Source organism: Loxodonta africana, chromosome Y (assembly GCF_030014295.1).
Source record: "Loxodonta africana isolate mLoxAfr1 chromosome Y, mLoxAfr1.hap2, whole genome shotgun sequence".
NCBI lineage: Eukaryota > Metazoa > Chordata > Mammalia > Proboscidea > Elephantidae > Loxodonta > Loxodonta africana.
In genome coordinates, this window is record NC_087370.1 from 17987043 (window position 1) to 18275400 (window position 288358).

Here is a 288358-nt window from a genome sequence, read left to right on the forward strand (position 1 = left end):
CTTTACAGCTCTTCAAAGCCATTTGTAGATTTGCAGTCTCATCATGGACTTTGCAGAGATTGCTAGTGAACAATGTAATTAAGACTTGTGTAGTGCTTTTAAAATTTTTTTTTTTTTTTGTGGTAGTCCTGCATTTTTTTCTTCTTTGGTAATGATTTTAATTCTTCATGGGAGCTTTGGAATGAGGCTGACATTTGCTTTTTTAAGAACAGTGTCTACTGTTGTTCCTGTCAGTTGTTTGCTTCACAGTCTTACACTAAAGTTATTTTAAAAAGCGTACGTGAAAGATAACTGGCCCCAACATATCGAAGCCCCGATATAGTCTTCCTGGTAAATATCTTCAACAGGATGCAATTCTCGCAGTTTCCGTGGAAGTCTGTCAACCTGAAGGGAATTGTTGTTTGCTGTTGTCCAGTCGATCCCGACTCTTGGCAACCCCACGTGCGTAGTCGAAGGTGCCTCTGTGTAGGTTCCAGCCACCAACCTTTCTACTAGTAGTTGAGCGCTTAACTGTTTGCACCACAAGTGGATTGTAGTTGCACCCAAAACCAGCTCAGCCAATTGAGAAAGAGCTTGGGACTTGGACTGAGGAGACGTGTTCTTAGGTTAAAGCGCTCGCAGGCTAACCAGCTGTTTGATGTGATTCCGCCTTTGTCTTCCACCCCTGGAAGGGCTCCAGGTCCACGGAGCTGTTTCACCCAGCCACCATAGGCTAATTCCCCTAACACCCTCACCTTTTCCACAAAATAGGCCTCTCGTCTTCTTGCCTTTCCTGAACCTTGGCTTTTCCCTAAACTCTCAGTTGGAGGAGACAGCTTCTTCCCTCCCATCTGACATAAGCGTGCGAGAAGTGGTTTTCACAGCTTGTGTTGTTCACAAAATAAAATCTCTTCCAAGACTTAGAGATTTGCGTGCAGGAAGCTGTCGGGCAGTGTTTTCAGGATCAGCACCTGAGGGGAAGGGAAAGTAGCATAGGGCGAGAGGAGGACCTGGATCACCATGAAGTTGCCACAACACTGCAGCTGACCCCATAGCGTACTCTGATGTTGGAAATACCTTGAAAGTTGTCCTGAATTGGGGCGAGAAGGTTGTTCTTCATACTCTGGCATCAGTGAGTCATTGGGTATTGGCTGCCCCCTAAAGAAGGTGGCATTTGGGTAGCTAATGAGCTCTCTTGAGCCAAGTGCAGTTCTATCCTGGGAGGATAGCTGTGAGCAGTCCCGTCTCAACACTCCCAGCAGCAGGGAGAACCTTCACTTTGGCCACTGAAGGCAGGGGGCATCTGGGTGGTACACCACATTATCCACTACAGTGGTGATGGTGGGTTGTTGTTCTTGCTCCCGGTTTCTTCCTAGAGAATTCTTCTGTTACATTGTGTAACAAAATTGTCCTTCTCTAATGCAAATTAAAACTATGATGAGATTCCATCTCACTCCAACAAGGCTGGCATTAATCCAAAAAAACACAAAATAATAAATGTTGGAGAGGCTTCGGAGAGATTGGAACTCTTATACACTGCTGGTGGGAACGTAAAATGGTACAACCGCTTTGGAAATCTATCTGGCGTTTTCTTAAAAAGTTAGAAATAGAACTACCATACAACCCAGAAATCCCACTCCTCGGAATATACCCTAGAGAAATAAGAGCCTTCACATGAACAGATATATGCACACCCCTGTTTATTGCAGCTCTGTTTACAATAGCAAAACACTGGAAGCAACCAAGGTGTCCATCAACGGATGAATGGGTAAATAAATTGTGGTATATTCACCCAATGGAATACAATGCATCGATAAAGAATAGTGAGGAATCTGTGAAACATTTCATAACATGGAGGAACCTGGAAGGCATTATGCTGAGTGAAATGAGTCAGAGACAAAAGGACAAATATTGTATAAGACCACTATTATAAGATCTTAAGAAATAGTATAAACTGAGAAGAACACATACTTTTGTGGTTATGGGGGGGGGAGGGAGGGAGGGTGGGAGAGGGTTATTTGCTGATTAATTAGTAGATGAGAACTACTTTAGGTGAAGGGAAGGACAATACTCAATACAGGGAAGGTCAGCTCAACTGGACTGGACCAAAAGCAAAGAAGTTTCTGGGATAAACTGAATGCTTCAAAGGTCAGCGGAGCAAGGGCGGGGGTTTGGGGACCATGGTTTAAGGGGACTTCTAAGTCAATTGGCCAAATAATTCTATTATGAAAACATTCTGCATCCCACTTTGAAATGTGGCGTCTGGGGTCTTAAATGCTAACAAGCGGCCATCTAAGATGCATCAATTGGTCTCAACCCACCTGGATGAAAGGAAAATGAAGAACACCAAGGTCACACGATAACTATGAGCCCAAGAGACAGAAAGGGCCACATGAACCAGAGACGTGCATCATCCTGAGACCAGAAGAACTAGATGGTGCCCGGCCACAACCGATGACTGCCCTGACAGGGAGCACAACAGAGAACCCCTGAGGGAGCAGGAGATCAGTGGGATGCGGACCCCAAATTCTCATAAAAAGACCAGACTTAATGGTCTGACTGACACTAGAGGGATCCCGGTGGTCATGGTCCCCAAACCTTCTGTTGGCCCAGGACAGGAACCATTCCCGAAGACAACTCATCAGACATGGAAGGGACTGGACAATGGGTTGGATGGAGAGAGATGCTGATGAAGAGTGAGCTACTTGTATCAGGTGGACACTTGAGACTGTGTTGGCATCTCCTGTCTGGAGGGGAGATAGGAGGGTAGAGAGGGTTAGAAACTGGCAAAATTGTCATGAAAGGAGAGACTGGAAGGGCTGATTCATTAGGGGGAGGAGTAAGTGGGAGTATGGAGTAAGGTGTATATAAGCTTATATGTGACAGACTGACTTGATTTGTAAACGTTCACTTAAAGCTCAATAAAAATTATTAAAAGAAAAAAAAAGATCTTCTAAAAAAAAAAAAATCGTCTTTCTCTGAGGCTGATGCTGCTCCAGCCGTTGACATGCCTTGAACCTAATCACCAGCCAGAACTTTGGTACCTTAGATAGTTTAAATGACAATTTCCCGACTCCGAGTGCAAACACCTACCACTCTAGTACTTGCGTTGGCTTTCTACAACCCCACTGCGTCTTTGATCATGAGATCTTCATTCCTTGATGCCTCACACGCCAGACACTCGATTGTCTTCATGTTTGGGGCATCGTAGGAAACATCTGGGCTTTTGTTAATCTAATTCCAGGGTCAAGTCTGGATCCACTGAGTCTGTCCCTGGGAGCCTCTGTGTCTAGCAAATTCCACAGGTGATTCTTTACACTAGGAAGTTTGGAAGCACTATTACATTGGACCTTTTTGACTTCACTTCTTCCATCCTGTCTGGTTTCCATGGTGCATCATTTCAGTCACTTGTTTTCTTTTTGTCAGTGATCTCATCTTTTTGCTCTCTGGTGACTCTCTAGCGACAAAATTCTACCCCTGAATCCTTTGAGCTATAATAGCTGCCTACTTGGACGTGTCTAGGCACTGCCAAAGAAAATCACGCAACTGTATGGAATGATGTTACAACAAATCCATAGTTCTCAGCCACAGCTCTAACAAAACCCTCATATCCACAGCTGTAACAAAATTCTTCCCCACTAACCAGTCTGTGTGATGTTCTTCTAGTCAGCTCCCACCTCCCTGACCAGATTTTCACTTCACTCTTTAAACTCCCTGTACCGCTAGCTCCCTTCTCTTGGAAAATTACCTCAGTTCTGGCTTCACTGAGAAAATTGAAGGGCATAGGAAGCCCTTCCTGTCAAGTCATGTCAGTAGAAATCCTATGTACATAGTCCGTGTGGAGATCATCACAACTGATACTGGGCTTACTTTAGGTGTTTGTGGTGTGGGCAGAATACCATACATCCCCTGACAATACCCTGCCCCTTTTAATTACAGACTCATTTTTAATGAAACATCTGACTGTTGAATATGTCACTTAGAATGAGTTCAGGAGTCATTTCCTGGATGTAGGCTGGAGGAAAGTGGAGCAGCCCTCAAAAGAAGATGTACCAAGATGTACCAGTGTTGAGAAGAAAGGGGGTTTGTGGGAGCCAATAAAAATGTATTTATTGTGCTTCAGTGGATCCAGTAAGTCATGGATAGGACTTTTGTTTTTATGTAACTTTCAGAAAAAAAATCACAAATTACGACACACAGCTTAATGATGCTCTTCCATGAAGCATCATTCGATCAAATGAATATCTTGTTGCTTTGTAGTATCTTTCAGGTAGCCCAGAGGATTTGGTGATTTCTTTTTTGCCTTCATTTGCATATTCTAGCATGATATTGAGGAGCCCTGGTGGCACAATGGCTAAGCACTAGGCTGCGAACCACAAGGTTGGTCATTCGAACCCACTCAGTGGCTCTGCGGGAGACAGACCTGGTGATCTGCTCCTGTAAAGATTACAGACAAGAAAACCCTATGGGACTGCTCTACTCTATCATGGGGGGTTGCTATGAGTCGAAATGGACTGGGCGGCACCCAACAACAACACCGACAACAGCACGTCGTTGGCAGTCCTTTTGTTCATATGTCAGTAGTAAACGATAGCCCAGCTTCATCTACTCGTGCGTATATTCCTTTCTTGAACGCTGTAAAGTATCGGTTATTACTTTGCAAGAGGATAGGGAAGTTCAGTTTCCCTTTAATGAGTATTTACCACACCTCTTTATTTCTTTGCTTTTCTGTGCACATGATAACTTTCCCTTTCAATGCCAAATCCCAGTCTAATTACTTCAGTGACTTTTTAAGTGGCAGTTAAACCCAACATATATAATAGCAGCAGCAACGTACACAGTTCAGTTTAAACGGTGACAGAGTGCACAGGTATAACTGAGTTCACATGTATGGAGGGATGACAGCTGTGTCGTGACTATCACCAGGCTGCATGACTGCATCCATTGTAAGATGCACTCTGATACCAATCAGATTGTACGTCTCAGTGAAATAAGGTATCAGGATTTGCATCTCAGTGAAATCCACTGAGGATTTTGCCTGGGTTTGTTGAAAGGGTACTGTCTAGTTCTGTCTTTGTCTCCTAGGACTGTCATAAAAAAGTACTGCCAAGTGGGTGGTTTTCAACAACAGGAAGGTATTGTCGCACCATTCCAGAGGCCAGACGTCAGATCAGCACGTCAGCTGCACCGTGCTCTCTCCAAAAGCCTGAAGGGGAGATCTCTCCTGGCCTCTCCCAGCTTCTGGTAGCTCCAGGCGTTCCTTGGCTGGCAGCTAAGCATAACTCCATCTTCCCATGGCATCTCCCCCGTCTATCTCTCTTTTCCTTCATACGGAGTTACCGAGGTTAGATTAAGGAGCCCTGGTGGTCCAGTGGTTAAGAGCTACGGCAAGCTATGGCTGCTAACCAAAAGATCGGCAGCTCCAATCCACCAGCTGCTCCTTGGAAACCTTATGGGGCAGTTCTACTCTTGTCCTATAGGGTTACTATGAGTTGAGATTTACTTGATGGCAATGAGTTTTTTCTTTGATTATGCAACGGTTAAGTGCTCAGCACTTATGGTTGGCAGTTCGAACCCACTCAGCAGCTCCACGGGACAAAAGCTTTGCAATCTGCTCTTGTACAGACCACAGCCTAGGAAACCCTATGGGGCAGTTCTGCTCTGTCACATGGAGTTGCTATGAGTCAAAAATCGACTTGATGGCACCCAACAGCAACAACAGATTAGATCAGGACTCACTCTAATTATGTCCTCATGTTAATTGAAGTGATAACATCTGCAAGGACTCTCATTTCCAAACAAGGTCACATTCCCTGAGACAGGGATTAAGGCTTCAGCACACCTTTATGGGAGACACAAGTCAGTCCATCGCAAGGTCCAGTGAAGTGGATCCTGGTCATGAACCTCTTTTCCAGAACTCATTGTCCGTCTTCCTTCTGCCAACGTTTTTTCTGTCCTCTGTCTCCTGTTACTGCGGATGGTGGGTGTAGCTGGGAAAGTCAGTGTTAGTGGCAGCGCCAGTCCCCAGTCAGACAGTACTGATGGCTGCCGTGACGCCTGGGCCAAAGCTGGACTGTTAGGCTTGGTACCCTGTTATAACCAACAGCTCCACATTGAGATGCCCACTGGTGGACCATTGAGACACATCCCCTGAAAGCTGCCTGCCATCCTCCTGCCTCATGTTCACATCGCTGGGCTATCAGAATCCCAAACCAGGCGGGTGATCTGCCTTGGCCTCTTGATAACAAAAGCAGGTGTGCTTTTATATTTGGCTCTAAAGGAATCTTTAAATTTCATGTTTATGCTGAGAGACCCGTTATGCCATTCACACTAGACTTTTAGGACCCTTTCTGTCTCTTTTCCCTATTTGATCCCCTCCTGGTCCTGCAGCCGTTTCCCTTCTCCCTGTCCCTGTCTTGTCTTCCTCAGCGGTATTCAGACACAAACAAGTTATTAAACTGAAAGAAAAGGTTGGAAGCAGTCGTGTGTGTAGCCAACTGCAACTACTCACCTTGGAAGTGACCTTTGCAGCAGATGTTTTTATTAATAGTAGTAGCTAGCATTTACTGGGGAAACCCTGGTGGTGTAGCGGTTAAGTGCTAAGGCTGCTAACCAAAGGGTCCGCAGTTCAAATCTGCCAGGCACTCCTTGGAAACTCTATGGGGCAGTTCTACTCTGTCCTATAGGGTCGCTATGAGTTGGAATTGACTTGACGGCACTGGGTTTGGTTTTTGGTTTTTAGCATTTACTGAGGACCAGTCTGTGCTAGGTGGTTCACATAGAGTATTTCTTCTCTTTTTTATTGTGGTAAACATATAGGTGCTGCAGGTGGTTGACTGCTTGGCTCATAATCAAAAGGTTTGCACTTTGAACCCACCCAGAGGTGCCTATGAAGACAGGCCTGGCAATTTGCTTCTGAAAAGTCACAGCCTTGAAAACCCTATGGAGCACAGTTCTACTCTGCACACGTGGGGTCGCCATGAGCTGGGAGCAACTCCACAGCGACTGACAGCAACAACAGCAAATATATAAGTAGCAAAGCACTTGCCCTTTCTGCAGTCTTCACACGCACGGTTGAGTGAAACTGACTACATTCATCACATAGTCCCGCCGTGGCCAGTAACCGTTCCCAACCTTCCCAGCGACCCGAAGCAGGTGGCCCCCTGACCTACGCCCTTCCAGGCTAGTCCCTCTGTTCCCTAAATGTTTACAGTATAGAGAAGAAGCAGATACGGCGATTGGGGAGAGGCTCCTGGAGCTGGGGGAATCCACACGGCGTTGACGAGAGAAGGCGCTGCTTTGGGGGGATGTCTGGGCTTGCGGGTTTTCACGGCCTGCGCTCGCTCGTCCGCAGGCGCCCCGGCCCTGTGCTGAGGGAGCAGCTGAGCGAGGACGAGTTGGGCCCAAGCCCTTCTTTATTCCCTGGGTTTCCTGCGAACAATGCGTGAGCTGTTTATTTTGCAGGCGGCCTGCATGGTTCAAGCGTTCCTCATTGTGTTATGCAAGTCATTTACTAAATTCTAGTTATTATAGCCAGTGCTCTCTCCAAGCCTACTTAAAATAGGATTCGTTTCAGCACAGCTCATTCCTTCCGCCTTGAAGTCTTCAGGGCTTTAGTGATTGTGTGGACAAGGTACAATTTATCAGAGTTTTCTCCTGGGAACATAAGTTTTAATCTCAAATATAGATTAGAGGTTACGTATCTGAAATCATTACTGTAGCAAGAATGAATCGAGGATGGACCTACCCTCCCGGAGGAGATTAAAGTTGGAAGACTAAAGGTTAAAAGTCCTGGGAAAAGACCAGTGTTTCTGGTTCTGCTTTAGTCCCATCAACCAAATAGGGACCAGAAGACGCCGTTGGCCGTCGAGTCAACTCTGACGCATAGTGAGCCTATAGGACAGAGTAGAACTGCCGCATAGGGTTTCCAGGGAGCAGCTGGTGGATTCAAGCTGTCGACCTTTTCCTTCTTAGGCAAGCTTTTAACCACTTAGCCATCAGGGCTCCATCATTCTCAGAGGGACCAGAAAACAACAGTGGCCATCACATCGACTCTGACTCACGGTGACCCTGTGTGTGTCACGGTAGAACTGTGCTCCATAGGGCTTTCAGTGGCTGATATCTCAGAAGTATATCGCTGGGCCTTTTTTTGTAGGTGCCTCTGGGTGGATTCGAACCACCAACATTTTGGTAAGCAGCTGAGAGCATAACCTGGGGACCACCAGATAAACACTAGCAAGGATGTATTTATTAAAAATTTTCTGGCCATGGAAATAACTATTTTCCATTTTATTGTTTTGAACTCTTCTATTATTTAGCTTTTGTTGAATAAATAAGAAACTTCTGATATCTTGACAAGAAAAAAGATATCCTTGTAATAGTAAAGGAAATCAATTATGCCACAGTTTCAAAATATTATGGATTAAAATGAAACCCTAAATTTTAACCCATCCCTTCATTTTTTGGGAGTTCCTGGGTGGCACAAGCAATTAACACGCTCAGCTGCTAACCGAAAGGTTGGAGGTTGGAGCCCACCCAGAGGAGTCTTAGAAGAAAGGCCTGGCAATCTGCTTCCAAAAAGCCCCTGAAGCCCCGTGGAACGCAGTGCTACTCCGACACACGTGGGGTCGCCCTGAGCCAGAGTCAGCTTGGGGGTAACCTTCTAAACAACTTACGTTTAACATGAAAACAAAAGCATCAACTCAGAGCCACAGCTGATCTCTTACAGAGCCCTCTAGGTGACTGGGGTGCTGAGATCAGCTGCGGGTTTTCTGGGGTAGTTGTCGTTTCACACGGTCCGCCCTGCTGTTGGACGACAGTTCCGTGTTATGAGCGGCCTAGTCCTTGACCACCGTTCCGCGCTGTCCTCAGCCTGCACCTGGCTACGCTCAGGGCGGTGTGTGGGTACGCCTGGCTACGCTCAGGGCAGTGTGTGGGTACGCCTGGCTATGTTCAGGGCAGTGTGTGGGATCGCCTGGAATTCTCTTCTCTTGGTGGCTTCGTCTTCTGCAAGAAGTGCCTTTCAGCTGGGTGTGTATAGACAACTGGTTTCCTTTTATTTCTCTCCTTCCCTTTGTGGGCTGTCTTTCAGTGAACAAACTCTTTTCTTTACTTGAATCTTTTGAAGAATTATTTTTCTTTAAGGAAAAGAAAAATCAAAAGGCTGCAAGTGGAGAGACATTGAAAAATATCATTGAATTAATGCCGAGTGCAGTTGTCTGAACTTAAATAAACTCTTCGGAAGTTGGATTGACTAGCGTTCATGTTTGATCTCGTTAAACCAGTAAAACACAGGATGTGATCTTTATATAATTACAAAAGTCCTGCTGTCTGATCCTACCTGCGAGTTACACTTAGTATCTCTAAAGGCAAATGTCTGTGTAGCCTGATGGACTTCATCTTTGCTGGCTCTAAGCCAGAACAAGACTTTATTGCAAATACTGCGTTTTATTTTTGTTGTCAAGCGGCTTAGCTAGGGAAGGCTATTGTAATTCTGCTAAGAACTTGCCCTCAGGCAGGATGTTGAAATGTGCTTGATTCTTGTATTTTTCCTTTGCTCACCTGCTCAAAGAGCATTAAGGGTAGGCAGGATAGGTGGATGGTGCAGTGTTCACGCACACCCGGATCGTGGGCTTACAGATATCCCCAGTGCCGTGAGACGGGCCTCTTAGAAGGTCTTTGTAGAGATGAAAAGCATGGTAAACTGTGAGTGAGAAAGGCGAAATCACAGAGCAGCAGCAAGGCCTTGTTGGGGGAAATCGTTTTAAGAAAAACAGCAAATCCAAAAGCCGTAGAGGAAACAGAGACACATTTTGAAGGTAAAATTGGTGTGTGTGTGTGCGCATGCACAAAGAAAATTTCTGCAAAAAAAGTGTGACTAAATTCAAAAGGCAGATGGTGCACTGGGTAGTTTTTTGACACCTATTGCAGGTGAATCATTATTAAGCCCAGTTGGTGCTAATGGTGAGTATATTATTACTAGTGCTATTGTGTTGTTATTAGTTGCCATTGAGTTGGGCCCCGACTTGTGGTGCCCCCATGCACAACAGGATCCGTAAGGTTTTCCTTGGCTGATTTTTGGACGTAGATTGCCAGGGCTTTCTTCCTAGTCTGTCTTAGTCTGGAAGCTCCGCTGAAACCTGTTAGCATCAGAGCAACACACAAGCCTCTGCTGACAGACGAGTGGCTCTGCTTGAGGTGCACTGGCCAGGAGTCGAACCTGTGTCTCCTGGATGGAAGGCAAGAATTCTACCACTGAGCCTCCCGTGCCCCCTCATATTATCATTATTATAATTGATAAGAAATGTAGAATAGGTTTCTTATCAATATACAATCTACAGGCTATATAACAGTCTACAATCAACATACAGTGTAGACTAGAAATGGGAAAGAGACAGACAGCTCACTGTAAAGGAAATATAAATAGACAACAAAGGAAATTGCAGCAAAGATTCCATACCACTGCCAACCCATCATATTCGCAAACGCTGAAAGATAGCTAGCGTCCACGGAGAAACCATCAGGAGCCCCTGCTCCTGACCTTCATTCATAAGAGCAGCTCAGTTGGTCTAGGGCAAGCGTTATCCATAAGAGCTGGGAGGTTTTCGGTCCAGGTTGAACCCTCACCCCCAGTAACACTAGCAATGTCAAATAACAACAAAATAACATCTTCAGTAACAACCAGCTTTTTTCTGAGTGTAACCGTGTGCCAAACACTTTGCTGAATAGCCTGCATGGACTATCTTTTTAATCTTCCCAACAATCCTATGGCCAACCCTCTTCGCTAATAAAAAAGTCATTATCATCATCATAACCTTTCATGCTTGCACACGATTGCCCCACATATTTCTTAACAACAGAGCTTTTCATTGGACGATTAGTGGAAAATTGCGCTTAAAATGAAAATGCATTGGTTGAGATAATGCGTTGATATTAATTCCCAGTAAAATGTAAACAGCTGAAGACGGTAGCGATGGGTTGCTTTCTCTTTTGATAGGTTTCTGCCCTATCAGTGGCTGGGGGAGCGTTGGGATTCGGAACGACAGGAAAAGTACCACAGAAGGTCGTGGTTTGCATCTGGGAAGTGGAGGGGGGTTGAGGGAGTCTTCACTGGGCTGATCATTTTTCTGAGGTTTGGCTATTTTCCCTAAAGCGAAAGAAGGGCTGAGAGCTAACAAGGCGGGCCTTGCACAGGACTTCTCTAACCTCCCGACTTTTCTTTTTAAACCTCTGACATTTACTAAATAATGCATTTTAATTCCAGAGATAGCCCCAAATCCCCTGTAACCTGCTTTCTATCCGCTTATTCATCGCTCCTCGGCTCCAGCCCATCAAACTGCTCTGCTCTATCCTCAACATAAGGCACCCAGGACTGCCCTGGATCCATTTGTGGTTTCCTTCCCAGATGATGAACCTGAATGTTCCTTCAATGCCCAGTGCAGACATGACCCTTCTGTTTAACTGCGGTTCACCCAGTGATCTTGTCACATCACTGGCCTTCTGGCTGTAACATTTTACTTGGCTTCTGTGACTCAGTTTTCTTACCTGTAAAATGGGTAAATGGTGCAGTGGTGCTCAGGTTGGTGCTTCAAGAGAGTTGGGTCATCTCCCTCAAACCAGGCAGGACAGGCCCCTGCCTCAGGCCTCAGGCTTCAAAGGGCCGTGCCCTGCTGTCCTCTGTCGGACCCTCTCCATGAGACAGAGTCTGTGGGGCCAGGGCCTCTTTAGAAGGAGCTCAGAGCTTTGCGTTGTTAGTACTGGGCATGGGCATGGAAGGTGAAGGTGGGGGCAGAACGTTCGTGGACAGACCTGGGCCCCGGAAGGCCTGCAGGAGCCAAACCTACAGCATCCAAGGAGGGGAGACACCCCTTGGCCCCCCGGGATGTTCACAGTGGTCACCAGTTAGGAAGTGCCACGAGTGCCGTCTCAACCCGGCCCCCAGCTTGTGCATGGTCCGCTCCTCAGTGTCTGCTCCCCGCTGCCCCCAGCTTCCCCAGGGTCCCGTCCTCAGTGTCTGCCCCCCAGCTTCTGCAGGGCCCCCTCTTCAGTGTCTGCTCCCCACTGCCCCTTTGCAGTCAGGACCGTGTTCTTGCCACACCGCACTCTGCGTGAACCCCTGTGAACTTGTAGTCTGTGAGTGATTGAATTGTGTTGAAATCCTAAAGTCCTATACCTGTGGATGGAATCCCGTTTGGGAATAGCACCTTCCTTCTTATGTTAATGAGGCATAACACTGTAGGGTGTGTTTTAAGCCCATCACCTTTGAGACATAAAAAAGCAGATTAGGCCTGGAGAAGGGAACACAAAGGGAGAGATTCATACCCCGTGATGATGGCCAAGGGACCTTGGAACAAGAGCTGAAAAGAGACAAGGACCACTCCCCCAGAGCCCACAGGTACCCTGAATTCAGGCTTGTAGCCTCCTCAACTGTGAAAAATTAAATTTCTTGGTTAAAGCCACCCATTTGTGGTATTTCTTGTTATAGCAGCTGTAGAAACTAAGACAGTCACCAAACCAAGGATTCTTTGTTTAAAATATCAGTCTGCAGGTAATGCCTGTTTCTTCTGACACCTTGATTTCCAGTTATTAAACCAAGCCTGGCATTCTTCCAGTGTGGCCTCTGCCTAGTCTAGTTATTTCTCTGACTTAAGCGTTGCCAGAAGTCATATTTAGCTTCAATCCAGGCTGTTCATGTTCTTCTTCAGCTTCCATCCCCAGTGATCTGGGTGATGAACGTTGATATGTAGGGAGAGATTCCAGGCCAGGTGTGGGGTGAGTGGAGCTCAGGTAGGTAGAGACCAGAGTGGTTCAAACTGTAGGAAGGTGTAGGTATTACTGGGAGTCAGGCTGCGAAAGAAGGTGAGGGCCGCAGGAAAGTGGGCCTTAGGATTGAAATTTTATTCAGTGGTGTTTACCAAATTAAGATATTTGCTCTTGTGAATGGATAAACAAAATGTGGTGTCTCCATACGGTGGCATTTTGCAATAAGAAGGAGTGAGGTACTGATACGTGCTAAAATATGGGTGAACTTTGAAGATATTGTGAGTGAAAAAAGCCAGACACCAAAGACCATGTGTTGTATGATGGTACAGATAGCCCCATACTTGCGACATAACCAAGTTCGGGCAAACTGCACTTACGACTGTCCTTTTTTTCTTTCGTACACGTTACCATTGGTAATACGTACTGATATGGTGCTGGAGTGTGTAACTTGCTGCTGTTACCACTCTCAGATGTTCACTCGCAGGTGTTCCATTTTATGATACTGTCCTTAACACTACTGCCATATAGATTTAGTTTTCTAAGCTAAATCAGGGACTTCTGTTGCTTGAAAACATGGACCCAAACACCGATCGCTTTACTGAAGTCGATAGGCAGGATCAGGAAGCAGTGAGATGTCTGTGAAATACGTGAAGAATAAAAGAAAAGGAGCATACAGACAACTCTCACTGGTTTTCTGACTAGAAACGCCGTCCCCATTCCCAGGGAGAAACCGTGTAATCCAGAACCTTCCGTAAGTGGAGTTATCACCACAGCTGACAAAATGCCGGTGTCGTCCAACTCTTCTTCTTCATTCCAGTGAATTTTTATGATCTGTGTATGCGTTGATGTATGTATGTATGATTTAAAATATATCTGTAAGTTTATATATGTTTCCAACCCCCAAAGACAAATAAAGATTGAATTTATAAAGATACTTATTATAAAAGGCAATAATAATGAAAACTAGAAAAAAAAATGAGGTATTCGATTTAAATCAGAACCAACTTATGATGGAGTTGTGAGAATAGAACCGATGAGAGCTATCTGTGTTTATACCGAATAGCAAATCCATAGAGTCAGAGAGCAGATGAGTGGTTGTAGGGGCTGGGGGAGGAGGTGGGTGGTATGAGGTCCGTTTCTAGAGTGGTGCCACCACCTTGTGAATATACCGAGGACCCTTGGATAGTACACTTTAAGTGAATTTTATGGCACGTGAGTTATTATCAGTAAACCCATTACAAAAATATTTTTAAATATATCTTTTACATTTTTAAAAGATACAGTGTTGGCTCAGTTTTATTTTCTCAACACCACAGGTGAATGTGATACTGCTCTACCCCTGCTGCTGTTCTTAAATAATTAAATTTCAGAGGTTCAGACAGGAGACAGGCTACTTTGTTTCATCTGCAACCTTGAAGTTCAGAGAACTGGGGGCCAGAGCATCTAGTTTATTGCGTGATGCTTTCCATTAGCTCTACCGAGGACTGCATCCTATATGATTTAAAATACCACAACCAGAGGAAAAACCGTGACCAGCATTTTAGTCGTGTGGAGTCGGAGGCCCCCCAGCAGCAATGCTGGTGTTCAGGATCGTACATCATAGCCGAGGTCCTTGTTATCTACTGAGCGCATGGCAGACTCCATGCTAAGTGGTTTGCCTGCGTCTTAGTTACCTAGTGCTGCTGTAACAGAAATACCACGTGGAGGTGGCTTCAACAAACAGAACTTCATTTTCTCACAGTTTAGGAGGCTGGAAGTCCGAATTCAGGGCGCCGGCTCTAGGGGAGGGCTCTCTCTCTGTCGGCTCTGGAGGAAGGTCCTTGTCTCTTTTGAGCGTCTGTTTCCTGGTTCCTTGGCGATCTCAGGTGGCGTGGCATCTGTCGTCCACCATCTTTGCTTGCTTGCTTGCTTAATGTGCCCTTCTGTACCTCAAAAGAGATTGATTTAAGACACACCCTACACTAATGCTGCGTCATTCACGTAACAGAGAAAGTCCCGTTCCCAAATGGGATTGTAACCGCAGGGGCAGGAGTTAGGATTTACAGCTGCGTTGAGGGGATGCAGTTTGGTCCATGAGAACCTGCTTTATTTCATTTAGTCCTCCTGAGGACTCATGCAGCAGGTACTGATGTGTGCATTTTACAGAGGGACAGACCGAGGCACAGGGAGATTAAGTACTCGTCCATAGTCACAAGTCCAGGCTTCACACTTGGGGTCTGACTCCCGAGCTCAGCGTCTTGTCACTGTGTGTTGGTTGAGTCAAGGACCTCCAGGATGCCCAACTTGTGAGTTTACCCAGACTGCTCCCCGTGTGTCTTTGCTGGCTAGTGGGCATCGCACTTCTCTGCACCCCGTGAGAGCCGGCGTGGACGTTTCCCCTTTGGAGGCAGCTGGGGATCTCTGTCGTTCTCTGTGCCTTTGCTAACATCATGAAGTCAACGGCGGAATAGCGGTTACATTTCAGTCAGAATTAACTTTTCTATTTTAACCCTATCAGGGATGGCAAGATTGGCTTTCTGTTAATGCAAAGAGTTAAAAATCATACTCACATGCACACAGACATACGTGTGCGTGTGTATATATAATTTTTTGAGTTAGAAAAATATTTCATGAGTCAATGTTTCTTCTTGTGTTTGTGTTTTGCAGAATAATGGTTCCCTGGTTTGGTGCCAGAATCACAAGCAGTGTGCTAAGGTATGTTTCGTACGTGTGTATCAATATTTTCAAAAATATTTTTATTTTGAAGTGTTATAGATTCACAGGAAGCTGTAAAGATCGTGCAGAGAAGTTCCCTGTACCTTTCACTCAGTTTCCACCCGTGGTTCCGTTTTACGGAATTACAGAACAACGCCAAGACCAGAAAGTTGTCATTGGTACAGTGTGTGTTTACAGTTCTGCTCCGTTTTATTATATGTGTAGATTCGTATAACCAACAACCCAGTATTTCTACAAATAGCCTATTTTTTCTGTTTATTTTGTACTTTTTAAATCATTTTTTGGAGGATAAAGCTATCTTTCTGTTAGACCAGAAGACTGAATGCAGCCTAGTTACATGTAACTTATTTTGTGGTTTTAGCTTGTTTGTAGGAATTGCCGGTAAATAATTTGGTTCTCAAATAAACAGTCGAGGAGCCTTGGTGATGTCATAGTTAACGGCTTGGCTGCTGATCAGTAGGTCAGCCATTCAACCCACCAGCCACTCCTCGGGAGAAAAGACCTGGCGATCTGCTCCTGTAAAGATTACAGCCTAGAAAACCCCATGGGGCAGTTCTACTCCGCCCTACAGGGTCTCTCTGAGTCCATATTCACTTGACGGTACACAATAATAAAAATTAAATAGTTTGATTTTTATTTTTGAGTGTTTCTTGTGGCAAAACTTTTTCTAAACTGTCGTTTTACTCATTTATATAGTTTATACGAGATAGTACTTTAGCTGTAGTTGGGAGATAGGTCTCATAATCAGATTACATACACGAATTAATACAATTTACAAAGCTTGGTAAAATACTACAGCAACTTTTGGTATCATAATGGCATTTAATGAGATTTATTTCCTGGACCTTACTAATAGGCTTGAATGTACAGTATTCTTTTATAACCAAAATTGTATCTGAGGAATTTGTAGTATTATTGAAATTGGACATTTATGAAGAGCATCATTATCTTGAAAGGCCTTTCAGACACATTATCTCAAAATAACTGAGTGTAGAGTAATATTCATAAGCAGAAAACTCCATTAGAATGATGCATTCCTGCAGTCCTGCCCACATTATGTCATTTAATACACACGAGTGTTATTAAAAATAGAGCACAATTCTTATGTGAATTTGAAGTAATTTGGTAAAGACCAGCTTTGCTTACCTCCTGACCTGGGGCAGAAATGAAATGTCTGTTTGACTATCCTTTGATCCGATTTTTTACATGATAACATATAAACATTTTTGCTGTTAAGACACTGGTATCTATTATGTTAATTGTTTCTCAACTGAAGTTTTAGGTGACTCGTTTATGAAATCATTGCAGGCAAATCTCTCTGATTATATTAAAAAAATAATGCTGTGAGGCCAACTGAATTTCATAAGTAGTACTTTTCATCCGTTGTGTATTACATGGATGCTTTGTTATATCAGTTCAAGGGTTAGGCCCTTGTTTGCTAACCAAAAGCTTGATGGTTTGAGTGTACCCAGAGGTGCCTCGGAAGAAAGGCCTGGCAATCTGCTTCTGAAGGGTCACAGCTGTGAAAATGCAACGGAGCACAGTTCTACTCTAACACACATGGGGTCGCCGTGAGCTGGAACACAACAGCAACTGGCTTTTGTTTGTTTGTTTCTCCTTTTCTCGTCAAGAAACAAATTCTTTTCATAGACTTAAAAGCCATTTGAACAGAAGAGGTTCATTTGAACTATTTTTTTTTCACATCCTAATGGAAGCAGATTACACCTGCAGAGATTACAGTCTCCTAAATCGTATTTTATAAGTGAGTGATCAAGGATGACAAGGACAGACGTTGAATTTCACGAGAAAAGAAATCGATTCCTTTTACCTGAGAGCAAGGACGAGTCAATACATCACAGCTCACTCCAAAAAACGCCGTAGAATATATTAGTAAGCTGACATAATTGTAGGGGTTGTCTTCAGTCTGGCCTCTTGAGAATGAATGTTACATGTTAATCAGAGTTTATCTCCTTTGGGTGTTATCACAGCTGGGTACACTGAGATAACTATAGTTTGCATTTCTTTTGAGCTTCGTGAAGCACAATGTACACTTTCCGTCTTAATCCTTAGATTAACAAGGTTCCTGGGAAGAGACAGTAACTCCATTTTACAGATGGGGAGATTTGGGCACGTGCATATTCGATCTACCACCCGTCTGTCAATTTGTCCTACTTTGGTGGCTTGTGTGTTGCTGTGATGCTGGAAGGTATACCACTGGTATTTCAAATACTGGTGGGGTGGACAGGCTTCAACAGAACTTCCAGACTAAGACGGACTAGGAAGAAAGGCCTGGCAATCTACTTCTGAAAATTAGCCAGTGAAAACCCTATGGGTTGAAAAAGAACACTGTCGATTCACTTGTTTTGGACACATCATCAGGAGGGATCAATCACTGGAAGAGGACATTGTATTTGGTGAAGCAGAGGGCCAGCAAGGGCCAGGGAGACCCTTGGTGAAATGGATTGACACACTGGCTGCAACGATGGACTCAAACATGCCAGTGGTGATGAGCGTGACACAGGACCAGACAACGTTTTGTCCTGTACATGAGGTCAGCATGCGTCAGAGCCGACCCGATGATGGCTAACAACACCACCACCACCAGATCTGATAATGGTTCTGGAATCCTTAGCAGATCCGTCGGGGAGGACTAGTGTTTGCATTACCGTCCCCTCGGTTGTCTTCCGTTGTGATCAGCAACTTTAAAAACCACTTTGAACAAATACTGGGGCAGAAGAGTACAAATACTCAGGAGCGAGGCCAATGATACTGTTTTGTGACTATGTACTTTAAGATGAGGTTTACATAACAGAAGCCACAGACTTCCTTATCATCTCCAGGCGCCGTCTGCTATGCCCGTCAGCCCTCTTCTTCCCATTTCACTGCCCTCGGTTGTCTGACCTGCCATCACCTCTAGCCTGGACCAATCCAGGAATGTCCTGATGGGCCTCCCAGCTTCCACTCTTGCTCCAAACCATCTCGTCTCCACGTGGCTGCAGGAGGCCCTAGAAAGTACACATCGACTCATGCTGCTGTCTGACTCAAGCCACAAGACGGTGTCCCACCTCGTTCAGACGAAAACCCAAAGTCCGATCGTCCCGATGGGCCTCTCGTGGCTGCCCTTGCCTCTGTCTCCAGCTCTATCTCCTTCTACTCTGTCAAGGTTGCTCTGCCAGCCGCCGGCAACACTCCTTCCCCAGAGAGGCACCTAGCTGACCCCTCTCCTCACCCATTAGCTGGTTGTGCACACCGTGCCCTTCCATCACCCATTAGCTGGTTGTGCACACCATGCCCTGATGTGCCATTGTACGTTACTCCCTCATCTGCTTACCGTCAGTCTCCTGCACCAGAGAGTAGCGTCTCGGATGCATGGGCTCTGTCCTCGTTGTTCACTGTGGTACCCTCGGAGCCTAGAAGGGTATTTGGCGCATAGCAGTTGTTCATCAAATATTTGTGATGAATGACTGAATAAAACCTGTACATCTTTCTTCTACCAGAAAGTACATCGTTACCGCATTACCTGGAGGAAAAAGTAGTATATAAGTTGGTCTTGCATGTCTATAACTTAGGACGGATTTTTGCTATTCACTAGGGAAGCCTGCTGCTTTCCCCTGTGCTAGGTTTCACATACTTAAATCAGCATTTTATGTAGAAGGCGTATTTTTACTTTCTCAAATAGGAACAAATTTCCCTCTTATTTAGTTAAGGTTCCTAGGTGGCACAAATGGTTTGTGCTTGACTGCAAACCCAAACATTGGCAGTTCATTGGTACGGCAGAAAAAAAGGCCTGGCCATCCGCTTCTGTTAAGATCACAGCCAAGAAAACTCTGTGGAGCGGTTCTACTCTGTAACACACAGGGTCGCCATGAGTTGGAATCAACTCAGCGGCACCCAACAACAGCAACTCTAGTTACTGCTAAAACTGAAGTCGCTGAGCCAGAGTCTACATGACGGCACGCAACAAGATTGAACTACTAAAAATATTCTAAAGGCGGTTTTTTAGTGGAGATCTATCTATACTTAAAAGGTTTGCCCTTAATCGTCCTAGACTGACATTTAGCCCAGGTACCAATTTTTGCAGATAGCTTGGTATTTGCTCTTCCTTTTTAACTTGCTGAGCAAAGCACCAGCTGCTCGTACTTCATCCCATTTACAAAATCCATGCAGTCTCTTTTATGAGTCTCCGAGACCGTGAGGATGGCCCACGACCACCTTCTCATCTTCCATCGCCTGTAAGAGTACTCCTGCGCTTTTAGGACCTATCTCTGCTTGTCTCTTTGCTGGCCTCACATCTCTTTCCCGTTCAAGTTCTTTTCCCTTTTTGCTATTTCTCTGCACTCATCCCACCCATTGGTGAATATCCACGTGGCCACGCCCCTTTCAGCTTCTGCTCAGTATCCTGACGCTCAGGTTTCCTGTCCCCAAACCTATTTGATACACATTCCAATGGAAGTGTTTGCCTAAGAGAGAGAGATGTAGTGTAGTGTAGTGTAGTGTAGTGTAAAGAGAGACACCAATGTGTGCAAGTTATTGTTGTCCATTGCATCAAGTTGGCTCCAGCTCATGGCAAATCTGTGTATGACAGAACGTAGCGTTGCCCCGTCATATACCACCTTCGCGATCGTCAGTCGTGGCACAGTATTTTGTTCTGATTCATAGAGACCTTACCAACCACTTGCTGTCAGCTCTGACTGCTGGCAGCTCCATGAGTGTCAGAGTAGAACTGTGCTCCATAGGGTCTTCAATGGCTGATTTTTTGGAAGTAGATCACCAGGCCTTTATTCCAAGGTGCCTCTGGATGGGCTGGAAACCCTACTGGCGTAGTGGTTAAGAGCTGTGGCTGCCAACCAAAAGGTCCGCAGTTTGAATCCACGGGACACTCCTTGGTAACTCTATAGGGCAGTGCTTCTCTGTCCAATAGGGTTGCTATGAGTCGGAATCTATTCGACAGAAACAGGTTTTTTTTTTTTTTTTTTTTCCTGAATGGACTTGAACCTCCAACCTTTCAGTTATCAGCCTAGAACATTAACCATCCGTACCACACGGGGGCTCCATGTGGACCTTAGGACTAGGGGAAGAGTGAGGTGGCCGCTGGGGAGGGAACATGGGTGACACAGGGCAATGGGAGTACTGTGGAGGCAGGGTGAAGAGAGGGTGCTGAAACCTTAGGACTAGGGGAAGAGTGAGGTGGCCCCTGGGGAGGGAACATGGGTGACACAGGGCAATGGGAGTACTGTGGAGGCAGGGTGAAGAGAGGGTGCTGAAACCTTAGGACTAGGGGAAGAGTGAGGTGGCCCCTGGGGAGGGAACATGGGTGACACAGGGCAATGGGAGTACTGTGGAGGCAGGGTGAAGAGAGGGTGCTGAAGGTAGAAAGACAGCACATAACCCAGTGCCACTCTTTCATTGTATAGTTGAAGAATCTGGGGCCCAAAGCAATGACAAAACATGCCCAAGGCAACCTCCCTTAGACTTGGAGGAAGGGCTTATTGCTGGACTTGGTACTTCCCTTGCACATAAGCTCAATAAAGCCCAATTTAGGAATGATTTTGGAGCGTTTGGCAGGAGACTTGATTGAATGGTAAGATACCCTGGTACTTAGTCACAGAGCAGAAGTCAGGATATGTTAGTGAACCCTCTGGCGTTGTTAAGGGTACCTGTTTCTCTTAGTGGCTTCTCTTTTCCAAATACCATTCCATTAAGCCCAGGGTTGCATGCCAAAGGTCAGCAAGCCATTTCTTTAGAGGGCCAGATAGTAAACATCTTCAGCTTTGCATCCCATAACATCTCTATGGCAACTACTCAACTCTGCTGTTGTAGCACTATAGACATACACGTAAATGAACGCGCCTGACTGTGTGCCAATAAAACTTCATCCGTGGACACCAAAATTTGAATTTCATAGAAGTTTCACAAGCCAAACAATTTATTTTTATCCCAACCATTTAAAAATGTGAAAAACATTCTTAGCTCACCAGCTGAAAAAAAAAAAAGGTTGCCAACCAGATTGGGCTCACAGCCAGAGTATTCTGACGCCTGTTCCATGGCATCGCATTCACATATGCAAAACTCAACAGAACTATACAGTTGCCTTCCAAGGTCAGTACAAAGTCATATCTCCATGTCCTTAAACCAAGCAAAAATGGGGAGCTTCTGACTCATTCATGGAACTTTGTGGACCATCTGTAAGATTAGATGAACGAGTGAGTGATAAACAATAATATAAAAAAGCAAAATTAACCCCCATTAATCTTAGAATATGCAGCATTAAAGTGCAATTATTAGAGTCAGGGAAAATTCTGAGAGGCTTCAGAAGGGGCAGAGGAAAAGATTTGTGGGTGTCCGGCCTGGTACACCCTCCGGATCATCCCCACTGTTTGTTGTTTGGGCTGGTTTCCAGCTGCATAAGTGATAGAAAGCTGGTGGCAATAGGCATGATTCCCATCCTTGCAAATGCAAACAAATTGTGTCCAATGGGATGCAAGCAATGCTTACCCCGCGAACAGAGTGTTTCTGCATCTACGTGCAAATTCATCACCGCCTTCTTTTTTTCCTTCTGCACAGAGTCACGTTTATGTTTATTTTTCCTGGAATTTTCCTTCAAATTGGTTGTAAGGTATTACTAGCTCCCTCCATATTTCATGAGTTAAATCTTCGAATGTTCACTTGGATTTTTTGAGAGCTACGCCTTTACTTTAAAAATTTGTTTTGAAGGGTTGCTTTGGAAACCTTGCAACTGCCCCTGTTTCTGTTGGGCGCGTACATGCTCACCTTCTCCCTTTGGGTGCTGGAACTCACTCTCTGACTTTTGTTTTCCATTTGGTTTTGAGTACATGTGTTGAAAAGCTGTAATTTAGGGCCCAATCCAGGTGCCATAGAATGGGGCTTTGATCTCAGTAGGAGTTGAGTTCTTATAAGGGCTACAACCCCAGAGTCTTAGTAATTTCCAAGGTGTCCTCAGAGCCAAATTTAGAGGTGAGGAAGATTGGTTTGGGCTGCGTAACTGTCTGGATGGCTTCATTGGACACCTGAAGTGAAGTCTACTGCGTAAGGGTCAAACCTCGGGAACAAAACCACATGTGACTGTTGAAGGCTTTTGTTTTGTGTTCCATGCTTTCTGAGTTTCAGGTGGTAATGCCTGTAAATCCATAGAGCCCGAGGAAAACATTCCATAAGGAGGAAAATGGAAACTCAGGTATTCGCTCATGCGCACTTCAACTCAGGCATAGCAGTGCACTCTGACCTAGTACCCAAGAACCAAAGTGAAGCGGTGTTTATGTCCTTGCGTCTCTAATAAATAATGGATCAAGATTTCAGATCTCTTATATAGTACGCTGTGGTCGTTAGTTGTCATCACATTACCTCCAGCTAATGGCGACCCCGTGCACAACAGAACAAGCGCTGCGCAGTCCTGCACCGTCTTCACAGTCGCTGGTATGTTTGAGCCCATGCTTGTGGCGGTTGTGTCAGTCCATCTCACTGACGGTTTCCCTCCATAAACCAAACCCATGCCATTGAGTCAATTCCGACCCATAATGACCATACAGGACAGAATAGAACTGCCCTATAGGGTTTCCAAGGAGCAGCTGATTGATTTGAACTGCTGACCTTTTGGGTGGCAGCTGAGCTCTTAACCACGGCGCTACCAGGGCTCCATTCAACTTCAAGAGCAAAGTCAACGTGCATCAAGCATCTCTTGTCTTCGGGGAGCTACCAACTCTTTCATGGATGAACACGTTCTGACAGTGATTGTCAGAAAGTGCAGGTTTGTGGCAGTGGACGGGATGTTTTCTTAAAGGAATCCTCTCAAATGGTGTAGTTAATTCCCCTTTGTTTCCGATACCACTGCCATTATTACAATGAGTAATGATCTCATGAGTGTTTCTCAGGAGAAAATAAATATGATTTGATGGTCAGGGAAGAGAAGAGAGAGAAGTATTCTGTTATTTTCTTGGAGCCCCTGGTTGGTGCAAAGGTTAACACTATTGGCTGCTAACTGGAAGGTTGGTGGTTCAAGTCCACCCAGAGGCACGTCAGAAGAAAGGCCTGGTGATCTACTTCCAAAAACTCATCTATCGAAAACCCTGTGGAGCACAGTTCTACTCTGACACACATGGGCTCTCCATGAGTTGGAATCAATGGCAGCTGGTATTTTATTATTTTCTTAAACCAGTTAACAAAACCATTAACCCATTGCTGTTGAGTTGACTCTGACTCATAGCGACCTTATAGGACAGAGTAGATCTGCCCCGTAGGATTTCCAAGGAGCAGCTGGTGGATTCAAACTGCTGACCTTTTAGTTAGCAGCCATAGCTGTTAACCGCTGAGCCACCAGGGTTTCCAGAGTGGAGTTAAAATGCCTACTGAATGTATAGACATTATTAAGAGTCTGTGGAAGTTCAGCAAGCGTTCTCTTGAGGAAGAAGCCTACACGTACAATATTGCATTAGCGTGCCTTAATAACAATTCTCGGATACCCATTTGTCTGACTGTCCTATACCAACACGCCATGAAAGCACATGATTTCAAGTACCTCGGAGACCACCAGGTCAGCCTTGGTGACATGGAGAGAGACATGGAATCTCTCTTAAAGGAGCCCTCTTGAACTTCACAGTCTACATGCAGTTGAAATTTGAATGACCCGCAGACCCAAGTCATGGCTACTGTTCCAACAGCATTTGAAAGTACTCCATCCAACGTTGCTCTGTGGCCGTTGTTAGTGGCCATCGCCCTGCTTCCAACTGGTGGCAACCCCATGTACAAAGGAATGGGATGTTGCCTGGTCCTGCACTGGCTTTGCAATCATGGGTCTGCTCAAGTCCATGGTTGCGGCCACTGTGTATTGGGAGTGTCTTCCAACCTAGGGGGCTCATCTTTTAGCACTGCGTCAGAGATGTTTGAAGATGTCCCTATCAGAGAATCTTCAGTTGTGATCCGTAGTGTTTTCACTGGCTGATTTTCAGAAGTAGATCTCCAGGCCTTTCTTCCTAGCCTGTGTTAGTCTGGAAGCTCTGCTGAAACCTGTGCACCGTGGGTGACCCTGCTGGTATTGGAGATACTTGGTGGCATAGCTTCCAGCATCACAGCAACATGCCAGCCACCACAGCAGCACAGACTGACAGAAGGCTGATGGTGGCTGCACTACCGTAACGTTAAAATGGATATCATCTGTGATGCAAAGGCAGAAGGAGGGGGGGGTCGGAGAATGAGAGAATGTGAAGCAGCCCCCAAAGGGAACTTACAAACGGGGTAGCCAAATAGACATGGAGTTCCAAAGCAGCACTTCTTAAATGGTGAGGAATCAGCCCCGAGGACATTGCTGAGGAACTGCTGCAGGACTCCAGCTGGCTCTGCACTTCCAGGAGAATGCCGGTGGGTGTGTAAGTTAAGGACGTAAACATTCAGAGACTTGCTGGACCCTTCCACCTGTCATAGACTCCTGGGATGGGAACTGGGTTCTCCTTTGAGCCTCCAGCATCCTCCAGCATCGAAAGCAGATTGAAGGGGTGCCAGGACTAGCACCCCCCAGTCCTGACATTCTTCGGGCAAGTGTGTTCTGCCCTCCTGCTGAGAACTTTTATCACACGTATTAGTGCTCCTGGGGTGATCATTAGCCTGTGGTAACTGGAACATCGCAGGTTTTTTTATTTTAGCCCAGAAACTAGCCTCTCTGCCGAAAGACTGTGCAAAGCTTCCCGCTAAGCACACAGCACATCAACGTGGAAGGAAAGAACAGGTTTTTATTGAAATTTAAGTCCCATATGTGACACGCTAATAGCGCAATGTGTTTCTGATTTTCCGTCTCAGTTTTACGGGTGGGAAAGTCGCCTCCACCTGCTGGAAGCTTCAAAGGCAAGAAACGGGAAGGGGGAGAAAAAGCCAATACCGCTGTGTAAGTCTTTATCCAAGTCCTTTTCCCAATCCGTTACGATTTATTTCTCCCACCATCTGATGAAGGAAGATACAGACGAAGGTGTTTTTTTGGCTCACCATTGAGGAAGGGGTCCCTAGGCTGGCTTCCGGGAGGGAACGGGTCTGCAGCACGTGAGAAACACCTGTGTCCAGATGCATTCGACGGTCATTGTTGCCTGACAGATGTTCTGAAGTGGGAATGTGTCCATCAGAAGGCACACAGAGCAGCGATGAGCACCGATTGTTTGAAGCTGTTGGGGTTTGACCTCGGCTCGCAAACAGCACCTATGTTACTGGAGATTTTAGAAGACAGACATCATTGGATTTCAAGAGCTGGGTGGGCCAGTGTGCAGGCTTCAAAGGCTATGTGGCCTGACTTCCTCAGTGGAAGACGCAGCCCGAATATGCTCTCCAGGGTGGGAATTCTCATTTCCGTTTAGGCGGTCAGCGTCCACTTTGCTGTATTCTCAATTTTGACCCCATCCCATAGGCAATCCTGTGTGTGGTGTTCAAGTTTTTGGTACTTATTCTACCTAATTACACACAGGGATTCCTCTTAGAAAACGGGATTCATGTTTGTGCACCGTCTACCTTGGAGACTCTCGGTATTATTTCTCTGTTTTTAAAGCCATTAGTCATTTGACAGTTTGTCATGCTGTGGTGGCTGGCGTGTTGCCGGGATGCTGGAAGCTACGCCACCAGTGTTTAAATATCAGCAGGGTCACCCAAGGTGGACCGATTTCAGAGGAGCTTTCAGACTAAGACAGACTAGGAAGAAAGGCTTGGTGACCTACTTCCGAAAATTAGCCAACGGAAACCCTATGGTTCGGAACACATTATAGCCTGACTGAACTTAAATATGCCAATGATTGTGAAGATGGTGCAGGACTGGGGGACATTTCATTCTGTCGTACACGGGGTCACTGTGCGTCGAAGCCAACTCTGTGGCCACCAACCACAACAACAGGCTTTGAAAAGAGCAGTACTTGCAGGAAAATAAATTTTACTTTTAGCCCTGCTGGGTGAACACGGACAATTTCTTGCTGTCTAACTGGCCGGAAGCCCTGGTGGTGTAGTGGTTAAGTGCTACAGCTGCTAACCAAGAGGTTGCCAGTTCAAATCTGCCAGGCGCTCCTTGGAAACTCTATGGGGCAGTTCTACACTGTCCTATAGGGTCGCTGTGAGTCGGAATCGACTCGACAGCAGTGGGTTTGGTTTTGGTGTTTTGAACTGTCCTGAAAGAAGAGGTGCAGAGTAATGACTGCACACTAAAATGCTTTTCCTTTCTCCCTGTGTCCTACCTTTCACCTGTGAGATGGGAAGACCTCTTTCATCCCATAAATAATCGCGTTTAACTACCTTGGGGCATCCATTTTTCAACTAGCTTGCTTCAGAAACATCCTTGTAAGATTCATTGCTCAAAGCTAGGTGTTCCTTGGGTAATTTGAAGGGGTGTGTGTGTGTGTGTGTGTGTCTGTGCATCTCTATGTATGCATGTACATATATTTGTGTGTGTGCATGTATGTATATGTTAGCACACATACGTGTGTCTGTGTGTATGCATATTTGTATAGTGCTTATGCATGTGTGCCTGTATACATGTTACATGTGTGTCTCTGTGTGTGCATGTGTGTGTGCCATGCGTATGTTAGCACACGTGTGTGTCCGTGTGTATGCATATTTGTGTATGTGCTTATGCATGTGTGCCTGTATACGTGTGTCTCTGTGTGTGTGCATGTATGTGTGTTTGTGTACGTGTGCGTGTACATGTATGTGCGTATGTGTCTCTGTGTGTGTGTTTAATGGCTAAGCTGAGCATGTTTTAAACTCCTCTCAAGCCTAGAATTATTGCAACTGAGCTGTGTGAGATATGTTGTTGAGTTTGCATCTCCTATTTTCTTTTGGGTTTGATGAGAAAATCAGTTTTTCTCGGAGGGGATGTGTTACGTACCCTCCTTGCTTCCTGGATGCGTGCCTAGGCCGGGGTGGTGTTGTGACCGTTGGGTGCCGTCGAGTTGATTGCAGCTCACGGCGACCCTGTGTGTCACGGAGCAGAACTGCCCCATAGGGTTTCCTAGGCTGTAATCTTTACACCAGCAGACGGCCAGGCCTTTCTCCTGCTGCGCGGCTGATGAGTTTGAACCTCTGGCCTTTTCATAGCAGTCAAGCACTTAGCCCTTGTGCCACCAGGGCTTCTAGGGAGTGGCAGGGTTGCCTTTTTATTCAGACAGATGTCCTCACTAGGAATTTCAGTTTTCACAATGATGTTAGTCCTCCTGGCTATGAAATGACAATGAAGCATCAACACAATTGCCCACCCTCAGGCTTGCCAAGGAGTGGAAGATCAAACTCATTGCCTGCTCGTGGTACCAAAAACCCTCAGAGGGAAGCAATGTTTTGCTACGGGCCTGACGGAGGGGTGGTTTCCAGGCTCTCCAGAAGCCTTGCCATGGTTACAGGGCTGAACCATGTACCTTTGCCATCTCAAGACAGCGCTTTAAAGAACTCTTGTGCTGAATCGCAGGTTGCTCCGTGCCGCTGCTATACGGTGTGGAGTATCCTCGGCAACCACCTCACCAACGAACTGTTGAGGCTCGTCTGGGCAGCTTGTTGAGGACGCGGCTCTGTTATTACATCAGCCTTCCGTAGGCGCAAACTTGGGAAGACATCCATTCCGTGTGCATTATCAGGACTCATTGTGCTTCCCGGAGAGACTGGTAGATTTTTAGCCCATCAATACTATGGATTTTGTTCCTGATAGTGTTTTCCTCTTAGAATCGGCTGTTGGAAAGCTAAGAGATAAATAAAACAGGCTGACTTTGGCAGCATCCCAGGGTGTACAAACAGCTAATGCACTGGGCTGCTAACCAAAAGGTTGGAGGTTCAGGTTCAACCAGAGGCACCTCAGAAGAAAGGCCTGGCAATCTACTTCCAAAAAATCAACCACGGAAAACCCTATGGAGCACAGTTCTGCTCTGACACACATGGGGCCATGACGAGTCGGAGTCAACTCGACAGCAGTGGGTAACTGGTTTAACAACTGGGCTCAAGTTAATTGCATCTATTTTGTGAACTAGCTTTTATGCCTTTTTATCCTTTCCCCCACCCCCATTTTTGATTTTCCTTTATCTCATTGTCTCACCTACCTAATAATACTTATTTTCTGGCTGTTTCATATGAATGGTTATAAATTGCCTTGGATCTTCTTAAGAACAAGAAAGGCCAAGAATAAAGACGTAAATCCATTAAATAGTAAATAAGTAGAATGGCAGCATATTGTGGTTGAAACTTCCCACTGATGAGTTGCTTAGTGTCCTGAATGCTTTCCTCCACAATTTCATGGTTAAGGAAGAATAGGTGATGTGACATCTGTATTGACACGGAAGGTCCTCCCGCCGGGATGGAAGGATAACGGCATCACACGGAACTTGAAATCTGATAACCGGGGTGGGTGAGTGCAGTACAGACGTGTTCTGGGGAGCAATGAGGGAGTGGACCAGGGCGAAGGGCCTTTATGCGTGTGTGCCGTAGGAGCCAAAGGGGTTTGGCCTCCGCTCCACAGAGCCTGAGCCATGAAGAGCAGAGGTCACAGAATTGTCTCTAAAACTACACAATGAAGAGAGAGCGTCTCTCGCTTGGGCCTCTTCAGAGCAGAGCAATCAATGTGCTGAAGTTCATTTTCCATTTGTATGGAAAAAAGGGCAAAGCGTGCACTTTGTGAAGCCTTTCTTTCCTCTCTCTCTCTCTCTCTTTTTTCTCTCTGCAATTTTTACGATAAATGTTTATGTTGATTTCTGAGAAGGGCCTTCTCAGTCTGCCTTAGGTTGTGGGAGTCGCTACTGAAAGTGTTAAGCAGAGAGAGAGAGTTGCCGAGCTGCCTGGTTTCAGCTGCTTTAATGGCAGTAAAATGACAAGAGCCAGAGTGTGAACAGAGATGCCGCTTTCCGTGTACCGTAGGTCAGTTCGTAAGCATGCGTATATGCAAGTTGGGAAAAACGCCGCATTTTACCAGGAGAAACTGCGTGGCGGTTGGAGAAATGGGACCACAGGACTCTGCCTGATAAAATGATATGTGTTAGTTGTCATCAAGTCGGCTAACTCATGGAGGCCCCGTTTACAGCGTTGCCTGCTCCTGTGCCATCTTCGTGATCACTGTTGTGTTTGATCCATTGTTCTGGCTGAATGGTCATCTCTATAAATACGGGAACCCGTGGTGTGTATATATGTGAAAATTGACTTCTGATGTGACACTTGACTATCCAAAGACAGTTAGCAAGCAAAAGATTTAACACAGACCCTAAAGGAAAGGATACATGGTCAGGGAGATCCCTTGAGCATCTCTAGGCACATAGTAAACCCTGCTTTAAAATGATTAAGACATCGCTCAGTCCTGTGTCATCTTTAGGATCGTTTGTATGTTTGCACCCATTGTTGCAGGCATTGTGTCCAGTTCAATTAATTACAAGTGATGTTGTTTGTGCCCATTCTGCTTACAGAACACTGTTTACAAGAAAAAGTGTGCCAGCCGCCAGGGCCGGGACAAGCCTGTGCTAAGCAGGCAGAGGTCCCTTCCTGAGCCTGGAAGCCTGCAGGTGTGCCTGACCCCGCCCCGCAGACCCTTCTCATGTCCTCCACAGGAGCTTTGATGGGAGCGAAGGGCCAATGCCCCGCTCTGCCTCGGGCCCTGTGGTCCCAGTTCCGCTCGCTGATGAAGGTGGGCCTTTGATGGCTGCGGGCCCCGCGTTCTGTTCTCACAGCTCAAAGGTTGAACTTGGTCAGTCCAGATGAATGGGCCGCCTTTCCCAAGACGCTGCACAATGGCCGGGGGACCATTAAGCTGTGAAGATTCATGCGTTCACGTTTGGGAGCGTGCGTTCAGCAGCTTTTCCTGGGGAGGGGCCGGGGAGGCCAGCGTTTTGGCTTTTTACACCCAACTGTATGCACGTTTTCCCTTTTTGTACAAGGAAATAATGCCTGCACTGAGGGTAACCCTCCCCTCCTCCTAAATCCTTCCACAAAAAGATACTTACTAAGGCTGGCATTCTGCAGCCCTAAATGCTTCTTTAGCTTTGCTTTATCTGCTTGGCTGAGCACAGTGTACTGGAGTCCCGGGAACTCACATTACGGCCCGCGAGCCGCGCTCTCTATTCTCCGGGCCTCTTTGGGCACAGACATAATCCCTTCCTAGAATCTTTAGAAAAGGCCACTCAGCTCTGCAGGCTAATCAACTGTAAATCTTGGCCATCTCCAAAGTCTCAGGGGAAGCAGCATCACACAGTGCTCCGATCACCTCTATAAAGACAGGCAGAAGTTCTGAGACCCAGTGCAGATTCTCAGCAGACGTTCGTTCGTTCACTGTGTGTCAAAGCTTCAGAATGCAGCCCCCTCTGCACCCATCCGCCATCGCACTGGGGGGACGTCCCCCTACTTTGTCCCTTTGTCATTTGAAACACAAAAAGGCAACGCGCGCCTCCTCAGGACTTTTGTTTTCCAATTGGTAATGGAGAATATTATAAATAGGAACCAACGCAGAGGGAATGCTAAATCAGGCCAGCAGGGGAGCCTTCCTGGATCGCTTCTAAACCACTTTCGGCTCACTCCTGGCACCATATTTGGCAGGAAAATGTAATCCAGGCTGCAGTGTGCCACTGCGCTGACATCCCCATGTTATGACACTCGCTGGGTGGTGCAAACCTGAAGAGCTCGGCTGCTAACTGAAAGGTTGGCAGTTCCTGCCCACCCAGAGGTGCCTCTAGAAGAAAGTCCTGATCATCTACTTCTGAAAAGCCAGCCATTAAAAACCCTGTGGAGCACAGTTCTACTGCGACACACATGGGGTCGCCATGAGTCGGAGTTGACGCAACGGCAATTAGTTTTTGGTGAGGGAAAACCAAGATTCCAGCTTCTCCGCTCCCCTCTCCCATCTGTGTACGCAAAGGAGTCCATAGGTGTTCAGTGCATGCATGTGTGTTTGTGTGTGTGTGTGTGTGTGGGGGGCTACGAGGTTAGTGTAATCATACCGTATGTCTTTTAAAGACACATGTTTGTTTTATTTAAACTCCTCGCCATTGTCGAGAGGAAGCTTGGTGAGACAATGTCATCGTTTACCCTCAAGGACTCTTGAGTTGAGTCTGCTTGTATGAATGAACGGTTTTAGAACTATTTCTGGCCCAATTGGAAAGCCGTTGAACCTAACAGATGCCTGAGAGTTTCTGTTGAGTAATTGAAGGGAGCTGTTTGTTATGCTCTCTTTTAGTAGCTGTTGACATAGGGAGACACGTTCTCCCCACTTTATGTGGCCCCTGGAGCCCCACATGCTCCCACAGTGAAGGGTTTGTGTTTCCGTTATAAACTGCTTTCATCTGCGCCACCATTTGGGCGATGTGTTTATGTGTCTGTCTGCTTGGGAAGAGGGGCTGTTTTACAACCTCTGGGGCTCCTGGGTGTTCCTGGGAGGGCAGAGCAGTACTGGGCTCTCTTCTTTATCCTGGAGGCAGGCTCCAAGTGGGCCATCTTCAGGAAAACCCCTTTACTGAAGCTTGTTGTTGTTGTTAGCTGCCATCAAGTGGACCGCGCTCATCACAACCCCTTACACAATGGAACGAAACTCTGCCCTGTCCCACCCCAGCCGCGCGGTTGGTTGAGGATCGGACCGTTGTGACCCATAGGGTTTTCATTGGCTGATTTTCGGAAGTCATTCGAGAGGCCTTTCTTCCTCGTCCACCTCAGTCTGGAAGTGCCACTGAAACCTGTTCAGCGTCACAGTAACACACAAGCCTCCACTGACAGCTGGGTGGTGGGGGCACATGAAGTGCATTGGTCGGGAGTCGAACCCAGGTCTCCTGCACGGAAGGCGAGAAGTCTACCGTTGAGGCACTACTGCCCCCTTTAGTGGAGTATATCCAAACCCAGACCTGTTGCTGTCCAGTTGATTCTGACTCGTAGCAACCCCACAGGACAGAGTAAAACTGCCCCATACGGTTTCCAAAGAGTACCTGGTGCATTCGAACTGCCGACCTTTTGGTTAGCAGCCATGGCTCCCAATCACTGTGCTACCGTGGAGCTTACGACTTGCTTAGTCAGTTCTTGTCAGTTCTCACAACAGCCTGAGGAGGAGGGGCCGTTATTTCCTCATTTAACAGTTTAAAAAGATGGGGTTCAGATGGAAGTGTGTCTTGTTAAAGTTTCCAGAAATTCGCTGAGTGGGGCCAGATTGCAGGATTGTTTGGCCTGAACGCCCCTGCTCTTCCTTAGGGCTTTAAATTCCTGTTCCTGAGGCCAGAAAACTTTGGAAAATTCTCTCTCCAAATAATCGGAAGAGAAATACGATAAAATTTGAATGTTTTTCGCCATACTGCATATCGTTTATTTCAAACAATATACACACTTTTCTTTTTGGTGGTGGTACAATGGTTAAGTGCCCAGCTGTTAACCAAAAAGGTCGGTGGTTCAAACCTACCCAGCGTCTTTGCAGGAGAAAGACCTGCTCCCATAAAGATCGTTCTTGTTAGGCACCCTCGAGTTGGCTCCGACTCATAGCAACTGTATGTACAACAGAACAAAGCACTGTATGGTCCTGTGCCATCCTCACAATCGTTGCTATAGTTGAGCCCCTTGTTACAGCCACTGTGTCAGTCCATCTCATTGAGGGTCTTCCTCTTTTCCACTGGCCCTCCACTTTACCAAGCATGATGTGCTTCTCCAGGGACTGATCCATTCTGATAAACATGTCCAAAGTGAATGAAGATTAAGTAAAGATTACATCCTAGGAAACCCTGTGGGGCAGTTTTACTTTGTCACATGGGGTCACTATGAGTTGGCATTGACTTGATGGTACCCAACAACAGTAACAACAGATATATATACACACATATATGTACATATACAGGAAACCCTGGTGGCGTAGTGGTTAAGTACTCTGGCTGCTAACTAGAAGCTGGGCAGTTCACATCCATCAGGTGCTCCTTGGAAACCCTGCTCTACTCTGTCCTCTAGGGTTGCTATAAGTCGGAATTGACTTGACAGCAGTGGGTTTTATACGTATATACTATAAATAAACAGGTGCCATTTCAGTATATTTTACATGTATATCTAGCTACCGTTGTCGATGAGTCAGTTCCGACTCATAGCAACCCTGTAGGACAGAATAGAGCGACCCCATAGGGTTCCCACGGAGTGCCTGGTGAGTTAGAACTGTCAACCTTTTGGTTACCAGCTGTACCTCATAACCGCCACCCCAGCAGAGTTTCCAATTTTACATATACAGTAGGAGTCATTAGTCACATTCATCACGGATGTTTGCGCAACGTACGTTTCTTGAAAGATAGAATTAGAAATGAAGACATTTGGTCGTCAACACTGGGCTTTACTCCCTTTGAATTTATGAGGGAGCCTTTTTTAAAAAAATTTCCTTTGAACTTGGGGTACTCAGTAATTTAAAGGATACCCTAACCTACCTGTTTATTTTATTTCACTAGCGATTTTTTCTTTTTTTTTGCTCGTCAAATAAAAGTTGGTTGTTACTAAACTTTTCAAAGGCTTGGAAGTGACCGTGTGACCATATTAAAGGGTCCAGGTTTGGTGCAGCGTCCAGCGGGGGAAATGAGAGGTGTGCTGACAGCTTGCCTGGCCGGACCCCTCCCGCGGTCAGCCAGGAACAGGCCAGACTTGCCTGTGGGTGGTGCGAGGCTGCAGGGTGGGCCGTGGCTAGGGCAGGGCCCTGCAGGAAAGGCCTGGGGTGCTCATGGCTCTTAGTTTCTCTTTGGTTCTGGGCCCTTCCACTGCGGGAAATCTGTCCATGTCATTATCTCCTCCCTGGGGGCAGGTATGGATAGAGAACCCCTGTGGTATTTGTTTCTCCCCTTTTTATGATTACCTTTGTACCGTTTTACACATTTCTACGTCATGATCTCTGTACTGCTCTGGGTTAAAGGCAGCAATGGTGTGTAAAGAGGATAAACACTTATACTGTTTAACCTATCTTTAGCCCTTTCAGGAAAAAAAAAATTCTGGACTTTCCAACATATTTGTTAACTGCCACACCTGGCCTTTCCTAACAACCTCGGTAAGCTTTAAGGTAGCTCTTGACAATGTGGTAGCCCCTAGTGACAATACTGCTAACTAGTTATTTTAATATTAAGTGTATCTAATACTGTTTGTATTTTGTTGTTGTTGGGACCTATAAGGTTTTCTTTTTTATAATTTGTTTTATTTTCACTGTTGTTGTTGAGACTATACACAGCAGAATATACACCAATTCAGCGGTTTCAACACGTATGATTCAGGGACATGGGTTATATCGGTTGAGTTGTGCAGCCACTCTCACCATCCTCTTCTGAGTTCTTCCTCTCCCATTAACAGAAACTCACTGCCCCTCCAAGTTTCCTATCTAATATTTTGAGTTGCCGTTGTCATTTTGATCCCATATAGATAGATCTTAAAAGAGCACAATGCTCAAGACAGACATTCTTTATAGTTAAGCTAAACTATGTTGTCGCTGGTCTATTCTGACTCAAAGTGACCCTATAGGACATAATAGAACTGCCTCAAAGGGTTTCCAGGCTTCACAGAAGCTGACTGCCACATCTTCCTCCCGCAGAGCACCTGGTGGGTTCAAACCACCAGTATTTCAATTAGCAGCCAAGTACTTTAACCATTGAGCCACCACCCCGCCTTCCATTACGAGTGCCAAGAGCCCTCATGGCACAGTGGTTAAGCACTCGGCTGCTAACCAAAAGGTCGGTGGTTCAAACCCACCAGCTACTCTGCAGGAGAAAGATGTGGCAGTCAGCTTCCGTAAAGTTCTGCTCTGTCCTATAGGTTCACTGTGAGTCAGAATGTACTCCACTGAGGGGTAAGCTAAACTATACCGCTATATAAATTCAAATACAATTAAAAAGTCAGTTCTTTAATGACACTCACCCAGTGATTCTCACTTGAGGGTGGTTTTGTCCCCCAGGGGGGATCTGACAACGTCTGTGGACATTTTTTGGTTGTTTTTGGCATCTTATGGGTGGGGCCAGGGAAGCTATCACTTAATACCCTAGGTATTAAGTGCCGAGGTAGAAGTGGAACAAGTCTATGCTAGCGACATTTCAGGTGCTCCCTGTTTACATGTGACTAGTGGCTACCATATTGGACAGCACAGATGCAGAGCACTCCCACCTATCACGCCAACAGCTGTACTGGACAGCACCGTCTAAGAAGGGAGAGAAGACAGAAGTAGCAGTGAGATAAGGAAGAGTGAGACTTGGGAAATGATGATCTCATGAAAATTGATTTCTTTGAATGAGGTTCTGATGGTTAAGGTTGTGTGTCAACTTGGCTGGACCATGATTCTCAGTGGTTTGGCAGTTATGATGTAGTTTGGCAGTCACAGGATGATGTAATTGCCTCCATGATGAGATTTGATATAATGTGATCACCTCCATGACGGGATCTTCTGTGAGCAACCAATCAGTTGGAAGGGAGTTTCCTTGGGGTTATGCCCTGCATCCAATATAGGTGGACTTTCTGGCAGTGCTCGAGGGCTTTTGCTCACTCTGGATCCTGCAGCTGGCTCCTATTTGTCTGACCTCGGCTTCTTGGCCACTGAGCCAGCAGCTTACCTACTGTCTCATCTGCCTGTCTTGAGATTCCTCAGTCTTTGCAGCCTGTGAACCAGAGCCCTGCTCTCTGAACTGGCCCTCTTGGATTTGCCAACCCCTGCGGCTATGTGAATCAGGAGAGGCCTCTATCCTGAATCAGGGACTTGGGACTTTCCAGCCTCTACAGCCACGTGTGCCATTTCCCTGATGGAAATCTCTCTCTCTATATATACTCTTCCTGGTTTTGCTTCTCTGGAGAACCCAGCCTAAGATCCTGGATTTGTTCTCCATAGACAATCTCTGCCTTAGGCTGGGGAAATTATGGTTGTCATTGAAGCCATACTGTTACTAACAGTACGGTGTGTTTATATACTACTCCATGGTTGACAGATACTCTCACATAAATTGTTCATTTTTTGCAAAAACCCTGTAAAACCAATAAGCTCATATTTTTTCAGATTACATAGACAAGAGCGTCAGTGATTTATTTGGCTGTCTTTAATATGTGAGTGGAGCCCCTGCGTGGTTAAGTGCTTGGCTGCTGACTGAAGGTTTGGAGATTTGAGTTCACCCAGAGGCTCCTCAGAAGAAAAGCCTGGTGGTCTACTTCCAAGAAATCAGCCGTTGGCAACCCGGTGGAGCTCAGCTGTACTCTGACAGACCTGGGCTTGCCGTGAGTCGGAATGATCTTCACTCTGACAGACCTGGGGTTGCCATGAGTCGGAATGATCTTCACTCTGACAGACCTGGGCTTGCCGTGAGTTGTAATGATCTTCACTCTGACAGACCTGGGGTTGCCGTGAGTCGGAATGATCTTCACTCTGACAGACCTGGGCTTGCCGTGAGTTGGAATAATCTTCACGGCCACTGATGCTGGTATAATATGCGAATAAATAAATACGTTGTGAAAGAAGCCCTGGCTTGACCACACCCGAGTTACTGGAGTGGAGCTGGGTCTTCTGGCTCATGGGCAAATGCTCTTTCTGCTCCATGACTGCCTTTTCCTTGGTTCTTAATTGGTCCAAGGAAAACATTAGAAATAGGCTGACCTTCAAAACCCAAAGTGCGTTTTACATTCCAGCCTTCCACCCTGGAAGGGGCAGAAAGGCAGATGTATAGCAAGCCTGGTTCTGTGTGTCTCACCAAAAGATTGTCAGGCAACCCTGGATCTTTATGAATTTACAGGTCATGCTTTCAAAAATACACTTTTCCTGGCGCATCCTGACCCCCCGCCAACAGTTTTGACGGACAAATGAAGCATCGTTTTCCAGCAAGCATCAAGACCTTTTATCTTTCATGCTGGGAAGGGCCATTTTGCCCAGATTAGTCTGTTATTAGTTAGATGCTGTAATGTCTGTACGTTGATTTTCTTTACTTTGTACTTAAAACAAAACAGAGGCCCAAATTTCTTTCAGCAGTTATAGTTACGCTGTCTCACCTGAATGAGCTATCTTGGGGAGGAAATAAAAATAAAGCATTAACCCAGATACCTAAGAACTCCGTACTGCACCTTCATCCATTTGCTGACACTATAAACTAAAAGTGGCTAGTTTGCCCTTTGGGTTAAATCAATTTTTTAAAAATCAGCTAAAAAAACCATGTTGCTAATAAAAGCAAGGAGTATAAATTTAGGGCATCCAAAGAGAGACTCTTCCTAAGTATTTCTAAGCTGGATTGTTGAGATAGAAAACGTTTGATTTTAGCGACTGGTGAAATGGGCGTCTTATGCAGAAATATCTTAATGAATGCACGCTACCGATGGTTAAGCCCATGGAGATTTTTTGGTTTCGCTCTCAGAGAGAGACTGCTGTTGTCCTTGATTCCAGGGCGTTGCCATCCGTCTGGGTGGACTACCTTTGGACGACGTCACAGAGGGAATGAGCTCTGGCGAAACAGTTAGAAGCCTTTCTTGGAGTGGAGGATTTGGGGAGGCTCTTGGAGATTCAGCTTGCTGCTCTGAAAGGTGCCGGTGGCACATGAACAATGTTTTGGCTTAAAGATGATGCCTGTGAAAATGTGGAATACTTTATGTTACAAAATCCTTGGGGATCTCTTTCTCAATGTTTGAGAGGGAATGCATGCTGGTTGAGGTGTGCCAAATCCATAGCTTTTGGGTTTTGAAAGCTCCTTCTTTGTATAGGGTCACACAGTAGCCCAAGTACACGGGCCTTAGTACCTAGACCTCCGTCTGTGGCCCACGTGTATGTTTCAGATCATTCCTGAGAAGAACGACTACAACCTAAAAAGGGCTGAGGAACTGAGGATTCGCTGTTTTACCAGCCAGGGAAGAGAGGTCCTAGTAGGGAGGTAGATGGCTCGTGGGTGTTGAGCTGACTCTGAGTCACGGCTACCTCGTACAAAAGAAGGAAACCTTGCCTGATCCTGCGTCAGTCTTACAATTCCCGGCATGTTCGAGTCCATCATTGCTGTTGTTGTGCCGATCCATCTAACCAAGGGTCTCCCTCGCTCTCGCTGGCCTTCTGCTTCACCAGAGATAATGTCTTGCTCCAGCAATTGATCTTTCCTGATGACGTGTCCAAAGCAAGCGAGTTGAATAACGTCCTGTTGTGATCCGTAAGGCTTCCATTGGCTGATTTTCAGAAATAGATTGCCGGGCCTTTCTTCCTAGTCTGTCTTAGCCTGGAAGCTCTGCTCAAACCTGTCCACCATGGGTGACCCTGCTGGTATTTGAAAGGCCCAGTGGCATAGCTTCCAGCATCACAATATGCAAACCACCACATTAGGACAAACTGACAGGTGGGTGGTAGGTAGGGCGATAAAATATATAAGTATTATAGTTTGCCTGAGAAAATCCATTTGGAACCTCTCTGTCTTCCTGGCTCCACCAAAGTGTAGGGCTGAGTCAGAGGTCCCCTTCTGTGGATTAAGACTTTGACATGAGTGAAGCACGTGTCCATTTGATTATGAACCCCTTGGCCCAGAGTTTCATCCTTATCGTGTATGTCCTGGCAACCACAAAGTAGGTGAAGCAGCCACGTCGCTCAGTATCTTTTGTTATTTCAGGGGTGACTCTTATTTGTGAAACCTGTTGATTTTATAAGGCTAGGACTACTGGATCACAGAAACGCTAACATGACACCAACAGGTAAACAAGGTAGGCGTTTCTTCCACATTTCTGAAAAAAAGTACTGAGTGTAAATTTTGTTGGAAACCTAAATTAGCTGAGACATTGAGAAGCTATTTTCTGCACTCCGTCAATAGATTTGTACTTTGATTCTGCTTTTTGGTTCTTTTCTGCCACATAAATGCAAAGTGGCCTCATAGCTTCTTCCAGGTTAGAACAAAACAAAAAAAGAAAAACCCAGACCACAGATTTCTTGTTATAAAAAGAGGAAAGAAACCAAAAGGTGTTTACCTTGGTTTATGGACCCTTGTCAGAAGCTCGCGGTCTTTGCTCTGGCATTTGGTGTGTGATGGTGGTCCGTCAGAATACGGAGCTGCTGGGTGACACCTTGGGTGGGTTCACGGAGCCCTTTGGGATCTAGAGCTCAGTGGGGGGCTGGGGCGGGGAGGGGAACCACCTGCGGAGGCCGGCCTGCTGGTCAGGGTGTCAGATTCAGGACAGCTGCCTGGTTCTGGGGCCCTGCTGTTTGAAGCAACTCTCTCACATGTCAGCCGTGCTCATTCTGGAAAGTGAATTAAGGTCGTCTGCTAATGGATCAGTGGTTAAGAGCTGTGGTTCCTAATCAGAAGGCTGGCGGTTCAGATCCACCAGCCGCTCCTTGGAAACCCTGTGAGGCAGTTCTGTCCTCTCCTATAGGGTTGCTGTGAGTTAGAATTGACTCCACAGCAACAGGTTTGGTCTTTTTTTCATTATGGATCAGAAGGAGCCCTCGGGGGGGGAAGTGGCGAAGTGCTCGGCTGCTAACCAAAAGGTTGGCGGTTCGAGCCCACCATCCACTCTGCAAGAGAAAGATGTAACAGTCTGCTCCTGTAAAAACTGCAGCCTTGGAAATGTTATGGGGCAGTTCTACTCTGTCCCACATGGTTGCTTTAAGTCAGAATTGACAGCAAAGGGCTTGGTTAGGGTTTGTTATGGATTGAATTGTGTCCCCCCCCCCAATATGTGTTGGAATCCTGACCCCCTGTACCAGTGGATGTGATCCCATTTGGGAATAGGCTCCCCCTGGAGCCACACTCTAAATTCAGACTGGTGGTGCAGTGCTTAAAGTGCTCAGCTGCTAACCGAAAGGCCGATGGTTCGAACCCACCAGCTGCGAACCCCAAGGGGGAGAAAGGCCTGGTGATCTGTCCCTGTAAAGATGACAGCTTCGGAAGCCCTATGGGGCAGTTCTACTGTCCTGTAGGGTCGCTATGAGCCAGAACTGACTTCAGGGTACCCAACAACAAGCCTCCTGTACTGTAAGAAAATAAATCTGTGTTTAAAACCACCTACTCGTGGTAGTTTTGTTACAGCAGCACGAAGCGGCTAAGACATCCTGTATGTAGCAATTTGGGGATACTCAGCTAAACATGATCCTCTCAAAATAGGAGTTAACGTCTCTTTACATTTCAAGACATAAAGGAACCCACCATCCATGTCTTCAAAGCCTCCGCACACAGAACCGCGGGGACAGCCTGGAAATGGATATAGATGTGTGTACTCTTGGGAGCTCATTGTGGATGTCATCCCGAGTCTCGGGCTGGCCTGCCATCTGGGCTGCTCTGAGCTCACTTTGCACAAATTAAGGTGCGATTTTGAAAGCACCTGGAAAATCCCTGTGGCCTTGTCTGGTGGAGAGTTGCCTTCCCAACAGATGCTATAGTAACGGTCAGCAGGACCTGGAGAAGCCGCCGAGTTTCACAGCTCAGGAAGATTTTGAAGCCCCATTCCACTGTGTAAAATCCCTTGTCTGTCTACGAGAAATGCACGACCAAAACATCCGTCCTGCTGACATCTGTGGATACACAAAACGGCCAGGTTTTAGTTTCACGTGCCAACTTTAAAACATATTAACTGAAGGGTTGTTTGTCATGCTCAAAGCACTGTGCATTGTTTACCAAAATAATGCCAGAAATGGATTTATCGTGGCGGCACAGTGACAGTTTTAAAATACAGATTTTACCTTAAAATCATGTTAAGAAAACAAAAAAACAGTTGCCGTGCAGTGGACCCTTGACTCGTGGCAACGCCGTGAGTGTCAGAGTAGAGCTGTGCTGCAGAGGGCTTTCAGTGGCTGACTTTTTCTCAGTAGATAATATTTTAGTGTTCAAAGATGCCCAAAACATAAATGATTTCAGTGGAACAAATTGCTGTGTCTTGCTGTAGTTGTTTTATATCTAATGTGAGTGTATAAGTTTAAACAGTTCACTGATTTTTTTTTAATATTAGGTACTATTTATTTAGTCATATGCCATGGAAACAAAGGTTTAATTTCCTTGTTAGTTTTATTACGTCACGAGGTTTTGTTTTCCCTCGAGCAACTACGAAAATGCCTTTCACTCTTGATTTTTGCTTCCGGGAAGGATGCAGGTGACAGTGCTGTTATCCTCCCCATGAGATCAGACATGCTCTGATTGGTTTGCTTGCCTGTTAGAATCCGGATATCACTGGTGTTCAGGTTGAAGACCCCGTTGATGAATTAACAGACTTGTGGGGGCTTCAGTGGCCGGTTGAGTAGGGAGGGTGTCTGGTTCTCAGAACTTCACACGGCGGACAGGAGATAAGCCCCTCGCCCACCGCTCCGGGGCCTTTGAGAGCAGCGAGCTCGTTATGAATGAATGGCTCACATTCTGGGGACAAGTGCCCCGCTGGCAGCCCGTAGAGATAATAACACTGACCTCCGGTCACTTTACAAGGGAACGCTCTTGCGTGGGTCGGCTTCCCACTGCTTTAAACCCAACCTAAATAGACTATTCATGGGGAACACGGCTGGCAGCTTAGGGATTTATGGGCTCAAATATGGGCATTAGCAGCAAGCGGTCTTCAGTGTAGAGGCGTTTACATGGAGCCACCACTGAGAACCTGACATTTTCCGGGTGTAAAAGTAGGTCTGTGAACGCCCCTTGGTGTGTCTGGGTGGGTTCCAGTGTTAAGTCTTTCTCATGTCCGGGGAGGGATGTGGCGGAAAGAGGGCTGCGGGCGGGGCGTGTGGACAGCAGCCAACCTCTGTGATTCCTGTAGGGGGCGATTTTTTAATGGAATTTAAGAAAATGAATTACTGTCTGATTTTTTCATGAACGGTCTTCTGTCTACACATAGCGTGGAGGTTGTTGTTGTGAGCACCTGTCGAGATGCCACAGTGATCCCATGCATAGAGGAACACTGCCCAGTTCTGTGCCATCCCCATGACAGGTTAGAGATCGGACCATTGTGATCCATAGGGCTTTCACGCATGTGATTCTGAATCTGTGTCCAGTGTGCTGCGGAAGCCTTTATACTATTGTTGTTGATGTCGTTAGCTGCTGTCTCGTCGGCCCCCTCATGGCCACCCCACACACTGTTAATGAAACAGTGCTCAGCCCTGTACCGTCCCCATGATCGCTTGTGGATCGGACCGTCGTGATCCGTAGGGCTGTCGTCTTAGTCTAGAAGCTCCGTGGAAACCTGTTCAGCATCGCAGCAACTTGCAAGCCTCCGCTGACAGGCGGGTGGTGGTGCGCACGAGATGCATTGGCCAGGAGTCGAGTCCGCGTCTTCCACATGGAAGGCAAGAATTCTACCCCTCAACCATGACCGTCCCATCACATGTAGATAGCAAACTGTAAAAGTTGTAGACATGTGAATGTATTTGACAAAAGGTTGATTTGTATAAGCCTCCAGAAATATTTCCTGAGAAATAAAAACACACGTAACTTGTCTTAGTCATCTAGTGCTGCTATAACAGAAATACCACAAGTGGCTTTAACAAGGAGAAATTTATTTTCTCACAGTCTAGTAGGCTTCAAGTCTAAGTTTAGGGTGTCAGCCCCAGGGGAAGGCTTTCTCTCTTTGTTGGCTCTGGAAGAAGGTCCTTCTCATCAAGCTTTCCCTGGACTAGGAGCTCCTCTGTGCAGGAACCCCGGGTCCAAAGGATGCGCTCTGCTCCCGGTGCTGCTTTTTTGGTGGTATGAGGCCCCCAACTATCTGCTTGCTTCCCTCTCCTTTTTATCCCTGAAAAGTGGTTCAGGCCACACCCCAGGAAAACTCCCTTTACACTGGATCCGGAGTGTGACCTGGGTAAGGGTGCTACATCCGCCCTAATCCTCTTTAGCATAAAATTACAATTACAGGATAGAGGGCAACCACACAATATGGGAAGTCATGGCCCAGCCAAATCGATACGCACATTTTTTGGAGGACAGAATTCAATCCGTGACAAAACTCATGGTAGACGTGGACATTGATTCACTTCTCCATCACTGCTAAGTACTGGAACTTCATTGTGATAAAGTGGACAGGAATTTGTATTCAGAAAATTTGTATTCTCCTTCGGTAACAACTAGAATGGAAATACAATCTACATGTTAACAAGATCCATGAGAATCCCCTGGGGGACTTGTTAACATGTAGATTCTGATTCAGTATATCTGGGGCGGGAGGTTGAACCAAAATGAACTGGGTGGAAGCCCTGATTACCCTCAAGCAGGATGCATTTTCTCCCAGGCTGCTCCTATTGTGGACACTTGCCATGTTTGCTTGGGGCAGGGAGGGAGAGGGTGGCTGTCCAGCGATGCCCTCAGCTGTCCATATTCCCTGGACCTCCTCCAGGCCACACAAAGTGAACAGAACCACGTGAAGGGGTCATATTTTCCCGTTACGGAGCTGCCTATAGACAGAGAGAGGCACAGAGCTAAGGGCTCTCGTTGCACCGTCGCAAGTCTCCACACGTCTTGGGTGGGCGCCGCCCTTTCATTGTGTACAAGACCAGTTTGTCCATCTTTGCTTCTTGGGTGTTTGGAGAATGCTGAGTATTTCCTGCTGAGCTGATCATTGTGGATTAGACACCATTTCGTGTTTTGGGGTGTAAAATTCTGCTTTCCTGTATTTCCTTTGCAACCAACTGTCGTGATGCACGAACACTTTAAAGTTAAACCTTGAAAACGTACTTCACAACTTGGCAGGTTTTATGATTCCATTTGTGTGCCTGTGTGTGTAAGTTTTCTCTCAGGACACAGCAGTGCTGTTTTATTTTTTATGTCATAACTACGATACAGACAAACTGAAATAATATTGCCTTGGAAGTCATAGGATTGCTAATATGCAAAGATAAACATGGCAGACGTTTTTCTGGAGACCCGGTGGTACAGTGGTTAAGAGCTCGGCTGCTAACCAAAGGTTGGCCATTGGAATCCACCAGCCGCTCCTTGGGAACCCAATGGGGCCGTTCTCCTCTGTCCTGTAAGACCCTTCTCTTCCCCATTCTCCCATAGGAGTCCTTGCTGCTGCTGTTGGTTGCCATTCAGTTGATTCCCACTCACGGAGACACTGTGTGTGCAGAGTAGAGCTGTACTCCATAGGGCCATGAACGGCTGATACAAAATTTATTGCATTTGAACAAGGAGACTCTTCATACTGTTACACGTGTCACAAATTCTTCCTCTTTTTCTAGTGCAGTGTGCATGAGTTGGATTGGATCAATATTGGTGTTTTAATTTTGGAGACTGTTATAAAAAATGGTCTACATTGTCAAAAGGAGCATGTTAGATATTGCCACAATTACTGCCTTTAAAGTTTTGAAGGTCAAACTAAATGAGCATTTGTTTTCCATTACTAGTAACTTATGTAAAAAGAGGATTAAAAAAATGTGTGATTGAATCGGGCCTCTGGCATTTGAGCAAGTCCTGAAATATCCGTGTCTGTACTGGGTAGTCTCGGAAACCCTGGTGGCGTGGTGGTCAAATGCTACAGCTGCTAACCAGGAGGTTGGCAGTTCAAATCCGCCAGGCGCTCCTTGGTAACTCTGTGGGGCAGTTCTACTCTGTCCTACAGGGTCGCTATGAGTTGGAATTGACTTGATGGCAGTGGGTTTGGTTATTTTTTTTACTCAGTAGTCTTAATGCAAGCCCCTGCATGGTGCGAATGGTAAATGCACTCGCTTGGCTGCTAATGGAAAGGTTGGAGGTTCAAGTCTACCCAGAGGCACCTTGGAAGAAAGGCCTGGCAATCTACTTCTGAAAAATCAGCCATTGAAACCCCTATGGAGCACAGTTCTACTCTGACACACGTGCGGTGTCCGTGAGGCAGGGTCGACTCAGCAGCAACTGGTAATAATTAAATAATTTGATATTTTAGACGTTAGCAATTGTCAATGAATTCACAATACTGTAAAAAATGCTGTTTTCATGATAAAGACGGTACACACCCACTTAGAATATTTAGAGAGTGGAAATAGCTGGGGAGGAAAAAAAAAGTTGCCCATATTAACATTTGGGGCGGAGGGGGGCCATTTCCCTCCATTATTGTTTTTCTTAAGCAGCCCTGGCAGTGCAAGGATTAAGTGCTCAGCTGCCCACTAAAAGGTCTAAGATTCCAACCTATGAGTGGCTCCTTGGGAGAGAGACCTGGTGGTCTGCCTCCTGAAAGATTATAGCCTTGGCGACCCTACAGGGCAGTTCTACTCCGTCTTAGAAGGTCGCTGTGAGCTGGAATTGACTGGACAGCACAGAACAGTAACAACATTCTCTAGGAATAGAAAGCTCCCGGTACCGACTGAACCTTTTCACTGTGGTTGAGACAGCGCTGTGGAGACGGGGGGGTTTCCCACCCCCTGAGCGCAGCTCTGTGACAGGCCAGCCCTGGGAATGGCCGGGCCCTTCCTGCCTCACACCTGGGGGCATGCAGGGCTGGGACGGGACGTAGGCGGGTTTTCTAGGTGCAGCAGACCATTGCTCAGTCACCTGTCGCAGCCTTACAGGTGAGCCATTCCGGGTCACAGCTAATTTTCCCTCTGTGTATGAGGGCTCACTGGGTGTTTTTTTTGTGTGTGTATGTGGTGTGTGTCTTTAGGTTATTATCACACTATAACCCTACTGTAGATAAAATTAGTCAGTTTTACATATTTCCATTTAATCACATTATCCACATTAATTTCATTTAAGTGGCAAAGCCGTCAGTGCGTCTAGGTGCTCTAGTTTACTTAGTGTTGATGAGGACACTGTTGAGAGTTTGAACTTCTGCGTCTGCCCCAGATGGGGACAAGCCGACCCTTCTACGCTGACACCCCATTTGGCTTGTGGACTGCTCTGCATATCCTGTGGTGTGTTATTTCCCTGGTGTCTTAGTAACCTAGTGCTGCTGAAGCAGAAATGCCACAAGTGGGTGGCTTTAACAAACAGAAGTTTATGCTCTCACAGTCTAGGAGGCGACAAGTCTTAATTCAGGGCACCAGCTCCAGGGGAAGGCTTTCTCCTTCCGTCAGCTCTGGAGGAAGGTCCTTGTCATCAGTCTTCCCTTGGCCTAGGAGCTTCTCTGCACAGGAACCTCAGGTCCAAAGGACACGCTCTGCTCCTGGAGCTGCTTTCTTGGTGGCATGAGGTCCCCCTGTCTCTCTGCTGGCTTCTCTCTTTTATATCTCAAAAGAGATTGTCTCAAGATGCTGCCTAATCTTGTAGATGTCATCAATATAGCTACCACTAATCCATCTTACTATATCACAGTGATAGGATTTACAACACGTAGACATAGGGAAATCACATCAGAGGATAAAGCGGTAGCCCATCATACAGTCATACGAGGCAATCGTGATCTGGCCAAGTTGACAGATTTGGGGGGACACAGTTCAGTCCACGACACTGGGCTATATGGTAACCCTATGTGTCTCTTACTGAGGCCTGCCGAATGATTTTCCAAAGCAGGAGCACGGTTTTACATTTCCACCAGCAGTGTATTACGTACAGTGTTCTAATTTATCCGCATCCTCACCCAATACTTACTATTTTCCTTTAAAAAAAAAAAAAAGTTTAGCTCTAGCTTTTTGACTTGTAGTTAGATCAAATCCTTTTATAAATATCAAATAAACGATATAATTTCCAACAGTCTTCCTGGTGCCTTACCATGTCTCACCTGGCTGACTGCCCCCTGCCACAGTCTGTGCCATATTACTCAAAGTTACTTTCACTTGGCCCTTCCAGTTTCTTTCTCTTGTCCCGTCTGCCTGCTGCTCAGCTTCCAGGCCCTGCACTGACTCTGATCTCAACTAAGCCGTTGAAAACCCTGTGGAGCACAGTTCTACTCTGACACACATGGGGAGGCCATGAGTCAGTCAGTTTGATGGCCACTGGAGTTCCATTTAGTTCAATAAATATGCATCGGGGGGTTACTATTCACAAGACTCTCTCCACCTCTCATGAGGCATACACGTGTATGAAACATGCAGCACAGTTTAAACATTGAGCAAGATGACAATATAGTTGTGGGTGAAGAAGATACATATCTCTCGATAATAAGACATACCTGTACGAGAGACCAGCTGTCTTTTTGTGTGACGTACCATGGTGGCTTACGTGTTGCCGTGATGCTGGAAGCTATGCCACCGATATTTCAAATACCAGCAGGGTCACCCGTAGTGGGCAGGTTTCAGCAGAACTTCCAGACTAAGACAGACTAGGAAGCAAGGCCTGAAAATCAGCCAGTGAAAACCGTACGGGTCACAACAGAACATTGTCTGATACAGTGCTAGAAGACGAGCCCCCTAGGTTGGAAGGCACTAAGAATACACAGTGGGCACCACGGTGGACTCAAGGATGCCAGTGACCCTGAAGGTGGCGCAGGACCAGGCGACGTTGCATTCCGTTGTGCGTGGGGTTGCCATGAGTTGGAATCAACTCCGTGGAAACTAACACCCACCCAGAAATGTAGGTGCCCCTTCCACATTGTTGGGCAGCACTGGGGAGTCTAGTTAGTCCCCACTTTACAAGGAAACTGAGGCAGAGAATGGCCACCCAGCGTGCCAGGCTCACACTGGTTTTCACAGCGTGGTAATCTGGCTCTGCAGCCAGCGCTGGTGACCCGCGCTGCTCTGGGGTACACACAGGGCAGGAACAGCCTTGCTGCAGTGCAGGGAAGGCATTTCTCTCAAAGGGCCTGTTGCCCAGGTCCGCTTCCTCCGCTGACACTGTCTGTGGCCTGGGTTGAAGGACACCACTTCTGATAAAACCACCTCTCCACTCTGTCTGAGCTGGGGAATTCTCCAGGAGGGATAAACTTGCTTCCGAACTACCAGGACCCTGCTTTGCTGATGGTATTGAAAGTGTCTCCGGGGAGAGAAGAAATAAATTGGAGGGCTTAGACTGTTTCCCAGGGCAGACGTCTGCTGATAGTTTCGGTTCGTTTTAAGAGACATTCGAGGAACACTGTTGTGCTCTAGTTCCCTGCAGAGTTTTTGGGAGGAGGGGAGGAGTTGGACCAGGGGTCTGTGGGCTCCTTCTCTAAAGAGCCCAGGTAACAGGTTATTCTCATTTTGTGGGCCATGCAGTCTCGTTTGGAGACCCTGAGTGGTGCAAATGTTTGACTGTTAACTTATAGATTAGAGGTTTGAATGCATCCAGAGGTCCCTTGGAAGAAAGGCCTGGTGATCTAGTTCTGAAAACTAAGCCGTTGAAAACCCTGTGGAGCACAGTTCTACTCTGACACACATGGGGAGGCCATGAGTCAGTCAGTTTGATGGCAACTCACAACAACAACAGGAGGCTATTGGCATTCTTTTTTAAGGAAAAGGCCATGAGAAGATCATTCTCTTGGGATCGGGGTACTTGTGGTTTGGAGGTGAAGGGATTCCTAACGCAGAGGAGCGGGAACCCTGGTCTCTGCTGCCAGGCCACCCTCTGGGCGCCCGCCCTCGGAGTTCCCAGGGTGTAGGCAACTGCGCAGGGGTCTGTGAGTTCCCGCATGCCACCGCGTCCCGTCCCGTCATTCTCCAGTCCTGGGACACTGAGCTTTCTTTCAGGTGTCAGTGAGGATCAAAGCCATCCAAAGCTATTTGCATGAGAATCCGTGGAATGATTAATTAGCAATGGGCATTAGTAATTTTTCTCCGCAAGGCTTTGAAATGTCTTTCATTGATAAACTAGTCCTGTTGAACCCTGACTCCTTTTCAAATCTCTTTTCAGCCAGTCCTCTCTCTGTGCCTACAAATTGGATCCTTTCCCCCTCCCCGCACCGCCCCGTCTACGCGGCTCCTTCTACTTTGATTTGGCAGCGTGGTTAAAACGATGGCCTGTTGTAGGCGATGTTCACCAAGCATCCAGACGTGTACCGTTTTCAGACTACATCTGGCAGTATACTGTCTTCTGCTCTCGTCCTGAAATTCCTAAAGCTGTTCTATTTAACACACGCTCTAGCTCTCTCTGATTCCTGACAATGGTGTTCCCCTTTACAAATACAATCTGATCTGATACCTTCTCTTAAGAGCTACGGCTGCTAACCAAAAGGTCGGCAGTTCAAATCCACCAGGCACTCCTCAGAAACTCTATGGGGCAGTTCTACTCTGTCCTATAGGGTCGCTATGAGTCGGAATCAACTCTACAGCAACAGGTTTGTTTTGAGTTTTAGTTCGTCATACAACATTAATGTGCTTGGCTGCAAACCAAAAGGCTTGATGTTTGAGTCCACCGAGAGGTGTCTTGGAAGAAAGGCCTGGCAGTCTACTTCTGAAAACCCAGTGGAGCACAGGTTTACTGTGACACTCATAGGCCACCAGGAGTCATAGTTGACTCAAGGATAACTGGTCCCTCACATGGGTCTTTATGATTAGCTGAGAGCCCACTGGGGTGTCTTTATACACAGAGTGAATGGTAAGTACGTCAGTAGACAGGCTTTTGACCACGTTCTGAAGCAAAGCACAGGGATGCCACAGTGTCTTCAACTGCTTGGGAAACTCTCAGGAGAGACCTAGGCGACATGGTGCCTCTGGAAAAAGTCACAAGTCTCGTAAGGGGAATATACTTACAGTGGAGCACGTGGCACGGCACAGCCAGCCAGCCATTATGGCAGAAGATGTAACACACAGCCACCAAGCCTTCGCCGTAGTGCCTGTAACCAGTGTGGGATTCAGGTGTGTGTGGGACAGATGCTCTGGAGCTTGCCAGTCCCTCTTTAAGAAAAGTAAATAAAACTATCTTATTTTTGCAATCTTTCTAAGTCAATATATTTCTGGCGCCTGAACCAGGACCTTGGAGAGGCTCGTGCGAGCAAGGAGCCCTGAAGCTTCAACTTGGTTATCTTCAAGGAAAGTATACTTCTGTCCCTAGCCTAGTGAAGGCTCAGTAGCCTGCCAAGAAGGTGGGTTTCCGTGATGCATGGTCCTTGTTGGAGCGCCATTTTGGGCAGGCAGAAGCTGAGATCACCTTCTTCTTTGTGAGAAGTTTTAAATTCTAGGATTTGCTGGTGTGCTGAGGGCTCAGGCTGATGGAGTTTTATCGCTGTATTCATTCATTGAGTTGTTAGCTGCTGTCCAGTTGGTTCCCGACTCATGGCGACCCCAGGCACAACAGAACAAGATGTTGCCCGGCCTTGTGCCATCCCCTTGATCGGTTGTGGATGAGATCATTGTGATCCATAGGGCTTTCTCTGTGGATGACCTACTCTGAAAAATCAGCCATTGAAAACCCAATGGAGCACAGTTCTACTCGGACACACGTGGGGGTGCCCTCAGTTGGAGTTGACAGCTCCTGGTAGAATGTATCAGGTTCTGTGTAGTGTTGTTTACCATACACCAGGGCCGATCTGTGTGCTTAGAGAAAGGCGGAAGATATAAATGTCAGTGAAAATAAATAAGAATGTACATTATGACTGCTATTTCATACGGTGAAACTTCTGAGGGCAGGAACTCGACGGGACTGCCTGGTTTTTCTGGGTCTCTCACGTTTTTTGCCTTTACCAGGGTGTAGACTTACCACTTTTCTATTGTTCTTTGTTAGTGGGAAATATTTGAGTTTTCCTCCTCTGACAGGTTTCCACCTTACACAGGTTCCAGCTTTCACAGGCTTTGCTGTCACAAATCTGGACCTCCCAGAGATTCATGACAGTGTTTAATTTTAATGTTTTTACTTGATGTAATATAATAACCAATTTCTAACCCAGTGCCGTCGAGTCGATGCCGACTTGTAGCGACACTATGGGACAGAGGAGAACTGCCCCATGGAGTTTCCAAGGAGCGCCTGGTGGACTCGAACTGCCTACTCTTTGATTAGCAGCCGTAGCACTTAACCATTATGCCACCAGGCTTTCCAACCAATTTCTAGGGCCCCCTAATTTTATGAAGTCGCAATATATAGTCAACATAAAGAATATAATGCTAACGGATATTAAAGACTTTCACTCTTCAACTTGATTTAATTGCAGCAAAATTATAAAACTGCTGACTTTTTCTTTTTTAGTTATTTTGATTATTTTAGATTCCAGGATTATAGAGAATACTTACGTAGTTCAAATGCTTACTGGGTGTTTCCTTTTAGCATTTTCTTGGCTCACATAAATTTGCTTCCTGGTTATAGAGTTATCTTTAGGAAATCTGTTTTAATATATCATGTTGATTGGCTTCAGAAACATATACATCATTTACAACTATGAAAATTAACCTGGGAAGCATTATTTTAATTGGCTCTTCTGTCAGTTTATAACATCATGGTATTTTAGTGAACTTGACTGGATTTCAAATGCCTTGTGTAAATGGGAAGTTTTGATAATTTTATTTACCCCCAATTAGGTGGCTGAGCTGAGTAGACCATGTCAGGGCTTTGAAATGAAGTATAATTGAAATTTATGTGTTCAAAGTGTTTCTTTGGCTCGGAAGAGTCTAATGAGGGGATTTGGGTAATGGAAGGTTTCCTTTTTTGCCCTGTCGTTCATCTTCGTCAAAGTCTTGGGCCTTTTCTCAAGGAGGTTGAACGCAGTAACTGTATTTCCTTATAGCTTTAAGGGAACGCTGTTTCTAAAATAGCTTCTAGCTAGAAACATAGTCAGCCCACTAAAAAGTAAACAGATTGAGTTCTGCCTTTATTTTACATAAATATTCCAAAAATAACACAAGAATATGATTCAAAGCAGTGATGATTTGTGGCGGTGCTTTGTAAGCCCTGAGGTAATTTCCAAATGTTAGCTATAACTGCTATTTGTTTTCCTTTCCTCTCATCCTTTGATTTGTTGTGATGGTAAATTGCTTCTGTTCTCACACGCTTGTCTCGGCCCCATGTCAGAATTTCAGTCTGGATTATGTTATTGAGAAATCGATACTGTGGAGCTGAAGGTTTGGACTCTGATAATCGGTCGTCGTTGTTGTGAGCTGCCTTTGGGTCGGCCCCTGACTTAACTCATGGCTACCCTGGGCACGACAGAATCGGACTGTTGTGATCCACAGGGTTTTCTTGGCTGATTTTTGGAGGTAGATTGCTGGGCTTCTCTTCCACTTGGTCTGGCAAGGTCATTTATTGAAACTAAAACGAACTGAAAATCCAGTTCGGAGTTTGAGGGCCCATGCAAGAGGCGCTTCTTCCGGAAGGCCAGCAGTTGAAAATTTTAGTCAACAGTGTCCCACCGATGGCTGCAGAAAGCCCCGCTGTTCACCTTCCTGATACAGGCACGGACGTTTCTCCTGTCTGCTGGCACCGCGAGGCCCTGACCCCCTCCACCATGTGGGGCTGGTTGCACGCAGCTCCCAGCCAGTAGGAACTCACCCAGCTTGTGTGTTTGGAATGGAGTCAGTTTCTGGTAAAAGCATTTCATTTTGAAATTACTTCTGGGAAAGACATCTGCTAAGATAGTGTTAGAGCTGAATGGCGCTTTGCATAAATGGTATCCTCTTGAGCTTAAACCTTAATCAGAAGCTGAACAGAGTAAGTGCAGAATAACTGAGGATGGGAGTTATTTTGCAGTTCGTTAGTGTCACATAGGAATTAAGCTTAAAAATTTTAGTCAAAGCTGTCTTGGGACGATACACCACTGTGTGAAATCGACAGATTAAAAAAGGGCACGATTACAAGTTGCAAACATGTCATTTTTCCCCAACATAATGACCTTCTCTAGATAAACCAGGCACTGTGAGTAATTGGTAAACGACTGCCAACCCTTGCATTGCTATGTCCAGAGTTTACTAAGTTTTCGAGAAAGTCATTAAGTTTCCAAGAGGTCATTTTGTCTAGGTGACAAACGCATAGAAAAAAAGTGTTTCAATTGCCCACTAAATTTTAAAATAATGTAACTGTTTTCTAGCATTTTCTGGACTCATTCCTTCTGGATTGCTAAATACGGTGCATGAAAACTGATTGTTCAAAGTTAACATGAAACGAAGAAACATTTAAAGCTCTTCATGACCTTCCTGGCTTTTATGGGGCCCCGTTATCTGTTCCTACCCTGTATGTAAATTGAAATCATCTTTTAGATGGTGGTTCTCAAATTCAGCCTGCATAAAGGTCACCTGGGGTGCCCTCCAGTGCGTTTTCCTGGGTGCTACTTCACACTGAGGGATCCCTCTTGGTGCAACGGTTAAGTGCTCAGCTGCTAATCAAAAGGTTGGTGGTCTGAAACCTACCCAAGCAGCTTGTCGGGAGAAAGACCTGGTGATCTGCTCCCCTAAAAGTTACAGCCAAGAAAACCGTATAGGGCAGTTATGAGTCACATGGGGTCGTTAGGAGTCAGAATCGACTCGATGGCACACAACAACAACACTTCAGACCTACTTAACTGAACCTTGGTGGGGTGTGAGGACCCAGGCCACACCATGAGAGATCTGATATACATGCTTAGTCCACTGAGTGGAACGGACTGGTTTGAAAACATGAATCTAAGTATTGAAAATGAGACATTTAAAGGTCACCAAATTTTGCTCACTTGCATGAAGTACATTTGAAGGTTTAACCCCCCAAAAGTTATTTTTTAATAATTGTGCATTATAAATTAATAGTGGTGAATATATATCAATATATATAGTGAAACCCGTGAGAGCTGGAACTTGATGGGACTGCCTTGTTTTTCCACGTCTCACAAGTTTTCTGACTTTGACAGGGTAGAGTCTTAGCGCTTTTCTATCACGTTTAAGAATCCTACCTCATAAACACCCAGTGAGTTTTCCTTCTCTGACAAGTTTTGCCTTACGTAAGTTCTGGCTTTCGAAGGTTTGTGTATACATATATATTTAAATACATAAATATATAAAAGCCAAACCAAACCCACTGCCGTTGAGTCGATCCTGGTGGCATAGTGATTAAGTGCTACAGCTGCTAACCAAGAGGCCGGCAGTTCAAATCTGCCAGGCGCTCCTTGGAGACTCTGTCCTACCCTGTCCTATAGGGTCGCTATGAGTCATAAATATGTATCTATACTTAAATAACAGCTTTCCTGAGATAAACTTACATGTCATACAATTCACCTATTAGTCTTTTGGCATTGCTATGCAGCCATGACGACAATGAATTTTAGGACATTTCTATCACCCCCCCAGAACCCCACTACTGGGGCAGTTCTACTTTGTCCTGTAGGGTTGCTATGAGTCAGAATTGACTTGACGGCAGTGGGGTTTTTTTTGTTTTTGTTTTTAGGTTTTTGCCAATAACGAACTCCTTAGCTGACAATGCATTCCTTTGTTCTTGTTTGTGTGTGTGTGTGTCTGTCTGATTGTGTTTAAAATACACCCCAGATTCATAAAGTATTTTATTTTTTGTTGCTTTTCCCTTGTTAAATTCCTTACTCTTTGGGCACCCCATATGTCTGACTGGCCTCCTTATTTCCAATTTTCTTATCATTTTAAAAGGCTTATTCTTCTGCGTAAAGACTGAACTACTGAGGTAAATATCTAAGAGGCTGACGGTGTAGGAGGAAGTATAACGCTGCTACAGTGAGAAAACCTTGCTTTACATAAAAAAAAAAATAGATCGGCATTATAGTAGAAAAGCAATTCGGTTGACTTGGGTCATATTCAAAGACTTAATTTTTTTCAGACGCAATCTCTGCCCATTTGTTTCTTTCGGAACAAAAAAATCGAGTCTATAATCTATAACAGAGAAATAATAGCTATAAATGATGCCTGCTAAAACTTGTTTTAACGGAGACTTCTTTAAATAGAATGAGTTCTTTACTAACCTTGAATAGTCAACGTTTCCTAGTAGAACCATAGGTTTTCCAAATCCTACCTAAACTATTAATTTCAAAGCTCTATGATTTCATCCCAAGTGAAAAAAAAATTAGAAATACATCTGCAATCTTTCTAATTTGATAGTTTCTCACGGATCCATTATGCTGATAAAAAGTCTGAGTAAGATGGCACAGCCATTGGGGAACCCAGCTCAGCGGTTCCTTAAAATGTTGAACATAGAGCTACCATATGACCCAGCAATCCCACTGCCAGGTATAGCCACAGGAGACTTGAAGTCAGGAACACAAACAGAAATCCAAACACTACTGTTCATTATAGCACTTTTCACAATAGCCAAAAGGTGGAAACAACAGACATGCCCATCAACAGAGGAATGGATAAAGGAAATGTCACACAGCGGAATACTACTCAGCCATGAAGAGGAACGAAGTCCTGATACGTGCCACAGCGCAGATGAACCTTGACAACGTCATGCTGAGTGAAGCCAGTCAGCCTCCAAAGGACAAATACTGTGTGATCCCACTTACAGGAAGAAGGCAAACGCTTAGGAACCAAAGATGTTTGGTGCTTACCAGGGCTGGGAGGGTGGGGGATGGGGGGTTTTGCTTAGGGGGAAGTGAGTTTATATTAGTGGTGGTGAAATAACTCAGAAGAAGATAGCCACCAAGGTGTACCACTTGAAGAACGGAATCACTGTTGCTGAATTGTACTGGTAGAAACTGTTGAACTGGTGTATGTTTTGTTATGTATACTTTCAACACAATAAAGTTAAAAAAAAAAAAAAAAAGCCCAGCAAAGGCTCTGGGTCTCAGCCCCTGAGGGCCCGCTAGGCCTCTCATGCTTAAAGGAATTGACTGGGCATGGCCCTCGGTGCGCGGCAGGTTTGTATGTGCCGACACCTGGTCAGAGGGTAGAAGGGAGCTGGTTTTCCAAAATGGGCCCCTCTTCCTCTTCTTTCCTTCCCTCCCCCTGACAGGAGACAAACAGCTGCCTGCTGCCCAAACGCCGTCCTAAGCCTGACCTTCCACCAGGCCCTGGACGCAGGGCCTTTCAGGTCCCAGAGAAGTCGCCCTGCCCTGGAGCAGTCCGTGAAATCGGCTGTGAAAAGCCCCGGCCTGGGGCTGCTCAGCCATGCGCGATGCAGGATGCTGGGCTGGGAGGGAAGCAGGGAGCCGGAGAGACAGGCATGGTAGCAGCTGGACAAAGACCGCCTTCTTCTGCGTCTGTGATTGTTAGGGGGTCTCCGAGGCCCCTGCGGGACAGTGGATGCGGGGCGCTGGCCCGTTCCGTCTCCTGGGTGGGACGTGCTGGAGGGGTGGTCGGGAACCATCAGAGAGCCCGAGTGCACCAGCGAAGCTCATGAATAAAGAACAACAGCGACGACATTCACAGGAAGGAACCGGCTCGCCACTCCGTAGAAAGGCCTCATCAGACAGACACCACAACTGTAGTGACGTCACTGTCCTGAACACACTGGATGCGACATTTCAAATAGACGATGCCATTGGGATGCTTGATTTTGTCATGTGATCTCTCTGCAATAAAGATTTGGCATATTAGCCAATCACATTTCTTATTAAAATTAATATTGAATGTTCTATGGACTGCCAGAAGAACAAACAAATCTGTCTTGGAAGAAGTACAACCAGAGTGCTCCTTAGAAACAATGATGGTGAGACTGCATCTCACATACTTTGGACATGTTGTCAGGAGTGATCAGCCCCTGGAGAAGGACATCACGCTTGGTAAAGTAGAGGGTCAGCAAAAAAGAGGCAGACTCTCAACAAAATGGATTGACACGGTGGCTGCAACCATGGGCTCAAGCGTAACAACGATTGTGAGGATGGCGCAGGGCTGGGCACTGTTTTCGTTCTGTTGTACACAGGATTCCTACACATCAGAACCGACTTGATGGCACCGAACAACAACAATTAAAATTAATAAATTGGTTGTGAGTTTCTCACGTTACACATGCATGTGTAGATGTTTGTATTTGTATCAAAGAAATAGAAGGAAAACGCTCATGAAATTATAAAGCACTTTAAATGCCAAGAGGAATAAAGTAGTTACGTTTTGCGTTCAGTGAAGTGGCTATATTATTGCCAGTTAGCAATGTCTTGGTTGAACTTGGCTGCCACATTATTCTGGGAATGTTTGAGTCCCTGGGTGGTACAAATGGTTAAGTGCTTGACTACTAACAGAAAGGTTGGAGGTGCGAGTCCACCCAGATGTGCCTCGGAAGAAAGGCCTGGTGACCTGCTTCTGAAACACCAACCACTGAAAACCTGTGGAGCACAGTTCTCCACTGACACACATGGGGTCACCATGAGTCAGAGTTGACTCCAAGGCAGCTGGGTGTTTCGGCCACTATTATGGATACATACGTGTACAGTAAACTGAGTTGGGAAGGAAGGAATAAACCTTATAAAAGAAATGTCTCTTACTTCTCTGTGTGTGCTTGCAGAGTTATACTGTTAAATGTAGTGATATTTAGTCAGACGAAGTCAGATTTGCAAGTTTTTTATTCCTTACCTAAAATTTCCAAGATAATTTTATCTGTAAGTGAAATTATGTTTAAGCTCCCTAAGAGTGAAAAAAGCAGTCAATTTCCGACATCATCTACGTCATCAGTATCCTTGTGTTGATTGTAATATACGTGTAACCTGATATAAAGTTCGTTTTAGTTGCATGACGTTTTCCACAGGGAACTTTACCATTGGGTCAGGCAGCCCTCTCCACATCATTTTTGTGAGGTTGGTAAATGGTGTGGAGATGCCGAGGCCGGGTCACTTGTCTCTGATAAAGAGAATATGGCGTTGGTGTCACTAGGGTTGGTGTCCCCCCCCCATGGATCTGCTCCTGTACCTCATGATACAGAATCGTTAGTAATGGTTTTTGTGCTAATGTTACTCATAAATCATTAATTCCCATATATCATTCCTTCTTTCCCTTCAGTTACTACTTCATTCTCAAAAAAGTTATTGCTATAGATTCACAAATACTAATTACCCCAATATTATATCTAAAACAAGAGAAAATTTGACAAAATCAATGCCTATAAAAACACTAACTAAACATAAAAACACTAGCAGCCATGAACACATGCTTGTGGAGCGTGCAGACAAAACCACGTGGTTTGTCACTGTAACTGAGTCAGAATGACAGCTCTGACTGGAGTGCATTAGAAGGTCCAGAAAGTAAATTAACTTACGGAGTTTAGCCTTGTAGGCGTATTGGTACCTGTAAGCTGGGCTTACAAAGCGTTTTTGTGGTTATAACTAACTACAGGGTTATTTTTCTAAAAAATAATGAATTTCTACTGAAACACTGCCTGAAAATTTTATTTTTGGTGCCACTCCCTCAGATAGTGTCACCTGGTGCGGCTTGTACCCCCCTCCCTCAGCGACATCACTGTAATATAGAATTCTTCAGTAATGGTTGTTTTCTTTCGTCTGTTTGTTTGACGCTTCTGGAAACACACTCAGCGATTACTCTAAGGATTGATAAGAACCGAGCTTCCATTTCAGCAGAGCTAAAATTCACTCCAAGTCACCTGTGCCCTATAAATCATTTATGCCTCCCATCTCAGAGCAGAACAGAAACCCTTGGGGGTGGGTCTGTGTTGCTCAGATTTACAGCTTTATTTTCATGCTCAAAAGGATCAAATCTGCCTGGAACCTATCTTCTTCCCTTCTGCCTGCTTCTGCCTTGTTAATCCTACTCTGTGTTCCATTCGCTGCCTGTCCACAGAGAGCTCTGTGCTTCTCTTCATCTTTCTCCATGGGTTGACCCCACTGTGTTGTAACGGCTTGATTAATGATCTCCTCCATCACACTTTAAGTCTAAGAAGGCAGACTGTCTTATGTGTCCAGGAATTTAATACAGGGGATTAGTTGCTCATAAAATGATTGGCAGGGTTGAAGGTATAGGTCCTTGGACTCCAGGAATGACTGAGAATAAGCCTAAGGTGACCCTGCTGCTCGCTCTGAAATCTCTCTGGGGCAGCTTTGTCAGAATCAAGAAGCTTCGCTCGATGAAGCCATCCTGCACAGCCAGGACGCAGGAGAGGGAGACTTGAGAACCATAGCAGCGATTCTTCACACATTCACGCTGGTTGTGAACATCAGAAATGGTGAACAGGGGACAGGCAGCAAAGCACCTTCTGCTTCATTTCTCCTTTCAGATCTTGCATAAGCACATCGAATTGGCATACCTGCTGCAAAGGACCTCTTTAAAGTGTTGAGAAGCAAAGATGTCACCTTGAAGACTAAGGTGCGCCTGACCCACGCCATGGTATTTTCAATCGCATCATATGCATGTGAAAGCTGGACAATGAAAAAGGAAGACGGAAGAAGAGTTGACGCCTTTGAATTGTGGTGTTGGCGAAGAATATTGAATATACCATGGACTGCCAGAAGAACGAACAAATCAGAAGAAGTACAATCAGAATGCTCCTTAGAAGCAAGGATGGTGATACTACGTCTTACATACTTTGGACATATCAGGAGGGACCAGTCCCTGGAGAGGGACATCATGCTTGGTAGAGTACACAGTCAGTGGAAAAGAGGAAGACCCTCAACGAGGTGGATTGACACAGTGGCTGCAACAGTGGGCTCAAGCATAACAAAGATTGTAACGATGGTGCAGGACCAGGCAGTGTTTCGTTTTGTGGTGCATAGGGTCGCTATGAGTCGGAAGTGCCTTGACGGCACCTAACAACAATTAAATTCAGAATCCTTGTGGCAAGGTCATCTGGGAAATGTAATTTTTACTTTCTACTCTTTCCTCCTGGCGCAATGGTTAAGTGCTGGACTGCTAGCTGAAAGACTGGTGGTTCAAACCCACCCAGCTGCTCTGTGGGAGAAAGACCAGGTGATCTGCTCCCGGTAAGATTACAGTCAAGGAAGCCCTATGGGGCAGTTCTGCTCTGTCACATGGGGCTGCTGTGAGCTGGAATCGATTCAGCGGCACCCAATAACAGCAACAACCCTCTCCTGCTAGAAAGACCGTGGGATGGATGTTAATTGTATACTTTAGCGATTTTCATTTAAAGCTCTCAATCTGCTCTCCAATATGGTACCCACTAGACACACATGGGGAGCCCTGGTAGCGTGGTGGTGAAGAGCTTGGCTGCTAACCAAAAGGTTGGCAGATGAAATCCACCAGCTACTCCTTAAAAACCCTATGGGGTAGCTGTTCTTTGTCCTATAGGGCCGCTATGAGTCGCAGCCAACTCGACAGCACCCTATGGCAACAACAGACACACATGGGGTCACCATGAGTCGGAATCAGCTCAATGACAACTGATTTTTGTCCCACTGGGTGGCACAAAGTGTTAGATGCTGGGCTATAATCCAAAGGTTGGAGATCTGAATTCACCCAGAAGGCCCTCAGAAGAAAGGCCGGGTGATTAACTTCCCAAAGATCACAGCCATTCAAACCCTATGGAGCGCGGTACTACTCTGACACATATGGAGTCACCAGGAGTCAGAATTGACTCAACGGCAGCTGTTTGGTTTTATTCTTTTTAGCCAAATCTGGCTCTTCAAATTTAAATTAAGTAAAATTAAATATTTAGTTTCTTCTCTGTTTAAACTGTTTCTTGAGTTCTTATGATAGTGGTCTCATACAATATTTGTCCTTTTGTGACTGAGTAATTTCACTCAGCATAATGCCTTCCTGGTTCCTCCATATTATGAAATGTTTCACGGATTCATCATTGTTCTTTATTGATGCGTAGTATTCCTTTGTGTCAATATACCATAACTTATTTATCCATTCGTTGGTTGATGGGCACCTTGGTTGCTTCCGTCTTTTTGCTGTTGTAAACAGTGCTGCAGTGAACCTGGGTGTGCATATATCTGTTTGTGTAAAGGTTCTTATTTCTCTATCATATATTCCAAGGAGTGGGATTACTGGATCCTATGGTAGTTCTATTTCTAGCTTTTTTTTTTTTTTTTAACTTTTATTGAGCTTCAAGTGAACGTTTACAAATCAAGTCAGTCTGTCACATATAAGTTAATATACATCTTACTCCTTACTCCCACTTGCTCTCCCCCTAATGAGTCAGCCCTTCCAGTCTCTCCTTTCGTGAAAACTTTGGCAGCCTCCAACTCTCTCTACCCTCCCATCCCCCTCCAGACAGGAGATGCCAACACAGTCTCAAGTGTCCACCTGATATAAGTAGCTCACTCTTCATCAGCATCTCTCTCCTACCCACTGTCCAGGCCCTTCCATGTCTGATGAGTTGTCTTCGGGAATGGTTCCTGTCCTGTGCCAACAGAAGGTTTGGGGACCATGACCGCCGGGATTCCTCTAGTCACAGTCAGACCATTAAGTATGGCCTTTTTGTGAGAATTTGGGGTCTGCATCCCACTGATCTCCCGCTCCCTCAGGGGTTCTCTATTGTGCTCCCTGTCAGGGCAGTCATTGATTGTGGCCGGGCACCAACTAATTCTTCTGTTCTCAGGATAATGTAGGTCTCTGGTTCATGTGGCCCTTTCTGTCTCTTGGGCTCTTAGTTGTCGTGTGACCTTGGTGTTCTTCATTCTCCTTTGCTTCAGGTGGGTTGAGACCAGTTGATGCATCTTAGATGGCCGCTTGTTAGCTTTTAAGACCCCAGATGCCACATTTCAAAGTGGGATGCAGAATGTTTTCATAATTGCATTATTTTGCCAATTGACTTAGAAGTCCCCTTAAACCATGGTTCCCAAACCCCCGCCCTTGCTCCGCTGACCTTTGAAGTATTCATTTTATCCCGGAAGCTTCTTTGCTTTTGGTCCAGTCCAGTCCAGTTGAGCTGACCTTCCATATATTGAGTGTTGTCCTTCCCTTCACCTAAAGCAGTTCTTTTCAGCTAATTAATCAGTAAAAAAACCCCTCTCCCTCCCTCCCCCCCTCGTAACCACAAAAGTATGTGTTCTTCTCAGTTTATACTATTTCTCAAGATCTTATAATAGTGGTCTTATACAATATTTGTCCTTTTGCCTCTGACTGATTTCGCTCAGCATAATGCCTTCCAGGTTCCTCCATGTTATGAAATGTTTGACAGATTCGTCACTGTTCTTTATCGATGCGTAGTATTCCATTGTGTGAATATACCACAATTTATTTACCCATTCATCCGTTGATGGACACCTTGGTTGCTTCCAGCTTTTTGCTATTGTAAACAGAGCTGCAATAAACATGGGTGTGCACATATCTGTTTGTGTGAAGGCTCTTGTTTCTCTAGGGTATATTCCGAGGAGTGGGATTTCTGGGTTGTATGGTAGTTCTATTTCTAACTTTTTAAGAAAATGCCAGATAGATTTCCAAAGTGGTTGTACCATTTTACATTCCCACCAGGAGTGTATAAGAGTCCCAATCTCTCCGCAGCCTCTCCAACATTTATTATTTTGTGTTTTTTGGATTAATGCCAGCCTTGTTGGAGTGAGATGGAATCTCATCGTAGTTTTAATCTGCATTTCTCTAATGGCTAATGATCGAGAGCATTTTCTCATGTATCTGTTAGCTGCCTGAATATCTTCTTTAGTGAGGTGTGTGTTCATATCCTTTGCCCACTTCTTGATTTGGTTATTTGTCTTTTTGTGGTTGAGTTTTGACAGAATCATGTAGATTTTAGAGATCAGGCGCTGGTCTGAGATGTCATAGCTGAAAATTCTTTCCCAATCTGTAGGTGGTCTCTTTACTCTTTTGGTGAAGTCTTTAGATGAGCATAGGTGTTTGATTTTTAGGAGCTCCCAGTTACCGGGTTTCTCTTCGTCATTTTTGGTAATGTTTTGTATTCTGTTTATGCCCTGTATTAGGGCTCCTAGGGTTGTCCCTATTTTTTCTTCCATGATCTTTATCGTTTTAGTCTTTTTGTTTAGGTCTTTGATCCACTATTTCTAGCTTTTTAAGGAAGTGCCAAATTGACAAATGTCAAATGTACCATTTTACGTTCCCACCAGCAGTGTATAAGAGTTCCAGCCTCTCCACAACCTCTCCAAAATTTATTTTGTGTTTTTTGGATTAATGCCAGCCCTGTTGGAGTGAGATGAAATCTCATTGTAGGTTTGATTTGCGTTTCTCTAATGGCTAATGATCGTGAGCATTTCCTCATGTATCTGTGAGCTGCCTGAATATCTTCTTTAGTGAAGTGCCTGTTCATATCTTTTGCCCATTTTTTAATTGGGTTATTTGTCTTTTTGTAGTCGAGTTTTTGCAGTATCATGTAGATTTTAAAGATCACATGCTGATCGGAAATGTCATAGCTAAAAACTTCTTCCCAGTCTGTAGGTAATCCTTTTACTCTTTTGGTGACGTCTTTGGATGAGCATAGGTGCTTGATTTTTAGGAGCTCCCAGTTATCTAGTTTCTCTTTTGGTGTTTGTACATTGTTAGTAATATTTCGTATACTGTTTATGCCATGTATTAGGGCTCCTAATGTTGTCCCTATATTTTCTTCCATGATCTTTATCATTTTACATTTTATATTTAAGTCTTTGATCCATTTTGAGCTCGTTTTTGTGCATGGAGTGAGGTATGGGTCTTGTTTCATTTTTTTGCAGATGGATATCCAGTTATGCCAGCACCATTTGTTAAAAAGACTGTCTTTTCCCAATTTAACTGTTTTGGGACCTTTGTCAAATATCAACTGCTTATATATGGATGGATTTATGTCTGGATTCTCAGTTCTGTTCCATTGGTCTATGTGCCTGTTGTTGTACCAGTACCAGGCTGTTTTGACTACTGTTGCAGTATAATAGGTTCTAAAATCAGGTAGAGTAAGGCCTCCCACTTTGTTCTTCTTTTTCAGTAATGCTTTACTTCTCTGGGGCCTCTTTCCCTTCCATGTGAAGTTGGTGATTTGTTTCTCTATTTTATTAAAAAATGGCGGTGGAACTTGGATCGGAATTGTGTTGTATCTATAGATCACTTTTGGTAGAATAGACATTTTTACAGTGTTGAGTCTTCCTATCCATGAGCAAGGTATGTTTTCCCACTTATGTAGGTCTCTTTTGGTTTCTTGTGGTAGTGTCTTGTAGTTTTCTTTGTATAGGTTTTTACATCTCTGGTAAGATTTATTCCTAAGTATTTTATCTTCTTGAGGGCTACTGTAAATGGCATTGATTTGGTGATTTCCTCTTTGATGTTCTTTTTGTTGGTGTAGAGGAATCCAACTGATTTTTGTATGTTTGTCTTATATCTTGATACTCTGCTGAACCCTTCTATTAGTTTCAGTAGTATTCTGGAGGAGTCCTTCGGGTTTTCTGTGTATAAGAGCATGTCATCTGCAAATAGAGATACTTTTACTTCTTCCTTACCAATCTGGATGCCCTTTATTTCTTTCTCTAGCCTAATTGCTCTGGCTAGGACCTCCAGCACAATGTTGAATAAGCGTTGTGATAAAGGATATCCTTGTCTGGTTCCCAATCTCAAGGGGGATGCTTTCAGACTCTCTCCATTTAGGATGATGTTGGTTATTGGCTTTGTATAAATGCCCTTGATTATGTTGAGAAATTTTCCTTCTATTCTATTTTGCTGAGAGTTTTTATCATGAATGAGTGTTGGACTTTGTCAAATGCCTTTTCTGCATCAATTGATAAAATCATGTGATTCTTGTCTTTTGTTTTATTTATGTGGTGGATTATGTTAATTGTTTTTCTAACGTTGAACCATCCCTGCATACCTGGTATGAATTGCACTTGGTCATGGTGAATTTTTTTTTTTCATATGTTGTTGAATTCCATTGGGTAGAATTTTGTTGAGGATTTTTGCATCTAAGTTCATGAGGGATATAGGCCTATAATTTTCTTTTTTTATGGTATCTTTACCTGGTTTTGGTATCAGGGATATGGTGGCTTCATAGAATGAGTTTGGGAGTATTCTGTCCTTCTCTATGCTCTGAAATACCTTTAGTAGTAGTGGTATTAACTCTTCTCTGCAAGTTTGGTAGAACTCTCCAGTGAAGCCATGTGGGTCAGGGCTTTTTTTTTGGTTTGGAATTTTTTAATTAACACTTGAAAAAAAAATTTATTTTTTATTATTGGACTGTAGATGAAGGTTTACGGAACGAACTAGCTTCTCATTAACCAAACACACAATGTTTTTTGATGTTGGCTAACAACCCCACGACATGTCAACACTCCCACTTTCTTGACCTTGGGTTCCCTATTACCAGCTTTCCTGTCCCCTCCTGCCTTGTAGTCCTGGCCCCTGGGCTGGTGTGCCCCTTTAGTGTGCTTTTGTTTTATGGGCCTGTCTAATCTTTGGATGAAGGGTGAACCTCAGGAGTGACCTCATTACTGAGCGGAAAGGGTGTCCGGGGGCTAGAGTATGGGAGTTTCTCCAGTCTCTGTCAGGCCAGTAAGCCTGGTCTTTTTGTGTGTGTGTGAGCTAGAATTAGTTTCTACATTTTTCTCCATCTCTGGCCTGGACCCTCTGTTGTGATCCGTGCCTGAACAGTCAGTGGTGGTAGCTGGGCACCACCTAGTTGTGCTGGACTCAGACTGGTGGAGGCTGTGGTAGTTGTGGCCCATTAGTCCTTTGGAATAATCTTTCCCTTGTGTCTTTGGTTTTCTTCATTCTCCGTTGCTCAAGATAGGGTGAATCTAGAGGTGTTTCTTAGATGGCTGCCCAGAAGCTTTTAAGACCCCAGACACTACTCAGCAAAGTAGAATGTAGAACATATTCTTTATAAACTATATTGTGCCAATTGAGCTAGATGTTCCCCAAGACCATGGTCCCCAGAGCCGTCAGCCCAGTAATTCGATCCCTCAGGGAGTTTATGTCCATGGAGCTTCCATGACCTTGCCTTGTACAGGTTGTGCTGGCTTCCCCAGTATTGTCTCCTGTCTTACCCTTCAGCAAAGTTACCACTAATCTATTGTCTATTTAGGACTCTTCTGTCGCCACCCCTCAAAGATTGTTTCTTTTTGTATGTAAACCTTTTCATGAGTATTTACAGCAGTGGCCCCATACAGTATTTGTCCTTTTGTGATTGACTTATTTCATTTGGCATAACGCCCTCCAGATTCATCTATGTTGTGAGATGCTTCGCGGATTCATCATTGTTCTTCATCATTGCGTAATACTCCGTCGTGTGTATGTGCCACAGTTTGTTTACCCATTCATCTGTTGATGGCGATGTAGGTTGTTTCCATCTTTTTGGTATTGTGAACAGTGCTTCGGTGAACATGGGTATGCATATATCTATTAGGGTTATGACTATTATTTCTCTAGGATATATTCCCAGGAGTGGAATTGCTGAATCAGATGGTATTTCTATTTCTAGCTTTCTAAGGAAACGCCACATTGTTTTCCAAAATGGTTGTACGATTTTGCATTCCCACCAGCAGTGCATAAGAGTTCCAGTCTCCCTGCAGCCTCTTTAACATTTGTTATTTCCTGTTTTTTTGATTCGTGCCAGTAATGCTGGGGTGAGATGGTATCTCATTGTGGTTTTAATTTGCATTTTTCTAATGGCTAGCTGTTGTCAAGAGGGATCAGTCCCTGGAGAGGGACATCATGCTTGGCAGAGTACAGGGTCAGCGGAAAAGAGGAAGACCCTCAACGAGGTGGATTGACGCAGTGGCTGCAACAATGAGCTCAAGCATAACAATGATTGTAAGGATGGCTCAGGACCAGGCAGTGTTTCGTTCTGTTGTGCATAGGGTCACTATGGGTCAGAACCGACTCGACGGCACCTAACAACAACAATAACAAATGGCTAGTGATTGCGAGCATTTCCTCATGTGTTAGCTGCTTGAATATCTTCTTTGGTGAAGTGTCTGTTCATTTCCTTTGCCCATTTATTTGGATTATTTGTCTTTTTGTTGTAGAGGTGTTCGACTTTATTGTAGTTTTTAGAGATTGGCCTTTGTCTGATTTGTAATAGCCAAATTTTTTTTCCCAGTCTGTAGGTTTTCTTTTTCCTCTTTTGGTGAAGTCTTTTGATGAGCATAAGAACGTCACTTTTTTTTGAGGGACAAAGGAGAATGAAATTAAATATCCAAGTGAAGTTGCACAAGTTCCGCATAGGGATAAAGACCAACGAGGTCCTATGATAAACAGACGTTCCCATCCATAACTAATGTCTGTTCTCCACTTCAGCGTTCCCTTTTCAGCTTCTGGGAAGTTATGAATATTCCTTCTCATTTGTCAGTTTTGAGCAGGCCTACCACAAGGTGCCAAGTTGAGTGGGGCTGGCCAGGACTGCGTGGACGTCCTAGGAGGGGCTTTCCTGTTGACAGTGCTGGTGTGATTCCATCTGGCAGGGAGACAGGAAATGTTTCAATCCTCCCCAAACCCCAGTCCCCCTGTCCTTCCAAGAGCATGGGGTGCCCTTCCCAAGCTTGACACACCAGACAGCCGTACCACACAGACAGACATCAAGCTGTCAGTGTTGCAAGCCTCTTCTCCCCAGGAAGGATTAGTGTTGACAGTCTTGCTGATTCTTCTTACTGCAAGGACGTGTTTCATAGTGGGCTCTTCCTTAGAACATACTGCAATCAGTCACCTTGGAGACAAGTAGATTTAATTTGTCAGAGGAAATAAGCTGACAGTATGGATTCTCTGAGTGGTACAATGGGTGAACATGCTCAGCTGCTGACTGAAAGTTAGAAATTCTGTTCCCTCCAGAGGTGCCTTGGAAGAAATGCCTGGTAATCTACTTCTGGAAAACCAGCCATTGGAAACCCTATGGAGCACAGCCCTACTCTGACACACGTGGAAGGTGCCAGGAGTCCGAATGGACGAGGAGGCAACTGATTTTATGTGTCTTCTATGTCATTCGTATAGATGGCTGATGTAAACAACCTTATTACCCCACAGGCATATATTATAAGTAAGTCAGGCTCAAGAGTAGCTCTGTCAGATTTAACAAAGGGACAAGTAGGAAAATCCAGTTCTGTGACGTAGGCCACATTTTATAATGCCAGCAACATGGGGGTGAGACACCTGACCAGCCAGCTGGGGGACAGGGTGGACATTGTTCTCCAGAGCTCTCAACTACATGATTTCTTAGGAGTCACATGATGTCAAGGAGAAGTTTGGAAGGATACCTACGGAAACAAGGATCAAAGCTAGACCTGCACAAGCTCTCCCACTAGCATGAAGTGAGAAACCGTCATCTCCGTTCAACTTGTAGCATGTCACAGAGGAGGTGTTCTGTCACTTCTGTGCTCAGTGATGTCAAAGCTTGCTGTGCACGTTACATTCCAGATTGCACCCAGGAAACGGGCTCTGGCTCTTGAAACCCACAGAAAGCTGGGACCGGACAGTCCAGCTGAGTTATGCAGTCTGATCTAGTGAACACTGGTGATTCCAGCCCACATGATGCATCTCCATACAGCCTCTAAGGACTGGCTAATGGCTACGTCAGGCCTTTTGAGTTATTTAGGTTTTCCTGGGAAACTGGAGAGAACCCATTGCTCTGGAGTCAATTCCAACTCCTAGTGGCCCTATAGGACAGACTAGAACTGCCTCACAGGGTTTCCATGGCTGCAATCTTTGTAGGAAGAGACTGCTGCGTCTTTCACCCACAGAGCGACTGGTGGGTTCCAATTGCTAACCTGTTGGTTAGCAGCTGAGCACCTCTTTCCAAAGGATAGCTAGAGCCAAAGAATTAAAAAAAAAAAAAAAAGGCAATGTGTGTATGTGTTACACTTTTGGGATTTGAAATAACGCTTTCTTGGCATTATTGACCTCGTAAGCACTCTGATTAAATACTCACTCTCTTTCTCATCGTGTGTGCCATTTTATCAGACTGTCTACTTTCCAATGCATTTCCCACTGAGGCTCAGGTCTTCAAGAGTCTTTAGGGAAGTGTTTGCATTAGGATGTAAGCTTCACGCCTTACTGATTTCTCTGCTTTGGTCAGACACCTCCATGCGTTTTTCCTCCAGAGACTTTCGGTAAACATTGATGATTTCTGCTGATTTTGGAATTCCTGCGTGAATCCAGGCAGAAGGTGCACACAGTACTGACAGCCGATAACCATTCAGGGCATGCCATTCCATGGTTTACAGCTGCAGACGCTATTTTCCTATTTTTGCTGTGAACAATATTTTGTTTTGATATAGTAATCCACTGCCGTGGAGTGGAGGACAGAGTAGAACTGCCCGTAGGGTTTCCAAGGCTGTAAACCTTTACGGAAGCAGGCTGCCACATCTTTCTCCAAAAGAGTGGCGGGTGGATTTGAACCACAGACCTTTCGTTTAGCAGCTGAGCACTTAACCACTGCACCACCAGGGCTCCTTTTCGATACTGTAAAACTAAAAACCAAACCTGCTGCCGTTGAGTTGATTCTGACTCATAGCAACCCTATAGGACAGAGTAGAACTGCCCCATAGAGTTTCCAAAGAGCACCCAGTGGATTCGAACTGCCGATCTTTTGGTTAGCAGCAGTAGCTCTTAACCACTACGCCACCAGGGTTTCCTTTGATGTTGTGGGAAGGGCTTATCTAGTACACAGGAGGAGGGATCCTTTAAGAGGCCGATTGGCCCAGAGTGCTAGACAAATTTGTTTCCTGTGCGTTTTGCAGTAGAAACCAAGACAGTGGGGCAAGAGGAGGGGGATCACTGTTAGCCTGGAACCTCCAGGAAGCAGAGATCCTGTGCCCTAGGGTTCCTGAGGTTGTGATGAAGCCATCTGCTTACAGGGCCTATTAGATCCAGCTTTCCGGACTCTACAAGATTCTAGGCTGTGCCGCTTTCCTGTTAAGTCCCTCTGGTTCCATGGTAGTAGGGCCCTTGACTCCTTTCTTTCCTCCATGTGTATTTTTTTGTTATTGTTTCTAAACGCCCTTCCACTGAAGCTAGAAACTTCTTGATGTGGGAGGTGCCTTTGCTGTGAAAAATTGTGGTGGTAAATGGGCCCAGGTTTCTTGATAACCATCACGGTTGGAGAGCAATCATCCTGACTGTTGCAGAGACAGTCGATTTGTGATATGAAACGTCTTGGGCGTTGTTGCATCTTTTTGCTGTGCTGGCACGCTAATCCTCTGTGGTTTGGGCCTGCCACAATTGTTCAACAGTGCTTTTGTGGGCTGCCGGCCAAAAGATTTTGTTATTTTGGCAAGACACAGTGCACTTTTCGACACACGGGATTGTAACAATTTCTATACCAATTTAGAGCTGGAGGGAGTCCATGGATACTTCTCGAGGCGGTAGGGTGCGTGTATTTCAGGAAATGTACTGGACAGAAATACCCACTTGCATCTAAAAAACAGATTTGCTGCTTCCCAGAGAAACTTGCTATTAATTCAGAAACCAGAATGTTCTTTGGAAGCTTGTGTTAATAATGTTATTACAGACTATGGATATATACCTGCCCAAAATGAAAAGGTTGATTTTTATTTTTATAGGCTCCAAAGCTTATTCCTTACCTTCAGGCAACAATCCAGGCAAAATGGAATATAAATCATTTATCGGGTCTATTTTTTATTACCCAACAGAAAATATTTTTGGGAAAGCATAACACGTATCCTACAAAATGAACAGTGACCTAGCCTTGAATTTTTCCTTCTGATTCTGTCTTCTGGCCACACACAAAGATATTGCCACCCACCCCACCAACCCCCAACCATAGTAGTTGGAATTTTGGCAAGAAATTGGCATTTTTAAAACAATTGTTGGAACATGCCTGGAGACTAGATTTAAAAGAAAGTTTACCTTCTTCTACAATTGGAAGAGAAAAAAGGGTGAATATTGGGGAACTCTATGAGAAAACCAAATTTAATTCTGCTTATTGTCCCTGGGTGGTACAAAAGTTTTGCACTCAACTAATCTAAGGGTTGACAGCTTGAACCCAGTCAGTGGCTCCATGAAAGAGAGGCCTGGTGATCTGCTTCCATAAAGATTGCAGCCAAGAAGACCCTGTGGAGCAGTTCTCCTCTGTAACACATGGGGTCGCCATGAGTCAGAATTGATTCAACAGCAACAGGTTGCTTTTTTTTTTTTTTACTGTTCCTCTAGAAATGGATGGGAGGAGTCCCTGGGTGGTGCAAATGGTTAAGTGCTCGACTATTAACCAAAAGGTTGTAGATTCGAACCCACCCAGAGCTGTCTTGGAAGTCAGGCCTGGCGATCTGGTTCCGAAAGGTCCCAGCCTTGAAAAGCCTATGGGCCAGTTCTACTCTGCACACATGGGGTCGCCATGAGTTAGAATCAACTCTACGGCAGCCAGCAACAGCTACAGAAATGGGAGAGAACCAGCTTCACCGAGCCTCTGCTACATGCAGATACTGTACAAAGGTTGTCTTCGTGAAGTTGATTTCCAAAGAGTCCTCTTGGGCAAATATTGTTCCAGTCTTTTAAGTATCAGAAACCTGTGGTGCAGAGAGGCTGGAGCAGAATTGAGTGGAGTTCAGACCATCTAATGAGGGGTACTTCAGGGATCAACTTGATGGCAACAGGCTTTAGTTCACGGATTCTTCTCCAGTCCTGTCTAACGCCAGTGCCCAGTGCTCTGTGTCTTACCTTCAGACCTAACTAGAATCCAAAGTTTGTGTGTCCCTCATTTGTGAGGTCACCTGAGTTTTCTGTTCACTCAAGGCCACTCAAGCTTGGCCCAAAGAATTGTACCTGGAAGGGCACACACACCTAATGAGCAGTTTCTCCCCACATTGGAGAACTGCAATCAGACAGTTTATGTTTGCGATACTCATAGTCATTGTCATCTCTCCCCAGTCTTTACCCACATACCAAACTTTGTATTCTCTGAGCTGAACGTGGGAATCTCACGGCCTGTTTCCAACCACAGATGGAACCATGGACCTACACCCTACCAGCCAGCGTTGCCTCTAATAATGACGTAATGACGTCTTAATTCCCAAGTCTGGAAGGTGTAGGGTTGGATTAGATGACCTTGAAGATTCCTTGCCTCTCTGAAGTTCTGTGTTTCTATGTTCTACCCCCTACAACATCTTTGGGACCTTGATCAACTCTTTCCTCTTTCTCTTGCATCTTCAGTCAGACCCTGCCCACCAGGTCTTTCCTTTCTACATACCAACAAGTTCTAGTCTTCTCATTTTAAAGTAGAAACACAAAAAAGGAAAAAAGCATAACAAACAAACAAAAAATTGCTGGACAATGACATCCTTCAGTGTTACCTTTCTGGAAGCTTTCATGTATCCCAGCTCCCAAAATTCCCAACACCCCAATCTTACTGTTTCTGTACCTCCTCATTGACATATGTCTTGGACTTTTGCTTATAAACAAACGGGCCTTTTTTACCCTTATAGACTGTAGTGTGTTAAAGGCAGGTCTCTGTGTGTTTTATAGATTCAGCTGATCTATGACTTAGCATGACGGTACCGAAACAGAAGTCAGCAGATTTTTGTGAAAGGAATGAATGAATGGTGTAGAGAGAGAGAGAGAAAAAAAAGCTTTTAAATGTTCTTCATTAGCTTTAGTTTTTTCTCCTGAATGCTATATCATCAGTTCCAGTAGCGTGTGGGGCACCACTTCCTGTGTATCCGTGGACACCTCAAGCTCGTCTTGTTAAACACTGTATTCCACATCTTTCCCTATGTCTGCTTCTCTGGTGTCCTCCATCTGGGTGACAACATCGCTTCCTTTCAGATCTGGGCTGGAAACGCTGGTATCTTTTCCCATCCACATCTTACTCTTGTTCTCGTCTTTCAAAGCTAACCAGGAACAGTGTCTATTAGCTTGCCTTTACACATTTTCTTTCTTAGGTTTATTTTCCTTTTCTTGCCACTCAGTGTCCTCTGCCACCCAAATGACATATTGACACTAGAGATGGTGGAGAGAAGATTTGGGACCCTGGTAGCATAGTGGTTAAGAGCTCAGGCTGCCAACCAAAAGGTTGGCAGTTTGAATCCACCAGGCACTCCTTGGGAACCCTATGGGGCAGTTCTACTCTGTCCTATAGGGGTGCTATAAGTTGGAATCCACTCAACGGCAACAGGTTTGCTTTGGTTTTTTTTATAATGACTTAGGAGCCCCTGAGTGGTGCAAATGGTTGACACGCTCACCTGCAGGTTTGAGTCCACTCAGACGTACCTCAAAAGAAAGGCCTGGTGATCTGCTTCTGAAAAATCACGGCTATTGAAAGCCCTGTAGAGCACAGCTGTACTCTGACACACATGGGTTCACCGTGAGCTGGAATTGACTCAACAGCGACTGGTTTTTACAAAGACTTCTGCTTTGTTTTCACTCCCTGCAGTTTCTTACTTCTTTCTAAGCCATCTTCCATCTCAACACCCAAGTCATCCTAAACATAGACTGGAGGAAGCAACACCCATGAAGAGTGTCAGCGGTTCCTTATTGACGTCCAAGGGACTGTAATTCTAGCCTTGCTTTCTGCAGCCTTTTGTCCCCTTTAATCAGTTACACATCACCCTCTCTCAACACGGTATTGTGCAGCCCCCAAATCTACGTACTCAAGTCCTGCTTATCCTTCTAAGCTCATTCCTGGTCCCCGACTTGATGGAGTCCTCTCCAGTTATCCCAGTTGGAATGACAGTGTTACTTTCCGTTTGCTTGTTGCTTACGGCACGCTATTCTCCTATCACTTAGTTCATTGTTTATAGCTTTAGGCTGACTTGTCTGCCTGCTTTGTCCTGTAAGAGATTAAATACCGCATCGGGCCAGAGTGTAACTTTACCACATATCGCCCATCCTCTGTGGCTAGAAGAGTACATTGCACATAAGTCAAAGCGACCCGTGGCGACATAGGAAGTGTTAACTGACATTGTTGGCTTCACAGATGTCGATTTGGACAGGTCGCAGTGTACGGAGAGCTGGATGCGTTGCGTTGGTGAGAATTCGCTGTGTTTATAACATAATTATGGGCTGAAGGAGCATCTGGCTGCTAACTGAAAGACTGGCCGTTCAGACTCACCAGCTGCTCCGGGGAGGGAAAGACCTGGTGATTTGCTCCCATGAAGATTACAGCCTAGGAAACCCTGTGGGGGCAGTTCTCTGTCCTGTAGAGTCACTATGAGTCAGCATTGACCCAATGACACACAAAAATTTATGGGTTGTATTTCCTTGATTGTTGGGCTTGTATGAAAACTTAAATTTGGTATGAACCTTTTTTGGTTTAGAGCTTCCTATGACTGCTATCTTAGCTATGTCATTTCCCTTGTTTCACTTTTATGAAAGTGTTTGGTTAAATATAAGGTATGGAATTTCATGCTAAGCTTGCTGGAGGGTAGTTTGACAAAACAGAAGCAACAACTTCTTTCATTATCGGTACATTAGCTCATAGAGGTTGGAGGCCTCTTTCTGGGGTATGAAATAGTCCTATGTTGTGACTGCATGAGTTCCTTGGAATTGGTAGCACCTGTAGGGTCTCTGGAAACTCTGGGGGCGTAGTGGTTAAGTGCTACGGCTGCTAACCAAAAGGTTGGCAGTTCGAATTCACGAGACGCTCCTTGGAAATTCTGTCGGGCAGTTCTACTCTGTCCTATAGGGTTGCTATGAGTTGGAATTGACTCGATGGCAATGGGCTTGGTTTTTTGGTTTATAGGGTTGCTCTGAGTTGGAATCAACTCAATGGAATGGGTTTAGGGCATCCTGAAATAGGGTCCTCTCCTGGATCATAGTAATTTAGTAATCCCATAGATTTGCAAAGTACTTTTCAGTTTACAAATCCCTTTTGCATATATTACACCCCTGCAGTCATGAGACATAAATAGTTCAGTGCTTTCTAATGGAACCAGCATTCCAGTATGCCAAAGCGTAAGCTCAAATTCTCACTAGCTTTGTTTCATCTTCTCTACACCATGGGTTTCCCCTCCCTAAACTGTTAGTGGAGCCCTGTTGGCACAGTAGTTAAGAGCTCGGCTGCTAACCAAAAGGCTGGCAGTTTGAATCCACCAGCCACTCCTTGGAAACCCTATGGTGCAGTTCTACTCTGTCCTATAGGGTCACTGTGAGTTGGAATCGACTCGACGGCAATGAGTTTGATGTTTGTGGTTTTTAAACTGTTAGCACATAACATTTACAATCTAGATTTATAGTACACAGTTTTACTTATCTTCATAGGTCTGTTGGTATGAGGCTTTATTTCATAAATATTTATAAAAGTTTTCCATAATCTGTAAAGTTTCCAGCACCCTTCACATATCCGGTAATATCTTAAGTGAATATGGAAGATTACCTTCTTGTATTTCAATTACTGAACCGAGGCTAAGTAATCAATTTGATTTGGTCACAGCTGAGAGCAGGTACATGGCATAGTCCAGCCGCAAACCAAGGCTTTCTGTTCCTCGGTTCCTCTCCGTTCCGGAGGCACAAGTGTTCTTTAGAGTCCGCTCTCACATCTGCGTTCTCAGTCTCATGTGCCTCGTATTCACTACCTGATTCCCTACTAAAGAGGGGTAGTTTGTAGTCTGTCACATACTCTGCCCTCAATTTGATGGTTGTTGGCTAGTTTTATCAGGGACCTCACATTCTCAAAGCCGTATTTTAGAAGGATGATTGTGACTGAAATACATGGAATTGATACAAGATTGGAGGTCACAGCCCACAGTAGCGTTTACCCCTCTACCCTGGGAGAGCTGTTTCTCAGGATTGCCTTTAGCGCTATGACTAATTCACTGCTTTTCTAGTGTGCTCAGTCCAGGGTTTTACTGCGTCAACACGTTTGACATTTGGGGCCACGCAATTCTATATCATGGGGGCCGGGGGTGCGGGGGAATCTGCCCTGTGCATTGAAGGGTGCCTAGCAGCATCCCTGGCCTCTGCTCACTAGATGCCAGTCTCTCTTCCTCCTCTTAATGTCTTACAAACAAAATTGTCTCCAGATATTGCCAAAAGTCTCTTGGGGTGTGCAAAATCACACCAAATTGATAGCCACCGACTTAGAGCAAAAATAAATAAATAAATAAATAACTGTTGTAGTTAGGGGCCGTTGAGTTGGTTGCAACTCATAGTGGTCCTGTGTACAAAAGAAGGGAATACTGCCCTGTCCTGCCTCATTCTCACAATCGTTGGTATGTTTGAGCCCATTGTTGTAGCCACTGTATCAGTCCATCTCGTTGAAGATCTCCCTTTTTTTTTTGCTGACCCTCTGCTTCACCAAGCATGATGTCCTTCTCCAGGGACTGGTTCCTCCTGATAACATGTCCGAAGTACAGGACACAAAGTTTCGCCATCCCCACTTCTAAGGAGCATTCTGTTTGTTCTTCTGGCAGTCCATGGTATATTAAATATACTTCACCAACACTGTAATTCAAATGCATCATCTCTTCTTTGGTCTTCCTTATGCATTGTCCAACTTTCTCATGCATATGAGATGATTGAAAATACCATGGCTTGGGTCAGGAACACCTTAGTCTTCAAAGTGACATCTTTGCTTTTGAGCATTTTAAAGGGGTCTTTTACAGATTTTCCCAGTGCAGTACGTTGTTTGATTTCTTGACTGATGCTGCCATGGGCATTAACTGTGGATCCGAGTAGAATGAAGTCCTTGACAACCTCAGTCTTTGCTCCATTTATCATGATGTTGCTTATTGGTCCAGTTGTGAGGATTTTCATTTTCTTTATGTTGAGGTGTAATCCATACTGAAAGCTGTAGTTTTGATCTTCATCAGTAAGTACTTCAAGTCCTCTTCGCTTTCTGCAAGCAAGGTTGTCTCATTGCTTATCACAGGTTGTTAACGAGTCTTCCGCTAATTCTGATGCCACACGTTCTTCTACATATAGTCCAGTTTCTTGGATTATTATGTTCAGCATACAGATTGAATAGGTATGGTGAAAGAATACAGCCCTGACACACACCTTTCCTGATTTTAAACCACACAATATCCCCTTATTCATTTGTCCAGCTTTCATATGTGTATGATGTGATTGAAAATACCACGGCTTGGGTCTGGCACACCTCAGTCTTCAAGGTGACATCTTTGCTCTTCAACACTTTAAAGAGGTCCTTTGCAGCAGATTTACCCAACGCAATGCATCTTTTGATTTCTTGTCTGCTGCTTCCATGGCTGTTGATTGTGGATCCAAGTAAAATGAAATCCTTGATAACTTCAACCTTTTCTCCATTTATCATGATGTTGTTTATCGGTCCAGTTGTTAAGATTTTAGTTTTCTTTATGTTGAGGTGTAATCCATACTGAAGGCGGTAGGTAATCTTTGACCTTCATCAGTAAGTGCATCAAGTCCTCTTCACCTTCAGCAAGCAAGGTTGTGTAATCTGCATAACACAGGTTGTTAATGCGTCTTCCTCCAATCCTGATGCCCTGTTCTTCTTCATATAGTCCAGCTTCTCGGATTATTTGCTCAGCATACAGATTTTTTTTTTCTTTTTAAGTATGGTGAAAGAATACAACACTGATGCACACCTCTCCTGATTTTAAACCATGCAGTATCCTCTTCTTCTATTGGAACGATTGCCTCTTGGTCTGTGTACAGTTTCTGCATGAGCACAATGAACTGTTCTGGAATTCCCATTCTTCGCAATGTTATCCATAATCTGTTATGACCCACACAGTTGAAGGCCTGAGCATAGTCAATAAAACACAGGTAAACATCTTTGCCATAGTCTCTGCTTTCAGTACATACTTAGTATATTATGCCGTGATAGGTGGTAAGTTTCAAAGCCATTATTTGCCTGTAGTATTATTATGTCTCTCACTTTTTCTTCTTTCCTGGAAGACAGACCTGGGACTGTCCTTTTTTGGCGTATTGTTTTTATTATTTGAAGAAATAGAAAGTGTTTTCTTCTTTTATCAAGCATGAGAGAGATGGAATCATTTTAACTGACTAAGAGAATCATAAAGATTCCCCAAAATAGAGTTTGGCAAATTTATCCTGCAAAGATTTATTCTTATGTCTGCAGCCAGGCAATTCTTGTCAGGTAGTTTCATAGAGGATTATTAAAAGAAAATGTTTGCTGTCATTAGTAACGTGTTGAGGTGTGTCTGTAGACGTTGCGGATCGGGGTTATTGGAAATGAGGCGAGCGTGCAATTAAAATAGAGCTTTAAGTGAATTGTATATCCCGATGGAAGTGATTCTGGATTAACGAGAAGACAAGTGTGGTATGTATTGCTTCCATTAGAGTGTCACAAACATGCCCAAGTTTTTCTAAATGATATTTGTTTCATATAAATTATTTGCCTGTTCCACAAGCTTTCAAGGAATAGATTATGTGTGATTGTGGAGATCTCAAAGGATCAAGGCTTTTTATGCACGTATAAGTCTATAGTTATGAAAATGCAATTATATACACATATTTTCATGGCTTATGTTTTTACCAGTGGTAGAAAACAAGAATTGCATAATTATAATGACATGCTGTTAGTCACATACACTTGTCTTAGTCATCTAGTGCTGCTATAACAGAAATACCACAGGTGGATGGCTTTAACAAAGAGAAGTTTATTCTCTCACAGTCTAGGAGGCAAGAAGTCCGAACTCAGGGTGCCAGCTCTAGGGGAAGACTTTGTTGGCTCTGGAGGAAGGTTGTTTTCATCATTCTTGCCCTGGATCTAGGAACTTCTTAGCGCAGGGACCCCAGGTCCAAAGGACATGCTGTACTTCTGGTGCTGCTTTCTTGGTGGCATGAAGTTCCCCATCTCTGCTCCCTTCTCCTTTATCTCTTGTAAAATAAAAGGTGATGCAGGCCACACCCCAGGGAAACTCCCCATGCATCAGATCAGGGTTGTGACCTGAGTAAGGGTGTTCCATCCCACCCTAATCCTCTTTAACATGACCTAATCCTGCCTCATTAACCACAGGCAGAGATTAGGATTTACAACACGTAGGATAATCACATCAGATGACAAAATGGCGGACAATCACACAATACTGGGAATCATGGCCTAGCCAGATTGACACATATTGTGGGGGACACAGTTCAGTCCATAACAGCACTTTACAGTTTCATAAGGAATAAAGGGTTGCTGGGTATTTCTTGAGCGAAATGACCAACACTTGACTTCGGAGTAGCCAATCTTGTGGATGGGTGCGGCTGTCATAAAACACAGTTTAATCTCAAGCTAAATAAAACTTCACGATATTTTGAAGGCGTGCTATTTATTTATTGCAAATGACCTTGAGAAGAAATTAGTTCAAGCAGACTTATTAAATGACTACTAATCTCTTTTGGCTAAGAACCAATGTCTTAAAAAACAAACAACAACAACAATAACAAAAAAAAAACAAGGAGTCTTGAAACTCAGGACCAAAGTGTTACAAGAATAATAAAAACAAGGATGAGATATTGACCTCCCTTTAGGAAACAAACCTGATAACTCCTTAAGGATTAGCGAAAGATGTAAGATAAACAAGTTATCAAACACTGCTTCACTGCTATTAGAAAATGGTATTCTTTTAGAAATATTTTAGTGGAGATAAATCATACATTTGTTTGGGTCATGCTTGAGGGAGGGAAGAACTCATAAGCTTGGGCCAAGCTCATGTTACAGCTTGGGAAGGTATCACTGAAGTACTCAAGATTCTTGTATTTAAAATAATTAAGAATGAGTTGTTTACATGCAACATTAATGAACAGTTGGACTTTACGGACCTTTGGTTTTTATCAAATGCCGTAGCATTTCTTCTGAAAGTGTAGCGAGCACCCAGAGTTTCCTGCCAAAGGCATCCGGGGAGATCCCTGGGCCGCGACTTTGTAGGTATGTGGAGGGGCGTGTGTTTCTAAAACTCCCGGGGATGCGGACGCTCATGGCCAGAGATCACATCCAGAGTCGCACGGTCAGAAATGCCTGACACTTGGTGCAGGAGCACCGCTGGTTTTCGTATGCATTTCTGATTGAAAACTGGCAATGGTTATTTGAAAATCAAATTTCACCGTACGGTCTTCCCGTGTATCTTTACACTGTAGTTTAATTTTATAATGCGGGGGGTGGGGTTACTAGAAAACAGAATGACAAGGCAGCGTAGGTATGTCATCCATCCTGAATTTCACATTATAAGTGTTTGAAAATTTAAATGATAAGTCTGATCCTAACAGGAAAATTTACTTACCATCAAAAACAAAAAACCAAACCCAGTGCCGTCAAGTTAGAGGAATAAAAATCGCACAGAGAGAGTCATCTGCTTTTTAGAGAGAGTCATCAGGAGCTTACGAGAGCCAACGGTATGCCAATATTTAGAAAACTGACATTGGGCTACATAGGACTTAACTTTTATATTTGCATTAAAAATATAATTCGAATAATCAAATCTCCATGGATTTGAATGTAACATTTTAGTTTCAACAAGGAGTCCTGGCCGTTATCTTGGATATACCTGTATCTGTATCTATATCTATCTATACATACATCAAAGTTCATCTAAGCATATTATGTGTGTGTGTATATATAACTTATTACTATATCTACACTACAAAAAAAAACGTTGCCGTCGAGTTGATTCTGACTCATAGCGACCCTATATTTACACTATATAGTAATAATTATGTTATATACATATGTATAATTTGTTTATTCAACAGTGCTGTTTTTATTATTACAAGCAATTTCTACAATCGTTTTCAACACTGGGGCCTGGCTATTTAATTTATAACTGTGTATATATATGTGTGTGTCTGTGTGTGTGTGTGTGTGTGTGTGTGTGTGTGTGTGAGAGAGGGTCAGAACTGACTCAGTGGCAGCGGGCTGGGGCTTTTTGTATGTATGTACGTGTATAATACGCATATACCACGGCGTTATCATCGTTGTCAGTTGCCGTGGGGTCAGTTCTGACTCATGGCAGCCCCACCTGTGCAGAGTAACACTGCTCCATAGGGTTTTCAAGGCTGTGACTTTTTGGAAGCAGATCACCAGGCCTGTCTTCCGAGGCACCTCTGGGGGGTTCGAACAGCCAGCCTTTCAGCTAGTAGTCGAGCGCTTAACCGTCTGTGCCACGTAGAGACTGCATAATCTGTCTAAGTACACTTCATTCTCTATTTTGAAACATGGGTGTGGAAGAATCTAATGTTGAGGTTTGTTCAGTATATTTTAGCAGAGGGGCTTTTAGTTACGTGATCAGTGGTCATTACAGTGGGTGAATTCTATGTGGCTGGATCAACTGAACTAAATACGTAACATATCTATATATGTGTTTTATATACACACATACATACCTTTGTCTATTCATGTATTTAGCATGATGCAATTCCATACACACGCATAGCACACACACGTGTATGTACACGCATACACACACAAACACGCACACACCCCTGCCACACACTTGCATATCCACGTATTTAGCACGGTGCAGTTCCACTCGATCACCTGTAGAAGGGTATAACAAAGAAATAACACTATGCTGCCAATTTAAAAAAGGAAATTAATACTGAACATTAAAGGTTTGAGAAAAATGATTCCCCTGAAAGAAAATCTTTTTTAAAAAGTACTTCTTACTGAATAAAAGTATTTTTTATCCCAATTATTCTGAGTCTACAGTGAATGTTGTTGCCTCTCCTGTAAGCTGCCTCCAAACTAGGCAATCTTTCTTTCAGTTGTGTAAAAAGAAAAAAATGTATCTATGTCTACTCTATGTCTATATGTCTATGTCTATATGTCTATGTCTATATGTCTATGTCTAGTCTGTCTATGTCTAGTCTGTGTCTGTGTCTGTGTGTAGTCTATGTCTAGGTCTAGGTCTAGTCTATGTCTTTGTCTAGTCTATGTCTATGTCTAAGTCTATATGTCTGTGTCTATATGTCTGTGTCTATATGTCTAGCCTATATGTCTGTGTCTATATGTCTGTGTCTATATGTCTATGTCTAGTCTGTGTCTGTGTCTGTGTGTAGTCTATGTCTAGGTCTAGGTCTAGTCTATGTCTTTGTCTAGTCTATGTCTAAGTCTATATGTCTGTGTCTATATGTCTATGTCTAGTCTATGTCTTTGTCTAGTCTATGTCTAGTCTATGTCTAAGTCTATATGTCTGTGTCTATATGTCTGTGTCTATATGTCTAGTCTATGTCTAGGTCTAGGTCTATGTCTAGTCTATGTCTGTATGTCTATGTCTATATGTCTAGTCTATGTCTAGTCTATGTCTATATGTCTTTGTCTATGTCTGTGCTATATATAGTTGTACTGGCTCTGTAGTGACACCCTTGCTTAGTTCACATTATACGCAGCTAGAATAATCAACTGAGATGTTTGGTTTTCTAAGCCGATTAGGAAAGATGGGCACTGAAGGCAATGCCCACAGGTAGAGTTTCTCTTGGTTTTGTGCCTTCTCCCTGGGTGATTTTCTCTTGTTTTCCATCTCTCCCAGTGTCTGGAGCCCTGCAAGGAGTCCTGGGACCAGAGGAGGCATCAGTGCCAAAGCTTCTGTGAGGTAAGAAACCACGGGGCAGGTCCGGCGGTTCTCAGTGTTGACCACAACCTGGCAGTGCCCGAGGGGGACCATTGGCAGGGAAGGGCACCCTTGTTCTTGTGCAGCCTGGGGATTTCACTTCACTGCAGGAGAAACAGAGGCAGAGAGAAGGGTGTGGGGAAGAGAGAGAAAGAGAGGGAGGGAGAAAAGAAGGAGAGGGAAGGGAGAGAGAGAGGGAGAAGAAAGAGAGGAGGAGAAAAAGAAGAAAGGGAGGAGGAGGAGGAGGAGAATGAGAACGATTAACTAAATTCACACAAAGAAGAAAAAAAACTGTTCTTAAGACCTAGCCACTCAGTGCTTCCATTTTCCATTAATCAGACACACACACAAATAAAATTTATGACTCACACATGACAGACTAGACGTTTTTAGAAGTACAAACTCTTGCCACCCCCCCCCACCCTCTTGTTTTGATTAGGTTCCAAGTTGATTCTGACTCGTAGCAGCCCTGTAAGACAGAGTAGAGCTGCCCCATAGGGTTTCTAGGGAGCGGCTGGTAGATTCAAACTGCTAACCTTTTGGTGAGCAGCCGTAGCTCTTAGCTACTGCACTTCCAGGGCTCCACAACAACTACGTATGTATATAAAACCTACTGGTGTCAAGTCAATTCTGACTCATAGAGACCCTATAGGACAGAGTAGAACTGCCCCATAGGGCTTCCTAGGCTATAGTCTTTATGGGAGCAGATCACCAGGTCTTTTCTCCTACAGAGTGGCTGGGTGGGTTCGAACCACCGACCTTTCGGTTAGCAGACGATCGCTTTAACCACTGTACCACCAGGGCTCTTCCCCCCTGCTCCCCACACTGGGGCTGTTCTGTGTGTAGTCCTCTGCGTGATGCTGAACCTTTCATGCCGTTGTGGAGGAGCATCCCCTACTGCTGGAAGCAGGGTTGCTCAGACACTTCATCTCATGGCTAACCCTGGGGCTCCTCGTACCCTGTTTCCGCATGTGGAGTTGTGTGGCAGGCATCTCAGACCACCTGTGCTGTCAGGGAGATAACACACAGACCATGTCGTCCTGGAAGACCTCTGTCTAAAGTCACCACTAGCGCCAAAGCTGGGGAGAGCTGCCTTGCTGGACCGGCTGTCTCCTTGAGCGAAAACCAGGGCCCAGGCTGTGCCCCAGCCTGCGGTCTGCTAGGATGGAGCCAGGGAGACAAGGGGACCAGGAGGACTGCCCTGTTCCAGGCTTGGTGGCTTCTAGAAGTAAGGAGAGTCTGAAAGTCCCTTACAGCCTGCTTCCAGACCTGCTTGTTGTTAGCTGCCGCCTAGTTAACTCATGGTGACCCATGCGTGACAGGGTGAAATGCTGCCGGGCCTTGTGTCAGCCCACGATGGGTTGCACGTTAGATTGCTGTGATCCCTAGGGTTTTTACTGGCTGATTTTCGGAAGCTGATCACCAGGCCTTCCTGCCAAGTCCATCTTAGTGTGGAAGCTCTGCTGAAACCTGTTCAGTATTCTGGCAACACCCAGCCTCCGCTGACAGATGGGTGGTGGTTGTGCATGAGACGCACTGGCTGGGAACTGAACCCAGGTCTCCAGCACGAAAGGAAAGCATTCTATGCCTGAGCCACCACTGGCCCCCAGGCACGGTAGCCTCCAGAAATACAGAGAACCTGAAACTCCATGAGGACCAATGGAGAAACCGCAGTTGGAAAGTCCACTGTGGCAGTTCAGGAGGCTCTGTTGATGGTCTTGGGACAAAGCCAGAAGAGGTGATCGACGGCACCGGGATGAAATGGAGCTGTGAGGTGGGGCTCCTTGGAACTGAACTAGAGCTGGGCGGGGACTCTCCCGGGGTGACCCAGACAGACATAGAGCTTGGTCTTCCCCTACTGCAGCTGGTGCTGGTGTGACCCTGCTGTCTGGACTTTCCCGTGGAAGGCAAGCGGACTCGATCCTAAGGATACGAGCCATGGATGAGGGGTAGTGATAGTGCTTCTTCACTTTGTATGATGCGTCAGCCGTCCTCGCGTTCATGATTTCACTGACCTTCCTAGTAACCCTGGAGATAAGCACGGTGCATAGTAGGTCCTCAGAAGCTGTGTGGGGAAACCACAAAGGGCTGCGGAGTCAGATGGCCTAGCCCAGGGCCAGCCCCCAAGGTGGGGAGGTTGGGTCTAGAGCCCCATCTTCTGACTCCTCCCCAGGTGCCCTGCCGGTGGACATCCCATGGGCAATTCCAAGGGGTCAGAGTGTTAAGTGGAGTGCCTGTGGCTCAGACGGTTAAGGGCCTGGCTGCTAACTGAAACGTTGGCAGCTTGAGTCTGCCCAGAGGTACCTCAGAAGACAGGCCTGGTTGGCAGCTTGAGTCTGCCCAGAGGTGCCTCAGAAGAAAGGCCTGGTGATCTGCTCTGGGAAAGTCTGCCGTTGAAGGGGGGCGGAAAGCTTGGGAGACAGTGAGTTTAAGATCATGTGGGTGGAATAATTTGGGAAAGAGCAGTGAGAACAGTTGCACAACTGGAAGAATGTAACCAGTGTTACTGAGTTGTACTTGTAGAAATTGTTGAAACGGTGTGTCTTCGGTTGTGTAGACTTTCATCAAAATAAAAAAGTTTTTTTTTTTTACATCAGCCATTGAAGACCCTGTAGAGCACAGTTCTGCTGTGACACACATGGGGTGGCTATGAGGTGGAATTGCCTCGACAACCTTTTCTGCTTTTTGGCTATAGCGTTAGTTTAGGAAAGCGTATAATGCTGTTTTACGGAAGTGGGAGGAAGGTGTTTCCCAGTAACTAAAGTGAGTAAGGTTCCATCTTATCTCAGTTTTAATTGCTCAGCAAGTTGCTGCTCGGCATTTTGTGACTGGCTGGAGTATCGGTGCTCCGTCAACTTCTGCATGACGGTGTTCTGTTGTTGCCGGAGGCACTCTGGCCTGATGGTTGCCGTCAGTGACATCCTGGAAACATGTTGTAATTGTGGACATGAAGAAGCCTAAGCAATACCTACAGCTCCCGGCAGATAATCCAGGCTGTGAACTCAGTTGTTCTGGTACCGACCCCCGTGGCTAAGACATGAATTAGTTATCAACCAAACAGAAGAGTAACTCTCAAATGCCACTTTTGTAACCAGCCCTTTGTTAGATGCTGGGGAAGATACACTTTCTGCCCTCCCTCAAGGGAGCTGCCATGTTATCCAGCTGTTTTATCAATATATATTGGCTTCTTCAGGGACCCAATCAAAACTGCGTTGTTGTTGTTGTTAGGTGCCATTGAGTTGGTTCCGACTCCTAGCAACCCTGTGTACAGCAGAACAAAACACTACCTGGTCCGGCGCCAGCCTCACAACGTGGCTGCCACACTGTCAATCCATTTTCCTCTCTTGCGCTGACCCTCTGCTTTACCAAGCATGATGTCCTTCTCCAGGGACTGGTCCCTCCTGATAACACGTCCAAAGTCTGTGAGACGTAGTCTTGTCATCCTCGCTTCTAAGGAGCATTCTGGCTGTATTTCTTCCAAGACAGATGTGTTCATTCATTCAGTTGTGACAACCAAAAATGTCTTCAGAAATTGTCAGATGTCCCTTGGAGACAGAATCACTATCCTAACCTATGGGATCTTCCTTACACTTTTATAGTGTGGAAATAATATCTTATTTACATTAATTTTAATTTCGCTTTGTGATGATCCAGAAAGTCCAAAACAGGTATGATTTGGGTTTAAAAGAAGATCCCTAAGAAGGTAAAAGTATATTTATTTTTAGAAATATATTTCTCCTTGTAATGTGGGTGTGTGAAAAGAGTTTGTAGAGTTGGATAGTAAACGAATAATTTCTTTTATGAGGGTCAGCACAAAGCTGGTTCCTATGTGGCGGAGGTTGAAGGTGTCCCCAATGTCCAGCTTTTCCCGAGACAAGTGAGTACTTCTAGCGCTGCGTCCATTTGTTGAAACATCTCAGCTGGTGTTCCATCAGTCCCCGGAGCCTTGTTTTTCACCAATGCCTTCAGTGCAGCCTGAACCTCCGTCCTTCAGTACCGTTGGTCTCTTGATCATCTGCTACCTCCTGAAATGGTTGAACGTCGACCAGTTCTTTTTGGTGTAATGACTCTGTATTCCTTCCATCTTCTTTTGATGCTTCCTGCATCATTTAATATTTTTCCTATACAATTTTTCAATACTGCAACTCGAGGCTTGAATTTTTTCTTCAGTTCTTTTAGCTTCAGAAATGCCAGGCATGTTCTTCCCTTTTGGTTTTCTAACTCCAGGTATTTGCACATTTCATTACAATACTTTGTCTTCTCGAGCTGCCCTTTGAAATCTCCTTTTCAGCTGTTTTCCTTCATCATTTCTTCCATTTACTTTAAAAAAAAAAATTTTTTTTTTTTTTTTTAGCTGCTCTATATTGAAGACCAAGTTTCAGAGTCTCTTCTGACATCTGTTTTGGTCTTTTCTTTCTTTCCTGTCTTTTTAATGATGTTTTGCTTTCTTTACATATGATGTCCTTGATGTCATTCCATAACTGGCCTGGTTTGGTCATTAGTGTTCAATGCGTCAAATCTATTCTTGAGATGGTCTCTAAATCCAGATGGGATATACTCAAGGTTGTACTTTGGCTCTCTTGAACGTGTTCTAATTTTCTTCAACATCAACCTGAACTTGCATATGAGAAGTTAATGCTCTGTTCCACAGTCAGCCCCTGGCCTTGTTCTGACTGATGATATTGAGCTTCGCCATCATCTCTTTCCACAGATATAGTTGATTTCATTGCTGTATGTTCCCTCAGGTGAGGTTCACGTGTATAGTCGACATTTATGTTGTTGACAAAAGATATTTGCCATGAATAAGTTGTTGGTCTTGTAATATTCTAGCATGTGATCTCCACCATTCCATTATTGGCACTCAAGTTATTTTGCTGTACAATACTTGCATTTTATACCAAACAAAATGAAAGTAATACTGTCTTATTTTTAAGTGTTCTAAGAATTGATATTTTTTTATTGCTAGTATGTCATGTGTAGCCACTTGCCTCAGGCAAATAAATTTTATTCATGTTTTTGTGTTGAGCTTAGCACAGTGCCCAGCTAAGGCATTCAAAAGCACATTTTAACTTTCAGCTTTGAGAGCTGAGATGTATTTGTGTTGTCGTGCTTGTCTGTCATTTACCATGGGGGTTCATGGCCATCACACACATTCATACTCATTTGAATAATTCACTGCTTTCCTAATATTTCCACACCCCCTCGAGAAGTCTAAGAATGATTAATTTGCATTATCAGAAGAAATACTACATGCTCAATGATTTGAGCTTACTTTTCCGATACGTAAATGACCTCTTATTTGCAGGATTTTTAGTGGACATTAGGTGACTGATTCACACATTTTCTTCCTATCTAGGTTGTTAATATCCACACATTATTTCTTCTGTCCTGTATGCATTTTTCCCCTTGTTCCATTCAACTGCAAATTCTCCTTAGGATTAATTAACGAGAAGTGTTTAATATGATTAATAACATGGAGAGAGACCCAGTGGTACATGTACCATGTGTTCTCCAATTTGTATCAGACCATTAATATTTTTTCAGCTGAGCCCAAGATAATCGATAGTGGCCATCCAAATTTCCCTTTGATAAATATAAATAATAAAACAATAAACAGCATCTCTCTGTAAGATTGGTGTACCAAGTCCATATTTTATCACAGCAGTTTACAACTTTCCTGATCCTTATTTAAGTACAAATGTTAGACTGTTTTTTTATTATGAGTTTGAACAGGGCACAATTCCCTATAGGATCATTACAGTGCTTAACCTGGCAATAGCAAGTAGAATTATAGTGGACAGTCACATGATACAAGAAGCAGAGTCAGTATTTTGTCTTCGAGTATTACAAAACTTCTGTCAGAATAATGGAGGAATTTTGACATGTTAAATAGTAAACTTGTAGCAGCAAGGGGAAAAATACACCAGCTTAATCTTTATTGAGCACCTAAACCAAACCAAAACCCATTGTTGTTGAGTCATTTCCAGTTCATAGCAACCCTATAGGATAGAGTAGAACTGCCGCATAGAGCTTCCCAGGAGCGCCTGGTAGATTCGAACTGCTGACCCTTTGGCTGGCAGCTATAGGTTTTAACCATTATGCCACTGGGGTTTCCTATTGAGTATCTATTGCTGGCCAACTTTGTATAGTAGTGCTTAGTTCTTTGTGTACATTATCCTATTTAATATTCACAACGTTATTTGCATTATTTTAAGGTCACATACTGGCCTGGAAACCCAGAGTGCACACATTTGTTTCCATGATCCTCAAAGTAATGAAAGGAGCCCTGGTGGCGCAACAGTTGAGGGCCTGACTGCTAACCAGAAGGTTGACGGTTCAAACCTACTTAGCGGCTCTTCAGAAGAAAGGCCTGGAGATCTGTTTCTGTAAAGGTTACAGCCTAGAAAACCCTATGGGCCTGTTCTGCTCTGTCATATGGGGTCACAATGACTTGAAAATCGATTCAACAGCACCTAACAACAAAGTAATGACAAAAATTGTTTTTGAATCTTCACCAAAGAAAAAAAATGTAGAATATCCATACAAAAGGACTCTCACATCAACAGGAATATCAGAATTATTGAGCTACTTTCGATCATTCTTCGTTTGTGCTCATTGGCAACAAATGGTTAAGGTCTGCCAAGGCCACTGTTTTGTTCCTTACGTTTAAATTCTGCCATGTTAGCTTAGTGAGCAAGTATCGCCGTGACTAGGCCTTCTCTGTGCCTTCCTGTCCAGTTCCAGGGTGTGGCAGTTGGCACATAACTAATTATAACAACTTGTCAGTAGCAAGCCAACACTTTATCTGATTTTTGAGTCATCCCGTTTTCATATGTGAAGAATTTTGAGCTGAGTTGATCTGATTATACCACGGTCCAGACTAAAGTCACTGTGGTTTCCAAGTTAGCAAACAGTAAACACTTGCCAGATTTAATAAAAGCTCTCAGTCCACACATGTGGCAGGGGCCACTGGTTCTGGTAACTAAGCGTTTCCTTTCAATGAACATAATAACGTATACTCTTAGTTGAAAGAAGAAAGATGGTAAACTCCATGTAATTCCTACGGGTCTGTTAGCATCTTTCTCTGATTGCTAACTTAGGTTTGGATCTAAATTTAGAACTTTAAAAGCCAATAAAGTAAAACACGTATAGCAGCCAACAGAAAAATGAACTGTGAAATGGAGTGAGAGAGAAAAGCCTTGAGAATTGATGATGCTTTAAATGTGTGTGTGTGTGTGTGTGTGTGTGTGTGTGTGTGTGCTGGTGTATACACGTACGTGCAGAGTTTAATTTATATATATGTGTGTAGAATTGATTTAAATATATATGTTTGTGTGTATATGTATTGTGTGTGTGTGTGTGTGTGTGTGTGTGTATCTAGGGAGAAAGATGTGGCAGTCTCCTTCTGTAAAGAGCACAGCCTTGGAAACCCTATGGGGCAGCTCTACTCTGTCCTACAGGGCCACTATCAGTCAGAATCGACTTGACGGCTGTGGGTTGGTTTACATATATTTATATATATGTACACATATATATGGAAACCCTGGTGGTGTAGTGGTTAAGAGCTACGGCTGCTAACCAAAAGGTCAGCAGCTTGAATCCACCTTGGAACCTCTGTAGGGTAGCTCCACTATAGGGTCACTATGAGTCGGAATGGACTTGATGGCAATGAGTAATGTTAATACATATATATACACACACACACACCACATATATGTAGAGTTGATTTAAATATATATATGCATATATATATGTATGTGTCGTATATATAATTTAATTTAAATTAACCAACTGGAAGTTTGTAGTAATTCGGTATTTGAACTACAGCCTTTCTTCTAAGTTTTATTTGTGAAGTTGTTAAGTAGAGATGCAATTTTATTCCATGGCATTTATACTAGTTTTAAATTTCATACATGGCTAAATATTGTTCGTCATTAGTAGCCACTGGGTTGGCTCTAATTCATGGCGACCTCATGCATAACAGAATGAAATGTTGCCTGACCTGCACCATCTTCATGATCGTTGGTATGTCTGAGTCCGCGTTGTGGTTATTACGTCAATCCATCTCATGGAGGGTTTCCCTCACCTTCATTGGCCCTCTACTTTGCCAAACATGATGTCCCTCTCTAGAAGTCAGTCTTTCCTGATGACATATTCAAAGAAAGCCATCCTTGCTTCTAAGGAACATTCTGGTTGCATTTCTCCTAATACTGGCAGTGTTGGTATCAAGAATTCTACGTCAGACCTTGGAACCATACTTCTTGTAGTTAATGTTGCTAGTTTTCTTCTTTTGTTAATGAATCTAAGAATAAGAGATAAAATATTTCCCTTGTACTTAAGTATTAATGCTTTGATGTGCCTTGAACTTAGAAGTAAATATCAGATAGATGATTGTAGCTATAAGATGACAATATTGTTTGATGCTGCAAACATCCTTCTCATGGTAGATAAAATTTCTAGCTCTTATACAGATTTGTAACTCAACATTGTCTGGGCAAAAGAACCAGTAGAGGCACTAGAGATCAATTTATACCCATATACTAGTTATCCCAACGGGATGACTGGAATTTCTTCTTGTTGAAGTTATCATGTTTTGTGTCCCAATGACATTTCCAATTTTTATTAGCATAAGAAGTAATAGGGTCTATTGAATGAACTTGGGTTTAATCCACTTTTTGGAAAGTGGGTACAGACGTTTCTTTCTTTTTTTTCCCTCCTTAGGGACTTTGATAACTGCGAGTTTTTATCTTTTTCTTTCTCCCTCCACCCCTTAACATGCCCATAACATTGTGTGAAAATCTCTGGTTAATAGCCCTAACTGTGCACCAACACTGGCTCCTACCATGGCACCCAGGTGTAACCAGGTGGTAGAGAGCCAAAGGTAATCATCAGTAAGGAGCAGCTGGCAGCACACCAGCAGGCATTACCAGGTGTTACCAGGTGATAGAAAGCCATATTCAGTTATCAGTGAGTGACAGCAGGCAGCATGCCATTTGGTGTTACCCAGGTGTTACCAGGTGTTAGCCAGGTGTTACCAAGTGTTATCCAGAGGTTACCAGTGTTACCCAGGTGTTACCAGGCAGTAATGAGGCACAGTCAGTCATCAGCATGGAGCACCAGGCAGGCAGCATGCTGGTCTCGATGTCTATCTTCTTCTTCTGGGTCTGTGTCCCCAGTGCGACCGCATTGGTTTTTTTATACCACTAATGGATTTGGTCTTGAGTCATAAACAGAAAGTGCCCTCCTGTTCATCCCCCATGTGCACCATAAGGAAGCCACGACAGGCCTTGATTGGAACCACATTTAGACACTGGTCTTTGCATCAGCTAGGGTAGATAGGACTGTTGGAGCAAACAGACCCCAAAATATCTGAGAGTTCAAAGCCATGCAAGCTTACTTTTTGTTCATGGAACAGTTCAAGGCAGGCATCCCTGCTGTTCTCCTCCACGTGGTCACGCAGCATCTGATTTCTTTCTTCTCATGGCTTGGCCATCCCTTCGGGCTGTGGCATCACCCACATCCAGCTAGTAAAGGAGAAAATGCCACCTCCATTCTCAAAAGCCTAGACCCACAAGTGGCAGCAGACTTTTCTGGTTTTGTCCCACTGGTAAGAACTGGTCACATAAGCTCTCCTAGGTAAAAGAAGGCTGGGAAATGTTCCCTGACTGGGAGAGAAGGTTCCAGGTGAGAGCAGATTTGGAGGGGCAAGAGTAGGGTCTGGGGAGCTGTCTTGGCCACCATTTTTTATTAGCCAAAGGGGGCTAGAGTGAAGGTTAGTCTTAGGGTACCTGCCTTGGTCGCCATCTCACCTAAGGCAAGGAAGGTTAGAAATAGTGTTGGCTCGGGGGTTGTATCTGGGGCTGGTGTCAATGTCTTGACCACCTTCTTCCACAAACAAATGGAGGCTTAGGGTGAAGCTTATGGCTAGAGTGGCTCTCTTGGCTATTGTCTTACCTAAGACAAAACTACATTAGGGTTTTGGTTGGATTTGGGCTTTGGTTGCGTCTGGGCCTGGGCTGGGGAAGGTGTGGGTGTCTTAGCCTCTTCTATAAGGCACAAGGAGGGTGAGAGCGTAGAGAATGAATTTCCTTTCCCCTCCTTGGGTGGGTACTTCTAGAAGCCACAGGAAAAATATGCAATGGATCAGTGATTTTTCACGTTACTCATACTTTTTCAATAAGACATCCCTCTACTTAGTCAAGGACTACCTGCTGTCACTAATATTTGATCGATTAGGGGTTTAACCAAAATGCCATCAGCAAGATGCTATTCAGGACCTGACTCTTTCACGGGTAACGTATGGGTATGTTGATTTTCAAAGAAAATTCGTATTCTTTTACTGCATAATTCACTGACAATTTAGTATTGATAAAAGACTGTGCACAGTAACTCAAGTCTGGATCATATTAAAATACATTCAATTAACTGAGGCTTAGAAAACTTTGTGGTAGAATAACGATCAATGCATTACCATTGTGAGGTGGCAAGAGTCCCACAGGGTACTGCTAAACTGTTTTGGTTAGTGTTTCGAGTATGTGGAGGAAATAATAGGGGGGCTTGTCAGCAAAGAAATTTTATATACACCTTTGTTTGCTAACAAGTCGTTCTAATACACATACATGGTGTGCTAACAAGTCACTGTAATCTGCATATGTATATATATAACCAAACCCCTTGCTGTCGAGTCGATTCTGACTCATAGCGACCCTATAGGACAGAGTAGCACTGCCCCGTAAGGTTTCCAAGGAGCACCTAGTGGATTCGAACTGCCAACCTTTTGGTTAGCCGCCATAGCACTTAACTACTATGCCACAGGGTTTCCATATACATATATATATATTCCCTCACGTGTCCATCAGTTTGTCGTACTGTGGGGGCTTGCGTGTTGCTGTGAGGCTGGAAGCTATGCCACCAGTATTCAGATACCAGCAGGGTCACCCATGGAGGACAGGTTTCAGCTGAGCTTCCAGACTAAGACAGACTAGGAAGAAGGACCCGGCAGTCTACTTCTGAAAAGCATTAGCCAGTGAAAACCTTATGAATAGCAGCGGAACATTGTCTGATATAGTGCTGGAAGATGAGCCCCCCTGGGTTGGAAGGCCCTCAAAAAAAAGATGACTGGGGAAGAGCTGCCTCCTCTAAGTAGAGCCGACCTTAACGATGTGGATGGAGTAAAGCTTTCGGGACCTTCATTTGCTGATGTGACACGACTCCAAATGAGAAGAAACAGCTGCAAACTTCCATTAATAATCGGAACCTGGAATGTACAAAGTATGAATCTAGGAAAACTGGAAATAGTAAAAAGGAGATGGAACGCATAAACATCGATATCCTAGGCATTAGTGAACTGAAGTGGACTGGTACTGGCCATTTTGAATCAGACAATCATATTATATAGTCTACTGTGCTGGGAATGACAACTTGAAGAGGAATGGTGTTGCATTCATCGTCAAAAAGAACATTTCAAGATCTGTCCTGAAGTACAATGCTGTCAGTGATAGGATAATATCCATACGCCTACAAGGAAGACCAGTTATACAACTATTATTCAAATATATGCACCAACAACTAGGGCCAAAGATGAAGAAATAGAAAGTTTTTATCAGCTGCTGCAGTCTGAAATTGATTGAACATGCAATCAAGATGCATTGATAATTACTGGTGATTTTAACGTGAAAGTTGGAAACAAAGGAGGAGGATCAGTAGTTGGAAAATCTAGCCTTGGTGATGGAAACAATGCCAGAGATCGAATGATAGAATTTTGCAAGACCAGTGACTTCTTCATTGCAAATACTTTCTTTCACCAACATAAACGGTGACTATACACATGGACCTTGCCAGATGGAGAACACAGAAATCAAATTGACCGTATCTGTGGAAGGAGACAATGGAAAAGCTCAATATCATCAGTCAGAACAAGGCCAGGGGCCGACTGTGGAACAGACCGTCAATTGCTCATATGCAAGTTGAAGCTGAAACTGAAGAAAATCAGAGCAAGTCCACGAGAGCCAATATATGACCTTGAGTATATCCCACCTGAATTTAGAGACCATCTGAAGAACAGATTTGACGCATTGAACACTAGTGACCGAAGACCAGACGAGTTGTGGAATGACATCAAGGACATCATCCATGAAGAAAGCAAGAGGTCATTGAAAAGACAGGAAAGAAAGAAAAGACCAAGATGGATGTCAGAGGAGACTCTGAAACTTGCTCTCGAACGTCGAGCAGCTAAAGCAAAAGAAAGAATTGATGAAGTAAGAGAACTGAACAGAAGATTTCAAAGGGCGTCTCGAGAAGACAAAGTATTATAATGACACGTGCAAAGAGCTGGAGATGGAAAACCAAAAGGGAAGAACACGGTCGGTGTTTCTCAAGCTGAAAGAACTGAAGAAAAAATTCAAGCCCCGAGTTGCAGTAGTGAAGGATTCCATGGGGAAAATATTAAACGATGCAGGAAGCATCAAAAGAAGATGGAAGGAATACACGGAGTCATTATACCAAAAAGAATTAGTCGATATTCAACCATTTCAAGAGGTGGCATATGATCAGGAACAGATGGTACTGAAGGAAGAAGTCCAAGCTGCTCTGAAGGCATTGGCGACAAACAAGGCTCCAGGAATTGATGGAATATCAATTGAGATGTTTCAACAAACAGATGCAGCGCTGGAGGTGCTCACTCGTCTGTGCCAAGAAATATGGAAGACAGCCTCCTGGCCAACTGACTGGAAGAGATCCGTATTTATGCTTATTCCCAATAAAGGTGATCTGACCGAATGTGGAAATTATCGAACAATATCATTAATATCACATGCAAGCAAAATTTTGCTGAAGATCATTCAAAAGCAGCTGCAGCAGTATATCGACAGGGAACTGCAGAAATTCAGGCCAGTTTCAGGAGAGGACATGGAACAAGGGCTGAAAGCAGAGAACACCAGAAGGATGTCTACCTGTGTTTTATGGACTATGCAAAGGCATTCGACTGTGTGGATCATAACAAATTATGGATAACATTGTGAAGAATGGGAATTCCAGAGCACTTAATTGTGCTGATGAGGAATCTTTACATAGATCGAGAGGTGGTTGTTCATACAGAACAAGGGGATACTGATTGGTTTAAAGTCAGGAAAGGTGTGTGTCAGGGTTGTATTCTTTTACCATACTTATTTAATTTGTATGCTGAGCAAATAATCGGAGAAGCTGGACTATATGAAGGAGAACGGGGCATCAGGATTGGAGGAAGACTCATTAACAACCTGCTTTATGCAGATGATACAACCTTGCTTGCTGAAAGTGAAGAGGACTTGAAGCACTTACTAATGAAGATTAAAGGCCACAGCCTTCAGTATGGATTATACCTCAACATAAAGAAAACAAAAATCCTCACAACTGCACCAATGAGCAACATCATGATAAATGGAGAAAAGATTGAAGTTGTCAAGGGTTTCATTTTACTTGGATCCACAATCAACAGCCATGGAAGCAGCAGTCAAGAAATCAAAGGATGCATTGCATTGGACAAATCTGCTGCAAAGGACCTCTTTAAAGTTTTGAAAAGCAAAGACGTCACCTGAAGACTAAGGTGCGCCTGACCCAAGCCATGGTGTTTTCAATCGCATCATATGCATGTGAAAGATGGACAATGAATAAGGAAGGCTGAAGAAGAATTGATGCCTTTGAATTGTGGTGTTGACGAAGAATATTGAATATACCACGGACTGCCAAAAGAACAAACAAATCTGTCCTGGAAGAAGTGCAGCCAGAATGCTCCTTAGAGGCAAGGATGGCGAGACTGCGTCTTACATACTTTGGACATGTTGTCAGGAGGGATCAGTTGCTGGAGAAGGACATCATGCTTGGCAGAGTACAGGGTCAGCGGAAAAGAGGAAGACCCTCGACGAGGTGGATTGATGCAGTGGCTGCAACTATGAGCTCAATCATAGCAACGATTGTAAGGATGGCGCAGGACCGGGCAATGTTTCGTTCTGTTGTGCATAGGGTTGCTATGAGTCGGAACCGACTTGACGGCACCTAACAACAACATATATAGATTACCCATTTATGTTTATCCATCTATCTGTGCATCCCTCCATCCCTCCATCCCTGCATCCACCCACCCACCCACCTATTTCAAGAGTAAAATAGAATCAGTCACTAGGATTCTTAGCAGTCATTCTTCATTAAAAGTAGACGGAGTAATAGATTCGCCTCTCTTCTATACACACACACACACATACACACCACATTTATATTATTTTTAAATACTAAAATTAAAAAATATATACATGAGTGAAAGACTACCAGTAATACCGGTTTTGAATTGCGTGCTGGCCAGCTATTTTTAGAAGTTCATCCTTATCTTCTGTTTTAGTTACCTAGTGCTGTTATCTAGTGACAGAAATACCACAAGTGGGTGGCTTTAGCAAATAGAAATTTATTCTCTCACAGTTTAGGAGCATAGAAGTCTGAATTGAGGGTGCTGGCTCCAGAGGAAGCCCCTATCTCTCTGTGGGCTCTGAGGGGAAATCCTTGTGTCTTCTCAGCTTCAGTTTCTTGGTGCCTTGGTTATCTCCATGTGTCTTGGCAGCTACCTTCCCCCATCTCTGTTTGCTTAATCTGCTCCTTTTATGTCACAAAAGAGATTGACTCAAGACACACCCTACACTAATCTTGCCACATTAACATAACAAAGAAAACCTGTTCCCATATGGAATTACCACAGGTATGGGGGTTAGGATTTACTTTTTTTTTTTTTTATGTTGGGTAGAGGGGAGATTAGTCAATCCATTATACCTTCATAGCAAGTGAGATCTCTCCAAAGCAATGTAGCTGCCCAATTTTGCTCTTTCTCTCTCCAGAAGTACTCAACGTGTTTTGTGAATATTTGAGGTCAGTCCTTTGATGACTTAGAGCTGAAAGAGAAGGAATCATCCATGACTGTGTGTGCGTGTAGATGGTACCTGGGTGTTTGATGCAATGTAGAGGCGTAAGCACGGGTCATGTTCCTTGGTGAGATGAGCATCAGCATTACTTTTATAGGGAAGAGAGAACAGATCCGTTCACTTTGTGACATACTCCAGGGGGACTTTGACAGTCGGCGCATAGTGGGCTGCTTTGCAGATGCGTGGAGGTCAGCTATCTGTGTCTTTAATGGGAGACAGTTTGTATTCTTTGCTCCTGCAGCCTCTCTTCCCCAAGAAGAACTATGAATGCTTGACCAGCTGTGAGTTCCTCAAGTACATCCTGTCAGTGAAGCAAGGAGACTGCCCAGCCCCGGAGAGGGCCAGTGGCTTCGCCGCCGCCTGCGTGGAAAGCTGCGAAGTGGACAACGAGTGCTCCGGGGTGAAGAAATGCTGTTCCAACGGGTGTGGGCACACCTGCCAGGTGCCCAAAACTCTGTATAAAGGTAAGGCGCCACGCTGCGGGCTCCAAGGGACTTCGTCTACACAGGCGTCCTTCTGGGCACTGGGAGGGCGCACATCCCCGGGAAATACAGAGCCTGGAGAATATTTATCTTGTGTCACATACAAGCATCTAAAATATTAATGGGCCATAACTGAGACTGAGACACAGAAAATTGGATTGTCCATTTGAATTCATCTTGTAATTGGACAGCAACAGTTCAGGCACTTTGTTTCTCCCCAGTAAGAATGAATCATTTAAGCACACCACTGAGTACACTGGTGTAAACGGGCTTTAAGTTCTTGGAAAAGAGTGGCGGGGCGGTCGGGGTGGGTGGGTGGTGGGGAGAGGACAGGGACACACGTTAAAATGCTTACCAAATGTACCAGTGTTGTGTTTTCCTTCTGGTAGACTCTAAGAACCTAAATGTCATGTATAGACTTTGGATATTTTGATTAGGATGTTGAGTTCAGTGTCTGGGTGGTACAAACAGTTAAGCGCTCAACTACTAACCAAAAGATGGGCAGTTGGAACCCACCGAGAGGTGCCTCAGAAGACAGGCCTGGCCATCTGCTTCCAAACCATCCCAGCCTTGAAAACCCTACGGAGCGGTGTTCTACTCGGACACGCGTGGGGCCGCCGTGAGGTGAAATCAACTGAAGGGCAGCTAACAGCAACAACAACGTCTTGAGTTCACAGGTGGGGGAAGAGCCTTCCTCCAAAAGATGAGGATTGCATTCAACAATTTAGGAGATGCAGTAGTTGGAGGTCAAATGCAGTTTCTGGAGTGTTTAAAAATTCTTTGATGCGAGACGTCACTTGCCTTTTTCTGTAAATCTGATTAAGCTCTTTTATGCCAAACCAGTTTTGTTGAGTTGTGTGTGGTTTTGGATGCTATCAAATTATGCTAAGATGCATAACATTTGGGAAACCTTGGTGGCATAGTGGTTAATTACTACGGCTGCTAACCAAAAGGTCAGCAGTTCAAATCCACCAGGCGCTCCTTGGAAACTCTATGGGGCAGTTATACTCTGTCCTATGGGGTCACTATGAGTCGGAATTGACTTGACGGCAATGGGTTTTTTGGTTTGGCATAATGTTTTGTTACATTTTTTGTTTAATTTCAATTGTAAAACACAATCAAGCACTAGCGGTCATTCTTCATTAAAAATAGAGGTGTTAATAGAATTTTCTCCTTCTCTCTCTCTCACACACACACACACACACATACACACACACTCACATACACACACACTCACAGGCCCCAGATGTATATTACTAACTAGTGATATACTCAGTGCCGTGATATACTGATTTTTTTATTACATGTGGTAAAAGAAGACTCACCAGCCATACCAGGTTTGAATTACGTGCTGGCTGACTATTTTCAGAAGTTCATCCTTGCCTTCATCCCAGGTCAGATCTCTCGAAAGCAAAGTAAAAACCAAACCCACTGCCATCGAGTCAATTCCAACTCATAACCACCCTGTAGGACAGAAGAGAACTGCCCCATAGGGTTTCCAAGGCTGTCATCTTGACAAAAGCTGACTGCCACATCTTTCTCCCACAGAGAGGCTGGTGGGCTCAAGCTGCCGACTTTTCAGTTAGCAGCTGAGGGCTTAACCACGGCGCCACCGGGGCTCCTTGAAAGCCATGTAGCTGCCCCATTTTTCTCTAGCTCTCCTTTGGAAACACCATCATCTGAAGTCTATGCAAGTCATCTGGTTTTTTTTTTTTTTTTTTTTCCTTAGGATTCTGAGAAACCTAGCGTTAAGTATTATGTCTCAAATTCAAAATAATTGCTGTTTTCCCCTTTTTACCCAGTGACTTTTCTATAATGGATTTAAAGTGTTATTGTTTTCACGCCTGTTACTATAAACGATATTCAGTCAGTTTTGCAAAATCTAAAACCTTTTAAGTCTTTTTTAAAAGGCTGTTATTAGGAGACCTTGTGTTACTGTGAACTGCGCTCTGTTTTACTATCGGCATTCACCATGAAATGGGATGTGTTTAGAACTATCGTTGGAAGCCACTTGTAAAACATGCTGTGTTTTTAAAAGAAGGAACCTTTAAAGGGGTAACATAAGTTGAAATATGCTATTTATATAAAAGCATTATAGAGTCAGTATGAATTTCAAATGGGGTTGGCTCACCGAGAATATGGGAAATATTTTAGGAGGAGATAGCATTAATGGTTAATTATGAAAAGACACTGACAATTTAACCCTACGCTCAGCCAAATAGGGTAGAATTTCGTTTTTTAAGTGCTGAAGTCACTCTTCTACTTCAGAGTAGCTCTTAACTTGTTGACCTGGCCATGACTTTTGGATAATGAACATATATAATATTATACTGTTTAAAATGTGTGTGCGTGTGTGTGTGTGTGTGTGTGTGTGTGTATTCGTTGCCATAGAATCGATTCTGAGTCATAACAACCCTATAGGACCAAGTAGAACTGCCCCATAGGGTTTCCAAGGAGCAGCTGGTAGATTCGAACTGCCAGCCTTTTGGAAAGCAGCCCTAGTTCTTAATAACTGTACCCCTAGGGCTCTCTCTCTCTATCCACGTAGGCATTTCTCCCCCTTGCTTTCTCAGTAGCCCATCAAGGAGACTGGGCCCGGTGTTCGGGAACGTTTGAGAATGCCAGTAAACAAGTTAGCATGTGTAACGAACCACTTAAACTAGTTGCCATCTAGGCAGCTTCAACTCGTGGCAACCCACGTGCGTCAGGGGAGACCTGTGCTTCCTAGGGTTTTCAGTGGCTGATTTTTCAGAAGTAGATAACCAGGCCTTTCTTCTGAGGCACCTCTAGCTGGACTCCAACCTCCAGCTTTTCCGTCAGCAGCCGAACATGTTAACCATTTGCACCACCTGGAGGCCCCAAGTGTAAAAAAGAGGAGGGCAAATAGAGCTTCTTGCCGCCTTTCAATGGAAACCCTAGGTAATTAGGCACTCAAATGTGGCCACTGGTGTTTCTAACCAGGAGTCAAGCTGTTTACCTACTCTTGAGAGAGGAGAGGGCGCCGGTGGCCCAAAGCTCTCTGGGAAGGCAATCCTTTCTGACCCAGCAGTTGGATTTATGAGAAGCAAAACATATGCCCAGACAACTTGAAAATCAATCTTGGCAAACCTTGGGGTACCAGCTGCCGTTGTTCTCACCTCCAAATTACCCCCATGTTCCCCAGAACAAACTGGTGAAAAATAAACTTGCCTTTTTCTTTTCATGTCTGCCAGATTTGTGTAATCCTAGTCCTTATGAGAAGCCCTGGTGGCATAGTGGTTAAGTGCTACCGCTGCTAACCAAAAGGTTGGCAGTTTGAATCTACCGGGTGCTCCTTGGAAACCCTATGGGGCAATTCTCGTCCTATAGGGTCTCTGTGAGTTGGAATGGATGGCAGTGGGTCAGTGGGTCAGTACTTATGAACAGGGATGTTGATGGTTCAGTGGGAGAATTCTCACGTTCCATACTGGAGACCCGGGTTTGATTCCCGGCCAGTGTACCTCATATACAGCCACCACCCGTCTGTCAGCGGAGGCTGTCATGCTGAACAGGTTTCAGTGGAGCTTCCAGACTGACACAGACTAGGAAGAAAGGCCTGGCAATCTAGTTCCAAAAAGCAGCTGGTGAAAATCCTCTGGATCACAATGGTCCGATCCCATTGTCCATGGGGTCACCATGGGTCAAGGGCCCACTTGAGGGTAGCTAACAATGACAGTCCTAAGGAAGAGTGAAGTCCAAAGTCTGTTGGGATTAAGTAGCCCTTGCTCCCAGTTCACAGATGCTGAAACTGAGGTTGCAGGTGGTATCTAAGGTGGTTTTGGTTGCTAATTCTAGTAAATGCAAACATTAATATAGTTGTGAGATGCTTAAAAAGCCATTCATGATTCCATATTTTCCCTTTGATTCTCTTCCTACCCTACTTGAAGTTCATTTCACAGCTTGGTTATACCATCTTCCCTCAGAAGACTTTACTGACCAAACACCCTGTTTCTCCTAACTCCCAGTGGTGGCAGACGATTTGAGTAGGGAAAAAGAAAAGTTAATTCTTTTTCCCCAAAGGTAAAGATTCAGACTAATTTGTGGCTTTCATTTGTCTGTATTTTCCCTTTTACCATGGACAAACCAAGAATTTAACCATGTTACTGATGTGTTTCTTTTCCAAAAGTTCTGATGATGGAGTTGATTTAATTTTTCCACCGGTATCTCAGTATATGAACTATTGAAACTCCAGTGCTTTGTAGAGGGACTAACACAATTTCTCACAAATGAATGTTTAACGTTTCAAATACAGTGGTTCAATGTCTTCACTTTATGCAAATACAAGTTCCTCAAGAACTGACTGCCTTTATGAGAGACATTAAGTAAAGATTAATTATTTCATCGTGGAACAGCACAACTCCTGAACTGTCAGACTCACGGCCGAAACGTTTTTACAGGGATCATCAGGCCAGAAGATGCACACGCAACTGCCGACTGTCTGTCGTCATTGATTTTCCTGTGAATTTATTGCCTACAGTTTTTACGGCATTGCCTGGTGATTGCTTTGATTTCACCAGAAGGCTTGTTTTGTTAAACTGCAAAGGAAAAAAAAAAAAATGCACTGATATTGTCACATTCTGTGGGGTACCCACACCATAGCAGTTTTGAATTTTTCCACAGACCAGTTTAGATTTCAGAAGACTAATTTGTTCAAAAATAATTTTAAAAAAGAACAATTCTGATCATTTACATACTACGATGAGGAGAGACCTAGTCCGCACATCTGGTTATGCGACTGGGTCACTGGTCAGCTGGAAGGACCGCGAGCTGGGGCGGTGGGGGCCGGAGAGCTGGGGGGCTGAGCCCATCTGCGCACAATTACAGCCGAGCCCGGGAATTACTCCCAATCAAGGGAAGCCAACTGACCCTAATGCAAAGCAGATGGACCATTTCTTAACTTGCAAATGGCAGGATTACGGTACATCGTAATTAAAGAGACTTCTAAATGAAGAAATTTGAACTGACATCACCCCGATGCTCATTATGTTCAATTAAGGGTGCTGGTAGTTGAATGATATTCAAGATTAAAGCCTTTTAGCGCGGGGATTCAGATAGTCGGGTCTGCTTCTGATGAGTACAGTTTACTTCACTGGCCAGTGTTGATGTACATTGAGGAGCCCAGGAGAAAGGTGGCCCAGAAGACTCAGAAGCTGCTCTCTGAGTTTACAGAACTCACAGGTCAGCTTCTCTTGGCCATGTGCAACGAGATGAAATGAATGTTGGAATGTTCTCAAAGGCCACCCTCTTTTCCAATATCCGCACATCCCCCTCCATAAAACTGTTTCTCTAGCACCCACCTGCCGTCTTGAATACGAGATATAATCATCTTGTCGAGACTGGCTTTTCATCCCTCCAGACAAATTTGGGAGTCCCCAGGTGATGCAGATGGTTAAGCACTCGACTACTAGCTAAAGGCAGTTCAACGCCCCCGCCCCGAGGGGCACCTCTGAAGACGGGCCTGGTGATCAGCTCCTGAAAGGTCACAGCCTTGAAAACCCTATGGAGCAGTTCTACTCTGCACACATGGGAATGCCATGAGTTGGAGCTGACTCCGAGGCAATGAACAACCACCACCAAATTTTGGTAGCATTTTTCTGGGGCGGGGGGGTGGGGGACGGAATGCTACTTGTAGATTAAAATGATCAAGACTTAACTTTGCAAATTCCATCAGACAAGAAATTGGCCTTAAAAAAAAAAAGGAAATTTTCTATTGTCAATACAAAAAAACTGTTCTATCTTATAAAAGTGTATATTTCTTCTTTTATTATTTGGATTTTGCTGTTTTCAAAAGGACTATTTGGGTGCAACGTAAAGTAAACAAGATGGAAAGAGATCTGTATGGCTTTTGGCAGCCTGGTGGTTCCAACAGCGTGCCCCCAACTGCTAACCTGAAGGATTGCGTTTATTTCCACGTGTGGGATCATTTGCTGAGCATCTCATTCTCAAGTCGACGTCCAATCTCCATCTGGGACTAAAACCTCCTTGTCCACCTGTTTGCTGAGTTTTTCCACACAAGTCCCATCTCAAATTCCCCTCCCTAAAATATGCCCCTTCTCTTGTGGTATATACCTAAATGATGATTCAGTTTTTTTTAAGGAGCAGTGGGTGGCGTAGTGGTTAAGTGCTGTGGCTGCTAACCAAAGGGTTGTCAGTTCGAACCCACCAGGCGCTCCTTGGAAACTCTGTGGGGCAGTTCTGCTCTGTCCTATAAGGTCGCTATGAGTCGGAATTGACTCGACGGCACTAGGCTAGGCTAGGTGAGGAGCCTTGGAGCCTTGGACTTTTTTTCACATCTACCAACATCTACTTTTGCAGCATATGGTATTTTCAGGGATGCCGTAAACACTGTCTCCATGGCAACCTCCCTACCCTAGGCCTCATCATCTCTTGTCTGAAGCTTCCCAGGAGCCTTCCAACCCATCTCCCTGAATGACAATCTCTTTCTCTAATTCCTTCTTCACAGTATTTTGTGCTTATTTTCCCGAAGTAGACACTAGACTCTCACCTTCTCTAACGCTCCAATTGCATCCCATTTTCTACAGAGCCAGGAGTCTTTGGACACTACAAACCGTTTACTCACTCGGCTCAAGAGAAAGGCCATATTTTGGGGAGAGAAATTTTTGAGAGGGGACTTGTGTGGAAAAATCCACCTAGCGGCGCTGTGGAACAAAGGCCTGGTGATCTGCTCCCATAAAGACTACCCTCAAGAAAACCCCATGGAGCAGTTCTACTCTGCAGCACACGGGGTCACCATGAGTCGGAATCGACTTGACAGCAGTGAGTTTGGTTTTGGTATAATTTATTGCAGCCCCTCGAGGGAATCTATCCACTGAGAAGATAGCAGTGAATACTTGCAAAAAGTCTTTTCCCTCCCAGGTATTCCTGAAGTGACTTAAGCAGAGAAGGTCTTTCCGTTGTCACAGCAGTTGGTGTAAAAGTTCCAACGTCTCCATTCCCCAGAAGTATTCTTGAGTGAAGAATGAGAAAGCAGGCTAGCCTATTCCTTCAGCAAACATTTACTGACCGTTTGCCATTGCAGCATGTTTTGTGCTGGGGCCTTCTGAGGTGTGGGAATGAGTGAGACTTGCTTCTTGACCTCGGTAGGGAAGACAGCCTTCCTGAAATGAGCCCACTGTCGCGCCTGGACAGTTATAGGGTGCGCTGAAGAGTGGCAGGTGAATGCAGTCTTTATTTCCAACTGGGAGTGTTAGGAACCCGTCCCAGGGGAGCGGCATTTGGTGTGAGTCTGGACATATTCAAGAGGCTGTCATCAGGAAAGGGAAAGAGAGACATTTCAGGGTGAGAAAAACGGCATTGATGGGTCAGGGTCGGAAGAAGTACTTGGTGGTGTGTGTTTCTACGAAAGCCAGGGTTAAAGAGTGTTTGTAAGACAAAAATGTGAGATGTGCCAGGAGATAAACTAAAAGAAAAATGGGGGCAGATCTTGAAGATAGATGCCTCGAATGAAATGCAGGGAAGTTTCCCTTGGCTCTATAGAGAAAACCAGTTGTCGTCAAGATGACCCCGACTCATGGAGTCCCCATGTGTGTCACAGTAGAACTGTGCTCCATAGGGTTTTCAGTGACTGATTTTTTTTTAAAGTAGTTTACCAGGCCTTTCTTCCAAGGTGCCTCTGGGTGGACTTGAACTTCCAGCCTTTCAGTTAGCAGCTGAATGAGTTAACCCTGTGCACTGCCCAAGGACTCCTGGCTCTATAGAAAATGGGATGCTATTGGAGAGTTAGAGAAGGTAAGAGTCTAGTGTCTACTTTGGGAAAATAAGCACAAAATACTGTGAAGAAAGAATTAGAGAAAGAGATGTCATTCCTGAAGATGGGTTGGAAGGCTGGCTCCTGGGCAGTTTCAGACAAGAGATGATGAGGCCTAGGGTAGGGTGGTTGCCATAGAGACAATGTTTACAGCATTCCTGAAAATACTGTATGTAGTAAAAGAATTAGATGTTGGTAGGTGCAAGAAAAAGTTAAAAGCTCTAAGACTCCTTAGGTGTCTGGAAAAAACTGAATTATCACTTTAGGTATATAACATGGCACAGAGAAGTGCCATGTTTTGGGGAGAGGAATTTGAGATGGGACTTGTGTGGAAAAATTCAGCAGAGAAGTGGAAAAGAAGATTTCAGCCCAGACAGGGCTTGGGGTAGATTTGAGAATGAGCAGCAAATGCAGTTCCCCTTATGGACTGAGGGGAGTCCCAGGGTAGCACAGATAGTTAATTGCTTGGCTACTAACTGAAAGGTTGGAGGTTTGAGTCCACCCAGAGGCACCTCAGAAGAAAGGCCTAGCAATGTGCTTCTGAAAGTCATGGCCTTGAGTACGCTTTGGAGCAGTTCTACTCTGCGCACACGTGTCGCCATGAAGCAGAATGGACTCCGCGGCAACTGGTCGGCCCTGGTGTGGACTGAGGAAAAAAGATTAAGAAGCAAACTTGAAAAGCATTCACTTGGTGGCAGAACAGGAGTCAGCCAAAGACAGACTTAGAGAATTACGAGGTCAACTAGGAAAGCTGAGGACAATAAAGATGCCCAAGGGACCTGCAGATCTATCAGCGCCACCTCTTTTTTCTATCTTTCTACGTAGCTTCTCCAAACTCGTCTGTGGGAAGAGCAGAGAATTCAGAGAGAAACCTGAGATCAGATCATAGCTCCAGGCAACTTACTTAATCTTCCTCAGACTCAATTACCTGTTTCAGAATGTAGATAGTTAACCCTTCACCCTTGTCACAAAGCCAGCGTAACAATCAAGCGCAACCAATTTATGGTAAACTGGAGGCCAGGGTGCAGATGTAACCCCTCAGCAAATCAAAATGGAGAACACAGTAGGTGTGGTGGACGCATTCTCTTAAAAATAATTTTTTTTTAAATCAGTGACTTTTTGATTAGATATGAATATACTATTTTTAAATTATCCAACTCCATCTTCCTAACTAAACGTTTGATGCCTTGTTTAAAATTTTCCCAAACAAGACGTAACACGAACTCAGATCAAAATGCAGAAAGAGTTGAAATTCAGCCATGTTACTACTGTGCATCAAATCTTACTTACATTTTTGTATTTGTACTTTTTCCAGTTGCTTGTCTGTTCAAACCTAGGAAATGGGAAGAGAAATAGGGCATTGTGAACTAACGTTTTCAAACTGGTGTTCAATGCTTTAGGCAAATACTCGTTCTCAACAGAAGATCACAGCAATCAGTGGGGATTGGTGTTCTTGGTGTTGATGGTGTTGAACCACGAGGTACTATAGCCCACTGCCGTCGAGTCGATTCCGACTCATAGCAGCCCTATAGGATGGAGTAGAACTGCCCCATAGAGTTTCCAAAGAGCGCCTTGTGGATTTGAACCGCCAACCTTTTAGGCAGCACCCGTAGCACTTAACCACTATGCCACCAGGGTTTCCATGAGGTGCTATAGAGTCTACCTAATTCAGCGAGTTTTGCACATTCTGTTGGTATTCTAGATTTGTCCTAAAATCCGATTTCCATAATGGCTACTGTTTTGAACCATGGCTCTTAAATATTTCAGTGCACAGACAACTTATGTGCACTGTAGGGGGAGAAAGAAATCAGAATGATTAATTACTCTAAAATGAGACACCTGTGAGGGACTTTTGAAGCAATCCACTCACTCATGCCAAAACCGGACATTATAAATTCATCATTTTCACGTATTCAACCATGACTCTATACAAGAACATCCAAGCAGCCGACTGGGGAATCCCGGAAGACTCCGGCTTGGAGAATCCTTCTTGTAAGGTTTGACCAGATGAGAAAGTTTAGCACTGCAATTTTTTCCTTAAAAGGAGAATTCCCTGGGACAGAAAGGAGAGCGAACCTGGAAACCTTGTTAAAATAACCTTATAATACGTCAGTAGCATGAGAGGAGGGTGTTATATGGAAAAAATTATTCAAAACTCCTTATGGGTATCTCCTGTTTGAGTTTCATGTTAAGCTCCAGTGATAGAACTTGGTAACATTATTTGTTTAGAAGGATGCCCCTAAAAGATTGCTGTTGAGATTGTTGTTGTTGGATGCCATGGACTCGATTCCTACTCACAGTGGCCCCATGTCACAGAGTAGATAGAACTGCCCCATAGGATTTTCTTCGCTGTGATCTTTCTGGAAGCAGGTCACCAGGTCTTTCTCCTGAAGAGCCGTGGGTGGGTTCTTCAGAATCAGGAATGAGGTTAAATCCCTCAGTGCCTAGGGCACACTGAGTCCCTGTTAAGGGTGATGGAAAATTTTGGGAACAGAACTTGATGATGGTCGAACATGGTGAACATAATTAAAGTCACTGACCGGCTGAAATGGCAAATGTTTAGTTGTGTATGTATTTATTATTGTTGGGTGCCCTTGAGCCAGCTATGACTGACAGCCCCATAGGACACCATAGAATTGCCCCGGAGGGTTTCCTAGGCTATATTCTTTATGGGAGCAAATCTCCAGGTCTTTCTTCTGTGGAGCTGCTGGGTGGGTTCAAACTGCCAACCTCATAGTTAGCAGCCAAACGCTTTGCACCACCAGGGTTCCTTGCGTATATATTTACCACAATAAAAAAAAAGGGAAAAGCTTAAAGAAGAGGGGCTAATACTTTTGAAATGTGATGGGCTGAACTCTGTGTCAGAAGATTCCAATTGTGAAGCCCTGAGACAGAGAGGCCACATTTAGGAAAGGAAATAGGGTATCAGTTATCGTCTGAGGAGATTTGTCTCTTCTGTGGATTTTCCTCTTCGACTTTCACCTCTGTTAGAGCCACCAACAGATTGTTTTAATTGACATGGTCCCATTGCAGGCGTCCCCCTGAAGCCCAGGAAAGAGTTACGATTCACAGAACTGTCATCTGGACAGCTGGAGATTAAGTGGTCCTCGAAATTCAATATTTCCATCGAGCCTGTGATCTACGTGTTGCAGAGACGATGGAATTACGGAATCCATCCAAGTGAAGATGATGCTACACACTGGCAGACTGTGGCTCAGGTTAGTGCTTCAGCTATTTGTTTCTTCCCTTTGAGGTAGTGTCTAGTACTCACATGAAAATTAGCCTACTATGCCTCAGTCAAGAATTTTACTACCAAAAAGCAAATCAAACCATTGGCCGTCGAGTTGCCTCCTACTCCTGGCACCCCATGTGTGTCAGAGTAGAATTGCACTCCATGGAGTTTTCATGGCTGTGACCTTTCGGAAGTAGATCATCTGACCTCTCTTCTAAGGTACCACTGGGTGGGTTCAAACCACCAATCTTTTGGTTATTAGTCTAGCGTTCAACCATTTAAGCCACCAGGGACTCCAGTTTTTCTACAGAAATAACTTAATGGCATGTGGAAACAATATCATACCGGAGAAGAGAGAATGAGTTCTACAGATATAACCCAGTAGACCTAGAAACTTGGCTCTTGGCTTAATTTGCTGAAAACCCATGCACAAGGGAGATAACTTTTTACTCTGCCTGCTTACATTTATGTTTCTCCAAGAATTACATTTCCTTCAGATAAACTCAAAACCGATTTGAGGAAGGGAGGTGCAACCTAGGCAGGAGCAGTTAACTTGATATTCTGTCACCTCAGTGGCGTCTCTTCTGTTTCTTCCACATTCAAGCCTTTATGACACACAAGGGCCTAAGGAGCAGGGAGTAAGATTCATATCACAAACCTACGCAGGGGGAAGGAGCCAGCAGCTCATCATAAATCTTCACTAAGTGCTTTCTTCTTCATCGTCGTCGGCTTAAGCGCTAACATGCCACCTGCATGACGGCACTGCCAGGGTTTATCTTAGCCGTGCTTCCTCCTCTGCTGTCTCCTGGACGAGAAAAGCAAAATATTTTCTTTCTTTTTAAGAGCTGTTAAATGGACTACCAGGTGCAAGAACATACGTGGCTGGAGAAAAACAATCATTCTTACTGTGGAACGCCTTCGTATTTTTCAACAACCAAAATGCTGCCTGCACATTTCTGTCTACAGGGAAAAGTTCTCACCTTCAGTTAATCAGATTGTTTTTCTCCATGGACTAGAGCCCCATTTTTAACAAGTAAACATAGACTAGATTTCAGCGTCCAAGTGTTTAGAGGAAGAATTTAGTTCTTTTCTCAATGGGAGTGTCTCAAAGGAGTAGGCACTAACATAATTTACAAACCCCTGCAATGAGAAAGTGAGAAGTTAGATGGAAAAGGAACTTCTTAAATTAGAAAAATCCTGGCCCAATAAATTTATTGTCGTGAAAACGTATTTGTGTTCTATACGTATTTGGTAACAAAGAATTAGCTTTCATAAAGCATAAATCTGCACAGGTGCTGCCTAAAATTCAACGTCGTTTGCCTGGCGTGGGCTCTTCAACAATGCTAGTTTCATTTGTGAATATTCAAAATTATCTAAAACTTGATGAACCAAAAATAAAAACTAAACCTGTTGCTGTCTAGTCGATTCCAACTCATAGTGACCCCGTAGGACAGAATAGAACTGTCCTGTAGAGCTTCCAAGGAGTGGCTGGTGGATTCGAACCGCAGACTTTTGCGTTAGCGGCTGAGCTCTTAACCACTGCGCCACCAGGGCTCCAAGTGACTGGTAATAAGATGACTTTTTTTCCCTCCCTCTCTTTTTGGAGAGAGGAAAGAACTTGAATTGTTATTATTTTCTGTAATTAACACCACAATATGTACGTCCAGTCTCAGGCTGTTAATCCAGTGGATATCACGCTGACTTTGGCTTTTGAAATTCCCAGCTAAAGCTCTGAGCAATGAAGTCAATGAGGGTTTTGCCTCACATTCTCCTCTATGAGGCAGACAGCACCATTGAAGTGTTCACGTCCTACCTTTGATCTCAGCACTGGGTAGCTTCTTTTAGATATTGAAAGAAATGTGACACTCATTCTCAGTAAGTTATTGTAAACTGAGGGTTTGGGGCCTTCCAGTTTGGTTCTGTTTCAGGAGCTGATTCACCGAAAGGCACTAGGCATAGCTGAGGCTGTCCGTGGACTGCTGAGATTTACTCCTTGAAAGTCAAGGCAAAGGTTTGGAGGTCTAGCATTGAAAAGAAAGCATAGAACATTCTTGAAAGTAGGTGTATTTCCCCTTAGGTTGATGAAGGAGGAAAGTATGAAGACTATTAAAGTTACCTGATTTCTTGGGACTGTAGCAGTAGAGAGAGCAAAGCCCAGTGACCTTCCTCAGTTACCTAGCTTTCTTCTTTGGACAAGCCTTTCTCAAAGGATAGATCTCTCCCTTCAGGACAAGAACTGGGTCCGTGCATGTTATGTGACTTCTTCAAAGGAAAAAAAAAGTGATGGCTGGCAATTTACTCTCTAGAAATTACCAGCTTTCATTTAGTGTGTGGCTTCTTTCCATATCTATTTTGGAAATTATATCTGACATGCAAGTTATAGAACCACGTTCTTTGTGTAATTTAAAAGTGACTTCATTTTGTCTATAACGTAATCATTAGCTTACTTTATATATATATAAAAATACATATACTAACAAATATGTGTGTATATATATATATAAATATCACCCCCCCTCCCCTTTTTGGAGCCCCTGAGTAGCACAAACAGTCAATACCTTCAGCTGCTAACTGAAAGGCTGAGGTTTAAGTCCATGGACAAGCATGGTGAACTACTTGCAAAAAACCAGCCACTGAAAACCCTGTGGAGCACAGCTCTACTCTGACACACATGGGGTCGCCACGAGTCGGAATCGATTCCAGATTGACTGGTTGGTTTGGTTATATATTCTCTGTTAATCAGAACCCTTGAATGCTGTATGTGATCACCCAAAACCCAAAAACCCACTGTCGTCGAGTCGATTCCGACTCATAGCGACCCTATAGGACAGAGCAGAACTGCCGTATAGAGTTCCCATGGGGAGCGCCTGGGGGATTTGAACTGCCGACCTCTTGTTTAGCAGCCATAGCACTTAACCACTACGCCACCGGGGTTTCCATGTAATCACCAGATACAAAAACTTGCCCAAGTATTTGCCTAAAATATTGATTTCCAGAGATCTTTAAGCCTCTGAGTTGAAAATATCCATGAATGGAATTGGGTGATCAAAATTGTCCCTGCATGTCCTGCCTTTGTAGAACTTCCTTGACCCCTGACAACTCTTCATAGTTGGCAGGATTAGATGCAGTTCTCCAGAAGGGTAGATGGAGGTCAAGGCTGAGTTGGGTTGGCCATGAGTTAGCGCACGTTTTTATACAGACCCGATTGACGTATCAGAATAAAAGGCTGCTCTGTGCTCTGTGCCATTTCCCTCCAGACCACAGATGAACGGGTTCAACTGGCGGACATCAGACCCAGCAGGTGGTACCAGTTCCGCGTGGCTGCTGTCAACGTGCACGGGACCCGGGGCTTCACCGCACCCAGCAAGCACTTCCGCTCCTCCAAAGGTCAGTGTCCCTTCTGCCCCCAGCAAGCACTTGCGCTCCTCCAAAGGTCAGTTTCCCCAGCCCCAGCAGGTACATCCTCCTCCCGAAAGGTCAGTGCTCGTCCTTGCCACAGATATTCAGGCTCCACGGGGTACACGTGGACGCACTTTCATCATCAGCACATCCATGTTTGTGGTTTGCCAACAGGTGCCTTTGCTGTTCTAGCCAAAGGGCCCAGCTATGTTTGAAGTCACTCTGTGAATTTGTGGTTCAGGGTATCAGCGGGCCTATCTTCAAGACAGCTCAGAAGATAGCGAAATGGGGTTTCCTAAACTTTCAGTGGAATTTTCTATGACAGACGTCTGTTGAATCTTTCCTCAAGATAGTATGCTTCAAGTACCAGTCATTTAATTTTAGGAGAGAAAGGTTTCCTTTTAACTACTTTAGACCATGTCCCTCTTCTTAATACAATTGTTAAATTTATGGTTAGTTGCAGTCAAGTCACCTCCAACTCATGGCAACCTTACGTATGATGCTGCCCGGTCCTGTGTTAGCATCATGATCATTGGTGTGTTTGAGCCCATAGTTGAGGCTGTTGTGACAATCCGTCTCATTAAGGGTTTCCTGCATTTTCATTGGCTCTCTACTTTACCAAACATGATTTTATGAGCAAAAAAATTAAATGATACAGGAAACATCAAAGAAGATGGAAGGGATACACAGAGTTGTTGTTAGGTGCTGTTGAGTTGATTCCAACTCAGCGACCCTATGCAGAACAGAACAACCCAGTCCTGCGCCAACCTCACAATTGTTGCTATGCTTGAGCCCACTGTTGCAGCCACTGTGTCAATCCATCTCGTTGAGGGTCCTCCTCTTTTTCGCTGACTCTCTACTCTACCAAATATGATGTCCTTCTCTAGGGACTGATCCCTTCTGACAACTTGTCCAAAGTATGTGAGATGCAGTCTCTCCATCCTTGCTTCTAAGGAGCATTCTGGTTGTACTTCTTCTAAGACAGATTTCTTCGTTCTTTTGGCAGTTGATGGTGTATTGAGTATTCTTCACCAACACCACAATTCAAAGGCATCAGTTCTTCTTCAGTCTTCCTTATTCATTGTTCAACTTTCACATGCATATGAGGTGATTGAAAACACCATGGCTTGGGTCAGGCACACCTTAGTCCTCAAGGTGACATCTTTGCTTTTTAACACTTTAAAGAGATCTCTTGCAGCTAATTGCCCAATGCAGTGTATCTTTTGATTTCTTGACTGCTGCTTCTGTGAGTGTTGATTGTGGATCCAAGTAAAAAGAAATCCTTGACAACTTCAGTCTTTTCTTTGTTTATCACGATGTTGCTTATTGGTCCAGTTGTGAGGATTTTTGTTTTCTTTATGTTAAGATGTAATCCATACTGAAGGCTGTGGTCTTCGATCTTCATCCGTAAGTGCTTCAAATCCTCTTCACTTTCAGTAAGCAAGGTTGTGTCAGCTGCATAACCCAGGTTGTTAATGAGTCTTCCTTCCTCCAATTCCGATGCCCTGTTCTTCTTCATATAGTCCAGCTTCTCGGATGATTTGCTCAGTATACAGATTGAATAGCTATAGTGAAAGGATACAACCCTGACGCACACCTTTCTTGACTTTAAACCGTGCAGTAACCCCTTGTTCTGTTCTAACGACTGCCTCTTGATCCCTATACGGATTCCTGATGAGCACAATTAAGTGTTCTAGAATTCACATTCTCCATTCTCCACCATGTTATCAATAATTTGTTATGATCCACACAGGCAAATGCCTTTGCATAGTCAATAAAACACAGGTAAACATCTTTCTGGTATTTTCTGCTTTCAGCCAGGATCCATCTGACGTCAGCAGTGATATCCCTGCTTCCATGTCCTCTTCTAAATCCGGCTTGAATTTCTGACATTTCCCTTTCAGTATACTACTATAAAAAAAAAAAAAAATAGCTGCTTTTAAATGATCTTCAGCAAAATTTTGCTTGCGTGTGGTAGTTAATGATATTGTTCGATAATTTCTGCATTCGGTTGGATCACCTTTATTGGGAACTGACATATATATGGATCTCTTCCAGTCAGTTGGCCAGGTAGCTGTCTTCCAAATTTTCTTGGCATAGACAAGTGAGCACTTCCAGTGCTGCATCTGTTTGTTGAAACATCTCAGCTGGTATTCTGTCTGTTCCTGGAGCCTTGTTTTTTACCAATGCCGTCAGAGCAGTTTGAACTTCTTCCTTCGGTACCGTTGGTTCCTGATCATGTTACCTCCTGAAAAGGCTGAACCTCAACTGGTTCTTTGTAATACAAAAAAAAAAAAGTGACTGTATATTTCTTCCGTCTTCTTTTGATGCTTCCTGCATCGTCTAATATTTTCCCTGTAGAATCCTTCAGTATTGCAACTTGAGTCTTGAATTTTTTCTTCAGTTCTTTCAGCTTGAGAAATGCTGAGTCTGTTCTTCCCTTTTGGTTTTCTATCTCCAGGTCTTTGCACATGTCACGATAATACTTTATCTTCTCGAGCTGCCCTTTGAAATTTTCTGTTCAGCTCTTTTACTTCATCTGAAACTTGCTCTTGCACGTCAGGTAGCTAAAGCAGTCGTCGTCATGCCAAAAGTAGTCAACGTTCGTTAAATTTAGTGTGGCTGAATCTCTTAGTTTTGTTTCATGACGCCCAGAATATAAACTGCTCCAGAGTCACGTTATTGTTGCTATAATTTGGTTCAGTTTCTATCCTGTTCTTTAAAAATCTCTGTGGAACCCGCTGATTTCTGTGTTGCGTTAGTGGTTAGCTTAGTCTGTGACAGCTGAAGGACGTAATTCGACCAGATAGGAACAGTATTTTCATATTTCTTTTCCAAATGTGTCTTTATGGCTGTGCGCCTCCTAAATTAATTATCATCTGCTTGGCTAATCATCAAGATCCAGTTTCGTGGATACCAGTTAATCAGGTTGTTCACTTACTTGTCAGGAGTTATCTTCTCTCATGGAAGCCAGTTTAAATTTATTGTAAACAAAATGCAGGGTGATAGTAATGCACAATACGGATGTATCATTAATCATTTGTCTTTCACTTTTGAAAGGTTTTAACTGGGTGCAATACATTCCAATTTCTGTTCCATGAGTGGGAAAGCTTGTATGTCTCAGATAGTCTGTTCATTTCTCACTTTGTAATATTGCTGCCACATTGTCTATGTAATCATATGATGTAAGTATAAAACATGCAATCAAAACAATTTAATGTTTGGTTTTTATTGTAGTGCGTGGTGTGGGTGTTTAACTTTCTCTTTTAAACAGCAATTTTTAAAAAAGGAAAAGGGTGCCTTCCCCCGCCCCTCCCCCCAGGAGGCAAATACATTAACCAAGCAAGCTGAAAAATGAAATTATAGATGAAGCCATCAAACCTGTCTTAAGATTGCATCTCCAACTGGTCTGACGTGTTTTAGGAAGACGACCGAGATAAATAATTGATAGCGAGTGAGAAGCCGGGATCAATTAATGGCTTTAGGATCCTCACCTGGAGCGTCACGGTTCACATGCAGTCCAGACATCTGGTGGTCAGAACGTGTCACCATCTGCCCAGTTGCCTACATGCTGTGGCCTGGTGATCCCAGCACGAGTCCGACCTCAGACAGAAGTGGTCCCTCGTCTCCGGAGGCAGACACCGAATGTCTGTAAGAGCTGTAGTGCATCCTGCCTCGTGGAGGCGGGGAAGGTGGCTTTGCGCCCAGGAGTCTGCAATTGTGTGATCATCAGAACCTGAGCAGAGGTACTTTGAAAGCCCCCGGGGCTGGCTGTGGCTGCTTGCTGCCTCGGTGGCATCGTTTCCAGGGAAGCAGTAAGGCCATGCCATCCCAGTCCTTCCCAGTTGACCCCGAGCACCTTCAGAGTCTAGAATTAGAGTTGCATTCCCCGAGTTTAGTTGCCAAAGACATTCGCTCCTTCTTGTATTCACCAGATATTTGTTGAGCACCTAGTATGTGTCAGGCCAGTGAAGCAGAGGACAGTATCTGCTCTTATGGAACACATACACACAAACAGACATACATACTGTCATGGATTGAATCGCATCCAACCGAAATATGTGTCAACTTGGTTACGCCATGATTCACAGTGTTGTGTGGTTGTCCTCCATTTTGTGATTTTCCTATGTGTTGTAAACCATAATCTCCGCCTCTGATTAAAGAGGATTAGGGTGGGACGTTAACACCCTTGTTCAGGTTACCTCCCTGATCCAATGTAAAGGGAGTTTCCCTGGGATGTGGCCTTCACCACCTTTTATCTCTCAAGAGGTAAAAGGAAAGGGGAGCAAGCAGAGAGTTGGGGACCTCATACCCCCAACAAAGCAGTGCTGGGAGTGGAGCATGTCCTTTGGACCCCAGGTCCCTGTGTGGAGAAGCTCCTAGTCCAGGGGAGGATTGAGGACAAGGACCTTCCTCCAGAGCCATCAGTGAGAGAAAGACTTTCCCTGGAGCTGGTGCTGTGAATTTGGACTTGTAGCCTACTAGACTGTGGGAGAATAAACTTCCGTTTGTTAAAGCCATCCACCTGTGGTATTTCTGTTATAGCAGCACTAGATGACCAAGACATGTACTCATACTTGTACACGGACATACGTGCACATACACACACAAACACATACTCATGCATATACATGGACATACATGCACAAAACACATGCACACACATACATGGACATACATGCACACACATACATGGACATACACATGCACAGTCATATACAGACATGGACAAACACATGCACAAAACACACATGCACAAACACACATGGACACTCATATACAGACATGACACGCATACAAAAACATACACACATACGTGGACATACATATGCAGAAAATGCATACACACATGCAAACATACACAAACTCATACCCATGTGTGGACATACATTGCACAAAAACATGCACGTGCACATACATACTCATACATGTGCACAAGAGACACACATACATACTCATACAAATATAGAGATACAAACACATGCACAGGCGCACAGATACATGTGCACAAACACACATACATGGACATACACACATATGCACAAAGACATACATACTCATAGAAATACACGGACATACAAACATACATACACATACACAGGTATACACACATACATGTACACAAACACATACACACATACGTGGACATACACATGCAGAAAAGACGTACAGACATATGTACGCATACAAATACACGGACAGACATACATGCACAGGCATACACACACATACACGTGCACAAACACAAACACATGGACATACACACATATGCACAGCCACGTACACACATACACACTCGTATATATGCACATATACACACACAAACACACATGCACACATACCCAAACACACACATAAACACATTCTGATTGAAAGGGGGAAGAGACAGTCAGTAAACAAGTATAGGAGCCCTGGTCTCGAAATGGTTAAGCGCTCCGCAGTTCAAACCCGCCCAGCGGCTCTGCTCCTGTAAAGACTGCATCCTCTCACAAGGCCTTGGCTATGGATTGAAAACGAACGCAGCCCCTAACACCACCACCACCCTGCTATAGTCAGGTTGTTAGTGATAACTAATGAGGGCAAAAACGAAGACCGGGAGACAGGAGATGTGCGGGAGGGGTGCAGTGTTAAGGAGGGTGGTCGGTGAAGGTGTGCTGAGGAAGAGATGTTGGTATGAAGGAGCCTGCCCTGTGGCCGTCTGAAGGAAGAATATTGCGTGTGCAGGAAGTGGTAGCTGCAGACGGGCCTAGGCAAGAGTGAGCCGCCATATTTGTAGGATAGCAGAAGAGTATGGGGGTTGAGGAGTCCTTGGGCCGTGCAGGTGGGTAAAATGCTCAGCTGATAACCGAAAGGTTGGCGGTTTGAGTCCACCTGGAGGTGCCCGGGAAGAAGGGCCTAGCCATCTATTGCTGAAAACTCAGCCGTTGAAAACGCTGTGAAGCACAGTTCTACCCTGACACACGTGGGGTTGCCGTGAGTTGGATCCACTCCAGGTCGAGTGGTTTGCTGATGTGAGTTAAGCAGGAGAAGGGAGGAGGGGAGTGGGAAAGGAAGCCTGAGAGAAAGGAGGAAGCGATGTTTTGGGCTTTCATAGCCGTTTTGTAAAGAGCGTGGCTTTTCCTCTGAGTTAGAGGGAGGAGCCACTGGGAGATGCTGAGGAAAGAACTTCCATGAAGTGACTTAGGTTTTTATAGGATGGGACTGTGAACCAGCAATGTGGTATTCCTGGTGAAATGATGGTGAGTTGGATAAAGCCAGAAGGCAGTGGATTCTGGACGCACTTTAAAGATAAATGTGATATGATTCGCTGGTGGCTTCTAGGAAATGGCTGGAGTTAGGAATAAGTCCAAGGTTCTTTTGTCATGAGCTGCTGAAAGAATGGCACTGCCAATGACAAACCTGAAGGTGACCAGAAGAAGAGAACGTTTAAGGGAACTCCTTTTTTTTTTCTTTGAGATTATAGAAATTTCCAGAAAGGGTGCAATCGTCTATACTTCAATGTGGCTGATACAGTTTGGGCCTTGTTATGGGTTGAATTTTGTCCTACCATATATGTATTATAAATCCTAAACCTCCGTACCTGTGGATGTAATCCCTTTTGGGAATAGGACTTTCTTTTTTACGTTAATGAGACCCTGTCAGTGTAGGGTGTGTTTTAGGCAAATCACCTTTGAGACATAAAACGAACAGATGAAGCACAGAGTTGTTGTTAGGTGCCCTTGAGTTGGTTCCAACTCATAGCAACCCTATACGACAGAGTCATAGCGACCCTATAGGACAGAGTAGAACTACCCCATAGGGTTTCCAAGGAGTGGCTGGTGGACTTGAACTGCCAACCTTTTGGTTAGCAGCTGAGCTCCTAACTACTATACCACCAGGGCTCCAAGCACAGAGAAAAAAGCGCAAATGGAGGAAACGATACATGCTACGTGAAGGTTGTCAAGGAGCCCAGGAACAGAAGCTGGAAAGAGACAACCTTCCCCCAGAGCCCACAGAGAGAGAGCTTCTCCCTAGAGCACCAGCTGAACTTGGACTTCTAGCCTCCTGAGCTGTGAGAGAATAAACCTGTGTTTGTTAAAGCCGCCCACGAGTGGTATTTCTGTTACAGCAGCACTAGGCAGCAAAGACAGGCCCTTTTCCGTGCACAGGCTGTCCTAAGGAGTAGATGCCCCAAAATTCTGATAGAATTGAAGTTGAGAGAAACAGGTAATGAAGGGAGAAGCCAAAGACCCCAAATGGAGCTTTATTGGTACCTTTAAATTTTACCATAGGGCGCAAAGGATCTTAATGGGGTGATGAAATCATTCCAAAACTGGATGATGGTGATGGACACACAACTCAGTAAATACTAAAAATCATGACGTTATATACTTAAAATGAGAGTTTTTATGGCATGTAAGTTATATTTAAGTAAAGTTGTTAAAAATGTTTTTCCCAGTAAAGGACTTTATACATCTAGTGAGATTAAGTAGGACGGACAAGATTCGATACCATCCTGCAAGAAATTAAATGTCCTTTAGATATGTTCTGTGGAGCCCTACTGGCACAACCGTAAGATTTTGACTGCTAACCCAAAGGTTAGTGGTTCGAACCCACCTAGCAGCTCTGTGGAAGAAAGATCTGGCATTCTGCTTTGTAAAGACTGCAGCCTAGAAAACCCTGACGGGCAGTTCTACTCTGCCCCATGGGGTCACTATGAATCAGAAGCGACTCGAGGGCACCCAGCAACAACAGATATACCCTAGAAGAACAATCTTGAAGCATTTCGCTGGTCTTCTATGCTCCCATCATTCTGTCAGGCATCTCCTCTGAAAACAGAATCGATTATGAATTGTATGCAGATGTGCTTTTTTTGCGAGAGTGTAAGATCTAAAACCTGGCAACGCCTCTCACAATGAAATAGATGGAAATAAGGACTTCAGGCGTATTTATAAGAGCGGGCAATAGAACAGATGGGTTACTCGTGACCGCGGTGTCGAAAGGTGGTGCACTTCCATGCGATAAAAGTGCCTTTATCCCTGGTATACCCCAGAACTGAAACGATACCAGTTGCAAGCGTTCTAATGGTTTGAAATTGCTTTAAGAAAGAATTACTGCCTTGGAAACAACAGTCTATACAAAGAGCAAGCAATTTGCTAATGTATTTGGGTCGGGTGGAGGGCCAGCTTTGATCACTTAAAGCTGGCTTAAGGGAAAGGGCGTGGACTTTGTTCCACCGACCATGAACACCTCTGAAAATAAAAATTCAAGTGAAAGTGAAGAATGAAAAGGATAAAATGAGTTTCATTTAGTTGAGGCTCACTGGCTGGTTCTCATGGGCTCGAATCTTGATTTTCATGGAAAAACCAAACTTTCCGTCATTATCTCCTTTCTGGCTATGTTTAAATACCAAATCGCTCTTGTGGTCTTCCAGAGAGGACGGGCTACTGTTTTAGCTTCACTTCCTTCTAACTAACTTCTTTGCCCTTCACTTAACCCTAACCCCTTAGTGTCCTTATTTTTATAGAGAGTTCTAAGTTGCTCATAAATGGCTACCTCAGTTTCATCCTTTTCCCCTCCTGTTGAACAGCATTTTTACTGCTAATCCCCACTTCTCCAAGAAGCCCTGCTGGCGCAGTGGTTAAGAGCTCGGTTGCTAACCAAGAGGTCGGCAGTTCAAATCCACCAGGTGCTCCTTGGAAACCCTATGGGGCAGTTCTACTCCGTCCTATTGGGTCGTTGTGAGTTGGAATCGACTCAACGGCAGTGGGTAAACCATCCTTTAGTTATTATTCATTCCCTCCAAATTCTAAATTTTGCACACATCTGTTTTCCCCTTATTTCCCACGTGCACAGGATCCGTTAAAGAGGAAGAGGGAGCAGGCAGCGTTGTTTTGCCAGCGTACTAGCACCCCCATGGATGTTGTCTCATGCGTACGTTAGGCAGTATTAGCAAAACCAGAACAGACATCCTGGCAGTCATAAAGTTCCCCTCCTCGTTGTGCGGGGACCCGTGACTTCTGCTGCTGCCCACAGCTGCTCTGGATGTGCCGTTGCCAGTGGCCAGGGCAGGGCTGTGCGTGTGTCCTGAAACCATTTCATAGTTGGAAATTTGCCCGCAGTGCAGATTCAGATACTGCAGGGTGATTTTTTTTTGGAGGGGGGACGAGAACTAGTCTATTTAATTCAAGAATTTGTGACAGAGTTACATCATTGCTTTAAAAATATCATTTCTCATGATCACAAATACCTTAAGAGTTATTGCTAGGATGCATTTCAGTGGGAAATTTGATCTCTGGACAGGATTTGTGGAAAGGAGTTAAGTACAATCGACATTCATTTTCTTGAAATATTTATCGTGCCTCTATACATGTACTGGAAACCCTGGTGACGTAGTGGTTAAGTGCTGTGGCTGCTAACCTAAAGGTCGGCAGTTCGAATCCACCGGGCACTCCTCAGAACCTCCATGTGGCAGTTCTCGTCTGTCCTATAGGGTCGCTATGAGTTGGAATTGACTCGACAGCAACGGTTTTTTTTTTTCTTTTTTTTTATACGTGTTGTTGTTGGTTACAGCTGAGTTGACGCTGACTCATGGTGACCTTGTGTGTAACAGAAGGAAACACTGCCCGGTCCTGTGCCATCTTCACAGCTGTTGCTATATTTGAGCCCCTTGTTGCAGCTGTTGCGTCAATCCATTTCACTGAGAATTTCCCTCGTTTTTCTTTTCCCTCTGCTTACCAAACGTCATGCCTTTTCCTAAAGATTGGTCTTCCCTGAGGAGGTGTCCCAAGTAAGCAGGAGCCAGTCTCACCATCCTGTCTTCTGAGGAGCATCCTGGCAGCTTGTGATTACTTGACTAAAATACCACAGCTGTTGTTTTAATTTGCAGGGGAAAGGTTTCGCATTTAACAAAGAGTGCTTTCTGAAAACCTGGAGGAGCGTGCCTCACGGCAAGTGATGGGGTTTCTCCCGGGACAGATGGGAGAGCTCCTTTCTCATGAGATAGCCCACCAGGGCAGTGACGGACCTGCATTGCTCGGTGGTGATAAGTGGGCTTTGTGGGTGCAAAGACATTCCCCTGTGCCAAACCTTGGCGTGTGTGACTTTCTCACTTGGGGCATGAACCACAAAAGGCTACGTAGTGAAACCTTAAATCTGTCAGAAACCCAAATGTTTCGTCTTCCCTGCTGAGAGCACCCATACAATTGTTAACCAAAGGAACTGTTTTTCTCCAAGGCTGCACTTGCCTGTACAAATCAGTATTCAGTGTGTTTTGTGTTGGCACCCAGATCGTACACAAACGGGAGGATGATATAGCCCTCCCATTTCAGTTATCTTTGAGAGCATGCTTGCTTTCTGCAGCGTGCTTCTGCAGGTATTGCCAAGTTGGTAAAGAGAGTGCAGTGAAGCAAAAAGAGAAGTGAGTTGGGGATGGGGGGGGTGCTCTGACTTCAGACTCAGAGGGAAGCTGGGAGAGCACTGTTTTTGGACCCCAGTTTCCTCTTCACCCCACCTTCTTGACAAGTGAATTAAACTATCAAATCCTCATCTGTAAAATGGGAGTAACAATGCCAACATTTAATCAACAAAACACAAATGTGTGTTTATAAAATAAAAATAAACTTCGTCCTCATGACAAGCTTCCTAAAGCTAAGGGTGTCATGACTTTTGAAATCCATTAGACCAGGGCTTGGCCCCCTGCCTGCTTTTGTAAATAAAGTTTTATTGGAATAGAGCCACGCTTATTTGTTCCTGTCTTGTTTGTGGATGCTTCAACCTCCAGTGGCTGGACTGAGTAGTTGCCACGGAGACTGCATGGTCTGCAAAGCCAAACATCTTTAACCCCTTTCCACCTTAACAGAAAAAGTTTGCCAATAGTCATTTTTCCCATAAAAGGGAAATTAAAGGGCATTAAATCTTTACGTTCTGTGGGGACATTGGTCCATCGTTATGATAATGAAATATAGCAGACGGAGAGCACGTAGCGCACGTAGGTGTGTGCTGTTGATGCCTTAAGTACTTCTGTCTCCCTTGGTTACGTTCTTGGTCCTCAGCCACAAGTTGCCTGAATGACTTGGGGCAAGTCACTTTGCCTCTCTAGGCCTGATACCCTTGCCGTTGAAAAGAAAATACCAACCAAAATCAAACCCAGTGCCATCGAGTCAATTCCGACTCATAGCAACCCTATAGGACAGAGTAGAACTGCCCCATAGAGTTTCCAAGGAGCGCCTGGTGGATTTGAACTGCCCACCCTTTCGTTCGCAGCTGTAGCACTTAACCACTACGCCACCAGGGTTTCCAAAAAGAAAATAGATAAATAACCACTAAGGTTGCTATGAGTCAGAATCGACTCGATGGCAGTGGGTTTAGTTTTTTTGGTTTCAGGGCTTTGCCATAATATGGGATTGTTTTGTATGTATGTGTATATAAATGTATATGTAAGGAGCCCTGGTGGTGCACTGGTTAAGCGCTCATCCGCTGGCTGAAAGGTCAGTGGTTCATATGTACCAGTCGCTCCGTGGGAGAAAGATGTGGCAGTGTGCTTCAGTTCTACCCTGTCTTACAGGGTTGCTATGAGTCAGGATCGACTCAATGGCAATGGGTATAGTATATCCAGGGAAGCCTGTGAGAGCCAGAACTTGATGGCACTGCCTTGTTTTTCTGGGTCTTGCAAGTTTCCACCTTTGACGGGTGTGGTCTTAATACTTTTCCCTAGCTCGCTTTAGTGAAAAATATTTGAGTTTTCCTTCTCTGACAGGTTTCTGCCTTACACAGGTTCTGGCTTTCACAGGTTTTACTGTATATATATAACAGTTGTTGTAGAGTTAACTCCAACTCATGACGACCCCATGTGTGTCAGAGTAGGACTGTGCCCCTTAGGGTTCTCAGTGGCTGATTTTTCAGAAGTAGGTCACCAGAGTTTTCTCTCAAGGTCCCTCTGGGTAGACTCAAACCTCCAGCCTTTCAGTTATAAGTGAGGGCATTAACTGCACTCTCCAGGAGCTGTGTGTGTGTGTGTTTGTGTGTCTGTGTGTGTGTGTACACACACACATATATATACACATAGTATGTCTATATATATGATTATTTGGGGGGACAAAGCACATGGGAGTGTTGCATCTTGACAATGTCTTATAAACAGTCAAAATGAGTCCTACTTTTAAGTTAAAAAAAGGCAAATATTATTAATTCATATTTTTCTGAGCAGTATTTCCTCATATACTGTTTCATTTTTGCAAATTAGATAATTTTACTGGGGATTATTGTGCCCACACCTGTTGTTGATGTGAGGTGCCATCCAGTTGACTCCGAATCACAGCGACTCCTTGTGACAGAGTAGAACTGCCCCACAGGGTTTCCTAGGCTGAAATCTTTACGGAAGCAGATGGCCAGGTCTTTCCCTGTGGAGCCACTGGGCGGGTTGGAACCACCAACCTTTTGGCTAAGAGCTGAGTGCTGAACTGTTATGCCACCAGGGCCTACTCTGATCACATCTAGGGCGTGAGAAATTTTTCCAAGGCCGTAAATAATGGCGGGTGGATGAGGTACATTAAGGAAGAGAATGATGTTTGACTCTAAACGTTGGAATTTATTTAGAGGAGGAAGTAGTTTTGAGTTTCTCCTTAGGAACGGACAACACGTGGAAAATTCCCATAATGAATTATTTTCGGCATGTGGATGTCCAGGTGCATCACTGAAAACATGAATGGCTGGTATTTTCTTTAGGTATTTTCATTTCTCTCCTTCCTTGAAGTTCATTTGCAAATGAGGTCCGTAGCTCCTTTTCGTAGGTGACTGCACGGCTCCTACCACAGAAGGAGGGAAGTTTTGCATTTTGATGCCCTTGTTTTGGAGCTGGGAATAGCACCCCTTTGACTTGGCAGTTCACTTGATGGTCCTGTGATGACTTAGCTATGCCAGCGGGCAGGGTTAAAAGCCGGAAATCTCAGCTCAAAAGTCAGAGTTAACATTTAGGAGAGCCCGTTATCCATTCATTCCTTCACTGAACAGATGTATACTGAGCACCTACTATGTACTAGGCATGCTTCTCAAGTCTACGAACACAGCAGGGACAAAATGGATAAAATTTATTCCCATCATGAAAAGCTTCATTATAGGGAGGGGGGCAGACAGTAAGTGAGTAGACAACAAAGTATAAAATAACCTGCTAGGGGGGTCGGAATCATCCCAAAGGCCGATGGTTTTTAAAAGTCCCTAGGTGGTGCAGATGGTTGATGTGTTCTGCCTCTAACCAAAAGGTCAGCAGTTCGAGTCCACCCAGAGCCACCTCGGAAGAAAGGCCTGGTGATCTGCTTCTGAAAAATCAGCCGTTAAAAATCGTGTGGAACACAGTTCTGCTCTGACCACAGAGGGTTACCATGAGTTGGCATTAATTTGACAACAACTGGCTTTGTGTAATAAGTCAGTTGATAAGGCTGTGGATAACAACACAGAGGGAAGTCATGGGGAGATATCTGGGGGGCGAGGAGAGGGCTTATAGCTGTTGAACACAGGGCGACATTTGAGAAGAGACCTGAAGTGGATAAGGTCCCATCCACGGAGTTATCTGTGGGGAACGTATTCAGGCAAAGCCAGGGCGAGAGCCCCATTGTGGCGTCGTTTCCAAGGAGTATCGCGGAAACCAGTGTGGCTGGAGCAGAGGCATCAAGCGGGGATCGAAGGCAGGGAGGTTTGGGAGCTGATGCATGTACGGGGAAAGACCGTGCAGGCACTGGGACGATGGCGGGCACTTGGGTTCTAAGTGAGCTCACTGGAGGCCTCCCAGCAGAAGACAGACTTGGTGTGGTTAGTGTAGTAAAGAACCACCTGGCCCCTGCGAGGAGGCAGCGGTAGGCAGGCCGGACCGACAGTTAAACGACAGCTGGTAGGAGCCCTTTGCAGGAATCGGCGAGAGATGCTGCTGGCTTGGGCCAAGCGTTGGAAGTGGCCAAAAGCAGTTCGATTACAGATCTGTTCTGAAGGTAGAGCTAACAGGATTTGCTCAAGGAATCTGAAAGAAAAAGAAATATACCACCCCAAGGTTTTGGGGGTGCACAGCTGGAAGAAAGGAACTTGTATTTACTGAGAATGGGGTCATCTGGGATGGAGTATGGGGGTGATGGGGGGTGGGGGGCATCCTGATTTGGGCTTGGACACAGCTGTTTAGAGATGCCTGTGAGATGTCCCAGCGGAGCCAACAGGAAAGCACTGGAATCCTACAGTCTGAGTTTAGGGGCTCAGTCTACGGTGAAGGCAGAGATTTGCGAGTCCTCCACATGAAGATGGTTTTACAGTGAGAGACTGGATGAGATCTCTAGAAAGTGAACTAAGACGGCGAGAGAAGAGGTCTGAATTCAGACGCCGGGACCTTCTCCTGCTTAGCGACGGTGGCCTGGGGAGTCACCGTTGCTCTTGGTTGCTGCGGAGTGGATTCCAACCATGGCGACCCCGTGTGCGCAGAGTAGAACTGCTCCACAGGGTTTTCAAGGCTGTGCTCTTTGGAAAGCAGATTGCAAGGCTTGTCCCCTGAGGCACCCCTGGGTGGGTCTGAACTGCCAACCTTTTGGCTAGCAGTCCAGTGCTTAACTGTTTGCGCCACCAGGGACTCCTGGGGAGGAACTGTGGCCTGGAAGCCAAGAGAGCAGTGTCTTTTGAAGAGAAGGAGTAATTGGTGGTGTCCATATTGCTGATCAAAGTGAGCCCCTCAGAGGGCTCTGCTGAACCTGCAAAGCAAGGAAGCCTGTATTTCTCATGTCTATAATATCAGCAACAGGCGTTTTCCTGCTTCTGTGAAACTAGGTGATATTCAGACGTCTTGGTGTGTTGCCACAGACGCAACGCTTTTCAACTCCGTCTGCTTCAGAACCCGTGTGTTTAACTAAAATATCTATCTTCCTGGGCACAACCTGGACTCGCTGATGACTTACCATGTCCCAGAGCGAGTCTTGGGATCCCCCCAAGAGATAATTAATACTGATGATCTGAGAATCCCATGATTAAGCTAATCTTGTAATATCATTTGAACTTAACCCTTTACCTGAAACTTACATAATCAATATGCTTTGAATTTAGCTCCTTTGCTGAAAAACCAAGTACTAAACCTTCCCATTTTTAAAAACAAAGTGATTAACCAAAATTTCAGGTGTTACATACCTTAGAGAAAAATACAATATATATATTAAAAAAAAAAAAACTACTGTTTCCATCATTCGAAAAACGCAAGCTATCCTGAGAGGAGGGACATGGACCATTTTCCTCCAGTCTTCTTTATTTGTATCAAGTTAGGTATTTTTTAAGGCCACCACATGGTGCAAATGGCTTGCACTCGGCTGCTCACCTGAAGGCTGGTGGTTCGAGCCCAGCCAGTGGGACTGAAGAATAAAGTCTTGGTGGTCTGCTTCTGTTAAGATTACAGCTGAGAAAACCCTGTGGAGCACAGTTCTGTAACACACAGGGTTGCCGTGAGTTGGAGTCAACTCAGTAGCAACTAACAAGATAGTCTTTGCACCTCCACGCAAGTAGTATTAAAGTTATTGACAGCACTTTTTTTTTTTGGTGCAGGCGTCTTGAAAACAAAACCTTTGTGAATCATTTGTGGCGAGAGGCATCCACACTTGCTCAATCTGTGGCAGAACAAGCTTAACACGTATTCGTCATCTTAATGTATATGTATTTTAAATGGGGATTTGTAGAGTAATAATTCCAGAACTTACTGTGTCTCTTGACAGCTGAAAAGGCTTTGGCTTATGAGAGAAACCAGAAATGGCAAAATTACAAAAATGGGTGTTATCCATAAGTCATCCCATTTGTAATGTGGGTACAAAATGGCGCCATGTGTTTTCGCTCATCAGTCTTTGTTGCTCTTGGCTGATGCGAGGATCAAAAGCTACTAAGATGTAAGCAGTTGTTTGTCTGAACTGCATTTCTGTCTTTTTCTTTCCAGAATTTACCAAAGTGACTCAACGTTGTATATCTATTTAGGTCAACTAACCTACATTGAATTTTAATGTGTTTTATAGAAAGTTATTAATTTTAAGACAATGAAAGTTTGCCTGGATTATAGTGATATGGAAAGGCCTAGAAGGATCATTCTATATTACACAAGTGGACCAAAATATTGTATCTTATGACTTTATAGGCTGTATTTTATAGACTATATTAAGATCCCATTAAAAGGAGAATCTTGCTCAGTACTCGGAGTCCCTACGTGGTACAAAGGGTAACCACACTTGGCTGCTAACTGAAAGGCTAGTGATTGGAGTCCATCCAGAGGCACCTTGGAAGAGAAGCATGATGATTTACTTCTGAAAAATCACGGCCCTTGAAAACCCTTTGGAGCACAGTTCTACTCTGACACATGGGGTCGCCATGAGTCGGAATCGATTCCATGGCAACTGGTTTTTACTGAGGACTGATTTTCAGCTTTGACAACATTGTCACCGCCTATCAACTACTTGGGTTTTGTTGTCATCCTTAGTAGTTGAGTAACACGGCTTGTCCTTTGACTGGGATTTCAGATCCATCCGCACCCCCAGCTCCAGCTAACCTCCGGCTTGCCAACTCCACCATCCACAGCGACGGGAGCGTGACGGCGACGATTGTTTGGGATGTGCCCGAAGACCCAGATATCCCTGTGCATCACTACAAAGTGTTTTGGAGCTGGACGGTCAGCAGCAAGGCCCTCGTCCCCACCAAGAAGAAGCGGAGAAAGACTACGGAGGGGGTAAGTAGGAACCAGAAGGAGGAGTCGAGCCCGTGGTGGTGGGGACATTTCAGCTCACAGCAGATGACCTGATAGGTAGTCTTTGCTGAGCTAAAAGAGGGAAGGGTTGAAAGATTTCCATCCTATTTGCTTTGAGTGGGAAAATTCAGAGAGTGGAGAGCGTTTCAAAGGTTTTGCCTTTTTATAGTGAAAACCACTAAATTTAGGTCCTTGGCCTGTCATTGTTGTGGTTAGTTTCTGTCAGTCAACTCCGACTCATGGCAACCCTATGTGCAAGCAGAACTGCTCTGTAGGGTTTTCAAGGCCGTGATCTTTCGGAAGTAGATTGCCAGGCCTGTCTTCTGAGACACCTCTGGGTGGGTTTGAACCACCAACCTTTCAGCTAGTAGTCGAGTGCTTAACAGTGTGCCTCACCCAGGGACTCCTAAACCAAACCAAAACCAAACGTACTGCCATCAAGTCGATTCCAACTCTATAGGACAGAGTAGAATTGCCCCATAGGATTTCCGAGGCTGTAATCTTTACGGAAGCTGACTGCCACATCTTTTTCCCACAGAGTGGCTGGTGGGTTTGAACTGCCAACCTTTCAGTTAGCACCTGAGCGCTTAACCACTGCTCCACCAGCGACCCATTTGCCATCCCATATTCCAGTCCAATCCCTGTCTGAACAGTTGGCCCCGGGGACAGCACACCACTTTGACCATCTATACACAGGTCTTCCTTTGGCCTAAGAGTCATTTGATATCATCCCATATATCCTATTTTGATGTGAGTTTTGGATTCTAAGATAGCAACTTTATTTCCCTTAATTACAAGTTCTCATAAGCGATTCTTCTACCCTAGAAAAAGTACTCATTCTAGAGTTGCGAGTCCCAGACTCCAGCTTTGACTTTGCTATTACCTAGTTGTATTCACTTGGACTAACACTTGATCTCTTGACCTTGAAATCTTTTGACCTAAGAATCTCTGGCCAAGAGATTCCTGTGTGACTTCAGGCTATTGGCCAATTACGTTGTTTTGATTTCCTTCCTTTAATGTTGAACATCACACACGTAAGAGTGGTACTAACAATCATGATGGCAGAAAAAAATCTTACAGCATTTTTTCCGGGTGATATTTCTTACAACTTTTGGTAGAACTTTACTCATAGAAGATTTGGAATAGAAAGCAGAGAAATCAACTGCTGCCCATTCTTTTTTTTTCTGGGTACCGTCACGGGGCAAACAATGTACCAACATAGTGCCCGTTAGTTATAAGCAGCTGTCTTTTCTCGGCGAGGTGGAATCTACAAGGGCGTGCTGAATTAGTCATTCCCACGGGACCTAGGGAAGATCCATTCATTGGATTAGCAGCTTAATTAGAAAAAAAAATGTTTTGGCCTTTCTCTGAAGTTATTTTCAGAACCTAAAGACATAGGAAACTTTCTGGTCTCAGAAAACTGTAGACACACATAGGCTCGAAGAGTTGGTGTGCTTCCTGATGTCTCGCGCGTTTTTGCAGTGAAGACGAGAGGTGTGGAGGTTTATAATGAGCTCAGGTACACCCCTGTATTTGCAGTCCCACAATTCTGTGACCCTGGAGCGACTGCAGCCGGACAGCAGCTATATGGTGGAAGTGCAGGCCATCTCGTACTGGGGGCAGATGCGCCTCAAAAGCGCCAAGGTGTCTCTTCATTTCACGTCCTCACAAACCACCAACAACAGTAAGTGGCCGTACAGTTCTCGTCTAGCATGTCTGACCTGTTGCTCTTGTGTCTTGTGAGTCGATTCCGACTCATAGTGGCCCCGTGTGAGAGAGTAGAACTGCCCCACAGGGTTCCCTAGGCTGGGATCTTTATGGGAGCAGATCTCCAGTTCTTTCTCCTGTGGAGCCACGGGGTGGGTTCAAACAGCCAGCCTTTCAGTTAACAGCCGAGTGTTTAACCGAGGGGCACCAGGGCTCCTTATGTTTGACCTAGAAAGCACATTATCAAATGAAAACAAAACAAAGTGAGAGTGACCTTTTGACTTGGAGTCATTATGTAATAAATCATCAAGCGGTTAATCCTTTTAACTACAATGTGTTAAAGTCTGCCTTTGAATTTTTCTTCTGATTTTTACCTGTTGTGTACACAGTGTTTTGATGTCACAGTGGAAATTTGACAAGAATATTTATCAGCTATCATGCACACAGGAGCCCTGATGGCACAATGGTTAAGTGCTTGGCTGATAACCAAAATGTCGGCGGGTGGAACCCACCATCCAAGGGAGAAAGATGTGGCAGCCTGCTTCTGTAAAGATTTACAGCCTTGGAAACCCTATGGGGCAGTTCTACTCTGTCCTATAGGGTCGCTATGGGTCAGAATCAACGGCAGTGGGTATCATTCACTCGTATCAACTTTTCTTTGTGTTTACATATGCATATTTGTTTTTAAGGAGTCGTAAGCAGACAATAAGGAGTCCCTGGGTTGTGCAAACAGTTACGCACTTGGCTACTAACCAAATGGTTGAAGGTTCAAGTCCACCCAGGAGGCACCTCAGAAGAAAGGCCTGGTGATCTCCTTCTGAAAAATAGCCATTGAAAACCCCATGGAGCACAGTTCTACTCCGACACACATGGGGTTGTCGTGAGCCGGAGTTGACTTGATAGCACCTGGTGGGCAATCAGAGAATCGATGCAGTTTTATAAACTATGCCATCCCTCCTAACACCGTGACACACACACAGAGGTCACAATTCCTGCCTGAAAGTGAAGTCACTAAATCATTTCCATATTGGTTCTCCTCGTTTCCAATTTCTTAACTAGTACGTTTGCCATGGTCTGAGCAAAATGAAAGAAGAGTCTTCTACGATGGTCATCTCTGAGCCAGGAGATGAGTTATCTAATCGTTCTCCTTTGGGAAAAGGTGGATCCTGATTAGAACGGGCCTGTGGAAGGTCCTGAGACGGCATCAGGGAACTGGGACAGAGAAAGAGCAGGGCGAGGGTCCTGTGTCAGAAGCACCGGGGGTATCGGCTCCTCGGCTGCAGGGCCGGGTGTGGTCTGCCTTCCATCATGACTGCGGGCCTGGTTGAGAAAGAACATATTTAAAGCTTGTTCGCATCTAGACCAGGCAAGGCTGGCTCTGCAGAGCTAGGTACCATGGTTACTCGTGATTACCTTGCACCACCTGGGAAGAAATTGGACCCAAACGCACAGGTTTGTTTGAAATGATGCTTGCCAAAAAGCTCTAGAAACAGAGCTCCCTACGTGTTTGAGAAGTGAACTGTCTCCATGGGGAGTGGATGGATTTGAAGGAGTCTTCTCTGTTTATGGGTAAGTCTGGGTGCAGTGTAACTTTTACATAAAGCTCTCATGGTAACGTTTCTCTATGTTTAGTGACTTCATTCACTTTTTAATGTCTTTATACATCTGTTGATCAGTGGCTGACGCAGGGGGACACTTCATAATATAATAGGAGCGCATGCTATGTAATGTATAGTTATCCTCGGTTGATGCAAACGGTTAACGTGCCTGGCCGCTAACTGACATTTTGGGGGTTTGAGTCCATCCAGAGGTGCCTTGGAAGAAAGACCCGATGATCTCCTTGGGCAGAATTGTCCGGTGAAAACCTGTGGAGCACCGTGTTACTCTGCCACACACAGGGTTGCCGTGAGTCGGAATGGACTTGACGGCAACTAATTGGCTATATAACATACATGCTAAATATAACCCAAACCAAATCCATGGCCGTCGAGTCGACTCTGACTCACAGTGACCCTACAGGACAGAGCAGAACTGCCCCACAGGGTTTCCAAGGATCAGCTGGTAGATCTTTTTGGTCAGCAGCCGAATGCTTAACCACTGTGCCACCAGGGCTCCGTACTAAATACATACACTATATGTTTCTACTGTGTAGTGTATATTTCTATGATTACTGTTTGTGTTTATGCATATATATACACACAACATACACATGCAGTGTTGTTGTTGTTGTTAGTTGCTGTCAAGTAATTTCTGACTCATGGCAACCCCATGTGTGCAGAGTACAGCTACACGATTGGGTTTTCAAGGCTGCGACCTTTTGAAAGCAGATCACCAGGCCTCTCTTCTGAGGCACGTCTGGGTGGGTTCAAATCACCAAGCTCTCAGTTAGTACTTGATCACCTAACTGTTCGGACACTCTAGTCTGGTACGGTTGAGACCTTAAGGACAAGGAGAAAGAGAAAGAGATAGATCCCTTTGGTCTCGTTTCCCAGCAACCACGGGTACTGATGTTTCACAAATCCTTCGCAGATTTTAACTATGTTGTTCAACAGTTTCTGTTTTTATTGGATCAACTTTCCTGGAGAAATTCTATTTACTGGTAGGATTTCTGGTTAGTTGCAAAGACACTACGTTAAAAGAAAGAATTATATTGTGACTAGTTATATAAAAATAATGACAAACAGGGAATTCCCTGTTTGAGTGGTCGATTCTGGGTGTTCAGGCCCTTTCGTAAGCATCTTTAAAAAGTAGATAATATTTTATCTGACCAATCAAGAGGTATGATAATTAGCTTATTAAAGGCCACTTTAGCCCTGGTGGTGCAGTGGAGCCCTGGTGACACAGTGATTAAGTATTTGGCTGCTAACCAAAAAGCCGGCGTTTTGAACCCACCAGCCACTCCTTGGAAACCCTATGGGGCAGTTCTGCTGTGTCCTTTAGGGTCGCTATGAGTCAGAATCAACTCGACAGCAACGGGGTTTTTATTCTCAAGGACTGACGGATTGCATTCAACTGCCTTCTGCAAAGTAATGGAAGGAGAGTAGCAAACGGAGTAGTAGTAGAAAGCACTTGTAGTAACAGGTATTGTTGGGTCTCAGGGGTAGGCAGGATGTAGCTTCACGTTTGTCAGGATTTTATATCCCAAAGCTGACAGACAGTCTCAGAAACACTAGTTTCCAGCTTCTACAAGAGCACTATATAGTTCCTCATAGACCAACTAAAAGTGAAAAATAATGGTGAAGTGCTACGGCTGCTAACGGAAGGTCAGCTGTTCACATCTACCAGGCGCTCCTTGGAAACTCTATGCAGCAGTTCTACTCTGTCCTACAGGGTTGCTTTGAGTCGAAATTGACTTGACGGCAATGGGTTTGGTTTTTTTTTTTTGGTATAGTGTGAGCAAGGGAAATTATACTTTAGAGAAGGAGAGTAGTGACTGTCAGCATATAAATTACTTTTTGAATTATAATTTTCCAAGTCCACAGGCTACGAGGTGTTGTAGTTGCAAATATTGTCTACACAAGCTGGGCTGACCGTTGATGCCATTTTATGAAAGGGCCCCTTGAAGGAAGAAAGGCATGCTGCTGCCGGTAATAGGAACTTAGCTAGCCTTTTTGGATGCAGCAGAACCGTCTCCAAGGCAGACAGGTCCTACATGTCCTGTAGTTGCCCTGTGAAGCTGGAACGTCCTTCTAGCTCTCCAAACTGGAAATGGAGTGGAGAGAAAACACTCTGAATATGCCAACTACGAATTTAATTGGAATTTTGATGTTAAAAAAAAAAAGCATATTATATACTCAATTTATTTTATGGCCTTAAAGACCATATATCAGACTTCATCTCTCTTCACAATATGGTAAGAATGATTTTTTCCCTTTTTTTTTTTTTTAACTCCTAAAAGTGAAGAAGACAGTCTCAGTGGGAGGGACATACTCCTAGGACTGGTTGTTGGATGCTTTTAGTTGATTCTAACTCTTGCTGACACCATGTGACGGAGTAGAACTGCCCCATAGGGTTTCCTGGGCTGCAGCCTTTACAGAAGCAGATTGCCAGGTCTTTCTCCCGCAGAACAGCTTTTGGTTAGCAGCTATGCGCTTAGCCACTGCTCCACCAGGGCTCCTTTCTAGGACTGGTAGAGGTCTTGAAAGTACATTGTCCTTTACACGTGGCATGTATCAGCCACACCAAGACTAATGTATTTCTGCTCTTGAATCATTTTGACAAAGTGACAGTGGTCCGGTCTTGAGATATATACAAATATGTTCTTACATCTACAATTAAAAGTTTGTATGGAGGCAGGGCCAAGATGGCGGACTAGGTGGACGCTACTGCGGATCCCTCTTGCAACAAAGACTCGGAAAAACAAGTGAATCGATCACATACATAACAATCTTCGAACCCTGAACAACAAACACAGATTTAGAGACGGAGAACGAACAAATACGGGGAGGCAGCGATTGTTTTCAGAGCCTGGAGCCAGCGTACCAGTCAGGTGACCTTCGGCGCCGGATTTGGGGCAGAGCCCAGGGGGGCAGACGGCACAAACAAGGGGCCTAGCCCTGGCCCCCGAACTCATTCCGGGAGGGGGCCCAGCCGGTTCACTCGGGCGGCGTGGCGGCGCAGCCGGTGGGAGAAGTCCCCGGGAGGCAGTGACTGGTCTTGGAGCGGGGAGAGCAGCGTCCCAGCCGGGGAGCCGTCCCACCAGGATTTTGGTGGGGCGCGGACGGGGGAGCTGCTCCACCCCCCTGAACTAACCCCGGGAGGGGGCCCAGCCGGTTCACGCGGGCGGCGTGGCGATGCAGCCGGTGGGAGAAGTTCCTGGGAGGCAGTGACTGGTCTTGGAGCGGGGAGAGCAGCGTCCCAGATGGGGAGCCGTCCCGCCGGGATTTAGGTGGGGTGCGGGCACGGCACAAGCGCAGGGAGCTGCTCCACCCCTCTGAACTAACCCCGGGAGGGGGCCCAGCCGGTTCACGCGTGCGGCTTGGCGACGCAGCTGGTGGGAGAAGTCCCCGGGAGACAGTGATGGGTCTTGGAGCGGGGAGAGCGGTGTCCCAGCCGGGGAGCTGGCCCACCGGAATTTTGGCAGGGCGCAGGCGCGGGGAGCTGCTCCACCCCCCTGAACTAACCCGGGGAGGGGGCCCAGCCGGTTCGCGCGGGCGGCATGGCGATGCAGCCGGTGGGAGGAGTCCCCGGGAGACGGCGACGGGTCTTGGAGCGGGGAGAGTGGCGTCCCAGCCGGACGCACGGTCGCGGCGCAGGCACGGGGAGCTGCTCCGCTCGCCTGAGCTGACCCCGGGGGGGAGCCCAGCCGGTTCGCGGGGGCGGCACGGCGATGCGGCAGGTGGGACGGGGAGTCCACGGGAGGCAGTGACTGATTTTGGAGTCGGGAGTGCACCGTCCCAGGCTGGCAGAGGAGGATCTGACTGTGACTCCAGCGGGCCAGATGCCCCGGGGGCAATCTCCACACAGCCAGCACACGTAGGTGACGCGCCCCGCGGAAATCTCACATATAATAGTCATTCCAAGCAACACAAGCAACTCTGGCTATATTCTGAGGGGCTACTCTCCTATCTCTCTGATCCCTCCCCCACCCTCCCCAGGCGGCTTCATTAACATCCGAATAGCCTGAGCCAGAGGGAGAACTCTGATAGGGATCTGACTGCATTTTTTTTTAGCGGATTTTCTGGAAAAACTAGTTTCCCAGTGATGGCTCGGAGACAGCAGTCCATATCAAACCACATAAAGAAGCAGACCATGACAGCTTCTCCAACCCCCCAAACAAAAGAATCAAAATCTTTCCCAAATGAAGATACAATCCTGGAATTATCAGATACAGAATATAAAAAACTAATTTACAGAATGCTTCAAGACATCACAAACGAAATAAGGCAAACTGCAGAAAAAGCCAAGGAACACACCGATAAAACTGTTGAAGAACTCAAAAAGATTATTCAAGAACATAGTGGAAAAATTAATAAGTTGCAAGAATCCATAGAGAGATAGCATGTAGAAATCCAAAAGATTAACAATAAAATTACAGAATTAGACAATGCAATAGGAAGTCAGAGGAGCAGACTGGAGCAATTAGAATGCAGACTGGGACATCTGGAGGACCAGGGAATCAACACCAACATAGCTGAAAAAAAATCAGATAAAAGAATTAAAAAAAATGAAGAAACCCTAAGAATTATGTGGGACTCTATCAAGAAGGATAACCTGCGTGTGATTGGAGTCCCAGAACAGGGAGGGGGGACAGAAAACACAGAGAAAATAGTTGAAGAACTCCTGACAGAAAACTTCCCTGACATCATGAAAGACGAAAGGATATCTATCCAAGATGCTCATCGAACCCCATTTAAGATTGATCCAAAAAGAAAAACACCAAGACATATTATCATCAAACTCGCCAAAACCAAAGATAAACAGAAAATTTTAAAAGCAGCCAGGGAGAAAAGAAGATTTCCTTCAAGGGAGAATCAATAAGAATAAGTTCAGACTACTCAGCAGAAACCATGCAGGCAAGAAGGGAATGGGACAACATATACAGAGCACTGAAGGAGAAAAACTGCCAGCCAAGGATCATATATCCAGCAAAACTCTCTCTGAAATATGAAGGTGAAATTAAGATATTTACAGATAAACACAAGTTTAGAGAATTTGCAAAAACCAAACCAAAGCTACAAGAAATACTAAAGGATATTGTTTGGTCAGAAAACCAATACTATCAGATACCAGCACAATACAAGGTCATAAAACAGAATGTCCTGATATCAACTCAAATAGGGAAATCACAAAAACAAACAAATTAAGATTAATTAAAAAAATAATAATAATAATACACATAACAGGGAATCATGGAAGTCAATAGGTAAAAGATCACAATAATCAAAAAGAGGGACTAAATACAGGAGGCATTGAACTGCCAGATGGAGAGTGATACAAGGCGATACAGAACGATACAAGTTAGGTTTTTACTTAGAAAAATAGCGGTAAATAATAAGGTAACCACGAAAAGGTATAACAACTCCATAACTCAAGATAAAAGCCAAGAAAAACGTAACGACTCAACAAACATAAAGTCAAACACTACGAAAATGAGGATCTCACAATTTACTAAGAAAAACGTCTCAGCACAAAAAAGTATGTGGAAAAATGAAATGGCCAACAACACACATGAAAAGGCATCAAAATGACAACACTAAAAACTTATTTATCTCTAATTACGCTGAATGTAAATGGACTAAATGCACCAATAAAGAGACAGAGAGTCACGGACTGGATAAAGAAACATGATCCATCTATATGCTGCCTACAAGAGACACACCTTAGACTTAGAGGCACAAACAAACTAAAACTCAAAGGATGGAAAAAAATATATCAAGCAAACAATAAGCAAAAAAAAAGAGGAGTAGCAATATTAATTTCTGACAAAATAGACTTTAGACTTAAATCCACCACAAAGGATAAAGAAGGACACTATATAACGATAAAAGGGACAATTGATCAGGAAGACATAACCATATTAAATATTTATGCACCCAATGACAGGGCTGCAAGATACATAAATCAAATTTTAACAGAATTGAAAAGTGAGATAGATACCTCCACAATTACAGTAGGAGACTTCAACACACCACTTTTGGAGAAGGACAGGACATCCAGTAAGAAGCTCAATAGAGACACGGAAGACCTACTTACAACAATCAACCAACTTGACCTCACTGACTTACACAGAACTCTCCACCCAACTGCTGCAAAGTATACTTTTTTTTCTAGTGCACATGGAACATTCTCTAGAATAGACCACATATTAGGTCATAAAACAAACCTTTGCAGAGTCCAAAACATCGAAATATTACGAAGCATCTTCTCAGACGACAAGGCAATAAAACTAGAAATCAATTACAGAAAAACTAGGGAAAAGAAATCAAATACTTGGAAACTGAACAATACCCTCCTGAAAAAAGACTGGGTTATAGAAGACATCAAGGAGGGAATAAGGAAATTCATAGAATGCAACGAGAATGAAAATACTTCCTATCAAAACCTCTGGGACACAGCAAAAGCAGTGCTCAGAGGCCAATTTATATCGATAAATGCACACATACAAAAAGAAGAGCCAAAAGCAGAGAACTGTCCCTACAACTTGAACAAATAGAAAGGGAGCAACAAAAGAATCCATCAGGCACCAGAAGAAAACAAATAATAAAAATTAGAGCTGAACTAAATGAATTAGAGAACAGAAAAACAATTGAAAGAATTAACAAAGCCAAAAGCTGGTTCTCTGAAAAAATTAACAAAATTGATAAACCATTGGCTAGACTGACTAAAGAAATACAGGAAAGGAAACAAATAACCTGAATAAGAAACAAGAAGGACCACATCACAACAGAACCAAATGAAATTAAAAGAATCATTTCAGATTACTACGAAAAATTGTACTCTAACAAATTTGAAAACCTAGAAGAAATGGATGAATTCTTGGAAAAACACCACCTACCTAAACTAACACATTCAGAAGTAGAACAACTAAATAGACCCATAACAAAAAAAAGAGATTGAAATGGTAATCAAAAAACTTCCAACAAAAAAAAACCCTGGCCCGGACGGCTTCACTTCAGAGTTCTACCAAACTTTCAGAGAAGAGTTAACACCACTACTACTGAAGGCATTTCAAAGCATAGAAAATGACGGAATACTACCCAACTCATTCTATGAAGCCACCATCTCCCTGATACCAAAACCGGGTGAAGACATTACAAAAAAAGAAAATTATAGACCTATATCCCTCATGAACATAGATGCAAAAATCCTCAACAAAATTCTAGCCAATAGAATTCAACAACACATCAAAAAAATAATTCACCCTGATCAAGTGGGATTTATTCTCTCTCTATGCAAGGCTGGTTTAATATCAGAAAAACCATTAATGTAATCCATCACATAAATAAAACAAAAGATAAAAACCACATGATCTTATCAATTGATGCAGAAAAGGCATTTGACAAAGTCCAACACACATTTATGATAAAAACTCTTACCAAAATAGGAATTGAAGGAAAATTCCTCAACATAATAAAGGGCATCTATGCAAAGCCAACAGCCAATATCACTCTAAATGGAGAGAACCTGAAAGCATTTCCCTTGAGAACGGGAACCAGACAAGGATGCCCTTTATCACCGCTCTTATTCAACATCGTACTTGAAGTCCTAGCCAGGGCAATTAGGCTAGACAAAGAAATAAAGGGTATCCGGATTGGCAAGGAGGAAGTAAAGTTATCACTATTTGAAGATGACATGATCTTATACACAGAAAACCCTAAGGAATCCTCCAGAAAACTACTGAAACTAATAGAAGAGTTTGGCAGAGTCTCAGGTTATAAAATAAACATCCAAAAATCACTTGGATTCCTCTACATCAACAAAAAGAACACCGAAGAGGAAATCACCAAATCAATACCATTCACAGTAGCCCCCAAGAAGATAAAATACTTAGGAATAAATCTTACCAAGGATGTAAAAGACCTATACAAAGAAAACTACAAAGCTCTACTACAAGAAATTCAAAAGGACATACTTAAGTGGAAAAACATACCTTGCTCATGGATAGGAAGACTTAACATAGTAAAAATGTCTATTCTACCAAAAGCCATCTATACATATAACGCACTTCCGATCCAAATTCCAATGTCATATTTTAAGGGGATAGAGAAACAAATCACCAATTTCATATGGAAGGGAAAGAAGCCTCGGATAAGCAAAGCATTACTGAAAAAGAAGAAGAAAGTGAGAGGCCTCACTCTACCTGATTTCAGAAGCTATTATACAGCCACGGTAGTCAAAACAGCCTGGTACTGGTACAACAACAGGCACATAGACCAATGGAACAGAATTGAGAACCCAGATATAAATCCATCCACGTATGAGCAGCTGATAATTGACAAAGGACCAGAGTCAGTTAATTGGGGAAAAGATAGTCTTTTTAACAAATGGTGCTGGCGTAACTGGATATCCATTTGCAAAAGAATGAAACAGGACCCATACCTCACACCATGCACAAAAACTAACTCCAAGTGGATCAAAGACCTAAACATAAAGACTAAAAGGATAAAGATCATGGAAGAAAAAATAGGGACAACCCTAGAAGCCCTAATACAGGGCATAAACAGAATACAAAACATTACCAAAAATGATGAAGAGAAACCCGATAACTGGGAGCTCCTAAAAATGAAACATCTGTGCTCATCTAAAGACTTCTCCAAAAGAGTAAAAAGACCACCTACAGACTGGGAAAGAATTTTCAGCTATGACATCTCAGACCAGCGCCTGATCTCTAAAATCTACATGATTCTGTCAAAACTCTACCACAAAAAGACAAACAACCCAATCAAGAAGTGGGCAAAGGATATGAACACATATTTCACTAAAGAAGATATTCAGGCAGCCAACAGGTACATGAGAAAATGCTCTTGATCATTAGAAATGCAAATTAAAACTACGATGAGATTCCATCTCACTCCAACAAGGCTGGCATTAATCCAAAAAACACAAAATAATAAATGTTGGAGAGGCTGCGGAGAGATTGGGACTCTTATACACTGCTGGTGGGAATGTAAAATGGTACAACCACTTTGGAAATCTATCTGGCATTTTCTTAAAAAGTTAGAAATAGAACTACCATACAACCCAAAAATCCCACTCCTCGGAATATACCCTAGAGATACAAGAGCCTTCATACAAACAGATATATGCACACCCATGTTTATTGCAGCTCTGTTTACAATAGCAAAAAGCTGGAAGCAACCAAGGTGTCCATCAACGGATGAATGGGTAAATAAATTGTGGTATATTCACACAATGGAATACTACGCATCGATAAAGAACAGTGACGAATCTCTGAAACATTTCATAACATGGAGGAATCTGGAAGGCATTATGCTGAGCGAAATTAGTCAGAGGCAAAGGACAAGTATTGTATAAGACCACTATTATAAGATCTTGAGAAATAGTACAAACTGAGAAGAACACATACTTTTGTGGTTACGAGGGGGGGAGGGAGGGAAGGAGGGAGGGAGAGGGTTTTTTATTGATTAATCAGTAGATAAGAACTGCTTTGGGTGAAGGGAAAGACAACACTCAATACATGGAAGGTCAGCTCAATTGGACTGGACCAAAAGCAAAGAAGTTTCCGGGATAAAATGAATGCTTCAAAGGTCAGCGGAGCAGGGGCGGGGGTCTGGGGAACATGGTTTGAGGGGACTTCTAAGTCAATTGGCAAAATCTATTATGAAAACATTCTGCATCCCACTTTGAAATGTGGCATCTGGGGTCTTAAATGCTAACAAGTGGCCATCTAAGATGCATCAATTGGTCTCAACCCACCTGGAGCAAAGGAAAATGAAGAACACCAAGGTCACACGACAACTAGGAGCCCGAGAGACAGAAAGGGCCACATGAACCAGAGACCTGCATCATCCTGAGACCAGAAGAACTAGTTGGTGCCCGGCCACAATCTATGACTGCCCTGACAGGGAACACAACAGAGAACCCCTGAGGGAGCAGGAGATCAGTGGGATGCAGACCCCAAATTCTCATAAAAAGAACATACTTAATGGTCTGACTGAGACTAGAGGAATCCCGGCGGTCATGGTCCCCAAACCTTCTGTCAGCACAGGACAGGAACCATCCCCGAAGACAACTCATCAGACATGAAAGGGACTGGTCAGCGGGTGGGAGAGAGATGCTGATGAAGAGTGAGCTAATTATATCAGGTGGACACTGGAGAGTGTGTTGGCAGCTCTTGTCTGGAGGGGGGATGGGAGGGTAGAGAGAGAGGGAAGCTGGCAAAATTGTCACGAAAGGAGAGACTGAAAGGGCTGACTCAATAGGGGAAGAGCAGGTGGGAGTACGGAGTAAGATGTATGTAAACTTATATGTGACAGACTGATTAGATTTGTAAACGTTGACTTGAAGCTTAATAAAAGTTAATAAAAAAAAAAAAAAGCTTGTATGGGATATAGTGGAAACCCCAGTGGCACAGTGGTTAAGAGCTACAGCTGCTAACCAAAACGGCCGCAGTTCAAATCCACCAGGCACTCCTTGGAAACTATGGGGCAGTTCTACTCTGTCCTATAGGGTCCCTATGAGTTGGAATCGACTCAATGGCAAGCTTCTCCTTCTTCTAGTGGGATATAGTACCCCATTGCCGTCAAGCAATTCCGACTCATAGCGACCCTATAGGCCAGAGTAGAACTGTCCCATAGGGTTTCCAAGGCTGTAGTCTTTACAGAAGCAGACTGCCACATCTTTCTCCCACAGAGCAGCTGGTGGATTCGAACCACCGACTTTTCATTTAGCAGCCGAGTGCTTATCCACTGTGCCACCAGGGCTCCTATGGGATACAGTAGGAAGACAGGATTCACAAAGAGGTTAAACATAGAGTTCAAACTTCTATCTTGGTTATTGTCTTAGCTCTGTAGTGCTGCCGTGACAGAAATACAACATGTGGTAGCTTTAGAACAGAGAATTATTTTCTCACAGTCCTGGAGGCTGAAGTCCAAATCAGGATCTTGACTGTGCCAGTTCCCTCAGTGAACCTCTCTCTCCGAGTGTCTGGTGCCTGCTGGCGATCCTTGGCATTCCTTTGCTTGTAGACGGGTCCTCACATGGCATCTTCCTCTCCCCCCAGCCCCCTGTGTGTGTCTCTGTGTCTGTTTTGCTCTTTTAATAACTCAGAACTTGGATTCAGATTGGACCTCACCACCCTCGTTCACTTTAGCTCAGGACATTAGGTCTAGGACCCACCGCATACTGGTCTGTCCTCATTAATACAACAAAAGAAAACCCCTATTTCTAAAGAGGAGCATATTTATAGGCACAGCAGCCAAGATTTCAACACACATTTTGGGGGGCACAATTCAGTCCACAACAGTTATCCACTGGCAACTTCTCAATACCAAAGAAACAAACAAACCCCAAACCCGTTGCTGTCGAGTCAATTCCTACTCATAGTGACCCTATAGGACAGGGTAGAACTGCCCCATAGGGTTTCCAAGGAGCAACTGGTGGATCCACACTGCTGACCTTTTGGTTTGCAGCCGTAGCTCTTAACCACTATGCCACTAAGGCTCTGACTTCTCGATAGCACATATTATTTAAGACATTCGAAACATAAATGACTTTGTGAAAATCCTAAGTCCTAATTAGTTATTTAAAATGACTTTGCTAATAACCAGGAATATTCTTTAACTCCATGGTGGTATCAAAAAAGTGAAGGGTTTTGGCCAGGAGCCCTGTAATTTTCCTATGTCCTACCCTGCCTACTTTTCTGGACTCTTACCGGGCTATCGGTCTGGGCATTCTGTAGGGTGTAGTGCCTTTCATAAAATATTAGCTTAATAAGCATTTTTCATTTGTTTAGACATTTATTTAAACTCCTTAAATTAAAATACTCTAAATATGGACGTGATTAATAAGTACCCAAGACTTTTTCCACCAGTTTGTCGTACTCTGGTGGCTTGTGTGTGGCTGTGATGCTGGAAGCTATGCCACCAGTATTTCAAATACCAGCAAGGTCACCTGTGGTGGGCAGATTTCAGCAGAGCTTCCAGACTAAGACAGACTAGGAAGAAAGGCCTGGCCATCACTTTTAAAAATTAGCCAGTGAAAACCCTATGGATCACAACAGAACACTGTCTGATACAGTGCTGGAAGATGAAGCCCTCTAGGGTGGAAGGCAGCAACACACTCAGTCATGCTGGCGATGGTGAGGATGTGTGGGACCAGGCAGTGTTTCATCCTGGTGTACCTTGGGTCACCACGAGTTGGAGTCAACTTGAAGGCAACTGACCACAAGAAGCCCTTTTCGTTACGTCTTCTGAATAAATCAATTAATGAACACACCAGTACGAGCCAAAATAGACAGTTGATGTGGTTTTTTTTGGGGGGAGGGGGGCCCTAGCTTCCCTTTATTGTTGCTGTCTGATCCCCCAGATTGAGAGTTCACCCTTGTTCACCTTCCTCTTTCTCCCTTCTTCCCACCTGCTCAGGAATGTGACTCTCACTCTAAGCCTTATTAGAAATCTCGTTGTAACCTTTATTGGAAAACTTTTGATATCTCACTTGCTATCAGGACATTGTCAGTAGGGCTGAATCTCTTCACCTAGAGCTGTTTTGGTTAGAGGTGCAACGGTTAAACGCTTGGCTGCTAACTGAAAGGTGGGCTGTTCGAACCTACCCAGTGGCTCCACAGGAGGAAGACCTGGCCATCTACTTCGGTAAAGATCACAGCCTAGGAAACCCCACAGGGCAGTTCTACTCTGTCACATGGGGTCGCTATGAGTCAAAATTAGTTTGGCAGCACACAACAACAACAACATTTGGGCTGTTTGGAATTCAGAAAGAAGGAAACAAAGGAAGAGCAAGTTAAAGAAAAAATGCGTTCAAGATTGGAACAATACAGGAGCACCGAAGAGAGGTGTGTTTCGGATCACCTTGAGAGACGTTCGCCAAGGAGCTATTCCAGGCACTCATGGGGAGCTTGGAAGGCTGAAGGAGCTTGCACCAGGCAGAAAGAAGGCGTGCTGGTGCCTTCCCACATCAGGGAATCAGAAATATAAACATACAGTTGAGCCCGACTCACTCTAGGGATAAGTTGTAGTTTGTGGCACAAACAGGAGATGATGCCGCTAAATTCCAACAGAAAACAGAAAATAAATCTAGAGCCAGATCATGACCCTCCGGAGACAGAGACACACTAAGAAGTGGTCAAGGAGGGAAAGTTTAAATTGCCCAGTTCAGAGAAACAGTTCGTCATGTCTTGTTTTATAGCAGCGCACCTCTATCTCCCATTGGATATGGGAGTCCTGGGGCTTGGGGTCATTCTTGTTAGTTGCCGTTGAGTCAGCTTCGACCCATGGTGACCCTGTGTATAACAGAACAAAACGTTTCCTGGTCCCACGCCATCCTCCCAGTCATTGCTGTGCTTGAGCCCATTGTCGCAGCCACTGTGTCCATCTATCTCGTTGAGGGTCTTCCTCTTTTCTGCTGACCCTCTACTTTACGAAGCATAATGTCATTCTCCAGTGACTGGTCCCTCCTGAAAACATGTCCAAAGTAAGGGGGATGAAGTCTCATCATCCTCGGTTCTAAGAAACATTCTAGCTGTACTTTCTCCAGGACAGATTTGTTTTTCTGGCAGCCCATGGTGTATTCAGTACTCTTCGCCAACACTGTAATGCATTCTTCTTCACTTTTATATTGTCCTTGCTTTGTAATGAGTGTATACGGAATGCATTTTTAAATAGATAATAGGAATAAAAAGTTAATGTTACAAAAACAAAAAAACCCAAACCCGTTGTGGTCGAGTCCATTCCGACTCATAGCGACCCTATAGGACAGAGTAGAACTGCCCCATACGGTTTCCAAGGAGTGCCTGGTGGATTTGAACTGTGGACCTTTTGGTTAGCAGCTGTGGCACTTAACCACTACGCCACCAGGGTTTCCAGTGTTAAAAAAGCAGACAGTAATGAGCGCACACATGTATTCTCATCTTGTCTTTCCTAATGTGCCCTGGTTTCTCCATAGAGCACCATCTCATATTGAAACAATTTTACCACGTACTCCCTACAGCTCATTCATCAGAAGTCTGTCAGCACTTGTTCCAGGAACAGACAGCAGGAGTTTGTCAGGCTCATATGATTCCTTCCGTCCCCGACTACGCTCCTATTGCACCGTGGACATGGCTTCCATTTTGTGGTAGAGTTTTCTATAGACATGTCTTTTGTTATCTCCAGAGCCCCTCAAGTAGAAAAGCGTTATATGCCCAGCATGTAGCTCAGTGCTGGTACTGAGGGAGCTAGCAAAGAGTTGCCATTGAGTCGATTCTGACTCACAGTGACCCCATGCGTGTCCGAGTAGAACTGTGCTCCCTGGGGTTTTCAACGCTTCATTTGTTAGAAGTAGGTCACCAGGCCTTTCTCCAGAGGCACCTCTGGGTGGACTTGAACCTCCAACCTTTTGGTTAGCAGCGGAACGTGTTAAGCATTTGCACCGCCCAGTCACTAAAGGTTTACAGAAGGAATGACTGAGTGAATGAATGTGTCCTTGTAGCTTATTTCTCATTCTAATGTGTTGTCGACAGTGCTTTCCATTCCATTTGCTGAGTATTTTATTATTTTACTTTAATATCTGTCAGACTTTTGGATGTCTGCGACTAATTTCCGCAGTGTGTAGACTGGTTATTGAGGGCTGTGACTGAAGCTGGCATTTAACCATTGTTGATTCAATTTGGACCCCTTGCCACCAATTTGATAAAGTTGGACTTGATGGATGATGTATTGATGCGTAATGTCAGCATTTCTGTGAAAAGTTATCCGTTGTTTCCATTAAACGGTCATTTAATATTATTTATTTTATACCCTTCATAACTGCATAAAATGTTGTATTAAGACAGTTTTCCCCCTAACTGCCCTAACTTTGTTACTTTAGTTAGAGCATCCTTCAAGCATGGGTGAATACCTATTGATTACCAACTTAAATTCTGGGATGACGGGTATTTTCAGGCATTTATTTCAGTGTATTATGAAGATGGGTCATCACCAGGGGCCTGGAAAAATCTGGAGTTACATCATATTTTACTTTAAAAAACTGGCACTGGTGTGAAATAATAAAATGAAATTAAGTTCAGTGGGATCATTTTCACAAGTAAGTTAGAATGCTGTACTTTGAATTTGTTGTAGAGGAAACCCTTGGGAAAAGTAGAAAGGATGTGATTCAAATCAAGACCCCTTTTCAAAGAAGACGACCCACTCGGCTCCTGGAAATCGGGGCTCCCTTCTACCAGGACAACCAGCTGCAGGTCAAGGTCTACTGGAAGAAGACTGAAGGTGGGTAAGCTGCTCTCGGGCTGTGCTGGAGATGGCACAGTGACACGAAGGCTCTTGTGAACAGGGACGTGTCAGGCCACAGCGCTGGTATTAAAGCATCGCTGAACAAAACCCTTAAATACCTCTTTTTAAAATGTCTTATTGTTCTGATATCTGAAGGGGTCGATGTTGATTCCTGGGAGTTTCTGTGCAGTTTTGAAATCCGCCAACGAGTTCTTTCCTTATGGAGCGTGTGAGTCATTTGTCAGTTTGATGTGTTGCGAGAATCTTCTCCTGCTTTAAGGCACTCTCCCCTTTTTTACTTTCTAAATCGCCCTTAATTACAGAGAGGATCACTTCATCAGTTTGTTTGCTTCTGTCTACTGCTCTTGGTGTCTTGTGTAACGAATCTTTGCTCACACAAAGGCCACAGAGATACTCTCCTTTTTTACGTTTTAGAAGCTTTATCATTTTACATCTCCCTGTCTTTGACTGGGAAACCCTGGTGGTGCAGTGGTTAAGAGCTACAGCTGCTAACCAAAAGGTTGGCAGTTTGAATCCACCAGATGCTTCTGGGAAATTGTGCAGCCCTACTCTGTCCTGTAGGGTCACTATGAGTCGGAATCCACTCGATGGCTTTTTTGGTCTTTGACTGACTTTCACTTAGAGTTCAGTTTTCTGTATGGGCCAGTGTACGAGGTCAGTGTTCTTTTAGTTTTATCTCTGCTGATTTCAAGTAACCCAGCATCTTTTATTTAAAAGTGATCCCTTCCCCAAAACTCTGTTACCACTTTTGCCTTAATTAAATCAAATATATATATATGTAGATTTGTGTATATATATTACATATATAAATGTATGTATGTATGTGTATATATACATAGAGAGAGAGAGACAGAAGTTAATTTTCAAACTTTCTATAGTGTCATTTGGCTGTTTTTCACCTTGGTGCAAATACCTCATTGTCTTAACTACTATGACTTTGTTAATATTCTTGATATTAGGTTGTGAAAGTACTCCAATTTTTATCTTCTTCTTCACGATTGTCTGGGCTCTTCGTGACCCTTTGCGTTTTTATATGAATATTTGGATGAATCCGTTGTTTTCCACAAAAATCTGCCGGCATCTTTATTGAATCGCAGCAAATCTCTACGTCAGTGGTTAGAGAATTCACGTCTAAAAATCCTGAGCCTTCCAAGCCACAGATGTGATATATTCCTTTGTTTATTCAGGTTTTAAAACATTCTCTCAATAATGTTGTATATTGCGAAGAGGCTGTAAGACCTTGTATTATTATTCCAAGGTATTTGTGTTTATTTCGATCCTATTGTATACGGCGTAATGTTTCTCAATTTCATTGTCTAATTTTTGTTGCTTGTACATGTGTTGTTGCTGGGCGCCGTTGAACTGATTCGGACTCACAGTGGCCTCATATGACAGAGTAGAGCGGCCTCACAGCATACGGTTTCCTTGGCTGTAATCTTCGCCGGGGCACGTGACCAGGTCTTTCTCCCACGGAGCCACTGGGTGGATTTGAATCGCCAACCTTTCAGTTAGTAGCTGAGCACTTAATCATTACGCCACAGGGTTCTTTGCTTGTACGAACGATACATTTTATATTTATATGTTGACTGTGAATCCAACAATATTGTTATACAGGAAAACCTGAAAAAGCCAGAACACGTGTAAGGCAGAAACCTGGCAGAGAAGGAAAACCTAACTATTTTCCTCTAGTAGGGAGTGATGATAGAAAAGTTGTAAGACTGCCCCTGTCAGAGGTGGAAAACTTGCAAGACCTGGAAAAATAAGGCAGTCCCGTCGAGTTCGGCTCTCACAGGTTTCTCTGTCATTATCGAGGCAATAACATTTTATCTGATGATTCTTTCGCAGTTTCCTTATAAAACCAATCACGTAGTCTGTGAATGATGACAATTTTATATTCTTCTTCCCAGACTTTTAGCATTTTACCTCTTCCTCAGGCCTTAATGCCGGCTAAGGCTTTTAGTCTTCTGTTGACTAACGATGGTGATAGCAGGTGTGATGTTTATGGTCAGGTGTTTGGAGGCATCCCTTATTGGAATAATAAATTCCCCGTAGGGTCGCTATGAGTCGGAATCAGCTCGACGACGATGGGTTTTACAGTGCAAAGCACTCATTTCCGTGTCAGAGATTTCCGCCGTGCCCAGTGTTAGGCGATTTCTGGTGGCTCGCACAGACGCTTACTTTCGGGTCCAGGCGCCCCAGCAGTCCCCCTTTATCCGTGGTTTCACTTTCTGCAGTTTCACTTACCCACGGTCCACCGTGGTTTGGAAATGTTAACCGAGTGCTGAGCGTGATGGAATCGCAGGCTGTCCGTCCCACTCCGTCATTCACACGACTGTTATTCAGTATAATGTTTTAATTGTTCTATTTTATTATTAGTTACTGTTGTTAATCTCTTACAGTGCTTAATTTATAATTCAGCTTTATCATACGTATGTATGTATAGGACCAATCATAGTATCTACAGGATTCAATACTATCCTTGGTTTCAGGCATTCATGGGAGGTCTTAGAATGTATCTCCCTCGGATAAGGGGGGGTCTGCTGTACTGAGAACAATTCAAAGAGCCCTTTTCCTTAAATTAAGTCCATCTGTTACTCTCCTCACTTTAAATTGGAGAGCTTCATTCACATACAAAACACAGTGGAGCTCCTCATGGTACAATGCGAGGCAGAAGGGATTGTCCAATGTTTTGGGAAGTCCAAAGCAAAAAGAGTTGGTAAGCATGTGTTCCAAATTATTCCACATTTTCCCCTTTCAGAAACCTTCTATGCTGTTACCATGTGAGCTATGGAATCCCAAACCAAAGCTTTCCCAGACATTTATGGAACATGTTCCCATTCAGAACTATCACGGGTAGAAAAGGAGACGCCTTTAGAATTGACACACAGTTCTGACTCGCTTACTTTGGACATGTCATCAGAAAAGACCAATCCCTAGAGAAGGACATCACGTTTAATAAAGTAGAGGGTCAGCAAAAATGAGGGAAAGCCTGAATTAGATGGATTGACACAATAGCTGTGCCAAGCGACTCAAGCATACCAATGATCAAGAAGATGGTGCACACCAGGTAGCCTTTCATTCGGTTAAACCATAAGGTCACCATGAGTTGGCATAAATTTGATGGCATCTGTCAACAACACTACTTAGTATATGAATGCTGTATACGATGTAAATATGAACTCAATTTCTGTTATTAAAAAGGACCTCTTAGCTGGATTTTCTGGCCCTTTCTATTTCTGTGAAGTCAGAAATTATATATTCTGTATATAACTAAGTAGGCCCATCTCCAGTGGTTTTCAGCTCCTTCACACATGTATCTGAATGTTCTTGAATTATAACCTATTTTCACCAGTGATGCACTAAGTTGAAAACCAAAAAGGATTGAATGCTTGTGACAAATAAGGTTAGAAAAGAATTATGTTTGCTAATCAAGACCAAATTGTAAACAGAAATTGGTTCTTAAATGTCAAGTTTAAGAATGTTGGTTTTGGATTTGGAGTGAAGAATCTAAAAGCACAACTATATTGATTTCCCTCAGAGTTTCCCAACAAGAGAGCTTCAAGTTTTGTATTATTTATTAGGAGGTAGTATGTCGTTTCATAGGGAGATAAATTAAACATCAGGTATTAGCCCTTCTCAGCTTAATCGTATGGTAGTTGGGTTGGCTGTGCTGTATAAAGACGAATCCTCTAGAAGGGAAGAAATGTTGTCAATATTGAATTTGTAGAAGAACGACTGTTTTCTTGAAAGCAGTATTTATTTCACTTAGCTCATTTTATTAATCTGTAATTTTATTATTCCACTGACACTAGGTAATTTTTACTGTGTGATAATTGAATTCACAATTGATGGTTTTAGTCTTTCTGGATTTAGACTTAGTGCTTTGATTCCGTAAGCATGAAAAATGCGCTCAGACTGAAAGAAAACCTTCATCATTCTTAACTGTACTTTTAATAGAAGCGCCTTGTGTCTAAAAAAAAAAAAAAGTCTAGAAGACAGTAATTCCTACTTTAATTGTATGAGCGAGAAAGTCCTGTCACATCACATTTTTACAAATATCAAGAGAACAAGGAATTGATCCAGGAGAAGCCGTCATTCAACTAATATTTATTGAACACCTACTATATGCTAGAGGTCCTGGGTGGTGAAAGCAGCTCGTGGTCGACCCTAACTCAAAGGCTGGTGGTTCGAACCCATCCAGAGGCACTGGGAAAGAAAGGCCTGGTGATCTACTTCTGTCAAGATCACAGCCAGGAAGAAACCTATGGGTCACTTCTACTCTCTAACACATAAATAATTGGAATTGACCTGATGGCAACAGTGTTTTGGGTTTTTTTTGCTGTGTGCTGGACACCATTTCAGGTGCTAGGAGCCCTGGTGGCACAGCAGTAAGAGCACAGCTGCTAACCAAAAGGCTGGCGGTTTGAACCCACCAACCACTCCTTGGAAACATTATGGGGCAGTTCTACTCTGTCCTTTAGGGTTGCTATGAGTCGGAATCAACTCGACAGCAGTGGGTTAATTCAGGTGCTATAGATACTGCAAAGAACCAAACACAAAAATCCCTGTCCTAATGGGATTTGCTTTCTCTGATGTCTTTCAAAATGTATTTTCCCCCTCTGCATGACAACCTTCAATTCTTTGTTACGGCAACTGTTGTTCTGGGGAGCCTAGGATGGCCGCTATTTCTCAGAGCCGTAATGTCAGTAACCCCATCATTCCTGATCATTAGACTTTTGGGATTTTAGGAATTCACATGTAATTAATGATTTTGGAACCCTTCCTTTATGGCTGCCCCTGAGTTTGAAGGCTGGCAGACAAGATTTTTTTCAAACTTGGGTTCAGCGTGCTAAATAACTCTGGTTCTCCCGTTTCACAAAGCCCAGCTTCGTCGTATATTGTATGTCATTTCGCCTTCATTTCTCCATTTTTTCTAAAAGTTGCCAGTCACTTCCCCATGGACTTTGTATACTCACTGTCTAAGGATTAAAATTCAACACCCAAAAGGAAGACTGGCTGTTAAAGCCCCCAAATTCTTAGCAATTCAACACCTGTACAGACCTGGCCAGGCAGAGCTGTGTGGAGGCAACTAAGCGGAGGGCCTCTCCGTCGTCCTGAAAGCTTGGTCTGTTGTTCATCTGCTCTCATAGCCTGGTGGTGTGGCCATCGCGTTCAAGCACACCCCTGCAGATGGCTGGAAAGTCATCTCCCCATATGAGGGGTTGCTAAGAGTAATGACTAAAACCCAAGGAGGCTGTCACCTAATTGAAACACAATACTTAAGACTAAGTGAGTTAGTTAAGGGACAATCAAAATGCTACTGGGGGGCAGTGTGGCTCAGTGGTAGAGTTCTCAGCTTCCAAGTGGGAGACCCTGGTTCAATTCCCAGCCAGTGCACCTCAAGCACAACTGCCACCCGTAAGTCAGTGGAGTCTTGCATGTTGCTGTGAGTCTGAACAGGTTTCAACGTATCGTCCAGACTAAGATGAACTAGGAAGAAAGGCCTGGCAACCTGCTTTCAAAAATCAGCCAGTGAAAACCCTACAGATCACGACTGTCCAGCCCCCAACCGGTCGTGGGGATGGCACAGGACAGGGCAGTGTTTTGTTCACGGGGTCGCCGCGATTTGGGGGCTGACTGGACGGTAGCCTCACTAGCCACCCGTAGTTAATTAAATTTAAATTTGAATTAACTAAACTTAAATAAAATTAAGAATTTGGTTGCTGTATTGTACTCGCGGCATTTGAAGTGCTTCATGGGCCCACGTGACTGGTACTGAGCACACTGAACGTTCTGCTCATCAAAGAGAGTTCTGTTGGACAGTGCTGGCCTCAGACACCCTCCCCTGACAGCTGCACGACTCACACCCACCGCCAATCTGCTTTCGGGTCTTTCCTCAAAAGCCCAAAAGCCGGCCTCCCTGCGTGACACACTGACCACCTTATTTAGAACTGTAACTCTTCTTCAGTCTGTCCTGTCCCCCTTACCTGTGGTATTTATCCATAGCCTTATTATCTTCTCACATATCCTTTATTTTATGGGTTTTGTTATCCGCTTGGCCCTATGAGTATGTAAGATTCATGAGGGCACCGTCTCCCGTGTGGTTATTTCGCCACTGGTCCTCCAGCGGTGCCGTCTGCTGAATGAATGAATAAAGACTCACTCATTAACCGGCTTCACACTGATGCATAATGTATAACTCTTAAGAAAAATTCCTTGATCTCGGCTGTGTGAAAGTTAAAAACCCTTCGTAAGTGATTTCTCTTTTAACTAAAGGTTGTTTGTGCCCTCTTTATATCTGTTGGTTTTCTCCAATTTAAAGTTCTTTTCTGGTTCCAAAGTACTCAAAGCAGGTTCCCACAAGATCAACCCAATTCCATCAAAGAGTTCCCCGTCCCTGAAGGCCCCCATCAAACACTTGGCATGAACGCCTAGGACAAGATGTTAATCACCAGGAAAAGCGGTGCAGTTTCACACCCTGTGGCCAGACTTGGTTGGCTAGTAAATCCAAGGCTGTCAAAACCTCCCTCCCACACTTCATTTTGTCTTTTTTTTTTAATTTTATTGTTCAAAATATAGAAATGTACAGAAAATACGCTGCTCCACCCGGGAGTGAAAATGTTTAAAGGGTCAACATTCCTGCTCATCCTTGACAGCACCAAGTTATCTTTCAATGATAATAGTAAAAAAGAAAAAAGCCAAACCCGTTGCCAGCGACCCTATAGGACAGGGTAGAGCTGCCCCATAGGGTTTCCAAGGAGCGCCTGGTAGATTCGAACTGCCAACCTTTTGGTTAGCAGCCAAGTTCTTAACCACTGAGCCACCAGGGCTCCATAGCGTTCAAATATATGGAAATACAATGGTGGGCTTATGTGGGGGGGGGAGGGAAAGTCCACATCCCATATCATCTGATGAGGGAATTTTGTTACGGCAATGTTTAACAGGGGACAGAGATGAATACCCATTTTTCAAGTTTGAGGAAAACTTTTTTCTTCTCGTGTGGACTCAGTAGCTTTTCTCACATCTTTATCAATTAACACAGGATCCAGGGACTTCTGATGACTCTTTCTTATAACATAGAAGCTAAGCGAGTTACTGCTAAGCGTTGCCCTTTCTTGTAGGGGCTTTTTGTTGTTCTCGGCTGCCGATGAGTCGGCCCCCAACTTAGGACGACCCCACGCACAACAGAATGAGATGCCGCACAGTCCTGCCATGCCCATGACTGCTGGGATTTGGGCCACGGTGGTCCACAGGGTGTTCACTGTCTAATTTTCAGAAGGAGATCACCAGGCCTTTCCTCCTGGCCCATCTTAGTCTGGAAGCTCTGCTGAAACCTGTTCAGCATCCTAGCAGCACACAAGTCTCCACGGACAGACGGGTGGTGGCTGGGCATGAGGCGAACTGGTGGGGAGTCACACGCGGGTCTCCTGGATGGAAGGCGAGAATTCTACCGTTGAACCACCAGTGCGTCCATAGGGGCATTAAAAGCATGGCTAAGTTATTCTCAATACATCTTTGGAATCATTTTGGTATTACTTTACTAATTATCTTTTTTTTTTACTTCACCACTGTTTTTCCTTTGGCGTTGTAAGACTTGTTCCCCTTGCTTTATTCTCAAGTCCAATACACAAGGCCCTACCACCATGAACGGAGCCCACCATGAACGGACCCCACTGTGAATGGACCACACAGGTGGATAAAGGATATCCACTCACAGTGGGGTTTTGAGTTGGGGCTCACTGCCTTATGTTATCTGGCTCAGTTGGTTTACACGATTGTGGGGCTGGCAGGTCCAAAGTGTGTTGGTCAGGTGATAGGCTGGAGACGTTAACAGTCTAGTGTCCACCATCTCTAGGTCAGACGGGGTGCTGGAAATGCCAGCAGAATGTCTCTTTACAGTCTTAAGGCAGAATCCTTCTCCCTCAGCAAACTCAGTAGTGGTTTTTAAGGTCTTCAGCTGATTGGATCAGGCTCACCCCCGCTGTGGCGGGTAGTTTGCTTTACTGGAAGTCAGCTGATGTAAAGTTTAATCACGTGTAAACACCTGAGTAGCAATATCTAGACTAACACTTGACCAAACAACTGGGTGCCTTTGCCTGGCCAAATTGACATATAAAACTGGCCATCACAGTTCTTAACGCCTAAACGCAAAACCTGCGTATCTCATCTGGCTCAACACGATCCGCTCCCATACAGGTTACAGCCAAGAAAACCCTGTGGAGCAGCTCTGCCCTGTACCACGTGGGCTCGCCGTCAGTCAGAATCGACCTGAGGGCAGTGGGTTTCATTTTGGTTTGTTACATAGTTTTCGATCACCTGTAGAATGTTGTTTTCTCCCTTCCCATTCTCTCAAGTTTTAAGAACACTGCACTACATGGAATGCGACTTCTGGATTGTTCTTTTTGTTTGTGTGTTTTGATATTGTAGATCCCAGCATCAGCCGCTACCATGTGCAGTGGTTCCCAGAGTTATGTTCCCACAACGAAACAGCCACCCCTGAGAAGTCATCTGGCACGACCCATGTAAGTAGGAGATTGGGCTGTTTGACTCTAAGAGGACTCTAGACTCACTTTATCTTGGTATATCATTGGACAGAGGTTGTAAATAGTGGCTATTGCAAAGGGGCGAGTCGTTCTCACAAGTTAGATGATAGATAGATATGATATATAGATAGATGTTGTTAGGTGCTGTCGAGTCAGCTCCGACTCATAGTGACCCTGTGCATAACAGAACGGAACACTGCCTGGTCCTGTGCCTTCCTCACAATCATTGTTAGGCTTGAGCTCATTGTTGCAGCCACTGTGTCAACCACCTCGTTGAGGGTCTTCCTTTTTTCCGCTGACCCTGTACTTTACCAAGCATGATGTCCTTCTCCAGGGACTGGTGCCTCCTGATAGTATGTCCAAAGTGCGTGAGATGAAGTCTTGCCATCCTTACTTCTAAGGAGCACTCTGGCTGTATTTCTTCCAAGACAAGCTTGTTCATTCTTCTGGCAGTCCATGACATATTCAATATTCTTTGCCAAACCATACTTAAAAGTTATCAATTTTTTGTCTTGTCTTCCTTATTCATTGTCCAGCTTTTGCATGCATATGAGGCAATTGAAAATACCGTGCATGGCTTGGTTCAGGCGCACCTTAGTCCTCAAAGTGACATCTTTGCTTTCTAATACTATAGAGAGGTGTTTTGCAGCAGATTTACCCAATGCAATGCGTTGTTTGATTTCTTGACTGCTGCTTCCATGAGCGTTGATTATGAATCCAAGTAAAATGAAATCCTTGACAACTTCAATCTTTTCTCCGTTTTTCATGAGTTTCTTTATTGGCCCAGTTGTAAGGATTTTTATTTTCTTTATGTTGAGGTGTAATCCACACTGAAGGCTGTGGTCTTTAATCTTCTTCAGTAAGTGCTTCAAGTCCTCTTCAGTTTTGGCAAGCAAGGTTGTGTCATCTGCATAATGTATATCGTTAATGAGTCTTCCTCCAATCCTGGTGCCCATTCTTCTTCTTCTAGTCCAGCTTCTCGGATTATTTGTTTAGCATACAGTTTGAATAACTATGGTGAAAGGGTACATCCTTGAAGCACACCTTTCCTGATTTTAAACCACACAGTATCCCTCGTTCTGTTTGAATGACTGCCTCTTGGTCTTTGTACACGTTCTGCATGAGCACAGTGAAGTGTTCTGGAATTCCCATTCTTCACAATGTTATCCATAATTTGTTATGATACACACAGTCAAATGCCTTTCATAGTCAATACAACACAGGAAGACATCTTTCTGGTATTTTCTGCTTTTGGCCAAGAGCCATCTGACATCAGCAATGATATGTATGTATGTAGATAGAGGAAACCCTGGTGGCATAGTGGTTAAGTGCTATGGCTGCTAACCAAAGGGTCGGCAGTTTGAATCCGCCAGGCGCTCCTTGGAAGCTCTATGGGGCAGTTCTACTCTGTCCTATAGGGTCGCTATGAGTTGGAATCGACTCGACGGCACTGGGTTTGGTTTGGTTTTTTATGTAGATAGATAGATAGATAGCTGCCGTTGAGTCAGCTCTAACTCTTGGCAACCTCATGTATAACAGAACAAAATGTTCCTGGTCCTGCGTCATCCTCACAGTCATCAGTACATTCCAGTCCATTATTGTGGCTGTTGTACCAATCCATCTCATCAAGAGTCTCCTCGCTCTTGCTCATCCTCTGCTTCACCCAACACGATGTCCTCCTCCAGTGACCGATCCTTCCTGATACTTGTCCAGAGCAAGTGAGTCAGGCAATGTCCTGTTGTGATCTACACGGTTTTCATTGTCTTATTTTTGGACGTAGATCGCCAGGCCTTTCTTCCTAGTCTGTCTTAATCCGGAAGGTCTGCTGAAACCTGTCCACCATGGGTGGCCCTGCTGGGGTTTGTTATGCTGGTGGTATGGCTTCCAGAGTCACAGCACCACACAAGCCTGGTACCACCATATGATGCACAGAGGGGTGTTGGTTTCACAGTGAGCACTGAGATCATAGCGGTCACTGTATTCACTCATCCTTTCAAAGCACGGAGAGCTTATTCTGTTGGGAAAACACGGCAGGTCTTCAAATTCAGAACTGAGATACAGTTCTTCAGGAAGTTTCAGGTCAGTGGGGGGATGCCTGTGAGTGTCTGTGCGTTCCATCTTAACTGGACAAATCCTTTGAATTATTTTCTGAATTTTGCCTTGGCACAATGATCTAAAGGTTTTATTTTACCAATCAATATGTCTTTGATACTGAGTATCATCTGATATCTCTCTTTTCTGGGTCCCTGGCAACTACCACCTCATCCAGGTCATGAAAGAATGTTTTCTTTCCTATACACCACGCACAGTGTTTTGACTTTAAACTTGAAGGGAACATTAAACTCATTGGTGATAGCTACCCTGTCAGTACTGTTCAAAGCCCTCTTCCGGATATTTGGGGATGAATGCACAAGGTATTGAGCAGAACCAAAAACCAACAGAATATGTTTAAGAGGGCATTGCATTATAAAAAGTGTTGGTGGCCACACAATATACGTAGTATAACAGGAAACTCTGGTGGCATAGTGGTTAAGCAACTGGCTGCTAACCAAAAGGTCAGCAGTTCAAATCCACCGGGCACTTTTTGGAAGCCCTATGGGGCAGTTCTGCTCTGTCCTGGGTCATAGGGTCGCTGTGAGTCGGAATGAACTTGACGGCAATAGGCTTTTAGGACAGGTTAAAATTCCAAAAACATGACCTCAGCTATGCAAAATGCTGGTTTGTGATATTTTACAGGAATATTGTATTTTCAAACACTTTCTAAAGCCACCAGAGCAATATTTTTTGAATCATATCTGATCACATACCTTGAAGACAGTGAGATAAAAACTGGTCAGTGGGTTTGCAGAAGCACACAGCTGGATCTGAAGGTGGGCTGAGACCCGCCTTCACCAAAGTTGCCCTTTTTCTTTATTCTTATGTCCTTCCCAAAGCCTGCGGCCATTAGTAAAAAGTGAAAGCAGACGTTTTTAAAAATGGAAGCCTGCTTGAATAGGAGAGATAGAAATAAACAGAAATGACATTTAATTTGTTTTGTGGACGGGGGCGTGGCCTTTTCTTGGTTTATTTCTGTGTGCCTTGGGAACGTGTGGAATCTGGCTCACTTTCCTGCGGCTACCCAATCATGTGCTTCTCATCTCTAGGAAGTCTGAGAATGGTAATTACTATCATTCTCAGACATATGTCATGTGTCTGGTAGAAATAATCCGGATTCTGAAAGAACGCCCTGCCAGAGGCTATAAAGTTGTCTGGTTCCCTGTGTAAATGACTTGTCGACCCAGTTCGTTCATTTTCAGCTAATTGACCTGTTACCCCAGCCGACTGACTGTCTTCTATGCCACATGAAAGCTTTCCTGGAATGTCTGAGATGCAGATTCTTTAACAGCTGCCCCTGGATTCCAGCGCATTTCCGCATAAGTACAGGTTCATTCCTAAAGAAAAACAACTCAGACTCCCGAAGACACGGAGTAGACTCTAGCTGTCTACACTGAGTTCTTTCCTGTTTACTCTTCAGTGTGAATTGTGTTCAGTTGGGTTGACCATGCTTTTTAAATGCTCTCGGCTGCCAACCAAAAGATTAGAGTCAAGTCCATGCAGAGGTGCCTCGGAAGAAAGGCTTGGAGATCTGCTTCTGGAAGTTCAGCCACTGGAAACCTTATGAACACACATGATGTCACCATGAGTTAGTGCTGACCAGTGGCCACTGGTTTTAGGAGTCCTTGGGTGGTGTGGTGCAGACAGTTAAGCACTTGGCTGCTAGCCAAAAGGTTGGCAATTCAGGTCCACCCAGAGGTACCTCAGAAGAAAGGCCTGGCAGTCTACTTCCACCAAAATCAACCACTGAAAACCCTGTGGAGCACACTTCTACCCTGACACATGAGCTTGTCCACCACGAGTCAGAATTGACTCCACAGCAACTAATTAACAGCCACATATGAAAGGAACATAGTTTCCAATGTGTCGTGACAGTAAAGGTCATATTTGGATGTCATCGTCAAAGTCCAGTCGAAGACTCTGACTCCTTTGCGATTCAGCTTATTTCACGTATTGATACTGAATCACGGCCTTGTGACAGGAAGCAATCCTGGCCTTCTAAAAAGGAGGAAGACACTGCTAAAAGAATATCTTCAACATTTTTCAAGAAAAACTGACATATAAACCAAGCCCATTTTTCTCATATTAAAAACCCACCACCACCACCACCAACGTAGATTTGTATTTAAAGCTTGGCACCACCACCCACACTGCGCCAGCTCGGGGCGTGGGTTATGAACGTCAGAAGTTGGCCTCTTTGATGCGGAAAGACCAAGGCACTGTTTAATTCTGTGAAATGGGCTGTACAGCCACAGGACTGTTTCACAATCGTAATTAATCAAAACACAGACAGCGTCCCCTTTGTATTTCTTATGAAAGCCACATTGCACACGCCCCGTATGTAGGAAAGTATCCCTGTTGGATTACAAATTCATGTCCTGCCAGTTTTTCACCCCTAGTGAAATTGATTGGTAGCGTATTCTTTTTCTCTTGGTCCAGGAGAATTACATCATTCTTCAGGATCTGTCATTTTCCTGCAAATATAAGGTGATAGTCCAACCCATCGGGCCCAAGAGCCACCTGAAGGTGGAGACCGCTTTCTTTACCACGCCACCCTGCTCTGCTCTCAAGCGGAAAAGCCACCAGCACGCCACCTGCCCTGGCGAAGCAGGTATGTGTTGACCTGAGGAACTCCCATGGCACGTCCTGGGTGTTAGCTAGCGACACGTCGGAGATGTTTCCAAACTGTCATTTCGTGAGGTCATGGAAATGATACACACCCTTCCTTCTGAATTATGATGTCATGGTCCAACTTGGAGATCGGCTGTGCATACGTATGTACGTGTTATTTTATAATTCCAGCAGCACTGAAAAGAGCTCCTCTGCTGGCGGTATTACCCCTTTGGAAATGAAGCCAACCACGTATATACCGCTTGCATTTAAGCGCACTTGCACGTAAATGATTTCATTTGGGTGCCACGCCTTTGCCATGTGAGTTCTTCTCACACGCTTCCCACACCCACCCACCGGAGCCCGTCTCCTTGCCCTCACCTCTTCTCCTTGCAAAATGCCTCCCTGCACTGGGGACTCCTAGCGAACAGCCCCTTCCAGCTGCTCACTCTGTGAACAGCTCAGCTATCCCACCTTCTCACTGCAGTGATTGCCCTTTTCTGAGACATGGCCAAGTCCAGTCGGAGTCTGAATGTCTCGCTCCTCCTTCCAGCCCTGAAGGCCTCTAAAATAATCCCTACGGCATTAGAAGCATGTAGCACAAAGTGATGACACTCGTACACAACGTGTTCCCATTTACCCCCTCATGCCAAACAGGCGTTTGTCTGAGCCCAGCCTTAAAGAATGAGGTCCGATCCGCCTCTACGGTGTCCACAGAATGGCTGCCTGAAGTTCCCAGGATGAAAATAAAACAGAGCCTCTCTTCCCTCTTTCCCCAGCAGCTGAACCCCGTGTTCTGTTTTTGCATTTGCAGGCCAGTTTCTTTCCAAAGTGCTCGCCAAGCCAGAGGACCTTTCTGCGTCCTTCGTTGTCCAAGATGTCAACATCACGGGCCACTTTTCTTGGAAAATGGCCAGGGCAAACCTCTTCCAGCCCATGACCGGGTTTCAGGTGACTTGGGCAGAGGTCACGACAGAGAACAGGCAGAACAGTCTGCCCAATAGCATCATCTCGCAGTCCCAGATCCTGCCGTCGGTAGGTGCTGCTCAGCTGCCTTGTCTGTGCTGTGCACGTCCATCCGTTGCTCACTCGGCACCACCATCACTGTTTGGGGTCTTTCTGTTATGCTGCGTGCCACACCGAGTCCCTGGGTGGTGCAGACGGTGAACACGCCCCACTGCTAAAACCAAAAGGTTGGAAGTGCAAGTCCACCCACAGGTGCCTTGGAAGAAAGGCCTGGCGATCCACTTCTGAAATAGCAGCCCCTGAAAACCCTGTGGGCACAGTTCTACCCTGACACACATGGGGTCGCCAGGAGTCAGCATGGACTGCATGACAGCTGGTTTGGTGTGCCTACAATTGAGTCTTTTTTCTACATTCTGTCTTCTTCTGAGAGCATTTGCAAGTATTAACAACACATCAAAAGTGTTACTGGGAATAGTTAAGAAATAGCACCAACTGTCATTTTTTTTTTTTGTCATCTAGATACAGATCTCTGGGTGGCACAGTTTGGGTCAAGCGACTATTAATCCAAAAGTTGGTGGTTAGAACCTGCCTGGAGGTACTGAGGAAGAAAGGCCTGGCAATGTGCCTCTGTAAAGATTACAGCCAAGAAACCCTATGGAGTAATTCTACTCTGTCACAATGGGGCTGCCAGGAGTCAGAATCGACTAGACAGCAATTTTTCTTTTAAATCACTAATTTTTTAATTCACTAATTAAGTGAATCCAGATGTTCAACAGATGGTGCTGTCCACCTTACATGCGAGTGGTCCAGCCATTTTCTTCTGTCTTCGTTAACCCCGTGTCTGTCTGCTCCTAGTGGAGGTGGCCTATTTGAAGTGTTAAATGGGGGCGGGGGGGGGGAGGTGGGCGGCAGAAACTAAAAGAAGCTAGTTCTTTGTCTTTTTTCCCTGTCAGATTTGGCTGGAGCCCTGTCCAGTCGGCCTGTCTTCCAAGCTCCTCAATTCCTTGGCTTGAAAAAGAAAAAAATTATGTGTGGGCTCTTACCCTCTCTGAAAGCATCCTTAGGATAGCCAACTCCTGCTCCAAAATTCAAAAAGAAAGGGGGAAAAAAAAAAAAACCTTAAATCCCGGAAGAAAAAATTCCATGGAATTAAGAAGTAGTCATTCTGTGAATGTCTTAGGTTTTACTGAGTTTCGGGAAGAACGTGTTGGCATGAAAGTAAACATTTCAGTTCTGTGTGTTAAGGGAAACTATTGGCTCGTTCCCGGGAATTCGGATTATCAAGAATTTACATGGCAAGAGGTGCAGCTGAGAACCTAAAACCATGGGAAAGTCTTACGGGAAGGAACAAAACTCGAAGTCCCGGGGTGGGCCTTGAGAGCTGGCATTGCGTTCCCGTTTTCGCTCTGCCGAGGGTCTCAGGCTGCCAGGAATTAAGTAAGGTGCAGAGAGCTCCGGTCAATTAGGAGCAACGGTCTATGCGTTGAGCTGTGGCTTTACAGAACAGCCACACAGGCAGTGATAGAATATGCTCACGTGGGGGACGCGCTGTCATTCACACGTGTCCAGCTGTGTGTCGTCTTCAAAGGCCACTGACGAGCGTCTCATTTACGCTGCCTCCTCAGGATCACTATGTCCTGACAGTGCCCAATCTGAGGCCGTCCACCCTGTACCGGCTGGAAGTGCAGGTGCTGACCACAGGAGGGGAAGGGCCGGCCACCATCCGGACGTTCCGGACCCCCGAGCTCCCGCCGTCTGCAGCACACAGTGAGTGCCAGGGCCCAACTGCTGCGCTGCTGTGTGGGCAGAGAGAGCACTTGCTGAAACACATGCTAGAGAGCAAACTATTACCTCTTTCCGTGAAACAGGGAGGCTGGGTGGGCTGGGTGCCCAAAAGGTTACGCGCTTGACTGCTAGCCAAAAGGTCGGCAGCTCAAACCCGCTCAGAGGCGGCTCAAAAGAAAAACCTGGTGATCTGCTTCCAAAAGGTCACAGCCCAGAAGACCCTGTGGAGCACAGTTCTACTCTGCACACATGGGGTCGCCATGAGTTGAAATCGACTTGATGGCAGCCAGCAACAACAACAGGAAACAGGGGAGTTTCCTTCTGTGAAATTTCTCCTGCCTGTTTGTTGGGACGCACTGTTTTTTATTCTAACTGCTATGAACAGAAATTCTATGGAAGGCCTTAATTGCTTCCTTTTTCTTTCTTTCCATGTTCCCCCTTGTTCCTTCCCTCCATACCGCCCTCTCTCCCTTCTTCCTTTGTTTTCTCCTACTTCCTTCCTTCTTTCCCTCTTCCTTTCTTTCCCCTCTCCCTCCCCACCCCCCTTCCCTATTTCCTCCCTTCTTCCCTCCCTCCTTCCTTCCTCCCTTCCTCTCTCCCTCCTTCCTTCCTCCCTTCCTCCCTCCCTCCTCCCTTCCTCCTTCCTTCCTTCTTTCCTCTCTCCCCCTCCTTCCTTCCTCTTCCCTTCCTTTCTCCCTCCCTCCTTCCTTCCTCCCTCCCCCTCCTTCCTTCCTCTTCCCTTCCTTTCTCCCTCCCTCCCTCCCTCCTTCCTTCCTTCTTTCCTCCCTCCCCCTCCTTCCTTCCTCTTCCCTTCCTTTCTCCCTCCCTCCCCCTCCCTCCTTCCTCTTCCCTTCCTTTCTCCCTCCCTCCCTCCTTCCTTCCTTCTTTCCTCTCTCTCCCCTCCTTCCTTCCTCTTCCCTTCCTTTCTCCCTCCCTCCCTCCTTCCTTCCTCCCTTCCTTCTTTCCTCCCTCCCCCTCCTTCCTTCCTCTTCCCTTCCTTTCTCCCTCCCTCCTTCCTTCCTTCCTTCTTTCCTCCCTCCCCCTCCCTCCTTCCTCTTCCCTTCCTTTCTCCCTCCCTCCCTCCTTCCTTCCTTCTTTCCTCTCTCCCCCTCCTTCCTTCCTCTTCCCTTCCTTTCTCCCTCCCTCCCTCCTTCCTTCCTCCCTTCCTTCTTTCCTCCCTCCCCCTCCTTCCTTCCTCTTCCCTTCCTTTCTCCCTCCCTCCTTCCTCCCTTCCTTCTTTCCTCTCTCCCCCTCCTTCCTTCCTCTTCCCTTCCTTTCTCCCTCCCTCCCTCCTTCCTTCCTCCCTTCCTTCTTTCCTCCCTCCCCCTCCTTCCTTCCTCTTCCCTTCCTTTCTCCCTCCCTCCTTCCTTCCTTCCTTCTTTCCTCCCTCCCCCTCCTTCCTTCCTCTTCCCTTCCTTTCTCCCTCCTTCTTCCTCCCTTCCTTCTTTCCTCCTCCCCCTCCTTCCTTCCTCCCTCCCTCCTTCCTTCCTCCCTTCCTCCCTCCCCCTCCTTCCTTCCTCTTCCCTTCCTTTCTCCCTCCCTCCTTCCTTCCTCCCTCCCCCTCCTTCCTTCCTCTTCCCTTCCTTTCTCCCTCCCTCCCTCCCTCCTTCCTTCCTTCTTTCCTCCCTCCCCCTCCTTCCTTCCTCTTCCCTTCCTTTCTCCCTCCCTCCCCCTCCCTCCTTCCTCTTCTCTTCCTTTCTCCCTCCCTCCCTCCTTCCTTCCTTCTTTCCTCTCTCCCCCTCCTTCCTTCCTCTTCCCTTCCTTTCTCCCTCCCTCCCTCCTTCCTTCCTCCCTTCCTTCTTTCCTCCCTCCCCCTCCTTCCTTCCTCTTCCCTTCCTTTCTCCCTCCCTCCCTCCTTCCTTCCTTCTTTCCTCCCTCCCCCTCCTTCCTTCCTCTTCCCTCCCTCTCTCCCTCCCTTCCTTCTTTCTTCCTCCCTTCCTCCTACCTGCCTGCCTGCCTTCTTTCTCTCTCTTTCTTCATTTCATTTCTTTTCTATATAATACATGCTTTTTGCTTGTCTTTTAAATCATAAATACAGATGGAAGAAAATTGTTTAGTTTTATATCCCTCAGAAATTAAGAAAACAGTTAAAATTTTCAATCATGACACCCTATAGGAAGTAACAATTTACTAAGGAGATTATTTTCTTATTGAGTGTTTTACTTTAATACAGTATATTAATTTTCTTCATGACATGACCCAAATCGGTATGATTGCTTTAATGCTAAATGTAAAAATCAACAAGAAGCTAATAGTTTTAAAACTGTAGATATTTTTAAAATTTTACTTGATTAAATGGTACATTTATTGCTAAATCAGTTAAGATTTAAAAAAAATGTTACTTGCTGTTTCAAAACTAGTAGTAGCCTCCTGCTGATTTTTACATTATGTACTTTATTTTTTCAAGGTTTAAACCTAAAACTCAACGTCAAAAAATTTTGTACTGATAATAGAATTGAGAACTTACCTTAGTTTTACCACTGATTTTTTTTAAGTGACTGATCAGATTTACCCCAGTAGCTTTCCTTGCTCATGATTTAAGGGAAAGTAAAACCTATCCCCACGGAGGGGCTTGGTGGCCCCTTGTGTGTGTGAGGTTTGGGTATCAGGCTTGCCTGCCTTGCCTCCACTGAAATTCCGTTTAAGTTGTGTGTTTTTTTAAAATTGTTGTACAAATATATTTGCCCATCCACATCTTCCACGCCTACTGTCTGATGGTGTGCAACCATCACGCATATCCTTAGCTTGCCAGATCTCCCATCCCATAAACAAAAGCTCAGCGCTTCCTAGACAATAGGGAAAGTATTTTGAGTTTTTAAAAATATTTTAAGGAAATAAAAAGGGTTGTGGTTTGCTCGAAGAATCTGTGAGCTTTGGGAAAGGAGCTTGTCTTCTTTTCCGTGGTATTTTGTGGTCTTAGAGAAGGGAGCAAGGGAAGGAGGAAGGGCCTGGGAAGAGAGAGAATGCCTGAATGTATGCGTGTGCATTTAGAACACAGGATGGGAGACAGGGATGGAACAGGGAACATTTGTCTGAGCTGAATGCTTTCACTAAGGAACCCTGGTGGTGCAGCAGTTAAGCACTCAGCTGCTCACTGAACCATTGGCAGTTCAAACCCACCCAGCAGCTCTACAAGAGAAAGACCTGGCAATCTGCTCCCGTAAAGACTACAGCCTGGAAAACCCTGTGGAGCAGTTCTATTCTGGCCCGTGGGGGTGCCATGAGGTGGAATCGCCTGGACAGCACCCAACAATAACGATGCCTTCCCTAGGGATCCCTGGGTGGCATAAATGGTGAAGTGCTTGGTTACTAACCCAGAGGTGGGTGGTTTGAGCCCACACAGTGGTGCCACACTTCAGTAAGATGACAGCCATAGCCGTTGAAAACCTCATAGAGTGCAGTTCTACTCTGACACCCATGGGACACACAACAGGAATGCTTTCACTGCGAATAAACGTGTTCCATCTGCGTATTCGATAGGTGTCAAGCGCAATGACGCGTGTGTGTTTTGTCACTTCTTAGGAGCCCATCTAAAACATCACCACGCCCATCATTACGAACCTTCTCCAGAGAGATACTAACAGTTGCACGGACGCACGCTTATTGAACCGCAGCGACCAGACACATGGACTTAGAGCAGCCGTAGGTATCTCCCAGGGGACGCTCCTCTCCTGGGTAACGTTAGCACAGTAAGTACTCACGTCTGTCTCAGATGCACCCAGAATTAAGTGGCACGTGGTCCGCCGAGGAAGACCAAAGCCGATCCCCTGGGAGAATGCAGAAATTGCAGAGTAGGCTTATTGGACGGTAATTTTTTTTTTTTTTTTTTTTTTACTGAGTCTTAAGAGCTCCGTCTGCAGTCTTGTTAATCTCCATTGATACAGTGCAGAACTGACATTTCACTGAGCTCGGAGGGGCAGGTTCTCCAGTGAGTACAACAGATAAGACAACTGGTACACAAATTGAGCATGGATTTCATCAACAGAACGCACTTTGATCAAATGAATGATTTGATTGACAAAATCAACTGAGATTCTGAAGCTGTTGGGCCCGGTTGATTATACTGTTGAAATCTTCCATAAGATATTTTTCTTATTGCCTGTGATTTTTAACTGACAGTTTCTAACCTGAAAAACACCAGTAAATCTAAAAATGCTTCCACTTTAAACATCCTTTGCTTCTGCTTATACAAATACAAAAGATACCGTCAGGAGTGGACAGACGTTTGACATATTATTATGCTGCTAACTAGGTTTTGCCTTGGGGAAATTAAAATTCTTTTTTAGTATTTCATACTAGATATTGTTTTTAATATTTTATCCTATAATATGAGAGATTGTCCTAATAGGTTAGCTTATTTATATTTTTCCTTGTTTTCCTCAAAGCAGAAAACAGCTGTGGGTACACTTTGTTTTGGAGCCTTCATGTATTTGAAAATTCACAGCACCTGTTGCTTAAAAGAAACTACTCCCAACTGGTGAACACTGTCAGGTGTTTATTGAGATACGCCTTTTCGTAATCAAAGGAAGCCCTTTGTATGTTAGAATATTCTCAGTAATGTCGAAAGGGCTTTCATTGATAGAAGAGAGTTTTTTGCCTGTAATTATCCTTTATTCTTTCAAGTCTATTATATCCTGTTACTTGGAAAGTCTCTTGTGTTCTAAATCACCCGTGAGGACATTGAGTGAAGTCAAAAGATGGTATCATACATTGCAGAGTGTGTCGAGGTGACCCTAAAGAGCAATATTCAATTTAGTTTTCCTTCAGGGAAAACTCACATACATGGTTTGAAATGACATAGATGTGTTTGTCTGCCCCCTTAGAAGGATGTGTGTCTGTCTGTACACACAGGCACCCACGTGTACATGCATACACCTTGGATATAAATCCCTGAGGAAATTGTTTTCACAGCTCACCAGTGGTGGACAAAGGTGTGGTTCTCTACTGAAGGTCATAAGGAGAATGTATTTTGCCCATTAATGTTCACTCTATGATAAAAGAACAGTTTATCATAACTAAACATTTTAAAAATGGGAAGGGTTCCCAGTTCCTGTATCCGTCTAGGTACACTAGGAAAAATCGCTAATGTTATACGTCAGGTTTTGATATTCACACTTGCCCTTTGTCATTTTTGATATTTCCTGAGTGCGTGTAGGCTCCTGGCCCTTGCTGCCAAAGGTGGACAGCTCACAACTCCCTGGCTTGATGGAGCTTGTGCTGCAACATCCAAAAACCAGCTGCCGTCCAGCTGATCCTGACTGATGGCAGATTCAATACAGAATGCGGAGGGATTGCCTTTATTAATAAGCAGACAGGTGTCTTCAGAAAGCATAGTTGATAAACGTGGGTACCTGATAATAGATTAAAACAAAAACCAAAAAACAAAAACCAGTTTCCTGTGTGTTAAAACACTGAAAGCTGATGAGCTAGGTACTGGTTTGCAGCTTTGTACAAGGGCATAAAATCAAAACTCTCAGAACAAAGTTTGTGTTGGTTCTGAGTGTCTCTGCAGCTCCTGACACATACTCGGTGGAGGAAGCACGGTGTTTTGTCACGTTCACCTGCTCCCAAGGTTACATACAGGAAACCTCTTTCATCAAAAACCCTCTGAGATTTAACAAACAGCCTAGGAATCTTCTTTAAAACTAATGGTTTCTTCTGGTGCCATCACTGGCATCTGGAATTCAAATTCTTACACCTTCAAAAATTTAAACTTCTAATGATTGACTCCAAGTTTATCTTTTACCTTGATTTGTTATGACCAAATGCAAGTATTTGGGCCATCAAGTTTTGGTACTGTTGTATAGTTAAAAATGACAGGAGTATACAGATAGATACAAAATATTATTAAATTATTATACATTAAATTTTATAAAAAAATTTAATTATGCTTCTTTGGTCTGGGTAGTAGGTATTGAGCAGCTATATTTTTAGTTGGGATAAATGTTCTAAAGCTTATACCTTCCCTAACGAGTCTAAAGCAACCCTTCTGAGCATCTAATTTTGCTCTGATATTCAACAATTTAAATCATTAGTGTTTTAGGAGAAAAATACTATTAAACATCTCCAACATGAATCAAGTGAGCAAATATATATATTTTTTATTTTTAAAAATTTGAGTACCAAATAAAGTGATTTTTTTTTTTTTTAAAGGTAGTTTTAGTGTCTAATCCTCTGGTAGGTCTTATTGAAATTACGTGCATTTATCTAATATGAGAAAATGGTAGTCGGTGATCATATTCACTGTTGGAAGGATTGAGCTCATCAAAAAAAGAAAACAATTAAGTCATCAAACGCAGGCGACCAAGTCAGTATCCACCACGGTTCTCTGCATTATTTTCATTTACAACACTGACTCCCAGACAGTGGATTTCTCCCCACCACCATCTTCTCCAAACCAGAACTCATAGAATGGTTTGTACAAACAAGCATGTGCCGGTTGAATTCCTTGGTGGTTTTAGTATGATGTATTAGAGGAAAAGATTGATGACACATTAGTTTCCAGAATGTTTATGAAACAAAATCCAGAGCTTAAAAGTATGCTCGTACCGTAGAACACATACCCGACTCCACGCAGGGTTTCTGACTGTGGGCACCAGTGACACGGGGGGCCGGCTCATTCTGTGTGTCGGGAGCCGTCCTCTGCATTGTAGGGCGTTGAGCAGCATCCCTGCCCTCCACCCGCTAGATGTCCCTAGCAACTTCCCCCAAATTGTGACAACCAGAATGTCTCTAGACATTGCCAGACGGCCTTTAGAGAGTACAAAACCACCCCGTTTAAACCACTGCCATAGAATTAACTTTACTGAATAGAAATATCTTTACTGAACACAGAAATGTCTTTACGAATACTGCAAATTTGCCCTGACGGGGGGACCGAACAAACTGCACGAGTAAACCCCCGGAACTGAGGATTAGTGAGGCAATTATTACCCTTGAATTCAAAGGTGTAAATTGTGTCTTTTCTCTCTGCCATAAAATCTGGTCAAAAGACTTAATTGTGACGTGTGTCTGTATAACGGAAGTACAGAGGTTACTTCTGTCGCACGCCTCAGTAAAGACCATTTGTGGCACTGATGTATGTATTCACTGCCCTGTCTTACACCGTACGCCATGGAGTCTCTCAAGTGTACTCTTGCCCGTGATTCCAAGTCACTCTAACGTTGTTATACACACTTTCACATCATAACCAGGACAAAGAGGCTGAGTAACTGTTGCATGTACTTTAAAATTCATTCTACAACATAAATGTAACAGCACTGACGCTTATCTGTGGTTTTGCATGGCCAGACTCAGTGTTTCAGGTAGGACGTGGACTCAACGACTGTCTTACCTCCGCTGAATATTCTAGCCAACTATACAGTTGACAGAGTGATTCACAGAGTCTATATGTAATGTTCTTTTTTTCCCTTAATTATATTGTAGTGTGCAGATAACAGAACTGCCACCTTCTGGTCCAAACGGTCTGTAGAAACCCTATTCCTTATACTGGTCATTTAAAGTCAATATTTATTTATGTATGTAATAAAATAAACATTTGATTTTTGTGTATGTCTGTCATGCTATCTAGAGAGAAGTAATCTTGTAAAAAAAAAACATTTTGTAAAAAGAAAAAAAAATATTGTAAATAGTCTGATATTCCGTGACTCATTATTTTCACATTAGAGTTTGTACATACTGGCTCAGTAATAAAGTTGCCTTAAACCTGCCCAGCGACTTGCTCATTTCCTAAAGAAACATATTTTGTTTTCCTCACTTAAGAAGAAAAGCTGGGAGTTCGTTCTGTTTGCCAGGGAGATTGAAAAAGCATAGCTTTCTGTGTCAGTATGAATGGAATTTGAGGTCTGGCAAACGTTAACCTGACAGCATTTCATTCTAATGAAAGTATTTTGGAGTTTGACGATCGACACTTCACAGCCCTTTCATCATAGTTACAATTTTTCCTTCTGATAGTTTTGCAGATTTTTTTCATCGGATACCTACATTTATTTTTTTCTGCTTCACTGTTTTGAATTTTTTTTAATTATATTTTATTGTGTTTTTGGTGAAGGTTTACACAGCAGTTTAGGTTCCCATTCAAATATTTCTACCCAAGTTGTGTGTGAACATTCTCATTATTTCCATTCTGGTTGCTCCGTTTCCATTAATCTAGTTTCCCTGCTCCTTTACATTCTCATCTTTGTTTTAAAGTAATTGTTGACCATTTGATCTCATATAGGTGTTTTTTTAAAGGAGCACAGTACTTACAGGTGATAGTCATTTTTTCTTGAGGCAGTTTGTTATTTAGCTACAAGGTGACCCCAAGGGTAAGTTTTGATTCAAGGTTTGAAGAGTATCTCAGGGCAGAAGTCTCCGGGAGTCGTACAGTCTCAACCAGTCCAGTAGATTTTTATTTTTAGGAATTTGAGGTTCTCTTGCACATTATTCTCCCATTCGACTAGGGTCCATCAATTGTGGCCCTGATGAGAACGCTCGGTAGTGGTAGCTGGGCACCATCTGGTTCTCCTGAAAAGTTCTGCAGTTGTAAGTTGTGCCCCTCTCCCCAGGGTGTATCCGTAAAACCCTAGATACACGCAGGGCTAATAGGCATTCATCCACAGCCTATGTTACATGTCGAAGGCTTTCAAACCTCCAGTAACTAAGACAAGAGTTGACAGGTCACTACTGTCCAACTTTGACAAACAGCAGACTGATAGCATGTCTACTGAATGAAGAACACTGTTCCACTTGTTCGTTGCCTTGAATTGACCTCAACTCATGGCGCCTCCATGGAGACCAGAAGGAAACGTTACCTGGTCCTGTGCCATCTTCATGGTCCTCAGTATGTTTAAACCCATTGTTGTAGCCATTATGTCATCTGTCTCATTGAGGGTTTCCCTCGTAGACCCTCTACTCACCTAACATGATGTCTTTCTCTAGCGATGGGTCTTCCCGATGACGTGTCCACAGTGAGTTCAAGTCTCCCCATCCTCCCTTCTAGGAATCATCTGGAATTATAGTCAGAGGGCTGTTCCATAAAGGATAAGAAATAAAGGGGTGTTAGCTGAGGGGCCCTGGATCAGACTTCTTTTTCCTTTGTAAAATCACTGACTTACGTGTGGATTGTTCAACGAACATTGGCCAGGTTGTCTTCTGGAGGTGTCGCCCTGTCTAAGAAACACCAACTCCTTGCTTCCATGGAGTCTTCACTTTAGTAGGAGACAGATGACAACAGAGAAACAGTAACGAAGGTGGAGAAGCAAGTGGCGGTCACTGAGAAGAAGGAACAACGCGTTGTGTTAGGGGTGACCGTGAGGCGCCCCCCGTGGGTGACCCCACTGCAGGATTGGCAGTTCAGCGAGGACCTGCAGGGCGGGAGAAGCCAGCCACTAGAGAATGGGGCGACCACGCACACCGAGGCCTGGGGGAGCCCAAACACTGAGGGGTGGCCCCAGAGAGGGCCGGGGCACTAGTGCCGGAAGGACTGAATGCTAGGTGAAAATGCCGTGGTCACGGTGGAGGCAGAGGGAGGCCAGCAGACTGGGGGTCCGTTTTAGGAGTGGAGTGGACAAAACTTGTTGGATGTAGGGATGAGCCGAAGACAGGAATAAAAATGACTCTTAGTTTTAAAGCTGGGACTACTGAGTGTCTGCTGGCGTCCTTTGTCCTTCCCTTCTTTTATGTCATCATCGTTAGCTGCGGTGAAGTCAGCCCCAGTCACCTAACAACCCCACGCACAATGGGATCAGACCGTTATGATCCGTAGGGTTTTCACTGGCTGATTCTCGGAAGCAGATCACCAGACTTTTCTTCCTAGCCTGACTTAGTCTGGGAGCTCCACTGAAACCCGTTCAGCGTCCCAGCAACACACAAGCCTCCACTGGCGGACAGGTGGTGGCCGTGCCAGTGGCCCTGCTTGAGGTGCACCGGCCGGGAATCGAACCTGAGTCTCCCGCAGGGAAGGCGGGAATTCTACCACTGAACCGCCACGGCCTCCCAGGTGGCTTTAGGGCAAGGGAAATGTCCTGAAATCATGTATCATTTTACAGCTGTGGGTGACAGAAAATCAAAAACAGTGCTGGATTTCAGCGGGAAACAACTAGTTCCTCGTTGTGTTGGGATGTCTGGAACGTGACCACCTTTGCCTTAGTTTTTTGCTCCAAAGTATGGATTTGGCCTCTTCCTTCCTGGTTACTGTGACTATTGGGTTTAGTCGTGTAGAAGTGTTCCGTAAATTCTAAGGTGCGTGCACGTGGTTCTGTGCAGCTTTATCACTTGTGTACAAGTCACTGGGTTTTACGCAGGCAAACATCGGAAAGATATGCAAGTACTCGAAAAAGAGTTTTAAGGGGGTATTACATATTTTTGCCCATTTCCCTAAGGCTGAAGACAACTTACTTTCTGCTGATTTTAACGTTAGTGCCATAGAAATGATCGATGCAACGTGTCTTTGATTCCGTCTTGAATCCCAGTCAACTTGCTGTTTTCGCAGAGGGACTGCATTCTCACAAGGCTGCCTTGTCCATTGAAACTAAATTTATGTGCGAGTAAAATCTAAAGATTTGAAAAACAGTCATCTCACTGTGAGGAATCCCGGTGCATTTTTATGGCCTAGCAGTGGGTTTGGAGCCCTGATGGTGGTGCAGTGGTTAAAGCGCTCAGCTGCTAACTGAAAGGTTCGCGGTTGGAATCCACCAGCTCCTCTGTGGGAGAAAGACGTGGCAGTCTGCTCCTGTAAAGATGACAGCCTAGGAAACCCTATGGGGCAGTTCTGCTCTGTCCCATAGGGTCACTATGAATTGGAATCGACTCAACGCATTTGAGTGGGTGGACAGAAGGAACAGTGGAGTGCGTTATTGTTTAGGAAGTTAGTCATTGCCCGCAGTAGGGGAGAGGATCCAGTTTCAGATGAATGTCGTCTGTAAAGATTGAGTTTTGATCTATCGGCTCTGATGACTAGCATGGCCCGGTGCAGGGTGGCCCAAATGGTTAACCACTCAACCACTACCCCAAAAGGTTGGTGGTTGAAGTTCCCTCAGCGGTGCCTCCGAAGAAAGGCCTGGCAATCTATGTCTGAACAGCCAGCCACTGAAAACCCTATGGAGCAGGGTCTGAGACACACGGGTTGTCAGGAGACACAGCCGACTCCATGGCAACTGGTTTTTGTTTGTTTTGTTACCTAGGTCAGTGGTTGTTAACACCGGCTGCCTTCTAGACTCCCCTCAGGAGCTTTTAAGAAGACCCGTGTCTTCCAGGAGCACCTCCCTATCTGGGGGAGGCCTGGATGTCAGTGCTGTTTGAATGCTCCCCAGATGGTTCTGTGGGTGCCAAGCGTTGCAAACCGCTGGTGTAAATAAACCCCGAGGAGATGTCGAATGGTAAATGTCCTATACATTCCTGCTTGCGGAGCTGAAGGAGGAAAAAGGCGTAGGAAACAGGACATTTTGATCGCACCGCAGTGAACTAAAGGTCTTTACTTTTTCACTCTTTGCTTGGCTGAACTAGATACGTGTATGCATGCAAATATGTGCACACACACAGAGGCGTAGATACAGGCGGGCGTCTTTCATCAGCCTTCTGGGTGGGATTGGGCATTTGTTGTGGGAAACGACTAGAGGAAATAATTGTTTTGGCTCTTCTAGGGCGTTGTTAATGGAAATTACGTTTATTTCCTTGCCTGGTAAAATTGCTTTCAGAGAGGCAGCTAACCAGTTGCCAATGAATCGCTTCTGATTCATGGCGAGCCCATGTGTGTCAACACAGAACTACGCTTCATAGGGTTTTCAACGGTTGACTGTTTGGAAATATAGCTCACCAGGCCTTTCTTCGGCAGCATCTCTGGGTGGACTTGAACTTCTAGCCTTTCGTCCACCCTGGGACGCCTAAAGAGGGAGCTAGTGATGGTTTAAAGGCAGCCAAAGACAGCCAGTTGGAAGCAATCCATCTGTTCACTGCGGCAATAGTCCTCAACAACACACAGCTGATGCTGACTTGGCTAAGTCATCCCGGCAGCCTCCCTCCTCGTCTCAAAGAACAGCCCACCAAATACAGTTGGGCTCATTATGCATAATGGAAACCAACATACCTCCCCTTGTTGAGCGGGCAGCTTGATACTGTGCTGGGTCAACCACAGACCACGTCACTGGCTACACAGACCACTAACAGCAGTAATCTCCATAGCGGACGGTTACCGAGGGACAACCAATGGTAAGGCTCTCAGACAAGTGTGTCCCTTGCATTAGTCCATTTATTTCTAGAGCTGCCCTGTGAGGTTGGGGACATGTTAAAACTGGCCACAGTGAGGCACCGACTGCATAGTCAGTCCAGGTCGGGTAGCTAGTGAACAGCAGAGGCTGAGAATGAATCCAGGCCGTCTGCCTCCGGCGTCCATCCTTAACGGTTAACCACTGAGCTCTTCTGCCTGCCAGCCCCATCTCCAATAAGTTGAAGTTACAGAAGGTGCTGTGCAGCGTAGCGGGTAAGTGTGCATAAACGCACGTGTGTGCCTGTATATGTATATGTGTGAAATATGCTGCATATACGTGGGACATGCTGTGTCTATTTGTATGGAATGTATATGATAGTAAATGTATACAATACTAAATATATATATTTTGGTTGGTGCAGATGGTTAACTCAAAGGCTGGAGGTTCAGATCCACCCAGAGGTGCCTCAGAAGAAAGACCTGGCAACCTACTTCCCAAAAAAACTAGCCATTGGAAACCCTATGGAGTCCAGCTCTGCTCTGACACATGTGGGGTCACCGTGAGTCCACGTCAGCTCAGGGGCAACTGGTATATCCGATGCAAAGCAAATTAAATGTCAGCGACTCAATATGCCTGAGATGTTCTTATTTTTTCTTTTGTTTCTGTTTTTTGAGTGACACCTGACTGATGCCATCATAATTCCGGTGGTAGGGCCGAGGCATTGGAGCGTCCTGAGAGCTTTGGCACTGGTTTTGACGTGTGGCCAGAGACCCGCTGCCTTACGGGGTTGTTAGATTCTCCCTGCAGACGTGCAGACCTCTGCCGTGTGGCTGCCGAGAACGTTCTGTCGGCACCCATGGGTCTGACCGCTGGCAGGCATAGTGATAACGTGGGTGACATTTAAGTTCTTTTACAAAACCTTTTCCTTTTTTCTCTTACTGCCTCCTTTGGATTGAATCCTGTCCCCCCAAAATGTGTGTCAACTTGGTTAGGCTACGATTCCCAGTATTGAGTGTTTGTCCTCAATTTTGTGATCTGATGGGATCATCCTGTGTGTTGTAAATCCTAACCTCTATGGAGTTAAGGAGGCAGGATTAGAGGCAGCTATGTTAATAAGGCAGGACACAATCTACAGGATTGAGTCAGTCCCTTTTGAGATATAAAAGAGAGAAGCGAGCAGAGAGGTGAGGGACCTCATGCCACCAAGAAAGAAGCGCCAAGAGCAGAGCGCATCCTTTGGACCGGGGCTGCCGGCACTGAGAAGCTCCTAGACCAGGGGAAGATGGATGACAAGGACCTTCCCCCGGATCTGACAGAGACAGAAAGCCTTCCCCTGGAGCTGGTGCCCTGAGTTCGGACTTGTAGCCTACTAGACTGTGAGAGAATAAATTTCTGTTTGTTTAAGCCACCTACTTCTGTGGCATTTCTGTTATAGCAGCACTAGACGACTAAGACACTCCCCGATTCAGATAACTGGGGAGAATGCTGTAATTGTTTCATTATTCTGCTAGGAAACTATCCCTACTTTCTGGTTTCCGAGTAAACTTGAGAAACGTTAGGAGACGTACCCCTAAGGCCTCCTCTGAGGACCTGACAACGATGGCTGAATTCATGCTGTCCTCACTTTTGTTCGCAAGGGCTCCCCACCCTGGCGACTGCAAATATTTGCTGTGTTCCCACTTGGCTGGCTCTTTGGGTCTGCAGCCAACTGCAGGGTGAACTTGGAAGTCTAGGAGGCAGGTTTTAAGAAGAGGGTTAAGAAGGAGCCCTTTCTGCAGGTTTATATGACTAAATTTTCCAGTTTGTGATATAACGAAAGTCACCAGGTGAGTAGATTTGGCCCAGTCTTACCCTTCTGAGCACTCAGTATCTGCTAAGTCAAACTTAGCATGTAAGTTGGAGATGCATTTTGTTGCCATTTTAGACAGGCCAGTGCTTCCCGGTATTTTTAATTATTATATTTTTATAGAAATAAGTGATTGTTGAATGAACTGTGTTGTTGTTAGGTGCTGTTGAATGGATTCTGACTCACAGCGACCCTATAGGACAGAGTAGAACTGCACCATAGAGCTTCCAAGGCTGTGATCTTAATGAATGAGCCCTTGTGGTGAAATTGGTAAGCACTGGGCTGCTAACCAAAACGTAAGCAGTTTGAACCCACCAAGCTGCTCCATGGGAGAAAGACCTGGCAGTCTGCTCCCATAAGGATTACAGCCTCAGAAGCCCTCTGAGGCGGTTCTACTTTCTCCTATAGGATCACTATGAGTCGGAATTCACTCAGCACACAACAACAACAACAGTCTTTATGGGAGCAGATAGCCAGGTCCTCTTTCCCTTATAACGGGTGGTGGGTTCAAACCACCAACCTTCCCCCTAGCAAAAAAAAGAAAAAACTGGTGCAAACGAATCGATTCCGACTCATAGTGGCCCTATAGGACAGAGCAGAACTGCCTCATAGGTTTCCAGTGAGTGGCTGGTGGATTCGAACTGCCGACATTTTTGGTTAGCAGCTGTGCACTTAAACTATAAAAATACCAGATGTTAAATGCAAACACCACGAAGTAATTATTTCCCTTAACTTAAAAAGAGCTGAGTGAATGATGAGTGGATGGAACACACAGCATTGTTATTTGACCAGATGAGAATCCTTACAACTTCTTTCCAAAGTAATTGCGTGCAGTGGATTAAGATTTAAAGATAAATGAAGTTACTAGAATTGTACTTCCCAAGGCAGCCATTCTAGAGGGGGTAGCTGATAAAAGACATCCTGTCTTCCAAGACTCGAGGTGCCAAGCTTTTTCATGCTGTCTTTATCATCAAATTCAACTACAAGGCTCCATTCATCCAATGCAGTGGGGTGTAACTCTGGTCCCAGGCTGGGAAGGAGGTGCCAACGAGTTGTTATTCCCTCTGGCCGAGTTTCCTTCGGGTTCTTGCTGAGGTTCCCAGCAGCAACACCCATCGAGGGCCCAGCCAAGCCTGCCCCATGCCGGTTGAGGCAGACACCAGCCCCAGAGGCAGCTGTCCTCTGACAGCAGGTGTGAGCACGAAGCTTCCAAGTGCACAAAAGGAGCTCTGTGCCTTCAACAGGTGCTGCATGGTCGCATCTGGGCCAACAGCAGCTCCGCCAGGAGAGCCTGGAGCCAAACACAGGCATCTCCCCAGTCACTGACAGCCCAGCACCTGTAGGAAGCAAGAGAAAACGCCGTGTTGTTGCACAGGAGCAGATGCTAAGTCGTGCCAGCGGGTTTGGCATCGTGAGCAGCCCACCACAGCCCTGCTGGGCACGTGAGATCAGCTTATATCGGCATGTGTTTGCGGCCCCAAAGACACGACCAAGAGCTGGAGCTGCATCTTTAACAGAGATGGAGCACGGTCTCCGTGGAGGCTTTGAGGGAGGACACTTACATGACTTCCTCACGGCCCCAAGAACGCGCCTGCCTGCTGGGGCGCTCTGTACTGTGCAGCTGGTCTCCCCCTGCACAGCCCCCTGCAGAACATTTAGGAGTTGGCTCCAGAGAGTTCTCTTGATGTCCGTCCAGGACCCACAGGCATGGGAGTTCCCAGGCACAGGAGACAAAGGTTGGGCTCTGGGGCTCAGGAGGCCTTGCCATCACTTCTGGCAGAAAGGAGGAGAGTTGAACGGAGTCCACAGACACAGCTTTGTTAGCACAGGGACACATGTAGGGGCTGACCACCCTGCACAGCAGTGAGTCATTAAGTGGGGGGATGTAGGTGGAATGACTGATGACTTAAAAAAAAAAAATCCAAACCAGTAGCCGTTGAGTTGAACGCAACTCGTGACAAACCCATGTGTGTTAGACTAGAACCGTGCTCCATAGTGTTTTCAATGGCTGATTTTTCGGATGTAGATAGCCAGGCCTTTCTTCTGAGGCACCTCTGGGTGAACTTGAACTTCCAACCTTTATGTTAGCAGCCAAGTGCATTAACTGTTTGCACGACCACCTCCAAATCAGTTGCCATCAAGTCGGTGCTGACTCACGGTGACCCCATGTATATCAAAATAGAACTGGGCTCCACAGGGTTTCCATGGCTGCTTTTTCAGAAGCAGATCACCAGGCCTTTCCTCTGAGGCATCTCTGAGCGGACTTGAACTTTCCAGTTAGCAGTTGAGCTTGTTTTTGTCACCTAGGGCTCCTCGACTGATGACGGGTGCTCAGAATTTCAATCCCGGCACTCTAGCCCCCAGGAGTGCAAACAACAACCACTGGATACAGAGGACCCAGCAGTGCCAGTCTGTGGCCACCCAGGGCCAAGCTGGACACTGAGCCTAGAGTTCCAATCCAGGCATCACTCCACAAGTGACTCATGAAACTCAGATGCCATGCTTCTGTCATGACTGTCTAAACACTCTACCTCGTTTGTGACTTGTGTGGACTCCCTATTAATTTCCTTGGAAAGTTGGGGCTCCCCACACTGTCGTGGTCTTGAAGATTTTTCTACACAACAAGAGTAGTTTTGAGTTTTCTTCTCTCTTCCTCTTTCTTTTTTAACTGCAGGCAAACATTCAATGCTTGGCACGATTTCAGGGTTATTCAGAGACAGCCAATGTCCTTGATTCAATAGACCCAGCACCCCTGAGTGGAAGCCAGTGCCTGAGATGGCTCTGCGATTTGATGAGGGCCAGAGCAGATTGACGGAGGCCATTTGGCCAAGGCAGTGTGGGTCACTGGTAACTTTTCTTCACCTCATCTTGTTCACTGATAGAGTTAAGTCAGTTCCAGAAGACCCTGGAGTTAGCTGAGTAAATGGTCCTAGGATACTAACAAAGTCATGGGGTTGCAGGTAAACATGGAAATGTAGGAGAAGAAAGCAAACTGCTCGTAGGAGAGACCATACAAGAATGTTTAAAAAGGGAAATGTGAAGGTGTGTTTATGTGTTAATATATAGACAGTAAGTGGAATGGTGCAAGCAGATAACACGCATGGCTGCTAACTAGAAGTGTAGAGGTCTGAGTCCCCTCAGAGGTGCCTTGGAACAAAGGCCTGATGATCCCCTTCTGAAAAATCACCCATTGAAAATCCTACAGAGCACAGTTGTACTCTGACACACATTGGGGCCCCATGAGTTGGAACTGACTCGATGGCAAGTGGTCCTGGTAAGCTCTGTGAGTGACACCAGGTTGGACAAGATACACTTCTAGACTTACCACGCTTGGGTGAAAGGAGAAGGCGAGACATACAGACGAATAGCTATGACAAAACATAAAAGTGGCTCACACTACCTGACGGGATGACTAAATGTAGAAATTCCGAGGGATCTAGGCCACTGCCAGCCTCAGTACCATATCCAGGGGTGTCTATACTCCTTGCACTGAAAATAGTTGTAATTACACCATTAGCGCCCATATTGGTGCCCTGTGGCCACTGTGACAAATTACCACACACAAACTTGTTGGCTTCGAACAACACAAATTTATTATCTTATAGTTCTGAGGGTCAGAAGTCTGACACAGGCCTGACTGGGCTAAAATCAAGGTGTGGGCAGGGCTGCAGGGTGCTTGAGAGAAGAATTTCCTTGTCTTTTTCAGCTTCTAGAGGCTGCCCCACTATGTATGACATATATTGAATACAGTGATATCCTTAAATCATTTTCCCTGTCCTAATGTGCAATATTCCTGGTATCTGAAATAGCATGGCACAGTTAGAATTCTTTTGGGGATTTTGGGAAATCTTGGCACAAGATGTTATGAATTGATCCTCTTATCACTATGTAATGTCATTCGTTGTCTCTTCTTATAACAGATTTTGACTTAAAGTCCATTTTGTCTAATATCAATATGGCCACCCCTGCCCTCTTTTGGGAGCCCTGGTGGTGAAGTGGTTAAGAGCTCAGCTACTTAACTAAAAGGCTGGCAATTCATACCCACCAGCCGCTCCTTGGAAAACCTGTGGTGCAGTTCTACTCTGTCCCACAGGGTTGCTATGACTCAATGGGCTCTCTTTTGGTTCGTATTTGAGTGAAATATTCTTTTCCTTCATTTCACTTTAAGTCTGTTTGTGCCTTTGGTCCTAAAATATGTCTCTGACAGACAGCATATGGGTAGATCATTTTTTAAATCCGTTCTGCCACTCTCTGCCTTTTGCTTCGAGTGTTTAATCCATTTACATTTAATGTAATTATAAGGAAGGAGTTACCTCTTTGATTTTGCTAATTGTTTTTTGCATGGTTTGTATCTTCTTTGTCCCTCCATTCCTGCAATTTTGTCATTAGTTGTTTTTTTTTTTTTTTTTGCTTTTTTGTCTCAAGGCCTTGATTTCTTTCTTCTTATATTCTGTGTCTATTTCTTAGATCTTTTCTTTGTGGTTACCGTAAAAGTGACATGTAATACCTTAAATTCACAAAAACCTAGTCTAACTTGGTACTAACATGTAATCCATAAACAAGTACCGTACAACATTAATGTACAGAAACTCTATTCCTATTTCACTCCTCCCTTTCCCATCTGGAAACCCTGGTGGCAAAGTGGTTAAGAGCTACGGCTGCTAACCAAAAGCTCAGTGGTTCAGATCCACCAGGTGCTCCTTGGAAATTCTATGGGGCAGTTCTACTCTGTTCTATAGGGTCACTATGAGTTGGAATTGACTTGATGGCAACAGGTTTGTTTTTTTGGTTTTTGTTGCCTATCTGTCTGCTGCTGTTGTCATCTCTTACATCATTATATATCCTCTGCCCGTTAGGATAAATTTATTCTTATGCATTTGCTGATATAAAGCTTATCTAACAACTAAATTTACCAGCATAAAATACCATAAAACTGACCCTCTTATTTATCCATGCCATTACTTCTACTGGAGATCTCTTTTGGCACAAGATGTGATAAACTGGTTTGGTCCATCATAGGAATTTGGTTGTTGAGGCACTTCACAGTGAAACCAAGAAGGGGCTGTCTTGAAGCAAAATGTAGTAACTTCACAGAGAGGGACTGCAGACTACAGTGTCACCTGAAACTCAGGGGAGGTGGGCTTCACTCTCCCAGACCCCTTCCCCAGCACCCAGATCCATGGGCTCCAAATTTTTGGATCACTCACTACTATGAGAGGTTTTAAGTATTCACTCTCAAATTGTTGTTTTTATTCCTTTACCAATTATATGCATGCATTAATGTGTTCATATATTACATACACTTGAACACAGAAGTAGGAGAAAGATGGATGAAGATAGAATTATATTTTTAAAATATTATTTTATGTATTTTTATTTACAAATGATACATATCTTCTTTTGTTCTCATTACAATATATATTAGAATTAATAATGTCCAGGGTGCTTGAGTTTTAATTGTCTTGCTAATTGCCATTGTTGTTGTGAGGTGCCGTCAAGTCGGTTCTGACTCATAGCGACCCTATAGGACAGAGAAGAACTCCTCCATAGGGTTTCCAAGGAGCGGCTGGTGGACTTGAACGGCCAATCTTTCGGTTGGCAGCCGCGCTCTTAACCACTACTCTACCAGGGTGCCGTAATAATACAATTAGCGATTATCTCAAGGCATATACTCAGGGGAAGTTTGTGGCTAACAATAACCCAAACCCACTGCCGTCGAGTTGATTCCGACTCATAGCGACCCTATAGGACAGGGTAGAACTGCCCCATAGAGTTTCCAAGGAGTGCCTGGTGGATTCGAACTGCCGATCTTTTGGTTAGCAGCCATGGCACTTAACCACTACGCCACCAGGGCTTGTGGCTAACAGTATAAAAAAAAGTGTATGTAAATTCTTGTTTCAGATGATGTGTTTGATAACTTCAGATTCGGCAGGTGCTTTCTTGTTATATCTCATTAGATAACGATTGTGTTACCGTGTAATACTATCTTCATCACTCTCTTCATTATTGAGACAGACAAATATAAATGAAAGTTCTGGGACTTTCTTCCCACATCTCAATTGGCTGCCTTAGGAACCCCACCCAAAGTGGAAGACCATCAGCTGAGACAACACCCCTAGGACCCAGCCAGATTAGGACTCCCTGTGGAATTGTTGTCGGTGTTAATGGCTGAGGAGTTGGCTCTGACTCATGGTGACTCTGTACGTAGCAGAACAAAGTGTTGCCCAGTCCTGTGCCATCTTAGTGCTTGAGTCCATTGTTGGGGCTATTGTGTCAATCCGTTTCATGCAGGGTTTCCCTCGTTTTCGCTGACCCTCTACTTTGCCAAACATGATGTCCTTTCCTAGCGATTGGTCTTTCCTGATGACGTGTCTGTAGTAAACGAGTCTAAGTATCGCCATCCTTGCCAGCCCTTATGGATTACAACACAATGTTGTCCTGTGGAATTAATTCCAGGGAAAAAACTTGCTAGTACTTTTCAGTTCACTTTGGATGTGTGAGGTGAGTGGGGGGGAGGGATACTTCTTGGGGGTACCAAGAAGGACTCATTTTTTAGTAGAACTTCCATTTTCACAGATTATACAGACTCCCATTGTGGACATGAGAGTTTTCTGTTGTTAGGTGGGGTCAAGTTGATTCCTACTCACAAGGAAACTTTGCCTGGTCCTGCACCATCCTCACCATCTTTTCCAGAGTGGTCCATATTCCTGTTACACAATCCTCCAGAAATTTCTCCAAGGAAGTAAGCACCTAAAGAATGTTTGTTTAGTGAATGTATGAATAAATAAACGTTGAATGAGTAGGTGATTCACAAGGAGATATAATAAGTTTGCCTGAATTCTTACATACTCCAGACTGGGCATTCCAAACTTCAAGATGGCAGCCAACATCTGCCCCAGGGAATGGCATCTGGTTAGTGCTGAGGTTGGTGTGGATGGACGTTTAGGTATCGCCTCAATCTGAGCTTCAGACACATCATGGCAGCCTGCAGAATTGATTGCATTCGGAAAGCACTGTTTCCTCATTCATCTTCTCTCGGTTTTCTTTTTTAACTTCTACCTGTGCTTTTAGGAATGGCTATTAAAGATGAACACTCTAAGATTATTAACGGATACCTAATAAAGAATCAGAGCCCTGGTGGTGCAGTGGTTAAAAACTCAGCTGCTAACCAAAAGGTCGGTTGTTCGAATTCACCACCCACTCTTTGGAAGCCCTATGGGGCAGTTCTACTCTGTCCTATAGGGTTGCTATGAGTTGGAATTGACTCGATGGCAACAGATTTAATAAAGAATTAAAAAATAAGGGAGGCCACTGTCATCTCCTTCTTCTGGTGTTCCCGCGGCTGCTTCAGTGTGCAATTAGTACCACGTGTGTTAAGCAGCAGTTGAGGAAACTCTGATTGTTGGTGGGGCCCCTGAAAGCCAAAGGCTGAGAACAAAAATCATGCTAATATGAAGGTAGGCATAGGATGTCCCTGGGCAACAGTTTAAGATCAAGAAACCTATGCTACTGGGCAAACCAACGAAAGCTTACTTTGAACAAGGTTTGGTGCCCTCTCTCTTTATGGTTCATAAAGTAACAGGTGTATATGTATAGCTGGTCTTTTTCTAAAACTAAATTTGCCAGGGGATTGTTTTGATTAACATCAGATGGAGAGAGGACAAAAATTGTTTGGGGAAAAATGTGCCTTTCTCCATCAGTGGCATGCTCATTAAGCATTTCCTGCATATCCCAGTAAATAATTCTGCATTCCACTCCTTAACACAATAATAATTCAAAAAATTCAATACGTTCTTTGATTATAAAAAAAAAAAATAGGATTCAACAGTTTTCCTTTATCATCATAAAACCAAAGACAGTCTCATAACTTCTTTGGACATGGTTCTTGGTACGGGTAGAACTGTTTGTCTGAAATCTAAATAAACCCTATTTATTTAGTTTTTCCTTCAAATGCCTGATTGTCCAAATAGACTCTTATAAAAAATTTGAAACAATAATAGATATAGACAAGAACTATCAGGCTTTCAAAACACAAAGAATGGACTTACGTGCAAAGTGAAGTTACAGCCATCGTGAAAGAGACTGCTGAAGACGGAGGCTGTTCTCCTGCGAAGTTGAGTTGATCTTCTCACTACAGTCTTCTCACTGCCAGTGCTATCACACAGAGCCATGTGCCGGTGACTCCTGCATTAGAACAACTTCTGTGGAGCTTTGCAGCCAGCAGCAGTAGCTGGGACAGTGACCACAGGAACATGCAAGCAAACCTTGCTAGGACAAATGCCCAAACTGTTGGTATTTGGGATGGATTGGAAAACACGCTGCTTATTTTAATGGTTCTATATTATCAGTGCATCTTACTGTGGTAGCTTGTGTGTTGCTGGAAGCTATGCCCCCAGTATTTCAAATACCAGCAGGTGGTAGACAGGTTTCAGTGGAACTTCCACACTAGGACAGACCAGGAAGAAAAGCCTGGTGATCTACTTCTGAAAATTAGCCAATCAAAGGCGTACACATCACCACAGAATACTGTCTGACTCGCTTGCATCGGACACATCAATAGAAGGGATCAATTGCTGGAGGAAGACATCATGTTGGGTAAAGTAGAGGAAGAGGGAAACCCTTGGACTCACACATGCCAGTGATGATGAAGACGGCACAGGACTGGGCAATGTTTTGTTCTGTCATACGTCACGTTGCCATGAGTCAGAGTCGACTGGATGGCAACTGTCTATGTATGTTAAGCAATCCTTTTCAGTCCAATCGACCTTATGTAAGCTCTGTCAAAATGAGTGTATGCAACACCAAAATACCCGGACAACCATCCAGGTGCTCTGTGGATGGGAGTTTCTTGTGTTATGAGGGTTTGTCTTCAATGACTTTAGTACATTTGCACTTGATCTGAAATCCTTAATCAACTGTGAGTCACTGATCAATCAAGGCCATGAATGAAACAGAACTTACAGAAAACAAAACGAGACATCTTCCTCTCTGGGTCTTGCTAACCCTGAGTTTGGGCAGGTGTAATTTTTAGATTTGTGTCTAAGGACAGATTTTTTTTCTTCATATCCAGAACATAAGATGTCTTAATGTTTAAGCTTAAGGCCACACAACCTTATGAAGTATGCTGATTTTGTTTAGCCATTTGACATGAATTCACGCTCGATGCTAGCTCCAACTGGCTGGTATCAGGGAAGCATTCTTAGACTCTAAGAACACGTCTGTGAGAGAGCTCATATTGCTTCCACCCCAGATAGCAACATGACACATGAATTCATCAGACGAAAAGCTCTTACCACATCTTCTGCGTGCAAAGCTTAAACATGCATTGTTTTAAGTGCGGTTGTTGAAAGACACCTAAGAATTAGAGTTATACATGTGATTTTATGTGCAAAGATATAGACTGTTTATCTGTAATCATTTATATACAACACAAAGGCATTTTAAAACTTTGCATTATTTTACATTTGTTTTCTTTTCATCTCTTGAACAGTGTTAATTATTTATACTAGAGCCTAATAATAAAGGTCATAAAATCTTGTGGGCAAATTTTAGAGAAAACAAGTGTTACATAGAGTTGCAAAAGGATGTGAAAACATTCTAAGGTATTTTAATTAGCAGTTGGAGGAAAAGTCATGGAGAAGAATGAAGTTAGACTCTGTCTAACCAACAGTCACTGTTACCAAATAGACAATACCAAAAACCAAACCAAAACAGTTGCCATCAAGTTGATTCTGACTCAAGGTGAACCCATGTGTGTCCGAGTAGAACTGTGCTCCCTGGGGTTTTCCGTGGCTAGTTTCAATGGTAGAGCACCAGGGCTATCTTATGAGGTGCCTCTGTGTGGACTCGAACATCCAATCTTTTAGTTAGTAGCCGAGCTTGTTAACCATTTGCACCGCCTGGGGATTCCAAACAGACAATAGAACATGGCCAGCACTTTGACTTCTATTTCTGAGGACGGCACTGGAAACCTGCCAGAGAGCTGGCATTTACTCTGCAGTATTTCTTGCAGTCTTTTTGGCTTAATCACCACACCTTTAAAACACTTTATTGAAAAATATATTTCTAGCAAGTTCTTTATGCATCTATTTAAACCATGAATCTTTTTATCATCACGTTCTGCAGCAGAAAAGACCTGGCCATGTGCTCCCATAAAGATTACAGCCTAGGAAACCCTACAGAGCAGTTCTACTCTCTTCTGTAGAAGTGCTGAGATGGAATCTACCCAACGACACCTAATGACAGCAACGTTAATCACATCTAGCAACTATTCCTAAAGAAGGAGTTGTTTTTCAACTATTAAAAAAAAAATAGTCTTTAAAAATGTTTTTCTCATTTATTTCATGTTAGGTGAAGTTAAAGTTATCAAAACAATTGACCGGAACTTCATGTGTGCATTTTTTATACACATGCAATAACGCAATGAAAATATCTGGATTTGCTGATATGCAAAACTCAGAATGGTATTTTAAGAAAGCCCTTTTGTGCTTAATAGTATATATGGAAAAAATAAATCAATGATTTAATTTAAAATTATTTCCAGTGAAAGGGGAACAGTTTCCACCACGCTGGGATTCACTGTAAGGCTAAGAGTCGAGAGGAACTTTGCAGTACTGAGTGAAAGAAACAGATTTTGCACTTCAAAGAGAAATATTTCTTATCAAGCTTTTCTAAAATACACCATCTAGTGTCTAACGCCAAATGATTAGCAGACACGGTCCATCTTTCCTTAAGAAAAATCGCGCAGACAAAAAAGAATGTAAACAAAACATAAATTACAATTTTTAAAACTGTACTATCCTGAGTGGGGGGAAAAACAACGCTGTAAATCCAAGTCAGGATTAAGAAAAGACAGTGAAAAAAAAGTTGTATTCCACTAGCCTAAAATAATACCGCAGAATAATGTTGTTTGAGTTTCAAGTACAAATTCCACCTTCAGTTTTGGGAACAACTTCCCATGTCATTCTACCAGCTGGAAAGGAGAAATACGAAATTGCCTGCCAGCTCACACTCTGTATATGAGCACAAAATACAAACAAAAAATAGTTGCTGTCAAGTTGACTCCTACTGATGGCGACCCCATGTGTGTCAGAGTAGAACTGTGTGCCATAGGGTTTTCAATGGCTGGTTTTCAGTAGGTCACCAGGCCTTTCTTCTGAGGTGCCTCTGGGTAGACTAGAACCTCCAACGTTCATAACTGAGCACTTAACTATTTGCGCCACCAACAGACTGCGAAAAATACTGTCACGAATTAAAGCAGTGAAAAGAGTAAGGCGATCTTAATAATGGCTTTTAAAATTTCTCGTGACTGGCCTCCTTGAATGATGTGATCGGTTTCCTTAATTTTCTCAAAATCCCATGTGTGTATATGAATTTTCCAGAAGTGTTTGAAATAGGAACATGTGAGTCCTAGTGGGCGGATTTGGAAGAACAGAGCCAGCCTGGTCTCGGTGCATTGCTGAAGGCACTGCACAGCCCCAGTTCACTGCTGCTTCTGCCTTTGTGGACGGAAGAAAGGAAACAGCCCAGGGTTACAGCTGACTCCACGCGGAAGGGAGCTGGGCCCTCAGTAATTCGCATTTTTATATTTTCTGGCCACGCTACACTGCACTGCCTAGGAAATGGGAGACACAGCATCCATTCTTATGTCTTTCATTGTGTTCTATTTTTTTTTTTTTAATGAACAATGCTGGATGTTAATATTAAAGCATCATTTTAATCCCATTCTCCCCTCTCACACAGACATATCTATTCCACACACACACACACGTACATATATAATCATACATGTTGTTGCCGGCACTTAACTAATGTGCCGCTAGGGCTCTATTACATGTATGTACACTCTTAGCCATTTTATAGTTTTGACTGCTCTTAGGAATAAAACCGCTTTTTTTCTAGGTTTTTTTTTTTTTCCTGATATTGCTAGTATAAGAATGCAATTTTGTTTGGTATGGCCTGTTTTATTTATCATACTAAATTCTGCCTTAGTATTGCTGTAACAGAAATACCATAAGTGGATGGCTTTAACAAAGAGAAGTTTCTTTTCGCACGGTCCAGTAGGCTCAGCGTCCGAATTCAGGGCACTGGCTCCAGGGGAAGGCATTCTGTTTCTGTCGGCTCTAGAGGAAAGTCCTTGTGATGCATCAGCCTTCCCTTGGTCTAGGAACATCTCAACACAGGAACCTCGGGTCCAAAGAACATGCTCTGCTCCTGGTACTGCTGTCTTGGTGGTATGAGGTCCCCATGTCTCTCTGCTTGCTTCTCTCTTTTATGTCTCAAAAGAGATTGGCTTAAGACACTACCTAATCTTGTAGACCTCGTCATATAACTGCCACTAGTCCATCTTATTACATCATACTGATAAGGTTTACAACACAGAGGAAAATGTCATCAAATGACAAAATAGTGGACAGTCACACAGTACTGGGAATCATGGCCTAGCCAAGTTGACAGATATATTTGGCGGACACAATTCAATCCATGGCAGCAGAGCTGCCAGACAAAGATACACCAGGAAGAAGGATCTGGCAATCTACTTCTAAAAAAAAGTGGCCAGTGAAAACCTTATGAATAGCAGCGGAACACTGTCTGACACATTACTAGAAGATGAGCCCCTCAGGTTGGAAGGCACTCAAAGTACAACTGGGGAAGAGCTACCTCCTCAAAGCAGAGTCAACCTTCATGACATGGATGGAGTCAAGCTTTTTGGACCTTCATCTGCTGATGTGCCATGACTCGAAATGAGAAGAAACAGCTGCAAACATCCATTAATAATTGGAACGTGGAATGTATGAAGTATGAATCTAGGAAAATTGGAAGTTGTCAAAAATGAAATGGAACAGTTGCAGGTACATGTCCTAGGCATTAGTGGGATGAAATGGACTGGCGCTAGCCATTTTGAATCAAATAATCATATGGTCTACTAGGCCGGGAATGACAAATTGAACAGGAGTAGCATTGCATTCATTGTCAAGAAGAACATTTCAAGATCTATCCCAAAGTACAATGCTGTCGGTGCTAGGATAATATCCATACACCTACAAGGAAGACCAGTTAATATTATTATTACTCAAATTTACACACCAACCACTAATGCCAAAGATGAAGAAACTGAAGATTTTTACTAACTTCTGCAGTCTGGAATTTATCAAACATGCAATCAAGATGCATTGATAATTACTGGTGATTGGAATGCCAAAGTTGGAAACGAACAAGGATTGGCAGTTGGAAAATATGGCCTTGGTGATAGAAACAACACAGGAGATCTTATGATAGAATTTTGTAAGACCAACGACTTCTTCATTGCAAATACCTTTTCTCAACGACATAAATAACGATTAAACACGTGGACCTTGCCAGATGGAATACACAGGAATCAAATTGACTACATCTGTGGAAAGAGACGATGGAAATGCTCAATATCATCAGTCAGAACAAGGCCAGGAGCCAATCGGAGAACAGACCATCAATTGCTCATATACAAGTTCAAGTTGAAACTGAAGAAAATTAGAACGAGTCCACGAGAGCCAAAGTACAACCTTGAATATATCACACCTGAATTTAGAAACCATTTTAAGAAGAGATTTAATGCACTGAACACTAAGGACGGAAGAGCAGACGAGTTGTGGAATGGCATCAACGACATCATACGTGAAGAAAACAACAGATCATTAAAAAGACAGGAAAAGAAAGAGACAACCAAAATGGGTGTCAGAAGAGACTCTGAAGCCTGCTCCTGAATCTTGAGTAGCTAAAGCAAATGGAAGAAATGATGAAATAAAAGAGCTGAACAGGAGATTTCAAACGGTCGCTTGAGAAGACAAAGTAAAATATATAATGAAATGTGCAAAGAGTAGGAGATAGAAAACCAAAAGGAAGAACATGCTTGGCATTTCTCAAGCTGAAAGAACTGAAAAAAAATTTCAAGCCTCGAGTTGCAATGCTGAAGGATTCTGTGGGCAAAATATTGAACAATGCAGGAAGCATCAAAAGATGGAAGGAATACATAGCATCACTGTGCCAAAAAGAATTGGATGACGTGTAGCCATTTCAGGAGGTAGCACATGATCAAGAACCCATGGTACTGAAGGAAGAAGTTCAAGCTGCACTGAAGGCATGGGCAAAAAACAAGGCTACAAGAATTGATGGAATGTCAGTTCTGATGTTTCAACAAATGAATTCAACGCTGGACACTCTCACTCATCTATGCCAAGAAATTTGGTAGAGAGCTACCGGCCAACTGACTGGAAGAGATCCATGTTGTGCCCATTCCAAAGAAAGGTGATTCAACAGAATGTGGAAATTATCAAACAGTATCATTAACATCACACGCAGCTAAAATTTTGCTGAAGATAATTCAAAAACGGTTGCAGCAGTACATTGACAGGGAAATGCCAGAATTCAAGCCAGATTCAGAAGAGGACGCGGAATGAGGGATATCATTGCTGATGTCAGATGGATCTTGGCTGAAGGCAGAGACTACCAGAAAGATGCTTACCTGTGTTTTATTGACTACGCAAAAGAATTTGACTGTGTGGATCATAACAAATTATGGATAAACTTGTGAAGAATGAGAATTCCAGAACACTTAATTTTGCTCGTGTGGAACCTGTACATAGGCCAGGAGGCAGTCATTCAAACAGAACAAGGGGCTGCTGTGTTTTTTAAAGTTAAGAAACTTGTGCATTGGGGTTGTATCCTTTCACCATATTTGTTCACTCTGTATGCTGAACAAATAATCTGAGAAGCTGGACTATATGAAGAAGAACGGGGCATCAAGGTTGGGGAAGACTAACAACCTGCAGATGACACAACCTTGCTTGGTGAAAGTGAAGAAGACTTGAAGCACTTATTGATAAAGATCAAAGACCACAGCCTTCAGTATGGGTTACACCTCAACATAAAGAAAACAAAAGTTCTCACAACTGGATCAATAAGCAATGTTATGACAAATGGAGAAAAGATTGAAGTTGTCAAGAATTTCATTTTACTTGGATTCACAATCAACACCCATGGAAGCAGCGGTCAAGAAATCAAATGACACATTGCCTTGGGCAAATCTGCTGCAAAAGACCAATGCAAGCCATGCTATTTTCAGTCACTTCAGATGTGTGCAAAAGCTGTGCAATGAATAAAGAAGACCAAAGAAGAACTGATGCATTTGAATTATGGTGTTGGCAAAGTGTATTGAATATATCATGGACTGCCAGAAGGAGGAACAAATCTGTCTCAGAAGAAGTACAGCTAGAATGCTCCTTAGAAGCAAGGATGGCAAGACTTTGTTTCATGTACTTTGAACATGTTATCAGGAGGGGCCAGTCTCTGGAGAAGGACATCATGCTTGGTAAAGTAGAAGGTCAGAGAAAAAGAGGAAGACCCTCAATGAGATGGATTGAGATAGTGGCTGTAACAACTGGCTCAAGTATAACAACACTTGTGAGGACGGCGCATGGCCAGGCAGTGTTTCCTTCCGTTGTACATAGGGTCGCCCTGAGTCGGAACAGACTCAACAGCACCCAACAACAACAACAACAAGAATCTTAAGGAAGAAGGGTGCCACATCTTTCTCCAGCGTAGTGGCTGGTGGGCTCAAACTGCTGACCTTTCAGTTAGCAGCTGAGTGCTTTAACCGTGTACCACCAGAGCTCCTTTATTATATTTGCTGGTACATAGTCTGTTTCATGATTATGTCTTTTTTTTTTTTTTTTTTAACTAGTTTCATCTTACTTAGACTTTTCTTTGGAATAGATGTTGAGTTTATCAAATATTTTTCTATTAGCCACCATGAACATAAACAGATGGTTTTCTTTAGTAAATGGAATAAATCATCTTATACCCTTCTTCCATCCTGGGTTGACAGTATTGTCCATTCTCTTCGGTATCCTGAATTCTACCAGCGAATAATGTATTAGAATTCTTACATGTAACCATACAGGCTAATCGTGTACGACAATTCTATAGGTTCTCAGTTACTTGGTATTCCCTTAGCAGGTTTTGGCATTAAGGTGAGGTCACATTGTAAAATTGGGACATTTCCAGCATTTTCTGCAACCTAGAAGAGTTTACATTACACAGAAATGATTTGCTCTTTAAAGCTTAAATAGAACTCAGCTGTTAAGCCATCTGGGTCTGATACGTCTCTTTTTTTCACCTAGCATCTCTTTAATTACCGTTTCAGCACCTTCCAGGATTAATTGTACATTCAGTTTTCTACCTCTTTGGGAAGCAATTTTGGATATTTTTCCAGGAAGTCAAGCATTCTCTTTAGAATTCTCATATTTATTGCCGTAGAGTTTCACAAAATATTCTCTTAAAATTCTTTTAATTTTTTTGTATCTGTGGTTACACTGCCTTTTTATTCACAACCTCATTTATGTTTTTGCTTCCTGTTATTTGCCCTTCAATCTAACTTGCTGGTAGTATTACTGTTTTAGGTTTAATTTTAAAGAAATCACATTTAGATATTTTTATGATTCCTGCTATTTATATGATTTTGGTAATTTCCACCTTTACTCTTTTCTCCTTTATTTTGCTCTTTAATTCTATCATCTTTTCTAGTTTCTTCATTGAATATGTTGTTCATTTATAGTCTGTCTTTTTTCTTTTTAGTGGTAAGCCCTGAAATCTTGTTCTTGTGCGCTATCTAGTCGATTCTGACTCATAGTGACGCCATGTGAGAGATCAGAACTGTGCTCCGTGGGGTTTTCTAGGCTGTAATCTTTACAGGAGCAGGTCGCCAGGTCTCTCTCCCTCAGAGCCACTGGGTGGGTTAGAACATCAAACCTTTCTGTTAGCAGTTGAGCACTTAACCATTGCGCCACCAGGGCTCCTCCTTAGCTATAAATATGTGCGTCATAGTCTGACATACGGAATTTACCTTTTCACTGCTTTTTGGGTAATTCGGCATTTCTCTTTGACCTGGGGCTGTTTAATAGAATAATTCTTAATTTACAAATGGTTCGGCATTTGGAAGTCCTTCTTGTCTCCTTAATATCTAGCCTTGTTTGCTTATCAAAGTGTTGTGTAAAATCTGGACATTTTAGATTTCATTAGGATTTTCTTTGGCCAGCTCACATGCAATGTTTCTTTGGCCCTTCCAATTCCCATGCATGCTGGCGCGCTCTGATCTCCAACTCCCAGCGTCTGTGTCTCTGTGTGAGGGCTTGCTCCAGCCACCAGACCTTTTCCATCAAAGCACAGGATGCTGGACTTGCCTCAGCCTCAACCTGTGACCCGCAGAGTTGATGACTAAACAGCCCCGTGCCTTCCCGTCTCAGAGGGAGAACCTGAGTGTCTGCTCTCACCACCTCCCAGAGACCCCTGTGAAATTACGCTCAAGCTGCCCACAGTGGTAGCCTGCTGGGTAAAGCACCCTCGATTGCGTCTTGTCCTTGTCTACTTCCTCTTTCCCCATCTGTGTTTCCTTTGATCACATCCCAAGTAAATTACTTGCATTCAAATATTTGTCTCAATATCTGCTCCTGAGACACACACGCACGTGCACACGTACACACACACTCACGTATTGGAAAATAACACATAGTTTTCTCTCCTGCTCTTCTTGTGCCTGTCATTGTGGTTAGTTGCCACTGAGTTGCTCCAACCCGTGATGGCCTTATGTATAGCAATAAAACGTTGCCTGGTCCTGTGCCATCGTCATGATCGTTGGCATTCCTGAGTCCATTGTTGAGACTATTGTGTCATCTCATGGTTTCCCTGACCTCTACTATAATAACTCATGTCTATTGTTAGCTGCCACTGGGTTGGATCCAAACTCATGGAGACCCCATGTGTTAGAGAGTAGACCTGCTCCATACGGTTTTCTTGGCTGTAATCTTTAGCGCTGTTGAGTTGGATCCACACTCGTGGAGACCCCGTGTGTTACAGAGTAGACCTGCTCCATATGGTTTTCTTGGCTGTAATCTTTACAGAAGCGGATCACCAGGGCTTTGTAACAGATGGGAACGGGTCCTGTCTCGTGAGAGACACCAAGCCTTTGAGAAACAGAAAGTGGACTTTATTGCAAGCCAGTCAAGCAGTTGCTTGGAGACTAAGTCTCAAATCAGGGTCCCTGAGGTTGGGAATTCTAGGGCTGTTTTAGGGTTTAGGATAGGGAACTTAAGCAAAATTCCTAAAGTTTCTGGGGGTAGGCAGGCAGAAATTAATGGGTGCAGGGGGAGCAATATGGCGGCCGGGGACTTGTGCTTTTTGGGGGGTATGACGCATGAAGTTCACCTAAGGACAGCTTTGTGCCTTATTGCTCATGTCTGAATGGGGGCGGGGGGTGCGTTTGGTGAGTACTGAAGTGGTCTTGAGCAGAGAAGCAGTGAGACAACCTTGGGGTGTAACACGGAAATGCCTTATGGGGAACTCAGAGAGCCTGGGTGTGATGGGAGGTTACAGCTTTCTTCCAGGGAGCTGCTGGGTGGGTTTGAACTGTCAACCTTTTGGTTAGCAGTTGATCACAAACTGTTTGCACTACCTAGGCTCCTTGACTCTGTTACTTAATTTTACCAGGGCAGAAACATCTGGGATATTCCAGTAACATTTTTGGGTGAGGACTGCATGTATTTAGAGAAGACAAAACTGGTATTCTAATACAGATTGTAACCTAGACTTTTAGATAAAGTCACATGACATCCTGCTTGGCAGGTTAGGAGCAAAATGGCTTTGCCCAGTCTGCTAAAAATACAGCTGCCCTGGTTTTCACCCAATAAAGCAGTACCTGACAGATGTTAGAGGTCCCCATGTCCACACTGAGTCCTACTTAGACCTGGCTAGATGCCAAGGTTGTCTCACCGCCTTCTTCAACAACATCAACAGCAGAAATCCAAGTTGGAACGGTCCAGTTTAGTACCTCAGCAGCCTCTCTTTTGAGAAATGAAAATTAACATTGAAAGTGTGACATACCTGGTACGACTTAGTGTGGGTGTACACGAATTTTCTGGTTTGAGAAGAAAAAAAAAATCCAACCAGAATAAAGCTACTAAATAAAATATGTGCTTCTGAATTAAAGTTGGTTAACATCCTCCAAGGAGTCCTGGTGGCACAGTGGTTAAGCACTCGGCTGCTAACTGAAAGGACATCGGTTTGTACCCACAAGTCGCTCCAAGGGAGAAACATGTGACAGTCTGCTTCCGTAAAGATCACAGCCTTGGAAACTATGGGGCAGTTCTACTCTGTCCTATAGGGCGGCTATGAGTTGGAATCGACTTGACAACACTCAACAACAGTTGGGCATTATGGACCCATACAGGAGGGCACAGCAACAGGGTCCTGGAATTCAACCAGTATTTCAAAGAATGGGCATAAAACTGTTCTCTAATTGAAGAGCCAAGGTTTCCCAAATTTATTCACTTACTAATTTTTTGGGAGTGAAGATCCAGGTGTGCGAAATACATAGAAGGTCAAAGCAGCTTCTTCAATGGGGGGCCGTATATCCATTTCAGAGACGATGAAATCCTGCTAAAGAGGAGGAGAAGTGAGAAGACGGCTGTTGAGAGGGGATACACCAGAAGGCTGAGAAAGATCTTCTTCTCCTCCTTCCTCCTCCTCCACCTTCTTCTTCCTTTCTTCTTAGCTTGTGTCCATTTTTTCCAGTTCCATTTCATATCTGTGTTGTAATTGTCATGAATTCAACACACGTTAGAGATGTATATTCAAATATCTCCCCAAACGCAATTCAGGTTGGATGTGGATAACTTTTGAATGATCTCACTTTTAGGGATACCCCATGCCACTAGAGTGTACTTTTCGAACAGTGAAGAAATAAAATCTAAGAAGATTCAAATGGAACTTGAAATATGTTCCCCTTAGAAAGTAGAAAGGCACTATTAGTATTAATAGCATTTAAACGACTGAGTTTAATATTAACCTTTCCCACTTAAAATGAAATTTAATAATATATAAAAGAGTAATGCATAAAATAGGAGTTCCAAAGTATAAATGATAAAACATAACGAAGCTTTTACATTTTTAGCATGACTAAAAATCAGAATATTCTAAAATGGATTTTATAAAGCTTGCTTCCGTTATCGTTAGTGTGTGGCTTCTAGGCTGATTTTAATGTAAGGATAAAATAATGATTATGAAGAACATGACATTCAGAGGGGCCTCAGGAGTCAGGATCGACTTGACGGCCACCTGTTTTAATTCATCACCAATATTTTATGTCCCTAGTCGTTAGGGAACTCTTCACTTAGTAGGGAAGGGAGAGAGTGATGAGTGTCACAATAGAGGTGAAATCAGACTGAAGGGGGCAAAGGACTTCCTCCTCTAAAGACTAAAAGACACTTGTATTGGTGTGATGGTTAATTCTATATGCCCACTTGACTGGGTGATGGCATCCGGCTGTTTGGCCAAACACTACTCCAGGTGTTGTTGGGAAGGTATTTGTAGATGTGATTGAATTTATCAGCTGACTCTAAGTAAAGGAGATCGCCCTCAATAATGTGGGTGGGTCTCATCCTACCAGTTGAAGACTTAGGAGCAAACACTGAGGGTTCCCAGAAGTGAAGAAATTCTGCTTCAAGACTGTCATATAGTTACCTTGCTGAAATTTCCAGCTTGCCTGGCCTGTGGATTTTGGACTTGCCAACTCTCATAGTCATGTGAGCCAATTCCTTAAAATCCTGTCTATTTTATATATGAATAAAAACTGAAACCACACCCATTGCTGGTGTCAATTCCAACTCATGGGGACCACATGTATTACCGAATAGAATTGCTTCATAGGGTTTTCTTGGCTGTAATCTTTACAGGAGCAGATTGCCAGGCCTTTCTTCCAAGGTACTGCTGGGTGAGTTCAAACTGCCAACCTTTTTGTTAGTAGTTCAGTGGGAACGATTTACACTACCCAGGGACCTTTGTGTGTATGTCTATACATTTCCTGTTAAATTTCTTTCTCTGGAGAACCCTGACTAATATAATCGGGTTCCCTGTTAAGAGAAGAAAAGGGAAAATGGACAGATATAAGGGTGGGTTTTTCCCCAGCAAGCCTTCAATACCTAGCTTTGAAGATGAGGTCAGAGTTTACAGTTCCGTATTGGTTTTTTAAGGGAGTGTTAGAAGGAAAAGAACGTGTATTTGATGTGTACAACTTCAAACAGTGTAAAAAAATTATTAAAATATATCTATATTTACATATATAAAATGTGTACATACATGTAAAATGATTTATACTTTGTATATATATAAAATGTGTGTATATATATAAAATATGTACGTATATAAAATGTGTTGTTGTTAGGTGCCGTCGAGTCAGTTTCAACTCATAGTGACCCTGTGTACAACAGAACAAAACAATTCCGGGTCCTGCACCATCCTCACAATCATTGTTATGCTTGAGCCCATTGTTGCAGTCACTGTGTCAATCCATCTCATTGAGGGTCTTCCTCTTTTCCACTGACCCTCAACTTTACCAAGCATGATGTCCTTCTCCAGGGCCTGATCCCTCCTGACAACACGTCCAAAGTATGTGAGACATAGTCTTGCTTCTAAGGAGCGTTCTGGTTGTACTTCTTCTAAGACAGATTTGTTCGTTCTTTTGGCAGTCCATGGTATAGTCAATATTCTTCGCCAACACCACAATTCAAAGGCGTCAACTCTTCTTTGGTCTTCCTTATTCATTGTCCAGCTCTCACATTCATGTGAGGAGATTGAAAATACCATGGCATGGGTCAGGTGCACCATAGTCTTCAAGGTGACATCTTTGCTTTCCAACACTTTAAAGAGGTCTTTCGCAGCAGATTTGCCCAAGGCAGTATGTCGCTTGATTTCTTGACTGTTGCTTCCACGGGTGTTGACTGTGGATCCAAGTAAAATAAAATCTTTCACAACTTCCATCTTTTCCCCATTTATCATGATGTTGCTTACTGGTCCAGTTGTGAGGATTTTTGTTTTCTTTATGTTGAGATGTAATCCATACAGAAGGCTGTGGTGTTTAATCTTCACCAGTAAGTGCTTCAAGTCCTCTTCACTTTCAGCAAGCAAGGTTGTGTCATCTGCGTAACGAAGGTTGTTAATGAGTCTTCCTGCAATCCTTATGCCCCGTTCTTCTTCATATAGTCCAGTTTCTCAGATTATTTGCTCAGCATACAGATTGAATAGGTATGGTGAAAGAATACAACCCTGACACACACTTTTCCTGACTCTAAACCAATCAGTTTCCCCTTGTTCTGTCTGAACAACTGCCTCTTGGTCTATGTACAGATTCCTCATGAGCACAATTAAGTGTTTTGGAATTCCCATTCTTCGCGACGTTATCCATAATCTATTATGATCCACACAGTTGAATGGCTTTGCAGTCAATAAAACCACACATCTTTCTGGTATTCTCTGCTTTCAGCCAGGATCCATCTGATACCAGCAATGGGCTTCCTTGTTCCACGTTCTCTTCTAAATCCAGCTTGAATTTCTGGCAGTTCCCTGTGGATATACTTTGCATATGAGCAATTGATGGCCTTGTTCTGACTGATGATATTGAGCTTTTCCATCATCTCTTTCCACATGTGCAGTCGATTTGATTTCTGTGTGTTCCATCTGGCGAGGTCCATGTGTTTCATCACCTTTTATGTTGGTGAAAAAAGGTATTTGCAACGAAGAAGTCGCTGGTCTTGCAAAATTCTGTCATGTGATCTCCAGCATCATTTCTATCACCAAGGCCATATTTTCCAACTATTGATCCTTCTTCTTTGATTCCTACTTTCCAATTTCAATCACCGGTAATTATCAATGCACCCTGATTGCATGTTTGATCAATTTCAGACTGCAGAAGTTGGTAAAAATCTTCAATTTGTTCATCTTTGGCCTTAGTGGTTGGTGTGTAAATTTGACTAATAGTCATATTAACTGGTCTTCCTTGTAGATGTATGGATATTTTCCTATCACTGATAGCATTGTACTTCAGGATAGATCTTGAAATGTTCTTTTTGACAATGAATGCAACACCATTCCTCTTCAAGTTGTCATTCCCAGCATAGTAGACCATATGATTATTTGATTCCAAATGGCCAATACCAGTCCATTTCAGCTCACTAATGCCTAGGATATCGATGTTTATGCGTTCCATTTCATTTCTGGCCATTTCCAGCTTTCCGAGGTTCATACTTCATACATTCCAGGTTTCGATTATTAATGGATGTTTGCAGCTGTGTCTTCTCATTTTGAGTCGTACCACATCAGCGGTTGAAGGCCCCAAAAGCTTTACTCCATCCATGTCATTAGGGTCAACTCTACTTCGAGGAGGCAGCTCTTCCCCAGTCCTAATTTGAGTGCCTTCCAACCTGAAGGGTTCATCTTCTGGCACTATATCAGACAATGTTCCGCTCCTATTCACAAGGTTTTCACTGGCTAATGCTTTTCAGAAGTAGACCACCAAGTCCTTCTTCCTAGTCTGTCTTAGTCTGGAAGCTCCACTGAAACCTATCTGCCATGGGTGACCCTCCTGACGTTTGAATACCAGTGGCATGGCTTCCAGCATCACAGCAACACGCAAGCCTCCTCAGTACGAGAAACTGACACACGGGAGATAAAATGTGTACATGTGTAAAATGTGTGTGTGTGTATAAAAATGTGTGTTTATATATATAAATGAATGTGTATATACATATATATAAATGTGTGTGTATATATATAAATATGTGTGCATATATATAAATGTGTGTATAAGTATATATTATGTGTATATATACTCAGTGAATGGCTGGTCCTACTTCATTGTACAATGTCTAGCTTTTTGTAATGAATACCAGTTCTGCAGGATATAAAAAGATTCACGAAATGTTTCTTCGGTTCAATTTTCAGGAAATGAGAGTTTAGATAAGGCATAAATAGCTCATAGAAAATATTTTGTTATGAATTGCTGTGTATCAATGTGCAGTTAATGTCCACGGAGCTGTACTTCCCCTACTTCACTGGATGACATGAGTGCCTCCTTTTCCCATTCCTGACAATTATAATATTTTTTGTCCTTCATAATAGGGGTGGTGAAAGGATACAGCCCTGATGCGCACCTTTCCTGACTTTAAACCACGTATTATCCCCTCGTTCTGTTCAAACGACTGCCTCTTGAGCTGTGTACAGGTTCCTCATGAGCACACTGAAGACTTCTGGAATTCCCATTCTTTGCAATGTTATCCATAGTTTGTTATGATCCAAACAATCGAATGCCTTAGCATAGTCGAAGTGCTTTATTGACTTTTTAATAGCAAAGTAAAAGTGTTTTAAGATGGAAAAACTTTATGAAAAATGTTAGTATAGAATAATTATTTCATGTCTTCAGCTAGATAAAAAGGTGAAGATTGAACATGTAAATACAGCTTTTCCTTTGAAGACTGTCATACAGTTTTCTTATGTTTTGAAACATTCAAAATAACTTTCATATGAACAGAAGCCAAGCAGGTTCTCACCTATTTGAAGTTCGGCAATTTTCTTAAAGCTGAATGCAAAGTGGATCTTTGTTTCTCTAGTATTATCTCTTCGTATGTATTCTGAATCTGTACAATCAAAAGATTTGCCAAATCTTCTAGCACTGTTGGGATAGTACAATAAACTATGATCTAAAAAGCGTGTTAGAGGGGGAAAAAAAAAACCCAAAAACCATAGCATTTTAGTTGATTAGAAATTAATTTTGAGCTAACAATGTGATAAAGCCAAAAAAAAAAAAAAAAAAAAAAAAGCACCTTTAGAGATTGGGATACTAGAAGAATGGTATGGATTGACTTGTGCCCCCCCAAATATGTGTTGTAAATCCTAACCTCTCTGCCTGTGGTTATAATCCCATTGGGGAGTGGGTTGTCTTTGTTATGTTAATGAGGCAGATTAGTGTAGGGTTTGTCTTAGGTCAGACTGTTTTGAGATATAAAAGAGATTAAACAAGCAAAGGAGAAGGAAATATGGAGGAAGAGAGATGCCACGAAGATCACCCAGGAGCAAAAGCTCAAAAGAGACAAGGGCCTTCCTCCAGAGCCGACAGAGAGAGAAAAACTTCCTCTAGAGCCAGTTGCTCTGAATTTGGACTTCTAGCCTCCTAAACTGTGGAAGATAAATTTCTGTTTGTTAAAGCCATCCACGTGTGGTATTTCTGTTGTAGCAGCACTAGATGACTAAGACAAAGTATAATTTCATTTCATATATAATTTCATATACGCTACCCTCGGTATGGACTTGATGGCAATGGGTTTTGGTTTACCTTGCTTATCACATCTAACTATTATACCCAAGCAATTAAACCAGGATGGCAAATCAACCCCACACTCTCCCACATGACACTACAGACATTAATAATCAAGGGCAGCACTTTTTCTGAAAGAGCCTAAAGGCAATCTTTTAGTTTCCCTCAATCATATGGATCCAGGTAGACCTGTTGCCTTTGACTCATGGTGACTATCTTAGGCTGGGTTCTCTACAGAAGCAAAACCAGTGAAGCATATAAATATATATATAGAAAAAAATCAAGGAAATGGCTCGTGGGGTTTTTAGAGGCTGTAACGTCCCAAATCTGTGGGGCAGGAAAGGGGCTTCTCCTGACTCATGTAGCCTCAGGGGCCAGTGAACCCAAGATCAGCAGGTGGGAGAGCAGGGCTGTTGCTCACAGGCTGTGAAGATGGACGAATCTCAAGATCAGCAGGCAAGACCACAGGTAAGCTGCTAGCTCAAGGCCTAAGAACTGGAGGTCAGACGAACAGGAGCCAGCTGCAGGATCCAGAGCAAGGAAGAGGCCCTGCAAAGAGAGCAGGAAGGACGAAGTGGTGGAAGCAGGGGAGATGAAGGCTGAGGGCGTGGTGAGCCGCCACAGGCCCCGCCCCAGCTGGTACCATTCACAGCAGATCCCATCATAGGGGTGATCACGTATCAAATCTCAATGGGGAAGTGATCACAGCATTATACAGCTGCCAAAACACTGAGAATCTTGCCCAGCCAAGTTGACACACAACCTTAAGCATCACAGTGACCCCATGGGTGTCAGAGTAGAACTGTGCTCCATAGGGTTTCAGTGGCTGATTTTTATGAAGTAAATCACCAGGTCTTTCTTCTAAGGCATCTCTGTGTGGACTTGAACCTGCAGTCTTTTGGTTAGCAGCTGAGCGTGCAGCCGTAACTAGTTAATCAGCATTGGCACCTTTTATGATACAGACTGGACAGAGGGCCCAGAATGAAGCAAATCAACAGTGAAGACAGGTCTTCAAAAAAAAAGGGAGATGGAAATTGGAAATATTTAGGCAAGGAAGACCAAGTGCAACAGGAGACAGCTCTCTTGAAATATGTACTAGGCTGCCACAGGAAAGAGTAAGGAGACTCACTATTCATTACAGCTTCTGAAATCAAAACAAAGACCAAGGTAAAGACTTGTAGGGTAGGGGGATCCCTGCTCATAAGAAGCTGGAAATTTCAATGATATTTGTGAAATAAGCATTCAATCACCGGAAATTCAGACACATAGGTTAAAGTACCTGCCAGAATGTTTTGAAGTTAAACACATACATTCAGCTTAACAATTTTTTATAGAACGAACACCATTCATTGGTACTTGCTCTTATTTATTAGAGTTCATCCTCAGAGAACTTCCTGGGAGGCACAAACAATTTGTACTCCTCTACTGACCTAAAGGTTGGCGGTTTGTACTCGCCCACAGCACCATGGAAGAAAGGCCTGGCAGTCTGCTTCTGTAAAGATCATATCCAAGAAAACCCTAGGGAGCAGTTCTACTCTGTAACACATGGGGTCGCCATGATTCAGAATTGACTCAAGAGCAATGAGTCTGGTTTTTTTTTTTTCTTTTTTTGTTGGAGGTGTGATATCTACAACTCAGTTTCGAGTGGTTCAGAAAAATATGCATAGTTCCATATGTTTTATATATAGATGTGACTGTGTGTGTGTGTGTATTTGTGCGTGTATGAAAACACATTGAGAGCAGAAGGATAGAGAGACAGAAAAAGAGAAATAAAGCAAAGAAGAAGTGGGAAAATGTTAACAAGCCCTAAATCTAAGTGAGTGTTTACGGTAGCTGTTATACTGAGACATTTTCTGTAGGCTTGAAAATATATCAGAATAAAAAGTTACAAAAACAAAAAGAGAAATAGAGATGAAAATTGAGATAACTGAAGAATAAACCTAAACCATTGCAAAATAAAGAAGTTAGCATGTTGGAGTCAAACTCTGAGTAAAAAGTTGCTTGTGAATTCATCACAGTGGCTAAAGTTTTTGGCTGAGCTGACCTCAGTGATGGGTCCTGCTTTCTGAAAGATGCGTGTTGTCCACTGAGGCAGTCTGGTACACACAGCCCAGGTTCTGGGAAAGCAGAGGTGAAGGACAAGAACTTACAGTAAACATTTAGCAAGAACGCGGCCAAATATCTTCTAACATGCAGTGCAGTAAAACTTACCTTAACCAGAGACGCACCTGATGATATTTAGGTTTCTCAAGCTGTTTGGGATTATGCCATTGCTGCCTGCTTTATGTCCAGGATTCCTGAACTTCTAACAGCAATCGCAAAATTTCTGCAAAGCCCAATGCCAAGTGTAAAGGCTGGACCTCCTCAGGCTTTTCTAGAGGCAAGCTTCGATAATACACATTTGACAATGTGCTTATTTATATGTGGTGAGTTACAGGATAATGTGGCGTATGTTTCATGCCACTGTTATTCCACATTTTCACATAAAATGTTCACACAAGTAGCATTATCAAATAAATGAAATATGCAAAAATAATTAACTCCATCTTAGCTTCCAATGACAGAATCCAAGTTTAAATATATGCTCAAGTTATTCCAGGAGTTCAGTGTCATTACTGATTTTTCAGAAATACTATCAATGTGACTTATGCTTTGAGGAATTCAGACCAGAAATCCTTGGTGCCAGTCATTTTTCTCTGTAGGGGAAAAATGCATTCTTTAATCCCCAGTGTGAGGAAAAGCCACTGAGGCAATGGAAATAGTAGGGGCAGAAAATAGGTTTGAATAAAATAAATGGCCATTCATTCTTATTTGGAATGTCAGGTGGGTTTTAAGAACATTACCAGGAGCTCTATCTGCCCAGTGACAGAGAAGAATTAATGCATTTGAACTGTGGTGTTGGTGAAGAATATGGAGTGTGCCATGGACTGCCAGAACAATGAACAAATCAGTCTTAAAAGAAATACAAACAGAATGCTCCTGAGAAGCAGGAATGGCAAAACTTCATCTTGCTTACTTTGGACACATTATCAGCAAAAATCAATCTTTAGAAAAGGACACCATGTTTGGTAAAGTACAAGGTCAGCAAAAAGTAGACAAACCCTCAATGAGATGGATTGGGACAACAGACACAGCAATGGGCTCAAACATACCAATGATGGTCAAGATGGTGCCAGGCTGGGGAAGGTTTCCTGTTATACATGACGTCATCACGAGTTGAAGCCAACTCAGGAGTGACTAACAACAACAATAAAGTTTGAAAAGTAACAAGTTCCTGGAATAAAATTTTTCATAGTGACCCTAAATTGCCCAAAGAGGCCTCACCTCATTTTTGCCACATACTCTCCAATTAAATACTTCTTCCAGAAATCTAAGCCATTTAAAACTCAACATGAAACAAGACCCATACCTCACTCCATGCACAAAAATGAGCTCAAAATGGATCAAAGACCTAAATATAAAATCTAAAATGATAAAGATTGTGGAAGAAAAAATAGGGACAATGTTAGGAGCCCTAATACATGGCATTAACAGTATATAAGATATTACTAACAATGCAGAAGAAAAACTAGATACCTGGGAGCTCCTAAAAATCAAACACCTATGCTCATCCAAAGACTTCACCAAAAGAGTGAAAAGATTACCTACAGACTGGGAAAAAGGTTTTAGCTATGGCATTTCCCATCAGTGCCTGATCTCTAAAATCTGCATGATACTGCAAAAACTCAACTACAAAAAGACAACCCAATTAAAAAATGGGCAAAAGATATGAACAGACACTTCACTAAAGAAGACATTCAGGCTGCTGACAGATACATGAGGAAATGCTCACGATCATTAGCCATTAGAGAAATGCAAATCAAAACTACAACGAGATTCTATCTCACTCCAACAAGGCTGGCATTAATTCAAAAAACACAAAATAATAAATGTTAGAGAGTCTGTGGAGAGACTGGAACACTTATACACTGCTGGTGGGAACATAAAATGGTACAACCACTTTGGAAATCTATTTGGTGCTTCCTTAAAAAGCTAGAAATAGAACTACTATATAATCCAGCAATCCCACTCCTCGGAATATATCCTAGAGAAATAAGAACCTTTACACGAACAGATATATGCACACCCATGTTTATTGCAGCACTGTTTACAATAGCAAAAAGATGGAAGCAACCAAGGTGCCCATCGACAGATGAATGGATAAATAAATTATGGTATATTCACACAATGGAATACTACACATCGATAAAGAACAGTGAGGAATCTTGAAACATTTCGTAACATGGAGGAATCTGGAAGACATGGTCAGTGAAATTAGTTGCAAAAGGACAAATATTGTATGAGACCACTATCATAAGAACTCAAGAAATAGTTTAAACAGAGAGGAAAATATTCTTTGAGAATATTTTCAAAGAAAGGGGAAGGGAGGGGGGTGGTATTCGCTAATTAGATAGTAGATAAGAACTACTTTAGGTGATGGGAAAGACAACACAGAATACAGGCCAGGTCAGCACAAATGGACTAAACCAAAAGCAAAGAAGTTTCCTGAATAAACTGAATTCTTCGAAGACCAGCGTAGCAGGGGCAGGGGTTTGGGGACCATGGTTTCAAGGGGCAGCTAAGTCAACTGTCAACTTCCTCTCTGCCTCCCTCCTTCCTTCCTTCCTTCTTTCCTTTCGCTTTTTCTCCCCTCCATCCCTCTTTTTTTTCTCTTCAAATTCTCATCATTAAAATTAGCCTTTGTTCTGAAGCTTGTGGCTCCAGGAAAGGATGAGTATGAAAGAAGCCATAAAATCAAATTCCTGGCTTTGAATATCAAAGTAGAATTCTCTTTCATCCAGGAGCAGAAATACTGGTCTTGAAATCAATGCTTTACCTGCAAGTAATTGGTACTCGAGAAAGTGTATTTTCTGTTTAAGTATCAAGAGACGAACCCTAGAGAACTCAAGACACTAAGACCAAGTCTTTAACCCTCGAGTGAGGGAGATGCAACAAGAATGCAAGCTTATTGTTGCAGCTTAACCTCTCCTATCCTGACTGAGGAGAGGCCCCAGGTGTTGCGAACTGTTAACACGCTGGGCCGCTAACCAAAGGGGGGAGGTTCCAGTGTACTCAAGGTGCCTTGGAAGAAAGGCCTGGTGATCTACTTCTGAAAAATCAGCCATTGAAATCCTTATGGAGTGAGTTCTACTCAGACACACATGGGGCCACTGGGAGCTAGAGTCCACTAGACTGCAGTTGGGTTTGTCTGCCTCTCCCTGCACTACTGGCTGGAATTCAGACCTCTTTCCTTATGTTGTGCTTGTCGTTGTGTGCTGTTGAGTCAATCCTGATGCATAGCGACCCTATAGGACAGAGTAAAACTGCCCCATAGAGTTTTCAATGAGGGCCTGGCAGATTCGAGCTGCTGACCTTTTAGTTAGCAGCTGAGCTCTTAACCACAGTGCCACCAGGGCTCCAGCTTCATTATACCCTGACTTTAAGTTCATTATAAAGCCAATTAGGAAAAAAAAAAAAGCAAAAAAACAAAAAGCCTTTGTTCTGTTCCACACCCAGAGTGACACAGCTCTGGGCAGCTAAGCATTGGTAAGTGGTATTTTAAGGAGTAATGGGTGTTTTTCCAGCTCACTTTCTTTTTCTGGAAGCAATATACAATTTCTGTTTTCTAAGGGCCTTGTCATTGCTTCATAATTGACCAACCCCTCGTTTTTATAGTTTTTCCCCCCACCTCACCAACAAACTGATGGAAGAGACAGATGATTATGCATGAGAAGCGTCTGTGGACGCAGCTGTGCCTCACTTGGCACTCGGAGGTGCTGTGGTTGCGGGTGAAGGGGCAGAGATGCTGTTACGGCTTAAATTGTGTTCCCCCCAAATAGGCCTGGAGTCCACACCCCTATACCTGTGGATGTGATCCTGTTTGGGAACAGGGTTCTCTTTGTTATGTTCTTGAGGCCTGTGTTTTAGTCATAACCAGTTTTGAGATCTGAAAGGAGCAGACCAGGCACAGAAGCAAGCAACCACGAATGAAGGAAAGACAGATGCCACATGGCGATCTCCAAGAAACCCTGGGAAGAAGGCTAGAGAATGTGGAGATCTCCAAAAAGCCCTGGGAAGAAGGCTAGAGAATGTGGAGATCTCCAAAAGCCCTGGGAAGAAGGCTAGAGAGTGTGGAGATCTCCAAGAAACCCTGGGAAGAAGGCTAGAGAATGTGGAGATCTCCAAGAAACCCTGGGAAGAAGGCTAGAGAATGTGGAGATCTCCAAGAAACCCTGGGAAGAAGGCTAGAGAATGTGGAGATCTCCAAGAAACCCTGGGAAGAAGGCTAGAGAATGTGGAGATCTCCAAAAGCCCTGGGAAGAAGGCTAGAGAATGTGGAGATCTCCAAAAAGCCCTGGGAAGAAGGCTAGAGAATGTGGAAATCTCCAAAAGCCCTGGGAAGAAGGCTAGAGAATGTGGAGATCTCCAAAAGCCCTGGGAAGAAGGCTAGAGAATGTGGAGATCTCCAAAAGCCCTGGGAAGAAGGCTGGAGAATGTGGAGATCTCCAAAAGCCCTGGGAAGAAGGCTAGAGAATGTAGAGATCTCCAAAAAGCCCTGGGAAGAAGGCTAGAGAATGTGGAGATCTCCAAAAGCCCTGGGAAGAAGGCTGGAGAAGCTGAAACAAGGACTTTCCCCAGAGCAGACAGGGAGAGCCTGCGCCCTAAGTTCAGACTTCCAGCCTCTGAAACTGTGAGAAAACAAAGGTCTGTTTGTGAAAGCCACCCACGTGTGGTGTTTCTGCTACAGCAGACTAGGTAACTAAGACAGACGTGGAGAACATATTTCAAAGGGAGAAGGCCAGCCTCTTGGAGTGGATAAACACATTTGCATGATTTTACTACTTTAATCATACTTTTTTTCCCTACCTAATGAGTATTTTCCTCATTCCTTCTTTCTTAGACTTGCATTGAGTGCCATGTACCTTCCTTTGTTTTTCTCTTGGGTTTCCAGTGAAGACAGTTGTCATCAATGAAAGATTTTGCTGAGTGATGGAACCTTCATTAAAAAACATACGCTGCCAATTACAGGAGGCCCTGGTTGTCTCAAACACTTAAGCACTCTACTACTAGCCAAAAGCTTGGTGGTTTGAACTCACCCAGAGGCACCTTGGAAGACAGGGGTGGCAATCTGCTTCTGAAAGGTCAGTTTTGAAAACCCTACAAAGCAGTTCTACCCTGCACACATGGGGTCGCCACAAGTTAGAGTTGACCCAAAGGCAGCTAACAACAACATTGCCATTTACAGATTTCAGCAATGAAAAATATTTGTGTTAACCACTTTTACGGACTGCATCGTGTCCCCAAAAGTGTGTGTCAATTTGGCTATTCCCAGTCTTGTCCACCATTTTGTCATCTTATATGATTATCCTATTTGTTGTAAATCCTGCCTCTGTAATGTCAACGAGGCAGGATTAGAGGCAGTTATGTTAATGAGGCAGGACACAATCTACAAGGTTAGGTTGTATCTTGAGTCAGTCTCTTTCGAGATATAAAAGACAGAAGTGAGCAGAGAGACGGGACCTCGTACTACCAAGAAATAAGAGCCAGGAGAACAGTGTGTCCTTTGGACCCAGGGTCCCTGCACCTAAGAAGCTCCTCAATCAGGGAAAGATTGATGAGAAGGACCTTCTCCCAGAGCTGACAGAGAGAGAAAGACTTCCCCTGGAGTTGGCACCCTAAATTTGGACTTCTAGCCTCCTAAACTGTGAGGGAAGAAATTTCTCTTTGTTAAAGCCATCCACTTGCGATAGTTCTGTTACAGCAGCACTAGATGACTAAGACAACCACCTACCCTAATAAGACATTGTGATAGATATTAAGACATGAGGTATGTATGGTCCCTGCCCTTGAATAGTTTATTATCTATCTTTAAGGATAAAAATCTTATGTGGTTATATTAGGAGGAAGTGCGTGCAAAGGCAAAGCTGTTTTCATAAGGTAGTAAATTCAGAGAAGGAGCTATCAGTTCCAGCTGATGGCCTTCTTGGCCTGGGTGGGATTACTAATGCGGAGGTGGTAGGGTAGGGAAGTTCCTCGGGAGAGTGGGAAAGGTTTAGCAGTCACGAGGTGAGCACACACACGTTTACTCCTTTTCCTAGCCCCTTTAGTGTTTTTTTTTTTTAAGTGTTAAGCCTTTCTTAGAGTTGTTGGGAAGCCATGATTACTACCATCAATGATCAGAAATTGACCAAGTGACTTAAGTAGAGGTGAAAGGTTTTATTTAGTTGCTTTGCACCAGGTAACTCCACAACCAAAGCAGGATTGGAATGGTATATGATGAGGAGGAGCCCCTGTGTGTTACTAGCTGAAAGGTTGGCAGTTTGAACCCACCCAGAGGGACCTTGGAAGAAAGGCCTGGCGAGCTGCTTCCAAAAAATCAGCCACTGAAAACCTCATGGGGCACAGTGCTGCTCTGATACGCACGGGGTTACCATGAACTGGAGCCAACTCAACGGCAGCTAACAACAGTCCATCCTTGTAGTCTGATCCATGTAGCAGTTGCTGCCAACCAAAAGGTTGGCAGTTCAAATCCACCAGCTGCTCCTTGGGAACCCTATGGGACAGTTCTACTCTGTCTTAAAGGGTCACTATGAGTTGGAATCGACTCAGTGGCAGTGGGTTTTAGGAATACATTTAATAAAAGTTGAGAAAAACCTCCAGTCTGAAACTACAAAATATTACTGAGAGAAATTAAATAAATTTACATAAATGAAAAGATCTATCATGTTCATGGACTGGAAGCCTCAGCATTACAGTGACTGCCGTTCTCCCCAGATTACCTATAGATGGAATGCAATTCCAATTACATTTCCAGCACTTTTTTTTTTTTTTGGACAAGCAATTCTTGAAATTTATATGGCATTTCAAGGACCCAGGACCCAGGATAGCCAAGACAACCTTGAAAACAGACATGGCATTGGGAGACTCACAGTTCTTGCTTTGAAGAGTATTATAAAGCTATAGTCACCAAAGCCACGTGGAATTAGTGAAAGGATACACAAATAGATCAACAGAGCAACACTGAGTGCTTGGAAAGAGACACACACCCACATTTATACGGTGAAATGAAAAAGTGCCAAAGTAATTTCATGGAAAGGAAAGACTTTTCAAATAGAATGATGAAGCCAAAATGGAATCAGCCAGCTACCACTTCCTCACTCCATTGATTGCAGTGGAAAATACCTGGACAAAATATGAAAAAGCGACTATTTGAGGGCTCTAAAAAGGACACAATAGCAGGCAAGTTAGGGACTGAAATAAAAGCTTGAATGCAGTTCCGTAGTAGGAGTGGGTTTCACATCTTTTTCCTCCTAGGTCTCCCAGCTTTGACCAGATGGCAGGCTGAATCCCAGAAAGGCAGAGCCAGCACTGACAACATGGAAGACATTGCATGTTCATAGATACGGACACTCAATATTGTCACAAGGTTAACTACGATATAAACCACCTTCCCAGCCCCAGACTAACCTCAGAGTGGTGCATGGCCCAGCCAGCTCACACAGCCCAGTGAAGGCTTTGAAAACTGAACTGATACTAGAACTGTGACCCACAGACAGTGGGAGAGAACACAGGCTGAAGCTAACCAACTGACTGCCTGTATACCAATTAAAAGGAACCCTGGTGATGCAATGGTTAAACTGCCAATTGAAAGATTAGCAGTTCGAATCCACCCAGTGACTCGGAGGGAGAAAGAAATGGCCATCTGCTGTCATAAAGATTATAGCCAAGTAAACCCTATGGGGCAATTCTACTCTGTCACATGGAATAGCTATGAATTGGAATCAACTCCATGGCAAATAACAACTACATACAAAACAATAGCTATCTATCCACCTGTATATTTTATTACTATATGTATAAATTATACTATCATAATGGTGCGGATGGTTAAATGCTCAGCTGCTAACCAAATGCTCAGCAGTTTGAAGCCACGCAGCGGGTCCACAGGAGAAAGACCCAATGATCTGCTCCTGTAAAGATTACAGCCAAGAAATCCCTGTGGGGCAGTTGTACTCTATCACATGGAGCCACTATGAGTCAGAATTGACTTGACACAACCAACAATAACAACAACACACCAATTTAAAAAATTAATTTATATTCCATGTGCCCTGAAACATAATTTTATCCTTGCTTTTTGTATATTTGTTATTAAAAAAACACAAAGGACAAAACAGAATTATCAAGGATGAATATCTTATTACTAGCCCTTGTCCATGCATTTCCCTTTATTAGGGATCTTTCTTTTTGTGTAGAGGTCTGAATTACTTTCTAGTATCTTTTCTCTTCTATATACACAATGCCCATTAGTATTTTTTTTTTTGTAGGGGTGGTCTGGTGGATATGAACGCTGTCAGCTTCTATTTGTCTGGAAATGTTTTAATTTCACCCTCATTCTTGAAGGATAATTTTGCTGGGTTTAATATTCTTGGTTGACAGTTCCCCACCCCCCCCCCCAGCACTTTAAATATATTATTCCATTGCCTTTTGGCCTCCAATGTTTCTGAGGAAAAATCAAAAACTTATTGGAGATCCTTTGTATGTGACTGTTTGCTTCGCTCTCACTGCTTTCAGGATTCTTTTATCTTTAATTTTTGAGAACCTTACTATGATGTGTCTTGGTGTAGATCTCTTTGGGTTTATCCTGCTTGGGGTTCTCTGAACTTCATGGATTTGTAAATTCACATCCTTTGTTAAATTGGGAAAATTTTATGTCGTTATTTCTTCAAATATTTTTTCTGTCCCTTTCTCTCACGTCTCCTTCTGGAATTCTGATGATGCGTATATTAGGTCTCTTGTTGTCCTGTAATTCCATTAAACTGTGCTCAGCCTTCTTGAACATCTGTTCTTGTTGCTCTTCATTGTCGGTAATTTTAACTATCATATCCCCTAATTTGCTGATTCTGTCTTCTGTGTGATTAAATCTGTTGACGACAAGGATGTTGAGAAATTGGAACCCTTACCCAGTGCTGTTGGAAATGCAAAATAGTACTGCTATTTGGAAAACACTGTGGCAATTCCTCAAAAAGCTAAAAACAGAACTATCGTATGACCCAGTGATTCCACTCTTAGGAATTGAAAGCAGAAACTTAAACGGGGACTTGTATGCCAGTGTTCATTGCAGCACTATTCACAATAGCCAAAAGGTAGAAACAACCTAACTGCCCATCAACAGAGGAATGGATAAACAAAATGTAGTACATACATACAATGGAATACTACTTGGCCTGTAGGAGAAATAAAGCTCTTGATACATGCTGCAATGTGGTTGGAGCTTGAAGACATTATGCTGAGTAAAATAAGTCAACTATAAAAGCACAAATATTGTATAATCCCACTTACATAAAAAAAGACAAGAAAAGGCAAATGTATAGAGTCCAAAGTTTATAAGTGGCTAGCAGGGTGGGAAGGAGGGGGAAAGGGAGGATTAATGGTGATGGAAATATCCCATTAATTAAGGGTAAGGTTGCATACCCAATTATTGTAATTGCTATCAATAAGTTGTACAGCTGTAAAAAGTTGAATTTGCAAAAGTTGTGTGATAGATATATTTACAACAACAACAACAACAACAACAAAAAGACTAGTTGCTGAGGCTCCTTATGTATAGCCAAACACCTAATAGGATTTGGTTCCTTGGTTTGGAAGGTTTAGGGTCATGGTTTCATGGAACATTCCAGTTAATTGGCCCACTAATATGTTTAGTGCTTCTGTTTTACCTCCTAATTCACTGAATAGCGCCTGAGGTCTTAACAGCTTGCAAGCAGCCATCCAAGGCACAATTGATCTCTATTTCCTGGAATAACAGAGAAGGAAGGAGAGTCAGGAGTAGGAGGAGGATGTGGAATGTGTGGCTACTTGCCTCCATAAACAACTGTCTTCTTTTCCATGAGATCAGAAGAACTGGCTGGTGCACAACTACTATCAGGAAGAATCTTGATCAAAAGGGGGAATGTGCAGAACAGAATTGCAAATTCTCATGAACTCCAGACTTTCTGAAGCCATGAAAATTGGATAAACCTCTGAAACTATTGCCCTGAGATAATCTTTAAACCTTAAACAAAAATATCCCCGAAAGTCTTCTTAAAACCAAAAAATGGCTTAACTAGCAAAAAATTTCTGCCTTGAGCATTATGCTGTTTTAAGAACTATCTACATGGAATCAAATTGATAACAGCAACTCAAAAGATGAGACAGGAACCTTAGGGGGCAGTGAATTTATGTTCACGGGGGAGGAATAACTCAGAAAGGGAGGGTGAGAATGGTTGCACAACTCTTAAGAGTGTAATCAATGTCACTCAATGATACATGTAGAAACTGGAATTGGCATATGTTTTGCCATGTATATTCTCACCAGCAACAAAATAAATTAAAAAAAATACATTTGAAACAAACGGTGATGGAATAATGGGTATCTGTAAGGAAAAAAAAAAAAGCCTGAATGCATCAGAGAACTAAGTGTAAAATCCGAAGTTATAAAACTTTTGAAGTAAAAGAATATTATTTGGTCAATGGGTGTCATCTGAGAGAGGACACGAAATTTACTGACCATATAGTGTAAACTTAATAAATTTGATTTTTTTTTTAAACCAAAAAACTTCTTCAAAAGACACCTTTAGGAAAATGAAAATCAAGACAGAATAATAATAATAAAAAAAACCCATTGCCATTGAGTAGATTCCAATTCATAGCGGCCCTAAAGGACAAAGTAGAACTGCCCCATAGTTTCCAAGGAGCAGCTGGTGGATTCGAACTGCTGACATTTTGGTTAGAGCCATAGCTCTTAACCATTACACCATCGGTGTTTCCATAGGAGGACATAATTGTAGTACGTAAGTCTGACCCAGGCCTTGTTCCTAGAATAACGTATAAAGAATTTCCATACCTTTAGAAAAACGGAATGAATAAAAGTCTTGCTAAGACACTCTCCAAGAAGGTACCTAAAAGGCCAAGAAAAGAACTTACTTTCATTAAGCAGTGGTTCAGAGCTACAGCTGCTAACCGAAAGGTCAGCAGTTCGAATCCACCAGCCGCTCCTTGGAGCAGCTCTACTCTGTCATATAGGGTTGCTACGAGCCGGAGCTGACTCAACAGCAACTTTTTTTTTTTTTTTTTTAATTTAGAAAACACTTTGGCAGTTTCTTATAAAGTTAACCATATACTCATGCTATGATTCAGCAATCTCGCTCCTAGGTATTTACTCAAGAGAATTCAAAAAATTATACCCAGGCAAAGACTTGTTCACAGAACTTTTATTCAGAATAGCCAAACGCTGGAAGAAATCTAAAAGTCTGCCCACACAAGAATGGGTAAAGAAGTTGTGGTATTTTTCTGCAATGCCTGCTACTTGGCAACACCCGGAGATGGACTACTGATACCCACCATAACAGGCATACGTCTCAAGAACATTGTGCTTGAGCGAAAGAAGCCAAACATGAAGGAGAACAGACTGTGTGATTAAGTTACATGACAGGTGACAACAGTCAGAACTAATCCCCAGTGAAGGAATCAGAACGGCGGTGGTGGTTGACTAGGGATGGAGGGGGAAGTGAGCTGAGACTGACCGGGCAGGGGCCAGAGGGGACGAGCTGAGACTGACCGGGCAGGGGCCAGAGGGGACTTTCTGAGGTGACGGAATGCTTTGTGTTGTGATAAAACCGGGTGTCGTCCAGTGGATTCTGAATCATAGCTGAGTTTTTGTAAGGAGAGCACCAAGCCTTTCTTCCAAGGTGCTTCTGGGGGGACTTGAACCTACAACCTTTTGGTGAGCAGCCAGGGTGTCAACCGTTTGCAACCCCCAGGGACTCCACATATTGTTTACAGGTGAAGATATATAGTAAAAGTGTGAGGGCTCATATGGGAACAATAAAAACGAGAAAAGGTTCGTAGTTACATGCGGGAAGGCGAGAAATGGGGGGAGGGAACAGTGTATGAGGTTACATGTCTGTAACGTTTTAAAAAAAGGCCTGAAGCAAATGTGGCAAAAGACCGAAACTTAATAAAAGGTACAAAACTGTCTTTATAACAATCTCTATTCTTTTTTGTGTGTTTTTAAGGAGTTTTACTAGTGGGAAGCATAAGAAATACTAATGAAAAGCTAACCAGCAAGGAAGTGGTATAATTATAATATCCACCCAGGTTATACACCCCAAAGCCTTCTTTCTTTTTAATTAACCATTTTTTTCTTCTTTCTCCAGGCCTAACGTTATATCCTGGCTGGAATTTTTTTCAGCAATGTCTCCCTTCTATTATCTTCTCTCTGTTTCCTTCCTCTTCCACCTTCTTCTGATTGCTCTAAATACAATGAGCTTTAATACAGCAAAGGAGAACATCACACACACGTCCTGACTAATACAGTTTTCAATATGGTTTACTCATCTTTAGAGAAAAATGCATATAGGAGGATCCGATTTCACTGCAAAAACAGCACATTTCAGCTCAGTGCTGGAGGCCGGTTGATTTTTCATTGCTTCCAGACCCGAACACCCACCCAAAGCAAGATGAAGTGTGAGCTGAGGGTACCGTTTAGGATACTTAACTGCTGTGGTCATTGGGTATTTGCAGTGAAAGGTCTCACAGAGCAGATTCTCAGCTTACCCATGGGTTTGGTTAGGATCAGACTTCACCATAAAATGGAGCTTTTTTTTTTCCTGAACTCAACACACTATTTAAGTGATTTATGACAACTTCACCTTGTTTTCTTTTCTTGTTGGGAAGTGTCACTCTGTAGCTGTCAGACTGCCTCTCACATCATCTAGGTAGATGGAGAAAGAGCTCTGACACTGAGCATGGATTTCAAAAACAGTTGCTGCTGTCACAACGGGAGACTAGCAGTCACAATGTATGGGAACATGAGGCTGGAATTACGATGGATGTGAGCGTGTGTCTGCGGAGACCCATGTTCTTTCCACACACGTGACAATTCCTACAAACGATTCGGGGATCCAGATTTCCTGAAGCATGGATGGATTCCTCCAGGGAAAAGAATTTTGCATTTAAATGCATGCTCTGTGCCAAACACCAGATGAAGAGATTTACATAGATTATTTTATAACTCCCCCCCAAACAGTATGAAATAGGCATGCTTAGCCCTTTTTTGCATAAAAGGAAACTGAAGTTAGAAATGTTATTTTCCTCACATTTACACAGCTTGTGTGTGATGAAACCTATGTTCTCACAGCTTGTTTCATACCGAACTTCATGCCTCTCTAGTCTCCCCAGCTGAGCCTTCTATGCCACAGTCCATGCCTCTCCACTCCCGCCAGCTGCTCCTTCTACCCCACAATCCGTGCCTCTCCACTCTCCCCAACTGTTCCATCTACCCCACAGTCCATACCTCTCCACTCTCCCCAACTGCTCCATCTACCCCACAGTCCATACCTCTCCACTCTCCCCAGTTCCTCCTTCTTCTCCACAGTCCATGCCTCTCCACTCTCCCAGCTGCTCCTTCTACTCCACAGTCCATGCCTCTCCACTCTCCCAGCTGCTCCTTCTACTCCACAGTCCATGCCTCTCCACTTTCCCAGCTGCTCCTCCTACTCCACAGCCCATGCCTCTTCACTCTCCCCAGTTCCTCCTTCTACTCCACAGCCCATGCCTCTCCACTCTCCCCAGCTGCTCCTATTCCACAGTCCATGCCTCTCCACTCTCCCAGCTGCTTCTTCTACTCCACAGCCCATCCCTCTCCTCTCCCAGCTGCTCCTTCTACTCCACAGTCCATGCTTCTCCACTCTCCCCAGCTTCTCCTTCTACTCCACAGTCCACGCCTCTCCACTCTCCCAGCTGCTCCTGCTACTCCACAGTCCATGCTTGTCCACTCTCCCCAGCTGCTCCTCCTACTCCTTCTACTCCACAGTCTCTGCTACTCAGCCATCTATTCCACAGTTTAATATTAGATTTACAGAAATATTGCAAAAGTATTTCAAATTATTGCAAAAATAGTAGAGTTCCCATATGTTCCTCACCCAGTTCCCCCTACTGCTGACATCTTATGTTACCACAGTGCGTTCATCCAAAGTGAGAAATGAGCACTAGTACAATCAATTAGCTAATCTCCAGATTTTATTTGGATTTCCCCAGTTTGCCACCAATGACCTCTTTCTGCTCCAGAAACCAATTCAGGATCCCAGATTGCATTTATATGTCATGTCTCCTTAGCCTCCTCAGATCTGTGGCAGTTTCTTTGCATTTTCATTTTTTAAAGATTTCCTGGTGTTGACAATTTTTATGAGCCTTGGTCAGGCATTTTCTAGAATACCCCTCAATCTGGGTCTGTCTGATGTTTTCTTATGATTAGACTGGGGTTGTGGGCTTGGGGCTATAATACCACAGAGAGGAAGTGCACACTAGCTCAGCATACACAAGAGGATGATGTTTTCAGAGCCCTGAAATAATCATTTACTAATAGGGGCTGCCCTTTTCTGAGAGTCTCTGAAACTTCTAGAAACTACCCTCTCTTTTTTGGAATGTCCTTGCTCAGAATAGAAGTCCACGGGTGGAGCAAACAATTCAGCGCTCGACTGCTAACTGAAAGGTTGGCCATTGGAATCCACCTAGAGACACCCTGAGGGAAAGACCTGGAGATCTGCCTCCAAAAAACCAGCCATTGAAAACCCTATGGAGCACACATGGGACGCCATGAGTTGGAGTCAACTCCATGGCAACTGGTGTGGTTTTTGGTTCTGTTGCCCATGACATCCGTGGCTGTATCCTACTCACAGGATGTGATGCACTTCCGATGAGAGGCTTGAACGGGGAAGGAAGCCATGAGCACACAGCTGCTGGGCAACCCAACAAGCAACCAAAAAGGCAGTGGGCGATGGATGCTTTGGGAACTGCTGCCTCGCTCTGAGGAGTGCCTTTGAACGCTTACCCCCCAGAACATAGCTGCCATAGCGATGCTGCTATTCCAACATCTGTCACGAACAGCTGTGCCCTTCTGCAGACGGTGCCACCTTGTGCACACGAAGAATAAATTTTCCCGGGCATTTGTGGCTCCGTGTGTGGCCGGGCAAAGAGCACTGCCTGGATTTGGGGCCACAAAAATACAATAGCACTTTGCACTTTGGGGGTGGGGAGAATTAGTACTCGTGAAGTTTCAGCCTGGTTGATAGGACGCACAAAACACACGTATTTCCTGCCTGAGAAATCCATGTAACAGATATCGTGGGTGCTGTTTGTAAGTGCATTGATCCTGCTGTCTGCGTTTCAGGATCCTTACAAGTCTGTTTAGAGACTTATCTATTTTTACAGAAATAGCTGTAAACACCTCCTTCCTTCTTTCTTCTATCGCCCTTTCCCATCCTGCCCCTCTTTCTCACAATGTTAACTTTAACTCTAAATCAGTGGTTCTCAGCAGGGAGAGGATGGGTCTCCCAGGGGATATTTGACAATGTCTGGAGACAGTTTAGATTGTCAAAACTAGAGAGGGTGCTACTGGCATCCAGAGGGTGGAGGTCAGGGGTGCTGCCAAACACCCTACAGTGCACAGGACGGCCTCCACCACAGAGAATGACTAGGGGGTGGAGAACAGGGATGCTGCTCAACACCCTACAGTACACAGGACGGCCCCACCACAGGGAATGACTAGAGGGTGGAGACCAGGGATGCTGCTCAACACCCTACACAGACCCCACCAGAGAATCGTTCGGTCCCAAATGTCGACAGTGCTGAGACTGAGAAGCCCTGGGGCACATTGGTCCTGCCACTTCTCCAGTCCCCTTCACAGGTCTTTTGGAGTGTAATGCAGTTCTCTCGTTTCCTGACTCCTTATTGTCACTCTATTTTTTTCCATCACCCATCTGTCAGTAAGTCCTACTGTGGGGGCCTGTATGTTGCTGTGATGCTGGAAGCTATGCCACTCGTATTTCAAATACCAGCAGGGTCACCCACGGTGGACAGGTTTCAGTGGAGCTTCCAGGCTAAGACTGGGAAGAAATGCCTGGCGATCTACTTCCAGAAATCAGCCAGTGAAAAGCTTATGGATCACAACAGAACACTGTCTGACTCGCTTGCTTTGAATACGCCATGAGGAGGGACCAGTCGCTAGAAGAGGACATCATGTTTGGTGAAGAGAGGGCCAGTGAAGGCAAGGGAGACCCTCGATGAGATGGACTGGCACAATAGCTGCCATGATGGACTCGAACAAGCTGGCTATTATGAGGATGATGCAGGACTGGGCACTATTTCACTCTGTGGCACATAGGTCGCCATGAGTTGGAGGTGACTCCAACAGGAGCTATCTGTCTATGTACCTACCTACCCATCTACTTACCTACCTACCTATCTTACTCCTTCCAATCTGAATCCATGCCCACTGCTCCACAGAACTCACCCTTCTCTATCTCTCCACTGACCCTGTTCATTGGCCATCTCTAATGCCCTGCAGAAATACCAGTTGTCGCTGTCATGGTGTAATGACTGGCCTCTTGTGCTCCATCCTCATGCCGCTCTTCCTCTAGTGTGTGCCTCTGCAGGGCATCTCCTTGCCCTTTTGGATGCTGTCTATCCTTTTGTCTCCCATGAGATTCTACTTGGCTGCCTTCTCCCAGCCTGCCTTTACGCTCTAGTCCTAGACAAGCTCCCTCTCCTTCTGTTGTGCCTGGCTCACCACGGGGTTTCATGAGCTCTGGCACAGAGTTCCAACTTGTGCCTCTCCCCACATTTTCCTTGGGTTACTTTATTCTGTTTTATTGCATCATCTATGCCTTAAGTCATTAGGTCCATCTCTGCTTGGATGTGCCATCCTTTCTCCAAGTCAACATGTCCAAAGCCGAACTCTTCCTCCTTCTGCCCAACTTTTCCCTCCCACAATACCATCTCTGTAAGTGTCATCACGACTTCCCCCACCATCCAGGCTCAAAACCTTGTTCATCTTTGATCCTCCCCTCAGTAGTTCTCTATCAACTCAATCATCCATGCCCAGGTATCAAACTTGCCAGTCTTCCCTCTTTCTTGCCATTTCAGCTATGGCACCAAGCATTGTTAGTATTTGCTTCATCGGCCTCCTAAGTAAGCTGTCATTTCTTAATCTTCTCATCTGCAACGGTGGATGGTTTTCCTGCTGCGACCCGTTCACATTCCAATGTCCACCCACCATGATTCATCTCATTGTCCCATTATTCCCTTTATTTTTTTTTAACTTTTCCTTCTGAAACAGCTTTAGACTTACAGAAAAGTTGCAAAGGTAGTACAGAGAGTTCCGTTTATGTCTCCACATGAACTAAACTTCAGACTTTATTGGGATTTAACTAGTTTCCTCACTAATGCCCTTTTTCTGTCTCAGGATCCCACTCATGACACCACATTGCATTTGGTCATCATGTCTCTAAGGCTCTTCTTGACTGTGACAGTTTCTCAGGCTTTCCTTGTTTTTGATGACCTTGGAAGTTTTGAGGTGGACTGGTCAGGTATTTTATAGAATGCCCTCAATTTCAGTTTTGTTGTTGTTAGTTGCTGGCTCAGACTCATGGTGACCCCATGTATAACAGAATGAAACATTGTCTTGTCCTGTGCCATCTTCACAATCTTTGGCATGACCTTCCCCAGTGTACAGTCCCTCTTGATGATGCATCCAAATTTACAGAAATATAATTTCTAAGTCTCAGACAATATTCTGTAATCTTAAAGGATTTCTCTGACTCATTTCCTCAAGTAATTTGCCAGGCCTTTCTTCCTGGACATAGTCTGGAAGCCCGGCTGAAACCCGTCCACCATGGGCAACCCTGCTGGTATTTGAAATACCTGGGGCATACCTTCCAGCTTCACAGCAACACGCAAGCCATCACTGTACAACAAACTGCCAGATGGGTGGTGGAATTTGAGTTTACCTGATATTTTTCTCATGAAAGATGGGGTTCTGGGTTTGGAGAAGAAGACCACAGAGGTAAGAAGCCCTTCACATGACATTAAATCAGGGGTACATGCTATCAACATGGCACCATGCCTAAGGAGAGTTTGGCCAGGTTTCTGCACTGCAGAGTTACCATTTTTCCTTTCCAGGTGCTATTGTTTGGAAGCAAGTCACTAGGACAAGTCCACATTCAAGGGTGAGGGAGGAAGGGTCTTCCGCCTGTTTTGTAAGTCTGCTTCCAAGTCTTTATTTTTAAATACATACATATATATATATATATATATTTTTTTTACCCAGAGCAAACTTATCCTTTCCCCAACTCGAATCCTACAAGCAGGCCTTAAAAGCTTCTTTATCCCCGGATGTTCATTGATTTCCCCTTTGATGGTGGTGTTGTGTGCCGTTGAGTCGATTCCGACTCCTAGTGGCCCCATGTGACAGAGTAGAACTGCCCCATAGGGTTTTCTTGGCTGTCATTCATATGGGAGCAGATCATCAGGTCTTTCTCCCACAGAGCTGCAGGGTGGGTTTGAACCGCCAAACTTTTGGTTAGGGGCCAAGCCCTGAACTGTTGCTCCTCCAGGGCCCCTTTGATGGTACTCTTTTATTTATCGAACACCTGGAAACTGTATCACACCTGTGTTCCACTGCATTTTGAGGCTGTTTGCCTCCCTCCCTCCCTCCCTCTCAGACCCGTCTCAGATGTTGTTTACGGCCTTGCATTTTACATAGCGTTTTCCTATTCTCTCATCATTCCTTGTCTGCTCCTGGGTAGCTTACTTTTCCACAATAGAAACCCTGTCTAGTAAAAACCTGCGTCCAGCAAAAAGACTTGCTAAGGGACCGGGCAAGCCGTTCTTTGACAGCTTCTGTTTGCATCATCATTCACAATATCACATTCCTTGCACCAAAGCAAGACTAATGCAGGCTTAATTAAGACAACCTTGAAATACCTCTGGGTGGAAAGCAGGCAGCACATAAGAAATTATGAAGGCGGCCAGCTCTGAACACTTGGCAGATGTACGATATTTACATACACAATACTGCTTTCTCGGAAAATTAATTCCAGGAAAATAGATGCCTGGGTTGGGAGAGCAGTAGAAAAGTTCACATGTGCCAAAACAAAATCATGGCCGTCGAGTCAATTCTGATTCATCGTGAGCCTACGTGTTTCAGAGTAGAACTGCCCCACAGGGTTTCCGAGGAGTGGCTGGTGGATTCGAACTGCCGACCTTTTGGCTAGTAGCTGTAGCTCTTAACCACTGCGCCATCAGGGCTAGAAACTACACGATGCAAACGAAAAAATTCGTCCCGTAGAGTCTGAACGAAGCTCCAAGTACCCAGCAAGCCTTTCTCCTTATTCTAGTTGGGACAATCTCTTCTCCCACTGAAATCTTCCAGAAATGTTCCCAAGTGCTCCTTTGGCTTCTACTTCACTGACATATACTGTTATTTAGCACCGCATGTATACATGGTGATTGCTTCGGCTGGTCATCTATAAATGGCACGCCCCGTGGTAACATCGCATTGTCCCTGAACTTCTGTCCCTGGGTAGGAGTCGCATCAAAAGGAGACAGTTAGTTTACATTCGGTGAGTCCTTACAGACACATATCTTCATTTTCCTTGCGTCAGCTGGTCTTCAGTCTTCACAGGAGGAAATGCCAGCACTGTTTCCTCCTGTTCTTGTTAGCTGCCATGGAGCCCACCCCGGACTCATGGTGACCCCATGCCCAACGGGATGGAACCACTGTGAGCCACAGGCTTTTCACTGGCTGGTTTTCAGACGTAGATCGCCAGGCCTTTCTTCCTAGTCCCTCTTAGTCTGGAAGCTCCTCTGAAACCTGTTCAGCATCAGAGCAACACAAGCCTCCACTGACAGACGGGTGGTGGTTGCGCACGAGGTGCGTGGCCGGGCGTTGAACCCAGGGCTCCCGCTTGGGAGGTGAGAATCCCACCACTGAACCACCGCTGCAGCCACTGGCCACACTCTTAAGCAAAGTAACTTTTTTTTTTCTTCAAAATAAAACCCATACTGGGAGCCCTTGTCGTTGGGTGCCGTCGAGTCAATTCCGACTCATAGCGATCCTGTGGGACAGATTAGATCTGCCCCACAGAGTTTCCGAGGCTGTAATCTTTACGGGAGCAGATCGCTAAGTCTTTTCTCCTGCGCTGCCGCTGATGGTTTGAACAGCCAAACTTTCAGTTAGCAGCCAAGCGCTTAACTGTTGTGCTACTTGGGCTCCTTACAGAGCCCTTAATAATACAAAATGTTTCTTTATCTAAGATGTATTATCCTGGGTACGAAACTCAACTTTCCTACAATAAATTTCAGATACAGCCTTGGTCCTATTGCAGCGTCTCCCTCATAGGTAACCGATGACCAATTAATTGATTTCCCTGTGGTCTTCGCATTCCCAGGGCCATTCCGTGGCAAACACCAATCCTATTAGTGTCCCTCTGAGGCCTTGCGACTTTCCCAGAGAGAGGTATGTTCCATAGGAATCCGCATCCCTCCCCACAGCCTTCCCATTTGCTGCCTTTCTCCTAATACCTCTACGAGTCACGAAACCACCGGGATCCTTTCTACCTCTGGTCCTCATAATCAAACACACAAAACACGCAAACTGTGTGCTGGGCGTTCCTGCAGTACGTTCTCGTCATACCCTGAGCTAGATGTTGGCCTCCTAGAGGGGAGAGTCAAGTGTATTTTTATTCCTAACATGATTGGTCACGTTTAACAATTAAATGAGTTCATTAAAAAAAAAAAAAAGACTACATATGTTAAAATTTGAGTCTGTTTTAAGTGACTTCTCCGTGTTTTACCGAGTGTTTTTCCTGGTCTCGTGTACTTTAAATCGTCAATAGTTTGTGTTTACAAAATAGTATTGTATAATACCAGAACTAAACCGCTTGATACACAGTCTCTTCTGACTCCTGGCGGCCCCACGTGTGTCACTGTAGAACTGTGCCCCATAGGCTTTTCAATAGCTGTATTGCTGAGGTAGATCACCAGGCCTTTCTTCCAAGGCACCTCTGGGTGGACTAGAACCTCCAACCTTTCGGTTCACAGGCGAGCGCATTCGCTGTTTGCACCACCCAGGGAACTCCTAAGATGTCACCGAAACGCAAGCTTCCGCTGAGAGGTGAGTGGTGCCTTGTCGGGGAATCGAACCGGGGTCTCCTGCACAGACGGGGACAATTCTACCACCGCACCACCACTGCCTCCTATTTCTTTAAGCGCATTACTAGTAATCTAAGTCATTAGTAAATGATCTTTCAAACCATGTTCCATATTTAAATTAAAAGCGGCATCTAATATTTGAAAAATGTCCATAGTTACCATAGATTTGGAAGTGAGGAGCTTATATGCATTTGCCCGCAGAAAACATTTTCCCCATTTGAGGGTGTGTGTTTCCCATCCTTGCAATTAAGAAGAGAGGCAGCCGCACATTAGTTACTGAGAGCTTGCTTGCGTGGCAACGGGTACTACCTGCTTTGCCACAACACCCTGAAACTCCCTAACATACACCCGTTTGATAAATCACTGAATGCTTTCATTATCCACATCGAAAATCAAACCGTTTCAAAGCCAAGAGGGGCCTTAAGACACCCATCCGTTGATTCTCCCATATTTGACGTGTTCCTGCAATTTTTGAAAAACAGCACTCTTCTGTCACGTGGAAAGAAAATTGATTGGTGGCAAAATGCTTAACATTTTTCAAATGGAAGGCATGGTGTCTACCCACGCTGTCCCATATCAGAAGACCTGAAATAGGGCTGTGTTTACAAGAGGGCAATATGCTACGTTAATTACCCAAAGACTGCTGTGTCCATGAATTCCAGGGTTTATTAAGTCTCTACGTTTCCCGTTCTCTTATTGGACCCAGGGACGCCGTGGGCAACTGGACATGTGTCCGTGACTCCCGTCCACCCTGAGCAAACAACACAGCAGGCTGGAAGCATTCCAGGTCTTGATTTTTCACACTGAACTTTTCGTAAATAAGTGACCTTAAAAGTCCACAGCCGGTAATGAGTATGAATTTTGCCTGGATATCAGTTCAAATCCGGGGCCATTCTGGTCTGCAGAAGCGAGCCCCTTACCTTCACCATGATGCTAACAGATCCCCAGGCATCCTCCGATCCACATGGTGTTTTGTTCTTTGCTTGACATTGTCAACGCTGTTGGTCTCATGGAATGTCATTACGTCCCTGTAGCTTTCTTGTCCAAATCATGACAAAAGATGCTGACGGTGTCTTTACTGACTTTGAGGCTTAAAGCATGCACTGTGGTGGCGCTCATTAATTTGGGAATCTGCAGAGACCTCTGGATATATCCTTGCCAAAGTCGGGGCTCTATTCTAAGACCACACTAACGAATGCCACCTTTGCATGGCTCTGTTAATTTACAGCGCATTTGTACTTATTTTGTTTGATCATCATGAACAATTTTTACAGTGCATTATTTCTCATCAACTAGGGAACACTCCATCAACCATGTCTCAGATTCTTTTACTGTGGTGGCTCGCGTGTCACTGTGAGGCTGGAAGCTATGCCACCAGTATTTCAAATACCAGCAGGGTCACCCATGGTGGACAGGTTTCAGCGGAGCTTCCAGACTCAGACAGACTAGGGAGAAAGGCCTGGTGGCCTCCTCCCCCAAATCGGCCAATGAAAACCGTCCGGATCACAACAGAACACCGTCAGATAGAGTGCTGGAAAAGGAGCCCCTAGGTTGGAAAGCACAGTGGCCCCAACAACGGACTCGAGCTTGCCAAGAGTACACAGTGGCCCCAACAACGGACTCGAGCTTGCCAACGATCCTGAAGATGGCGCGGCACTGGGCCATGTTTCCTTCTGTTGTGCATTGGGTTGTCATGAGTTGGAGCAACCAACAAGAGGGAATATTAAATATTTAAGATGAACCACTAACTATTGTGTGTGTGTATGTGTGTGTGTGTATGCACGCACCCAGGCCTACAGGTCTTAACCTTCGAAATAGGAAACTTGCATTTTGAAACATACTTCAGAAATAGCAACGACATGACTTCGCTGAACCTTTGAGAAGCAGCAGAACCCGTGAGTCAACTCAGAAAGAGAGCAATTTCTTTTTTAAAACACTGAGTGAGGCTCATGCCATTTCAGGCTAATTAAAGCAGGGCTTGACCTTTGTGCCCCACTGATCGTAGCTCCCCAATATGACCCAGGTCAGAAATTCCCCAGGGTGGCCTAGCTTGTCAATAAACAAACCACCCGCTCGGATATCTTTATTTTCAGCACTACAGCACTAAGCAGGCCTTCTGTGTTTCAGAATCGATGTCAAAATGATGCGTCCATAATCAAACGCCCGGTCCACCCTGCAGCATCCAAATGAAATTCCATCACTGAAGTTGAATCGATTGATCATCACATAAGAATTTTGATTTCAAGCCTGCTCTCTTTTAGGCCTCATCTTTATACTTTAAAAGCTAATTTTAAAAAGAGAGAGAGAGAGAAATAAAAGGAACATCCATCCAATAAACGGAATTGAATTATCTGTCCGTTGAAGAAAGATTCAATATGAATTCCCTGGGTAACCCTTTCGGAATTTTATGTTGATGGGTCCACGTCCATTTTTATTAGATCATCTGCATTAGTCAGTGACTAATACAGACCTTAAACAATACCCTACAGACCTTCCATGTATGGAGCTGGATGGGGACATAGTTTTGGCTTTTTGTCTGGACAGCACGTAATACTCACACACAAAGTGAGATAAGAAAAGTGAAATCTAGCCAAAACTAAGTAACTGGTTGTGAATATTTTTTAACTAAACTTACATATTCCACGGCCCCGCACTCCCCCCAAGCCAGTTTGATGACACGTCTATAGCTCCATGCAGGGGGCCCGTGGGTACAGTCGCCTCGGAGACGAAGAGGAAGGCAGAGCTGCAGAGAGAGAGGCACTTTGCGCTGATGGGGTAAAAGTGATGGCTGCTGCTTGTGTGAAAGACTCTGTGGTAGGTTACAGTTTTAGCTGCCTGTGGATAGAAAATATCCTGAAATTTGGTAAGTGCACAATAGATATGAATAAAGGAATGAACGAGTAAATGAATATTCTGAGTAAGCCATGAACTCGTGGGTGATCAGTCACCAGTGCCCAGCCACTGGCGTGGCCCCTCTCTCGGTAGACTTCCACATGCCCCTCTATTTCTCCTGTCTGTCACCAGGGCATCTCCCAGCTCTACTGTCGGCCCCCTAAAGTCCCCTTCTGTCGTCCCTGTTAACCTAAGCCCCCTCAGAAGGACAAGAGTGAAGGGTTGCTCTTATCAGCCTGTCTCTCTAGCTGTGTACTGTCTTAAATGGACCTCTGTATTGCTGTCTCCAACTCAATAGTGCAGAATTGAAGTGATATTGTTCACAGCTGTCAAGACAGCCCCGACCTGTGGTGGTGAGTCCATTCAAAACAGAACCAAACACTGTCCAGTCCTGCACCGTTCCTATGATGGACGGTGGATCAGACCCAGTGACCACAGAGCGTTTTCATTGGCTGATTTTCAGAAGCAGATCACCAGGCCTTTCTTCCTAGTCTATCTTAGACTGGAAGCTCCCCTGAAACCTGCTGAGCATCATAGTAGCAGGCAAGCCTCCAATGACAGATGGGCAGACGAGTGATGCATGAGGTGCTCTGGCCAGGATTATATTAAAAAAAAAAAAACAAAAAAAACGTGTTGCCATCGAGTCAATTCCGACTCATAACGACTCTATAGGGCACAGTAGAACTACCCCATAGAGTTCCCAAGGAGCACCTGGTGGATTCAAACTGCTGACCTTTTGGTTAGCAGCTGTACCTCTTAACCACTAGGCCACCAGGGTTTCCAGCCAGGATCACAGACACCTATTTTTGATCTGTATGACTCATAATTTTGATATCTTTTCCTCAGTTGAGGGCAATGGATTTTCACGTGGAGTGAGCAAATGGTGGCTACTGGTTATCTGTAAGGGGAAAATTCTTTTTTATTGTGGAAAAATATTTTTTAATAAGTTAAAATATGATCAACCATAAGTAAAGGTTAATAAATTCATACTCGGAAAAATGCCTGTGTTCGATGACTAGGAGCTTTGTTAAAATCATAAACATTCTCAAAGCTCTCAAATATGTAATCCCAGGGTCAAGCTGTAACAGGTTTGTTTGCTTTCATTTGAAAGCAAATAACATTTTGGCTGAAGTTTCAAATTATTTTTTTCTTCCCAGGTTGTCACTGGGCTTTTATTTTTTATGGTATTTTGACATTTAAAAAAAATTCTATTTGGTGTGTAGTGAAAAGCAGGGGACTTGGACTTTCTGTAAAGGCGAAATAGGGAATATTTTAGGTTTTGAGAGTTCCGTGTAATCCCTGCCGCGTATTAGTCTTGATTTCTTTGTTTTTTTTCTTTTCCTCTTTTCTTTCTTCATCCTTTTCCTCCCTCCCTCCCTTCGCTCTTCCTCCTTTTTCTTTCTTTCCCTGTACTCTCCTTTCTTTCCTTTTTTATTTCCTCTACCCTTTAAAAAAAATGGCAACCATTCTTAGCTCAGGGCATAAAAACTCCCCTCCCAGGCTGGACTTGGCCCACTGCCTGTAGGTTTTCAATCCCCGGTGTGTAGGGTATCTGGTTTATGTTATTATTATTAATCATTCTGGCCATTACATAATCTTTAAGAAAGTCTCTCTTAATCCCAAATTCATTAAACTATTCACTGTTATCACCATTTCTTATATTTTTATATTTAAATCTTTATCCCATCTGGATATTCTGTTGTAGATTATGAGGTTAAGATATAACTTCATTTTCAAAAGAATCAGGGACTAAATTCCATGTATTGGACAATGTGACCCTGGTTCATTGATTAAATGGTCACTGTTATCATATATTACGTTCTTATTCACCTTTGGAAATATTTCCGGGATTTACTGTGTGTGTTTATCAAATCTGAACCATCATGTCCCTGCTTTGTGATTGTAGGTTTGCAATTTCTTTAATCTGTTAAATTTCATTCATTAGTGTTGTTTTTCTAAAAATGGCTTAGGTTCAACATTTTTTTCTGGATTTTTTTTTGTTTTTGTTATTTCATCATTTCTGTTTCAATACCTCCAGACCCCCTATAATTCTTTATTAGCGTTGCAGCAATTACATACATTGTACATTACATATAATTCTAAAAATAAGTTATCATTTAATTGAGAGAACCTATTTTCCTCAAACTCAATCCCTCCTTGACAATTACTAAAAATTAGTAGTAACGCAAATGTAGTTTACTAAGATCTTCTCTTCCAATCTAGGTTGAGCAATTCTAGGATAAATGACCTATCTTTTGGGGTTTCCCTATGCTTATAAGTAGCCGTTATCACTTACCATCAAATGATTAAATCTTGAAAAAATCATTAACAATTGTTTTTATAAGCTTTGCCAAGTCTTAAAGTTTTTTATAAGCAAACTTTATGTAAGTTATCCTTAGGGGACAGCAGTATTAAACAGGATCATATCAGGCCTTTTTAAAGGCAGCTGTTGCCTACTGTGATCACAAAAACGTCTTCAAAACACCAAAGACATCAGGGCAAGCTTGTAGTAAAATCCACAGGGCTAGCTGAGAATACTTAAAGTCAGAAAAACAGTGATGGTCACATCAGTAGGCCTCGTTGATTGGCCACGTTGCCCCAAATGGCCTGCCTTTTAGGTTCAGCAGAGCCGTATGTTTACCATCATGGAGCTTAGTCACGACGGATTAGTTTTGCGTATAATACGGCTGATACTTGCAATCCCAAGCAGGCTTCCATCGTTCTCCAAGCAGAAGGCCAGTAGAACGGTAGTAAAAAGTGAATAATCGTTACTAATAAAATTAGATAAGGGAACAGAGGTCATAAAGCAGAGGAGGGCTCCGCTCAGAGCGGGAGAACACTACAGAAGGCTCTACTCTTCCAAAGAAAGATATTTCTCTAACCATATCTAAAACCTGGGCGATGGAGGACAGAAGAACGCTATTCAGCAATTGTACCAAGTACGAATTTAACTATACGACTTCATCGGTGAAGAAGTACACAGCTTGGTTTATTTTTCTAACAAATAGTTAACACACTGAAACCAAAAAACCCAAACCCGCTGCTGTCAAGGCAATGCGACTCACAGTGACCCTGTAGGACAGAGTAAAGCTGCCCCATAGGGTTTCCAAGGAGCAGCTGGCAGATTCGAACTGCTGACATTTTGGTTAGAAGCCAAGCTCTTAACCACTATGCTACCAGTGCTCCAGCTAACACACTAAACCCAGAAAAACCAAACCCACTGCTGTCGAGTCAATTCCAACTCATAGCGACCCTACAGGACAGAGTAGAACTGTCCCACAGAGTTTCCAAGCAGTGCCTGGTGGATTCGAACTGCCGACCGTTTTGGTTAGCAGCTGTAGCACTTAACGAATACGCCACCAGGGTTTCTGTTAACACACTAACATAGAATAATTCTAGTACTTTCAACTACAGGTCTGATTCTTTGTATTAGCATTAAAAAGATCCCTAAACAAATTGCCTATCTCTTTAGGCAATAGCTAATAGTTCTTTCTCCAAGTGAGCATATTTAACGAGTAAAAATTGCACTAAGCAGCACCCAGACTTAGGTGTTCTAAACTTGGGCTGTTGTTATCGGGTGCTGTTAAGTTGATGCCTACTCACGGCACCCCCGTATGTTACAGAGTAGAACTGCTCCACAGGCTTTCCTAGGCTGTAATCTTTGTGGGATCAGGTCGCCAGGACTTTCTCCAGTGAAGCTGTTAAGTAGGTTCAAGCCCCCAACCTTCAGGTTAGCAGTCAAGCCCTTAATCATTGTGCCACCAGGGCTAAACTAGGGTGGATAAAGGAAACCTTGGTTCATTTGTATCTGCTGGTGTTTCAGTGATCTTCTTAAGGGCAAGGAGTCTCCGAGTGGCACAAACAGTTTGGTGCTCGGCTGCTAACTGGAAAGGTTGGTGGTTCGAGTCCGCCCAGTGGCACCTCAGAAGAAAGGCTGGGTGATCTACCTCAAAAAAGATCAGCCATTGAAAATCCTATGGAGCAGAGTTCCACTCTGCACAGGTGGAGTCGCTATAAGTTGGAATTGACTCAGTGGCAATGGGTTTGGGTTTTTTGTTTTTTTTTTTGATTTATTAGGGCGAGGCCTCTCTATCTGGTCAGATGCTTTCATTACTGAAACTACTGAAGCCGAGCAGGAACAGATTTCTAAGGCACTTGGACATGGAAATGTCCATTAGCACGACCTGCACAGATAAGTTGGCGTGGACCCCGCGGCATCCCCACAGATGCCCTGATGGCAGAATTCAGTTCTGTCCTGGGACCTCTGTGACTATAAATAAAACGTGAGAGGAATCCATTCTCTTTGGGCTCTGAAGATGTTTTTTAACAGATGTGCTGTTTGGGGGCAGGCTTGGGGTCTCTTGCTGTGGGTTGTGCGGAGTCAGGGGTCATGCCTCAACGGCAAGGTTTTGCATGCCTGCAAAGCTTGGCAGCCTTTCGGGGAGAAGGGAAAAAGGAATGTGGACTCTGCGAAATTTATGGGCTACAAAAGATAACTGCACCTGCATGTGGTTTGTCTTATTGAAAACACGTGAGCTCTGTTGCTAGGCAAGGAATAGACAGTTCTTTGGTTTCTAAAAGCAAACCAGGCAGAAGCCCCAAGGAGATCTGGGGTCCCTCAGGCATGGAGGATGTAACCAGCTGATTAGGACCAATGTTGTTGTTACTGTCAGGTGCCCTGGAGGCAATTCAGACCCATAGCGACCCTACAGGACAGAGTGGAACTGCCCCATTGGGCTTCCAAGGAGCACCTGGTGGATTCAAAACGCTGGCCTTTTGGTTAGCAGCCGAGTTGTTAGCCACTGCACCACCATGGCATTTGCCAGGCACTTGAAATTCAAATATATATAAAATACAGTCCCTTCCCTCAAAATTCATACTGCAGCGTGTTAGCACGTTTCTATGAGTTTTAGTTTGCTCAGCTATTAGCGGAAAGGGTGGCTGTTCCAGTCCACCCAGAGGTGCCTTGGAAGAAAGGCCTGGTGATATACTTCTGAAAAATCGGCCATTGAAAACCTAACGGAGCACAGCTCTACTCTGACACATGTGGGTCGCCATGAGTCAGAGTTTTAGTTCGGGACTGTCCACATCCATTTCTTAACTATGATTTTTCCGCAGGTAAGTGATCACTCTGGGTTACTACAGCATCATTCAAACAATGCATGACCTAACCCAAATACCATACCCTCCTCTTTCAAGTCCAATTAATCATATTTGTTTTAATTATTCAACTTTTCTTTTAATTGTGTTTTAGGTGAAAATTTACAATGCAAATTGGTTTCTCATTCAAAAATTTATACCCAAATTGTTTTGTGACATTGGTGGCAGTCTTCTCAATGTGTCAGCACTCTCCCCCTTCCGCCCTGGCTTCGCAGTGTCCATTTGTCCAGTTTCCTGTCCCTTCCTGCCTTCTGGTCTTTGCTTTTGGGCAAGTGTTGCCCATTTGGTCTTGCAGACTTGATTGACCTGGGAAGCATGTTCCCTATGTGTGCTATTGTTTGTTTTACAGGCCTGTCTAATCTTTGGCTCAAAGGTAGATTTCGGGAGTGGCTTCAGCTCTGAGTTAGCAGGGTGTCTGGGGGGCCACAGTCTTGGGTGACTGTCATCATTTTGCATGAACTATGTACTCTGACTTAACTTTTATGACCAGTTATTACACTGTAGTATAATAATATACTCACATCTGAACCCCAAACAGATTGTGATAAATTTTCTTATCTTTTAAGTAACAATGTTTACCAAAATGTCTAGCATATACTAGCAACTAAATTAAGTTTATCTTCAAAGAGACAACTCTGAAGAAGACAACCGGTTCTATTCATAAAAATAATGGTCACACAAGCTAAGAGAGATACGCTTAAAGATATATGAAGAGCATTCAACCTCGCTATTAAAGAAATGAGCATTGTAAAAAAAATTAAATTTCACGCTTTCAATTTGCTAAATTTGCAAAATATTTGAGTAGTAAGACTACCTGCTGCTTGTTAAATCAGGTGCAGTGAGATATAAATTATAAGCTTTTTGGCAATATGCATCCCATCAAAAAACCCAAAACCATTGCTATTGAGTCAATTCTGATTCATAGTGACTCTATAGGACAGAGTAGAACTGCCCCATAGGTTTCCCAAGGTATCTAAAATACATGTCTAGTCTTTATTTGACAATTTCACATCTACAAGTTTATCCTTAGGGCCTTACATTAAACAGAAAATGCTTTAATCTAAAATGTATTTGTCAAGGTCTTAGTCAAAATAGGAAAATATTAGAAACAAAAAATGTTTAGCAACAGAAATGTATATGGTGCAAAACAGACTGTGATATATTATGCAATTAATAAAATGTTTCCTGTGGGTGTAATCACATAAAATGAAAAAAGTAGATGAACAGATTTGAATAAACACAGGAGAAATGCAAAGGAACCAAATTTGTGAATATGGAATAATACATTGGAAGGCCATGTACCAGATAGTGCTTGTCAGTGGCTAACAGACTATACTTCTTTAAAAAAAACAAAAAAAACAAACCCGTTGCCTTCAAGTCGATTCCGACTCACAGCAACCCTTCAGGACAGTGGAGAACTGCTCCAGAGTTTCCAAGGAGCAGCTGGTAGATTCGAGCTGCCGTGGCACTTAACCACTGTCCCACCAGGGTTTCCATTTCTTTTCAAAATTGCTTATAAATAATATGTATTAATCTTAGACTAAAATGAAATCCATTTCATTTAAAAACAGGCACTCCCAAGCCATGTGTGCCATTCCAAGATTAATTTAGGCTCCTACCACGGCCAAGAATTTGTCCCGCAGTCTGCTCTCAGAGCTCATACATAATGTACTAGACTCCAGCACTCAGCCAGCCTCTAGCTCTTTACTAATTTTATCTCCATCATTTATTTTTTTAAAGGAGATATATGAACTGTGCTTAATAAGCCAGCGTGAGAACACAAAAGCCACCCGGAAGATGCAGTCAAAAATAATCTAAGTGGACAAGGTTCTAGAGATTTACTTGAAAGCCACCCACACACGAGGTAGACTCTGTTCATTTTCCCGAACAGATCAATCAGTCACAAACGTAGAAAAGGGTCCGGTTGTGGAATGGGGTGGAGCCAGGCGCCGTTGGTTGGTGAATCGCTCCCTTTGGTCTGGGTCATGGAATTGTAGTTCTTGGGAATTTTTGGTCAGGAATTGCAAATACTACTCCACATTTACAAAGTTTATCGACTTGTGTCTGTTCTGCATGTATTCAAACCTATGAACCTACGCTTTCATTTTTAGGGGATTAAAACTGTCTCAAACGTTTGCATCCTGACGTGGCTTTGTGCCCCACGTAAGCTAAAAGAGCCTCAAACTGTCACCTGTCCAGGCGTGCGTTATCAGACGATTGCTGCTTACAGCTAGCTGAATATCTCGGATCATAAAGAGGGAAGCATGGTGGTTGATTCTTCAATGTGGGAAAGGAAAAAAAACACACGAAAAACCTGTTGCCAGTGGGTCGATTCCCACTCATAACGACCCTGTAGTACAGAGTAGAACTGCCCCACAGGGATTCCAAGGGTGGCTGGTGGATTCAAACTGCTGACCTTTTGGTTGGCAGCTGGTCTCTTAACCACTGTGCCACCAGGGCTCCATGGTACAAGAAAAAGGGGGATAAAAATAGGAAACTCTATTTTACTAATGATTGGCGCTTGCCGAACAGGCCCAATCTTATGCTAAAATAAATACTTACATTCGTGAATACTTAGGTTCTAGTTTTCAAAACGGTGTGTCTAAAATGTTTTCTAAAAATACTCTAAGGGGCAACAATGTCAAGTTTTATATAACCAACTATTCTTTTTGAAGCTTCTCTGAATTATTATAAGTGAACGGTAACGAAACCAAAACCAAACGGTAACAAAGGTTAATAAAATTATAACTAGTAATATACATATTGCATCCTGTAAGTTGAAAAAAAAAAACCATTGCCAGATTTTGCCAGATTACCTCATTTAATTAATTTCTCCCTAAATATGGTGACATTGGATTATCTTTATCATATTTTTACAGATGAGAGGAGGACTACTGGAGAGTTAAAAAAACAATTTATACAATTTTATGTTCTTCGTAAGAACATTGACAACAGACAACGTAGTACTTTCTTTCTGTTAATCCAAAATAAATTCATTGAACAAGAAGTACAGAGAGTAAGGAGTCCCTGGGTGGTGCCAGCGATTAATGTGCTCTGTGTTAACCAAAAGGCTGGAGGTTCGAGTCCACCCAGAGGTGCCTCGGAAGAAAGGCCTGGTGACGTGCTTCGAAAAAAATCAGTCATTGAAAACCCCATGGAGAGGAGTTCTACTCTGACAGACATGGGGTCACCATGAGTAGGGACAACTGTTTTATTTTATGGAGACTGGAGAAAAATTCATTTTCCATACCCCTGTGTTCCCGTGTCTCTCCCCTCCCCAAAGGTAACCAACGTGAACAGCCCGTCGTCGTTAGGTGCCCATCACGCTGGTTCCTACTTATTGCGATGGATGCTCAGCGACCCTATGTACAACGGAAGGGAACAGCCCAGTCCCTCGCCATCCTCACAGTCACTGCCGAGGGGTTCATCTGACGGCACTGGATCAGACGACGTTCTGCTGCTATCCATCATGTTTTCACTGGCCAGCTTTTTCAGAGATAAACAGCCGGGCCCTCCTTCCCACTTTGTCTTGGTCTGGAAGCTCTGCTGAAACCTGTCCACCACAGGTGACCTGGCTGGTATTTGAAATGCCGGAGGCATAGCTTCCAGCATCACAGCAATTCGCAAGCCCCCACAGGACCACACACTGACGGACAGGTGGTGGGTGCACAGCCTAGCATGCGCTGTTTTGGGTATGTTTATACACACAGCAAAATGCATTAAATGTACGTATTTTCTGTAGTGCTTGCTTTTTCATCTAACAAACATATACTAGCCACCTTTCTCTTAGCAATGGAGACGCATCTCCTCTGCAGCGACGATAGCATTTCATCATGCTTATCTAAGCAGGGCTAGAGGTTGCTCTTTTAGGCAGTTAACGGGTTAACCCATTGCCGTTGACGGGTTATACCTTTACAAAACAATGCTGCAAGGAATTGTACATTAATCTTGTGTGATTGTGATAAAATTTCTGAAAAACAGCAATGGAATTGTTTGGTGCCAGGTATGCAAATTTAAAATGAATCTTCTCCTAAATGGCCCCTACCAAAGCCCTAGGACTCTACCCTCCCATCTGGTAATGTATAAAGATATCAGTTTCCTCACACCACATTTCCAATACCGCACATTCCCTTTCTTTGCTGATTTGTTCGCCCTAAGGGTATCTCTTTTCTGTTATTGCATTCAACTGCTTCGTGTGCATTTAAACAACATTTCTCCTATAAGCATTTCAGAATTCTGTGACTTTTCTGTTACACCCCTTGCTTTTGTCTCTGTGGGTTGGCCTTTTTCTCGTAGATCTGTGAGATCATGTATATAATTGGGTGAGTCAGAATAAAAGTCCAGATTTAGACCATCATTCCCATCTGCTTGCAAGTCCCTTGTGTTCATTGCATGGTAAGGGTTGGAATACGTGTGTGTGCGTGTGTGTGTGCTGAAATCGTACATATTGACAGCACAGTTAAATACAATAATTTCCAGATTGGAGAAAAATTCAAAGACTCTAATCAAAATATGGCCCTCAAATTTCAGATGGAAGACACGCAGATAAAGTCTAATGTCTAATCAATGCAAAATCATCATTTCACAATGTCAGAAAAGCCTAGTAAGTTTAGCAATACACATTTGTTAACTAATGAAAACGCAAACTATTGTATAAGCAAAACAACTAATCGATCAACTTTCTCCCCCCCACCCCCATTTTTCTAAACTAGCATTGGTGGTTTTATAAGAGGTATAGGTGAGGATGAAATTATAAAAATAAAATTGACCAAAAAAATACATACGTAAAGAAATAATAGTTAAACCTCAAATTCATGCTTACATTAGTAATACCTAACATTTAGATAAAATAATTTGCAAAATGCTTTAATAATTCTTCAATGTGCATGCAATCTCAAAATTTTTGACTTGTTGCCATCCTGCAATATTTGCCAAAAGGGCATGTTTTCTGGCAAGACAGTTTTCTTAGGCAAATATGTACGAAAGCAAAGCTTATTTGTGGTTACCAGGGGCAAGGAGGTGGGGCCAAGGGGGCTCACAGCTCAGGGGGCACTGAGTTCCTGTGCATGGTGGTGGACTCATGGCTCAGGGGCACTGAGTTCCTGTGCATGGCGGTGGACTCATGGCTCAGGGGACACTGAGTTGCTGTACATGGCGGTGGACTCATGGCTCAGGGGGCACTGAGTTGTTGTGCATGGTGGTGGACTCATGGCTCAGGGGGCACTGAGTTGCTGTGCATGGTGGTGGACTCATGGCTCAGGGGCACTGAGTTTCTGTGCATGGTGGTGGACTCATGGCTCAGGGGCACTGAGTTCCTGTGCATGGTGGTGGACTCATGGCTCAGGGGCACTGAGTTCCTGTGCATGGTGGTGGACTCATGGCTCATGGGCACTGAGTTCCTGTGCATGGTGGTGGACTCATGGCTCAGGGGGCACTGAGTTCCTGTGCATGGTGGTGGACTCATGGTTCAGGGGCACTGAGTTCCTGTGCATGGTGGTGGACTCATGGCTCAGGGGGCACTGAGTTGCTCTGCATGGTGGTGGACTGATGGCTCAGGGGGCACTGAGTTGCTGTGCATGGCGGTGGACTCATGGCTCAGGGGCACTGAGTTCCTGTGCATGATGGTGGACTCATGGCTCAGGGGCACTGAGTTCCTGTGCATGGTGGTGGACTCATGGCTCAGGGGCACTGAGTTTCTGTGCATGGTGGTGGACTCATGGTTCAGGGGGCACTGAGTTGCTATGAATGGTGGTGGACTCATGGCTCAGGGGGTACTGAGTTGCTGTGCGTGGTGGTGGACTCAGGGCTCAGGGGGCACTGAGTTGCTGTGCATGGTGGTGGACTCATGGCTCAGGGGGCACTGAGTTCCTTTGAATGGTGGTGGACTGATGGCTCAGGGGCACTGAGTTCCTGTGCATGGTGGTGGACTCATGGCTCAGGGGCACTGAGTTTCTGTGCATGGTGGTGGACTCATGGCTCAGGGGGCACTGAGTTGCTATGAATGGTGGTGGACTCATGGCTCAGGGGGTACTGAGTTGCTGTGCGTGGTGGTGGACTCATGGCTCAGGGGGCACTGAGTTGCTGTGCATGGTGGTGGACTCATGGCTCAGGGGGCACTGAGTTGTTGTGCATGGTGGTGGACTCATGGCTCAGGGGACACTGAGTTCCTGTGCATGGTGGGGGACTCATGGCTCAGGGGGCACTGAGTTGCTGTGCGTGGTGGTGGACTCAGGGCTCAGGGGGCACTGAGTTGCTGTGCATGGTGGTGTACTCATGGCTTAGGGGGCACTGAATTCCTGTGATTGGTGGTGGACTCGTGGCTCAGGGGGCACTGAGTTCCTGTGCATAGTGGTGGACTCATGGCTCATGGGCACTGAGTTCCTGTGCATGGTGGTGGACTCATGGCTCAGGGGCACTGAGTTCCTGTGCATGGTGGTGGACTCATGGCTCAGGGGCACTGAGTTCCTGTGCATGGTGGTGGACTCATGGCTCAGGGGCACTGAGTTTCTGTGCATGGTGGTGGACTCATGGCTCAGGGGGCACTGAGTTGCTATGAATGGTGGTGGATTCATGGCTCAGGGGGTACTGAGTTGCTGTGCGTGGTGGTGGACTCATGGCTCAGGGGGCACTGAGTTGCTGTGCATGGTGGTGGACTCATGGCTCAGGGGGCACTGAGTTGCTGTGCATGGTGGTGGATTCATGGCTCAGGGGACACTGAGTTCCTGTGCATGGTGGTGTACTCATGGCTTAGGGGGCACTGAATTCCTGTGATTGGTGGTGGACTCGTGGCTCAGGGGGCACTGAGTTCCTGTGCATAGTGGTGGACTCATGGCTCATGGGCACTGAGTTCCTGTGCATGGTGGTGGACTCATGGCTCAGGGGCACTGAGTTCCTGTGCATGGTGGTGGACTCATGGTTCAGGGGCACTGAGTTCCTGTGCATGGTGGTGGACTCATGGCTCAGGGCGCACTGAGTTGCTGTGCATGGTGGTGGACTCATGGCTCAGGGGGCACTGAGTTGCTGTGCATGGTGGTGGACTCATGGCTCAGGGGCACTGAGTTCCTGTGCATGATGGTGGACTCATGGCTCAGGGGCACTGAGTTCCTGTGCATGGTGGTGGACTCATGGCTCAGGGGCACTGAGTTTCTGTGCATGGTGGTGGACTCATGGCTCAGGGGCACTGAGTTGCTATGAATGGTGGTGGACTCATGGCTCAGGGGGTACTGAGTTGCTGTGCGTGGTGGTGGACTCATGGCTCAGGGGGCACTGAGTTGCTGTGCATGGTGGTGGACTCATGGCTCAGGGGGCACTGAATTCCTTTGAATGGTGGTGGACTCATGGCTCAGGGGACACTGAGTTCCTGTGCATGGTGGTGGACTCATGGCTCAGGGGACACTGAGTTCCTGTGAATGGTGGTGGACTCATGGCTCAGGGGACACTGAGTTGCTGTGCATGGTGGTGGACTCAGGGCTCAGGGGGCACTGAGTTGCTGTGCATGGTGGTGGACTCAGGGCTCAGGGGGCACTGAGTTGCTATGAATGGTGGTAGACTCATGGCTCAGGGGCACTGAGTTCCTGTGAATGGTGGTGGAGTCATGGCTCAGGGCACTGAGTTGCTGTGAATGGTGGTGGACTCATGGCTCAGGGGGCACTGAGTTGCTGTGCATGGTGGTGGGCTCATGGCTCAGGGGGCACTGAGGTGCTATGAATGGTGGTAGACTCATGGCTCAGGGGACACTGAGTTGCTGTGCATGGTGGTGGACTCATGGCTCGGGGGCACTGAGTTCCTGTGCATGGTGGTGGACTCATGGCTCGGGGGCACTGAGTTCCTGTGCATGGTGGTGGAGTCATGGCTCGGGGGAATTGAGTTCCTGTGCCTGGTGGTGGATTCATGGCTCAGGGGGCACTGAGTTTCTGTGCATGGTGTTAGACTCATGGCTCAGGGGCACTGAGTTGCTGTGCATGGTGGCGGACTAATTTGGAAAAGGATGGTGGTGATGGTTACACAGCATGATGAATACGGTCAGTGTCACTGAGTTGTACATGTTAAATGTTTTGAATTGGCCTATTTTTTGTTGCATATAGTTTTACCATCAAAAAAAAAAAAAACCCACAAAAAATGGTTGCTACATACTCCCTCCTTAGTTCATCTGCCATTGGGAAGAAACCTGTAAACATCTTTTCATGAAAAAGGAAGAAAATGCTTCTTTTTTCCCCCCTGTGATTCTAGAAGTCGCTGCTAACCCTGTTATTTTCCCTGTGGGATGTTAGGCTAACATTCTCAGATGTGTACTTGAACCCAACAGTGAGGCATCCAGCGGTCTACAAATGTTAGGGACGTATAAGTGCTTCCAACATAGGTTCAGAGCTGGGTCCGATTGTTCCAAACTGAACTGAGTTAAACGGGAGAAAAAAAATAAACAAAAATAAAGGACTAAAGGCTTTCCATTTTTCCAATTTCCTCTAACTGAACAACAGAAAACTCATAGGAAACAATTCTAGAGTGAGGATTTCATGCCTTGCACTAGCCCCATGTTCACTCGTACACCATTAAGCAGGAACATAATGTAGTCAGCCTGGGGTTATGGAGGCTGACCTTGACACACTTGGCTTGTTTTCAATGCTGTTGTTGTTAGGTGCTGTCAGATCAGCTCCGACTCATAGCGACCCCATGTACAACAGAACGAAACCCTGCCCGGTCCTGTGCCATCCTCACAATTGTTGTTTTATGCCTGAGCCCATTGTTGCAGCCACTGTGTCAATCCATCTGTTGAGGGTCTTCCTCTTTTTTGCTGACCCTCTACCAAGCATGATGTCCTTCTCCAGAGATTGGTCCCTCCTGATAACATGTCCAAGGTATGTGAGGTGAAGTCTTGTCATCCTCGCTTCTAAAGATCATTCTGAATGGATAGCAAAAATTCCCTGAATAAACACCTTTGGGTGGAATCAGTCTTTCCCTGAAAAATATTGTCAACCACTGAAAATCACACACCAGACTAAATGTGTTGTTTCACCACAACAAGAAGACTCCATCTTTATGCCATTGTGTGTCAACACCCGCCTCTCAAAGCAAAGCAGAACCTGCTTGCAAATGCTTTACCTGTTACCACGGTACCCAGACCACTTGGTATGGAGTTAAACTGTGCCAAGTGAACACTTCTTCTCCAGACTGCTTACCGAATCCAATATCCACCTGTCCTAGAAGGGTGTTATTTCTGCCTTGCTGTAAACATGTGAAAAATGGATGATGAGAATTCTTGGGTTGAAAGGAGTGAAACTGCTTCTGTCTAGCTCGAGAAAAAATACGGTATTTAAAGGTATAAAGATATTTCATGGGAGTCGAAAGGGAAAAAAAAGAACAACGAGTACTTAGGAAATGCAGGGACTTAATGACCGTGGACTCGCTCATCTGTCTTCGTCTCTCACACTTCAGCTTCCGGAGAGGCCGGCTATATTTCTTCAAGCTTGGAAGCCAACCTGCTCCTGGTCCCCAAACAAACTCACTCAGTCTTGCCATGGTCAAATCTTAAAGCCAGGTGCTAGGTCTTACAGATTGGTGTCACAACATGATAGAAAAACTACGGACAATTCTTAAAGACTTTTTCCAGACTACGCCATTAAGTTTTTATGGTAAGAATATTAATACAAAACGGCATTCATTCAAGGAAAACAGATGTCGGTCACCTTCTTTTCTATAACAGTTGAGTCTTGGTGTTGGCTGCTATCAATTCCAGCTCACAGCGACCCCATGTGACAGGAGAACTGGAGCCCTGATGGCACAGTGGTTAAGAGAGCAGCTGCTAACTAGAAGGTTGGTAGTTCAAGTCCACCAGCTGCTCCATGGAAACACTATGGGGCAGTTCTACTCTGTCCTATAGGGTCGCTATGAGTCAGAACTGACTCAAAGGCAACAGGTTTGCTCTTGGATTAATCTTTACGGGAGTAGACCACTACTTTTTTCCTCTCAAGATGCTGCTGGGTGTGTTTGAACTGCCAACCTTTCTGTGAGTAGCTGAGCACTTAACCTATTGCACCACCAGGGCTCTAAATTGAGCCTTAATGGTTACCCATGACTCCCACACTTGATTCGAATAGGAAAAGAGGATTGGCTGAAAGGGGAGTGTTCATTACTTTCTTCTCCAAGGGCACTCATCTGAACACACTGAGAGAAGAGTGTTTGTGAGATCCCTACAGGTTAAGGTGGTTTCTCCCTCCATGGAAAAGCCATCTTTTATATTTGAACTGATGAGCATGTGTTTCTTATTTTCCTGGACTCAAATAAAATAAGGGTTCTAAGTACGGGTCACCTACTCTGCCTCCCAAACTGATGCTTTTCTTACTGAGTTCATTTGGCTTGAACTCTGCATATCATTACTTACTTTGTCTTATTCTCAAAGTAATATATTTGTATCCGGAGCCAGAACCCACTGCTGTCGACTGGATTCCGACTCATAGCAACCCTATAGGACGGAGTAGAACTGCCTCAGAGGTTTCCAAAGCTGTAAATCTTGGAGAATCAGATTGCCGTATCTTTCTTCCACAGAGTCGCTGGTGGGTTTGAACTGAAGACCTGTTAGTTAGCAGCTGAGTGCCTTAATCACTTTTCTACCAGAGATCCTAATATATTTGTATATGAAGATACATTTAAAAATTCTAAACTAAACACCCACTCAAGGGTTCCTCCTAATTCTACTTCCCAGATGTAACCACAGAGCATTTTGGAGATACATACCTGCAAACACTGGATGTTACGACACAGTCACCCAACAATATTCCCTGCATATCTTTCCATAACATTTTTCATTTCCATAGCAATATCTCAACATGGAGCAAACTATTCCATTGGATGAATGTATGATACATTATTAATTTTCTGTTGATAAACAATGATGATTCAGGTTTGCCATATAAAAATAAACACCTAGATATCTGTCTCTATATTTATACCTATTCATATTTTCTAGCTAAGGAGTCCCAGTGGCACAAACGGTTAAGCGCTCAGCTACGAACCAAAAGATTGGGGTTCAGAGCCCAGCTGGCCATCTGCTTCTGTAAAGATTTCAGCCAAGAAAACCCCACGGGGCAGATCTACTCTGCCATATGGGGTTGCTATGAGTCAGAATCAACTCGAAGGCACGTAACAACAACAACTTATTTGCTACCTAGCTGTATATTTGTGCACTTTTGGAAATGTTTCTACATAATAATTTCTTTGAAGTCAGCTACTCTATCAAGTGGTAGACGCACTCTAAATTTGAACATATATAGTGAATATATATAAAATGTGTGAATTTGTATATATTTACAAATTCATAGTATACACCGAGAGTATATGAAGGTTTCCATCTTCAGCCCATTTAAGCAAACATAATATTACCACTTTGTCAAATCATTTCCAAAACAATACAAAAAAAGGTAAAACCTCACAATATTATTTTTGGCAGGAGGTGTGGTGGTGAGTTTGAAACGGTTTCATCTATTTATCGGCTGTTTTTCTCTCTTCTTCTGCAAATTGCCTGTTCACATCTTTACCCATTTTTGTTTTGTTGATTTTGAAGAATATTGGGAGAAGGGTGTAAATAATCCTCAACAAGATGGACGGACACAGTGGCTGCAACAATGGGCTCAAACATAACAATTCTGAGCATGGCACAGGACCAGGCAGTGTTTTGTTCTGTGGTACTTAGGGTCGCTATGAGTGGAAACTGACTCGATGGCACCTAACAACAACAACAAATAACCTTTTGCTCATTGATATATGACAATTTTTTCCAGATAATTGTGTCATTTGGATTTGTATATTGTATATTTTCCATACAGAATAATTGAAATGTCAAGGTTTTTAAACTTCACGCTTTCATTTTTTATTGTCATACCTGCAAATGCCTTCCCCAACAGAATATTACAAAAAAGTCACTCATGTTTTATTGTTGTATGTTATTTCGGAGCTGTGGGTAAGCACACCCAAAGAAAGGTTCCAACCCACCAGTAGTCCAGTGGGAGAAAAGACCTGGTGATCTGTTCCTGTCAAGATTTCAGCATAGAATACCCCATGGGGCAGTTCTACCCTGTCTTATAGGGTTGCTAGAGTCAGAATTGACTGGACACCACCCAACAACAATAATATAGTTTGATTTACTACAGATATATATTTTTATCTCTCTCAAATGCAATCTGTTGTGTGGAATGAGATAAGAATCCAGTTTTCACTTGAACAATTTCTCTTTTCCTGACTGATTTGGAATGCTAGATTTATGAAATCCAGCATCTCTCCATCTGTCACTGTATTCTGGTTTTTGAGTCATCTTTCTGTTCCAGATACTGTCTATTCTTGTTAACTGCTTCAATTTTATGGCCTGGTAATTATTCCCTTTCATTCAGGAGACCTGGCTCGATGCCCGGCCCAAGCACCTCATGCACAGCTATCAGCCGTCTGTCAGTGGAGGCTTGCTGGTTGCTATGATGCTGAACAGTTTCCAGTGGAGCTGCCATATTAAGACGAACTAGGAAGAATGGTCTGGCAATCTACTTCAGAAATCAGCCAGTGAAAATCCTAGGACCACAACAGTCTGATCCACAACTGATCATGAAGACGGTGCAGGACTGGGCAGTTTCATTCCATTGTGTGTGAGGTCTCCACGAGTCCAGGGCCCACTTGACAGATGCTAACACAATACGATCCAGTCCCCCACTTATTGCTCTTCCAGTGTTTGTCTGACTATTCTTTCACTCCAGAAACATCTTTTTTAAAAAACCACAAAGGGAATTTGGCTGCAATTGCTTTGGATTTTTATAAACTAATTTATGGAACATCAACATTTCTACAACATTGAGTCATTTCATTTAGTGACAATTTATGTTTCCATTTTCTCAAGCTTTTTTCTGTAGCTTCATCTTTTCTTCACATTTGTCATTCATGGTGCTTGCTAAGTTTCCTCCCAGGAATGTAATTATTTTGCTTGCTAGTATGAATTCAGTTTTCTTACATAATATTTTCAGAGTGTTAATTGGATATAGAGAACTTGTAATATAAGTTTCTTCCAGAAATGAATTCTTGTATTTTTTCCTAATCATTTTCAAACTCGTCTATAAGACTTTTTTAGTGGCTAGCATTTTCATAACATGGTTTAAAAATCTTGGTGATAACAGGGCACTTTTATTTGCTCTGATTGTGCTTCTTGGCATTTCTGTCTCTTCACTATTTAGGACAAGGCTGGGAATTTTCTTGTGCCATCTCAAACACTAAGACAGCAGTAAACACTTCATATTTTACTCAGGAATTTTGTGAAAATGAATGCTATCTTTCTTCTGATGCCCATTTTTACACAGTCGTGAGAAGGTCTCATTATTTTGACTTGTTAGGACGGCCAATCTCATCAGTATGTCTGTTGATGTTAACGAGGGCTGCTCCTTAGACTCCTGGGATGCAGCTCCGCCATGATAGGCTCTTGTGTGAAAATCCAGCTAGTTCATTCCTGCATTCATTCGTTCAACCCATTTTTGACTGTTTTCCACCAGTATAAATAATATACAATTGGCCCTCCATATTCGAGGGTTCCACACCTGCAGATTCAACCAGCTGTGGATCCATCCAAACCCAAATGGAAAATTTCTTCTTTTTCTTTAAGAAGAAAAATTCCAAAACGGTTGTAAAGACTGAGAAAGCATGAAGTGTTAAGTATAAGCACTAACAATTATTTACATATATTAGCATTATATTAGGTATTATATAAAGTCATCTAGAGACGTTTTAAATTATTGGGAAGGACATGGGTACCTTGTACGCAAACACTACGCCACTTTATATAAGGGGCCTGAGCATCCCAGGATTTTGGTATCTGCAGGGGTCCTGGAACCAATCCCCTGAGGATACGGAGGGAAAACTGTAACTCCAGATTGTGCAATGATTAAACAAAGTAAGGTGACAGCATGCATGTGGACTTGGCAGTGTGGTGGCGTGTGGTTACCTGAGATGTGGCAGCCAGGGCCCCTCCCTCTCTGAAAATGGTGGCATTTTCAGTGACTGAATGATAGGGAGCCTTCAGTTTTGAGGTCACATGAGTGCTCTGAGTTGGGGATGGGTTTGACGTCTTCAAAGAGCAAAAATAATGCCAATGAAGCTGTAGGTAAATGACCAGTGTTGAGTTCATCATGAAGTTAATGACGCTTAAACCTCATCATCCCCTGTTTGCAAGTCCCCACCTATTCCAGGGCCCTGTACCAAAATTTGGGTGGCAAAGATGGTTAAGTGCTTCAGTAATGACTGGAAGGATGGTGGTTCGAACCCACCCAGAGGAGCCTCAGAAGACAGGCCTGCCAATCTGCTTCCAAAAGCTCACGGCCATGAAAACCCTATGAAGCAGCTCTGCTCTGACACACGAGGATGCCATGAGTCAGACTGCCTCAGTGGCAACGGGCTTGATTTGGTTTTCTTGGTACGTAAATTCAGATTTGTAGTTTTACTTTCCTTTTAAAAACAATTCTGCAAGCTTCAGGGCTCACAAAACCTGCATCAGCCTCTGCCATTGATGGAAGGACAGCGATGCAAGATGAATCTTGATCACTTAGGCCAGCTGTTGGACACGCCACGGAAAGGAATCTACATTTTCTTTTAAGGATGACGGAGGTTTTATAAATAGGGGAATGAATTGAGCTGATTTACATTTTAAAAATATCATGCTGGCTATTGACTGGATAATTTATTATAATAAAATAAGTTTGGAAGAAGGGAAATGGTTTTATTAGCTGACATTTTGTTTTGCCTTTTTTTTTTTTTATTGTGCTTTAAGTGAAAGTTTACAAATCAAGTCAGTCTCTCATACAAAAATTTATATACACTTTGCTATGCACTCCTAATTGCTCTCCCCCTAATAAGACTGCTTGCTCCTTCCCTCCACTCTCTCTTTTCATGTCCATTCCACCAGCTTCTGACCCCCTCTGCCCTCTCATCTTCCCTCCAGATAGGGGATACCAACATAGTCTCAAGTGTCTACTTGATCCAAGAAGCTCATTCTTCATCAGCATCTTTTTCTCTCCCATGGTCCAGTCCAATCCCTGTCTGAAGAGTTGGCTTTGGGAATGGTTCCTGTCTTGGGCTAACAGAAGGTCTGGGGGCCATGACCACCGGCGTCCTTCTAGTCTCAGTCAGACCATTAAGTCTGGTCTTTTTATGAAAATTTGGGGTCTGCATCCCACTGCTCCCTCAGGGGTTCTCTGTGGCGTTCCCTGTCAGGGCAGTCATCAGTTGTAGCCGGGCGTTATCTAGTTCTTCTGGTCTCAGGCTGATGTAGTCTCTGGTTTATGTGGCCCTTTCTGTCTCTTGGGCTCGTAATCACCTTGTATCCTCAGTGTTCTTCATTCTCCTTTGCTTCAGGTGGGTTGAGACCAACTGATGCATCTTAGGTGGCTGCTTGCTGGCGTTTAAGACCCCAGACGTCGCTCTCCAAAGTGGGATGCAGAATGTTTTCTTAATAGATTTTATTATGCCAATTGACTTAGATGTCCCCTGAAACCATGGTCCCCAGACCCCTGCCCCTGCTACCCTGGCCTTTGAAGCATTCAATTTATTCAGGAAACTTCTTTGCTTTTGGTTTAGTCCAGTTGTGCTGATCTCTCCTGTATTGTGTGTTGTCTGTCCCTTCACCTAAAGTAGTTCTTATCTACTATCTAGTTAGTGAATACCCCTCTCTCTCCCTCTCTGCTCTTGTAAGCATCAAATATTTTTTTCTCTTTTTAAACTATTTCTCAAGTTCTTATGATAGTGGTCTTATACCATATTTTTGTCCTTTTGCAACTGACTAATTTCACTCAGCATAATGCCTTCCAGATTCCTCCATGTTATGAAATGTTTCACAGATTCATCACTGTTCTTTATCGATGTGTAGTATTCCATTGTGTGAATATACCATAATTTATTTATCCATTCAACTGTCGATGGGCACCTTGGTTGCTTCCATCTTTTTGCTGTTGTAAACAGTGCTGCAATAAACATGGGTGTGCATATATCTGTTTGTGTAAAGGCTCTTCTTTCTCCAGGATATATTCCAAGGAGTGGGATCGCTGGATCGTATGGTTGTTCTATTTCTAGCTTTTTAAGGAAGCGCCAAATCAATTTCCAAAGTGGTTGTACCATTTTATGTTCCCACCAGCAGTGTATAAGTGTTCCAGCCTCTCCACAACCTCTCCAACATTTATTATTTTGTGTTTTTTTGATTAATGCCAGCCTTGTTGGAGTGAGATAGAATCTCATTTAGTTTTGATTTGCATTTCTCTAATGGCTAATGATCGTGAGCATTTCCTCATGTATTTGTTAGCTACCTGAAAGTCTTCTTTAGTGAAGTGTCTGTTCATATCTTTTGCCCAGTTTTTAATTGGGTTGTCTTCTTGTAGTTGAGTTTTTGCAGTATCATGTAAATTTTAGAGATCAGGTGCTGATGGTAAATGTCATAGCTAAAAACTTTTTCCCAGTCTGTAGGTAATCTTTTTACTCTTTTGGTGAAGTCTTTGGATAAGCATAGGACATCCTGCTTGGTAGAGGGTCAGTGAAAAGGAGGAAGACCCTCAACAAAATGGATTGACACAGTGGCTGAAACAATGGGCTCAAGCATAACAACGATTGTGAGGATGGCTCAGGACTGGGCAGTGTTTCGTTCTGTTGCACACAGGGTCGCTATGAGTTGGAACTCAGTTGATGGCAGCTACCATCAACAACAATTGCTCATGAAGTAAAAGAGACAAAAGAAGTTGGCCATAGTCACCCAAGAACACAGATAGTTTTCTACTGCTGTGTTCTCATGGCCACGAAGTAGAATTGTGCTGGGGATTCAAATTTACTTCCTTTCCTAGGTGTGCCTGGTCTTTTTTCATGAAACCTATGTGTCTACCTACCTACCTACCTGTCTGTCTATAATCTATCTATCCATTCATCCATCTATCCATCCATTCACCAACCATGTATCATCTACCTATCTGTTTGTCTTCTGACCTATTATCTGTCTCTCATCTCCCTGTCTATCAATCTATCTATCTCTAATCTATCATCCATCCATTCATCTATGTATCATCTATCTATCTGTCTATTTACCTACTATCTATCTCTCTAGGATCCATCCATCCCCCCATTCATCCATTATATATCTATGTATCTATCTATCATTTATCTATCTAAGCATCATCTATCTTCTCCAGTAGATGGTGAGCTCTGGAGGGCAGGACACAGACCTTACCCATGCTTGTAGCCACTGAAAATACCATGATGACCATCCCTGAGTAATCCAAAAGTAAAATATTTTCAAGCATGTTTTAGTAACTGAAAATTTTTAAAAACTGAAACCAAAATAGATACATATAAACTTGATAAAGGTAGGTTTCCTCAACTTGAAGCTTGCTCTTGCCCTTGCTCTTTGTGGAGGGTAACGTGAATTACCCTCGAATTCCATTACAAGCAACCACGACTCTAGAAACCACTCTTTTCAGACCCTGGAATTCTACTTCAGTGCACTTTTCCTTATCCACAGCTGCCTCGTTCCCAAGGTGCTCACATGGTAAGAGACACTGATATTAGCTCCCCTATAAAGCTAATGATAAAGCATGAGGTATAATTCCCAGCACCGTGCCATTCCTGAGCTGTCTGCAGTGTGAAAAAAGTCTAACATACAACAGCTGGTATTAAATGAGTATTTCACCGCTGATTGTAAATCACCCAGTCAGTATTTCCAATGCGCCATTCCTGTGGGGAATGATTTGGGAAAAACGGCCTCCTGGAAGTAATTAATCTTGCTCAGTGTGGAGCCACACGAAGGGGGAGTGAGCCCCAAGATCAGGTTAGACGCGTGATTTGAAGGGACCCGGATAGAGCTCCGCCACTCACGTAACTCTCTGTGTAGGAGGTCTTTTGGAGCACTTTCAACACATTTTTGTCTTATACCTCACCCCTTTATGGAGTTATAGGAGAACTGTGCTCAAACACTTGAGGTCTGATAATGTGCAATGAAAGAAAATGAGGCCATAATCTGTGTCAACACCAGCTAAATGAAGTCTTCAACATACTTGGTCCCTGGTTCTGGCAGGGAGCCTGGGTGGTGTAGGCAACAGTTTACATATGTCTGCCAGCTCTACTTTCTTTGCCTGCGAGGGCTGTGCTAGGAAGTGTTCCCGTAGATCTCATGGCCCCAGAAAACGGTCTGTGGGCACATACATGTCCCCTTTCACGATTCCAAAGCTCTCGGTGAAATGCTGACATAAGCAGTGTTCTTCCTCCATGAGAGACCATCACCAAATTCTCTCACACTCCCATCGCCTGTAAACCCACTTGGGGAAGCATTCTGCATAAACGTCAGGAAGCTCAGCTCAATTATCATCAATGTCAGGGCTTTGAGACATGCTTCCTACCTTGTAGTTCCATTACTCCTGGCCACTGTCCCAACATTATATGCCCTGGTCAGCCTCTCTTTGGCCCCGCTTCTCTGGAAGGGCACGTATTTAAAGAAATGGTTTTTTCCACATGGATAAGTGTCTGAAGATTCGTTAACTTGAGCCATCTTTGAAGTATAAATAATTGTTTCTCTCTGGCAATGCTGGCCCTGCCAACAAAGGGTGAGACTAGTTGGCTTGTGTCACATGTAAGATCACGATCATCTGAAGATGATGGAGAGAGAAAGAGAGAGAGAGGAAAAAAGGGAGAACAGAGAGAGAAAAGAAAACAGAATAGAGAAAACACAAAGCGAGAACACAGTGAGAACAGAGAGAGAAAATAGAGATAAAGAAAACAGAGATAGAGAGAGAGAGAAAGAAAGAGGGGGGTGAGAGAGAATGGGGTGGGGGGAGAGAAAGAAGAGAGAAAAGAGACAGATAAACAGAGAAAGAATACCCAAGACAGAAGCCACAGTGTTTTTATAACCTAAACTGGCTATGATGTACCATTGCTTCTGCCATATTCTACTTATATGGTTGCTATGAATCGGAACTGAAAGGACGGCAATGGGTTTTTTGGATTGGTTAGTGGCAAGTCCTAAGTTTTACTGCTCACTCAAAGGAGGAGGGTTAAACAAGAGTGTGCATACCAGGAGGCAGGAATCATTGGGGCCATCTAGATGCTGCTTGGCACAAGAGAATTCTTGGATTTGAACTATTAAAAACAAATGTTGTTGGAACACATTTTTAATCAATGCAAACCTACTTTTTTTTAATCTGTAAAACAAATGACAATAATAATATCAACATCCTAGGGTTTCACGAGGATTCCAAATAAACCCCGTTAGATATAGAAGTCCTCTAACACTTGCACCAAAATCGAAGACTAGCACGATTTCTGAATCATTGTAGTCCATTCAGACAAAATACAGCCTTGCTAAGGCTAGATTCTGATGTCTGTCTCCCTGCCTCCATCCACTCAGTACGTATGTTCGTTCTAGCAATTGTTGGCAACAAAAATCTAGGGAAGCCAGAAAAATCATATACGCACACACACACAAATCAGTCTACAATCAAGAAAGCTAGCATCTCGCTTATTCGTCACTCACTCTCTAACCTTCAACAATTCATTGTGGCTAAATAGAGTATAAGAAATTAACGTATTAAATGTGTTCTACTTGTCAAATTCAACTAGGATTACCATTTACATGGCTAGAACCATCAAAAGCAGGGTTTTATACCTTATTTTTTAAGAATTTCAGTTTTTACAAGTCAAATTTGTTTTCTTCCTTGAGTAGACCTAAAAGTCTCTTATGGAAAAAACCCTATATCATTTAAGAGGAGCCCTGGTGGCACATTTTCTGGTGGCACAGTGGTTAAGCACTTGGCTGCTAACCAAAAGGTCAGCAGCTTGAACCCACCAGTGGTTCCAAGGGAGAAAAGACCTGGCAATCTGCTCCTGTAAAGATTCCAGCCTAGAAAACCCTATGGGGCAGTTCTACTCTGTCATATAGGGTGGCTATGAGTCAGAATACATGGCACACAACCACAACATATCACTGAACATTTAAGCAATTGCTCAAGTCTTTAATGTTGTTTATTATTTGAAAAGTGCTGTAACTTGTGAATGATAGATGAACTGGAAAAGTTTTTTTGTTTCCTTTTTGGTAAGTCTAAAAGGTTAGACTCGTGCTATTTTGCCATAAAAGCATGTTGTGGTAATAAATCTCTAGATAAACCTGTATTTGTTCTTGTCAGGAAAAAAAGAAAGAACTATCACGCGTATTTAAGCATTCTGAAATATATCTTGAGAGGCTGAGTTCATTGCGAGCTGTGGTTTTTCTTGGATGGTACAGGTTTTCCTTTGCTACTTTAATGGGATAGATTTAAGTCATATTAAATGATGCAGTGTTCAGAGTTATTTAAAGAATTTGTTTCAATGACATTGATTAAATAAGGGTTTACTTCCACTGATAAACATTCCAACATAAATCGAATCTATATAGGACAAAAGTCAAATGAAAATTCTGAAACTTTAAGTCCAAAAAACCTTGCAATTTAGAAAACATTTTAAGGAGGAGAAAATGTGATGTGGTAGAAAGAAACTTAGCTGGACTTGGAGTTGGAAAGGTCGAGTCTTGGTCCTGAGATCATCGTTGTCTAGCTTAGTCATCTTACAGCTTCAACCTTTGTGGTCAAGGACTCAGTTTAGATGGTTTGGCTTGATATAGATACAGAAATTCTCACTTAACCTTCAGGTCTCCCTTCAAATGTTCCCTCAAGGGAAAGGATTCACTGAGTCCCAAGTCTGTGTTTCCTGACTCTGCAATTTCTCAAAACCCTAACTTACTCCATCATGGCAGATATTGTTGTTAGTTGCCGTTGAGTCCATTCCAACTCATGGCGACCCCATGTGTGCAGAGTAGAACTGCTCCATAGGGTTTTCAAGGCTGTGATCGTACGGGAGCAGATTGCCAGGCCTTTCTCCTGAGGCATCTCTGGGTGGGTTTGAACCACCAACCTTTGTGGCTGGTAGTCAAGCGCCTAATCCTTTCCACCACCAAGGAACTCAATGTCTATAATAACACTTATTATTAATAAATGCTCTATTCTCGATGGTATTCCAAACTACAGATAACACAATGGCAAGATGTGGAAAATAAGAAAGGATATAAGTCTCCACAGCGTAAGAAACCTAAGACTGAGGATTATTTTTTCTTCTTAATAACAGATACGTAGGTAACTCTACAGAAACAGTAATGAAAAAGCATGTGTTGTTGATTGTCTAGAATACACTGCTCAAGTTTCTTCCTCAACAGTGAATATTTGTTAACCGTCTGCTGTATACCAGGGACTGGGTTAGGAGCCCTGGGGAAAAAAAAATAGTGAGAAAACAAAAATCAAAACATAGCCTCATAGTTCCTGCATCACAGAATGTATAGTCGATTGGTTATGGCAGACATTAAGCAAATGATTAAAAAAAAAAAGGAATGTTAATTATATATATAAATAATACTATACATTAGTTATATGTATATGTTAATTACATTAATTGATGTTGTTGTGCGCCCTCGAGTCGATTCTGACTCATAGTGACTCCATGTGACTGAGTAGAACTGCCCTATAGGGTTTGATAAGCCCTAATCTTTCTGGAAGCAGACGGTCAAGTCTTCTGTGGAGCCACTGGCGGTGCAATGGCTCAGAGCTCGGCTGCTAACCAAAAGGTCGGCAGTTCAGGTTTACAACCACCATCCTGAACAATACACTGAACATCCAACGGGAATTTAGCCCTAGTCTTCGAAAGAACCAGAATAATCAGACTTTGAGTGGCCAGTGATCGTTGGATTGGTTCAAATATTTGAAGCATCTGTCTACTGTTTTGGATGTTCATATGATGGCGGGCAGAATTTTAACTATTACTCTGAGGAAGGTTCTTTCTCTAGCTTTATGCAAAGTCCTGACATTGGTTCGGAAACTTTAGAACTGCTTTTCTGTCAAACTTTCTTCTCCTTTAATCCCACCTTAACTCATGCTGGAAGTGAGAAGGTACAACAGGCTAACCCACACTTTATAAGGCCATGTGCCTTAGCATTTGAGAGTTAAGCCCGTAGCAGGGAAACAGGTTTGCTGACGCCAGAAACCAACACTCAGCATACTCGTCTTTCGATCAATGACACATTGGTGAGGAAAACACAGGTGGCTTTGATAACCACTGCTCTTCTCTTTTGTCTATTTTGATGAAATATATATATGTTGCTATATATTTTATATTTATATACATACATACATATATATATATATATAATATGTTGTTGCTCTTAGGTGCCTTAGAGTCAGTTCCGACTCGTATCAACCCTACCCATTACCATTGCCATCGAGTCGATTCCAACTCATAGTGACCCTACAGGACAGAGTAGAACTGCCCCATACAGTTTCCAAGGAGCACCAGGTGGATTCGAACTGCCGACCTCTTGGTTAGCAGCCGTACATAGCAACCCTATGTACAATAACATGAAACACTGCTCGCTCCTGCCCCATCCTCCCAATCATTGTAACGTTTAAGCCCATTGTGGCAGCCCCTGTGTCAATCCATCTCATTGAGGGTCTGTATTGCAGTGGTTAAGAGCTCTGCTGCTAACCAAAAGGTCAGCAGTCCAGATCCACCAGCCGCTCCTTGGAAACCCTATGGGGCAGTTCCACTCTGTCCTAAAGGGTCGCTATGAGTCAGAATCGACTCAGTGGCAATGGGTTTGGTTTTTTGGTTTTAATATATATATTTGATATATAATAATAAATTATATATTTTATATATAAATACAAATTTATATATAATAATAAATTACATATATGTATAATTTTTTTTGCCAGTATTATAGTCAATGCAGTTTTACAAGTGTAATTTGGAGTCCAACATTATTCATCAAATAGATACAAACACTGTCCAAACCTTGTCTCTGGTATACTTGGGTCTTGCTTGTAATATTTTAGAGAAACAAACAAAGCCACAGTGGCATGACATCATGGTGTGTGTGGCCCCCTGGAATGCTCTGAGCCTTGCAGAGTCTAACAGAGAAAACGTCTCCAGTGGCTAAGTACATAAGCATCTAGTGTTTGCTTTATTCATAACTAAACTGCTTCTGTGTGCTCAAGACAAACCTAAAAAATAACATATTCTCTTTAATATGAATGCATGCTTAAGCCCGTAGTTAACCTTACATGAGTCGTCCAGTGCAGGTGTCGAAATCTCCAAGATAAGCTATTGTTGGTGAACACGTATTGACTGATATAATAGTGCACCTGGGGAGATGATATTTTTAAGTGGAGTAATTCGCAAAAGTATATTGTAGGCTTTAGTATTCTAGCAGAGGCAAGTGTTAGCCATTTTGATTTTCCTAAGGTTATATGAAGGAGCCCTGGTGACGCAATGGCTAAGCACTCGGCTGCTGACTGAAAGGTTGGCTGTTTGAATCCCTCAGCCGCTTTGTGGGAGAAAGGACCCGGCAATCTGCTTCTGTAAAGATTACCTGTTGCGGTTGAGTCGATTCCGACTCATAGTGACCCTGTAGGATTCCGACTCATAGTGACCCTGTAGGATTCCGACTCATAGTGACCCTGTAGGACAGAGCAGAACTGCCCCATTGGGTTTCCAAGGCTGTCATCTTTACGGAAGCACCCGGCCACATCTTTCTCTCGTGGAACTGCTGGTGGGTTCCAACCGCCGACCTTTCGGCTAGCAGCCGAGTGCTTAACCACTGTGCCACCGGGACTCCTTTCTATAACGGTTACAGCCTAGGAAACTCATGGGAGCGGTTCTACTCTGTCCTATGGGGTGGCTATGAGTTGGAACTGACTTGACAGCACACAGCAACAACAACAAGGTTACATGTAGTTTCCAAGTATTCCGAAAAAAGGAGGCAAATTCAGCAATTTCCTGAAACCACAGTGTTTACAAGGAGAGTTGCAGGGTCTGATAAGGATGAATGTTTTATATTTCAAAGCACTTAAGGGGAGAATTTTTTCACCGTTCACAAATAAATCAAGAATCTATAAACTGGGAGTAATTTACACACAATCTCCTGCAAGCCCTCTCATTTAGGAATCCGAGACTCATCATATTTGATTGAGTCACAAACCGAATATCCTGCTTCTGAAGGATGGAACCGGCAAACCCAGAAGCTTTCAAATCACCTACTCAAAAAACCCAGTGCCGTCGAGTGGACTCCAACTCGGAGCAATCACCGAGCAGGCGCGACTCTTAGGGTCCCCTTTGAAGTGCTCCTTGACCGTGAATTTGTTGAGTCCTTCAAAATCACTGTATTCAAACTATGCCTTGCCACACTTCTGATTTCCTCGGGAATCTCAGGAACTTAAAGCACGTTGCAAACACTAATTAAAAGTGAGTATGTGAAGTATGTACGCATAACGTGAGGAAGACAAATATTAGCCCCACTTGACTGGGGTGTCAAATAAGAGATGGGGGCTGCTCGAGCTCCCAGCAGCCTGTAGAGCTGGGAGATGGTTCACTCACTGCTTCATCAATGAGTGCCAGCCCTGCCCTGGTTTTCCTCCCAGTCCTCCTGAAGGCGTTACAACAAAGTTCTATTTGAGTAGTGTTCACAGGCCTACTGTAACCACAAACGTTGTCAAACGTTATTGAGATGCCAATTAACTATTATAGATCAAGTATTTAAAAAAAAAAAAAAAAACACTGCCCAAGAGGCACATGCATTTCTTCAGAAATTAATAACAATGACGCAGGCCTCCATGTGCTGAGATGCTGGTCGAGGAATAAATACAGACACAAAGAACTGTGTTTTGTTACTGTCCTTGAGAATGGGGTCTGTTGCAAACAACTAAACCTGAAGAAACACAGTGAAACCTGTGAGAGCCAGAACTCGACGGGATTGCCTTGTTTTTTTGGGTCTTGCAAGCTTTCTGCCTTTGATGGGGTGTAGTCTTACCACTTTTCTATGAGTGGTTTTAGTGGAAAATATTTGAGTTTATCTCTTCTCGTAGGTTTCCGCCTTACACAGGATCTGGCTTCCACAGCTTTTACTGTATATACATATATGCTTGGAATAAAACCAAAAAATCCTGTTGCCGTCGAGTTGATTTCGATTTATAACAACCCCAGAGGACAGAGCAGAACTGCCCCATAGGGTTTCCAAGGAGCAGCTGGTGGATTCGAACAGCCAACATTTTGGTTAGCAGCCTAACTCTTAACCAGTGCATCACCAGGGTTCCATGCTTACAATAGATGCCTTGTTATGTCAAGACACAGATACAGATAGATAGACGGATAGATATATAGATACCATTGTTGTTGTGTGCCGTCCAGTCAATTCCAATTCGTAACTCCCATGTGACAGCGTAGAACTGCCTCATAGGGTTTAATAGGCTGTAATCTTTATGGAAGAAGATCACCAGGTCTTTTCTCCATAAGAGCAGCTGTTGGGTTCAAACCATCGACCTTTCAGTTAGCAGTCGAGTGATTAACCACTGTACCACCAGGGCTCCTTTACACACACACACACACACACAGGACCAGTACCAGTTGCCATTGACAGTGACATTGACTACAAGTGGTGATCAAGGCAATGGCATAGGAGGATGGCACTTGTACGGTCTCTCATCTGTGGGATTTCCAAAAGGCATCTTTCTTGGCCATAAGCTGCTATGCCCTCCACCAGCCTGTGTCTCACTAGTTCTCCTTCCCTGACGCATTTCTCATTGACTTGTGGCAAATTAGCAACTTCCATCTGCTGCCATTTCCTCAGCTTTTGAGAGGAATCCTGAGCAATGCCTTTCAGACCCAAAGCAAGGGCATTTTGACAGCTGATTTACTGGAAGGACATGTTTTATCCTTGTGACACCTGGGAAAAAAAGTCTGGTTGACATTGCTATTCCAATTGTGTACCATTAAAACCTGTTACCTTCAAGTTCATTCTTACTCTTAACGACCCCATGTGACAGAGTAGAACTGCCCCACAGGGTTTCCTAGTCTATAATCTTCATGGGAGAAGATTGCCTGGTCTTCCTCCTGAAGAGCTGCTGCCACCAGGGCTCCTTCCAATTGTATACACATGTTTACAAATAAAATACTCACTAATGGTCTTTCTTTACTATTTACATATGAAATTGTGTCATATAAGAATAGCATCTCTCTGTAATAAACTTTATTTTCGTCTATTTGCCCAAGGAAACACCAGTTATGGCTCAACAGAACTGCGGAGAATTCCAAGAAGGAGAATCTCCCTTTGTGCTGGACCGGATTTTGTGGAGTGATTGAATGTAATTGAACAAAACTTCCTGTAGTTATCTAGTGCCAAAGTGACGGCCAAGTCATTTCTCTAAGTGTGTGTGTGTGTGCGCGCGCGTGCACGCATGTAACAGTGACTGCATACATGTGAACACACATATACTTATAGTTATACATAATGAGGAAATCTGGCTATTTTTTGTTTGAATCATTCATTATGCAAAATCTCCCCTTAAGACAGAGAAAACAATTGCTATAGATTTTTCTACTTTATTTTCCATCTTTTTACAGAAAAAAACCACTCTCCTACAAAAGAATCCAGAAATTTGTTTTAATTATCATAGGAAATTATAGCAAATGATTTTACTAAGTTCTGTTTGGAGCACTGGTGGCACAGTGGTTAAGAGTTCGGCTGCTAACCAAAAGGTTGGCAGGTGGAATCGACCAGGCGCTCCTTGGAAACCCTAAGAGGCAGTTCTACTCTGTCCTATAGGGTCATTATCAGTTGGAATTGACTTGATGGCAATGAGTTTGTTTTGTTTTGGTTTGGTTTGGTTTTAATGGGAAATGATACGTAGGCCTCTTCTCAATGGTTAAGCGCTCGGCTGCTAACAGAAAGGTCAGCGGTTCAAACCAACCAGCTGTGCTACTGGAGAAAGACTTGGCAGTCTGCTTCTATAAAGACTACAGCCTTGGAAAACCCTACAGGGCAGTTCTACTCTGTCCTATAGGGTCACTCTGAGTCAGAATCCACTCCATGGCAACAGGTTTGGTATTAGCGATAGTGGAGTCCCAGGGCTGTGCACATGTATAATACGCTTGGCTGGTAACTGAAAGGTTGGCTATTCAAGCCCACTCAGAGGCACCGTGGAAGGTAGTTGGCCTGGTGATCTACTTCTGAAAAATCAGCCACAGAAAACCCTATGGAGCACAGTTCTACTCTGACACACATGTGGTCTCCACGAAGTAGAGTCAATTCAATGGCAACTGGTTTTCGGCAACTGGTTTTTGGTTGGCTATAGGGAAACCCTGGTGACATAGTGATTAAGAACTCAGCTGTTAACCAAAAGGTTGACAGTTTGAATGCACCAGTCACTCCTTGGAAACCCTATGGGGGTGATTCTACTCTGTCCTGTAGGGTCGTTATGAGTCAGAATTGAGTCAATGACAACGGGTTTGGGTTTGGTTTATGGTAACTCTGCATACAGAAAAGTTATTTTAAAACTAACCAAGACCCAGTCCTTCAGGTCTTATGTGTGAGATCTTGTTGTGGGGTCTCTAGACAAGAGAGATTTCCTTTGTACCGTGAAGTATGGTAACTTGTCTCTCAAGATGAGGGCCCCTCTCTCCCAGCTGTACAATGAAAATTCTATCATGTTTCTGGGCACGCCCAGGACCTGCGAATGGTGAGTGTGTGTCAGAAGCCGAAACCACACAATGTATCTGGTACGAAACAAAATCGGGCTTTTGAATTGCAAATCTGAGGCAGAATTCTGGCTCATGAGAGTGTTAAGCCAAATTATTTGCAACTGTGGATGTAAAAATATGCGGTCGGTCTAGACCTGTTCCATTCATTCTTTTTTCTGCTGCTGCAAAAGTTTCCGGGTTTTTTTTTTCTTTCTTTCTTTCTCTCTTCCCCTTTCTTTCTTTTCCTCACCTTAAAAGAATTTGAGCTGGCATGTTCATCAACGCAATTTCCTGAAAATGCACTTTGACAGACTGCATTAAGAATGTTGACTTGTGAAGACAAAAGGTTGTTTAATAATGCACATAAATTATATGCGTTAAAAAACTGAAGGTTTAGAATTCTTTAATGAGACTCTAGCCAGAGTAGAGTGGGGTCTTGCCTGTCCTTCATTTTAGCACTTCAAAAGGTTTCCTCAGGAGTCCATGGCTGACAAGATTCAAAGGGAAAAGACAGCACAGTATGTTATGGTTTCCTATTTGCATTTATTTTGTTTCTAACTTTCACATTCCAATCACCAGTAATTATGCATACATCTCGATTGTATGTTTGATCAACTTCAGACTGCAGAAGTTTGTAAAAACCGTCAATTTCTTCATCTTTGGCATTTCTGGTTGGTGCATGAATTTGGATAAAAATCGTATTAACTTCTTTGTAGGTGTATGGATATTATCCTATCACTGACAGGGTTGTACTTCAGAATAGGTCTTGAAATGTCCTTTTTGATGGTGAATGCCACACTGTTCCTCTTCATTTTGTCATTCCTGGCATTGTAGAGCATATGATTATGGCAAAAGGACTAGTATTCAGAATATATAAAGAACTCCTACAAATCATTACCAAAAAAGGACAACCCAAACATTTCCAAAAGTTTTGAATAGACACCTCTCAGATAAGGATTTCCAAATGGCCAATACAGATATGAAAAGCTTCTCGGCATCATAACTCCCCATGAAATTGTAAACTAGATCCAGAGTGAATAAATAAAATCATATAAGACTGACAATCCCAAGTATTTGCAAGGCTGTGGAGTGACTGAAACTCTAATATATGACTAGCGAGAGTGGGAATTTCACAAACACTTTGGAAAACTGTTATTATCAACTAAAGCCAAGTATATGCATATCTGTTGAACAGAAATTTCATTCCTAGGCATATATCCAAGAGAAAACAATACATACGTTCAACAGAGAATGGGTACAAAAACATTCATATCCATAATAGCAAAAAATTGGAACCACCTCAATATCCATCAATAATAGAATGGATAAAAAACTGTAGTATATTTGTTCAGGGAAATACTAACCAAAAGAAACCAGCTGCAGTGGACTGGAACCTGATGCATGGTGACCCCACAGGTGTCAGAGTAGCACTGCTCCATAGCCTTTTCAATGGCTAATTTTGGGGAAGTAGAGATGACTAGGCTTTGCTTCCAAGGAACCTCTGGCTGGACTCAAACTGCCAACGTTTTGGTTAGCAGCCTAGCTTCCACCCAGGGACTCCAATTAACAGTCAGAATAATGGCTACTTCTGGGTAGGAGTATGATATTGTTAGGAGGATAAGGGATTTTTCAGGGATGCTGAAAATATTTTATATTTTGACCTGAGTGGTGGTAACATAGATATATCCTTATGTAAAATTTCATCGAGCTTCACACTTAATGATTTGTACAGTTTATATATGCAAGACCTAAAAAAATAATGCTAATAAACAAAAAACCTGAGGTTTTTTCCTTACCTAGAATGTTGTAAAGTGTCCGTTGTAATAAATATGAATTGTATGGGCATTTTTAAGAAAAGAGGCAAATATCTGTATCTGGCTCATTTTTTCCCCCAGAATCCCATTCATATATACATTTCACATCTGCATTTTGAATTTCAGCAAAACAATGGCAAAGAAATAAACTTTCTTCTGTTAATGAGAAAAAAAGAATGAAAAGAAAGGAAACCTTAAGGCTGTTAAGAACCATAGCAATGATTGGAGACATAAAAACAAAACTATTTTCTTTTATAAAAATGATTGCCCTGGCCATACCATATATTGGTATTTCAAAAGAAATGTGACCCAATAGAATTATGTTGTACCTGACTGTTCACAGGTCTCATTTCATTTCTAATATATTTTATCATTATCTCTCGAAGAAAATGGTCCTTTGGTAATACAGGTGAAATCATGTACTTAATTTGCAGAGATGGGTACTTTTGACTGGGAAAAATTCATAATGGCAGTAATAACTTTCAAATAGATAGGCTGATACTGAGTTTAATGTCTCTACCTTTTCTCCACTCTTTGGTGTCTGACGACAATTACACAAAGCATCACTGGCTGATTTAAATGAGCCCTGGTGGTGCGGTGGTTAAGAGCTCGGCTGCTAACCAAAAGGTTGGCAGTTCGAATCCACCAGCTGCTCCTTGGAAACCCTATGTGGCAGTTCTACTCTGTCCTATAGGGTCACTATGAGTTGGAATCGACTCGACAGCAACGGGTTATTCTAAAATGGTTCAAGTTTAAGTAACTTAAATCATGTAAATAATGATGTAAAATGCAGTTGCATCATTGGAAAATTCCCATCAGTCAGTAGGTTTTATTCAAAATAATTCTGAGTAAGCATATTCTGCAAAAATTTTACAGTATATACATATATATATATACATAAAGCATTATCTCATAGTATCTAAAAATATATAAAAACCAGTTGCTGTTGAGTCAATTCTGATTCAGGGCGGCCCCACGTGTGTGGGAGGAGAACTGTGCTCCATAGGGTTTTAAATAGCTTGTTTTTTTGGAGCTTCCCAGGCCTTTCTTCTGAGGTGCCTCTGGGTGGATTCACACCTCCAAGCTTTCAGTTAGCCGTAAAACTTGTTAACCGTTTTCACCACCCAGATACGCCCGTCATATCTACACATACATAATTTGATGTTAAAATAAACAAATGGAAATGGAATACTTCCCATATCCAGGCACTTCAGATGAGGTGGCTGGGGGTCAAAAAGTTGCTTTGGAATTAGAGCTGGGATTCAGACCCATGCCTCTGTGGCCCCCAAATCTGTGGCTTCTGCTTCAAACACTATCCAGAGGCAGCAAGGAATGACCATCAAGAGCACGGGGCAAGAAATTAAAGTAAACTGCGATTACTTCCCAGCTCTGCCAATCTGTGAGGCCAGGGGCAGGACCTGAACCTGGGTTCCTCATAGAAAACGGGCCAGCTGTGGTGCTGATCTCACTGGGTTTTTATGAGATCCCATGGTGTAATCATGACCAGTACATGGCCCGTTGCCCTGTGTAGAGTGAGCATTCCATAAATGCAAGCCGTATTTATTGCTCCACCACATTGGGGTTGGGGGCAGTTGTTACTGTCATAGCAACTCCATTTCACTCTCAATTTGGTCACATCATTTGATCTGGATGTTCCAACTTAATACATCCAGGTTGGGTGGTCTCTTGAACCATGGAAACTCAGGCCACCCCTCTATATACTTGTAGTTCGTCCTAATTATTTATTGTTAGCTGCTGTTGAGTGTTGCCTACAACTTATGGCCACCCCACGCACAACAAAATGAAATGCTGCCAAGCCGTGCGCCATTTTCCCAATCATCGGTCCGGTCAAGTCCGTCGTTGTGGTCACTGTGTATTCTGAGTGCCTTCCAACCGAGGGGGCTCAGCTTCCAGCACTGTATTGGACAGTGTTCTCTTGGGCTCCATATACTTTTCATTGGCTGACTTTTGGAAGTAGATTGCCAGGCCTTTCTTCCTAGTCTGTCTTTGTTGGAAGTTGTGCTGAAACCTGTCCACCATAGGCGACCCTGCTGGTATTTGAAATACCGGTGGCAGAGCTTCCAGCATCACAGCAACACACAAGCTGCCGCAGCACAACAAATGGACAGACAGGTGGTGGGTTACATCTTAACATCACTGGAATTAGTAAGCTTCGCTTTTGCTGTCCTTCTCAAAGTAGGAGAGATTAAGCTATGTTGTTTTAAGCAATGAAAATAAGTGAGATCTTGAAGAGACAATAAATCAAAGTTAAACACAGCCGCCATAAAAAATATGCAGCGTAACCGGATTCTCTTGTAGGTACTCTCCATGGAATTCTTTGGGGTGGGAGTGGGGGGAAAGTCAGCTCCTTCGTTACATCTCCAGGATTGCCTCTGCTCTTGCTGACATAGCCTATTAGCAACCCTGATTATGTTTTAGAGACTTACGGACAGTCTGGGTTTTATCGTGTTTGCAAAATATTTCTCATAGTGCGAATTACCTGCTGAGATGGCCGACTGCTGAACTAATGTAACGTTCCTCAGATGAAGCTGATTCAAAGTGGAACGTTTTGACACACATTGGAAAAGGCGAAGCTCTTGGAATCATACACAATAATGAAACAGTTCAGGATTGTTCTATGAAACACCATGCCGTGATCCCCCTCCCGAGATTGTAAGGAAGTGCCCTTTTTCTTTTAAAGCTGGATTTCGTAAACCGGTGTGCATACATATGTGAAAAAGCATTGCTCATGGTAAAATGTTTGAGATGGTAGTTCACATATTCAAATTCTTTTAAAGAAATATGTGCTACGACTTCACCTCCCACCTCATAAACTTAGGATTCGGAGTATCTCCTTAAAGGAGCTGGAGTCCTGGTGGTGCAGTGGTTAAGAGTTAGGCTGGTAACCAAAAGGTCGGCAGTTTGAATGCACCAGCTGCTCCTTGGAAGCTCTGTGGGGCAGTTCTACCCTGTCCTAAAGGGTTGCTATGAGTTGGAATCTACTCGGCAGCAACGGGTTTGCAAGGAACTGGCTATTTCCCCAGGATGTTTTCTGTCACTTCAATAGCTGCCCCTGGGTGAATAGCAGCGCTGGCCGTGGGGTAGTTTATATTCCTAATCTCATCCCTAGACATGTAACGCCTGATTCAGCAAGTCATGGGTTATTTATTTTTTTAAAAAAACAAGAAAACGTTTTCATTAAGATTACTGTTGCTGTCGTTAGTTGCAGCCGAGTCTACCCCAAATCGTGGCGCCCCACCTGTGCAGCACTGAATCGCTCCACGGGGCTTTCAAGGTGTGACCTTCCAGGAGCAGGTCAGCCGAGTCTACCCCAAATCGTGGCGCCCCACCTGTGCAGCACTGAATTGCTCCACGGGGCTTTCAAGGTGTGACCTTCCAGGAGCAGGTCAGCAGGTCTTTCTTCCGAGGCCCACTGGTTGTGTATGAACCAGGAACTGTCAGGGCTTAAGCGGTTTTGTCACCCAGGGACTCGGTCATTAAGGCCGCAGGATAACATGTACCTAAACAGTGTGTCTGCTGGGTGTAAGCAAAGTGAGAAACACAGGCATTTACACGCTCAAGTGAGACGTAAAAGCTACGCCAATAAGCCCGAATTTTTATCCATCATTTCTGACTTCAGTCTGGTCTTCTCCTTCTGGTCATCCATTAGCTCATACCTTAGGTGGGTCCTGCCCATGGTTTTTTAGGGCTGTCTTTTAAGGGGGAGCCATTTCTGTGTGGCAAGTGGCTATTTTTTTTCTCCCTCCATTCGCTTTCATTGATAGAACTGTGGCCTGAGATAACACCAATACCTCTGTGAGCCTGGGAGATGCTGGGCCACGTCCACGGTATTACCTTTGCAAACCTGTAACGCGCTGGCCCAGGCCCAGGACAGACTCTTTCCAAGGGGACGAAAATTTCTCAGCATTGACTCCATCCGTCACTTATCCAAACTATTTGGAAAACAAATAACATTCAAAGGCTGCTTTGGATTTTTTGAGGTGCTCTCACGGTGGCTATCCTACTTTATCCTTGAAATAACCCTTTAGGGAAGGGAGAACAAGTCTTTTTATCTTCATATCTGAAATACGTTCAGAGAGGTTACACAGCCATTGTAAACTCACACCGCCAAAGAAGACGGGAGTGTCTGCGATGTTTGGTCTTTGGACTCCTTGTCTGAAGGATTTTCTAATGCCACATGTTCAAATCATAGACTCATTTCTTCACTAAGCTTTGCAGCTTGAAAATCTGTTTCCAAACTTTGGCTCAGTTACTCTGGCACCTAAGCAGATACAAAAACAATTAAAAACAAAAACAAAAACACCAGTTACCATTGAGTTGATTCTGCACATGGCGACCCCATGTGTGTCAGAGTAGAGCTGTGCTCTATACGGTTTTGAATGGCTGTGTGATCTTCTGGAAGGAGATTGACAGGCCTTCCCTCCAAGGAACCTCTGGGTGGAGTCAAACCTCCAACCTTTTGGTTAGCAGCGGAGCAAATTAACTGTTTGCAACATTAAGGGACTCCTATAAACACCATTTTATAAACACCATAGTAGAATTTAAAAAATTGCCTCCCAGTTGTTTTCTCATCTATATAAACCATGTGTTCATATGTACTGTCATCCCTTGGTATCTGAGGAGATTGGTTCCAGGATCCCCCGCCCCCCACAGATATCAAAATCTATGGGTGCTCAAGGCCCTTATATATCAGTGGTAAGACACAAACACATCATCTAAAAGCAAATTTCAGGACTGGAATTATGAAAATAGAATATGAGAAATTAAACTGAGAAATGAAAAAATTTCAACCTAACCCAATAAGTTTGTACCGAGTTTCAGAACCAACTTTTAAGGTTTCTGGAGCAGCTGAGGCAAAGCCTCATGCACCAAGAATCAGCCTCTAAATGTTTTCCATTATAATTTAAAAAATAAATAAGGACTGTAAAACCCTGTTGAATCCATGCTCGTACAACTATTTCAAAAGAAAAAAAATTAAAACCTTTAACGGCCAGTCTGTTATTTTGCTAGCGGCCGAAGAAAATGCTGCAACATGTATGTATGTATTTTTGAAGCAGAAGGCATAGTGGAAGGGAAAAAACGAGAAGGGCAAAAATTACTCATTGGCATGAGCAAAATATCCAATGTTTGCTTCCTCAGTCACAAAGGGAGGCTGCCAGTCCCTGCTGCACACAATTAGAGAAAGTAAGATGTTCCTTCCTGTTTATTTTGCACGTCAGCACACTGGGAGCTCGAAATTAACACTGCCTCTTTTCCTTTGCGCATATTTTGAAGTCATCGGGAAGCTATTTGAAAAGAAATCTTTTCCAACCTTGACATGTTCACACCTTTACATGCCTTTTGAAAGACAACAGAGACCTAATTATGTTATTTGAGGTTAGACTACAGAAAGACGCTCCTGAGGAGATGAAGACCTCGAACCAAGTCTTACCAGTTGCTGTGGTATCGACTCCAACTCATGGTGACCCTATGTGTGTCAGAGGAGGACTGTGCTCCACAGGGTTTTCAATGGCCGACTTTTCAGAAGCAGATTGCCAGGCCTTTCTTCCCAGGCACCTCTGGGCGGGCTCAGACCACCAACCTCTCCATTAGCAGCTGAGAGAGCCTTTGCCATGTACCCCTCCCAGGGAATTAGGGAACACATCTGGGTCTCATGATCTATATGGCATTTTCCCTTCATTCTCCATTGCAAGGCTGTGGACTGTGTTTGGTAGACAGTAGGCATCCAATGAAGAGCCCCGGCGGCACAGTGGTTAAAACGTGAGGCTGCTAACTGAAAGGTTGGTGATTCAAACCCACCAGCTGCTCCGAGGGAGAGAGATGTGGCAATCTGCTTCCGTAAAGATTTACAGCCTTGGAAACCCTGTGGGGCAGTTCTACGCTGTCCTGTAGGGTCGCTATGAGTCAGGATTGACTCGACGGCAGTGGGTTTCAGTTTGGCAGTGGGTAGTCATTCAATAATGTTTCCTAAATCCTGCTCCCCGCAGGGCCATGTGTACTGGGGCACGCTCACTTGGTCAGGGGGCTTGTCTCTCCAGCCCTCCTCTTGGGACTTCCCTCACACCAGCCCTCTACATGGAAACCAGGGCTACTCCAAGGGCTGTCTGTACGGGCCTGGCACTGCACCGTTCTTTACCTCCCCACCGCTCAGCGGCCCACCCCACCCCACCCCACCAGGTGCCGCTAAGTCGACCGCGACTCCTGCTGACGCCGTGTGTGCAGAGCAGAACTGTGCTCCACAGGGTTCTCAATGAGTCGACCGCGACTCCTGCTGACGCCGTGTGTGCAGAGCAGAACTGTGCTCCACAGGGCTCTCAATGTCTGATTGTTTGGAAGTAGATGGCCAGGCCTTTCTTCTGAATCACTTCTGGGTGGACTTGAACCTCCAACCTTTCAGTTAGCAGCTGAGCGTGCTAACCACTTACACCACCCAGGGACTCCCAACTATATACATATCTACATCTACATCTGTTATGAATTTAATTGTGTCCCCCCAAAATGTGCTGTAAATCCTAACCCCCATACCTGTGGTTATAATCCCATTTGGGAATGGGTTTTTTGCTATGCTAATGAGACAGTCTGTCAGTTTGTCACATGTCTGTCGGTTTGTCTTACTGTGGTGGCTTGAGTGTTGCTGGGATGCTGGAAAGGTTTCAGCTGAGCCGTCTAAGAAAAACGAGAAAGAAGGACCTGGCAGTCTACTTCTGAAAAAATTAGCCTGTAAAAACCTTATGAATAGATGGACTGACACAGTGGCTGCAACAGTGGGCTCAAGCACAACAATGGTGAAGATGGTGCGGGACCGGGCAGCGTTTCCTTCTGTAGTACGTAAAGTCAATATGAGTCGGAATCGACTCCACGGCACCTGACAACGACAACAACGAGACGGTATTATTGTAGGGTGTGTCTTAAGTCAATCTCTTTTGAGATATAAAAGAGATTAAACAAGCAAGGAAGAAAGCAGAGATGGGGGAAGAGAGATGCCAAGCCACATGAAGATCTCCCAGGAGCAGAAGCTCAGAAGAGACAAAGACCTTCCCCCAAAGCCTACAGAAAGAAAGCCTTCCTGTACAGCTGGCACCCTGAATTCGGACTTCCAGCCTCCTAAACTGTGAGAAAATAAATTTGTTAAAGCCACCCACTTGTGGTATTTCTGCTATAGGAGCACTGGCTGAGACAGTATCTATGTGTATGTCTATATCTGCATCGATGCCTGTATCTATATGTATACCTACATCTATACATGACTAAAGCTACTGTGAACCTTCTTGTGCAAGTCCTTTGTGTATACATCTCTACTCCACAGGAGTGAAATTGCAACCTAAACATCTATCGAAAGGAAAACAGATGAGCAAAATGCATGCGACGGGAAGTGTGAACTATTGAGACAGGCAATAGTATGACTGAATCTCAAACACGCCACGTTGACACGGACAGCCTGGTCTTGCAGTCCACATGGGTCAGCCTCCTAAGGGGAGAGTGCTGGGTACAGAGTAAATCTAGATGGCAAATGGAAGCTCTCCAGCTATGTCTGCAAAGGCAAGATCTTTAGGAAAAGGACATCAAAGATTCCAGGCTCCCCAAGGAGAGAGCAAAAGAATGACGCTGGGCTGTGAAATATCGCTGACCATAAATTGGCTTGTCTACCGTGACTGTCCCTTGTCCCCCTGTTGTTCATGATTTAAAACGAAGCCTTATTAGCCGTGTGACCCAAAGCTTGGTTTTTCCAAAGAGGCAACAAACCACAACCTTTAAATCTAGTTTTGATAAGTTCACAAGCCAGATTTCAGCTTAAAAGGAAGCCACGTGGAGACTTCTGACTCCATTTTAATGGCGGCGCTGATAGCCAGAACAACTGCTGGTGGCTTCCATTCAAGCTGGGAGCCAACATGTGTTTGTGTGTCAAGGGACAAAAACCCTGGAGATGTTACTTTCAGCTGTCATAACCTTGTACTTATCTGATTTCTTTCTTCAGAAATACATAGAATGTTTCAACCTTCCTTCAGCCTTCTCTCATTTATTCCTCAGCTCCTAAAAAAATCACACCCACGTTCTGTGGCCATATACCATCCGCGGAAAATTAAGAATGCTTTCAGGACTGTGCATCTCCCTGCTATCTTTGTGTCCATATATTTTCTTTCTTTCTTTTAATAATATTTTATTGTGTTTTCAGTAAAGATTTACAAAACAGTTTAGGTTCCCATTCAACAATTTCTACATAAATTGTTCACTGAGACATTGGTTACATTCTTCACAATGCGTGAATATTCCCATTATTTCCATTCTGGTTGTTCTGTTTCCACTGATCTAGTTTCCCTACCCCTTTACCTTCTCATCTTTGTTTTAAAGTCATTGTTGACTGTTTGGTCTCATGTAGGTGATTTTATAAGGAGCACAGTCTCCATATATTTGCTTTAATTTTTATTATAAGATAAATAAAATACTTTTTTTTTTTAAATTTTGAGATCATTGTAGATTCACTTGCAGCTGTAAGAAACAAAACAGAGAGACCCCTGTGTCCCCGACCCAGTGTCTCCCAAGGATATCACCTTGCTTAACTACAGTACAACATCAAATCAGGACATTGACACCCCCCAACTTCACAGATGCCACCAATTTTATGTGCATTGCCGTGTGTGTAGACGGAGCCCTGGTGGCACAACAATTAAGCACTTGGTTGCTAACCGAAGGGTTGAGGGTTCGAAACCACCCAGTGGCTCTGCAGAAGAAAAACCTGTCAGTCTGCTCCTGCAAAGATTACAGCCAAGAAAGCCCTATAGGGCAGCTGTACTCTGTGACAAGGGGTCACTATGAGTCCAAAATTGACTCGACAGCACTCAACAACAGTTTTGTGCGTGTGTGTGTGTGCGTGCGTACATATATTTACTTCTATGCAATTTCATCACATATATAATTATTTCTCCATAAAATTCCGAGTTGAATTCGCTCGCCAGTCTGCTTTAAGTGTCTAAGACTTCAGTGTGTCAAAATTTGCCTAAACTCTCAGGGAGTCCCAATTACTGTGTGTGCTCAGCTTGTAACCCTTCCAGAGTGGGTGTGAGGGCTTTTGAACTCTGAAGTTCCTTTCAATTAGCCAGTAGTCAGTCCCTTGCTGTGAAGGACTGTCTGAGAAGGTCATGTCTATCCTCACACCTGAATTTCTCAAACATTTTTCATTGTGATACACATTCTTCTATTTTTCAGTTATGCCCTGGTTCAGTTTTGGGCCTTGAAATCATAAAAATAAGAAAGTACATAAACTCGTTGAAAACCGATGAACGTTATTTAGAAAGTGGAAGAGTAGATTTCACACTATTTGGTTCTTTTTTTCCAAAGCACACAATTACAATAATGAAACATTTTTAAAGGAGACCATTTCAAATTATATCCAGAAGTATGGGGTAGCTTCTAATAATCAGAAGCAATATATATGTACGACTTTATTTGTTTGTCCAGCTGGAGATTTCTGGAAAATTCTAGAGGCGTAAAAAGAAGCACTTAAGAAAAATCTACCCTGTTAGAGCAGTTGCTTTTTTGTTGTGGGGTGCTGTCTAGTCAATTTCGGCTCAAAGTGACCCCATGTGACAGAGCAGAACTGCCCCACAGCGTTTCCTAGGCTGTAATTTTTACAGGAGCTGATCGCTAGGTCTTTCTCCCACAGCGCTGCAGGTGGGTTTGAACCGCCAACCTTTAGGTCAGCCATCAAGTGCAAACTGTTTGCACCACCTAGGGACCTATAGCTATTCAGAAAAGCAAGGTTGTTTTTTGTAGTTGTTTTATAATTACTAGTTGAATTGAACTTAAATGCTTTATGTGCTTTTCTCTGTGTGTGTTGTCATGTTGTGTGCCATGGGGTCAATCTCGACTCACAGCAACCCTATATGACAGAGTAGGCCTGCCCCATAGGGTTTCCTAGGGTATAATCTTTATGGAAGAAGTTCTCCAAGTCTTTTCGCCCACAGAGCCCCCAGGTGGGTTTGAACCATCAACCTTTCAGTAAGCAGCCCGAGTGTTTAACTGTTGTTTTAATAGATAACATACAAAACATGGGGTACATTTGTAGTGAGTAAGTGACGGCTTCCTCTGTAGTTGATAGATAAGGTTCTTCTACAGACAGTTAGGTTAGAATACTGTTATCGTCTTCTCCCTCAGGAGCCCAAGGTACACTGCCTGGGTACGTGCTACACAGAACTCCCCGCATTAACAACACTTCTTTCATTGTTTCATGGTCAAGACGAGTCATGTTAACCACTTCCTGGTGGAACAGCGAGAACTGCATTCCAAGGGGGCTAAGTTTCCAGTCAAAAGATTCTGGCAAAGTCTGTGACTTCCTGCCCCCGGCCTGAACTGCTAAATCAGGGTGCTATAGGAAGGTGGAGGGAAGCCAGGCTGTTGGGTCTGCCCCTGTGCGTGGCTGTGTGTGGGGATGGGTGGGGTTAACACACAGTGGGACGGACGGCTGACCAGCTGCCTCGAAAATAAATACATAAATAAGATCGAATAGTCTATCTACAGGAAAACTTTCCACAGCCACGAAATAGTTTTTGAGGAGCTCTGGTGAAAACCCTGGTGGTGCAGTGGTTAAGTGCTACGGCTGCTAAACAAAAAAGAGGTCGGCAGTTCGAATCCACCAGGCGCTCCTTGGAAACTCTATGGGGCAGTTCTACTCCGTCCTGTAGTGTCGCTACGAGTTGCAATCGACTCGATGGCAGTGGTTTGTTGTTTTGTTGTTTTTTTGGTGGCACAACCGAGCCCTGGTGGCACAGTGGTTAAGAGCTCGGCTGCTAAGCAAAAGGTCGGCAGTTCAAACCCACCAGCTGCTCCTTGGAAACCCTATGGGGCAGTTCTACTCTGTCCTGTAGGGTCGCTATGAGTCGGAACAGACTCAACGGCAACGGGAAATGTGTGTGGTTGTGTGCTGGGGATGGGTGGAGGTTAAAACACACGGTGGGAGAGAGGGTTGACCAGCTGCCCAGTAAATAAGAAAATAAAATAACAGCAAATAGTCTATTTATAGAAAAAACTTTCCACAGCCATAAAATAATTTTTAAGGAGCCCTAGTAGTACAATGGAGACTTGGTGATCCAGTGGTTAAGAGCTCAGCTGCTAACCAAAAGGTCAGTAGCTTGAATCCGCCAGGCGCTCCCTGGAAACCCTATGGAGCAGCTCTGCTCTGTCCTATAGGGTTGCTGTGAGTCGGAATTGACTCGACGGCAATGGTTTGATTTGATTTTTGGTGGTGCAACGCTTAAGCACTAGGCTGCTAATCACCAAGTCTTTCTCCTGTGGAGCCACGGGTGGGTTTGAAAGGTTAGCGGCTCAAATCCACCCAGTGGCTCCATGGGAGAAAGGCCTGGCCATCTGCTCCCACAAAGATGACAGCCTAGGAGACCCTATGGGGCAGTTCTACTCTGTCACACGGGGTCGCTAGGAGTCGGAGTTAACTCTATGACACCGAACAACAACAACAAAATAATTTTTAAAGCACGAACAGAAACTATTCAAGCAAAGGCTATGCTTTGCTTTAAGGACTCAAACAGAACCATACTGATCAAGTAGACCAAATTTCCTATGGGGGAGAATCCTCTAATGGAAAAAATTTCTATATTAACAGAACAAAATCACTAATAACCTTTAGGTTATGATACAAAATATACTGGACTCTATTCTCAATTACACTTTTTTCCAAAATTTTTTAACTGTTGTAAAAATACAGATAGGCCAACATTTGCCAATTCAACTCTCAAGTGTAAAATTCAGTCGTGCAGAGCCATCAACAATACCCGTTGCCAAATTTTTCATTACCATGAACAGAAACTCAAAGCTTCCTAAACACAGGCAACCCAAACAGAACCAGCCCTGCTGCCATTGAGTGGATTCCGACTCATAGCGACCCCGTAGGACGGAGCAGAACTGCCCCATAGGGTTTCCAAGGAGCTCCTGGTGGATTCAAACTGCGGACCTTTTGGTTAGCGGCCAAACTCTTAGCCACTGGGCCACCAGGGCTCCATAAAGACAGGATTACATTTTAATGGAATGCCTCCTTGTCTGCTGAATCCACCCTGTAGATGAATCTTGCTGGTCAGATCAAGATTACGGCTCCCTCCCTGAAGCTCCTTAAGAGAAAGAACGGTTGAGCATATCCTGTATCTTGGGTTTAAGCAAGGAGAAAGATCGTTCTGGATTTCCCCTCCCTTCCAGCAACCAAAACAGAATTTCCATCGTCTACTTGGCGGCATGGGCTGGACACAGAAAACTTCCTGCCAAATAAAGGGCCTGGGTTCCCTTGGCCAGCTACACTTGGAGCTGAGAGTTAGGGGATCTTTATTCTGAAGCTGTTGATACAGGGCAAATCTCTCTTCTTCTCAGCGCCTGGTTTCCCCTCTTCTGTAAGCAGGGATACCTTTCCTTCCTACCTCACAGGTGGCTGCGAGTGCCAATTGAGATAACGGCGGCCGGTGTGCCAACTTAGAAAGTTCCATAGACATGGTAACGGGTGATTCTTATTTTCCTTGGTCTTACCCCTGGACCTTACAGATGGTAGTTAATATAAACCCTCAGAGACGTGGCCTGCCATTTGAGAACGTCAACAACTTGCAGCGCTTCCTATTACTGGGATCCCAGTGGCAGCAGCAGTGGGGAACACGCACCCTTCCGTGTCATCAGGAGCTTCCAGCAACTGGGGACATTCCCTGCAGTCTTCTTGGCACGGGGCCTGCCATAGTTAGTTTCACCTCTCGGTCTGGCCTCCCGTCCAGTTCAGCAAGCACCGCCCGCTGCTTGAATAGAGCCTTCGTTTGCCTGGTTTTAAGACTTTGAGGATCAGGTTAGGCTGATGGGATCTCTGGGTGGAGATTTGGTTAAATCCACATTTTGCACGCCGAAGGCTGGCAGAGCAAGAACGAGACAGTTTTAAACAAGAGCCGGGCTCCTTTTATTTTGCCAAAATAATATTTGTTTCCGAGGCTACATCTTTAAGTTATATTTAAGGAAAGCGTTTCGGAATGGAAAGAGGCTCCTTTTCAAGATTTCCCCAGAGAAACCGGACCACAGATTAGTGATCTGGCGAAGAATACCTCGGGGTGGGTGTGTTTCTTCCTCCCTGGCATCTCCAGACTTCCCGGCAAAGAGCCAGCTGCATGCTTTGGTAGAGAATGGCTCCCTGGGGGCCAGAGGAAGAGTGGGTTGAGGGTGGCTTTGTTACGAAGCCAGAAATAAAGGGAGTTTTAAGGATAACGTTGGGTAACAGCTTCTTTAGAAGGCTTAAGGAAAGAAAAGGCGTCTGTTTGCTGAGCTGAAAGTCAATCCCTCTTACACCTTAACAAATGTGGGTAGTTTCATATTCCAGGAAGATGGCCCTGAAAATGGAAACCTTCATTGGTATGAATAGGAGTTTGTGTAAAATTAAAACCAAGGGGGGTGGGAAAGGAAGGAAAATACGGCCTGGACAGGTTAATTTTTTGCAAATAAACTTCACTGATGAATCAGGTTGTTGTTGGTAGTCGCCATGGAGTTGGCTCCAATTCATGGAGGCCTTATGTACAACAGAACGAAACATTGCCCGGTCCTGCACCATCTGCACGATCATCGCTATGTTTGAATGCAGTCTTTTGACTATCGTGTCAGTCCATCTCATGAAGGGTTTCTCTCACCTTCGCTGGTGAATCAGAACGATAACTACGGGACATGTCTACTTACCTTCTACCTGGGCCACCGTCTCTCCTTGGCTGGTGATCTCAAAACTAAAAGGGGTCCGTTTGGGGTATCCTGACTTCATCCAAGCCTTTGACCACCATAAGTTACCAATAAAAGCCACTGCAATCTTTGGGTGGTGCTGAGATGCCAACCTTGATGGTACCAGGGGTGACCGTCCCAAAGCTGTTCACAGCTGGGCTCTCCCAGATTAAAATACCAAATTATTTTAAACACAGCATAATATTTTTCAGTGTGGCCAGGGGGCCATTAATAGCTTCAGTTTTGAATATTTCTTAATAGTTTTCGCTTTGTTTCGTTTTTACATTTCTCAGCTAACCAACCTTCTGACAGGTATCCCCGTTTGCACTTGTTCAGCTCAGATGCTTAAGATCTTTATTCATACTCTGATCCAGGGGTTGGCAACCTTTTTCTGCCAAGGGCCAGGGCATAAATATTTTCGATTTTGAGGTCCACATGGTCTCTGTGGCAACTACTCAACTCCGCTATTGTAGTGCAAAAGCAGCCACAGATGATTGTGACTGTGTTCCAATAAAACTTTATTTACAAAAAACAGACAGCAGGCCAGATATGGCCCACAGGATGTAGCTTGCTGACCCTTGCTTAGAAGCAGATGTTGTCAAAGTGTGTAGAATCTGGGACTAATAGCCTAGCTTCTAGTAATAGCACTGGAGTGGTAGCTTAAAGCAGGGGTTGGCAAATTACGACCCAAAGGTCAAATCTGTTTAACCAGTGAAATATTACACAACAATCAGAACAAATGAACTACAGTGAACTAGAGCAACATGTAACAATATCTTGTTAGTTGTCCAGTCAACTCTGACTCATGGCGACCCCATGTGTACAGAGTACATATGTGATATCTCTCTGTATAGATATTACATATACGTATATGGTGCATAGTGGTTAAGTGCTACAGCTGCTGACCAAAAGGGCGGCAGTTCGAATCCGCCAGGCGCTCCTTGGAGTTCTACTCTGTCCTATAGGGTCGCTATGAGTCGGAATCGACTCGACAGCAGTGGGTTTGGGTTTTTTTAATATGAATTACATAATTATATAATATATTCCATATAATTTTATGTACAATATTTATATAGAGTATATACTCTAATTATATAGAATATATAATATTTTATAAATAGCATATATCGGAGGAAGACTCATTAACAACCTGCATTATGCAGATGACACAACCTTGCTTGCTGAAAGTGAAGAGGACTTAAAGCACTTACTAATGAAGATCAAAGATCACAGGCTTCAGTATGGATTACACCGGAACACAAAGAAAACAAAAAATGTCACAACTGGACCAATAAGCAACATCATGATAAACAGAGAAAAGATTGAGGTTTCAAGGATTTCATTTTACTTGGATCCACAATCAACACCCATGGAAGCAGCAGTCAAGAAATAAAAAGACTCATTGCATTTGGCCAATCTGCTGCAAAAGACCTCTTTAAAGTGTTGAAAAGCAAAGATGTCACCTTGAAGACTAAGGTGCGCCTGACCCAAGCCATAGTGTTTTCAGTCACCTCACATGCATGCGAAAGCTGGACAGTGAATAAACAAGACGGAAGAATTGACGCTTTTGAACTGTGGTGTTGGCAAAGAATATTGAATATACCACAGACTGCCAAACGAATGAACAAATCTGTCTTGGAAGAAGTACAACCAGAATGCTCCTTAGAAGCAAGAATGGTGAGACTGCGTCTCACATGCTTTGGACATGTTATCAGGAGGGATCAGTCCCTGGAGAAGGACATCATGTTTGGGGTCAATGAAAAAGAGGAGGACCCTCAACGAAATGGATTGACACAGTGGCTGCAACGATGGGCTCAAGCACAGCAACAATTGTGAGGATGGCGCAGGACCAGGCAGTGTTTCGTTATGTTGTACATGGGTCACTATGAGTTGAAACCAACTCGATGGCAGCTAACCAAAAATATATAATTAACTAACAACAATATATAATTAGATGTATAATGTTATATGGAAACTCTGGTGGCATAGTGGTTAAGAGCTACAGCTGCTAACCAAAAGGTTGGCAGTTTGAATCAACCAGCCACTCCTTAGGAACCTATGGGGCATCTACTCTGTCCTACAGGGTCACTACGAGTCACATATCCTCCATCCACTTTGTCTCCACCCTCGAATCCTCTATCTTGTATCCACTCTCCATTATTCATCTTATCTTTCTCCTCCACCTTGTGTCCATCCTCCATCTTGAATCCATCCTTCATCTTCTGTCCATCTTTCATCCTCCATCTTGTATCCATCCTCCATCTTGCACTCAACTTCCATCTTGTATCCATCTTCCATCTTGTGTTTGTCCTCCATCTTGTATCCACCCTCCATCTAGTAACCATCCTCCATCTTGTGTCCATCCTCCATCTTGAGTCCACCCTCCGTCTTGTGTCCATGCTCCATCTTGTGTCTGCCCTCCATCTTGTGTCTGTCCTCTATCTTGAGCTCATCCTCCATCTTGTATCCACCCTCCATCTTGTGTCCATCCCCCATCTTGCATTCATCCTCTATCCTGTGGCTGTCCTCCATCTTGTGTCCATCCTCCATCTTGGATGCACCCTGCATTTGGTACCCACTCTCCATCCTGTACCCACCCCCACCTTGTGTCCATCTTCCATCTTGTGTCTTTCCTCCATCTTGTAACCACCTTCCATCTTGTGTCCATCCTCCTTATTGTATCCATCCTCCAGCTTGTGTCCGTCCATCTTGTGTCCATCCTCCATCTTGTGTTCATCCTCCATCTTGTGTCCATCCCTCATCTTCTGTCCAGCTTTCATCCTCCATCTTGTGTCCATTCTGCACCTTGTATCCATCCTCCATCTTGTGTCTGTCCTCCATCTTGTGTCCATCCTCCATCTTGAGTCTGTCTTCCATCTTGGATGCACCCTGCATTTGGTACCCACCCTCCATTCTGTACCCACCCCCAATCTTGTGTCCATCTTCCATCTTAAGCCTTTCTTCCATCTTGTATCCACCTTCCATCTTGTGTCCATCCTCCTTGTTGTGTCCATCCCTCATCTTGTGTCCACCCTCCATCTTGTGTTCATCCTCCATCTTGTGTCCATCCTTCATCATCTGTCCACCTTTCATCCTCCATCTTGTGTCCATTCTGCACCTTGTATCCATCCTCCATCTTGTCTCTGTCCTCCATCATCATGTGTCCATCTTCCATCTTGTATCCATCCTCCATCTTGAATCTATCCTTCATCTCCAGTCCATCTTTCATCCTCCATCTTGTATCCATCATCTGTCTTGTGTCCGTTCTCCATCTTGTGTCCATCTTCCATCTTGAATCCACCCTCCGTCTTGTATCCACCCTCCATCTGGTGTCTGTCCTCCAACTTGAGTCTGTCTTGCATCTTGAGTCTGTCCTCCATCTTGTATCCACCCTCCATCTGGTGTCTGTCCTCCCTCTTGAGTCTGTCCTCCATTTTGTATCCACCCTCCATCTTGTCTTCTTCCTATTTTTGAAGGACACAGTTTCAAGGCTGTATTCTTAAATTTAATGTTTGTTGCTGTTCATTGACTTTGAGTAGATTCTGACTCATAGTAACTCCATGTGTTTCACGGTAGAATGGTGCTCTATAGGGTTTTCAAGGCTGTGACCTTTCAGAAACAGATTGTCAGGCCTCTCTACAAAGGTGTCCCTGAGTGGTTTCAAACCTCCAACCCCTCAGCTAGTAGCAGAGCACTTAACCATTTGCACCACCCAGGGACTCAGCAGATACCTGTTGCTGTCAAGTCAATTCCTACTCATAGTGACCCTATAGGACAGAGTAGAACTGCCCCATAGGGTTTCCAAGGAGCGGCTGGTAGATTTGAACTGCCAACCTTTTGGTTAGCACCCAAGTTCTTAACCACTGAGCCAAGAGGGTTCCACTCATTAGACAGTCATCTGATAATTGCTAATCTATATCCCCATGTGGGAACCCTGGTGGCATAATGGTTAAGCGCTACGGCTGCTAATCAAAGGGTCGGCAGTTCGAATCCACCAGGCGCTCCTCGGAAACTCTGTGGGGCAGTTCTACTCTGTCCTATAGGGTCGCTATGAGTCGAAATCAACTCGATGGCACCAGGTTTTGGGTTGTATCCCCATGAGAAACAACTTTATCAACTAGAGTATTTCTTTTGCTGTTGGTCCCACAGTCTCCACTCATTTCCGAAGTTATTTAGGTCAACACTTTCCCTCTGCCATCCCTGTCAGGCTGTTCATACACTTTTAACACAGTGACATTGTTTGACCACATTCTGCAGTCCATCCTGGATCCTCTGACTTCCTAAATTATTATTATTTTGTGCATATTCTAAGGTTCACTGAAAAGTTCTATGGGTTTTCACAAATACATAGTGTCACGTATTCACCATTATAGTATCATACTGAATAGTTTCATCACCCTAAAAACTAACCTGTATTTCACGTATTCCAGCCTTCCTCCAACCCCTCTATTCTTTGGGCAGTGGCCCAGTGATTAAGAGCTCCACTGCTAACCAAAAAGTCAGCAGTTCAAATCCACCAGCTGCTCCTCAGAAGCCCTAGGGGGCAGTTCTACTTTGTCCTATAGGGTCATTATGAGTTGGAATCTACTTCACTACAACAGAGTTTTATTCTTTGTGCTAAAAAGTTCTATGGGTTTTCACAAATGCATTGTATCATGTATTCACCGTTATAGCATCATACAGAATAGTTTCATCACCCTAAACCTCTGCTGTGCTTCACATATCCCAGTCCTGCTCCAACCCCTGGTAAGCATTGATCTTTTGTCATCTCTATAGTTTTGGCTTTTCCAAGATGTCATACAATTGGAATCATACAGTAGGTAGCCTTTTAAGACTGGCTTCTTTCACTTACCAATATGCATTTAAGACTCATCAATGTCTTTTTTAAAATTTTGTTTTGTTTTTGAAAAAATACACAACCAAACATACACCAATTTAACAACTTATACATGTACTTTTTTACATGTACAATTTAGTGACCATCAAGGTACAAAGTCTTTTTGTGCCTTGATAGCTCACTTTTATTTATTTTTAATCACGGAATTATATTCCATTGTACATATGTACTGCGGTTTATTTACCACTCACCTAAAAAAAAAAAAACTTAAGCTACTGTGAAATTCATGTACGGGTTTTTGTGTGGACATAAGTTTTCAAATATTTGGAAAGTACCTAGGAGGCATGATTGGTAGATAGTATGGTAAGATCATGTTTCACTTTGTAAGAAAATGCCTATCTGTCATTCACTGTGACTGGACCATTTTGCAATCCCACCAGCAACCAATGAGAGTTTCTGTTGCTCCATGTTCTTGCCAACAATTGGTATTGTCAATTTTTTTTTAAGTTATTCTAACAGATGTGTAAAATAACTAATTGTTGTTTTAAGTTTCAATTCCCTAATGAAAACATGATGTTGAGAATACTTTTATATGATTATTTGTCATCTGTCTATCTTCTTTGGTGAGATGATGAGGTATCTGTTCCAATATTTCAATCCTTTTTTAACTGGGAAATTTGTCTTTTTAGCGTTGAGCTTTAAGAGTTATTGATATATTTTAGATAGAAGTCCTTTATCAGATATGTGTTTTCCAAATATTTTCTCCCAGTCTGTGGCTTGTCTTTTCATTCTCTTAACAATATCTTTTGCAGAGCAGAAATTTTTCATGTGAATGAAGTCCAAATTAGCAATTCTTTCTTTCATGGATCATGGTTTCTGTGTTGTACCTAAAAAGGCATTGCCAAACCAAGAACACCTAGATTTTTCTTCTATATAATTTTTTAAAAGAAATTTTATAGATTTACATTTTACATTTAGGTGTATGATCTATCTTGTGATAATTTTTTGGAAGATGTCGATCCTGTGTCTAGGTTCATCTTCTTACGCATACGGACATCTAATTTTTCTAGCAGCATTTGTTGATAAACTATGCTTTTCTCCATTGAATTGCCTTTGCTCTGTTTTCAAGATCAGTTGACTATATTTGAATGGGTCTATTTCCTGACTACGAGTCCCTGGGTGGTGCAAAGAGTTAAGTGCCCAACTACTAGCCAAAAGGTTGACAGTTTGAACCCACCTAGAGTGCTTCAGAAGACAGGCCTGAGGGTCTGCTTCCAAAAGGCCACAGCCTTGAAAACCCCATGGAGCACAGTTCTATTCTGCACACACGGGCTTGCTATGAGTCAGAAGTGACTCAAGGGCAACTAACAATAATCATTTCTTAACTATCCTATCACATTGATCTATGTGTTTATGGGTTAAATGAGTCACCACATGGAGTGCCAGGAGCACTGTAAGCCCTCAGTAAATGTCATCCATGGTGTTATAATTCCCTCTAGGTTCTCTATGCTTTATGACTGTGTTTGTACAAGGCCAACATAACCGAAGACACTAGTAAGTCAAACAGTTCTTCTCTCAGATCAATTTTAATAACAAGCAGCTTTATTGATTGATTGCCTACGTATTCTTTTACTCGTTATGGAAATCATGAGATGCTGGGGGAGACAGGTCACGAGTATACGTGAGTAACTCACACCGAGTATCCAGCACATTGGGGTCCACATGGAAGCTACTTTTCAAGATTGATGGCAGAATCTTTATTTCTTGGTTTTGCCTGAAGTTTTATGACTTTTTTTAAAATCTCATTTTAGATATTGAATTGCTTTTCTCAATTAGCCAAACACAAAAGGACCCATAATGTCGGATTCCACTTATATTAAATGTCCAGGATAGGAAAAACGATAGAGACAAAAACAGATCAGTGGTTGCCTCAGGCTAGTGGGGAGGGGCTATGGGGGTGATAGGTAAATGGCGCTGGGTTCCTTTTTGGGGGTGAAAAAATGTTCTGGAATTAGGGGGTGGTGATGCTCGCACAACTTTTTGAGTATAATAAAACATACCATATCGTGCACTTTGAAAGTGTGAATTTCATGGCGTGTGCATTATAACTCCATTAAAACAGAAGGTCACCAAGAGATTGAATCTTCTTTTTAAGTTCCCTTATATCAGCCTAAATTTGATAAGTTTACAAAAAAAAACAAACAGATAAACTGCCTGGCAAGTGAGGCTCTCATGTGTTTTTCTTTATCATAAAAGTAATGCAGCACTTTTAGAAAGAGAAACGAAGAGGAAAAAAAAAAACAATACTGGTGGAAAAAATTCCATCAATAAATGGAAAAGACTCAAAGAAAAATCATTACTCATTTTTTTTTTCCTGATCCTTTTGTATGTTCTCCAGCTTTTTAATTTCAAGGTTGCCATCATACGTCTGTCTTATATTTGTAATTTGGAAAAGGGAGCTGAATCCAGAGAGGTGTCCCAGAACGGTGGATATGCAACTGTCTTTCATCTGTCTATAAAGTCATGCCGTGGCTCTCATGAGATCTAACCCCATCACCAGCCTTCTAGTCTTACTTGGCAGGCCAGTCGCTGTGTGTGTTTTGGCATGCCCGTTCGTCTTTGGCCTTTCTAGTTCTGCCACACAGAGGATGAAAAGAAACAAACATCAAAAAGTGCAATATATTTGAACAAATACCAATATTTTGGTTTGGTCCAGATTCACGTTCTGTGCAAAAGACGTAAATTCTTTGGAATGCTGGCTCCTCCAGGAAGCTCTCTTTTTCACAGGTAAGACCAAGTTAAGGGGACGATTTTCTTTCTCAGGCACCAGCACCAGTTTGCTTTCTGAAACCAGTTTTGCCATGTGAAATGCAATAACTAAATGCTGGGTGGGGACTCCTGGCAACAAGGGAATAGTATACGGGTTGTATTCAAAACAGCTTTCCAACAGAAACATCCGTGCTGGAAAACATGGGTCATCCCACGTTTCACAAAGGATGATATTAAACATTAGCTTAATGTAATTAAATTTACTGACAAAGTCTTGTGCCACGAGAAAGTGCTTTGAAGAGTACTGTAAATGGCTTTTTAAAAGATGCCATAACCGGCGCAATGATTTATTACACATTAATTCCACGGGTCGTACATTGATGCAAAGCATGTGCCAGGCAAAGCAACAAATGGAAATTTCTGCCCTTCCTACTTACGGACCTACAAGATCGAAACTTCTGTGATGGAACGATTGAGGCTGTGGATTTATTTTTAATACACAGTAAAGCTGGGAGGCCCACGGACATCCATTATGTGTACAAAACATTCCTGAAGGAGCTCCCCTTTGAGCATATCTGAGAATAACGCTTTGGCACATTTTACCAGAGCCTCAAATGGAAGAGATGCAACAATTAATACCTTCATTAGTTTTTAGAAAATAACCCCAACTTACCAGTCCTTACTCCATCAACTGAGCTATCTCTCATTTTTCACACGACAGATCTCTCTTAAGACTGCACAGACTTCATTACAGATACTATTAGGGGTTTCTCGACATATCTTTAGAAAGAGTTGGAGAAACTATCTGAAATTCTGGGAGATATTTATAAAGGGAGAGAGTAATGTATCTTTTTGAAGGATCCCAGGTGGCACAATAGTTAAGCACTCAGCCATTAACCAAAAGGCCCAAGGAAGAAAGGCCTGGTGAGCTGCTCCACTAAGGATTACAACCTAGGGAGCCCTGTGGGGCAGCTCTACTCTGTCCTACAGGGTCTCTGCGAGTCAGAATCTACTCAACAGCACACAACAACAACAACAACAACATATTAATTCATTTAGATAATAAAGAAGGGGGCAGCTCTACTCTGTCCTACAGGGTCTCTGCGAGTCAGAATCCACTCAACAGCACACAACAACAACATATTAATTCATTTAGATAATAAAGAAGGAACAGCAGGTTTGGAGAAGAAAGGTAAAAATTCATTTGTGAACATGTGGGGTTGAAGGTAACCTGCATGTGGCCAAGTTGAAAAGTCCAATATGTAGTTGGATGCATAAATCTAAGCCGGGGGGTAGACATAGGTTGAGGGTATAAATGCAGCATCATAGAGGGAGAAGGCAAGACCAAGCAGGTTGTCCAAAGTAGGGAGAGAAGAGGACCTGGTCAACCATTCTGAGGAAGCAACATTTAAGAGAAAGCAGAAAATAACGAAAGAAGAGCCTGGAGACTCTCTTGCCTCAGCAGCTAATGAAGGAAAAGTAATCAACAGTGTGGACACATCACATAAGGGATGAAACGGGCCCCTGAGACGAATGCCATGGAGGCCGTAGGCCAACTGGGCGAGGTGGTTTCAGCGGAGAGGCACAGGTGGGAGCCACATTGCAGGAGGGTGAAGGTGAATGGGAGATGGGGGCAGACAGACCACGTGGGTGGCCTGAAAGAGTTGGGCTGTGACTGGAGCTTGTTTAAATGCCGATGTGAAGTAACTAATTGATAGGGGGTTGACTCTGACTCATGGCCTCCCATATGTGTCAGCAGAATTGTGTTTGTTCCATAGGGTTTTCAGGGGTTGATTTTTTGGAAGTAGATGGCCGGACCTTTCTTCTTTGGTTCCTCTGGGTGGAGTCAAACCTCCAACTTTTCAGTTAGCAGCCCAGTGTATTAATGGTTTGCACAATCCAGGGACTCCAAATGGAGAACAGAAAGGAGTTATCAGAGAGAGTATTGTATACCCACATTATTTTACCTGAATCGATATTGTTTTTGATAGCAAATATTTTCAGAAACATTTTACCTAAAATAATGCCCAATTAACTTAATGAGAAATTATTTTTAAAGCCTTGCAAATTTTATTAGCTCCATGACAATGTCCAATATTTTGTCTTGAGCTAACATACTGTGATCAGTTACATTGTGTGATCTCTTTCACAATCAAGGCTGGCTTATCGAGCTCTCGTGTGCACAAGCTTAAAGGTAGAGGGAGAGAAAAAAAAATACATCAATGGAATAAAGCAAGTCAGTCAAATAATATCTTAAATGTTACTTTATGTTTGGTAGTGCTTGTCTTATGTACAGAAAAATTCAGTAAAGGTTAATTTGTAACGTTTATGAGAGATCTTATTTTATTTTTTTTTACTCGTTTGGTTTCATGTTTTTTGTCTTTGTTTTTCCATATACTATAAGAACTACTGACATTAAAGAAGCAGAAATTGTAAACCTAGCAAGTGTTTCATTTTCTCTTGAGATCACTTACTCTGAGTGAATGACATAAACAAAGTGGGAGTTCTTCACCCAACTGTTTACACCTGGCCATTTTGAAACTACCCTTTTGCTCACACAGAGGAAGATACTGAAGGTCTCTCCTTTCTCTCTTTCTATCTATCATCTATCTCTCCTATCTCGTCTATCTGTCAATCTATCTATCCGTCCGTCCATCCATTCGTCCGTCCATCCATCCATCATCTATTATTGGTTACATTTAAATGAACTCCTGCACATACACACACAGGCCTGGAGGAAGAATTAGGACTGGTAGGTATTTACACACACACACACAAACACATAACACATACACACGCACACACACTGATACAGGTTAAAACTTTTTTTAAGGTAAAACTTGCAACTGACGAGAAGTGGATACAACATAGTCCATTTTTAAAAACCTAGATCAGAAAAACATGGACAAAGGAAATTGAACTCGGTAGAAAAAACGGACAAAAAAGAGCACTCAAAAGGTTAGAATTAATAAGTGGTTAAATTTGATACGGCAAAAAAAAAAAAAGGCACATTGTAGTGAAAATGAGAAAGGAAGGCATGGACGCAGGGTAGCCGTCTTTTATAGAGAATGGGTCAGCGGACTGCACTGCATATTGAAGTCGCTTCCCTAGACAGCGTAATGAATACCATGCAGTCTTTCTGAAGAATACCTTTCTGATGAAAAGATATCAATATTGGTATAGTGCTGACTGAAATGTCATAAACAAGTTGGAATTTTCCTCAAGGTCACAATGACACATTCACAACAAAAGCGTCCAAAGACTCTGGAGCACAGCTGTCTAACCTGCAGGGCACCATGTCATCAGGTTGAAAGAGATGCTGTGATGGTTGGTCTGCTCCAGTCTCCAGCTGAGGATGTCGGACACAGTCACCAGACAGACAGACCGCACATTCTGTGTATTTGTGAGGCAGCAGAAAAATATTCCCAATGATGTAAAAAAGACTGATTGATGAGAGTAAATATATATACTCAAAATGTACATGTGCATGTCCACACGACAAAAGAAACACACACAGAACTTTAAATCTCTTTCTCCCGTATGACAGATGAGAAGTTAACCCTGGAGTGAATTTTGATATTCACCTTGCCGGGCCTTTTCTGTGTGTTCATTAGTGTTATATATGCTTCTGCAATGATCTCAAACAACACATATGTACAAGTCATTTACAACGTGAAGTCAGAAATCAAAAATAATTCTGAATTTAGAAAGAGAAGATAGAAGTACGTGAAGTATGTCATAACCTCCCTAAATTGGCTTTGCACCTGCATACGGTAATAAAAGAAAATTAACATGTAACTAAATTTCTCTAAGTTAGCCTTGAGGCAGGAATAAGTCATAAAGAGCTCAA

General features: G+C 43.8%; 1 protein-coding gene across 1 annotated transcript; it reads left to right on the plus strand.

Annotated features, from left to right (window-relative positions):
* Positions 1 to 14854: 14854 nt before the first annotated feature.
* LOC100661859 (anosmin-1) lies at positions 14855 to 171130 on the plus strand. Its single transcript, XM_010600200.3, has 14 exons — positions 14855 to 14863; positions 15388 to 15435; positions 82174 to 82236; positions 97438 to 97660; positions 108498 to 108682; positions 111954 to 112083; positions 128592 to 128797; positions 130355 to 130499; positions 147259 to 147405; positions 155857 to 155951; positions 160506 to 160677; positions 161491 to 161711; positions 163268 to 163409; positions 166950 to 171130. Exons 1-14 carry the CDS (start codon positions 14855 to 14857, stop codon positions 167006 to 167008), a joined length of 1845 nt encoding a protein of 614 aa, XP_010598502.2. The 3' UTR covers positions 167009 to 171130.
* The last annotated feature ends 117228 nt before the right edge of the window (positions 171131 to 288358 follow it).

Coding starts and splice junctions, on each gene's coding strand:
- LOC100661859 (XM_010600200.3), top strand. Junction 161,712..163,267: donor AGTCCCAGATCCTGCCGTCG/GTAGGTGCTGCT, acceptor CTGCCTCCTCAG/GATCACTATGTCCTGACAGT. Junction 163,410..166,949: donor CCCGCCGTCTGCAGCACACA/GTGAGTGCCAGG, acceptor GTCACTTCTTAG/GAGCCCATCTAAAACATCAC.